This window comes from Bos indicus x Bos taurus, chromosome 1, assembly GCF_003369695.1.
Source record: "Bos indicus x Bos taurus breed Angus x Brahman F1 hybrid chromosome 1, Bos_hybrid_MaternalHap_v2.0, whole genome shotgun sequence".
Classification (NCBI taxonomy): Eukaryota; Metazoa; Chordata; class Mammalia; order Artiodactyla; family Bovidae; genus Bos; species Bos indicus x Bos taurus.
The window spans coordinates 156,466,686-156,741,250 of record NC_040076.1 but is presented as its reverse complement, the minus strand read 5'-3'; the positions used below and the strand labels follow the sequence as shown (position 1 = coordinate 156,741,250).

The window sequence follows — 274,565 nt, the reverse complement described above, 5'->3', positions numbered from 1 at the left end:
AATGAAAATTGACCTTTTCTAGTCCTGTGGCCACTGCTGAGTTTTCCAAATTTGCTGGCATATTGAGTGCAGCACTTTCACAGCATCATCTTTCAGGATTTGAAATAGCTCAACTGGAATTCCATCACCTCCACTAGCTTTGTTTGTAGTGATGCTTCCTAAGGCATAGCCAAAGATAAGTAAATTACAAAAGAAAAAAAACATAAAGATCTCCTGTAAGCCCTCCCAAGAATAGAGTCTGTTTCCCCCAGCCTTGTGGAACTCTTGCAATCAAGACCTGCTGCTCTTCAAAACCAAATGCTCTGGGGGCTCGTCTTCCTAGTGCCAGAGCCCCAGACTGGGAACCTGACGTGGGGCTCAGAACTCTCAGTCCTGTGGGAGAGCTTCTGTGATAGAATTATTCTCTAGTCTGTGGGTCACCCACCCAGGGCATGTCAGATTTGATTGTCTCACGAGACAGGTATGCCTTTTTGTGGTTCCTTCTTTATGTCTTTAGCTGTCGAAGCTGCTACCTTGAGGTTCCAGTCTTTTTCTTTGAGGTTATTCTGCAGATAGGTGTGATCGTGGCCTGCTTGTGACGGGTGAGCTCGGGGCCTTTCTCCTCCACCATCTTGGCCACTGTCCCTAATAGCAGTTTATAAGTTCCAGGCTCCCCCACCCGTGATCACTTGGTATTACTGAGCTTTTAAAGTAGCCACGCCAGTGAATGTGACACAGTTTCTTCCTAATTACTTATGAGATTTTCTTTCACTGAGTTCATCACTTGAGACAACTCGAGTGTCAGTGGTCATTCTCACCGCTTCTGTGCGTTGCTTATGCAACTGAAAGCTGCCTCCTGTTCTACTGGAGTGTCTTTTCCTTGATAAATAGTATGGGCTCTTTAATAGTCTAGGTTCTGTTCCTTGTCTTTATTTACATGGGTTATAACACTCTCTCCTCAGTTTTTATCTGTTTTTTTTTAACTTGATAAAAAAGATGTTTAGGTTTTAATTTCTTCAGTTTCACTACTTTGTGTAACACAAAGTATTTGTTCATTTCATCTAAGTTATCAAATACATGGGAATGATGTTTATAATAACCTCCTTATCCTTTTAACATCTTGCGTGAAAGAGCTCTAATTTTCCCTCTTTCATTCCTGATATTGGTAATAATTCGTAATTTTTCTTTTACGCACTGTGTTAGCTCCATCTCACAAATCTGAAGTGTTGTATTTTCACTTTCATTTAGTTCAGTATATGCTCTAATTTTGTTTGTGACTTTTGGTCATTTTTTTGTGCTTCATTTTGGGTATCTTCTATTGCTGCATCTTTAAGTTTACTTGTATTTTCTGCTGTGTCAAATCTTTTATTGATCCCACGCATTGAATGGGAAATGATTCATACTGTATGGTTTTCACCTTTAGAAGCTCCATGTGGGTCTTCTTTACATGTATTCCCTTTTATTCCTCGGTATATTCATGGTTTCTTTATGTCCTTAAGCATCTTTATGTTTAAATGCCATGCTAACACCCTTTTCTGCTAATTTCTGGGTCGGTTTTATTGGCAAATTTCTCTTAGTTATGTTCCACAGTTTCCGGCTTCATATATCTTAATTTTTTTATTGGATATTGTACATTGGGAATTTAACATCCGTATAGTGAAGTGAAGTCACTCAGTTGTGTCCGACTCTTTGCGACCCCATGGACAGTAGCCTACCAAGCTCCACCATCCATGGGATTCTCCAGGCAAAGATACTGGAGTGCGCTGCCATTTCCTTCTCCAGGGGATCTTCCCAACCCAGGGATCGAACCCGGGTCTCCTACATTGCAGACAGATGCTTTACTGTCTGAGCTACCAGGGAAGCCATAAGCTATATTTTATTATAGGTCTTCAAACAGAGTTTTGAACTTTGTTGGGCAATTAAATTTCTTGGAGATCAGCTTGATCCCTCATGAGCTTGGTTTTAGGCTTTGTGGGCAGGTCTAGGATACCTTTTCCTCTAGGCTCCTTTAGCCCCAGTAGTAAATGCGAAGCATCTAAGGTCTCCACTGCTTGTCTCATGTATCTGTTAGTGATCAGATCTGTCCCTTCTGGCTGCTGAGTGCACGAGTGGCTCCCACCCCGTGTAAATTCTGACAGTGATTTGGCTTACATGATTGTTCTGTGCCCTGCAGCTGTTCTTTCCCTGGCTTCATGAAGTTTCATCCCACACACGGCAGACTAGTATTCAACTGAGATTCAGGGATCCCTGAGCAGAATTCTGGAACCTTTCCCCTGCATGGCTCCTTCCTCTCCAACACTTTGTTTGCAAGTTCTTCTTCCTTGAAACTTCCTTCTCTGTCTCCTTAACCCAGTGATCACACTGGACTCTGGACTCCCTCTCCTTTCCTAGGGAAACTCTGGGGAAGAACTATGGGATGAAAATAGGGTTCACTCTCCTCATTTCCTTCTGTCTAGGATCATAAACCTGTAATACCTATTGCCCACTTTATAAAAGTGGTTATTACATTAAGCCCAGTTCTCTCATTTACAGTGGGTCAAGAAGTCCTGCAGCTGATACGCATTCATGGGAACAAGTGGAGCATAATTCACCATGCTTGGGATTCAACTGATTATAAATATTCATGCCTTTCATTGTAAGAAAAATTCTTAGTTCATTAAAAATTACCTTTTCCTCATTCTCTCCTAACTTCTGATAATTATTAGGCTTTAACTAATACTCAGCATCAACTGTCAGCAGCAGCAGGCACGGTTCTTGGCGTTCAGAAGAGTTCAGTGAGCAAATGCTCAGCTCTGATGCAATTCACATTGTTGGGTCTGTCCTGTGCCTCTTTCCTATTTTCATCTCTTTAGCTGTGTTCTTTCTATAAAATTTCTTCGGCTCTGTGTTCTAGTTCACTCTATTCTTGGCTGTATCCTAGTCTGTTTAGCCAGCCCCTTATGTTTCCTTCTTCTAACAACCATAAACATGCGTTTTCTTTCAGAGTATGGTTTTCTCACATTAGGTGGCTAAACCTGATATTTGATCATCTGACTTTTGAATATGATTTGGTCACGCATATTTCCCAGCTTTTTGTGAGCTCATCTTTCAGTGCAATTTTTTTTTTTTGAGGAGAATTTATGGACTTAGGTTGTCCAATACTGCAAAGGAACCTGGAATGTTAGGTTCATGAATCAAGGTAAATGAGAAGTGGTCAAACCAGAGATGGCAAGAGTGAACATCGACATTTAAGGAATCAGCTAACATGGACCAGAATGGGAAAGTTTAATTCAGATGACTATTATATCTACTACTGTGGGCAAGAATCCCTTAGAAAAAATGGAGTAGTCCTCATAGTCAACAAAAGACTCTGAAATGCAGTACCTGGATGCAATCTCAAAAACAACAGAATGATCTCTGTTCATTTCCAAGGCAAACCGTTCAATATCACAGTAATCCAAGTCTATGCCCCAACCAGTAATGCTGAAGAAGCAGAAGTTGAATGGTTCTCTGAAGAACTACAAGACTTTCTAGAACTAATACCCAAAAAAGATGTCCTTTTCATCATAGGGGACTGGAATGCAAAAGTAGAAAGTCAAGAGATACCTGGAGTAACAAGCAAGTTTAGCCTTTGGGTACAAAATGAAGCAGGGCAAAGGCTAATAGAGTTTTGCCAAGAGAACGCGCTGGTCATAGCAAACACCTTCTTCCAACAACACAAGAGAAGACTCTACACATGGACATCACCAGATGGCCAACACCAAAATCAGACTGATTATATTCTTTGCAGCCAAAGATGGAGAAGCTCCATACAGTCAGCAAAAACAAGACCAGGACCTGACTATGTCTCAGATCATGAACTCCTTATTGCAAAATAAAATTGAAGAAAGTAGGGAAAACCACTAGACCATTCAGGTATGACCTAAATCAAATCCCTTATGATTATACAGTGGAAGTGAGAAATAGATTTAAGGGACTAGATCTCATAGACAGAGTGCCTGATGAACTATGGACGGAGGTTCATGACTATACAGGAGGCAGTGATCAAGTCCATCCCCAAGAAAAAGAAATGCAAAAAAGTAAAATGGTTGTCTGAGGAGGCCTTACAAATAGCTGAGAAGAGAAGACAAATGAAAGGCAAAGGAGAAGAGGAAAGATATTCCCATTTAAATGCAGAGTGCCAAAGAATAGCAAGGAGAGATAAAAAAGCCTTCCTCAGTCATCAGTGCAAAGAAATAGAGGAAAACAACAGAATGGGAAAGACTAGAGACCTCTTCAAGAAAATTAGAGATACCAAGGGAACATTTCATGCAAAGAAGGGCTCAATAAAGGACAGAAATGATATGGACCTAACAGAAGCAGAAGATACTAAGAAGAGGTAGCAAGAATACACAGAAGAACTGTACAAAAAAGAGCTTAATGACCCAGATAACCACGATGGTGTGATCACTCACCTAGAGCCAGACATCGTGGAATGTGAAGTCAAGTGGGCCTTAGGAAGCATCACTACGAACACAGCTAGTGGAGGTGATGGAATTCCAGTTGAGCTATTTCAAATCCTGAAAGAGGAAGCTGTGAAAGTGCTGCACTCAATATGCCAGCAAATTTGGAAAACTCAGCAGTGGCCACAGGACTGGAAAGGGTCAGTTTTCATTCCAATGCCAAAGAAAAGCAATGCCAAAGAATGCTCAAACTACCACACAACTGTACTCATCTCACACGCTAGTAAAGTAATGCTCAAAATTCTCCAAGCCAGGCTTCAGCAATATGTGAACTGTGAAATTCCAGATGTTCAAGCTGGATTTAGAAAAGGCAGAGGAACCAAAGATCAAATTGCCAACATCTACTGGATCATTGAAAAAGCAAGAGAGTTCCAGAAAAACATCTGCTTTATTGACTACACCAAAGCCTTTGACTGTGAGAATCCCAACAAACTGTGGAAAATTCTTCAAGAGATGGCAATAGCAGACACCTTACCTGCTTCCTGAGAAATCTATGCATGTCAAGAAATAACAGAACTGGACATGGAACAACAGACTGGTTGTAAATCGGGAAAGGAGTACATCAAGACTGTATATTATCACCCTGCTTATTTAACTTCTATGCAGAGTACATCATGAGAAACGCTGGGCTGGATGAAGCACAAGCTGGAATCAAGATTGCCGGGAGAAATATCAATAACCTCAGATATGCAGATGACACCACCCTTATGGCAGAAAGTGAAGAGGAACTAAAAAGCCTCTTGATGAAAGTGAAAGTGGAGAGTGAAAAAGTTGGCTTAAAGCTCAACATTCAGAAAACGAAGATCATGGCATCTGGTCCCATCACTTCATGGGAAATAGATGGGGAAACAGTGGAAACAGTGTCAGACTTTATTTTTGGGGGCTCCAAAATCACTGCAGATGGTGACTGCAGCCATGAAATTAAAAGACACTTACTCCTTGGAAGAAAAGCTGTGATCAACCTAGATAGCATATTAAAAAGCAGAGACATTATTTGCCAACAAAGGTCCGTCTAGTCAAGGCTATGGTTTTTCCAGTGGTCATGTATGGATATGAGAGTTGGACTATAAAGAAAGCAGAGTGCCAAAGAATTGATGCTTTTGAACTGTGGGTGTTGGAGAAGACTCTTGAGAGTCCCTTGGACTGCAAGGAGATCCAACCAGTCCATCCTAAAGGAAATCAACCCTGAATATTCACTGGAAGGACTGATGCTGAAGCTGCAACTCCAATACTTTGGCCACCTAATGTGAAGAACTGCCTCATTGGAAAAGACCCTAATGGTGGAAAGATTGAAGGCAGGAGGAGAAGGGGACGACGGGATGAGATGGTTGGATGGCATCACCAACTTGATGGGCATGTGTTTGAGCAAGCTTCGGGAGTTGGTGATGAACAGGGAAGCCTGGTGTGGTGCGGTCCATGGGGTCATGACTGAGCGACTGAACTGATCAGAGGAGACAGCACCAAAAAGATATTGCTATGGTTTATGTCAATGATTATTCTATATTTTGCTCTAGGAGTTTTATAGTATCCAGTCTTACATTTGTCTTTAATCCATTTTAGTTTTCTGTGTGGTTTAGAGAATGTTCTAGTTTCTTTTTTTTTTTTTTTGCAAGTAGCAGTCCAGTTTTTACAGCACTACTCATCGAAGATGTCTTTTCTCCAGTGTGTATTCTTGCCTACCCTGTTGTGGATTAGTTGACCATAGAGTAATGGGTTTACTTCTGGCTTTCTGTCCTGTTCCATGTAACTGTATCTGTTTTTGTGCCAGTTCCCCACTGTTGTGATTTCTGTTGTTGTTGTTGCTTAGTCACTACGTCCTGTCTGACTCTTCTGCAACCCCATGCAGTGCAGCCCACCAGGTTCCTCTGTCCATGGGACTTCCCAGGCAAGAATACTGGAGTGGGGTGCCATTTCCTACTCCAGGGCATCTTCTTGACCCAGGGGTCAAACCCATGTGTACCATGTCTCCTGCGTTGGCAGGCAGATTCTTTACCACTGCACCACCTGTGGGGCTTCTGTGTGCGCGATTTTCAGATTTTCTTTCATCACAGATTGTCACGAGTTATTGAACAGTGTCCTGTGTTGTACACTAGGTCCGCGTTTATTTTATACGCATCAGTGTGTCTGCTAATCCCAAACTCCTGATTCCTCTCTCCTCATCCTTAACCCTTTAGAACCATGTTTGTTTTCTGTGCGTGTTTCTGTTTTGTAAATAAGTTCACTTTTTTTTAGATTCCACATATAAGCAATTCATATGCTTGTCTTTTTCTATCAACTTGTGTGTTGGCGGAAGCCCCCCTTTGCGCCCCCTCTGCAAGCTGCCTCTCTCCCGGCAGCCCTTTGTCAAAACTCTTTCAGTGTCTGACCTCTGTGACGTGTGCCTCCAACTCTGGTCATTTGGTGCATACACACACAAACACACACACACAAATACACACACACAAAATACACACAAAATACACACAAACACACACACACAAAATACACACACATACAGTTTCCGCAGCTCTTATGAGCCTATTAGCAAAGCCCAGGCTCCTTAGAGAGGTGGCTGATGACCCATCCAGAGCACATTATCAGCCTTCACCCCAGCCTCACAGTCCCACCTCTGAATTCACATGTTATACCTCTCACATGGCTTACGTTTCATCTCCAGTAATAGATTTTAGTCTCAAAAGCTGGCAACTCACCTTTGTATTCTTGTCATTTTATGCATAAAAAATCTTTAATGTGGAATATAGTAAGAATTCATAGTATAAAAGGAATTGGAACTACAGTTAATATGTAGATACACAGTATTTAGAGACTTCATGCAACACAGGAGGATAGCTCTTTAGCTGTAGACGTGGCTGGTGCTGCTCTGAGTTTAATAATCCTGACTCTGGATCAAGAATCCCAGCGTGTGACTTTAGCAAAACTGCTTCTTTGTTTCGCAGTGTTTTTATTAAACTGTTACCAGGATTCAGTGACTTAAGATGCTTAAGTAAAATGCTGAGAAGAGTGCCTGACACCTAGTCAGTGCTTGGTAAGTGCTTCCCAAGAAAGAAAATTACTTGCATGAGTCCCGGGGCAGCCAAGGCCACGTGCTGCAGCCGCTGAGCCTGTGCACTCCGGACGCCACGTGCGGCTACAACAAAGCCCCACAGATTAAAAGGACCCAAGGAACCCCTTAAGTCTGTGTATAAAACTGCACTGTTATTATACTTCCATTTTTTATGTTAGATATTGGGGGGGGGGGGGTACAATCAAGATGGCAGGGCAGACATGTAGAGCTCACATCCTTCCACAAATACAGCAAAAACTCGCACGTGGGACAGTGCTGACAGGAGCCCCACGGAGCCCTAGCAGAGGACTTCAGACTTCTGAAGGGCGAGAAAAGTCTCCATGCAACTGGGTAGGGCAAGAGAACCCCAGAGCGAGAAGTCTGGAAAGGCCCCACACTGGCAGGGAAGTCGGCCAGGACGGAGCGGCGCTTCAGTCCTCTGGGGAGAGCGCCGCTCTCGCTCACGGACAGAGGCCCGCAACGCCCCCCGCCCCCGGGGGCAGCCCCGCACCCCCGGCCGGAGTCGTGCGTCTGCCGTGTCTGGGGCTGAGGCCCAGGCTCTGGCGGACAGGCCTGGGGGAGCGCGGGTGGCGGTGCGCACAGCCTGCTGGGCCCCAGAAGCCGCTTTCTTCTGCTCGCTCGCAGCAACGCGCAGCCTTCCACGCGCTGCAGGCGTGCCCGCCAGGCGCGGGCTCCGGGCGGGCAGCGGCGGCCGGGGGCAGAGCAGCAGGACTGAGTGTGGACTCACCGACCTCACCCCAGAAACCTTAACCCTACAAGGGGCACGCCCACAAAAACAGCCCTTGAAGACACAGGAGGTGGTTTTTCTCCTAAACTCATAGAGCAGGGCAGAAGGAAATGGGAACCCACTCCAATACTCTTGCCTGGAAAATCCCGTGGCCGGAGGAGCCTGGTGGGCTACAGTCCCTGGGGTCGCAAAGAGTCGGACGCAACTGAGCAACTTCACTTTCACAGAGCAAGGGAAATACAAGTAAAATTGGGGAGCGAAGGAACCATCCCCAGTTGTAAGACCAAGAAAACTCCCCTGAAAGGACAATGAAAAAGACTTCTTCAGTCTAGATACAGAGTTCAAAAAGGAGATAATAAAAATACTGAAGAGATTAAGAAAAGCTATTGACAGAAATGCAGATGATTATAAGAACGAACTAGAAAGAGGAGCCAAGAAAACTTAGAAAACACATTCACTAAGAAGAAAAGCTAGGCTACAGGTACTGAAGACCAAAATAATAATGCAGGAGTCACTGCTCTGGAAAACAATAATGGAAGTCACCCAGCCAGAACAGCTGACAGAAAATGAAGTTAAAATAAGAGACTTATGGGATTATGTGCCAACCTACACATATTAGAAATTCTAGAAGAAGGAAGAGAGGGCTTCAAAAATGTATTGGGAGAAATTATGCATATATGCCCAGGGGAAAAAGACAACCTGTGGAACAAGAGAAAATATTTGCAAACATTTGTGACCTCCAAAGGTTTAGTTTCCAAAATATACAGACAGCTCATACAACTCAATAGCAGCAAAACAACCCAATAAAAAAATGCCTGAAGACCTAAACAGACATTTCTCCAAAGGAGACAGGTGGCCAACAGGCACAGGAAAAGCCATTCAACATTGCTAATTATTAGAGAAATGCAAATCTGAACTACAGTGAGACACCACCCCACAACGGTCAAAATGGCCACCATCCAAGTCTACAAATAACAAATGCGGGAGAGGGTGTGGAGAAAAGGGAACCCTCCTACACTGGTGGTGGGAATGCAGCTTGGTGCACCCACTGTGGAGGACAGTAGGGACGGTCCTCAAAAAACTAGACTAGAGCTGCCTCCTGCAATCCTGCTCCTGGACATATATCCAGACAAAGCTTACTTCAGAAAGATAATGCACCCCAATGTTCACTGCAGCATTATTTACAACAGCCAAGACGTGGACGCAGCGATCAATGCCCACTGCTGGATGAATGGACAAGATGCAGGGGGTGTGTGTGTGTGTGCGTATCTGTGTTGTTCAGTCGCTAAGTCGTGTCTGACTCTTTGGCCACCCTGTGGACTGAAGCCCGCCAGGCTCCCCTGTCCATGGGATTTCCCAGGCAAGATACTGGAGTGGTTGCCATTTCCCTCTCCGTGTGTGTGTGTGTGTGTATGTATGTGTGTATATAGACGGAACATTACTCAGCCATAAAAAGAATGAAATAATGCCGTTTGTAGCAATGAGGATGGAATTAGAGAAGTCAGAGAAAGACAAATACCATATGACATCATTTATGAGGATATGACGCAAATGAACCTACCCAGGAAACAGAATCACAGACGCAGAGAACAGACTTGTGACTGCCGAGGGCGAGAGGAGGGATGGAGGGGGCGGGAGGCGGACTCTTCCATACAGAATGGACGTGGGACACCTCGGGCGGTTCAGCAGCTAAGACTCCACACTCCCAGCGCAGCGGGCCCAGGTTCAATCCCCGGCCAGGGAGTGAGACACCACACGTGGCAACCAGGAGTCTGCACATCACAACTAAGATCCCTCAGGCTGCAACAGAGACTGGAGACCCCGCATGCCAAAACGAAGACCCAGAAAGAACCGATAAACAACAAGGTCCTACTTTATAGCACAGGGAACAATATTCGATATCCTGTGATAATCAAAATGGAAAAGAATATAAAAAAAGAACGTGTGTGTGTGTGTGTATATATATAAATAACTAAATCACTTTGCTATTCAGCAGAAATTAACACAATATTGTACATCAACTATACTTCAACTGAAAATGTATATAGGCTTCCCTGGTGGCTCAGACGGTAAAGAATCCACCTACAACGTGGGAGACCTGGGTTAGATCCCTGGGTCGGGAAGATCGCCTGGAGGACCACAGGGCAACCCACTCCATATTCTTTCCTGGAGGATCCCACGGACAGAGGAGCCTGGTGGGCTGCAGTCTATGGGGTTGCACAGAGTAGAACGTGACTGAGCAGCTGAGCACGGCATTTGGGGTGTGCTGAGGAGAAACAGTGCTGCCCCGATGACTGAACAGCAGAGACTTGAGAGGGACCTTGATGACTGAACAGCACTCTAAAGGGCAGAGACTTGAGAGGGACCTTGATCACACTCTGCATCAACCAAGAGCGTGTTCTACTCAACTCTTTAAAATAGCCAACATCAACCTAACGACTTCATCACCTCTGCCTGTGTTTATTGTCGGACAGCTCAACTGTACAAAAAGGCAGATTCTCTGTTCTTAGGTATTTTAAAGTGTAAATTAGATATCCATCTTTTACTGTCAAAAATGTGAGATTAACAGAGCAAAGGACAGAGATCAGTGAATTTTAGGGAGCGTCCAAGAACCAAGGGAACAGGTATGCAAAATGTTTGTTAACATGTGCATTACTTTGAGAAGGTCCTTTAGTCCAATATTTTCCAGGGGATTTCCTAAGAAAAATAACTTCAAACTTAGACAAACAAAAACTGGTAACCTTCACTTCAGCTCAGAAAATTACACACACAAATAACATGTGTTGTTTCTCATTTTTTAAGCTAATTCTGCCAAGGTGGTGCCAGACTTCCCAGTAACAGGAGCGGGGAGGAAGGCTGGCTTATGTTTTTCTGGGTTTTCTCTGCTTTGTTGAAATTATATTGCTTTTTAAAATAAACCCAAAGAACATCTCTAGCTTTGACATTCTTATTCTGTTAAAAAAAAAAAATTCTACCACGAAGAAACCAAGGCCTGAATACACATGAATCACATCTGAAAACTTTGATATTTACGGGTGTTCTCGCACCCCCAAAGTCCTGTTTACTTTGTTGAAACTTCTTCTCTAAAGAGCCCCTGAAAACCTTCTTCTACTTTGTTTTTGTTTCTTGTTTTTCTAGCTTCACGTTCATCTCTTTCCCAAACCGGAACATTACTGACCCTATTTTCCCCTTTCAGCCTCCATCGGATACTAACAGCACTGATGCACCCAGAGGAGAAAGCATCACTAAAAGCCTGGAGACTCTGGTAAAGGCACCACTTTCTTTCCCTGCCGCCCTCCTCCCACCCCAACCTCCACCTCTGCAAACACATCCCTCTTTTCCTGCCAGGGATAAACGAATAGTCAACAAATCTAAACATTTATTTCATGATGATAAAGAAAAAAAGCTACCTTAGTTTGATGCTTTTGAACTGTGGTGTTGGAGAAGACTCTTGAGAGACCTTTGGCCTGTGAGGAGATCCAACCAGTCCATCCTAAAGGAAATCAGTTCTGAATATTCATTGGAAAAGACTGATGCTGAAGCTGAAACTCCAATACTTTGGCAACTTGCTGTGCAGAGCTGGCTCATTGGAAAAGACCCTGATGCTGGGAAAGATTGAGGGCAGGACGAGAAGGGGATGACAGAGGATGAGATGGCTGGATGGCATCACTGACTCGATGGACATGAGTTTGAGTAACTCTGGGAGTTGGTGATGGACAGGGAGGCCTGGTGTGCTGCAGTTCATGGGGTCGCAGAGTCGGACACGACTGAGCAACTCAATTGCAAACGTGCAGCCATCATGTCTTTTGAGATTCCAGAGTGGCTTTGGTCTTCTCTTCGGGTTTTCTACTTTGTTAAGAAAGGTAAGGACAGGGCCAGAGAGGAGCAGCTCAGAACACAGCACAGGCCAAGGGCTGCGGCCAGTAGCCCTCCCTTGGGCGGCTCTAGCGTCTCTTACACAAAACCGCGAGGGTCGGTCTGAGGAACACCAGCTTAGAGGGGTGACATTATTAAGCTGACCACGATAACTCAGTCTGATCCTGTTTCTACTTCTTAGGTTCCATAAACTTTACTTCCAGGTAACAAGAAAACCACAGTGCTTTCTTTTATAATGAATACAACCAGCATTGCACCATCAAAACACCACTTTTAGGAAGACTGCTGACCTCGGGCTGGGGTGGGAGGGAGGCAGTCGCGTTCCACGTGCCCACTGCCCCCAGGAGGACGCTATCGGCTCCGCGTGCGGCCCACGCCGGCCCCCTCCAGGAGCAGCTCGCCTCAGACTCGCTTAGACGAGGGCCTGGCCTGGGCTGGCCGCTCCTTCCTCTCCTGTGCGTCCTCGGAGCGGGCCTGCTGTGGAGGGCATCGCTGCCCGGGCCAAGCACGGAGCTCAAGGGGAAAGGCCCTGCCCCGCGGGGACGGGACGGGGAGCGGAGCCGCTGGTGAGTCAGCCACGAGGTTCAGTATTAGCCCATCTGCCGCAGGTACGGAAGTCACCCTCCCCGATGCGCGTTCTAGTATTAATAAAGACATTCTGCGCGCCGTGTGCCTCATTCCTTCGACTGCTGAGCTGGCTCGGAATTCAGAAAGAATGATGCTCGTTGGTGGATACTCACAGCCCAGCAGGACACAGTTTTCTCAGCACTGTGAATAACGTTAGAAACATATGGGAGATGTCTAAAAATCAGCTGTATTTTGGGGGGGGGGGGTGTCTACTTATTCATCTATCTCACAGATGCCAAGCAGGAAAAACTGGGGCATGGGGTGGCTGCTTCTAAAACCAGGACCACTTCTTTAGCTGCATTTTTTTTCTTTTGTGGTGACAACTGGCAAGATGCCGCAGATTACTTAAGAGACACAGTGTCTCTGCTCTTGAAAATCTCTCAGTAATGGGCTGTGAGTTTTTATGAAACTGGCCACAAATGCAACAATTCTGAACACCTCCCTCAAAATACTTACATCCTAAGAACTAAGGATGTAGTCAGTCATCAACCAGATCACACATTTGCCCCATTTAAACACAAATCTGTCAGAAGAAAACACACCAGCAGACAGAGCTTTTTAAAATATAATTTAAAACTATTTTGTACCAATACAATATATTAATTTTACAAATGTAAAATTTTATCCGCTGTTAAAGCATTTGCAAAAACCACACATCCTACTTCAGCTTTATTGCACAATATCTATAAGAAAATATTAATTTTTAAATTAGAAAACATAAAAATGCTTTCAATATAGAAGAGACGATCTGATTTTAAAGACAATACTCTATAAGAATGTCTACCCAGAAAATAACAAACGTTTCACAGGATACCAAGCTGGCCAGGTGCTTCAACAGATCCAGGACAAAGCACTTGTTTAAAACCAGTCCAAGATACTTAATCCAAACTGTATCATTCTTCATTAGAAATCTAGACGCCACTCAAGGTGGTTTCTTTAAACAGTTGAGGCATTCTCAGTTGTGAGCATTCTGAGTGTATCTTACACATTAAAAACCATCCTTCCAACTCCACAGCCATCTGCAGGGTTTTCTCCTTCATGCAGATTCTCTGGCAACTGTGTCCAATGTCTATCAAATGATCATTTCAATTAGTTTATGCTGATAGAAAACACTGAGTTAGAGACACCTTTAAAACCTAGTCCTTTTACAAAAATCAGTTTATAAATTTGTATCATAAAAATTAGTGTCGAGACCATCAAGATGGCCACCGTTTGCTTTATATGAGTTGGTTCTCCCAGAGCTGGGGTTGCAGACCTCCCACTGTCCAGTGTAGTGTTAATCAGGAAATAAATCCCAGCACGAAGCCGGAATCCCAAGACAGGTAAGGTGTATGATGGATTTTAGTGGGATATTATTACCCTGTACCAAAGCAGGCGTTAAAATACTGACAGAAGGTCTTGGTGGTAACTGAATTCATCTCCAAAATGAATATAATCTGGAGATGCCAAAGGACAAGTGTCCATAAATACATTATCAGTTGGGCAGAGTATATTGTAGAAAAGGGGGAAAAATCTTTATTTGTAAAAAAAGTGAAGGATTCACTAAATTTGATCCATAATATAGATTATACATCTTTTTAAATTAAAGCATGTTAATTCAATCTCAAGTGTTTTCAAATGGATGCCTTTGTGGCCCAAGAAATTGCCTTTTGGAACTTATGGCCTGCATAAGCAAAGTCAAATACAGTATTACAGACTCGTGTAGAGAAAATAATTATTAAAATAGTGGTTATGCACTTACAAGTCTGTTGTAGGTAGACAGAATTATCAAAAACCCAGACACTTATAAAAAAAAGTCTGCATTATTTGGAATTTCTTCTTTAGAAATCAAAGCAGTTGCTTTTCTGGAACTGCATTTTTCAGAACTGCTCAAAGCACCTCATCTAAATGAGTGTTTTTTAAAAATACATATAAAAAGTCTACCATGAGACTTCAAACATCACGTTTCACCTTTTACGGGCTTTTTATCATGTGTCCCTTCCTTTAAAGTCCTTCAGAATAAAATAAAAATAAACTCTCACATTCCATTAGAAAAAAATGGAAACATTCACGGTCTGAAAATTTTCTGCATTCCCCCAGATCTTGGTGCTGTGTGCAATTCCCTCATATACAAGTTGTGAGGAAACCCCTGATCATCTAGTACTGAATATTCAGCTAATGGACATGCCATAGAAAACTGACATTAATAGTAGTAAATAGATTAAAATCTATTCCATAAAATAAAAATGCTCTATGACTTCAATTTAAATACATATCTGTAAAGCTAAGAGGAGGTTTTTTGTTTTTCAAAAGTGCTAATTGTTACAATATCTTCAATACATTATGTCCAATTCTTTGTAAAACTAAACCATGCTTTAGGCACACTGTTTGATGAGTTTCTAAGAAGCAGAGGAAAAAATATCACTTGTCAATTAATCCAGCTTCCTTAATTTTACTGAAGAAGAATTTCTCCAGGATACTGGCACATTTGTAGTATTCACTCTCAGGGGGGTTGTACTCTTTGCAATTGGTAAAGACTCGCTGTAAATCTGCCATGAACAGTTTCTTAGACACGTAGTACCTATTCTTGAGGCGTTCACTCATGGTTTTCAGATCTACACAGGAAAAAAAAATATTAGCAATTTTTGACTCCTTTCAAACACGGGCCGACAAAAGTGAGACTGGGAAGAGACGTGTCGCCAGTCTGCCCACGTTCTCACCACCTCAGTGGCTTAAGAGAGATTCGTAGGATCAAGGAAAACAGTGCTTGCAGCTTGTGTTCTTCCTGTTGTGAGAGCATCCTGTGCAAAATCAGTGTTTTAACAGTGAAGGACCATTAGTAGTCATCTGGTGCAATCCCCTATTCAGCGCAAGGAAGCTGTAGATTAGCAGTGATAAGTCCGATTAAGTACTGTGAGCTCTTCACTCAAAAGTGTAGAGAAGAGGCTCTACCTACATGGAGTGCAGCGGCTGGAACACTCACTACCTGGGTTTGTTTCTCTGAACTCCCAGTTATTTTGGTGTTGCAGAGACAGAACTAAAGTGGGAAACAGATCATAAATACATCTGCAAGTACACCAGTGACCGTAAAATGTTTCCAGTGAATTTAGTTTCATGCCCCACTGATGAAATAAGAATGACAAATTTTACTTAATCAAATATTTTCTAAAGCATGTAAACCTTGCAAGACAATTGTAAAAAGAATGTTTCTCCAATATGTCTACTTGCTTTAAATAATATTACTTTACAAATGAAAACAGTGCTTCATCTAAACTTGTAAGAATAGAATGGGGTTTCTTTAATTCCCACTCTCAGAACCAATTTAAAGAAATCCATGCAGATTAGAAGATGCTGACATTTGTCTGTTTATAGGTCCCTAGTTGTCTCTCAGTCTGGTTCTATCATTAAAAAGTATATCAACTATTAAACTGGATTAGCAGATATACACTACTGCATACAAAACAGATAAACAAGGCTCTTCCGTGTTGCACAGGAAATTATATTCAATATCTTGTAATAAACCAAAATGAAAAAGAATATGAGAAAAACTATATAAACTAAGCATGAAAAAAAAAAATATATTAATCATGAGTCAAAACCACTCAAGAAATGCTTTTGACTACCAATGACCCAAATTCCCACCCTATTATCAAATTTTCCAGAGGAAAAGACACTTACAAATACAGTGGGATTATCATTTAATAAGATAAATAAATTGATGTGCCACGTCCCCAGTGGGCAGAAACTGATTTGCACCAAGACTCTTCTTAAATCCACCACCAAACTCGAAAGGAGGTGCGGGGAACACCTGTTTTCCCCTTTCCTTTGATTAAAGCCTATCTTTTTTCTTTTTTTGATTGAAGCCTATCTTGGTTAGAAATAAGTCATCACACGTGTGAGTTCACCTTTCCACTTTCTTTCTTCTCAAACAGTTTAGAGGGAGACAAAACCTGAGAAGTGTGTGAAGGCTCAGCAGATGCCCCAGGAACCATCTCCCAAGTGTGAGTGGGCAGGTGACGGTGTGCTCTCCTTTAATAAAGAGCCACCACCTTCCTGGGCGAGACTGGAGGCTTACCCTTCCTTCCACCTAAATGCCCGTTATTGGTGGCTGAGAACGTGTTACAATGTTTAGAAGGAAGAAGGTATAGCAAAAACAGGTGGGGTGGGGAGAGAATGAAACTTGACACAAAGAAGCTCAGCCTAAACCTTTCCAACTGTTCTTTGGAAGAGAGGACGAAAGAACAGCTGGGGAGGGCTGAAGGAGTGAATAGAACAATCAATGCTGCATGCTTCCTTCTCCGTTTCCTTTCTCCTCTAAACTGACAGAGAGCATCTTCCTTCCTCTGACCTTCTTAGAATCTTTCATTGACCAAATGGCCCGGGTCACAGAAGGTGATCGCACACCAGTGGGAACAATCGGTGGACAGGGCTGAGGACTGTGGCCCCAGGAGCAGGAACCTCCCGGGCCAGTTGTCAGGAGGGCCTGGGGCGGACCCGGTGACAAGGCTGCAAAGGCCACTGAGGTCTGGCTTAGAGGGTTCCAGCATCTCTCACATCGTGTGTGTGCGCTAAGTCGCTCAGTCGGGTCCCACTCTCTGCGACCCTGTGGACTGCCGCCCCCAGGCTCCTCCATCCGTGGATTCTCCAGGCAAATCCTGAAGCGGGTGGCTAGGCCCTCCTCCGGGGGTCTTCCCGACCCGGGTCCACCCTCTCTCGGGTGGAGGGTCTTCCCGACCTGGGTCCACCCGTCTCGGGTGGAGGGTCTTCCCGACCCGGATCCACCTGTCTCTAGGGTGGAGGGTCTTCCTGACCCGGATCCACCTGTCCCTCGGGTGGAGGGTCTTCCCGACCCGGGTCCACCCACCTCGGGTGGAGGGTCTTCCCGACCCGGGTCCACCCTCTCGGGTCTCCTGCGCTCGCGGGCGGGCTCTCCACCGCCAGTGCCACCTGGGAAGCCCTTTCCAGGTCACAGGAATCACCAATGCCCAGTCAGCCTTCCTTCTAGAATTCTCCACTCTCTCCACCCTCACTCGGACTTTCAGACTGAAATCCACAGAAACAAGGCCAAGAGAAAAGGGAAAGAGAATGGCAAGCATGCGTGTTCACCGCAAGGCCTGAAGACCACTGGAGCCACCGCTGCACGATGGAAACACTCCTGAGATAACTAAGGTCAGAGAAAACATCCACAAACGACTACTCCAGGGGAGCCGAGGGACCCCGCTCCCTCTCCTTTCACTTAACGCCCTCTCAGCACCAGGAGACTGCAAAAGGAAAGGAACAGAAGATACAGGCTCTCCTCCAAAAGATGGCCCCACAACTGATTGGAAAAAAAAGAAATTCAGCTAGTGGTCTTCAATCTGCACAATGCCACATTAGTTTAATTTGGGGGTTCTCAACTGACTCCGTTAATCATTCATTTTAGGCTGGTGCAGACTCGGCAGCGAATCCCACAGGTCTACATTTCTAAAGGCATCTCCTGTTTGTTTTGGGTGTGGGACACGGGAGTCTAAGTAGTGAGCCTCCCAGTCTCCATCGAGCGCCTGGGAGAGCCAAAGCAGCGGGAGCGGCCGCTGCTGTCTACAAGGACAGCGGGCCAGCGGCTTCAGTTAACTTCACTGTTTACCTTCCAAATGTCTCAGGCTCTCAAAGCTACCAAGGGGACAAGCTGACCCTTTTCCACTTGCAGCCCAACAGGTTATAAGCAAGGTTGTGTTTAAACAGCAGTTTCTGGTGCCATCTGAGCTCACACTGACGGAGCAGCCTTTACAGGACAGCAGAGTCGTCTCTAAAAACACGGCCACCTCGTGTCCGCTCCCTGCTCTGAGCCCCTGCCCGCCCCGCTCCCCTCTCTCTGCTCTGACCCCCTGCCCGCCCTGGTGCCCGCTCCCTGCTCTGACCCCCTGCCGCCCGCTCCCTGCTCTGACCCCCTGCCCACCCCAGTGCCCGCTCCCTGCTCTGACTCCCTGCCCGCCCTGCTCCCCTCTCTCTGCTCTGAGCCCCTGCCTGCCCTGGTGCCTGCTCCCTGCTCTGACCCCCTGCCCACCCTGGTGCCTGCTCCCTGCTGAGCACCTGTCTGCCCCAGTGCCCGCTCCCTGCTCTGACCCCCTGCCCACCCCGCTCCCCTCTCTCTGCTTTGAGCCCCTGCCCACCCCGGTGCCCACTCCCTCCTCTGACCCCCTGCCCGCCCTGGTGCCCGCTCCCTGCTCTGACCCCCTTCCTGCCCCAGTGCCCGCTCCCTGCTCTGAGCCCCTGCTCGCCCTGCTGCCCGCTCCCTGCTCTGACCCCCTGGCCCACCCTGCTCCCCTCTCCCTGCTCTGATCCCCTGCCCACCCCGCTCCCCTCTCCCTGCTCTAACCCCCTGCCCACCCCGGTGCCCTCTCCCTGCTCTGAGCCCCTGCCCACCCCACTCCCCTGCCCACCCTGGCACCCTCTCCCTGCTCTAACACTCCTAACCCTCCACTGCCCGGCACACACGCCCTAACCTATGACAAAGAAGCACACCGTCGGCCACCCGCTGTCCCCCACACCGCCGTCCAGAGCTTTAAGTCTATACTTAGAAAATGTTAATGGCATTACCCATGGGGAACCTTATAACTTCATAATATCCCGGAGCTTCTGTTCTCTTCACGGGTTCCATGAAGGGCCAAGCGCTTTGATGGCTCTTGGGTAAAGAAAAAAGTAAGGTATCTCATATGGAAATTCCATGTGGGAAATCATTTCAAAACATTTGCGTGAAGTGGAGGAAAAGCGAACACCCACCTTCACCTGCTGCAGGATGCTCCTGAGCGTGCTGTACAGCTGGTCGGGGTCTCTGGCCTCTTTACTTGAAAGGAAAGGGCACACAGAAGAAGCAAGGGTTAGCACCCTGCCCCCTTGCCAGGCAACTCCTATCCAGCTCATCTGTACAGAAACCTAAGGTTGGAGCTACTTCAGCACGTTTTATGAAAAGTGAACCCTAACAAGTGCGGTGGTGACTACAGCCAGTTTCCCTGTTTGCTCTAAGCTGCTGGGAGGGGAGACAGAGCACTTCCATCAATATCCTCCAGCCCATCACACTTACCTTCTCTCTCTTCCACTCGGCTTCCAGCCTGTCTCTCCTATACATACCAACGAAATTAAACACTGAATGAGAACTGCTTTCAGTCAAGAGAATAACACAGTTAATACTTATCAAAAACGCAATAACTTACAGCCATGATCAGTAAAAGACTACTCTTGAAAAGAGACTGAAATTAACTGCAATTAATTCTTTACTTCCTTACACACTTGGATATAAAAACATTCCCAAGACTGGCATTGCTCCATCTGCTAGTATTTTTTAAAGCAGGAACTCCAGCCTTTCAGAGGAACGCATAATAAGCAAGCATGTTTGGTCCTGTGGGCACGTATATTTTTAAAACTCGAAGTCACATTTTCTGCTAACCACCACGTGAAAGCGTTAAGCTGTTATTTTAGGTTGGAACAAACTCTGTCCTGCTCTCTATTTTATCTGGCACAGACCCTGCTTGTAACGCAAGATGGTCTCAGGCAGCAGAAAGACACAGCCTGGAGTCCAACAGACCTGGATTTGATTTCTTGTTCTCTCCTTAAGCTAAGCTACCCTCCATAAGTTAGTTAGCCTTTGCCTCTGTTTATCAATGTATAAGACAGAACTCCAGAACTGAGCTGATTCCTTTTGAGATTAGTTGATGTATGTGTAAAAATTAAAAAAAAAACACCCCAAAACAGAATAATGTTTGGCACACACACACATTCAGGGACAGGATAGCTATTACGCCATTAATAAGGATAATACACAGAAGTACAATTTCCAGGTCTAGCAAAGAAAGTAAGATCTGCTGTAGGGTATACTTCGTAATGAAGATGTCTATCTTGCTCAAATAATGTCTTATTTTCTTTTGGAGAATTTTAGTTTGATTTATTAAATCTTCAATACACTAGCAGATCCTGGATTTGAACTGATTGAAAGTGCCAATATTTATAGCTTCTGATCGACAAAAACACCTATTTTGTATGTTTTAACCCAAGATAATTCACTTCTAACATACTCACAGAGAAGAACCCTTGGAAAACCACTCTAAAACAGGGAACCAGAAACCAGTGTGACGCTGTCGGGTCACGTGGTTTCGAAGTCGGGGGCGCTGAACTCGGCCGAGCACAGCTCTGCCCGGGACTGCCCGGGGCACGGAGAAGGGCGTGGACGGGAAGCCGCCTGGAGGAGGCAGGGCCGCTGCTCCCTCGGTCACTGGCCACGAGCCGCTCGCGGCTACAGGACTGAGCCAGCCTGAGACTCAACCTCCCACCCTCTGAGCAGAATTCCCTGCCTTCAAGGTCACCTGTGGGAGTGGCCGACACTGTGCCACAAACAGGCTCTCAAAGCGATGCGCGTTAACAGTTAAAGCCGGAGATGGCCCCGGAAGCAGAGCAGACGCAAAGGAAACGCGCTCTTCTGAGACCGCAGCATCCCGACTAGAGCCTGCGGGCGAGCGGCCTCCCGAACCACTGCGCTCCGGCGGAGCTACTTCCGGGGTCTCGGGGCACAACCAAAAGCTTCTGCCTTTAGATCAATACATACGAATTCCAGGAATGCTTTCTATCGGGATCTGCCGAACTCCATCTTTAAAACAGGAAAGTCCCGGGTAGACTTTCCGAATCTGGGCTTGTTTTCTTTCTATCAGCTTTTTAATGATCTGCAAAGCACAAGAAGAAACTACCTTTAGTGACCGAAGTTTGTGGCTCCAGCTTAAGTCAGTCAATCTAAGTTATTTTCCCAACAAAATTAAGTCTTCAGGAAACAAAAGGGTGAACGATATTAAATGGTGAGACATGAAAACATTCTACAAGGCCATGCACATTGAGTGTCACTGACAGAGCTGTCTTTGAATGCTTGTCCCCTGCCATTGCAAAAAAATCCAGTATTAAGAGCCCACTGCCCTCTTTAGCGTAGTGCCAGTTATCTCGGCCCTCCCCCGCGAGCCTCAGCCACAGAGAGGAGAAACGGCCCTGCAGCCCAGGCACCGTCAGCACCCCTGGGCGTCTCAAGACCAGGCGCTGCCCACTTGCACCTGAGGGGCAGGCAGACTCACCGAGTCCCCAGAGCCCGGGAGGACGGACTTCCTAGTGCTCAGGTGTTCCAACGTGTGAGCCCCAACCTACGATGCTCACATCCAAAAAGCAGCTCTGAAGACTGAAGGCGACGCAGTCAGGACAGGGGCCGCCAGAACTACTTAGGGAATTTTTGAGAGGAGTCCGTTTGTCTTATAAAATAATTCCCTTCTCCAGTGGAGCTTCCCGACCCAGGAATCACACCCAGGTCTCCTGCACTGCAGCTGGATTTGTACCGTCTGAGCCCCCAGGGAAGCCCAATGTTCTGATGTAACTAATTCCAGGGCAGTGTTCCCCTTAAAGAAGTAAAGGGTCCGGTGGTTAGGGCTGCATACTCCCAACGCAGGGGAACAGGTTCGACTCCTGGTCAGAGAACTAAGACCCTGCACTACACAGAGCAGCCAAAAAACAAAAAAAGAAAGAGCAACAACAAACTCAAAAACCACCAACTTGAGATTAACTGTATCAGCGCTGAATTTTGGAAAACACTACAACAGTAGCAGTCATTAATCAAATTAATGAAAAACTTCAATTTCCTAACTTCTTAATCTCAAATGGAAGACTGATAAATGCTACAGCACGAATACATAATCTTAACAATTAAACACAGGACTTCATAAAATGAACAGAAGTGGCAAAATAGACTGCTGGTAAATCTGCTCAGGGTTGTCCAATATCATGTAAACCAGTCGTGTAATTTAAAATTTTTCAGTAGCTACTTTAAAAAAAAGTAAAAAGAAATAGGAGAAATTGATTTTAACAATATTTTTATTCAATCCAATATAGCTAAAATACTATCACTGCAGCATATAATCAAGAGAAAAAATATGAGATTTTTACATGCTTTTATTCACACTAGGTCTTCAAAATCAGAATGCATTGTACACTTGCAGAACATCTCAGCTTTGACTGGCCATGCAGCTAGCACCCAGTAGCCGCATGTGGCTGCCACTGTGGATGGGCAGATCTGATTGGACGCTCTGCATGAGGTGTAACTCCAGGTCTTTTTAAAAAGACTCCTCAGGCCTTCCCTGGTGGGCCTGTGGCTAAGACTCCACACTTCCAACTAAGATCCCACCCAAAAAAAGAAGAATTTCTGGAAACATGTATACAATGGAGTATTACTCAGCCATAAAAAAGAATGAAATAATGCCATTTGCAACTGGAAGGACCTAAAGATTATCATACTAACTGAAGCTGAGTCAGAGAAAGATAAATACCATATGTTATCGCTTATATGTGGAATCTAAAAAAGTGGACACAAATGAACTTATTTACAAAGCAGAAACAAACTCAGAAAACAAACTTACGATTACTAAAGGAGAGGAGGGGGGAATAAACTGAGGCTTTGGGATTAACAGAGGCACACTGCTATATAAAAAGCAGACAGTCAGCGAGGACCTACTGCATAGCAGAGGGAACTCTACTCGATATTTCATAATATCTTACATGGGAAAAATCTAAAACAAATACATATATATGTCATTCACTTTGCTGTACACCTGGAACTAACACCAACATTGTCAATCAACTGTATTTCAGCTAAAATTTTTTTCAAAGAATCACAACGGCAATTTCTTAAATGAAGGCCTTCAGAAAACTTAATTTCAAACACAGCTTTAATGTTTTTCTCTCTTCACCAAGGATGCTTGCTCTCAGATGAGACAGTGCACGGGGCTTCCAACCCCCTCACGAGCACCTTGAGGCCACTGGTAATGGGGGGAGGGGGCTACCCGACCTCTCTAACCCTGAGGATCACTTTAGAGAAAGCAGACCTTCCAACCCCATTCTAGCCTCATATCTTCGCCTCCCTAGAAACTCTCTTCAGCTCATCACCATGTCTTCATCTCCCTCTCAAATCCATCTTTCGTTCCATTTTGGTCATTTTTCATCTTCCCAAACAGAGAACCAGGGGGCATATCAGCCACTTTTATAGTTCACCGAGTCGCAGGATGTCTCCCTACAAAACGCTGCTCTTCCTCACTCTTTGGCTCCTCCAAGCCCGGGGTCGCAGCTCACGTGTGAACCGAGCTTAAGCCGACCCTCCCCCAGCCCCACACACGCCCCCTGCTCTGTCCTGCCAGCTCCCGCCCCTCCACCCTTTCTCAGAGGCTCTCATCACGTGCACGCCTCGGGCTCCAGGTGCTCCGGCCCCGGGACCTCTTCCTGCAGGGCTCCGTCTGCCCGTGCTGACCGCCTTCTGGGCCTCCCGTCCTCACACGGGCCCCCTGGCCCCTGATGACGCAGGTGATGCTGGCCCTCTGCACTCCGGGTCGCCGCTCACCTGGCGCTCAGCCCCGCGGCTGCGGTCCTGGTCTCCCTCTGCACGCTGATCACAGCAACCACGCGGCCTCTGCGCCTGCGCCCCAGGGGGAAGGCTCACCGTCTGCCTGTCTGCTCCTGAGCACCATCCGTCCCTGCCTCCTCAGGGCCCTCCAGAGCTGGACTCAACACTTGTGACAGTCACATGAATTCTGTAGAGGTTACCAGGTAAATCCAAGAACCTCACTAGGGTGACTTCCAAGCTCTTTTAAAAGAAGAAGGTGAACAGCTACATTCAGGGGTGCCTGTTGGAGACACTGGAAGCTGAGGTGGGGGACCCAAGGGGACGGAGTGGAAGGGGGGCCCTGTCTTCTCCAATGCTGGGCTCCGCGGGATTTGAAGCAGCCCAGACAGAGGGTCCCCCGCCCAGGGGTCTGAACTCGGAGTCTGGGGACCCCGTGGGGTCCTGCTCCAGCCTCCACAGTTCGGGCACAAGGAGCGGGGCACCAGCTCCCAGCAGCCTTCTCAGAACTCCGTATCACACTGGAACCTCTGCCCAAGAAACAAAAGACGCTGCTTCTATTTTCTAGTTTAATAAAAAGCCTTTGGCTCACTTCCGTGGGACGTGTACGGAGAAGTCTGAGCTACTTTAACTAAAAGGGAGACACTCACTGAGCACCTGTTCTTAGGACGCACCCTGAGAAGACGGGTCTATCTCTGCGATGTCAGAGACATCGACAAGGAACTAAGAACTGGAATGGAGGCACATGAGCAGAAACCAGGAAACAAAGACAGGCTTGAGGCAGATGTCTTTTTTGTTACTCACTAGAGAAAAGCATGGAGAAGGCACTGGCACCCACTCCAGTGCTCCTGCCTGGAGAATCCCAGGGACGGGGGAGCCTGGTGGGCTGCAGTCCATGGGGTCACGAAGAGTCGCGTCACTTTCCCTTTTCCCGTTCATGCACCGGAGAAGGAAATGGCACCCCACTCCAGTGCTCTTGCCTGGAAAATCCCAGGGACGGAGGAGCCTGGTAGGCTGCAATCCATGGGGTCGCTAGGAGTCGCGTCACTTTCCCTTTTCCTGTTCATGCATTGGAGAAGGAAATGGCAACCCACTCCAGTGTTCTTGCCCGGAGAATCCCAGGGATAGGGGAGCCTGGTGGGCTGCCGTCTATGGGGTCGCACAGAGTCGGACACGACTGAAGCGACTTAGCAGCAGCAGCAGCAGCAGAGAAAAGCACCTTTGACTGAATAACAGAAATATAAAGTGGGACTGGGCTTCCCAGGTGGCTCAGGGGGTCAAGTGTCCACCTACACTGCAGGAGACACAGGAGATATGAGTTGGATCCCTGTGAGATCTCCCCAGGAGATGCAAGTCGGGGAGATCCCCCGGAGGAGGTCCTGGCAACCCACTCCAGGGTTCTTGCCCGGAGAACCCCACGGTCAGAGGAGCTTGGGGGCTACAGTACATATGGTCGCAGAGACTCGGACTCGACCAAAGGAGGCTAACAGGACAGGTACAAAGCGGGAGTGATGTTGGGTGCGATTTCCCAGTTTTTGAACTCCAAGAACTAGGGGACCAGGAGGGTGATCCTGGGTTTAATATGTAAAGTTTATTCATTTAATAAGTGGCCTGTGTTGCTCTCCCCTAATTATGCTTTGTATGTTTCTTTTTCCTGTCTTACAGAAATATAAAACTTGTTACGTAATCAAATCCATCAACCTTCCCCTTTACCCCTTCTCTTTTAGTTCATACGCATAAAAGACTTGAGCCCAGTATCAGAGGACAAATCACTTGGGACTTCCCTGGGGGTCCCGTGGTTAAGACCCAGCACATCCACTGCAGGGGGCGTGAGTTCAACCCTTGGTCAGGGAACTAAGACTCTGCAAGCTGTGTGGTGTGGCCAAAAAAAGAATTCTCCCCAGATCACAAATCACTTAATATCTGGAAGCATACACTCTCAGAACTTACAATGGAAAAAAAAGGTGAATACTCACTAAGATAAATATGGAAGATGATGAGTAACTGAAGTTCAAATAAGTGGATCAAACTAGTGCTTGAGAAGTTCAAAGAGGAATGGACACAGGCAGAAGTGGTGTGTGTGTGTGTGTGTGTGTGTGTGTGTTTGAGTGTGTGCGCGCGTGAACTGGGAGAGGAAGTGGGTGAAGGATGAAGACACCACGTAAAAGGGTTAGCACATCAGTAACAGCCTAGCAGTTAGAAAAGGGATAAAGAGATGAGTCTGGGAAGAAGGCATGGGGCCAGCATGTAAAAGGCCTTGAAGGTAAAACCACTGTATTTTACAAGTTTTGCATTTTACACCAATTTAATAGGTATTGACCCCCGCTTCGAAGTGGTGATTTAGACAGGAGGTAAAGGATACCTTCACAGAAGAAATCCAGACAAACCAGAGCAAACTGAGGTCCTGGTGTCCATCAGACGCCCCCACACAGAGCCCAGGGGTGCACACTTTGCCCCAAAGAAGCCTGGCCTGTGCAGTGGGAACCCAAGTCGGCCACACGCTTACCTCCTTCTGCTTCTTAATGATGACAGAGAACTCCGTGTATGGGATCCGTGGATTTAGCTCACATCCCATTAAAGTGGCGCCTTCATAATCCTTGATGTAGCCAACATATTTGGTTTTAGGGATTTTAATTTCTTTGGAGAAACCCTGCAAAACCAGAAACTCCATTTAAAAAGGCCCTGAGCATCAAACACCCTGTCTGAGTGCGAGCTACGTGCGAGGCCTGGCTTGGTGCCGGCAGAGGTCCAAGCTCCTTTCCAACTATCCTGGGGATTAGCATGAAACTCCTCTAAGAAGTTCATCAAAAATCAAACCGTGCAAATAGGAAGCACTCCAACATAAAATAATAATAATAATCCTAGTAAAACACAGTATTAAAAATTCATTAACACAAATGGCTCTTAAGTAAAAATAAGATTTAATTTAGCATTAAATTGCATGCTTTCTCCCAAAGTAGACAGGGGGCCTCTAGGATGTTCTGGAAATCAACTAACAGTGAACCCTATTTTGAAAGCAAAATTTGTTCAAAAATATAGCAAGAAGAACCTTGATACTGAAGAAATGAAACACTTAATAGGCAAAAAACTTCCAGACCATCACAAGTGTGGCTGTTTCAGGGACATTAATGCTTTGCAATATATTCATTTATATACTTTAAGCTATAATAATAGGGAACATAGTCATATTATTTATAACAATTTTCCTTAAGGGTGTTTCAAATTTTTGTAGAAAATTAGTTGGGACTTCAGTTTCCTGCCTCCTGTTTCAGTAAAAACTTATTTTCCAAGCACTTATTGCCATCAGCCTCAGAGAGGACCACAGACGCAGACAGGTCATTGAAAAAAGAATGGAGAGACTCACATGGAAGCATACACACCGCCACGTGTAAAATAATAACCAGTGAGAACTTTCTGTGTGACTCAGGGAACCCGAACTGGGGCTCCGCAACTCCCCAGAGCGGTGGGGAGGGGTGGGCGGTGGGAGGCAGGTGAGGACGGAGGAGCCAACGTGAGCCTGCGCGGATCCACGTGATGCGGAGGACGCCAGCCCAGGAATGGGAAGCAATCTTCCTTCATTAAAAATAAATCCGTTTCGGGGGCGGGGGGGATGGGGGGGCAGGAAGCATGGCTGAGGGCTTCCCTGGTGGCTCTGCGGTACAGAATCTGCCTGCAGATGCAGAAACACAGGTTGGCTCCCTGGTCCAGGAAGGTCCCGCTGCGCCCGCGCTCCAGGACCGTGCGCTCCAGGACCGTGCGCTCCAGGACCGTGCGCTCCAGGACCGTGCGCTCCAGGACCGTGCGCTCCAGGACCGTGCGCTCCAGGACCGTGCGCTCCAGAGCCTGCGCCCTGCAACCAGCGCAGGTCCCCCGGAGCCGGGGCCACGGGGAAGGATGCCCGCTCGCAGCAGCTCAGAGAAGCCGGCGCAGCGACAGGCAGCACAGCCAGAGACAAATTAATGAAAACTTCCTAATCTTTTCCTAAAAAAAGAATCCTGGCTGTTACTGTCTCTGCAGTGTAGGTACAGCCTGGGAAAGCTCACACTCAAGTCGCAGTATTTAATGCCACTGAGTTCTCTCTAGTGAGTTTTACTAGAAAAGTTACCAAATGCATCCCAAAAAATGAGAAGAAAGTAAAAAGGTTAATTATCTGACATTGGAGGGAAAGCTTTTTAGTCATATGTATAAGGACTTATATTTTTCAAAGAGGTTAACAGATTTTATATAATAAAATCTGTAAAGTTCTGTACATTGAAAAAAAGCCATAAGTAATGCTGAAACAGACAAGTAGGGGAGAAAAATCATAAAAGGTTACTACTCTCATATCCTTATATATGAGTTCTCATAAATCAACAGAAAAATAAATATTTTAATAGAAAGAGAGGCAAAATACAATGAAGTGGCAATTCAAAAAAAGAAGTGCAAAGGGTCAATAAATAAGGAAAAACAGGCCAAATCTCAAAATAATCAAATAAATGCAAACATGGGCAATTTGTTACCTAGGAAACGGCTAAAAAAATTGCTTTTTCAACCAGCTCCTTTCCTGAGCCCTTTACATGCTGCTGACAGGAGCAGAGATTGTTACAGTGTCTGTCATTATTCACTGCAGTGCATAGCAAAACATTAGACACGCCTGGAAGCCCACACGCACACATGGACACTTATTTGCAAAAAACACATAAATGTTCCCTAAATGTGGGACTGGTGTGAGAAATCAGTTTCCATTTCTACAACAATTCAGAGAACCATCAAAACTCATAATCTAAAAATCAGACTATATTAAGTAAAAAAGGCAATTAATTAAACTGTATATAGCATGAGCCAATTTTCTGTTTATATATACACAAACACACACAGAGAAAAAAACATCGGAAGGGTATCTGTCAAAACATTAACAGTCAATTTCTCTGGGTGGTGGAATCACGTGCAATTTTTCTCTTTTTTTTGGAGTTTTATTTCATTTTCCAATTTAATTTTCCAGTTATATTTCTACAATAACTATACATTACTTTTGTCATCAAAAAAGTAAACGGAAAATGTTTAGGAACCTAGAATTATAAAGCACTATTAAAAAACACGTAGCAGGGACTTCCCTCGTGGTCCAGTGGTTCAGACACCACTCTTCCACTGCAGGGGCTTTACACCAGGTCGGGGAAGGAGGGTCCCACATACGGAGTCATAAGGGCAAAGAAACCGAAGAATCAGAGAGCTGATACGAAACTTCTGGTAGAAAGAACGAAGATGCGGCCAAGCACCCAGCCGCCTATGTGCTGACGGAGCAGGAGTGTCGGGAGCCCTCTGTAGCATCAGAACCTCCTCTCTGCCATCAGAAACACACTGCCTTCCAGAGATTAAATCTATTTCTCTCATTCAGGGCGAACTCCAGTCCCCCAACGTGAATCTCTCCTCAGCCTGGGGAGACCCCGTTTTAGAATGTTAGGATGCGACAGTGCACTCCACTCACAGATGACATCCCTTCACTCACTCAGACATTTATTTTGTACTGATGGTGTGCTGGTCACACTCTCTAATCCAGGCTGAGGCTTACCTCTGGCTTAGGGCTTGCAAAATAAATGTCCTGGGGGGAGGACTTATTTGCATGAAAGCTACTTGAGTGCATATCAAGAAAAGGAAGGACAGAACAGGTTTGCACAGCCACAAAACCCACCTGCTTCTTGAAATATCCAATTGCGTATTCATCTGCGTAGGTGAGGAAGTTCAGGATGTCGTGTTTTATGTGGTATTCCTTCAAGTGGTTCATCAGGTGTGTTCCATAGCCCTAAGGGCAAGTCAGCATGCAGACAAATATATTAGGTTCTGGACAAAAGAAAGTCCCACATTTCACTGAGAAATACTGGCAACTTTAGGAGTATGTATTACCAGTGTAATACCAACACCTTGAGTATTGGTATTGGTTCTTGAGTTTCTGAACTTTGAAAATGAGCCAAAAAATTCAAAATCCTTGGATCAAGATACAATCATCACTTGAAAACATAAGTTTCTGGCTCTTAGAAAAGAATATACCAAAGCTACAAGCTGCTCATTCACACCTAGAGGCTACAGGCTGAATATTAATAAAGAGGTGTCTGGAGTAAATATTGATCATGAATTTCTGCTTATGCTTAGAGTATTTGAGAACCTGAGATCAAAAGAGCAATGAAAATGAGAAGGGCTAACCTTTTCTAGAATATTAACTAATCCAAGTGTTTCCTATATACAACAAATCAGCAATCCTTCCAAAGAATTGTATCATCACACACAAAGGATCTTCAACTTGGTCTTTTCAGACCTTTCCCAGCAAAGTCTGAGGAGCCCCGAAGCTCTGAGTGAGACTAAGAACAGTGACAGCAGATGGGATGGTTGGACGGCATCACCGATTCGACGGACGTGAATTTGGGCAACTCTCGGAGATGGTGAGGGACAGGGAGGCCTGGTGTGCTGCAGTCCATGGGGTCATGAAGAGTTGGACGTGACTTAGCAACTGAACAACAGCAGTGAAAACAGTGAACAATGTTGAATAAATTAATGATTGAAATATGAAAAAAAAAAGTAAACAAGTTTTTTGGTGATGGACAAAGCTTAAAGAAAATGTACAGATTTAAAGGGATGGTTTGAGAATCTAATAAAAGATGAAAGTAAACCCAGACACGAATACCATTACATCAGTATTTTAGAATATGACGACATGTTTTTCTAAAGAACTCAAAGAGGCTCACAGCTATGACGTCATGGAACCTCAGCACCACAGGGAGAAGGGTCTTGGGAAGTCATTTGCCTAATTCTTCCCCATGTGAAGCTAGGAGTCTCCTGCCATCTACCTCGGGGAGGTCAGCTGCTAGAAAACCCCCAGCTTAGGGTGCTCGCTGAGTCCTTGGGCCAGTTCATATTCAGCCGCTGTTGTGGTTGGGAAGTTCTTTCTAATTTTCACCTGTGATCTGATCCCTTGCTCTTTCTACCTATTGACCTTAGTTCTGCTCCGAGAGTACAGTGGCTCTTCCCTGCTCTTCACAACTCCCCAAGCTTCACCTGTGATCTGATCCCTTGCTCTTTCTACCTACTGACCTTAGTTCTGCTCCGAGAGTACAGTGACTCTTCCCTGCTCTTCACAACTCCCCAAGCCCTTGGAAATCACCCACGCCCATCCCTGCCGCCCAGGTCCCAGGTCCAGCCTCATCGAGGCTTCAGTCCTGCCTCGCACGCACGACTGGAAGACCCTATCTCAAGTTACTCGTATCTTTCAAGGCTTGCTCCTGTGTAACAATACACTTCTAAAGCACGGATCCCAAGACCAAGCATAATAATATCCAGGGGAGGATCTGTCCAGTATGCAGGAAAAGAGTACAACCGTCTCCCTATTTTGGAAATTATTCTCCCGTTGGTATTAACCATAGACATGTTAGCTTTTCCCAAAGATATCACAATACTGACACACTTCAAATCTGAATATAACTCAGATTAAAGGATGAAGGAAACCTCTCTTAAGGAGAAGAGAGTGAAATGGGGAAAATAAACATATAAACTCATAATTACAGTATACAACTAGCTGTTCAATACGGCAACAACTAGTCATGTGTAGCTACTGAGCAATGGAAATATGACAAATCCAAATTGAGGTGTGCAAGTATAAAATACACACCACGAAAAAAAACCTCTAACCAAGTTTATTACATATTGAAATGACAGTACTTGGGACACGTTCAGTTAAATAGAAAACGTCTGCAAAACAGAAACAGAGACAGACAGAGAGAACAAACGTACGGACAGCAAGTGGGGAAGGGCGATGGGACGGACCGGGAGACTGGGGGTGGGATTTCTGCTTTATACGAAAACGTATTTGTACATGACCTACAACATTAAATATTATTTTTGAAGAAAAGTTGGGGGGGGGGACTGGAGAAAAGGGAAGGATTTGCTACTTCGTGTGCAGAGGAATAGTAATGTCTGGGGATGAGTAAGAAACACGTCTTCTGATGAAACCTAGATGCGGCTGATGGAAGAGAGAGAGGCTTTTGCTGTATACGCCGCCTTGTAAGGAGCTAATAGAACTGTTAGAATCCCACGGGCTCCTCTGTCCATGGGAGCCTCCAGGCAGGAATGCTGAAGTGGGTTGTCATGCCCTTCTCCAGGGGGTCTTCCCAATCCAGGGATCAAACTTGAGTCTCCTGTGCCTCCTGCATTGCAGGCAGATTCTTTACCTCTGAACCTGCAGGGGGTCCTCTTTGTTGTATTTCCAGCATGCAAATCAATCCCAGGTGCCTGGTATATACTCAATAACTATCAGATGATAGTTTTCCCCTGGGAACTTCTAGAACCAATAGTCTGCACTTTTTCATCTTACTATATCACTGACATTGTTAGTAGATTTATCAGAGGATGAGATGGTTGGATGGCATCACCAACTCAATGGACATGAGTCTGAGTGAACTCCGGGAGTCGGTGATGGACAGGGAGGCCTGGCGTGCTGCAGTCCGTGGGGCTGCAAAGAGTTGGACATGACTGAGCGACTGAACTGAACTGAATAGAACTATACATTTTCTCCCCTTCACCCACAATCCAAGAATTTTACTCAAAAAGAACAGTAATGGTTCTGTTGTTAGTAGCGTCTCAAACTTTGCATGGATAGTCTTTATCACTGGCCACTGATTCATCACCTCTCCAAAGAACTTTCAGATTCCAGCTGCTTGTGAGGAGGGGCTATCTTTCGTCTTGAATCCTGTGTGCCTAGTATTGTGACCAGCAGTCGCAGAACCGCAAATACCTGCTTGTTTAAAGAAGTGGTAACAGAGTCAAGCCATTATATGCAGAAATGCTTGGATTTTCACCCCAGCACCGTCTCCCTTCTCTGCATGCCTTTATTTTCAACTGTCGTGGGCTCCCCTGATAGCTCAGTTGGTAAAGAATCCAATGCAATGGATCCGATCCAATCCAATCCAATCCTCCTGCAAGGAAATGGATCCGATCCAATCCAATCCAATCCAATCCTCCTGCAAGGCAGGAGACCCCAGTTCGATTCCTGGATCGGGAAGATCATCTAGAGAAGGGATAGGCTACCCGCTCCAGTGTTCTTGGTTTTCCCTCGTGGCTCAGCTGATAAAGAATCTTCCTGCAGTGTAGGAGACCTGGGTTCAATCCCTGGGTTGGGAAGATACCCTGGAGAAGGGAAAGGTTACCCTCTCCAGGATTCTGTCCTGGAGAATTCCACTGCCTGTATAGTCAGTCCATGCGGTCGCAGAGTCGGACATGACTGAGCAACTTTCACTTCACTTCACCTGTCACCAAAAGGGTTCCTTTCCAAATCCACCTGGTAACTTCAGTGTTTCTTCAAATACTTATTATGGTTAAATAAGTATCAGCCCCGTAACTTTAAAGTTGCATATAATATCAAAACCAAATAGTTAGATAATCTATTTTAAAACCAGGTTAGGAGCTTTAAGTAAATTCTCAAATGTTATCTTGCATGTGTTCTGAGCAAGATAAATTCACATAAAAATCTTATTTGAAGCATTACAGAAATTTATATATAAGCTTAAGTCTCCAAAATGAGTGGATGCAAATTTTAAAGTACCATTTAGCCCAGATTTTTAATACCTCAAATCAAAATTGTAAACCTCCGCTTATGATCTTGCTGTTTTCACAAGTAAGTACTAGCAGCACTGGCTTCCACCAGGTTCACCCACTCTATCTAGTTTTTAAAGATTAATCTTCATTTGCTAAAACTACTTTCAAGACTTCCCTGGTGGCTCAGATGGTAAAGCGTCTTGCTTACCATGCGGGAAACCTGGGTTTGATCCCTGAGTCGGGAAGATCCCCTGGAGAAAGAAATGGCAACCCACTCCAGTACTCTTGCCTGGAAAATCCCATGGACAGAGAAGCGTGGTGGGCTACAGTCCACGGGGTCGCAAAGAGTCAGACACGACTGAGCCACTTCACTTCACTTCACTTCACTTTCAAGTCACTTACAAAAAATGGCTTTTCTTTTCATTTTTCCTGCTCAGTTTGTGATATTTGGCCACCTTCCTTCAAGTCTTTAGAAAATTACATGGTTTGGGGGAAAAAAACATATACTGCCCTTCTGGGAAGCAGTAAGACAAAGCACCCAATTCATATTCAACACCTTTAGTTTCCCTCTGGACCTAAGAGTGTCCAAGGCAACCTTAGCCAACCTTTCCAAACAAGTTGCTTGGTGTAGCTTTCTGTGCAAACAAACATTACGCAATCTTCTGAAATTATAAACCAAGGGCATATTTTCAAGTTCCTCTCCCTACGAAAAGCCCAACCAAATTTTCTTTTTAAGCGAGTTCCTAAACTCTGGACCCCTGGAATTGTTTCTCAGTTTGGCTATGGGGAAGTGAACCTGTGACAAGCACAGCGACCACACCACCTGAAGACACACCGCCAAAGCGCCCTAACACGGGGCAGAGGTCAGCCTCACGCAGCTGTGCGCCCGCACCTGCCCCCGCCAGAAGGGCGAATGTGACACTGGTGCGTTTTGTCTGCCCTTGGACGCTTCGCGCGGTGAGTCAACGTCAAAAGCCCCATTTGTGCTTTCTGAGAGGAGACCACAGCTGTTGTAATTGACACGGCGACTGTGACACAGAGGAGAGCTGTTAATGAAGCCAAAAGCACCCTCAGCGCCGGCTGCGGCCCCCAGGCCAAGCACGATTCCTTCCAGAGATCATCCGTCTCGGCTTCTGTATCTGGCACTGCTTCATGGTAACTGAAGAAGGCAACAGTGTCCTTAGGCCCCATTGTCCAAGCCCAGAGAGCCCGAGTCCAGAGCGAGACAGGTGCAGCGTATAACACACTGTGGATTTCAGAGACTCACACAAACCAAAGATGCAAACGGTCTCCATGATTCTTGGACACCGAGTGCCGCTGCAATGACAGCACTTCCGATATACTGAGTAAAATAAGGAATCTGTTTTTAGAACACTTTCGCGTATCTTCAACGTAGCTAACAAAACATTTAAACTCACGTATGTGGCTGATGTGCGCACGTGTTAAAGACCACTGGACAGCACTGCCTTAGACTCCAGTAATTTATCTCAGTAGCTTCTGAATCCTGCACTTCTTATCTTTCCACCAATTGCCATATTTTTGCCTGACTTTAGGACTCCCCAAGTACCAAATGAATAACACTCTGAAGACACGTTTCTGGTTCCGCTTTCATAAAAGCAACTGAGTAGGTTACAACATCATCTGTATCTTCCTGCCAACGAGGAGTCTGGTCTATTCCAGGAAGATGGCAAACCAACCACACTGTCAGCACGACAGTCTGGTTCCTGGGGAGGGACTTGTGCCAAGGACAGCTGGGACGGCGGATCAGAGTCACACACTCACAGAGCAGACTCACACTCACACAGGTCAGAATCACACACACTCACAGACCAGAAGCACACACACTCACAGAGCAGACTCACACTCACACAGATCAGTCTCTCACACTGACACGGATCAGTCTCTCACACTCACACATCAGAATCACACACATAGACCAGACTCTCACACTCACACAGATCCATCTCTCACACACACACAGATCACTCTCACACACTCACAGACCAGACTCACACTCACACAGGTCAGAATCACACACACTCACAGACCAGACTCACACTCACACAGATCCGTCTCTCACACTCACACAGATCAGTCTCTCACACTCACACATCAGAATCACACACATAGATCAGACTCACACTCACACAGATCCATCTCTCACACACATAAATCACTCTCACACTCACAGATCAGACTCTCACACTCACACAGATCCATCTCTCACACACTCACAGATCAGTCTCTCACACTCACACAGATCAGACTGTCACACACAGGTCAGAATCACACACACTCACAGATCCATCTCTCACACTCACACAGATCCGTCTCTCACACACACACATCAGAATCACACACACAGATCAGACTCTCACACTCAGATCCACCTCTCACACACACACAGATCAGAATCACACACACTCACAGATCAGACTCACACTTACACAGATCTGTCTCTCACACTCACACAGATCCGTCTCACACACACTCACAGATCAGTCTCTCACACTCACACAAATCAGTCTCTCACACTGACACAAAGCCTCACACACTCACAGATCAATCTCTCACACACATTACAGATTAGTGTCTCAACTCACACAGATCCGTCTCTCACACACTCACAGATCAGAATCACACACACACAGATCCATCTCTCACTCACACAGATCCATCTCTCACACACAGATCCGTCTCTTACACTCACACAGATCCATCTCTCACTCACACAGATCAGACTCTCACACTCACACATATCCACCTCTCACACTCACACAGATCAGACTCTCACACTCAAACATATCCGCCTCTCACAGTCACACAGATCAGACTCTCACACACACACAGATCAGAATCACACACACTCACAGATCAGACTCACACACACACAATCAGAATCACACACACTCACAGATCCATCTCTCACACTCACACAGATCCGTCTCTCACACTCACACAGATCAGTCTCTCACACTCACACAGATCAGACTCTAACACACACACATCAGAATCACACACACAGATCAGACTCTCACACTCACACAGATCAGACTCACACACACACAGATCAGACTCTAACACACTCACAGATCAGACTCTCACACTCACACAGATCCGTCTCTCACACTCACACAGATCCGTCTCACACACACTCACAGATCAGTCTCTCACAATCACACGAATCAGTCTCACACTCACACAAATCAGCCTCACACACTCACAGATCAGTCTCTCACACACATTACAGATCAGTGTCTCACACTCACACAGATCCGCCTCTCACACTCACAAAGATCCATCTCTCACTCACACGGATCCATCTCTCACACACACACAGATCCGTCTCTCACACACTCACACAAATCAGTCTCTCACACAATCACACAGATCCGTCTCTCACACACTCACACAGATCAGAATCACACACACACTCACACAGTCGCTCACACACTCACACTCCCCAAAAGACCACATTCCAAACCTTGCCTGAGTATTTCTGAAACTCATATATTTATTCAAATTTTTCGTGAATTCCCCGACAGCATTTCTTTAGTCCTTGACCCCCAACTTCAGGCACAAGGTCATAAGGAATCTTCCTGAGGTCTGAGCCACCTCAGTCCTCTCCCTAACCTACACAGCACCCCACCCCTTCTGGTGGTGCCACGTGCCCAGGCGTGTGTGGACACGTCTGTATATGGAAATCGCCGGCGCCACCGAGAGTGTTCTCAGACACCTCTTCACAAGCCACAAACAAACCCTGACCTGCTCCTGGGGCGTCCTGGTGTCCCTGGCCCCAGCCCCGAGGTCCGGCAAAGCCCAGTGGAGCCTGACTGTGGGTATACGGAAGCAGGTGCCTTCCACACACACACACACACACTCGCGATGAGAGGATGCTCCTCAGAGAGTCCAGGGCTCTCTGGACGTGGAGACCCTGCCACACTCTGCCGCTTCTGCACCACATCCTGCGTTTCTTCTGAGACCCTGCGTGAGCCTTACCTTGACTTGTTCGTTAGAGGTTACAGCGCAGAAAACAATCTCTGTGAAGCCCTGGGACGGGAACATCCGGAAGCAGATACCGCCAATGACACGGCCATCTTTGATTAAAGCAAGGGTTTTGTGTTTCCTGGAAGAATAAGATTGCACCACTGTCTCACCTCCTGTTTGGGGGGTCCCTCACTAACCAGTCAGGAAAACTGGAAGGGAGGGGGGGTTCCTTCTTGATTTTTCCAGGGAAACCCCTCTAGTGGATTCTCTAAGTAGAACATTCTCTAAGTGGATGTCTTAGAGCAAGCATGCCTCCTGAGATATCCCCAGAGTGTCCATGAAGACAAGCACCAGCCACCTGAGGGGGTCTGAGCCCCCAGACGAAGAACAGCGCCTATGGACAGGCGCTGACAGGCGCTGAGACAGGGTCACGTCCGACGCCCGCGAGCCGGGGGGAGCAAATGCCAGGGACGTGGGCACACGCTTCTGAAGAGTTCACTCTCATTCAGAAATACCACAGAAGTTATAAGGAAACGAAAACACAATCCACCTGCACGATTTGCTAAAACCTGCCTTCCAGAATCCCGTCAGGCCTTCTGCCTAAAACGTCACTCTGAACAGTCACGGGCACGGGTCACAGTCCACACAGGCGACTGGGCTCTAAATGTTAAAATGCATTCAATTACGGAAGCTTCCTTTCCTGTCTTTTCCTTTACTTTAATGCAATGGATGATCAAAGTTAACCTAACACCACAATAATCTTGCCAGGGCTTACAGACTCAGGCAAGAATGGAAACTACTTAAGATGCCAAAATCAGAATATTTGACTATGAGAAAATTGGGACATCCTCTTAATGTTTATATATTCCTTCATTGATGCAATGAATGAAGCACAGGATGGTCACTGGCAGCTTAAAATATAAAGCCTCGTCACCGGCAGCTTAAAATATAAAGCCTCATTAACAAAAAATTGATCAGCTGCTGGAAAACTAATCTGAACGCCTGTGGCTGTGGCCATGCCTGTGACATCACTCTCTCTGCACAGCTGACAAGCAGCAGCAGGACTTGGTGGGTGACTGTGACTGACTTTTACTACCCGAGTGGTTCCTCTTTCATTTAAAAAGGAGAGTGAAGTCCTTGATGGTCCAGTGAAGACCTAACCTTTCAACACAGAGGGTGGGATCAAACCCCTATTTGATTCCTGACCAGGGAGCTGAGATTACACGTGCCTCAGGGCGAAAAAACAAAAACATAAGACAGAAACAATATTGCAACAAATTCAAAAGAGACTTTAAAAATGATCCACATCAAAAAAAAATCTTGAAAGCTGGTTCACGTTGATGTTTGGTAGAAACCGACACAATTCTGTAAAGCAATCATCCTTCAATTAAAAATAAATAATTTAAGTAAAAAAAAAAAAGAATGCATTTTACAAAATAAATCAGGAAAGTGGAAAGCAGAGCGGGGCACGACTCACGGGTCGAAGACGAGCCGGGTGATGTACTCCTTGGGCATACGCGGCAGCTGGTGCGAGAACACGTTCTGCAGCCCTACCAGCCACATGAGCACCTTCTTGTTGGGCTTCTGGCTCAGGGAGTTGCCCACCACGTGGAACTCGATTACACCCCTCCGCTCCTCAAGCCTGGCCGCCTCGTCCCTGGCCGAGTGCGCCGACAGAAAGTTGGTCTGGGAGCAGGAGAGAGGAGGTTACACAGAGCCCCTCCCTAAGACAGAAGGGACAGTCCACAGCAGTGCCTCTCCTCCGTGTGCTAGGACGATGTGTATTTGTGGGTTTCGGGGTCCCAACCAATAACACATAAGCCATGAAAAGACAGCCTCCCGCGTGTCCACGGAGACTTGGTACAGACCAGGAGTCACCAGGCTTTCTCTGAAGGGCCAAACAGCTCATGTTTGGATCTGCAAGTCAGGAGGCCTCTGCGGCAGCTCCAGACACTGCAGCGGGGTGAACGTGGCCGGGACCACGCAGACACTGCCGTGAGAAGAACCCGCTGGGACCACGCGGACACCAAGGCAGGGAGAACGCGCCGGGACCACGCGGACACCGCGGCGGGGAGAATGCGCCAGGACCACGCGGACATGTGTGGGCAGGGCAGAGCGCCCGAGGACTTGATTTAATGGGGGAGGCAGCCTGTGTCTGTCCTGTGCGCTACAGCCTGCCAGTCCTTGGTTTTGGGAATCCCGTCTGGCTGAGCACCCTTGGGATCCCAGACCCCAAATTCTCCCTGAAGACCCACGACTGGCAGTCACATCTATACTACCAGCACCTCTTTTTCAGAGGAAGAGAGGCTTCTTTGAAAGGAGTCATGTTGACCACTCTCAACCAAGCTGGCAGTACAACCTCCTACCAACACCTGCGCCCCATCCTATCTAACCCACGCAGTCGGGTGCAGGTCAGTGTTCAACAAACAGACCTCCAAGGCAGAAGGGCCAGCTGCTGGCACACGCCCGCTTCACTGGTCTGTAGCTGATGCTGGAGGCCCATGTGCCACTGCGGCCAACACGTTTAAATTCCTGAGAATTTAACAGTTGCCTTGTGTGTACCAGTACAAGGCGACTTCAAGACACTACTAAATCCACCCAACAAATCCTGAAATGTGTGACTATATCTACACTTCACAGATGAAACAAACTGAGCAAAACTATTCTGTGAAGTTACTAAATCCCCGACAGACATGTACACAAAAAGTCCCAAGGACCGGATACCTAAAAGGAAATGGGAAGAGCAATTTTACAAGGAGATCGTCTCTTAACAGCATTCCAATCCTGTGAATTATCCTCAACTGCACAAAACAAATCTCTAAGGAAACATGACAAATTAAACATGGACACCTTCACCCAACAGAGCCATTCTAAAAAAAAATTTTTACACATGTTTTGAAAAAGCATCTCATTTCTTCATTTCCTGGAAGCTGTCAGAAACGTCTAAAACTGCTTTGCCCCTGGATACGACATGAGAAGACAGCAGTCCTTTTGCCCAAAGACTTTACTTGAATCTAATCATGAGTAAACAGACAAAGCAGGACTCTGCAACAATGGTCCTGCCACAAAAGGCCAAAAGAGGGCTGGGAAACTGTTCTAGGATAAACTAAACAGATTAAAGAGGTGAAGAGATCAGAATTAAATGCAATGTGTAACCCCAGACTGATCCTCTAACAACAGGAATAGATACTATAAAAACAGAATTAGGATATATGGGGAATCTGGATATGGGCTGTACATGAGGCCAAGAGTAATATAACTCTAAGCAAACTTTTCGACAAAGGGCCAGGTGACAAATATCTCAGGCTTTGTGGACACACTTCAGTAAAACTGCCTATCCACACATCAGATAATAGGGTAGTCCAGCTAAATTTTCTGGTAGTGATAACTACACTGTGGGAATGCAAATGAGTAGTCTCAGTCTTCAGAGACACATGCAGAAAACAGTCAGGGGTGCAGTGTTACAACATCTGTATCTAATCCTGAAATGGTTCCACATGGCTTACAGGAGAGGGAGACAGAGGGATAGTGAACGTGCCATGCAAGCCATTTGTGAGTCTAAATAAAGAGCCTCTGGATCTTTATCACGGAATTTTTGCAACATTTATGAGGGTTTAAATTTTTCAAGATAAAAAGTTGAAGCAGGAGGAATGCCTTCAACGGTGGGGATTATGTTTCCCCACGATGCGGCCGTCATCAGCAGAATTAACCTCTCGTCAGCCTGCCTGCCGCTCAACCCTGAGCATCAGACAACACGCAAACGGGGGCACAGCTCCCCCGGCAACTCCACCCCGTCCCCAACAGCGCGAGCGGCTGCAGAGCGGACGGGGTCCACCCGCGGGCGGCTCGCGCTCCCCCTGCTGACCTCTGGCCCAAGCATCGCGGTGGGGTCTGTGATGGTGGACATGACCTCGTGGATTAACTCCAGTGGGATATCGCCCACCACCCGGGGCTTCTTGGTCTCCTCCAAAACATGAGACTCGTTCATTTTCCTCTTTTCTCCTTGATGATCAAAACAAAAGGGCAAACGATGGGTTATTTCAAACACAAAGCACGTGCCAACTAATCCACCTGATTTTCTAATATCACTGAAAGGTGTGGACATCTGCCCTCCCTGTACCAGGGAGAAGCGGCACAGCAGAAGGCGGGAAAGAGGAGGTAACTCTTTTTGCAGTAACTGCCCACCATTCTTTTTTTTCTATTTTATTTATTGGCTGGGCAGCATGTGGGATTTCCTTGAGCAGGGACTGAATCTCTGCCCCCTGCACTGGGACACAGAGTCTTAACCGCTGGCCCACCAGGGAGCCCCCAAGTACCCACCATTCTGAAGAGCATTTGCTCTCTACGCTAAGGTTTTTAACCTGACGTGAGTTATTAAGGCGCCGCCCCTTCATGTGCACACTGAGAGTGAGTCTGACTGTCACTGGTTGTTAATCTCCATGTTGGAGATTAACTGTCCCTTTGTGGTCAGAAGAATATGGTCCTTATGATAACAAAGGCCAAAACTGCTTGAAACTTGAGTTATGACCTAAAACTTGACCAACTGTTTGTAAATTAAGCATCTTCTTGAGAGAACGTGTACTTCCCGATTTTCAGAGCTCTCTCTGTGTCGATTGTGTCTGTGGGGCTTCTGTCCTTCCTGGGAGTTTTGTTTGTTTGATCTATGAATTAATCAGAGATGTTTCTTCAAGTGTTCAACTTCTGGTTGATTTGATCATTTCTCCTTGTAGTTCTGTTAAGTCTTCCTTTCATACATGTTTGCGTGGATGTATGTGTATACACATCTGTGAATGTATGTTACATATGTGTGTGTCTACATGTACTGGAAACACACTCATGGACTGTTTCACTTTGCTGGTGAATTTAATTTTTGTCATTACAAAATGACCCTCATGATCTCTCATAATCCTTTTTTGCCTTAAAATGATGCCTCACAAAGTGAGCAGGGCCCCTGGCCTTGGAAGTAGGTACATTCATTCCCAGGATGTCACAATATATCACAAGTTGGAACAGGCCAGGCAAAAGCAGGGAGAACTCTCTCCCACTCGACTCCTTAGACTACATGGCCGCTTTCTGTCCTACTAACATGATGTTTGGTTTTTCTTTTTTTTTCCTTCTGTCATAATTTATTTATTTTACAATTAAATTTTTAAATGCTCAAATCTAATTTATCCCTTGGTTGTGGATTCCAGTAAGCAGGCTCCATACAGCATTTGCTCCATCTTGAGCTAAACAGCAGCAGAGCAATGTCAAGCATCTTATCCGTACAAGATGCTTTTCCAAATATGAGGCTACTTACTAAAACAGCTTTTGTTGAGTTTGTGTTTTTATAACTTTTTAGTTGTTATTATTGGAGGTGAGTGAGAATATTTTCCTTCATTTGACCAACTCTTCAAATCCCACAATTCCACAAGAATAATGGTGTGAACTATTTATTTTGGAGCTGAGATTTATACCCAATATGCCCCAAACTTGATAGCCTGCTGAGTGCTACAGTAAGAAAGCACCGTGGGCTATATCCAAGTTCAATGGCAGAGTTTCTAGAATGATCAGTAACGTCCCCCTTGGAAGTGGCCCCAGTGCTGCACACTTAGTCCTTCACAGAAAACCCTGTTCTCTCCCCATTTCATGACACTTCTCTGTCAAACTTTGCTTGTGCCAAGATGTGTCTGATGTCACGGCTGTGGACACAAATGCAGCCTTCGGAACATTCTGTAACTGTGAAACGCCTCTAGCATTAAGAGAGTTTTTTGCCCACATGGCAGATTACATTCATGGCCAAATTCCTTCCCCTCCTGTCTCCTGCTTCTGCCATATGATTCTGCGGCTCTTCCTACAAAAGGAGTCAAGGCCATCTCCTCACCCCTTGACTCTGAGTCTGACCATGTGATTCGCTTCCGATGACAAACTAAAGCAGGCAGCATGGTGTGCCAGCTACAAGCTTAAGCTGCAGGAAACTGCGTTTCTTCCTGCTCTCTGGTGCTTCTGCCATCACCATAAGGCCGTATTCTGCCCCAAGGAAAGGAAAAGACACCCAGTGGTCCTCAAAGGAGGGTGAGAATTACGCAAGCACAGCCTGTCGGAGACGAGCCGTATCAGCCACCTCCTAGGCAGCACACAGAATGAGTGAGCTGTGACGGTAAAGGATCACAGTTTGAGACTCTGCATTTCGAGTTGGTTTTTACACAGCAATAACCCATGCAGCTCAGAGGGAGTTCCAGCCATTAGATCCCTGACACGCACAGAGCGCAGGTGACCTGAGGCTCCCTTTGGCACTCCTCAGATAACGGAGCTTCTCAGGTGAATCACAGCCCTCACTGATGCCCTCCGAGCTTACCTGGGTTTGCCTCAAGCCCGGACGCGCCTCGACAGGACGGACTGGCGCTCCCTCCGTTCTGCTGTTCAAGGGAAGCGGAGCTTGAATTGTAGGAAACTGTCCCGGCCACGGGAGGTGGACTGATAACTGCCCCAGGAGAAGGAAGAGAAAGCATTAAACGCGTCTTTCTTCAGTGGTAATGAACCAAGTGCACGTGAGACCACCCACTGCTGCCCAGCACCCCAAAGAAGTCATCTCTAAGACAGAAGCTACACGGCCAGTGTGAGCTTGATGATACAGACAAGGGTAGTCACAACCCACTGGATAAAATGAAGACATTTGAGTCCAAAGTGATAAAGTAAGAAATGAACAAATAAATAATGGGGAGAAGGTAAAACTCTCCTTACAGGAGAATGGCAAGAAATAAGGAAGCAATGATGGAAGTTGGGGAGAGAGGGGCGGTTAGGGAACAGCCAGCACATAATGACTGATTCAGGGAAGAATCGTCTGTATACACTGAATCTTGTGACTGTAATTTTGATAAAGATAGAATAGCCTCAAAGTATCTCCCGACAAAAGTACCTTTTTTTTTTAAATTACCAAAGCAGAAAAGTTAACACTGCAGTGGAGAAATCTCAAAAACCCCATCCTAACCCAGCAACAAACTTCACGCCAGCGACAACAGGAGAGGCCAACACTACACACCTCCCGGTGCGACAGAAAACGGCTGTGAACCGCGTGGCTAAAGGCAGGATTAAAACAGTAGCCAGATTAAGGAATGATACTGCATCGAGGTTGAAATTCATCACTGTGATAACTGCTGGGGTTAAATACAAAAACACTCTTGCTCTTAGGAGATCCCTACTGAAGTCAGCAAAGGGACATGACCTTTGTAATCATCAGACCGTTCAGAAGACAGACAGCTACATACACACACGTTAGTACATGGAGAGAGACAGAGAGAAGCAGGAGAATTAACAACAGTGAGTCTGGAGCAGCAAATAGTGTCTCCAAACAAAACCATTTTGTCTTGTCTTTAAAAAAAAAGAAAAAGCCAAGGTAGGAAGTAGGACGTTGTTTGCCCAAGCGTGGCTGATGGCAGCACGGCCGTCAGTGACACCGCGCGCAGACCTCGTCTGATGGCGCAGACAGAGGCCCCAGAGCACGCCATCTCGGTGTCGGGGCGACCACAGGGGACGCCCCCGCAGCCAAGAGTGGTGAAATAAGCAAAACGAGCTACAGAGACCCGTGCACACAGCTCCTAACTGAACAGCAACTGGTATGTAAAGAATCGGAATATACTGATGGCCAATGTGTGTTAGCTTCAGGTACAGAGCGAGGTGAACCCGTTACACACTTACATATACCCACTCTTTTTTATGTTCTTTTCTCATACAGGCCATCACAATAAGTGTTAAAAATAAAAATAGCCATATATAGGTGAGACCCCCCTCAGATGCACACACACGAAGGAAGCAGAAGAGACTGAAGCGCCAGGCTGCAGGCCTTCCCTTCCAGCAAACAGGCCTCCTGAATTTCAAAGGACACCAGATCGCTTCCACACAAAGAGGAAGCTCTGGTGACTCACAAGACATCCGAGAACCTTGCCAAAGTTCAGAGCCATCATTGTGACTGTCATTCTCACAGGCACCTGGATGCGCAGACATGCCAATTAGGGAGAAGATTACCCTTTTCTTCCCCCACAGAGAACACACTGCAATTACAGCAGAACAGAAGTCAGCTGGCTTCTGACGGCGGCAGGGAACACTGGGTGCGATCCGGCTGAACTGGGTGACAGCCGGAACCACTGGGGGTGAACCTGACATCCTGGGGCAGAGACACCGCCATCTCCATGCTATGCAGCGACGGGTGAGACCTGGGGAGCAGGGCAGGCCAGGAGGCATCCGGGTGAGACCTGGGGAGCAGGGCAGGCCAGGAGGCATCGTGAGCAACAGGGTCAGGGAAGTCTCACCGGCTCCATCCCTCCAGAAGAGAACTTACTGGGCCTGCCTGGAGTCCTGGGTCCGCACCCGATCATTCCTCTTTCCTTGCACATGGGTCTGCCTGCGCGTCTGCGAGGCACATGGGGCACGCAGGGCAGTGCAGCGGCAATCAGACGCGATGGGAAACCCAGTCCCATCACTCGGGAGGCCCTGCTTTGGGGACACTGACTGCTCCTCTCTGAGCTCCCATCTCTCATCCATATACAGGGGTTAACCTCGCCAACTTCTCCTGGTTCTGGCTAGAGCTTAAAGACCCAAGGCAAACCTCACCAGCCAGCACTCACTGGAAGTGCAAACTATTCTCATGGATAAACTGGATCTGACCACGTAGGTGTCACACTCACAAAAAGGGGATTGGGCAGCGTGGTGAGTGCTGAGGACAGCAGGGCTCGAGCTGACGCCCGTCAGACCCTCCAGGAGCTCAAACATCCGAAGGCCATGCCCTCGGCCAATTATGCCACAGCCTCTTGGCAGGGGCCTCAGAATCAGTAGGTTTTTATTTTTCATTTTTTCGAATATTTATGCATTTGGATTGTGGGGTTTTAGGAGACGGCGATGGCACCCCACTCCAGTACTCTTGCCTGGAAAATCCCATGGATGGAGGAGCCTGATAGGCTGCAGTCCATGGGGTCACAAAGAGTCGGACACGACTGAGCGACTTCACTTTCACTTTTCACTTTCATGCATTGGAGAAGGAAATGGCAACCCACTCCAGTGTTCTTGCCTGGAGAATCCCAGGGACGGGGGAGCCTGGTGGGCTGCCTTCTATGGGGTCACACAGAGTTGAAGCGACTTAGCAGCAGCAGCAGCTGCAGCCTTCAAGCTCTTCATGGTGGCATGTGCAATTTGGTTCGCTGGCCGAGGAGGGAAGCCAAGCCCCTTGCGGGGAGTGAGGCGCATGAGCCACTGGCCCTCAGGTAAGCCCCAGCATCAGCGGCATTTAGATCCCGTGGGTGGTGCCTCTGAGCAGCCAAGCTGAAGAACCAGGGACAGGATATTATCAAGGTTCCATGAATGTTTGGAAGAAAGGAGACTCAGCCCTTGCTGGAAGGCATGGCGAGAATTAGAAAAGGGTTTGTCGGGGAGACGTCGTCCGAAAGTCAGGTAAGTTACAGACAGACAAGCGAACAGCACGGGGGCAGAGACAGACACGGCACCCAGGTGCGGGGGGAGCTCGCCAGGAAAAGCGGACACAGGGCTGGAGTCCTGTCCACGCACAGAAAGGCCCCGAAGGGCTGCGGACTGTGAACCAGAGAAACGTGAGATTATATTTTATGGCCTAAGGTGAAAAAACACAACACAAAAGGTGTCTTTGACATGGTTTTGGGAACAAGAATCCAAACAAAGAAGGTTTGATCCAAACCAAAATACCTCATTCCTAATTATTCTGCTGGGTAGGACTTCATTATATTCACATCCAAACTCAGGCTCCAGATGAAATACTGTTTTAATCACCTTCTCTGGTGCAGTACGCTCAGTGAAAGAAGTTGCGTTCTGTGTGATCCCGCTCGTGTGGTGCTCTAGAAAAGCACAGCCGCACGAACAAAGGAGGAACCAGAGGGGGCTGCCCCGGCCGGGCTCAGCGCTGAGCTCGAAGCCTCGGGGGGACACAGCGCCGGGGGTTCACCAGAAGCCACAGGACCACACACTAGGGGTGACTTTTGCTGGATATAAAAACAAACCAGGGGAGGTGTGGAGAATGGCAAGAACAAATGGCCTTTGCTGGAGGCAGCACTCACGGGCCCCCGGGACACACTGAACCAGATCTACTGAAAAGTCGACACCAACATTCTGCGTTCTGCCTCTCCCCAAGGCCACACAGAAATGCCTGCTCTGGGACCTCCTGACAACCTTCTCCGAGGCTTCTGAGCATCAAGGCAGGAATTCAGACCCCGTCTCCAGAGTCAGTGTGACTCCAGGCCACATGTCCTCACCAAAGGCCTGCTGAGGCCCTGAGCCCACAGGGCACTGCACGTCCTGAGACTCGGCCCCACCGTTACCCGAGAGCAGCCTGATGCTCAAAACAGACGTCCACACTCACAAGCCAGACTGAGACGTGACTGCAGGGCAGGCTGTGACCAAGCCTGTGTCTTTAAACAGTTGCCGTCTGCCTGCAGACCTGAGTGCCGGGTGCTTCGCCCTCCGCACAGCTGTGCAGGGCGGGCTGAGCAAACCTCAGGGCAGAGCAGCAGCTGCAGCGGTCTTAGCTGTCTGCCTCGCACCTGCTCTCCTCGGGAACAGAGATGTCGATGCCAGGTTTGCCAAAGTGTTTACTTTTCTTTGCTGACTCTAGTCTTTAGTTTCTTGATGAAAAATGCAAACAAATGCACGGTGAAGGGCAACAAACACTTCCTGGTTGTGTTCTGATTTATGCAAAAACAATTTTTTTTTTTTTACCTGTTTGGATTCCAAGCTGGCTGGTTCTGGAAGAAGCTGAGAGAAAATCCTGATCCCAGATGGGAGAGTTTTGACTATAAACTTCTTCTTCTAACATGGACAGAAACCTAGGCATAAGAATAAAGGCAAGAGTGAGATCACAAGTCATACATCACTAGGGGACAAGTGCCAGGCACCCACGGTGATCGCACCAGCACTAGCATCTCGTCCTCAGTTATCACTAGGGGACAAGTGCCAGGCACCCATGGTGATCGCACCAGCACTAGCATCTCGTCCTCAGTTCAGAAATATGGAACAGTCGGTCAGTTATGACCCGGGTGATGATTTAATTGGGCAGCCTTGGTATATTCAAACAGAAATGCATTTCTACAAATGTATTCTCTTTGGGCTCCATGTAGGTATTAATAGATACAACCTAGACCACACAGAGAATTACATCAGTGGAAATGCACTTCACCAAGTCCCCCGGGAGAATCCTGGACCGAGAGCTCGGCTCTCCTCAGAGCTGTGGTTGTCATTTCCATCACAAAAGCTGCTCGTGTTTACTGAGTCCTTGCCACATGCCTACACTGTTCTGAGAATGTTTTATTGAATCTTCTCATCAACACAATGAGTTACAGATTTTATTTTTATTTATCACACACATGTACACATAGCTCTTACTATAAGATGGACACTGTTGTAAGCAATGAACGTATATTAATTCACTCGCTCTTCCGAATAACCCGATGAGGTAGGATCCATCACTGTGCTCATTTCATCGATAAAAGTAACGTAGTGCACAGGCAGACTCAATAACTGGTTCAAAGGCCCACAGCCAGCGAACCACAGGGCCGAGACTGACTACCGTGTTCTATCTCCTGTCACATCATAAAACAAGCCGGCCTCAAGTTTCGGGCCCACGGAGACCACCTGCACAGCCTGGTCGGAGTGCAGCCCCCAAGCCCCACCCAGGCTCACTGAACTGGAGGCCGAGAGAGAGGCCCGGCAACCAGACGCCAAGAAGCACCTTGGACAGCTCTTATGTTCCCCCCAGATGCAAAGACTGTGATTAAAATACCAACACAAATCTATACTTCTGGTATTGGAAAGTCTTCCTGCAAACCTCTCTTCAGGGCACATTCATTCCCATGGAGGAATATAGAATAACGGCTAAGAGCTTAGGGTCTAAAACCCAGCTACCAAGCTCACCACTTACTATTTCCGTGACCTTGGGACAAATTCTTAGCTTTCCTCTTCCTCGGTTCCCCTTTTATAAAATGGAAACATCAACAGTAACTTCTGTACAAGGTGGCGGCAAGGAACACACTGCCATGCTTCAGCTGGTACTGACCGCTGAGAAAGTGCTCCTTCATTCACTCAGCAACACTGAATGCCCACCACACGCCAGGTGCCGGGTCAGGCCCTTGAGGACAGAGTAAACACAACCTTGCCTTGCCTTCAAGAAGTTTATATTGCAACGAAGTAAAAGGTTAGCGATTAAACGTCACTGAAATTTAGAAATGCAAAAACCCTTTAAAAAGTATTTTTCCTAATCCATTTAGCAACAAAATCTGACCTGAACATACGCAAGATTATTTACAGTCTTTATAAATAGATTTTCTTCGGGGGACCTACCCCCACCCCAAAGCTATGACATATATTCTAAGTCCTGTTATCTTTATAAAGGGGTCAAGTTACCTTAAAACTTGAATTGTGAATCCTACCAAGTTTGGATCACTGATTAAGGACTTAGATTAAAATTAACATCATCATCATCACAATTAGGGAAAGTACCACTAATCTCCTCATTAATCAAAGAAGGCAGGGGGAGGCTGGGTTTCGACAGTGAAGACAGGTGGGAAAAGTCCTGAGGGTCTTCTGACTCGCCTCTCACACTCAGATTTAAGAATAAGGATCGGAGAAGGCAATGGCACCCCACTCCAATACTCCTGCCTGGAAAATCCCATGGACGGAGGAGCCTGGTGGGCTGCAGTCCATGGGGTCACTGAGGGTCGGACACGACTGAGCGACTTCACTTTCACTTTTCACTTTCCTGCATTGGAGGAGGAAATGGCAACCCACTCCAGTGTTCTTGCCTGGAGAATCCCAGGGATGGGGGAGCCTGGTGGGCTGCCGTCTATGGGGTCACACAGAGTTGGACACGACTGAAGCGACTTAGCAGCAGCAGCACGAACATCGACCTGCACTTCGCCATGGGACACATGGTTTAAAGAAACAGCAGGAGCCACTTTTTGCCAAGCTCATCACCATTAACTGACGCTTTGAAACACTTCTGGATATTTCCCACCTAACAGAGAAAGACTGGCAGCAACAGGAGGCAGCATCCTTACTGAGATCACAGCTTGCCCTTGCTGACGAGGGGAGGTTCCGGACGCATCTCTTCCGGCGGCCCAGCAGAGCCTGCTGTCACCTCGCCCAGCCCTCAAGACTTCCCGACTGCCCTTCATCACAGAAGCACATTTCCTTTCCTTTCCCAGGCTCCTTCTTTATGAGCAATTACACAATAGGAACACTTCATGAAGCCCTAAGAGACTTACCAAAGAAAAATGCCATTAATAATTTAGGAAAATAGTCATGCGTGTGTTATACATGTATATAATTACTTCAATACAATAAAAGACAGTCTCATCTAATGTCATGAAGTGTACGTAGGATAAAAGAACACAATACATGGAGAAAAAGACAGAAATGTCTAAAAGCACAGAACGTAGACCGCAGTGGTGGGGCTCCGGTGACCCTTTGCCTCTTTGCTCTCTCTGAGTCACATCTCCACCAAGTGCCCACTCATTGCTTTTAGAAGGAAATGCAGACACTAACGTTTCAAACACCTGTGTGACTCGGCCCATGTGGGGCACGGCACACACGAAAGTCAAGCAGGAGGAACGGCTGGAGCCCCTGCTGATGCAGAGGTTGGGGCCACTCTTCTCCTGCAGGGGTCTGGGTTCAATGCCCGGCTGGGGAACCAGGATCCCGCCTGCCAAGCAGCACAGCCAGAAAAAGAAGGAAGAAAGGGCAGCGCAGGAAGTGCAGGAAAGTAAGGTGCAAGCCCTGAGGATTCGCCTGACAAGCAGGGGCCCCATGGGGTGAGTGGCATCTGCAGCCTGACGTTGAGCCAGGCCCTGGCTCCAAATGGCACCTCTGGCTTCAGTACACGAGACTCTGCTGCCGCGTCTGCAGGTATAATCCCTAACAGCCGCCACTGTTGTCATATTCCATGGAAAGGGACTGAGGAGGAGAAGTGGGTGGTAGCTTTACCCCACCACTAGTAACAGAGAAGCAAAGAAAGTGGCATTGACCTTCCCAGCTGACCGGCGTGAGCACGCCAGAACTACAGGCTGAAGGAACAAAGCACTGAATTGGCAAATATCCGCAAGAAGGAAAATGAGCTTGCTATGGGAAAATCCTCTCCTATGCAAGATAATTAAAATTTCCCTTTAAGCATCATAAAAGGTGTGATGAGGGAGGGGTCCTCTGTCCCTTGGCTCAGAGGCAGGACGACAACTATAATCTGAACACATGAAACATGGCTTATGCAGCACATGTAACAGAGAAACAAGAAAACTACTTTAATCTCTAAGGAAAGGAGCTTAGACCAGTTAAAAGGCAGCCACGGAAATACAGGAGCATCCCAGAGTTCCTAACCTGTTTAGGGGCAATACTGAGCTGCTGTTTAAGTCCTTCTGGACCTTCCTCCCTGCAGGACACCAAGTGTTCGGGCCCTGCCTCATCCTGGGTGCTGGCTGTCCTCAGGAAACGCTGCAAACCAGGTCACTAGGACCCATGTTCAGCTAAAGCTCGTGAGAATTATCCTCTACCTAACACTGGAGACTCACGCTAGACTGCAAAAACAAACCCGCGTTCAGCTAAAGCTCGTGAGAATTATCCTCTACCTAACACTGGAGATTCACGCTAGACTGCAAAAACAAATTGTTCTGTCCGTTTCCATCAGAAAATCATTTTTGTTGTTGTTTTGGACCTAACTTATCTTTAAAAATTAAAATGATCGTCTTTCCTGAGACACAAATTAGGTAACCCAGAAATAGCAGCAATCATAAAAATCTAGCTTTTCAGATAAAACAGGCTTCCATCCATCTTTGTTCCAGGAGCAAAACAGCACCTCTCCTAAACTGCTCTCCACCTCACAGCTGTCCGTGACAGAACTCTCTCAGACCTAGAAAGCCTGTTCAAATGACATCTTCCGCCCCCACCGTCACAGCTCTGATGCGTCGTCACCTGCACCCTCAGGGGCCAGCCACTTAGGCTAAAGTCTGCGTTCTTCACACTGAAAACCCATTTCCAAGCTCAATGGTGTACACTGTACCTTCCTACCACCCTGACCTATTTCCTACATTTGGAAAATATTTAAGTGCGTCTTTACACGCTGGACGTCTAGCAGGTTCAAGCAGCAAGGGGCCCAAGGGCAGGCCTGTCTGGGCCTGGGAAGCTGAGTACAGAGGCTCGAAGATCCTCCTGCCAGAGACAGGTCTATCCCAGGCTGGCTCCCTCCCTCGGAATCCAGTTTGTTCCAGCTGAGACAGGGATGACCCGGCGGCCTCAGGAAGCTCTGGAGAACTGGGTGCCAGAAACAGCCCCGGGCTCTCCTGCACCCCCTCTTGGAGACCACTTCTGCAGGGTCCCCACTGCCCTGGAGCTGAAAACCCCACACACAGCCCCGGCCTGTGTTCTGAGACTCGGGAGGGATAAGACAGGCCAAGGGAGCAGTCGACCCAAAGTCAACCTCATCTCAGACGGGCTGGAAACGCCACGAGGCTCCCAAGGGAATGCGAGGATGGGGGTCCCACCCCCCACCTCTCCAGTTCTGTCCCTGAACCTTCGGTGTGCGTCCGTCCATCTCAAGCGTGGCACGGAACAAAGACCCGCAGGAGCACTCCCTTACTTCGGGAAGTGTGTGAGGATCAGAGTCCGCTTCTCCAGCGGCAGTTTGTCCTTCTCCTGCCTCGCCTGCTCCAGCAGCTGCCGCCGCATCACAGTGAAGACGGAGCGCAGCAGCGTCCTCCCGAACACCTGGGCCGTCTCGTACCGCGGCAGGCTGTCGCAGAACTGGGGAACGTTGCAGTAACACAGCCACCTGCACGGGGAGACCACAGCATCAGCACCCGCGAGCCCCGCACGAGGAACACCCAGGACGCTGCTCGACACCGTCGCCCTCGGCAGGAGACCAGGCTGCAGACGCGCCGGGAAGCACCATCAGCGGGTCAGATGCTGGCTCACCCTGCCAGAGCCCTCAGGCCCAGCTCTACGAGAATCACTCCAGTCTGCAGCATCCTTTCAACAGGAGGATGGATTCAAGGGAACAGAGGATGTCCCTTTTGGAGGAGAAGCAGAACTCCTCCACTGAACCCTCTTGAACTTAAGGCTTCTTTAAAATGCCTACGCAGCACTCACACCCCCACAGCTTCGGTGGGAAGATAAAGATCTCCACGACTGCTCAAAACTCAGTCAAAACGCAGGAAGTGATAAGCTTCCACCATCTGTCGCCTAGGTCCATGTTCAGTGACTCAGAGTCAAAACTGCTTCTCGGTGTCGCGTGGGGCTGGAGGGGTGCCGGGCCCCGAGGGAAACCAGGCCTTTCCTGACGCCTGAGCACAGAGTGGGGCACAGGGCTGATGCAAGACAGATTCAGAACGCCGCGTCAGCCGAGAAGCTGGAAAACGAACATTCATCCGCCACCACCTGCTCCAGGGCCTCCCGGAGACTCAAGGCCTGAAATTCCCGGCAGTGGGGGCAGGGGGGCCCAGCAGGCAGCGGAGACCAGGGAGGGACCGGACTTCAGTGCCCAAGTCCTGCTCCTCGGAGGAGGACCCAGCTCCCCCTCTTCAGGGAGAGAACCCCTCTCCCCAGACGGAACCCTCTGCCCCACCAGGGACCCCTCTCCCCAGATGGAACCCTCTGCCCCGCCGGGGACTCCTCTTCCCCAGAGACGATCCTCTGCCCCAACGGGGACCCCGTTCCCCAAACGGAACCCTCCGCCCCGCCAGGACCCCTCTCCCCAGATGGAACCCTCCACCCCACCAGGACTCCTTTCCCAGATAGGACCCTCTGCCCCGCAGGGACCCCTCTGCCCCAGAGACGATCCTCTGCCCCAGCGGGGACCCCTTTCCCCGGATGGAACCCTCCGCCACTCCCGGGACCTCTCTCCCCGGATAGAAACCTCTGCCCCGCCGGGGACCCCTCTCCTCAGACGGAACCCTCTGCCCGACCCAGGACCCCTCTCCCCAGATAGAACCTTCCGCCCGCCAGGGACCCCTTTCCCAGATACGACCCTCTGCCCCGCAGGGACCCCTCTCCCCAGATGGAACCCTCCGCCCCGCCAGGACCCCTCTCCCCGAGAGAGGACCCTCTGCCCCACTAGGGACCCCTTTCCCAGATAGGACCCTCTGCCCCGCAGGGATCCCTCTCCCCAGATGGAACCCTCTGCCCCGCCAGGGACCCCTTTCCCAGATAGGACCTTCTGCCCCGCAGGGACCCCTCTCCCCAGATGGAACCCTCCACCCTGCCCGGACCCCTCTCCCCCTCTCCCCAGACGGAACCCTCTGCCTCACCAGGGACCCCTCTCCCCAGATGGAACCCTCTGCCCCGCCGGGGACCCCTCTCCCCAGATAGAACCCTCTGCCCTGCAGGGGACCCCTCTCCCCAGATAGAACTCTCTGCCCTACAGGGGACCCCTCTCTCCTGGATGGAACCCTCTGCCCCACCGGGGACCCCTATCCCTGGATAGAACCCTCTGCCCCACAGGGGACCTCTCTCCCCAGATGGAACCCTCTGCCAGGCAGGGGACCCCTTTCCCCATATAGGACCCTCTACCCCACAAGGGACCCCTTTCTGGCACCCTTTCAGGTGGGCGGCTGAGTTCCCACACGCCCAGATGGCTGGAGGAGCCTTGATGACTGTCTGTCCTCAATAAAGAGTGGAGTAATGTTCACCTACTCAGGCTTTTTGACTTATTCTTTATGTTACTCTGAATTATTTCATAGCTCCCCTGTGTATGGGGTGGGGCCGTTTCATCTTTGGGGAAGAAAACCTTCATTAGTGTGAGTTCATCTACCTAGATTCAAAATTAACCTTAAAACCCTGCTACTATTTCTGTTCCTCTCTAATTCACACCCAAATGTCACTCTACCATACAGGACCCAGATGGGCATCTTGAGTGCTGTGCTGTGTCCTGTCAAGAGTGACCTTGGCAGCAGAAAAAACTAAAGGATGCATTTATCTTGTAATTTATAAGGCACATCATATAGAAATTCATCACCTTCAAAGCTAGTCTTTGCTGGAAGTTAGTCCATGGCCACTTAATGAAGTTAAAATATTTGGAGTTAAAAAAAATAAAAATAAAATATTTGGAGTTGAAGGCAGGCCAGCTCCCAGGGAACACATTATGAAAGTACAAATGTAATCACAAGCCATAACCATCAGATCAATTTCATGAGACTTAGGCGATCATAAGACTGTAAATCTTAATAAAAGTATGTCCAGTGTGGTGCAATGGGAGATCTAAGGATTTAAGGATTTAGAACATAAAGGCTTCTGTGATGACAAGACTGCTGTACACCCATTGACAGTGTACAAGAACCAGTACAGCTGTGTAGCCACCAGCCATGTGTAACTGCTGAGCACTTGGATAAATGAAAACACGTTTTTCTTTTTGACTTTACTTGAAGTATAGCTGGTACAAGGCTGTGCCAGCTTCAGGTACGCAGCAAAGTGATTCAGGTTTACGTGTGTGCGCATGCAGATTCTTTTCAGATTCTTTTCCCTTGTAGGTTATTATTACAAAGCACTGAGCGTGGTTCCCTGTGCTGCTGCAGTCAGTCCTTGCGTTTATCTGTTTTATACACAGCAGTTGCGTCTGCGAGCCCCGAACTCCTGATTCATCGCACCCACCCCTTTTCTCTCTGGTAACCACGTTTGTTTTCCTGAAGAGACTGATTCTGGGAAGGATTTAAGGCAGGAGAGGGGGACACAGAGAACAAGGTGGCTGATGGAGTCACCAACTCCATGGACGTGAGTCTGAGCAAAAGGAGATGGTGCAGGGCAGGGAAGCCTGGCGTGCCACCGTCCAGGGGGTCACAAAATGGCTGAGCAACAACTAATTTCAATCAATTTAAAACTTACTTTCAACCAAAGGGCCTACTGTACAGCACAGTGAACTACCCTGTGATAAACCCCGATGCAAAAGACTCTGAAAAGAATAAAGTTATATTCTCTTAATATATATGCATGTGCAGTAGCTCAGTCGTGCCTGACTCTTTGTGACCCCATGGACTGTAGCCTGCCAGGCTCTTCTGTCCACAGGATTCCCCAGGCAAGAATACCAGAGCGGGTTGCCATTTCCTTCTCCAGGGGATCTTCTTGACCCAGGGATTGAACCCGCATCTCTTACGTACGTCTCCTGCGTTGGCAGGCAGGTTCTTTACCACACACACACATATGTCTGAATCGTTCTGCTATATGCCTGAAACTAACACGACTGTAAATCAACAACACTGAAATTTTAAAATAAAGAGGAAAAAATATGTAAAAATTTACTTTCAAATGGAAACCCTGAGAAATACATTTTCATTAAACACAACTTTACTGTTTTGGTAGAACTCCATTTAGCTTTGACCACTTAAAATGTAGTGAATGAATTAAAATATGCGTTAATTATAAACCCCCCACACTGGATTTGAAAGATTTAGTACAAACAAAAGTAAAAGGCATCATTAATAATTGCTCATATTGATTCCATGTGAAGTGATAACATTTTTATACATTGGGTCAAATAAAACACTATTAATATTAGTGTCCTGTTTATTCTTTTTAAATGTAGTTACTAGAAAATGTCAAATTACAGATGTGGCTCACATTTGTGGATCATGTTATATTCTATTGGGCAGGTTTTGAGTCTGAAGAGCATTCCTATCTATGGAGGACACAGATGTCTGAGACTCTACTGAAGACAGATGCTATTTCTGTTACAACAAGGTTAGTGATAAATATTATACAATCATAAAATGTTATCTGAAGTGCTTAACAGGTCATTCACTCTCCATGGGGCAGAGGAAGGCAATGTAGATTAATATTATCTAGTCAAAATTGTCAAATAAAAGCTTTTCATTTATTTCCTCTGAAAATCACTTTATAGTACTTAAGTTTATACTTTTTTAGTTTAGTTTTGTTTTTGCTTCCAAAACTAATCTTATAAATGTCTAAGGGCGCTGTATGAAAAGACAGGAGATGAGTCAACATGTTTTGGGTTTTTTGGGTGTTGTAGTCATTGACACGGTCCAGGCGTGCAGTGAGACAGAAGGAAACAGGAATGGCTGTGTGTCTTGCTGCTCAGACGTTCCTCTAAAGACTAACCTGGAAAACAAGACTGGACCTAAACCTCTGGTTTCAGGTCTTCTCAAAAGAAGTGAAAGGACGGTTCAGTCATTTTCATATGCCTAACAGAGACAGCATGGCGTGCGAGTCACTGACTGCTCAAACAGCGCTCAGGTTTTCATAGCACTGGGATTACTTGCAGTGCCCTGCTTTCTCTAAGACATGAGTAGAGCTGGAGGACTTGAGTGCGGAAGGCCATGGCGCCTACTCCCTGCTGGACGGAAAGTCCTACGGCTCTTAGGGATTAGGTGACCCCGCCCGGTTTTCCCGCACGAAAGGCTAGTTACTTTCAGAGTCCAGACTAGCAGCTGGCTCTCTGAAGCCCCCTCACACTGTTCCTCCCACAGTCCCAGGATGACACGCCTAACTACGAACATTCAGGAAGCCTGGTGATGGTCCATGCCCCACAGTGCGGTAGTTACAGCAAGCTTTCACCAGACTGAATTTAGTCATCTCTAATTCGCTTGGACTCTTACAAAACATCTCCCCAGGATAAGCGTAACTTCTAATTTTGAGATGTTCTGCACAGCTCAGAATCTAAGGCTAATAATTTGCCACATTCCTTTAGCATGGGCTTCTCTGGGGGTTCAGATGGTAAAGAATCCACCTGCAATGCAGAAGACCCGGATTTGATCCCTGGGTTGGGAAGATCTCCACGAGAAGGAAATGGCAAACCACCCCAGTATTCTTGCCTGGGAAATCCCATGGACAGAGGAGCCTGGTGGGCTACAGTCCACGGGATCACAAAAAGTCAGACAGGACTGAGCAACTTACACTTCACTTTAGGATATTCTGTTGGTCAGATGTATTTTAAGAAGTTATATTCCTCCGACACTTTTCCAGCTATTTTCTCATGGAATTATATTAGCACACCATCAGAAAATTTCAAAATATTTGTCCGGGTCTGTCTCTAAAACCACAGTGACTTCTGGAGGACATATAAAGGTACATTTAATATATACTCATATAGATTATTAAGGTTAAGTATATGTTAACATTAATATATCAGATTTTTCAACATATAAAATACTTACATTTTGCCTAACTTCAGAACAGAGAGTATAAGTAATATAAGCAGTTCTACTGTTCAGCAAGCATTTCATCTTTCATGGGCTAAGTCCTCACGTGATAAGGAACACAATCACTTTCTGAGTCTATCCTGTCCACGAGGATCCTGTCTCTCCCACCTTCGTGCTGTGATTCCGGAATCTTCCCAAAGAACTGGACCGCACGGACAAGCTGAGCCACCCTTCCAGGGCCCCGGCTCCCGCCATCCCCACGGGCCGTGTTGCCCACAGGGGTAAGAGGGCCGCGTTTGAGAAACGGCATCACAGTGAGACGGTCAGTGTGAGCTTTCCTCGCTTCTCAAGTGGTCAGGACCCTGAGGTCTGACTCTAAGCGAGCGGAGCATCTCACAGCGTTCACAGGTTGGTCCTCCCCGCTTCCCCTCTTCACCGGCAGGCCAGGTGCCAGGGGAGCTTCCCTATTATCACCCACCGAGGCTGCAGGTCGCCCACCCAGGGGTCAGCCAGTCACCGCCTCCAGCGGGACGCACCCACTCAGGAGGGATGCACCCTCCGCCCCGGGGGAGGCTGGCCCCGGACCCTGCTGGACTCTGGGCTGTCACCGCCCTTCCTTCAGCAACCCCAGATCCCGTGCTCTCCCCCAGCACACACTCCATATATATATATATATATATATATAGAAAGAGAGAGAGAGAGAGTTCTACTATTTCAACTCATTATAGAGTTACAATAATATAGGAACTAGCAATAATTCAACACTCTGAAATGAAGATGCGAAAATAAAGGTATCATTTTAAAAGTGGATTATGAAGCAATCTGCAAATCCTATTTACACTTATTAAGATAAAATACTTTATAATTCAAATAGTATATATTGTAAAAGGCTGGGTGAGAGGCGAAAACTTGGGATGTTACTCATAACATCAGGTCAGTCATTAGAGAGGAAAGTTTAGCTTTAACTCTACCCATTTCTACTTGTTATCTGTGGTTAAATCTGAGTACAAGTTATCTTTACAGGTTGTCAAAAAACATTGCTTATTTTAACTCAAGGGGGAAAAAAAGGCTAAAAACAAAAAACCCTGAAGCAAGCTTGATATGCCTATAAAATGTAAATGGGAAAAGTTATAAAAAAGGTGAATAAAGTAGATAATACAAGCCACTCTCTTCCTTAAAAATGAATATGTCACACTATTTTGTACGGTCCACGTTTATGAAGCTTAAGTCATAAACTCAATTCTATTATTCTGCAAATCATAGGTAATAAAAATAAATTCCCATTTTAGAAAAAAATACACTTAATCAAGAGTATGTGCAGAGTTTGATGTCCACCAACAGAGAAAAGTTGCATCAACAGAGAATAACGTAACCAGTAAAATGTTTAAGCGTGGCAGGGGAGGGGTGGACAAAGAAGATGCAAACGCTCTCTTTTCTTTCATCCTAACAAATGTAAAATACGTATTTAAAGAGACGAAGACTGTGAGACCATGTATATAACACTATTATATTTACACCAAAGTCCTGAGACTATGGTGGTCTTTCCTTCTTTGGAGAAGACTCTGGAGAGTCCTTGGACTGCAAGGAGATTAAAACTGTCCATCCTTAAGGAAATCAACCCTGAATATTCACTGGAAGGACTGATGCTGAAGCTGAAGCTCCAATACTTTGGCCACCTTATGTGAAGAACTGACTCACTGGAAAAGACCCTGATGCTGGGAAAGATTGAAGGCAGGAGGAGAAGGGGGCAAGAGAGGATGAGGTGGTTGGATGGCATCACCCACCCAATGGAGATGAGTCTGAGCAAGCTCTGGGAGCTCGTGATAGACAGTGAGGCCTGGCGTGCTGCAGTCCATGGGGTCGCAAAGAGTTGAACACGACTGAGTGACTGAACTGAACTGAACTGATATTCTTGGGCACTGCATTTTTTTTTTTCAGAATAAGGTCTCTGTATAATAATCACAGAGTCATAATATCTAGACCAGCAGTGCTCAATAGAAATACAATGCAAGCCACATATGTAATTTTAAATTTCCCAGTAGTCACATTAAAAAAGTAAATAGCAACAGGTGAAATTAACTTTAACTTATTATTTAACTTAATATATCCAAAATGCTACCATTTCAACATGCAATCGATATAAAAAATGATTAATGAAATACTTCACGTTCTTTTTTTGTACAATCTTGGAAATCTCAATTCAGGCCAGCCACACTTCCAGGGCTCAGTGGCCACTTGTGGTGGGCAACTATTGTACTAAGTAGTTCAGCTCTAAATGATCCGGATCCTTCGCACTCAGAATATCAAGGCCAGAGGGGAGGAGCCAGCCCCGCTCACCTGGTGTAGTTCTCCTTGTACCCAGAGATGTCATCGTTGGGAGAGCGCAGTCTTCGCTGAGATGGTGCCTCCAGATGCCAATAGTTGATACGGTTCAGGAACATTTTTGCCAGCTCAACGATCGTTTGCCTTTCTTTGGGTGGCAGGTGACTGAATTTGTACTGTACAAAGTTATTCACACCCTTAAAAGGAGGGAAGGCAGTTTACTCATGCAGCTTTGCAATCCTGAATGCCCACCCAGTCAGCACCAGTGGTGGCCATTAGCAAAAGAACAGACAGTTCTCTATTCACAAAAACCTCTTTTTCTTTCCATTAGAACACAGGAATGCCCAGAGGGAATCATGCCTCAGATCACAGCCTATGAAAAGTGACAAGACACAGAAGCTGGGAGCTGCAATTCTCTGCCTGCTGCAATTATGAACCAACAAAAAAATCAACACAGTGGGCTGAAAAGGTCAAACCCCCTAAACAATAAAATATGGCTGTTTTGCAGAATAACTCTTGCTGTGCAATCAAAACAGGAGCTCACATATAATGAGATTCTTGCATAAATCTGTTTTTACATTCACAAAATTTTAATCAAAAGTCTGCTAGCAAGGCCTTGCAATGAACTAAACCACGAGACTTTAAACTCTTTACTGTCATCCTTTCAGTTTTTAGTAAACTTACCCCCCCCAAAATTCTTACATTTTGAGTAATTTTGATATGAGCTTTTGAAAAAAATCTGTGGATTAATTTAATCTGTCTTCAAAACACTCTCATCTAATTTAACTTCAAATAAAGTAACAATGAAATCTTATTTTGTAGGGTTTGAAGACAACATTTCTTCTACTAAAAACTGACTGATAAAATACACTTATTTGTATCTCATATCATGTCTTCTGTAACTACTCTCATCAGGAAACTCAGTCCAGAGTGTTTGATATTTACTTAAGAAAATAATGAGAGGCTAAAAAATTGATACTGATGACAGATCCTGACAACACCTAACAGGAAAGGTCTGTACATATTAACAGATGCCCCAAGTGGATCTCAGTTTTGTGGCAGGAATCCTGGGGCAGGAAGCCAATTTCTGGATACAAAATCTTATTTCTTTTCTGTGCTTTTTGCTTGACTTACAATGTTCTTCACATTGCTCCTGAATTCCCTCACCTCAATAGACTTTTCAACAGTGCCAAACACGGGGACAAAGACTTAATTTTAAAACGTCAACACCAAGAAAAAGCCCATTTCATGTGTTCTGACGAACTACATGTTCTACTTAATTTTTTTTTTATTTCCCAAATACACAGTGAATTCTGAGCATTCAGCAACCTAAGAGACAAAAGCTGAATCATTTACTACATGGAGTATTCACTTCTGATCCAAAGGGCTTGAGACGATTCTTACAGACTTGAACATCTCTAAGCCAGCTATGAAGATGAAGATGAGGTTTGTTCAGCCTTAAAGCAATTTTTAAAAGGGGGCTTCTCTTATTTTTTTACCTGTTCAATACTAGGTTTTTCAAAAGGGGGCTTCTTCTCCAAAGAACCTTCAACCACAGGTTTTCCTCTTTGTAAAATAGACTTCCTCAAGAGCTGTAAGAAATCATTTTTAAAAAATCAGTGTCCATCTCTCTCTCACACACACACTGGCATCTCCAAGCTTACAATCTTGTTGGGGAGAAAAGGGCCACATAATGGTGCTGGGCCAGGTCATATCATGCTGTCTCCCACATACAAAAGGAAGAAAAGAAACAATTCAAGTTGGCAGCAGAAACATTCCAAATAAATTGCAAAGGCAGTAAGTGCTGTCTAAGCTCAGAGCTGAGAGCTCAGAAATCTGGGACTGAGGGAAGGCGTCACAGCTGAGAAAGGGTGTACTGAGTGTGAAGGGAGGACAGGTATGGGACACAATTGGATGGAACGGCGTTTGAGGAAGGTGAGGGGTGACGGCAGCCTCGAGGAGCTCGAGGGTCCCGTCCTGTGAGGCTGCCCCAGCAGGTGGTCAGAGGACCCGAGACCTTGGAGCTGTCTTCTTCGTAAGGCGTTTAATCAACCAAGATGGGAATCAGAAGTAATCCTTAAGAGTACCAAATTTAGTCTTCATTTTAAAATCTTCCTCTGACACATGTAAGCTTAGGCTTTTCTCTAAAATACTCCTTGTCCCACGCAGAGAGCCTTTGGAAGGGAAGTCACCATATTCCATTTATCTTAATTATGTTGCTGCTGTCTCCAAGTCACATCTGACTCTTTGCAACCCCACGGATGGCAGCACACCAGGCTTGCCCATCCTCTGCAATCTCACAGAGTCTGCTCAAATTCATGTCAACTGAGTCAGTGGTGCCATCCAGTTACAGGCCAGTGAATTCTCACAAAACAGACAGGAGACCACCAGGAAGCCCCATGGCCCCCGTCCTGACCTGAGCTGTGAGGGGCTGGTCTCACAATCCGCGCACCAGGGGGCTCCCGCCGCACCCCCAAACCTCTCCTGCTCACCCCCCTCACCACCCCACTCCTGGCTTCCGCTAACTCGGAGGCCTGGAGCACACTCCGCACATGCCCCCAGGCCATGCAGGGGTGCTCACGCCCTGGGGGGCCTGCTCTAACCCAGAAAAGGCCGAGGCCCACTCTGTACACAGGAGCTGTGTGCAGCGGCCGCGTGTCACAGGCGCGGTCCCAGCCCCGAGGGGCCGCCGAGGGCTCCTGCGGGCGCCGCGCATGGTCGCGGGCTTGTTCCCACTCCCTCTCCACACGCAGAGTGCAGAGTGCACGCCAAGGGTCCTGGCATCACTGAGCCCACAGAACAAAACACCGCTCTGAATCCCGGCCACGGGAATTCCAGCTCCTCAAAGAGCAAATACCAGAGGGAGAAAGAACACAGAGCCAGTCATCAAGACCCAACTTGAAAATACATTTGATACTGACCTTCTTTACCTTCCACCTTCGTGTGACCCTTCCATGACCCTTCACACAGGCCAGTTATGACACATATGCAATCACTTGTTTATCCACTCACCCACGTATTATTTATTTATTACACATTTATTTACATCTTTCCCTCCTTTCTCTATTGATTGCTTTTTCAACAGAAACAAAACATGGCGAACTTTCTCCCAGGAATTAGTGGAAACAGATGACGCTGCCCGAGGTGGAAGAGCACCCTGTGTTCCCCCCAGGCTGGGTCTGACAAAGACCTCAGTTCTTCTGGAGGTGCCGTATCAATTACTCACAGTGAGCATTTGCTGATCCTTTCAGGGTATCATACCCATCTTTACAAAAATAAAGGTGCCATAATGATAAGTTGTTCTATGTTTCTAAAGATATGCAAAGGCTGATCATCACATTTAGATACAAATAATTTGGGCTGTCTACTTTTCTTCCCCAGTTAAAATCATTTGGAAACCTGATCCATCGGGGGTTTCAATCTGGAGGCAGATGGATGAATAGGGGAGATGCTGAGTCTTAGCTTCCTTGTCTAAAACAGGACGGAGCTGGGATAAACAGGCAAATATTCGACATAAAAATGTTACCAAGCAGCAGCAGCATTTGCCCCCTTACCTGCCAAGCACCCTCTGTAGCTCGACCTGTACTATCTCACGAATCCTCCTCACAGCCTTTTGAGGGAAGTGCTATCATATCATGGTCTACACTTTTAATCTTTTTTTAACACCAAAAACATTTTGTCCTGGGGTACAGCTGATTAACAATGTTGTGGTAGTTTCGGGTGACCAGCGAGGAACTCAGCCGCACGTGCAGCATGATCTACACTTTACAGATAAGCAAACGGCACGACCTGGCCGAGGTCACGTCACTAAGGGGTGCAGCCAGGCCTGGGAGCAGCCAGCTGTGCTCTGGCACCACGCCGATGGGCTCCAGGGCAGAATCAGCTTCAGGAAGCAGCTTTTCACTGAGTTCATTTTCAACATCTAGGGCAAAAGTTTCCAAAATACACTAAAATGTGTAATTGCTGTTTAATTTAGAGACATAGGAGACACAGGAATTGCTTTTCCAAAGCTAAGAAGAAATGGATGATTTATTACACACTTGCCCAACGAGTGACGTTGGGGGAGGGGAGGGGAGAATGCGGAGTATTTTGGATTTTGTTCTCAGGAGCAAATACATGTGTACTGGTAAAGATGAGAGGAAAAAGGCAGAGCGGCATTTTCTGCCTCTTACGTGGTTCTAAACAGAACTGAGCAGAGGTCACCAGGATGGAAACCTTCCCCTCCAGCAGGGCGCTGGGGAACCACCCGCCAGGGAGCTGAGTTCCAAGACAAATAATAGTTGCAGCCATGCAGACGTTGTTTTTCTCCAACTAAGAGTTTTTTCCAAAGACGCTCTAAACAGCATGAAGCTGGCGGGGTTCAGTCCAGATGACTCAGGCCCACGGTCATGTCAACAAGTTGTCACCTGGAGGAGTCCGGTGCCTGCTAACAGCTGTGCTCTCTCTCACCCCCTCCCCCCATTACTTACCTTTTTGGTTAAAATCCCCACAAGATTCCAATGTTTAAAAATATAATCATCTTTCCCACTCTTGCCCCTGTCGACCCCGAATATCCCACTACACTCAAAGACAAAAGTTAACAGAAGAAGCAAAGGAAGCATTATGTATCAGGTAAATTCGGGCACTCCCTGCCCCAACCCAAAGCGACAGAACTGGGTGGGAAACCTGCCGAGATTCCTGGCTGCCAGAGCAAAAGAGCAAACTCCTGGTCACAGGGAATGAAGCCCAGCCTCTCGAGGAGATACAAACGCCTCCTGGGTGTCAGCTCCGGTGAAGGGTTCGGGGTTTTGTTTTTAAGGTCCTTGTAAGGGCTACACAACACAGTATAGTCTACAGAGCCCGGAATGGTCGGTTTGGGGTTTTTTTAATTATTCCTTCTGTCAGCCACCTTTGCGAATCTTCTTTTTGGTGACCTGAATTTCTTCTGTTCCCCCACCCACCCCCACCACTTCCCTCCCCCCGTCAGTGCAAACCAACCCACATCTAGGGAAACAGGACTGGGACTCTCTGGAGCTGAGGCTGCTCCCCAAGGAGGCAGGGGGTGGGGAGCGGGGAGGCGCCCACCGTAGCCTTCGCTCCTGTGCTTAGGACGCTGAGTCCAGCCACCATCCAGCCAGGCCTCCTGCCTCCCCGCCGCCGGGCCCCCGCACTGGGCTGGAGGCTTCATGCCCACTGTGGGTCTTGATGCTCTGTGACCACACGCACCCCACCACCCCCCATGCTGGGCTGGGCTGGGGGCTTCACGCCGTGTGACCGCGCCCCACCCAGAAGGCGCCTCCACAGCCCTTTTCAGGGGCAGCCCCTGGCCCCCGCTCGCGTCGCTGTGCAGCCGTCAGCTCATCCTCCCTGGCCCTAGTCTTCCTGGCCCTAGTCCCCGCCCGCCGGCGCCCTCGCAAGCGGAGCGCACTCACTCTGCCGGCTCGGGCCGCACACTGCCGACCTGCTGACGGTCTCCGCCTCTCCTACTGAAACCTAAACTCTACGAAGCCAAGGACTTCGCTGCCCAGGGACCCAGGCTTCACGCCCACACGAGCACCCGCATAGAGAAGGCATGCACTAAGTCCTTGTCAGATGGGCAGACGGTTGGACACATGCTTGGACGGACAAATGGATGGATGGAGGGATGAACAGGGCGTGATGGGAAGAAATCCACGAGCATAAAGATACCCAACTCGGCCGACACATAGGCGGCACTCAGGGAGAGGGGTGCACTCCAAGCACGGTGCCCACAGCAGAGTGCCCTGGAGAAACACGCCTCCGCAGATCCAGGGCCAGCCGCCCGTGACCTGCTGCATCTGGACAGACAGAGGGAGAAGCAAGCCTTTCCAAATGTGGACGTCTCACCTTGAACAGGTAGAAATAAACCTGCTTGGTGTCGGCATCTTCTTCCCTGTGGACGCAGGTAAAGAGATACTCCACATCCAGCACGATGCCCAGCAGTCTGTTCATCTCCTCCTCCGACACGTTCTCCAGATGCGACACGTGAGCAGCTGTGGACAGAAAGGAGCACAGTGGGAGTCAGCACAGCTCACCCCTTCCTTACAGCCAGGCTTCTCCGCCTGTGGGGTCCAGTCCCCACCCAGGGGCCAAACCCATGCCCCTTGCACTGGAAGCATGGAGTCTTAGCCACCAGACTGCCAGGGAAGTCCCAGTCTGGAACATTCTCTCCCAGGAACCTTCTGGAATACCAATACATCAGATTGCATTGTAAATAGAGGAACTTTCTGAACTGCTACAAGACTGAAGTCTGCTCACAAAACTGACTTACGTTAAATTCTGCTATGTCCCTATAGAAGCCAACTCCCGTCAGGCCAAGAGGGCCCTGTGGCCGTGGAGCCTGGATCTAGGATCTGAGGACTGTGGATTCAGAGGACACAGAAACGAAACTCCCTAAGCGTTTAGATCTAAGTCCTGAGAACAGTTCTGGTGGCCAAGAACATCACATCTCAGTAAAAACTGAAAAAATATCAGTAAAATCTGAATGAAGCCTTTCTCCTCAGCCCTGAGACACACTGGAAGCTCAGTCTCTACAGCGAAACCCTGAGGCCAGTTTGCGTTCAAGAGTCAGCATCCTCCAAGGTCGCGCCCCAAACCGCCTTCCCTGCCTCCTTCTGTGGCCTCACTATCATTAGGTGAACTATCCATATCGCCCCCCTCCCATGCCCCGGTCCTCTCTTCTACCCAAATCCAGTCCACTTTTCGAGGTGAACACATTTTATCCTCAAAGCATCTCATGAGGTAGGTCTGAGTAACCCTGTTCTACGGTTGAGAAAACAGGCTGAGACTGAACACTGTCTCCTCCAGTGTCAGCCCGCAAGGCGGAGACACGGTCTGAAGGCAAAGCAGCTCTGACTCCAATCCTGAAGCAAGAACACATGTGCTTTTTGGATGATTAGCTGATTCGCTTCATGTCCTCCTCACTCGTAAGGGTCTCTCGAGGTCTCCAAGACCATAAGGGTCTCTTGAGGTCGTGAGGGTCTCTCGGGGCCACGAGGGTCTCTGGAGGTCGCGAGGGTGTCTCGGCTTCACGAGGGTCTCTGGGGGTCGCGAGGGTCTCGGGGCCGCGAGGGTCTCTGGAGGTCGCGACGGTGTCTCGGGGTCGCGAGGGTCTCTGGAGGTCGCCAGGGTCTCTCGGGGCCGCGAGGGTCTCTGGGGGCCGCGAGGGTCTCTGGAGGTCGCGAGGGTCTCTTGGGCCTGCGAGGGTCTCTGGAGGTCGCGACGGTGTCTCGGGGTCGCGAGGGTCTCTGGAGGTCGCCAGGGTCTCTCGGGGCCGCGAGGGTCTCTGGGGGCCGCGAGGGTCTCTGGAGGTCACGAGGGTGTCTCGGCGTCGCGAGGGTCTCTGGGGGTCGCGAGGGTCTCTGGGGGCCGCGAGGGTCTCTGGAGGTCGCGACGGTGTCTCGGGGTCGCGAGGGTCTCTGGAGGTCGCCAGGGTCTCTCGGGGCCGCGAGGGTCTCTGGGGGCCGAGAGGGTCTCTGGGGGCCGTGAGGGTCTCCGGAGGTAAGCCGACCGAGAAGCCACCAGGAGCACCTCCGGGAGGCGGCCCAGCTCTCAGTCTGTCTCCAGGAACCGTCACTACACTTGCTGACAGACAGAGGCCCTGCAAGAGCGATCCTTTGAGGCAGAGCTCTTGGTGTGCTGGCTGAAAATCCTTGGACCTAGAAGTGCTTGAGATGACTTCTAAAGAAAGTCTCAACTGTGGAGAGCAGAGGTGGGCCTTTCCTTGCCTTTTTCAAGGGCACACTGAGTTGCTTCAGTTGTGTCCGACTCTTTGCGACCCTATGGATTGTAGCCCACCAGGCTCCTCAGTCCATGGATTCTCCAGGCAAGAATATGGAGTGGGTTGCCCTGCCCTCCTCCAGGTTATCTTCCCGACCCAGGGATCGAACCTGCACCCCAAGTCTCCTGCTGACAGGCGGGTTCTTCACCACTAGCACCGCCTCCTGCACATGGTGAAGAGCAGGCTAGATGGAAATTTATTTACTTATTTTTTTTTTAGATGGAAATTTAAGTGCTTAAGACAGGAGACCTGAGGAGGTCTACCTGCTTCTGACTCTGCCCAGAAGGGAATCCATCATCTCTCCTTCAAGCTCTGTGTGACCCCGGGTACAGAGAACCAGAGCTGGTGATGCAGGAACTTGGAAACACAACAGCAGGTTCCCAGAGGGAGGAGGGCGAGGCTCTGCTGGACCCAGGGCGACTCTTACAGCCGAAGACCGTGGGGATTCTCCTCCGGAAAGAAGGGAGGGGCAGGTCGGGGGTGGGGCTACATGGAGTGCATGGAAAGGGCTAAACTTCTAGAATGAATAATTGGTTGAGGTGGAGGGGGGAGACCAGATGAAAACAGGGGGAGTAGACCACCCACCAGAGAAGAAAAAACGCTGCTCTGGACAAGCTGCCAAGAAAGAGACGCTTCCCCATGGTGAGAAAGCGGACAGCCTACCACATGGCATCAGTACTTAGTAGCCTGGAGGGTTAATTTTGACTCCAGGCTAAGACTTGAACTCCTGTCTTTGTTGTTATAATCGTACATAATGGCCTGCCTCAGAGAACCCTGCCCCTCTGCCTCTCTTAAACTAAAGAGCTCCAGTTTCGCTCCCAGGGAGGTACTGTGAGCCTGCCCACCTGTGAATGACCCCCTGCCCCACTGCCTCTCTTAAACTAAAGAGCTCCAGTTTCGCTCCCAGGGAGGTACCCTGAACCTGCCCACCTGTGTATGACCCTAAAGAAGCAAATGCATCCTTCTGCCTGGGGCTTGCAAGAATTAAATGGTCTCTGTACCGTGTTTCCTTACCCCTCCCGTTTCTGATCCATAAATTTATATGGATCCATATCCATCAAAATCCATAAATGGGTATTTTGAGACACTAGTCTGCTCTTCTCTAGGTCAGCCAACTTGCCTAATAAAAGGAGTCCTCACCTCAAGGCCTCATCTCTGGGGCTCACTGGCCGACTGTGCAGCGCGCAGGGCGCACTCGGACCTGGTAGCGTTCTCAGGCTCTCCAGCCACGGGCCCCTCTCACCAATACTCCTTGTGGTCTCTGAGCACCCTACACTTAGCTTTCTCTCTCACCAAATCCACACCCCACGCCAACCCAATCACCCCCGCACCCCTCATCACCTCCCACCCCAACAACCCGGGCACCACCACCGTCCCCACACACTTGACCTCGGACTTACAGTCCTTGAGGTCACCCTCAGAACGGCGGCCCCTCCGGCCAAGGAGCCTGGCTCTTACTGCCTCACGCCCTTCCCTGGCACAGTGCCCGCACCAGACACAGCTGGGCACCCCCAACACTCTTCCCCACTCCCACCTCTGATCACGGGGACCTCAAGGCTTCCCCCAGACTGCTCTGTCGCCATGGGAGGGAGGGAGACCATCCCCATCAGACCCATGTCTACTGAGTCCAGAGATGGCTCCTCGGGGGCTGATGGGCAGGATTAGGGGCTTCCCAGAATTAGTGGTGAAGAACTCACCCATCATTGCAAGAGACATTACATAGCATGATCCCTGGGTCAGGAAGATCCCCTGGAGGAGGGCATGGCTACCCACTCCAGTGTTCTTGCCTGGACAATCCCATGGACAGAGGAACCTGGCGGGCCACAGTCCATGGGGTTGTAAAGAGTCAGACACGACTGAAGCGACTGAGCACAAAAGCATGCACAAGCGAATTAAACAGATTCACCAAGGTGCCCAAAGTCAACCGCACATCATGCAAAACCCAGATACACTTCACTCTAACTGAAAAGCTAAACTACTTACTGAACTCATATTTAACCAAGGACTCACTCACTACTGAAGGAAAAAAACTCAGTCTTTTCCAAAGAAACCTTTTGATGCAAATCAGTTCACTTCAATGAGCCAAAAGTGTATTTTCTTGAAGAGATACGCCTCTATACTACAACGCACAAATCTACAACAGTTAATTCAGCCACAGAACTCATAACAGAGTCAGTGCTATTGAAAGTTTTGATATATGTTCCCTAATTTGTCTTCCCAGTAAAGTCCGTGGCAGTCCACCACATGAGCGCTGAGACAGAGCCCTCCCCACACTGGCTAACAGTGGAGACTCTGCTCACGACCAGCCTTTTGAAAACCAAAGTCCCCCACTGCTGTGATCTGCACTCACGGGAACGCCCCTGGAATCGTTTCCCGTGTTCCTGGCCACTCGGGTTTGTTCTTTTGCTTGCTACCTATTCAGGTCCTCTGCCTGCTTTTCTAGGATGGGGGTCTTTTTCTGTCTGTCCTCCCAGATTCGTTGGGGTTTTTGTGTGTTGGTTTGTGGTTTGATTATGTAGGAATTTCACATTTTTCAGAAAGTCAAATCTGTGTCTGGCATTTCTTCAAGGTCTTGCTTGCAAAGGTGTTTCCCGTAGAATCAAAAGATGAAAAAAATGTATTTTCTCCCAGCTTTTAACAGGTTTAGTCTTAAAATTGAAAACATTGCTCTACCAAAACATCAGTATCATAAAAGACAAAAAGAGGGAGGGTGGTGGGAGGAGGAGCTGGTCCACATCAGAGCAGACGGGAGAGGCGTGCACTGACACTGTGACTTGTAACAAGAAACACACGTTTGGTCTTCTTCGCAAAGTGCTCCGTGCACTGACACTGTGACTTGTAACAAGAAACACACGTTTGGTCTTCTTCGCAAAGTGCTCCGAAAACTCCTGGAATTGCACAAATGATGGCAACAATAAAGCGAAACGAGTGTCTGTTGTTGTTCATAAAGACCATTCCAGCCACACCTGCGTTTCCGTGAGTGGCTTTTGCAAAGCCCCAAGGATGGGGACTGCGGGCAGGGGAAGCACACAGAGAGGAGAGGGTTGGAACCCCCACCTCGGGAGGGGAGAGGGCCTGGAGGCTGAGCTAATCACTACCGGCCAATGCTCTGACCACCATGCCTAAGAGGCCTCCGTCAAACCCTGAACTGAGGGGCTCCGGGAGGGGAAGCCAAGAGGTGCTGGGAGGCGGCCCGCTTGGAGATGTGGAGGTGCTCTGTGCACCCCACCCTGCTCCAGGCTTCTCCTCCACCGCTGTTCCTGACTTGTATCCTTTTATGAAAAAACCAGAAATCTAGTGACTGCTTTCCTGAGTTCTGTGAGCCACTACGCAAAGTTATCAAAGCCCAGGAGTAGGAACCTCCAGTTTACAGCTGGCCAGTGGGAAAGACGGGTGATGACCTGAATTTGGGATCAGCATCTGAAGGGGGTGCAGACCCCGGCCCCTGTGGGGTCTGCGCTAATCACAGGCAGGTAGTGCTGGAATTAAGTTGCCGGACGCCAAACATCGGGGTTTGCTGGAGAGCTGAGTAGAAAAGCCTGTGCATCTGCTGTCAGAAGCGTCTGCAAGTGCTGAGGAGAGGAGACTCACTGCCTGATTTTCACGTGACAACTACATACAGATGTGATCCTAGCCTGCTGGGTGCTTAATGGAGAGGAAAAAACGCTCTAAAAGACATTTTTGGGTCAACTCTAAAATTGGAACACAAGCAAGCACTAGATGAAGTATTACATCAATGCTAATATTTACTGAAGTTGGTAACTAAACTGAGGTTATGTAAAAGAATATACGGGAATCCCCTGGCAGTCCAGAGGTTGTGGCAGGGGGTGGGGGGTGGGGGGGCGGCGGCGGCTGGGCAATGAGGATCCTGCAAGCTGTGCAGCACAGGCAAAAAAGTAACAAAAACCTTTTTATAAGAAAGAATATCCTGATTTTTAGAAAATATATACTTAAGTATTTTAAGAGGAAAAAGCCATGATATAAATGCATCTTATTCTCACATGATCCAGAAAAAGTATAATACATACAAATAGACACATACACACACAGACTCACGTGTGATATGTGAGTGTGGGCGTGTGCACACACATATGAGAGTACAGGACAGAGCAAACAGGGCAAAATGTTACCAACAGGTACATCTGGGCAAAAGATACATGGGATGTTCCTTGTTACTATTCTCACCACTTTTCTGTAAGCTTGAAAACATTTCCAAAGAAAAGTTTTTTAAAAAAAATCTTTCTTCCACCTGGAATTTGATAGTCAAACCTAAAGGACCCTGCTTTCATTTCAAACCGTCGTCCGAAAACCGTCGTCCGAAAAATCTTTCTTCCACCTGGAATTTGATAGTCAAACCTAAAGGACCCTGCTTTCATTTCAAACCGTCGTCCGAGATCCTGGCACAAAGCATCCACATAATTACCCAAGAAGGACCAACCCCCAACTTGGGGCAGGCTCACTTCCAGCAGTGGTGTCCCTGCAGCGTCCACCACGCAGAGGGCGAGAGGCGCATCCAGGGCGGCAGGCTGACCACCGTGCGTCTCCCTGGCAGGGCGGTGGTCACGGTGCAGTAGGTCAGAACGCAGACGCCAGGGGGCCACAGCCACCCGCTAGGGACCCCAGCGCCGCGCCTCGCCGAACGGGCCGTGACCTTCGCGCCTCCAGCCCTGGCCCCCAGTAAGCACCTCCTCCTCTCGGGACAGCCCGGTCCTCGGGCCCTGCGGCGGGGCCACAGCACGGCTCGTTCCTCTGGACCGGACAGAAAGCAAGCGGCACGGCATCTGGGGGATGCGCAAGCTGCTCAAATACGTATTCGGTTCCTGGAAATCTGAGGTCAAGGCTAGAAGAGATCAAATGAAGTCCTTCAATGACAGCTTCCGACCACACGCAAAAGTCTCCTAATTTAAAAGTAGTTTCCTGTAACAGAAAAGAATCCGCAACACTATAGAGATGGATGGATAGATGGGTAGGCAGGTAGAGGGACAACTGAATCACTCTGCTGTACACCTAAACTAGCACAACGTGGTAAGCCTTCATAGTCAAATACTTCAGTAAAAAAAAAAATTTTAATGAAAGAATTTAAAAAATAAAAGTGGTTTCATCTTCAGTAACCTCACATCTGGAATGGAGAAAAAGGGTCATTTAAGAGTAAGAACCCTCTAGAGAGCTCAATCCAAAGGAATATGTGAACCATGTCAGTGGGTGTGTGTGTGTGTGTGTGTGTGTGTGTGTCAGGCATTGCAACCCCATGGACTGGAGCCTGTCAGGCTCCTCTGCCCATGGAATTCTCCAGGGAAGCATACTGGAGTGGCTTGCCATTCTCTGCTCTAAGGGATTTTCCTGACCCAGGGACCAAATCCACATCTCCTGCATTGCAGATGGATTCTTTACCAGCTGAACCACCGGGGAAACCCAAGAACCACATTTAACCACATTTAAATATTCTAGCAACCACGTTAACATTTTCTAACAATAGGTGTTCAAAGAACATGTTAATTAAAACTATCTGGCCAAACCGCACAGTCTGCAGGATCTTTGCCCCCCGACCAGGGGCTGAACTTCTGCCCCCTGCAGTGCAAGCAGGCAGCCAACCTCTGGAGCACCAAGGAAGCCCCTAGGAACCACTTTTACAAAGGTAAAAAGAAACAGGTGAAGTCAATTGTAATACACTGTATCTAACCTGCTGCTGCTGCTGAGTCGCTTCAGCCATGTCCCACTCTGTGCCACCCCACAGATGGCAGCCCACCAGGCTCTGCCGTCCCTGGGATTCTCCAGGCAAGAACACTGGAGTGGGTTGCCATTTCCTTCTCCAATGCATGAAAGTGAAAAGTGAAAGTGAAGTCGCTCAGTCCTATCCGACTCTTAGCGACCCCATGGACTGCAGCCTACCAGGCTCTTCCGTCCATGGGGACACCAAATTATCTCAATGCATACTCAATATTAAAATATTTTAAATTCTTTTCTCATATTAAGTCTTCAAGATTGGTTTGCATTCTCCACAGGCAGCACATTTCAACTGGAACAGCCACCTTTCAAGTCTGGTCATCAGTCACACATGGCTAGCAGCTACCACTCGGCATAGATCAGGTACCGATCATGAACCATAAAAACCCTTCTGTGAATAAACGCCACCAGCCATCTTTTTAGTGGCCGTGAACGCAATGGATATTTTAGCAAAAATCCAGTGATACCCAAGGAACTAAACATACCAGGAACTAGGGAAAAACTCAATCCCCTTCATGTCAGTTGAGTTGAGTTCAGTTGCTCAGTCGTTTCCAACTCTTTGCAACCCCATGAACCGCAGGATGCCAGGCCTCCCTGTCCATCACCAACTCCCAGAGTCCACCCAAACCCATGTCCATCGAGTCAGTGATGCCATCCAACCATCTCAGCCTTTGTCGTCCCCTTCTCCTCTTGCCCTCAATCCTTCCCAGCATCAGCGTCTTTTCAAATGAGTCAGCTCTTCACATCAGGTGGCCAAAGTATTGGAGTTTCAGCTTCAACATCAGTCCTTCCAATGAACACCCAGGACCGATCTCCTTTAGGATGGGCTGGTTGGATCTCCTCCCAGTCCAAGGGACTCTCAAGAGTCTTCTCCAACACCACAGTTCAAAAGCATCAATTCTTTGGCACTCAGCTTTCTTTATAGTCCAACTCTCCCATCCATACATGACCATTGGAAAAACCATTGCCTTGACGAGACAGACCTTTGTTGGCAAAGTAATGTCTCTGCTTTTGAATATGCTATCTAGGTTAATCATAACTTTCCTTCCAAGGAGTAAGCATCTTTTAATTTCATGGCTGCAATCACCATCTGCAGTGATTTTGGAGCCCAGAAAAATAAACTCAGCCACTGTTTCCCATCTATTTGCCACGAAGTGATGGGACAGGATGCCATGATCTTAGTATTCTGAATGTTGACCTTTAAGCCAACTTTTTCACTCTCTTCTTTCACTTTCATCAAGAGGCTCTTTAGTTCCTCTTCACTTGCTGCCATAAGGGTGGTGTCATCTGCATATATGAAGTTATTGCGATTTCTCCCAGCAATCTTGATTCCAGCTTGTGCTTCCTCCAGCCCAGCGTTTCTCATGATGTACTCTGCATATAAGTTAAATAAGCAGGGTGACAATGTACAGCCTTGATGTACTCCTTTTCCTATTTGGAACCAGTCTGTTGTTCCATGTCCATTTCTAACTGTTGCTTCCTGACCTGCATACAGGTTTCTCAAGAGGCAGGTCAGGTGGTCTGGTATTCCCATCTCCTTTAGAATTTTCCACAGTTTATTGTGATCCACACAGTCAAAGGCTTTGGCATAGTCAACAAAGCAGAAACTGATGTTTTTTTGGAACTCTCTTGCTTTTTCGATGATCCAACTGATGTTGGCAATTTGATCTCTGGCTCCTCTGCCTTTTCTAAAACCAGCTTGAACGTCTGGAAGTTCACGGGCACGTATTGCTGAAGCCTGGCTTGGAGAATTTTGAGCACTACTTTACTAGCATGTGAGATGAGTGCAGTTGTGCGGTAGTTTGAGCATTCTTTGGCATTGCCTTGCTTTGGGATTGGAATGAAAACTGACCTTTTCCAGTCCTGTGGCCACTGCTGAGTTTTCCAAATTTGCTGAAATATTGAGTGCAGCACTTTCACAGCATCATCTTTCAGGATTTGAAATAGCTCAACTGGAATTCCATCACCTCCACTAGCTTTGTTCGTAGTGATGCTTCCTAAGGCCCACTTGATTTCGCATTCCAGGATGTCTGGCTCTAGGTGAGTGATCACATCATCGTGATTATCTGGGTCGTGAAGATCTTTTTTGTACAGTTCTTCTGTGTGTTCTTGCCATTTCTTCTTAATATCTTCTGCTTCTGTTAGGTCCCTACCATTTCTGTCCTTTATGGAGCCCATCTTTGCATGAAATATTCCCTTGGTATCTCTAATTTTCTTGAAGAGATCTCTAGTCTTTCCCAGTCTGTTGTTTTCCTCTATTTCTTTCCATTGATTGCTGAGGAAGGTTTTCTTATCTCTCCTTGCTATTCTTTGGAACTCTGCATTTAAATGGGAATATCTTTCCTTTTCTCCTTTGCCTTTAGCTTCTCTTCTTTTCTCAGCTATTTGTAAGGCCTCCTCAGACAACCATTTTGCTTTTTCGCATTTCTTTTTCTTGGGGATGGTCTTGATTCCTGTCTCCTGTACAATGTCATGAACCTCCATCCATAGTTCTTCAGGCACTCTATCAGATCTAGTCCCTTAAATCTATTTCTCACTTCCACTGTATAATTGTAAGGGATTTGATTTAGGTCATACCTGAATGGTCTAGTGGTTTTCTCCACTTTCTTCAATTTCAGTCTGAATTTGACAATAAGGAGTTCATGATCCGAGCCACAGTCAGCTCCTGGTCTTGTTTTGCCTTCATGTCCGTCCAGCACAGAAAAGCAACAATGGTTAGAGGACCACAGTTAAACGAGGTGAGCACTGCTGCAGTGCAGCGACAGGGAGGTCTGGATTCTCTGTACCAAGGGCTGGGTTAGCCAGGACACAGAGGCGAGTCAGGCTCCCCTGCGAGGAAGGACGGAAGGTCAAGGCCAGCGCTGTGCGCCTCCACATGCAAGGCAGAGGGGAGGACGGGCCGGCAGGCACCTTACCCTCACACACTCAGCCCAGGGGGCTCCGTCCTGAGAGGAACAGGCGCCCAGTGGGCTGAAGCAGAAGAGCATGCCCGGATTTGACTGCGAGGACACGACTGACCACGCACACGCACGCCTGTGTGGGAAGCCAGGTGTGCAAGAAGAGACTCAGCTCCCGGTGCTGCAGCAGGTGTGAGCACAGGACCGGCTGGTGCGAGGGGCGCTCAGAGCAATCCCCCAGGACTTCAGGACCCCGGGGGCTCAGAGAGATCCCCCAGGACTTCAGGACCCCAGGCGCTCAGAGCAATCCCAGGACTTCAGGACCCTGGGGCTCAGAGCAATCCCCCAGGACTTCAGGACCCCGGGGGCTCAAAGCAATCCCAGGACTTCAGGACCTCAGGGTGCTGGGAAAGTAATGATATACCAAGTGAGCACAAAATGCTACCAGCTTTATCCCTGAATCCTGCCACAGACTCACAGCTCCCGACAACTCTGAGGCCATGGAGAAAGCGTACAGAAAAACAGGGGCCCCTTCCCGAGAGGAATAAGCAGACTTGGTCCAGGTAGCTGTGTCTGTGTCTGGCTGGGCCCCACATGTCAGTCACGTGGCATCTGCTAGGGACACGTGTACACAAGGCCCGGGGTACCAGGTGGTGTGGGGCTCGCGATGTGGTGGGAACACAGAGGAGGGCTTGGTCCCCTGTGATTCCAGGCAGGACCCTGTGAGGCTCCCGGGCAGGAGAGCCTTCCCGTGTCCCCATCTCTTGCTTACAGGAACAGGTTTCATTCCTCCTCTATGACCTTCCAGAAATTCCAAACAGCAGGTTCAAACAGCTGCTAGTCAGGGAAGGGAGGGGATGCGAGGCAAGGGAGGAGCAGTCAGAAAGAAGGCGGCCTGGAGGCAGGGTCCCGGGACCCCTCACGCGGTACACAGCAGTGACTCTGAGCGGCTTTCAGCTATGAAACCCCCACCACGTGGGAGAAGTTAGGTGTTTGCTGCCCGTAAGCATGCAGACCCCAGAGCAGCTGGAACAAGGCTTTTGATGGCAACTCCCGATGACCTCGCCACCAACCAATCGGAAGAAGGTCCTCCAGCTGATGGATCCCTCTGAACCATTACTGTAAAACTTCGCGCTACCTGCCAGGTGGAAACACACAGTTTTTAGGGCATTAGCCTGCTGTGTCCCCTTTTGCCTGACAAATCAATAAAGCTATTCTCTGCTACTTCACCCAAAACTCTTTCCAAAATTTCCAAAATCTCCAAATCTCCAAAAGTTTCCGAGATTTAATTTGATGTTGGTGTACAAACGCCAGATCAGCTTCAACAGTCCATTAGAAAGACACAGGTGGTAAGCTACGCGGTGAGATGCTTCATGCTGCTCAAGAAACAAGTCTGGTGTAACTGTTAATGCTGGTCTTTACTTTGCTTGGAAGTTTCTACCGTAAACAAGCAGGTAAACAGAGATAACCACAAGTGAAAGTGGAAGTCACTCAGTCGTGTCCGACTCTTTGCAACCCCATGGACTACACGGTCCATGGAATTCTCCAGGCCAGAATACTGGAGTGGGCAGCCCTTCCCTTCTCCAGGGGATCTTCCCAGGGATCGAACCCAGGTCGAATAAACACCAATTTCCACTTTTTTGATGTTTAAATACATGTGTGTATCAGGAAAATCTGATGGCATTAACAGAACAATCAGGGGCTTCCCTGACGGCGCCGTGGTCTTCAGTCCTGGTCTGGGAGGACCGCACATACTGCAGGGTGACTGAGCTCAGGAGCCGCAACTACTGAGCCCTGCTCCAGAGATGGCGCTCGGCAACAGGAGACGCCACCCCAGTGCGAGGCCTGAGCGTCACAGCCGGAGAGGAGCCCCCGCTCGGGAACTGGAAAAAGGCCCACACGGCAAGGAAGACTCAGCTCAGCCAAAGATAAATAAATTAAAAAACAAAACAATAAGAAATCTCCATAAACCTGTAAAACATTATCACTACTCAAATTTAATAAGCAGTATGTCTCAGCACAGTTCACAACAACAGACTCCAAAAGACAACAAAAATCCCAGTTGTGTTGTGATCACAATGGGTGTTTCCTCGTGTCCTGGTCATAGAAGGAGGCTGCCACTTAAACAAGCAGTCCCAAAATAAGAAATTCTGATTAATACTAAAGTAAGGAGATGTGTTGGGCCAACCGAAGTGCTCTGTTAGGCTCCTTTGTCAAACTTTGGATGTAATTATAACAATCCCAAATATCAAATAACTTCAGAGAATGGAATAGAATGTTCTGGGCCTACGCCATCCAACAGAAATACAATGCTGACACACATGATTTTAAGTTTTCCAGTAGCAACATTAAAGAAAAAAGAAACAGGTGAGATTAAATTGAAGAATATTTATACATTTTATTAACCAAATATATCCAAAATATCATTTCACCATGTAATCAAAATTAATGAAATATCTCACTTTTTCTCATACAAAACCTTCAACATTTGGCCTGGATTTCACACCTACAGCTCATCTCAATTTGGAGCAGCTACAATTCAAATGCTCATTAGACAAATGCAGCAAGCTCCATTCTGTGGTGAAGATTCTAAACAGCAAAGTGGTTAGGGGGCAGGTAACCTGCCCAGCCAGGCCTAGAGTTGCTTCTAACTCCCGACCAAACGTTCTGTGTAATCAGACTGTGGGCCCTGCGATTTACACCCAGGAGACACAGAGAGTATCAAATTAAGGCAGGCCAAGGATGCCCGGGGTGCAAGTCACTGTCAAGAGACTGTGTGAAACCAGAGCTCACTGTCAAAAGAGCGTGTCTGGCTGAACCAAGGGACACCCAACAGCAAATCAACAGAGCAGACCCTATCAATCAGTAGGCCTGGATGCTTTGTTTTGACAAGTCTGAGAACATTACACGTATTGTAGGATCCAAATTCCCCAGGCTCAGAATAGTGACTGTGAAAACAGCATGGTGCACACAGATGGAAAGGTTTTGAAAATTCAAGCTTCCATGACACCCTGACCCTCTACACTGTTGTTAATACTTAAGAAGTAATCGGGGTGGACAAAAACCCGCCTGCCAATGCAGGGGAGCCGGGTTCGATCCCTGGCCTGGGAAGATCCTGCATGCAGCAGCAACCACTGCAGCCCGTGAGCCTAGAGCCCACGCTCTGCAACAGGAGAGGCTCCACAGTGGCAAGCCCACACTCTGCAGGCCAGCCCCGCTCAGCACAACTAGAGAGCCCGCACACAGCGATGAAGACCCAGCACCGCCAAAGACAAAGAAATCATAAAGAAAAAGAAGCAATCTGCAGGAATCAGAAAAGATGCCTTGCTTAAAAGAAAACACTCTGGCCCAAAAAAGGGAGAGAGGGAAACTGTCACATGTTAATCATTGTTAAAGCTGGGTGACGGATACAAGGCTCTTTATTATATTAAATGATCCTTCCTTCCTTTACGTATACATGAAAGTTTCCACAATAAGTTTTTTTAAAAAAAGGTAGGGAGGAGGGAGGGGGGCATAGCCCTCTTTCTAAAAGAGGAAGCTTCCTAGTGTCAGAGCCCTGACACCAGGACAAATAAACAGACTCCGGCATTCTGGTGATAATCCCAAGAGCACTTGAACATGTGCAGACGTTTCAATTTTAAGGAAGTGACCGAATGCGGAGCAGAAGGAAGGAAAGAGGGAAAATATTTTTTAAATGCCCACAACCCCAACGCCCTCAGAAAACCACTGTCAGCAGCAACTCAACATACACCCTCTGGACAATCCAGTCTGTTTACTGAAACGTGTATCACGGCCTCCGGCCTGATCATAGGCGATGTGCAGGGCTGCTCTCCAGGCGGCACCGCACCCCCCCCCCCCACCCCCCCCCCCCCCCCCCCCCCCCCCCCCCCCCCCCCGCTTCGGGAAGCGCCGCCTTCCAGGTGGTTCTCAGTGGGAGGGTCAAACTCTGGGCCGGGCAAGTGACGGATACTTGTATGACACAGCCCCTCCTCTGAAGACTTAAATCCCCAACCAGGGCAGGGCAGTGGCTGTTGTTCAGTCCCTGAGTGTGTCCCACTCTTTGCAACCCCAGGGACTGCAGCACACCCAGCTCCTGTCCTACACTACCTCCTGGAGTTCGCTCAGATTCCTGTCCGCCGAGTCGGTGATGCCATCCAACCATCTCATCCTCTGCTGCCCTCTCCTTTGGCCTTCAGTCTTTCCCAGCATCAGGGTCTTTCCCGATGAGTGGGCTCTTTGCATCAAGTGGCCAAACCACTGAAGCATCAGCATCAGTCCTTCCAATGAATATTTAGAGCTGATTTCCTTTAGACTTGACCAGTGTGATCTCCCTGCAGTTCAAGGGACTCTCAAGAGACTTCTCCAGGTAGTGGATGGGAATCATCCAGGGTCCTGGACAGAGGACTTTGAATTCCTGCAGCTGGGATCCCAGGACCCGACTGACTCCGAATTTCTCTGTCTCCAGCTTGTGAAAGCAACCAGTACCCTTCTTACAAACATGGTTTTCTCCTTTAAGCTGGACAGAGTTCCCATCCATTGTTTGAAGTAAAGAACTCCAACAAGAGGAATAACGAATTTTCCGCCAGGGACTGTGCTAAAATTTTGATTGGAGTTAATTCATTTACTCCTCAAACACGCCCATGAGGTAAATACTACCACTGACTCCATTTCAGAACTGAAAAACTAGAGATCCAGGCAAATTAAATATGTCCCAGCTTACAGCTACTGGTTGTTGAGCTGGGATTTGAACTTAGGCTGGTGGATCTTGCCATTTTGTCCAATATCATAAAACCTTCAATTAAGCTGCTTTCTAGCCTGCTTTTTTCATTAACTATATGTTAAGAATGTCTTTGCATGTTGGAAAATACATCTTTTGTTAATAGCCACAATCAGACTTTATTTTTTGGGGCTCCAAAATCACTGCAGATGGTGATTGCAGCCATGAAATTAAAAGATGCTTACTCCTTGGAAAGAAAGTTGTGGCCAACATAGATAGCATATTCAAAAGCAGAGACATTACTTTGCCAACAAAGGTCCGTCAAGGCTATGGTTTTTCCAGTGGTCATCTATGGATGTGAGAGTTGGACTGTGAAGAAAGCTGAGCGCCGAAGAATTGATGCTTTTGAACTGTGGTGTTGGAGAAGACTCTTGAGAGTCCCTTGGACTGCAAGGAGATCCAACCAGTCCATTCTGAAGGAGATCAGCCCTGGGATTTCTTTGGAAGGAATGATGCTAAAGCTGAAACTCCAGTACTTTGGCCACCTCATGCGAAGAGTTGACTCATTGGAAAAGACTGATGCTGGGAGGGATTGGGGGCAGGAGGAGAAGGGGACGACAGAGGATGAGATGGTTGGATGGCATCACTGACTCGATGGACGTGAGTTTGAGGGAACTCCGGGAGTTGGTGATGGACAGGGAGGCCTGGGGTGCTGCAATTCATGGGGTCGCAAAGAGTCGGACACGACTGAGCAACTGAACTGAACAGTGAATTTCATAATTCAACCAAGGACCTCTTTCATTGGGATATTTAGGTTGTTTTAGTTTTTCAGTATCATGAATACGGCTCTAATAGCTGCCCTTTTAATCTGAAGGCACATCCAATTTACAGTTAGGTTCACTTTCTGGCATGGGTTTGTCAGGTTAAAAAGGATGTGTACCCTTTTTCCCATTCTCAATTATGTATAGTACAGTACGGGTATTTGTTTTTACAGCTTGTTAAGAAATATAAAAGAGAACAAAGTCAGCTTTTCTTTGAGAAAGGCTGTTTCTGCCTTTGGGCATTCCTGTGTGCTCGGAAAGGAGACAATCTGCTCAGCTAAATAAGGAAGAAGACTCTGTTTTTAAATGTTAATTGGTGAAGGATAATAGGATTTCCCAATCAATACCAAGTCCAGTTCAAGTCCAGTGTTTGAGGAGCTCTATTGCGTCACATTCCCTGAGGCAATTCTAAAGGGCATCACTCAGGGATGACTGTGGAAAAGGTGAGTTACAAGCAAAGACGGTCCTGTGACTCTTGGCCTCTTTGCTTTGCACTGGCTGCTTCAAGAGCCAGAAGAGACACCAGTTAAATCAACACGGTGATGTGACTGTAGGTGCATTTACACCTCCCATGAGACTGAGTGTCTCCAGTTCCTTTCCTCAGGTCACTCTGGTGTGGTAACTGAGTTTCTCCAGTTCCTTTTCTCAGGCCACTCTGGTGTGGTAACTGAGTGTCTCCAGTTCCTTTCCTCAGGTCACTCTGGTGTGGTAACTTCCTGAGGAGATCGCACTATTTCCTACTTTGTTCTATACAGACTGAAACCCTCTCTAGCTGAACACACAATCACACTTCAAACTAGACCTAACTGCTGGCTAACGAAGGCTGATGCTCCATCTGAGATGAGCGGGAAGCTTGAGAGAAAGATGATGGCTAAGAGCACCCACCCCTCACAAGGGGGCAGGTGGAAAAGATAAAAGTATATTAGGCTGTGTGGCCGGGGCGCCATTCTTCGGGAGACCGGATGACTGAAGGCAGAAAAGTATGGACAACAGTCCAGGATCCCTTGTGAATCTGAATTTGAATATCTAGGGAAAACTACTCAGTAACCTTTATCCACTCAGACAGAATATAATTTAAAAAGAAAATGTTTGTCCTAAAACTAGTATCAGGACACAGACTATATTACCACAGTCCTGGTAACTAACTCGGCAGAGTCTGGCTAGGCTGACAGTGATTAGCTTGCAGGGACAGATAAGAACGTTGAAAGGGAAGAGACAAGTAAATATTTACCAAACACAATTCCAAGGAAGAAAAGAGATAGCAGACCCAGGAAATTAAAGAATATGAAGATAAAATGAAGCACTCCCAGAAAGTTCAGGGAATCAGAAAAGAATTAAAAAAAAAAATCAGAGTGAATCAGGACATGCTACGTATTATCCTAACTAGTTCAGCGGCCACGTTTTGTCCCATTTGGCAATCCCCTGCCCCGCCCCCGTCAGCGGTCAGCCCAGCTCTTGGGAAAAGTGAGCGGAGACAAAGAGGGATGAAAGCGGCTGTGGAGAATGCGAAGAATCCGCTCGCAGGACACACAGTGCGAGCCCGGATCCCAGAAGATGCCGCGCGCCAGATGGGCTAAGCCCGAGTGTCACAACTCCTGAGCCCAACAGCTGAAGCCCATCCAGAGGAGCCGCCAGATGGGAAGCCCTCTCGAACCGCGATCAGAGAGCAGGCTCTGCTTGCCACAGCTCAAGAAAAGCCTGAGCCGCAGCGAAGACCCGGCACAGGCGATAAATTCAAGAAAAAGAAGAATGAGGGCACACGGGGCATGATTCGCCTCCCACGAGAAGCCTCCCAGCAGCACCAGGAGGTTCAGGGGTCGTGTTGCGGCCTCCTCAGAGGCGAGGTGTACAAGTCTGGCTAACCCGCCGAGCCCAGCAGGGCAGAGTCTCAGGGGACACCGCTGGTCTCCCGGAGGTGCGGGACTCACCGAGGGCATGGCTGCAGCTCCGGCAGGACTCCGTCAGGCTGACGATGATCTGCTGCAGGTCGGCTCTGGGGGGCGTGGGCGAAGGATTGGGGTTTTTCCAGCCATTGCATTTACAAGATTCCTCTGCCTAAAAAACGAATAAAGAAAGAAACAAAATTATATACCAGACAGCAAGGAACTGAACGTTTTACACATAAGTAACACACACCAGTCACAGGACAGCAACCTTCCCACTCCTGACTTATTATGTTCTCTGTATTAGCAGGAAACAAAAGCAGAAAAAAATGCAAAGAGGGTGTGTGACTCAGACATATTATTTTGTCGTTGCTTTTTGGGTTTTGGTTTCTTTTCCGCTGATCCTGCCTCACAAAGAGAGGACTGTGCCCTCCGCTCTGGTACCACAGCCCCCAGCGAGCATCTACAGAGTCCATCCATCAAGCTTTCCGAAGGGAAAAGCCAGACTCCTGAGGTCCCCGCAACACGTGGGGCTCCGGCGACAGCTCTGCCCAAGGGACTGACGGGGTCAGCGACCCCGGGGCCACAGGAGGAACACAGCAGGTTAGGACGCCTCGCTGGCTCCTCCCTGTCCCTCACCAGCTCCTCCCACTCCCCCGCGGGCTCCTCCCACTCCCTCGCCGGTTCCTCCCATTCCCCCCGCGGGCTCCTCCCACTCCCCCCGCGGGCTCCTCCCACTCCCTCACCAGCCCCTCCCACTCCCCCGCGGGCTCCTCCCACTCCCTCACCAGCCCCTCCCACTCCCCCGCGGGCTCCTCCCACTCCCTCGCCGGCTCCTCCCACCCCCCGGCTCCTCCCACCCCCCCCCCGCGGGCTCCTCCCACTCCCTCGCCGGCTCCTCCCACTCCCTCACCAGCTCCTCCCACTCCCCCGCGGGCTCCTCCCACTCCCTTGCCGGCTCCTCCCAGTCCCCCGTGGGCCCTGAGCTGTACACAGGGAGAGGGTTCTCTGTGGAGGCCGCGAGTTCTCCCTCCCAAGAATCTCCCCGGTCTCCCACGCCAGAGCACTTTTTAGTAACGCTTGACAGCATCTTTCTTAAACTTTTCCCACTTTGCACATTTCCCCACCTTCTTAGAAAACAGCAAAAATGCTCAAGTGTTTCTGTGATGACCTGGGTTATAAAGCTGAGGACAAGAGTGGAAAGGTATCGATTATTCCCGATTATTCTACCGAGTACCACTCTGGGTCTTCACCGGTCATAAGGTGTGGAGGGAAACGTGGAAAGCTTGTACTGAATGACTCCAACCTTTACTCCATTCAGTGACTCTATCCTTGACCACGCCAGCCCTCTCTTATTGAAAGCTTGAAATCTTCTATGGCTCAGAAATCAAAAATACGAATTGCTAAAACAACATGAAACACAGGCTGATTCACTCTGGGTAAGAGCCTTCTGTGTACACCATCCAACACAGGAGTCACAAGTGGCTACCGGGCCCCTGCACTGTGGTCTGTGCACACTGAAACACTGGAGATGCAAGGTACACAACAGACTTAGAAGACTGGAGCAGAAACAACCTCGACAGCTTTCATATTCGTTACATGCTGAAATGTCAATATTTTAGATACAGGGAGTTAAGAGATATTAAAATCCATTTGGCCAGTTTCTTTTTTCTTTTTTAACGTGGCTACTGCTGCTGCTAAGTCACTTCAGTCGTGTCCGACTCTGTGCGACCCCATAGACAGCAGACCACCAGACTCCGCTGTCCCTGGGATTCTCCAGGCAAGAACACTGGAGTGGGTTGCCATTTCCTTCTCCAATGCATGAAAGTGAAAAGTGAAAGTGAAGTCGCTCAGTCATGTCCGACTCTTCGAGACCCCATGGACTGCAGCCTACCAGGCTCCTCCATCCATGGGATTTCCAGGCAAGGGGACTGGAGTGGGGTGCCATTGCCTTCTCCGAAATGTGGCTACAGAACATTTAAAATCACACACGTGGTTCACACTACATTTCTCCTGGACAGTACTGGCCTTTAAATAAACTGCAATAGATTTTTGTACTTGGGCTTTGTTAGCTCTTTCGTCCCCTCAGACGTCTTTTTTCCCAGGTTTGGATCTCCCAGCCCCACCTCTGCCCCTCCCCCCCAGCCCCTGGTGTACCAGATGGCTGAAGTTAACAGAAGTCTGAAAATTTCAGAACGGCTGCTGCCTTGACCTCACACAGAAAATTCTCCAAGATACGAATAGTTTCTGAAGTGTGTGCATGTAGAGGAGAGTAAGAAAAGAAAGAATAAACTGGTGAGGCAGGAAGGGTCAAGATGCAATAAGAAAAACCTGCGTTTGATGGTAAGCCCTTCCCCGTGGGCGCGTGGAACCTGGCAGGCCCCACCTGGCTGCTCCTCACAGTGAGGATGGGCTGAGGAAGGACCTTCCACCAGCGACCCCAGCAAAGCAGCCCCCAGTGCCTAGCTCTAGGGACCCTCTTCGGTCTGGCCAGGCACCAGGCAGGGCCTACCGTTACCCACATGCTCTGATACTAATCTAAACCAGGCCCTGAAATCCTCTGAGGAAAGCCATCTGCCTCTTAGAGACACAGTCTCCAAAGCCATGTTCCTGAGGTGATGTTCATGAGAGTCTGCTCCCCAGAAAGCACCCTACAATCTCGAGAGCTGGGGGGAGACGATGACAAAAGAAGCCACTGGAGGAGGGCGTGCCAGACCTGAAAGGAGAAACCTGGAGTCGGGAGAACTACATCCCAAGCCAAGGACTCACGACAGGCACCGAGGGTCTACTCTCTGCCGGCTACGTTTGCCGGGTATGGAAGGAGCCAAGGAGACCCTGCCGGGCCCGGGGGAGCAGCCGCGGGGGCGCTGGGGACGGCGGACGGGCAGCACAGGTGAGCACAGCGCACAGGCTGTCAGAGAGGGGTGGTGCTGGGAGAGAAAGACAGACGGCGGGTCACGAAGGTCTGGGAACAGAGACGTCAAACGTACGGTTTTAGCCGGGACTTTTAGAGACGGGGGCATTTAAGCAAAGGTTTGATGATGAAGCTCGCTGGCACAAGAGCATCCCAGGAAGAAGGAACAACCTGTGCAAAGGCAACCATGCCTGGTTTGCTCAACAGAGTGCAGCGGCCAGGGCGGGTGGAGCTCAGGGCGGAAAGCGGAGAGCTGCAGGGGGACCCCACAGGGAAGGCCTCCTGAGAACGACAACACGCCAGCCTGTTTACTCGTCTCTTCTCTTCCTCTCAAGGAGGGTCCTCCGGGCTTCAAACAGGGATGGAGACAGAACACAGGGCTTGAGGCTGGGTGTCTGCAAACATTTTCTTTCTCTTTCACTCTTTCCTTTAGTCATTAGGGCCAACCATCCCCACTCTCTTTTTTTCCTTAAATAGCAATCATGGGGGTGCAGGGAGGGGGGAATCCACCCACTTTCCTGTCACTAATCTGTATCAGTAAATCGTCTTACTTCCTTCTGCTTTTAACTTCCAGTCCAGGATAACGATGCTCTTATCACACGGGGAAACACATTAACAACAAATACGACCCAGCATTTATAAATCTCTGATACCTGGACAGAAAGGAAGGCCCACCAAGAGACCGCAGCATGCTCCCTGAACTGTCATAAAGATGCCAAGCTGCCAGTCAAGGGTTTCCTGACTTAGCAATGCCGAGGGCTTGTGTTGGGTGTGGGGTCAAGCGGATAATGACAGAAGTGCACTGTCCTCAGTCTGCCTCAGCGACCTCTGCAGCTTTTGACAGACACGATGGATTTTTGCCTGGTCACAAAAGTAACCCCAGCCGCAGTCTGCTTCACGGGCAGGCCGGCCCCGGGAAGGAAGTACCGAGGCAGGAGCTCCGTGTGCACCAGAATTAAAGCCACCAAAGGCCGCATCTGTCACTCCAGACACTCAGAGAGATGCTGACCTAGTTAGGCATGAGGGTCCTCATTACGAGGACGCGGGGGAGGCCGCCAACAGGCCTGATCAACTCGGTTCCCTCCACGGCTAAGAGGACAGCCATCAGCCCAAGACAGCACTTTCTGCGGCAAAAATCTGAGTCCACAGGTAAGAAAGCCCGTGGCCGTGCCTGGGATGGGGCCTCCCTGCAGCTCCTCCCACGGCACGCAGACGGCACAGCTCACGAGCCCCGGCTACGGGCGGGCTCCCTGCGCTTGGAGGGCGGGGGGCGACATGCACAGGGAGGAGAGGGGAAAGGAGGCAAACCCTGAGCCTCTCCTGCTCCTCACGTGCCGTGTACTCACTGTTCAAATCCTGGGCACCTTCTGCGCATCCCTCACATCACAAGCCTGGATGCTGAGACACCAGAACCCTCTCTTCACAGGAGATGAAGATGCAGCCCAGTGGCGTTCGGCCTTAAGAAGCCCTGGAGTCACTGGAGAACTTCCTCAGAGAAGTAAAGTGGCGTTTGGGAGTGCGGGCAGCGCCAGAGGGAAGCAGGCCTCCGTCTTCTCTAAGCGAATGATTAAATTCTCCCAGACTGGATCTTCCCGCAGCCAAGTCCCAGGAACGGGATCTTCCTTCAGGATATGCTTCCTCCGAGCCTGAAGGCGCGCAGAAGGCAGGGATAGAGCCAGCGGGGAGGCAGGGGGAAGGCAGGACCGCGCTCCGCGCCAGAGGCTGGCAGGAACCTGGGGAAGGCGGAGCGCGTCCGGGAGGACTCAGCCGCTTCCCCGCGGCCCCCGGCATCTGCCCCGGACCAGCCCATAGCAGCGACGGGGCAAGGAATGTGTTTGCCAGCCAAGTGTTTCATCCTGGGCTTAGGTTGGCAGACAGGCGGCAGGGGACAGCACACAGTAGCAAAGCTCTGTCAGGAGGGTGGGCCTGGAGCGATGTAAAGGCAATTTCAAATCTTTGTATGAACCTGGGGTAAACCCCTTAACCTTAAGCTTCCTAATCTACGAAAGGAGCACAAAATATCCATCCCGCAAGGCTGTTAGAGGCACTAAGGAATGAAGGTGGGTAGGCGCTGAGTGGATGGAAGTGGTAATGAAGATGCTTGCTGGTAACATGCTAGGAGAGCCCTGTTAGGTGAAGGATTAGCTGAAACCAGAGCTCTCTAAGTCCTGATCAGCTATGACAGTTAACACTTTAAAGCAAGGACCTGAAGAGGATGCAACCAGTGAAAGTAGCTTGAAGATACTGGTCCCGACCACTGTGGAATCACAGCACTTACTGAACCAAAGACTGGTCAGCTTACAAATGAAAAGTGACGTTCCTCACGTACATGATCAACAATCCCATTCCTGGGCATGAATCTGGAGAAAACTAATTTAAAAGATACATGCAAACTAACACAACATTGTTAAGCAATTATCCTCTAATTAAAAAAAAAAGTTATTCCTAACTTGAAGTCACTTGCTCAGTATTAAACAACAAAAAAGATATATGCATCCCAACATTCACTGCAACACTATTTACAATAGCCGAGATATGGAAGCACTTTAAATGTCCATCGACAGAAGAATGGATAAAAAAAGATGTGGTACATGTGCACAATACACACTGGAAGGGCTGGAGCTGGAGCTCCAATACTTTGGCCACCTGACTCATTGGAAAAGACCCTGATGCTGGCAAAGATTGAGGGCAGGAGGAGAAGGGGACGACAGAAGATGAGATGGTTGGATGGCATCACTGACTCGATGGACATGAGTTTGAGTAAACTCTGGGAGATGGTGAAGGACGGAGGCCTGGCGTGCTGCAGTCCATGGGGTCGCAAAGAGTCAGACACGACTGACCGAGAGAACAAAAACAAGCATACACGATGGAATGTTAGCCATAAAAAAGAAAGAATACCATTTGCAACAACATTGATAGACCTAGAGATTGTCATACTGAGTAAAGTAAGTCAGAGACACATAAATACCATATGATATCACTTATATGTGGAATCTTAAAAAAAAAGGTACAAATGAACTTATTTACAAAACAGAGATAGAGTTACAGATGTAGACAACAAACTTACTGTTCCCAGCAGGGGAAGCGGGGAGGGATAAACTGGGAGACTGGGATTGACATCTACACACACTACATATGAAGCAGTAACTAACGAGCACCTCCTGAATAGCACAGGGATCTACTCAACACCCTCTAATGACTCTATGGGGAAAGAATCTTTTAAATGTGTGAAGATATATATATGTAACTGATTCACCTTGCTTACACCTACAACAATATTATTTATCAACTATACTTCATTTTTTAATGGTTTAAAAAAAATAAGGCTAAATATTTGTGCTGACAAGGAAGCTCTCTAGGTCCTAGTAAATGGCAGCAAAGACAAGCCCACAGAATAACACGGAGCAGAATTTGATGTGTGTTTGTTAAATGCATAAGCAATTTCAAATGTAGGAATGCGGATATGCAGAGGAACTAGAAAGATACACACTTTGAGGGGGGGTGAAAGTTGGGGAGGGGAAGGGACATTCGCTTTGTATTCTGTATTCTTCTCTGGAGTTCATATTCATGGGCTGATTGCTGATTTTCTTTAACATTGATTCCTCTGAACGAAAAAACGTAATTCCAGAGAGATTCCAACAACAGTAACAGGCTCAGTACACAGAGAGGGTAGAAACCACATCCTTATCATAAACCACGTGTAAGAATTCCAGGATCCAACACCCTTGTCCCTGTGCTGCTGCTTATAAGCCCCCTCCCCTCACTGAGGTTCAAGCCAAGACAGGAACAAGCTTCCAGTTCTTGGAGAAAGGATATGGATTTTCAGAGATAAAAATCTTAACCTCAGGATTGCAACAGACTTAGAGTCCGGAAGTTAAAAGTTGATGCCTCTTCTTAATATCACAGAAGACTGCCATGTTCTTGGGGGCCTGAGAAGTGGGTGGGTCATGAACCTCACAGCAGGGAGAGTCCTCCCAAGACCCTTGCGTTCCCCGTACTCAATAAAAGGCTACACCCCCCACATTGAAGCCACTTGTGACAGAAGAGCTTAATAAATTACACAACAAGAAACTCCAATGATTTAGAAAGTAACTGAATAAAAGACTTTTCTTTCAAAATTGGCTAACCCTGCTTCCTCCGCTGAGTCTTGGGAACCCAGTAGCTTTTACAAAGTAGGTTTTTGTTTCTTTTGTTCAGAAGGACTGAGACTTTTCCCAAATAAACAGAAAAATTCCATGAAAACTAAGAGAAGGGTGGAGGGAGGGAGGACAGAGAAACCCTGAAGTGGGAAAGCTGTGTCAGCCACGTGCAGGGCTCCAGACCACTCTGAGGCCCGCGGGCAAGACCAAGGTGAGCCGCGTTGTCAGATCCGCGTTGTCAGAGACTGAGTGTCAAAGGCGGGGAAAGAATGCTAAACTATCGAATTAGGAATTCTTTTCCACTAACTCCATGTTATAATGATATTTTAGAATATTAGGTAAAACATTAAAACTAATGAAAGTGTTTTCTTTCCATTTTTTATGTGGTGAATACTTGTCCCCAAAGATTATGACCACCCAGAACATCACAAAGGGACTTTGTCTGGACATGGGGTTACTTAAGGGTCTTGAGACAAAATTAGCCTAGTTTAGACCGGGCCTTAAAACCAATAAGTGGTATTTCTGTAAGAGAAAGGAGAGGGAGATCTGGACCCCAAGTCACTCACACATATGGAAGACGCCCTGTGGAGACAGGGGCAGAGACTGGAGAGGAGAATCTATAAAACCAAGAGAGAACTTCCCCAGTGGTTCAGGGATTAACAACCCACTCTGCAATGCAGGGAACACGGGTCGATCCCTGGTCCTGGCCAAGGCTGCCAGGAGCCACCAGATGCTAGGAAGACCCAGGAAGGATTCTTCCCAGACCCTTCAGAGCCCTGCCCTGCTGACACCTTGATTTCAGACCTCTGGCCTCCAAAACTGAATTAAAGGAACTTCCTGATAATGTTTGTGATCATTTTTTATGGCATTTCGAGAAAATTAATGCAAGTGGCATAAAACAGATAAGAACCTGCTGTGTAAAAAAAAAAAAAAAGAACCTGCTGTGTAACACAGGAAACGCCACTCAGTACTCTGTAATGACCTACATGAGAAAAGACTCTAAAACAGAGTGGATGTATGTACACACATGACCGATTCGCTTTGCTGTACACCTGATGCTAACACAACATTGTAAACAAACTCTAGTAAAAAGTTTAAGAATACAAGTGGCTATTAGGAAATGTTAAGTTACAGACATGTGCTCACGTTCTGTTCCTATTGATGTTGCTGCACTAGAGTTTAAAGGGAATTCACCCCTCCAAACCCAAGTCTTCACTATGGAGCCTAACTGCTTAGGTACAGAAGAGTCCCCATATTTCTTAAATGCTTCTAAGTGATGAAAGTTATACCCAATTGAAATATCTGAAAGTCTCTGGATTTTGCTCACTTGTTTCTGGATTTTTCATGTTGGTGGGAAAGAACAGTACTTCCTACATGTGTACAAATATCACAGGACATGCTGAACCCCAAGTGCACCGTATTTTTAACGTGTGCGGGACCTTCAGCCCAGTTTACGAGAGAGGACGTACTAAGTCCTGAGAAAACACTCAGCATCACCCCTGATGCCAGCAGCGCATTTTCTGCCAAGTGCCCCAAGCTGCTGCTACCTGCCCTCCGCCTTGGCCTCCCTATCTCCCTTCCAGATGTTCCAGCCGCCACTGTTCTCTGAGATAAGAAGGCTCCCTTCAAAACACCTTAATTAGACCAGACGGCTGCTGGCTCGGGGAACTCCCAAGGGGGTTGGCCTTGCAGCTTCAACAAAGTATCAGCTGCAGGACAACCTCGCAGGGAGTGACTGCCAAGCCAATTACTGTGGCAGCTATAACCCGGGCATGGGGGGGTGGGGAGCTCATTCCCCAGGAGCTCATCTCTACAGAGCAGCAGCACCAAGAGAGAAAAGGCCGCCTCAGTGCTGCCGACAAGCTGAAGGCATAAAAATGGTCTCTGCCCCGGCAGGATCCAGGGTGAGAGGTCAGAGGATGCAGAAGCCAGGACAGAAGGAAGCAGAACTGGATAAACAAGTAACCATGACCTAGATGGCAGGCAGACAGGGAGCGGGGTGCTCCGGGCCTGAAGAGTCCTGGTTGGCACCCAGAGGAGCCGCAGCAGGAGCGCCAGGCCCTCCAGCAGGACGCTGTCAGGCTTAAAATGCCAGAGAGTCGTGCTTCCCCAAGAAGTTAGACCAGTGGCAGGGAATGTCCCACAGCAAAAACATACAGACGGGATTAGGGAGTAAAACTGTGACTCCAACATTACGGCACTGGCTAAAACAGGCACTTGCATACACATTCCCGTCTCAGCCTGTGTGAGGAAGGGATTTATTGCTCCCGCTACTCAGAAGAGAAGGCAGAAACTCTAGACGTTAAGACACCTCCCTGCGTTTGCTCAGTCTGCCCTGAGAAGCACCGAGTGCGTTCAGGCCCTGTGGTTGTGCACGTGTGTCTGTCTGTTCTGCTACCTCTCTGTTCCAGGCTGGACAAAAGCAAAACGTTCAAAGGTTAAGAACAAAAACCACAGTGGGATACAACTTCTCCCCAACGAGGATGACCGCAATCCAAAGAGCAGGTGATACGTCTGATCATGAAGACACACGAGTCCTTGGGCACTGCTGAAGGGGCCTGTAACACGGAGCAGCTGCTTTGGAAGACAACTCAGCAGTTTCATAAAAAGTTAAACTAACAGAAAACCCCCAAATAAACCCTCACATCGGTGGTCAAATGATTTTTGACAAGGGGGCCAAGACCATTCAATGGGAAAAGGGCAACCTTTTCGACAAAGGGAAAAACTGAATATTCACATGCAAAAGAATCAAGTTGTTGGACTCCTCCATCATATAGAAAAACTAACCTCAAATGGATTAAAGACCTAAAACAATGAAACTCTTAACAGAAAACATAAGGGAAAAGCTTCTTGACATTAGACTTGTTGATGATTTCTTGGACAGGACACCAAAAGCATAGACAGCAACAACAAAAACACGACTTAATCAAAATGTAAAATTTCTGTGCATCAGAAGAGCACAGAGTGAAAAGCAGTCAAATCATAGCGACAAGGGGAGGTTGCCAGGAATTGAGTAACTGAAGCTGTGGGGAGCTGTTGTTCAATAAGAACAGAGTTTCCGTTTGCAGGATGAAATACACTAGAGAGACAATGATGATTGTACAACAGGGTGAATTTCTCAACACTGCTGAACTTAAAAATGGTTAAGATGATAAATTTTATGTGATACGTATTCTACCACAACTTAAAAAAAATCATTTTCAGTAACATTATTCATATTAGCCAAAAGTGAAAAGAACCCAAAGTCCATCAACCGGTGAATTCATAAAGTGGCGCATACCTCCTGGAATGCGACACGGCAGAAACCAGCAATGGGATGATACGAGCTACCACAGGGAAGAGCTGCAAAGCATTATGCAAGGAGCCAGTCACCAAAACATCGCATAGAATACATTTCAGTTATATAAATCTCCAGAAAAGGCAAATGTATGGAGGTGGAAAGTTGACTGGGCTTCCCTGGCGGCTCATCGGTAAAGCAACTGCCTGCAATGCAGGAGACCCGGGTTCGATCCCTGGGTTGGCAAGATCCGCTCGAGGAGGGATGGCAACCCACTCCAGTACTCTCACCTGGAGCATCCCACAGACAGAGGAGCCTGGGGGGCTGCAGTCCACGGGGTTGCACAGTCGGACCCGGCTGAGCAGCAACAGCAGAAAGTCGACGGTAGTCTGGGCTGGAAGTGCACACGGGGTTGACTTCAAAAGGACACAAGGCCCTTTCTGGGGCAATGGAAACCTGGATTTCAGTGATGACTATACTACTCAGACAGTTTCCTAAAATTATTGAATTGCACACTTAAAGCCAGAGGAATTTATGCCATGCAAATTATACCTCAATAAAGCTGTGGTTTAAAAGGGCAAGAATTCGCTATTGAACTCATATCTATTCAAATATGAGTTTTCTACAGTGTGTCCCAAAATTGAGGCTTATTTTCTCAAATACAAATGGAAGAACCTTAATAAGTTACATTTAAAAACCATCATCATCATGAAAAACCAGCCCCTGGTGGGGGTGGGTCTCCATCACTGTCCTTTCTGATCAGGGAAAAAACAAAAGTCAGAGCATCCAGGTGACCACGCCTGTCAGAATCTACCCCAGCAAAGGAGAAATAACAAGCGACAGAAATAAGCCCTTAAGTAGGCTGCCCTGTTTTCACAATTAGTGAAGAGGCTGAAACAATTAAGACGGGCTAATAATAAAAGCCCTCTAGCTGGCGTTCCTCTCTCAATGACACCTTTGACCTGCTGCCCTGCAACTTTCTAGCTTGTTTGCAAATTCATTCTACCGGAATCAGAAATGGGTTTCTGTACAATGACTCCAGTTCCCCTCCTTAAACTACAGTAGAAAATGGAAGATGCAGCCTCAGGAGAGCAGGAGAAGAAGGGAGACCGACAATTTCTGAAAATGATTCCAAGAGAAGGAAGAGCGAGCTGGGGTTGGGAGGACTGGGGTGGGAGCATCTAAGATTTGATTTGCCACCATTGTGAGCCATCTGAATTCTGCTCTTAACTGTGAGCATGTCTTTTCTTTTTTTTAAATCATGTATTTATTTGGAAAAAAAAAATTTCTTTCCTCCTATTTTAAAACAGCAACAACACCCGGAGTCTGCTGTATGAGCTGTGATTCCAATAAATGCTGTCTCTGGAAGTGAACCGCTTTGGAAGCAGTTTGAATGATACTCATGGGATTTGCAGCCACGTTTCTCAAACTTTAATCTGCCCCCGAATTACCTCAGCAATCTTGTTAAAATGCAGATTCAGAATCAGGAGGGCCAGGATGAGGCCCCAGAATCTCATTTCTAAAAAGGGAGGTGAGGACCTCACTTTGAGCAGCGAAATGTGAAGGTGGCCTCAGGGATGCGACTGTTACAAACCTCTCTTCTCCCTGATTAACGGGAGCTTTCCACATATGCTGTGAATTTAAGTGGCTAAGCCATACTTTATGGGACGCGAACTTTTTTCTTTCCTCACTCGGTGATAATCCCTCTGGCTTACACAACTGCCCGTGGACGGCCCGCAGACAGCATAAAGCTGTGACTGGAAACCGGGATCTTTAAGATTTGGGGGCTTTGAGCGCAGGTAAAAGGAAGTGGGAGTGGGGAGACAGTCTTTCCTCAGGAGATGGAATTTGCCCGGGACTGAAGGTGAAAACTGGGGATCCCATGGTGGTCAGCGGTTAAGACTCCGCGCTTCCCCTGCAGGGCGAGGAGGGTTGAGCCCTGGTTCGGGAACCAAGACCCCACGTGCAGCAGGGTACAGCCAAAAAAAGAAAAAAAGTGGAAACAGAATTGGAAGGAGAAAACAGACAACCAGTGAGGCACTCGGAAACACAGGCGTCTCTGCAGACCTTGAGGAAAGGTGCCATTCTGGTCTGGAAGCCACGTGGAACCAGTACAAAAAGGACTGAGGAGAGTGGTCAGGGGTACAGAGGAGAAGAGAACTCAGCCCTGAGAAATGACCCCAGGGAAGACCACCGGGTACAGGCAGGATGCACACAGCACCCTTGCAGACCCTCCGAGACGCACCAACATCAGACCAACGGGAAAGCTCTGGGAGGAGAGCCCTGGCTCCGGAAGCCGTCCCTGCATCCAGGCTGGAGTCAAGTCAAGACCTGAGTCTTCACGGTGACCCCCGTGACCTCCAGACGCCGTCAGAACAACTCCAGGGCCGCGGCCGGCCTACGAGGGACCGGACCCCTCATCTCAGCCGAGTCAGCCCTCCAGGCCCAAAGCCAGCAGCATCCCCCGGAGGGGCTCAGGAGGCTGCGGCCACGGAGCGCAGAGCCGTGGACGTTCCTGGGGCCTCGACCGGCGTGCGTCCCCACCGTGGGCTTCGCCAGAGACTCCCAAAGCGGCCGGCACGGCCTCCAGGGCGGGCAGGGGCCCCTCGGGCTGCCGGTGATGGGACCCCTTGGTCCCACCTGCTGTCTCGGCACCGAACCGACCAGACGAGTGGCACAGACCGCGCCGGTCAGCCTCGCAGCCCCACCAGCTGCAGAGCAGGCCCCCACCCCGCTCCCCACCCGGCTCCTCGGCCAGGTTCTCGAGGCTGCCCTCAGCCCCAGCAGCCTGCCCACCGCCCTTCCCTGCATCCACGTCCCCAGCTCCCAGGACGACCACCTGGCTGCGAGGCCCCATCCCAGGCCACCTGGCTCTCCTTTCGAAGCCTCCCCTGGCTCACTCCTCTCTCACCACCAGGCCCCGCAGCCCCCCACCAGCGGCTGGAAGGAACGGCCCCCCCCACCTTGAGCACACGCCCGCCCCGCCCTGCACGGAACACGAGCTCCGCTCAAAAACACCACCAGCAAAACCAAGCCCTTGGGTCTGCAGCTCCCAAGGCCACTGTCCCCGCATCGTCCCATCTCCCCACCCCAGGGCCTGCAGGACCCGCGAGTCCGCGCTCAGAGAGGCCTGCTTGTTGCGCTCACCCAGCTGGCCAAGGAGCAAGCACCCCACGCCAAAACCTCGACCTCGACCTCCTGGCTCTAAAATATCCTGTGTTTCCTTCCTGGTGCAAAGACACTGTTAGCACGCGGATTCAGTGTGAAGTTTTCTGCCTGAAACCCAAGACCTTCCGTCAGCCGCTCTCCTCTTTACCCAGGGGACCCTGTTTCCCACTGTTTCTGTTTCCTCACTCTTCCTTGGCCTCCAGTTGGGCAAGTCACTGTATTAAGATCAATAATCACCACTTAGCACTGGTTTTTTTTCACGTTTAGCTGACTTACAATACTGTGTGCGTTCCAGGTGTACAGCAAAGTAACTCAGCTACACTGTGTGTTCACAGGTTGTCACAAGATGCTGAATCCAGTGCCCTGTGCTACACAGCAGGGCCTTGCCGTTCAGCTGTTTCGCACACAGCAGTGTGTATACGTTAAACCCAGGCTCCTAAGGTATCCACCCCCCACTCTGGGGACCGTAAGCTTGCTTTCTGAGTCTGTTTCTGTTTTGTAAGTTCACTTGTACTATTTTAGCGTCCACATGTAAGTGATACCACACGGCATTCGTCGTACTTCACTTGGTAGGATAATCCCTAGATCCATCCCTGCTGTGGCAAGTGACATCATTTCATCCATTCTAGGACTAAGCAACAGCCCAGGGGCAGAAAGTGAAGAGGAACTCAAAAGCCTCTTGATGAAAGTGAAAGAGGAGAGTGAAAAAGTTGGCTTCAAGCTCAACATTCCGAAAACTAGGCATCTGGTCCCATCACTTCATGGGAAATAGATGGGGAAACAGTGGAAACAGTGTCAGACTTTATTTTGGGGGGCTCCAGAATCACTGCAGATGGTGACTGCATCCATGAAATTAAAAGATGCTTACTCCTTGGAAGGAAAGTTATGACCAACCTAGATAGCATATTCAAAAGCACAGACACTACTGTGTCAACAAAGGTCCGTCTAGTCAAGGCTATGGTTTTTCCAGTGGTCATGTATGGATGTGAGAGGTGGACTGTGAAGAAGGCTGAGCGCCGAAGAATTGATGCTTTTGAACTGTGGTGTTGGAGAAGACTCTTGAGAGTCCCTTGGACTGCAAGGAGATCCAACCAGTCCATTCTGAAGGAGATCAGCCCTGGGATTTCTTTGGAAGGCATGATGCTAAAGCTGAAACTCCAATACTTTGGCCACCTCATGCAAAGAGTTGACTCACTGGAAAAGACTCTGATGCTGGGAAGGATTAGGGGCAGGAGGAGAAGGGGATGACAGAGGATGAGATGGCATCACCAACTCGATGGACATGAGTTTGGGTGAACTCTGGGAGTTGGTGATGGATAGGGAGGCCTGGCGTGCTGCAATGGGGTTGCAAAGAGTCGGACACGACTGAGCGACTGAACTGAACTGAACTGAACTGAACAACCCAGTGTGTATACACACCACACCTCTCTATCCATTCATCTTTGCAGACACTTAGATTTAATTAGTGCTGCCTGTAACTGGAATAGTAGCTGCTGCTGCTGCTGCTGCTAAGTCGCTTCAGTCGCACAGACTCTGTGCGACCCCATAGATGGCCACCCACCAGGCTCCCCCGTCCCTGGGATTCTCCAGGCAAGAACACTGGAGTGGGTTGCCATTTCCTTCTCCAATGTATGAAAATGAAAAGTGAAAGTGAAGTTGCTCAGTCGTGTCCGACTCTCCATGACCCCATGGACTGCAGCCTACCAGGCTCCTCCGTCCATGGGATTTTCCAGGCAAGAGGACTGGAGTGGGTTGCCATTGCCTTCTCCGGGAATAGGAGCCACCATTTGCTAACTATTTAGAATGCTCCAGATATTACACACAACTGCTAAATGAATCATCTCACTTTAACATCACCCTTGACTCAGAATCACACTGTAACACGTCCATAAGAGAGTTCTCAACTCCGACCCATCTGAATGTTTCTCCCGTGGTTTCTCTCACCATCTTGATAAATGGATTCCCTCCTCTCAGCTGCTCAGGCCAACAACCTACACATCACACACATTCACCTGTCTTTTCTTCACACGCCAGCACACCCCCCCAGTAACTCAAATCCTGTTGCTTCTAAACTCATAATACAGCCTCAAGCTGTCTCCTCACCTGTCCTCTGCCTTCATCCAAGCCACCATCCACTTAGACCCAGCCTGTAATAACTTCAAATGGCCCTCTTTTTCTACTCTTTCTCTTACACACTTTATCCTTCTTAGAGCAGCCAAAGAGGATGCTTAAAATAAGCATGTCTTCTCTGAAGATACTGGAAACAGGCCAGATCTATCAACAGGTAGACAGATAAACCACAGTACATCCATACGGTGGATTTATTTCTCAACAATAAAAAGAAGTAAACTACTGATGCATGCAGCAACATGAATGAACCCCCAAAACCCTGAGCAGAGTGAAAAAGGAACAGTGTGTGCCATGTGGGGTCATTTGTAAGAAATGCAGGAATACCAAAACTAAGCTTAGCGGGATACACACTAGATCCGCGGTTGCTTCTGGGGGGACTTTCCAAGGTGACAAAAACGTTCTGGGTCTGGCTATGAATTTGTTGAAACTGCTCGGAAGTGGGAGATCAGATCATTTCACCCTGTGAGGATGATCCAATGGGGGGGCCCCATCGGCTCCCCCACCTCACCCCTGCTCCCCCAGCCTAGTGGTCCCAACTGCCTGTGACTCCGCCAAGCCCCCTGGGTTGGAGTCTCTGCGGCAGCCTCTCCCCGGGTCCCGGGGCCCCATGCAGAGCTGGCTCCCTGCCATCACTCAGGTCCAGGACAGTCCCCTCTTCAGAGAGGGCTTTCCGGGCACACGTCTGGCGGAGCCGCCCAGGGAGCCTTGTCCACGGCTCTGTTTTCACTGTGTGTGCACGGCACTTAGCACTCTCTGCTATTTTCTTGTTTACTGTCTGCTTCTGCCACCAGAAAGCAAGCTCTCCCAGAGCGAGCGCCCATCTGTCGCTGTGTCCCTGTGTCTATGCCAGCGCCCGGCGCGATCCAGGAGGGTTTGCCGGATGAACGGGGATGCTGGCAGGACCCCTCTCTCCGCTTGACAGCCCTGAGATCCAAGGCTTGTGCAGGGGGCGGGACCCTCACAGCCCCGCAGACTCACAGCATGTTGGGGAGCCCCCCCACCCCCCATCCTGCCAGCGCTCGTGGACACATCCCCGGGGGATGGCAGGGCAGGTGGTCCTGCGGGGACGCGCAAGGCCTGGCTGCCAGGACTCACGTCGCTGTTTCAGTGCGCTGACCTTGGCTTCCCTGGCCTTCTGCCAGCCAGTTTCAACACCGGCTTGTTAGAGCCGATGCAAACTCGGCCAAGCCGAGCAGCGGCCATCAGTCACTAGGATGTTAGGAGTCACCCCGCACTTCTGGACTCTCCCGAAGACCACAGAAGCCTCCCAGGAGGCTGCCCATGCCCAGCGTAGGTGGGGGCCAGCTTGATGGTGTGGACTCTATGGAAATACCCCCTCACACCTTGCCCTGAGGTCACTGAAGAGACTACAGGAAAACTCCTCCTAAGGTGAGGTGGTGCGTCACTCCAAGGGAATCATTAGAGACATCATTCACACTTTTTTTTCCAAAATAAATGCATTTGACTCCTGCTTAAAAACATAGTAAGTCCTGTGTCTGGGCCTCTGGGTACAAACAGAAGAACAAATTAAAGAAAGCCTATCGTGTGGGGAGGAATAAATTGGGAGATTGGAATGGACATAAACACACTGCCATGTGTAACACAGAAAACAAGGGCACACTGTGGGCTTCCCTGGAGGCTCAGCTGGTGAAGAATCCGCCTGCAATGCGGGAGAACCTGGGTTTGATCCCTCGGTTGGGAAGATCCCTTGGAGAAGGGAAAGACTACCCACTCCAGTATTCTGGCCTGGAGAATTCCATGGACTATGGGACACGACTGAGCGACTCTCACTTTCACTTTCACTCAAGGACGTACCGTGCAGCACAGTGTTCAGTGATGACCTGAGCGGGAAAGAATCAAAACAGGGTGGTTTTGTGTGTAACTGATTCGCTCTGCTGGACACGGGAAGCTAACACAACGCTGTTCAGAAACTGCACTCCAGTAAGCAGTTTTAAAAAAGAAAGCCCACCTGAGTGGCAGTCTTCCTAAATTGCCCTTGGAAACAAATGTTAAGTGAATATATAAATGGGGATAACACCCCCCTGTTATATATACGCACACACAAGACAGAAAGATGAAAATCCAGGTGTGCTAACCGTATCAACTACAGAAAAGATTACTTTATGGTCCATATGATTCCATTAAATAGTAAGCTTATCTTCAATATTTAACACGGGTTTTCAAGGATGAGTTGTTTGGGAAAACCAGAGGCTGTACAGTAATCGAGCTGCCTCATTGCCGCTCCTGGGGAGGACGGGGCCCTTAGCGGCCTCAGCAGACAGTTCTGGAGACCGGGTGGGTGTGAACCAGGAGGAACGGTCTCTGTGCTGCGTGTCCACCCCCTGGGCAGGTAACAGGGAGGTGTCGGCGTCCACTGGAGCCTTCTGGACCAGACTCCAGCCACCACACACAATATGCATGTCTCTGCGTGGCCCACAGGACACAGTGTAGAGCTCAGTCACCGTCCAGAGCCAAGGGGGGCGACGGCAGGACCTGGCGTGACATTCACCGGCAAGGGCTCCCCAAGGGCTGCAGGGAAGAGGGAGGCCACAGGCTGCAGGGCCCGCGTCTCATCCAGCCCCTGTCTCCATCAGAGCAGCCAGCACACCTCCCAGATTTCCCGCCACAGTCTTACCCTCGTGGGTTCTTCCTGTACATCTCAAGATCAAATTCCCATCTTTTCTTTCAGAAGCCTAATCAGGGGACTTCCCCGGCAGTCCAGGGGTTAGGAGGCCGTGGTCACTGCCGGGAGCCTGGGTTCAATCCCTGGTCAGGGGACTGAGAGCCCACAAGCCACGCAGAGCGGTGCAGCCACCAAAAAAAAAATAAAATAAAAGTTTCACAAGCCTAATTAAAATTCATCCTAGTAAGCTGTCCACATCCAATGACTTCCATTCTGTAAATGGTTAACCAATTTTAACTTGTTTTCTAGCTTAAAAACATGGGCTTTTATGAACTAGGGCTACAGCTGAGAACACACACGCAGCCTAGGCTGCCACGTGGAGCGCCAGAGCCAGAGGCAAGGAGGCTCTGCCGTGCTGTGACTCCACTGATGTGACCTCCACAGGAGGCAAAGCTGCCAGGAGGCAAGGAGCATCAGGAAGGAGAGTCCTGGCAGTGGGGAGGGCGCACGCGGGTCCTCTGGGGGCTGGAAACGCTCCACAGCATTATCTGCGTGACAATGGCACAGACGTGCACATATGCAAACGCGCACCCCCAAATCCTCACACACACTGAAGACCTGAGCACTGCACCAGCTGCGCAGCACAAGTGTAGAGAGACTGTTTCGTCTGGATTGTGCTGAAATTCTGCCGCATGTGCAGTCTTATCTGGAGCTGTTCAGGGACTCCTAAATTCCCAGGACCTGCGAGTCCTCACCTCTCCAGCCCATCTGGCACCTGGGACGGCCGGAGTCGATATCCCTTTCATCTCCCTTCCACAGGGAACTCTCTGGGGCCAGGGCGGTGGCGCTCTTGATTGTCAGCTTTAAAACAATCTAGGGCATGCATCTGTCTGCCCGGGTCAGTCATAAAGAACACTTACTCTGCTCACTTTACGGCCTGCGCGTCTCAATGAACTAGAGAAAGCCTTTGAACATCTCTCTCAACAGGAGCACAGTACACACCAATCGGGAGCAGGAGAAGGCCTGCCACGAACGCAGGCCTCGATAAACCATCTGCAGGAAGGCGCCCTCCCCGCCTGGGACACGAGGACGCGGGTGCGGGCGGCTCCCTCCTCCGCTCTCAGCCCTGCAGTGGCTGAGACGGCCTCCCAGCCTCTCGTTCCCCCAGGTGGAAGCATCAGATGACGTGCAGCAAAACACTAGCTAGCGACAGAACTGCTGATAGCAAAGGAAACTGAAAAAATAACACAGACGTCCGTGGAGCGCCTGTGTCCTAACAAGGCTCGGAGAAGCTCGACAATCTTGTCTTCACGGTAAACCTTCGAAGCGGCCCCTGCCACCCGCTCCACCCACGAGGAGACTGAAAGGCAGGCAGGTGAGGCCTGCCCGGGGGCACCAGGCTGGGGGGCAGGCCACCCTCCAGGGGGTCGGCTGGCCTGCAGTCCCGCACAGGCACGGCGGCAGATTCAAAGCGTGGAGGAGGGTTCAAATTAGGAGGCTGTCCAGAGCCAGAAACCTCTGACAGCTCTTCCCGAACCTTCCTCTCAGGATGGAACAGACAACTCCGTCAGAAGCCGCTGAGCCGCAGACACCCAGGCTTTACTGGCACTGAGTTGAGTATCCAGGTCTCTCATCTGAGAAGGAGATGTTCTGATTGTTCCACGGTACCTGGAATGAAACTGCATGTTTCACCCTCAACGATCCCTATGACCGGTCAGACCCGTGGATTTACAGAATTAAATGGACGCAGGATTAAATCCTGCCAGTGTGGAAGGTAACCAAGTTTAGATCTACTGAACGGTAAACACACACACACACAAGACCCACCAGCACGGGCTCACAAAACGCTTATTTTTGCAATCACAGGCTTCCTAAAACAAAACAGTCCTCAGCAGATTTTTGTGCTGTTTTGCCCTATAAACTACTTTTCTCAGTTACATAAAACTGCAAATTGTAATCTGAAGGCTTTGCAGGCTGGCATTTCAATCTTCTCTGAGAGTTCAGGAGGACATAATCCAACTTGGTCATCTTTCTCACTTTCTGTATGGTGCCTGCCAAATGAAACGTTCTGCCCAAATGCCTGGTTCCAGGGCACCCCATTTTAGAGCGATGTGGCTAGAGGCTGAGAAGGTTTTTTTTGTTTTAAACATTTTATCTACCCACCTGGGTGTGCTGTGCTTTGCTGTAACAATATTGCTGATCTGAAAATGTCTCCACTTTCAGCTGAGTTTCTGTTTGCAAACCAACAATCACCTTACATAAAACATCACCTTTTAAAAGGGTGCCCACAGTGGGAGGTGGGGGGTGGGGCCCAGACTTTTGGGGGGTGGGAGGGATGGCACGGTGATAACACTGGACTGCAGTCCTGTAAGCACTACTGGACACGTTTACTCAAAAGCATCTGACTGCACACAGTTGATGGTTTCATGGTCTATAAATTATACCAAAATAAAGCTGTTTAAAAATATGCCCAGGATTCACAAATGAGATTTTTTTCAGGTTTTGAGTGCTATTCAAATTAACATGAAAAGTATTCATTTTTTCCCCGGCTGCAAAGTTATGGTACTGGGGGACAAATCAACGTTCTCCTGAGGCAGTTTCTCGGCTTCTGCACCGTTGTCTCAGGGGCCGGGTCCCCGCGGTGGGTGGGGAGGGGTGGCCCGCACCATGGGCCGTCACCAACACCCCAGGCCTGTTCACCAGCTGCCACCAGGGCCGCCTCCCCCCGTTACAATGGCCGAAAATGTCCCCAGACTTTGCCAAACATCCCGCGGCAGGCACAAGAGCTCCTGGGTAAGAAGAGCCGCTGCTCCAGATGCTGGAACAGCAGTCTGCTCCCAGGAGGACGGACAAACGCAAACAGAGGCTTCCCGCGCTCCCCGCAACTTCAAGGCTGGTTCTCGGCCCCCGTTTGCCAGCGGCCCCGACACCCCCAGCGCAGGGAGCTTTCTCTCTCACAGCAGCACCTGTGCCCGTGCCCGCTGCGTTTCACTCAGGGCCCCTTCTAGATGATAAACCATTATTTTTTAAATGACTAATTTTCTAGCCCTGTGCCCACGTCTCTCTCTCAAGTATGGCTCTCAGCCCAGAATCCCATCAACTGAGTCCTCTGTAACTGCTTGGTGGCCCCTGACTGGGACCCTGAGCACAGCGCCAGGCAATTTCTTTTCTTGTTTTTAGTAATTTTTAGTGCAGTATTGCAGAGAAGGCAATGGCACCCCACTCCAGTACTCTTGCCAGGAAAATCCCATGGACGGAGGAGCCTGGTGGGCTGCAGTCCATGGGGTCGCTAAGAGTCGGACACGACTGAGCGACTTCACTTTCACTTTTCACCTTCCTGCATTGAGGAAGGAAATGGCAACCCACTCCAGTGTTCTTGCCTGGAGAACCCCAGGGACGGGGGAGCCTGGTGGGCTGCCGTCTCTGGGGTGGCACAGAGTCGGACACGACTGAAGTGACTCAGCAGCAGCAGTGCAGTATTGTGGATTTACAGTGCTGCGTTCGCTCAGGTGTACACCACCGTGAATCAGTTACACATACACATTCACCCACTCTTCCTCAGAGTCTTTTCCCGTGTAGGGAACCACAGCTTGTTGAGGATGATTTCCTGTGCTTATATGATACACAGCAGTGTGCACGCGTCAACCCCAATCTCCCAATTTATCCCCCCCATGGCTTTCTCTCCTGGTAACTATAAGTTTGTTTTCTACATCTGAAACTCTATTTCTGTTTCAGCACCAGGCAGGTTCATTTTGCCAGCGCGGACCCAACAGTCTAAGGTTCCAGGAACATTCTGGGACCTTCTGTCTTTGAACTTCAAGGCTGAAGTCATGGTCTCCGTCTTAGAGATGAAGCAAGCCAGGTTCAGAGGGAAACTCCGTGACTGGTGCCCAAGGCCACACACGTGGCAGAGCTGAGACAGGAGACTAAGCCCCTCGTTCCTTCTCAACTCCCACGTCTCCAGGGTACCCTCCTCTGAGCTGCTCAGAGGATGCGTGGACCACACACCTGCTGGTGCTCAGACACAGGAGCCCATCTGAAGTCCTCAGTGTCACCCTGTGAGGTGGAGGCTCCTAGGCCCACGTTGTAGACAAGGAAACGGAGAGTGAGGTAAAGTCCGTGTCCAGGGTCACGCAGTGGGGCCTGAAATGTGAACTCAGGGGGCTCTCGCTCACCACCCCCTCCAGCCTCCTCTCGTCAAGAAATAGCCTATTTCACTAGGAAAAGTCAGGTAATGGTTTTGGTTTTCCGGTACATAAATTACACTCTCATTCAAACAGATGTGGATGTGGGCTCCTTGTAACTTACTCGGGGTTCCTTCTATAACACTAAAAATCTAGTCCTGTGCACATCTGTGAGAGCCCTGGAAATGCCCTATGTGAAAAATTGCCAATTCCCTCCACCCAACTGTGAAGGAGTGGTCAGGCTACAATTTCACTACTGGTCTTCTAGCAGTTAATCATCTCGGTTTTTTCTAGCTCATTCAGCCAGTCAATAACCACATCACTTAGGATCTATTCAGAGTGACAAACACATTATCAAATAATCACACAATTAAAAGTCAAGATAAAAGCACCAGGAAGAAGAAATAAGTACAGAGGGGGTTTCTGAAAATTTAGAATGGGAAGGCTGACTAGGGTTGTAAATGTGATGCAAGGAATCTGAGATTTTCAGGAAGAGCTGGGAGTTCACTTGAAGGTGAGGGAAGAGGAGCTTTCGGTCCTGGTGAACAGTACGTGCAAAGGCCCTGAGGCAGAAGGGAACCCTGCATGCACGGCCCTCAAAAGGGGCCAGAGAGACAGCAGTGGCCAGCCCACACAGGGCCTTGTGGTTTGAGAGTCCCTTGGACTGCAAGGAGATCCAACCAGTCCATTCTGAAGGAGATCAGCCCTGGGATTTCTTTGGAAGGAATGATGCTAAAGCTGAAACTGCAGTACTTTGGCCACCTCATGTGAAGAGTTGACTCACTGGAAAAGACTGATGCTGGGAGGGATTGGGGGTAGGAGGAGAAGGGGACAACAGAGGATGAGATGGCTGGATGGCATCACTGACTCGATGGAGGTGAGTCTGAGTGAACTCCGGGAGTTGGTGATGGACAGGGAGGCCTGGCGTGCCGAGATTCATGGGGTCGCAAAGAGTCAGACACAACTGAGCGACTGCACTGAACTGAACTAAACCGAGGGACAGAATACGGTCAGACCTACATTTTTAACGATCGCTCTGCCTGGGTCACCTGAGCGACCTGAGCCAGGACACAGTTCAAAGAACTCTACTCTGGATCCTGCAAAACAAGTTTGTTTCTTTTTTTTCCCTCTCTGGGGTGTGGTGCCCCTCCCTGGCTAGGAACTAGCTCCCTTCTTTTTCTGTCTGTTTGTGAAGTTTAAAGGCCAGATCTTTTATCAGGTCTGAGGCTTATTTTCTTTCAATAGCTCCAACACCCGCCCCACCCCTCACCCCCAGGAACATACTTGTCTCTTTCCAGAGAGATGTCACTTTTGCCAAGTGGCCGCTCAGTGACAGAAGGTAGGGGAATCTGTCCTTTGGGGTTTTCTTACATAAAAGGTACAGGCAAGCTCAGAAAAGAATACACATGCTGGTCTCCTGCACCTCCTCACACTCAAGAACAGTTAAAAAACAAACAAACAAAAAGCCCGAGATAATATTAAGACCCCTGGCCTCCCTCTTGGCCACGCACACCTCCCCACCAACCCTCTAGGTCCCGCTGGCCCAGCTCCAAGCTGTCATAACTACTTTCAGTTTCTCCACTACAAGAAGCCGCAGCTCACCCCTGCACCGCTAAGAGTCCTTAGCACCCACTGACACTTCCTCCAGGAAGCTATTCCTGCCCAACCGAGCTTCAGTCCCTGAAGGCCCTGCTCTGAGTGCCAACAGCATTCTAAGGAGGCAGGTTTTCTGAGATTCATTGTAACTGGTTCACCCACCACTTGCACGCAAGGCCGTGCACACGTCCGGCCAGTAGCCCCAGAAGGACACATTCTGGGTGTCCCTGTCCCAGCTAGCACAATGCCTGGCCCCCTGATGGGAATCCCTCTAACACTGAATGAATGAGTGAATGAGCAACTAGATATGGAGACTTGCAGCCTCCCAGGACCAAGAAAAGAGACCCTCGATGACAAGGTTTTCCCTTCCAATAGGTTTGGTTGTCAATGGGAACGTAAAACACTCAAGTTACAAACTTTAGAAAAGGTGCTAATTTCACTCATGAACATTTGAAAGGATTAAAAATATGAATGCAGGGCACAGATGCTCAAGGGTTTTAGACAGAACCAAAACTTCAGGCAAGTTAGGGTAGCAGCAGGGTGAGAAGGAACCCGATTAAAAAACCAGACTAGAAACAGGGAGCGGACAGGCGCCGCCGGGCCGAGCCCCTCTGGTTCTGAACCCGCGGCCGCGGGGTACCTGGGCCCGTTCCCGGCCCGGCGCAGACCTGCCTTGCGCCCGCGGCTCCCCCGCCTCGTTCTCACTCATCTAGGGCGCCTGGCAGGCACCCTCCGGGCCCTTCTAAGAAACACTCTCCTCTTCGGTCACTTTTGCTCCTTCACAAACACCAGCCTCGGGGCACCGCTGTCTCCCAGTTTCAGTAATCCGATACCGTCCCGGGTGGCACTGGGGTTTGCCCCTCGGGATGGGGCCTGTGAGCCGCCCAGCATCACACCACCTGAGAGCAGCCTCTAAGCCTCGTCCCAGCCCTTCGGACACGGAGTGAGCATGGAAGCGGCTCCCGGGAGATGCCCGTGAACACTCAAGTTTGAGTGGATGCTACACCAGGCGACAAGCCTGTACGGAACCGGGAAGGGTCCACACAGGGCGTGAGCGGCGCGGAGGGGAGCGCACCCAGGAGCCGAGAAGCCCCTGCAGACGCTGAAGCCTCCTGGCCGGGGACGCGCGCGCGGGGTCACCGACCCCGAGCGCCCGGCCTGGCCGCCTCTGCTGGGGGCGCAGGGCCGGGACGCCCGTCCCCGCCCCGCCGTCACCCAGTCCAAGCCGAGCTGACAGCGGCCCCCCGGCGGCGTCTCGTCCGGACGGGCAGGGGAGCCGGAGTGCTGTTTACAGCCGAGAGCCGGGGCAGCGTCCCGGCTGCACCAGTAACAGCACGGGGCGCCCGGCCGCCCGCACGCGCAGCGCCCCGGGCCCCCGCGGCCGCTCCCCCCGCCCCGCGAGCCCCGAGTCCGGGGTCGCGCCCCCGCTTCCACCCAGCTCCGCCCAGCGAGGTGAGGACCGAGCGGGGCGCGCAGGTCCCCGAGAGGGGCTCCCAGGGACCCGCTCCGCTCCCGGAAGGCGCCTCCGGCGAGCTCCTACAGAGCAGCAGCGCCCGAGGGCAGAGCGGGCGCGGAGCAACGCCTGCGGGGGGCGGGGAGGGGTGGTCCTCCTGGGGTCGGCGCCCCCTGACGGGGCTCGGCCCGGGGCGGCCCTCCGGCCCGGGGGCGGGCGGGGGCCGGGCGGCGCGCCTACCTTACAGGCGGAGTACACCCCGAGTTTCTCCAGCTTCTTGGCCCGCGGGGCGGAGCGCAGCTGCGCCTTCTTCACGGCGATCCGGGCCGAGCAGCCGCCGCCCGGGCCCTCGGCCGCGCCCGCCGCCGCCCCCGCCGCGGCCGGCCCGCAGGAGCCCGCGCCCCCGGCCGCCGCGCCCGGGGGGCCCTGCGGGGGCGCGGGGGGCAGCGGGGGCGCCCCGGGCGCGGGCCCGCCCGCCTCCGACATGCCGGCCCGGAGCGCAGCAGGCGCCGCCAGTCGGGGCCGCGGCCGCCGCCAGGGTCTCCGCCCGGCTCTGGGCGCCGGAGCGCGGGACCCCCGCCCGTCGCCCGCCGCCCGCCGCCCGCCGCCGCCCGCCGCGCGCCGAGGCCGCAGCTGCTCGCGGAGGGAGGGGCCGGCGCCGCCCGCCGCCCGCCCGGGCCTCCTCCCCGCGGGCCTCCCCGCCCGCCCGGGCGCTCCTCCCCGCTCCTCCCCGCGCTCCTCCTCCCGGCTCCCCGCGCTCCTCCCCCGGCCCCTCCCCCGCGGCCGCCCGGGGCGAGGCCCGCCCGGGGGTTGGAGGGGGTGGAGAGGGAGGGAGACCCGGGCACCTGCCGGCCGCCCCCCCTCCAAGCCGTCCCCGCGGGGGCGCAGGCGGGAGAGACGCGCCCCGTCCGTCCCTCGACTCCAGTCCACCCTCCCTCGGAGCCGGGCAACTTCCTCCACCCTAGCGGGAGCCCGAGGGAAAAAAACATTTTTGAAAAGTACCCGTCCACGCTAATCCTTTTCTTTGTTGCTAATTCACCAAAATAAAGGCGTGATGTTTTGGGTGTCTCTTTGCAGTTCCTTTGCCTTCCAAAGTCTCTCTTTTAATCCAGAACGCTTTGAGCCTATAAGCGATCTCTGGATCCCATCCGGGAGAGAAAGGGAAAGACGGTTAATCGATATTTTCTGACATTTTTGTTCGAAAGGGCTGGTTGTGGAAAGAACGGTCGTCCAAGAAACGCCGTATGAGAACTAAACACAGGGGGAGAAGTTGGCTGCTCGGGCTCATCTCTGCAGGTGGGGGTTAGAACCGTACTCCTTTCTGTATCCTTTCCTGCAATGTTTCACAGTTTTCAAAATTGATATCACCAGCATGCATATTAACCATGAAAACAATTAGGCAGCACCCAAAAGAATGTGTTGATTCTGGCCTCAAACTTAAAAAAAAAAAAAAAAAAACTCAACTCAGCGTTTTCAGCTTTGTTGAGACTGTCGCAGACTACCGTTCCCATGGTTGATGACAAGGAGGGTGGTAGTTAGTAATTCGGAGAATACGTTTCAGTTTTTTTCATTTGAAGGTTGTGCACTCTGGGTCGGCCTTTCCGAAGCAGCTTTTTAAAGCCCAGCACTATATTTCAAGACCCTCCACAAGTGTTCTGCTTTTGTAACGGTCGTAATTTTTACATAATACGGGCATTAATGTGTGTGTTATCAAATTCTTTGCATACTTTATAGTTCTCTCCCAACTCCAGCCAGAACGCTTGGAGGAATGTGCTTTTCCCTGGAATTATTCCCTTTCCCATCCCATTTTTTTCCAGTTAATTTTCTCTAGCCTTTTTCTAGGTTCTCTGTGTTCTTTCTACTTTTAATAGAGTGATATATAAAAATGAACTCTCTTTTTTCTAAGTTTGTAAATCCAGTGACATTGCTGGGGCTGCTGCTGCTAAGTCGCTTCAGTCGTGTCCGACTCTGTGCGACCCCATGGACTGCAGCCCACCAGGTTCCTCGGTCCATGGGATTTTCCAGGCAAGAGTACTGGAGACAGCACAAAAGGAAAGGGCCCCTCCCAACTTGAGCCCCAGCCGAAGGTCTGAAATGGTAGACTTCAGTTCCATCAGGACAGTCTCAGCAGGATGTCTTAAAGGCTGCGATCCCATGAGCAAAGTCAAACATCAGGATGTCAGCGGATGAGCTTAGGTTCCACCTGGCGGCATTTGTCAAACTGATGGTCCCCTTGAGATTTGTTCATTTCCCTGGATAAAAATACCCTTCAATATTTAAAAAATTATAAATATTTTTAAAATAAATAAAAAAATCATAAATATTAAAGTCTAGTTGGTGGTTCTCCTGCTGAAAGTATAGGGACACAGTGTCCCGATATACACTGTGTGCTTTAAGAATCATTAAAAAAAAGGTGGACTGATCCATCTGTGAATGGACAAGCAGGCAGATGATCAGATAGTTATATACGATAAAACCAGTACAGCGGAATGTTGAATCTAGACAGGTATATGAGTGTTCACTGCAATTTTTAAATCTTCTCTGTACGTTTGAAATTTTCATCATAAAATAGTGGGGGGAACCCAGCATCAATATTAACTTGCCCATCACCTCTCCCTCCCAAGCTGTCCCCAGAATTCAGGAGGCAGGCTATTTCCAGGATGTTTTGCAGCAGAAGAAAATAACCTCATTTCGGCCTACCCTGAAAACCATCACTGTCCGAGTGGTGAATCGCTTGTGACATCCACTGAACGTTATTTTTCATTATTTCCCCGCTCGAGCGTCCAGATGACATTCTGCTTTAGGCTGAAGGCCCACAGTGTCAAGGCCTGCTTCAAAATGTGTTGTAAGCGCCAGGCCGGTACAGTTCAAGGGCACAGGATCCCGGAGGCTTGCTGCGTCTACATAATCAGGCGCTGTGAGCATTTAGGAAGCACCGGGTGCCGTCCTTTTATGAAGCAAGCACCAAGAAAATAAAAGGCAAGGTTTTCAATTAGAAAGAATTCACAACTGAGAAAGGACGATCTAAAATGTAACTCTCACCCCCCGGGGCCCTGAAAAGAAAGAAATGTTGAACTTAAGAACTGAGCCAGGGATTCGCCCGAAAGGCTGGTCCTGCAGACGGCCCCCTTGCTTCCTGACCGGTAACAGCCAGAGTCTCAGCGGTCCTCGAGCTGCTGACCCTGCTTGACCACGCCCCGCTCCCCCCGCCCCGCTAGAGCCCCTCCACCTAACTCGCTCGCCTGTAGCCTCCTGGGATCTGCATTTCCTCAAACTGCAATTCCTATTCTATTCCCAAGTAATCTCGGTTTCTGGTAGTTCTAGCTTGCCTCAGTTTACCTCTTTATTTAGCCTGACACAACTTGCTGAAGGAAGAAAACCACAATTAGGAAAGAAAAGGCTTGGAGAAAAGGAATTAAGGGAGCAGGTCACCCTTCTGGCTTATAAATGCTGTAGAATTTACGCAAGGACAAGTAAGTGAAAGTGAAGTGAAGTCACTCGGGCCTATCCAACTCTTTGCAACCCCATGGACTGTAGCCCACCAGGCTCCTCCATCCATGGAATTTTCCAGGTACGAGTACTGCAGTGGGTGCCATTTCCTTCTCAAACATGGGTAATAGCATACGTAAATCTCCAGAAACACCACTGAATGAACCCTGTACAAGGTGATACCGTCTGTGTTAAAACCAAACTCACACGAAGCTTCCCTTACTGTCCAGTGGTTAAGACTCCATGCTTCCACTGCAGGGCGCATAGGTTCCATCCGGGTTGAGGAACTAAGATTTCACGTGCCTCGACGCCGGCCAAAAACAAAACAAACTCATGCTGGCACACAAGCACAATTCTGTGTCCGATCAGTGCATTTAAAAACGCAAAAGCACCCACGCAGCGCAACTCGAGAGTCCGTGCACCGCAACTAGAGAAGCTGTGTGCTAAACTGAAGAGCCCTTGTGCCACAGTGAAGACCCAGCACAACCACAATTAAATAAATAAAGCAATCGACTATTTAAAAAAAATAAATAAAAATAAAAACGCAAAAGCAAAACAAAGACCTAGAAACATTTGCAGCCAGCTTCTAGATGGAGTTGCCATTCACTGGACTCCTTTGAGAGTGAATCCTCAAAGGATAAAGTGATTATCCTTTAATCAATTTTTTGATTAAAAATTTGTTTTTAATCAAAGGATAATTGCTTTGCAATACTGCGCTGGTTTCTGCCATACGCCATCTTTTCCCCATTTTCCTTTTCCTGTAAACTCAGTCTCCAGTCTGTTCATCTGTCTCCACGTTGCTGTTGTTTCATCGCCAAGCCGTGTCCAGCTCCAGCTCTTCTGTGGCCCCTTGGACTGTCCCAGCCCACCACGCCTCTCTGCCCGTGGGGTTTCCCAGCAAGGACGTTGGAGTGGCTGCCATTTCCTTCCCCACTCTGTCTCCATGGCTCTCACTTATTGCCCAGGCCACTGACAGCTCCCCTTCTGGTCTGTCTGCTTTTGCCCTCGTTCTACCACAATCCCCTCTTCACAGTTGAGCCTTCAAACTGTAAATGCAAGCCTGATCCCACAACCCCCTGCCTGAAACCCCCCGATAGCTTCTCATAACATTGCAAATACACTCTCAACCCCATAACCCGATTGGCAGGGGCCACCTCTCTGGTTTAAACCACTCCCAAATGAGTGGTTTAACTCAGAAAGCTTTTCCTGCCTGAGGGCCTTCACGTTTTCTGTCCGGCCTGACACCCTCCCCCAAACAGCACGGCTGGCCCCTGTTCATCCAGGATCCTTTGGCTGGAGACACCTTTCCATCCAAGAAAGGCAGGTTTGGGACCATCAGTTGCTGCTCCAACATCTAGTGCCTTTGGGCCGTACTTCCTACTCAGCTTCTGTAAAACACCAACCCTGAAGGCCACAAGCGGATTGACGCTGTTCCCACCAAGGGCGCGTCTCCTCTCCAAGGGCTGGGTCTGCACCAGGTGGCAGAGCAGGTGCCTGGTGACTGACATCATCCCTCCCAGCACAGCCGCCTGCTTCTGGAGTCAGAGGCTCGCCAGGAGTATAAGATGAAGACGGGGCAGGCAGAGGCCTTAGCGTGGAGATCCTTGGGCCAGCTTCCCACTGGAGAAAGTGACTGTGATCACTGGACTTTTATTTTGATAACCAATAAAATAAAGAAGAAAGAGAAGGAAATGGCAACTCACACCACTATTCTTGCCTGGAAAATTCTGTGAACAGAGGAGCCTGGCGGGCTGCAGTCCATAGGGTCACAAAGAGTCATACGTGACTGAGCACATATATACATAAAATAAGGTCTATCCTTCTAAGGAAAAATTATTGAAAAATAATCATCAAATGAGTCCTAGGATGGGGAGACATAAAATCTCCTTCCTTGGTTTTCAAGCATTTTTGCAATTAAATCATGATTTCCAGTGTGAGCCTTAACTATGCCCCAAATACTATTAGTGCTAAATTTTATTCATTTTTATTTTTAGGTGTTCTTAATAGGAATTTTCATATCTAATGTTGGGGAAGTTGCTCAGTCATGTCCGACTTTTAGCAACCCCATGGACTGCAGCCTACCAGGCTCTGCCGTCCATGGGATTTTCCGTGTTTGGCTGAGCATGGCATTTGAAAAGAGAGAAGATTTTTCACTTTTGTTTTTTATTTATAATTACTAATACATACACCTGTTTTACCAACCTACCTATCATGTACAATAAAGGTGCAAAGTAAGTAAAAGAAAGTTTCCTTTTTCTGAACTCCGGCTAAATGACTGACTGCTTATCTAAAGCAATATATGAATATTTATCTCTTTGAGCAACTTCAACATTATATGATAAAATCAAATTTCCAAAGAACCAAACTTTGGTGTGACCTAGATTTTCTGTAAAAAAGTCTGAATATCATGAATTTTACTAATGTTAGTGTCAGATCATTGTAAGAGGGAGTCTAATCCTCAAACTCTATAAAAATGTTCATACACATAATTTCACAAATTAAGAAAAAGATTGTATTAGGACAGGTTTCCCAGTTTCAGTTCAGTTCAGTTCAGTTCAGTCACTCAGTAGTGTCCAACTCTTTGCAACCCCATGAATCACAGCACGACAGGCCTCCCTGTCCATCACCAACTCCCAGAGTTCACTCAGACTCAATGTCCATCGAGTCAGTGATGCCATCCAGCCATCTCATCCTCTGTCGTCCCCTTCTCCTCCTGCCTCCAATCCCTCCCAGCATCAGAGTCTTTTCCAATGAGTCAACTCTTCACATGAGGTGGCCAAAGTACTGGAGTTTCAGCTTTAGCATCATTCCTTCCAAAGAAATCCCAGGGCTGATCTCCTTCAGAATAGACTGGTTGGATCTCCTTGCAGTCCAAGGGACTCTCAAGAGTCTTCTCCAACACCACAGTTCAAAAGCATCAATTCTTCGGCGCTCAGCTTTCCTCACAGTCCAACTTTCACATCCATTAAGAAAAAGCTTGTATTAGGACAGGTTTCCCAGTTTAGGGTCTCCTTATCAAGGGAAAGTCTGTCTCTTCAGTTCTGTAATCTTAAGTCCTGGCTGGCTGACCCTCTGGGGCTAAAATCAAAATCCAGAGGGGAGTGTTTCAAAATTTATAAAAGAAGTGCTGTACGTCAGCAAACACTTTGGATGAAGAAAACAAATGAAAACAAGGTGAGGCATGGTAACATGACACCCCCCCCCAAAGCACAAAGCTGTGAGCATTGTTATAAAATGTCTCAAACTTATAGAAAAACAGAGAGAGTGATTTAATATCTGCATGCTCACCAACCACACTTTCTTAATGTGTTCATTTGCCAGAGAGATGTGTATTATTAAAGAAATCATGGTCCTCGGTGGGGGGCCAGTGGTTAAGACTCTGCGCTTCCACTGCAGGGGGCCTGGACCCAGCCCTGGTCCAGGAGAAGGTCCCCCAAGCCGCATGGCCGAGAAGAGAAAAAGAAGGAAGTCCTCCTTCCTCACTGCTTTTACCTCATTCCCCAAATGCCTGCCTCCCCAGAAGTAAACACTCTAAGGAAGGCTGCGTCCTTCTTGCTCATGTTTCTCAGCATGTACAGAATGAAGCCTGTGGACAAGGGTTAGACGCACCTTTACTCTGCGGGCCTAGATCCAGGTACTTTAGGCTTTGAGGGTCAGTCTCTATTAGAAGCACGCAACTCTGCCAACAGTGTTCTGGGAAGGAACCCTGCTCTCTCTGACATAGAAACTAAGCAGGATGCACACACATTTCCACTCCTGGCCAAACAGGCACATCTTTCCTCTTGTCTAGAATACTTGATCCACATTTTGTATGACAAAAAGCAACTTCTCACTTTACCACAATATATTTGTTTGCTTGCATTTCTTTTTCTTTGGGATGGTTTTGGTCATCACTCCTGTACAATGTTACGAACCTCCATCCCTAGTTCTTCAGGCACTCCGTCTACCAGATCTAGTCCCTTGAATCTACTGCTCACCTCCACTGTGTAATCATGAGGGATCTGATTTAGGTCATACATGAATGGCCTAGTGGTTTTCCCTACTTTCTTTAATTTGAGCCTAAATTTTGCAATAAGGAGCTGATGATCTGAGCCACAGTCAACTCCAGGTCTTGTTTTTGCTGACTGTATAGAGTTTCTTCATCTTTGGCTGCTAAGAATATAAGCAATCTAATTTTGGTACTGACCATCTGGTGATGTTCATATGTAGAGTTGTCTCTTATGTTGCTGGAAGAGGGTGTTTGCTATGACCAGTGCGTTCTCTTGGCAAAACTCTGTCAGGCTTTGCCCTGCTTCATTGTGTTCCTCAAAACAAAAGAAGAGAAGAGAAACAAAAAGAAGAGAAAAGAAAAAAAGAGAATCGAAAGACAAAGGAGAAAGGGAAGGCTATGCCTAACAAAATGCAGAGTTCCAGAAAATAGCAAGGACAGATAAGAAAGCCTCCTTAAGTGACCAACGCCAAGACTAGAGATCTCTTTAAGAAAACTGGAGATACCAAGGGAACATGTCATACAAAGATAGGTACAATAAAGGACAAAAACAGGAAGGACCTAACAGAAGCAGAACAGATTAAGAAAAGAAAATGTGGCAAGAATACACAGAACTGTACAAAAAAGCTCTTAATGACCCAAATGACCATGATGATGTGGTCACTCACCTAGAACCAGATATCCTGGAGTGTGAAGTCAAGTGGGCCTTAGGGAACTTTACTAGAAACAAAGCTAGTGGAGGTGATGGAATTCCAGTTGAGATATTTCAAATCCTAAAAGATGATGCTGTTAAAGTGCAGCACTCAATATGCCAGCAAATTGGGAAAACTCAGCAGTGGCCACAGGACTAGAAAAGGTCAGTTTTCATTCCAATCTCAAAGAAAGGCAATGCCAAAGAATGTTCAAATTACCATACAATTGCAATCATTTCCCATGCCTGCAAGATTATGCTCAAAATCCTTCAAGCCAGGTTCATCAATACATGAACCTTTAAATTCCAGAGGTTGAAACTGGATTTAGAAAAGGGAGAGGAACCAGAGATCAAATTGCCAACATCCACTGGATCACAGAAAAGGTAAGGGAATTCCAAAATAACATCTACTTATGCTTCATTGACTATGCTAAAACATTTCACTGTGTGGATCACAACAAACTGTGGAATATTCTTTTTGTGTGTGTGTGTGGAATATTCTTAATGAGATGGGAATACCAGACCACCTTACCTGCCTCCTGAGAAATCTGTATGCAGGACAAGAAGCAACAGTTAGAACTGGACATGGAACAATAGACTGGTTCCAAATTGGGAAAGGAGTACGTCAAGGCTGTATATTGTCACTCTGCTTATTTAACTTATATGCAGAGTACATCATGAGAAACGCTGGGCTGGAGGAAGCACAAGCTGGAATCAAGATTGCTGGGAGAAATACCAGCAACCTCAGATATGCAGATGATACTACTTTAATGGCAGAAAGTGAAGAGGAACTAAAAAGCCTCTTGATGAAGATGAAAGAGGAGAGTGAGAAAGCTGGCTTAAAAATCAACATTCAAAATATCAAGATTGTGGCATCTGGTCTTATCACTTCATGGCAAATAGATGGGGAAAATGAGGAAACAGTGTCAGATTTCATTTTCTTGGGCTCCAAAATCAATGCGGACGGTGACTTTAGCCACAAAATTACAAGACACTTGCTTCTTTGAAGAATAGCTATGACAAAACTAGACAGCATATTCAAAAGCAGAGACATCACTTTGCCAACAAAGGTCCGTATAGTCAAAACTATGTCTTTTCCAGTGGTCATGTATGGATGTGAGAATTGGACTATAAAGAAGGCTGAGTGCTGAAGAATTGATGCTTTTGAACTGTGGTGTTAGAGAAGACTCTTGAGAGTCCCGTGGACTGCAAGATCAAACCAGTCGATCCTAAAGGAAATCAGTCCTTAATATTCACTGGAAGGACTGATGGTGAAGCTGAAACTCCAATACTTTGGCCACCTGATGTGAAGAACTGACTCATCAGAAAAGCCCCTGATGCTGGGAAAGACTGAAGGCAGAAGGAGAAGGGGATGACAGAGGATGAGATGGTTGGATGGCAGCACTGACTCAATGGACATGAGTTTGAACAAGCTCTGGGAGATGGTGAAGGATAGAGAAGTCTGGTGTGCTGCAGTCCACGAGGTTGCAAAGAGCGGGACATGACTGAGCGACTGGACAACACATTTGTTTGCTAGGGCTGCTGCAGCAAAGTGCCACAGACCGGCGGCTCAAACAGCAGGTCTCTTTCCTCACAGTGCTGAAGGCGGGAAGTCCAAGATCAAGGTTCCGACAGGGCTGGTTTCTCCTGAGGTCCCTCCTTGGTGCCTAGACGGCTGTGTTCTGCCTGTGTCCTCACATGCTCTTCCGTCTGTGTGTTCATGTCCTAATCTCCTCTTCCTATAAGGATCCAGCCATGGTGGCTGAAGGCCCAGCCGAGTGACCTCATTTAGCCTTGTCTCTTAAAAGATCCTGTCCCAGAGGATAATTTCATTGGGGGTACTAAGGTTTAGGACTTTACCATATAAAGTTTTTTTGAGGGGGGCCCACAATTCAGTCCATAACATGCAGGACAAACTTAATTAACATATTTAACAATTTATGCCAACTGTTTAAAAACTTTTTCTTTTGTATTGGGGTACAGCTGATTAACAATGTTGTGATTGCATCAGGTGGACAGCAGAGAGACTCAGCCATACACATACATGTATCCATTCTCCCCTGGAACCCCCTCCACCCAGGCTGCCACAGAACATGGAGCAGAGTTCCCTGTGCTGTTCAGTAGGCCCTTGTTGGTGATCCATTTTATTTTATTTTATTTATTTATTTATTTTATTTTTGGTGATCCATTTTAAATACAGCAGTGTGTACACGTCCATCCCAAACTCCCTAGCTATCTCTTCCTTCTATCCTTCCCCAGTATGCCAACATATTTTAACAAAGCCCAAGCTCCCTGTTTCTTGCATGATACGCCTTCAGTCTAGATTTGCTTTTTTTTTCTTTTCTTGCTGAATGCATTGTTTAGCAGTTCTTTCGGTCTTCTATTAAAGGAAGGCCTTAAATCTAAAGGAGGTGAAACATTTCCATCCGTGCGGCTGCAAATGGCATTTTTTCATTCTTTTATTTTAATGAGTAATACTTCATTTTATAAATATATACATATTCTTGGACAGAGAAAGACAAATATCATATGGTAACACATATGTCTGGAGAAGGAACTGGCAGCCCACTCCAGTATTCTTGCCTGGAAAATCCCATGGACGGTAGGCTTCCCTAGTCGCCAGATGGTAAAGAATCTGCCTGTAATGCAGGAGATCCGGGTTCGATTCCTGGGTCAGGAAGATCCCCTGGAGAAGAGAATGGCAACCCACTCCAGTATTCTTGCCTGGAAAATTCCATGGATGGAAGAACCTGGGGGCTACAGTCCTTGGGATCTCAGAGTCAGACACAACTGAACAACTAACACACATCACATGCAGAATCTGAAAAAATGATACAAATGCATGTGCTTACAAAACAGAAACAGACCAACAGACTTCACCTAGTATGATAGTCTCTAGGTCCTGCCGCAAATGGCGTTATTTCATTCTTTTTTTAAAGTTACTAGCTCATTTTGTATTTACATATATATTTATATTTATATATCAGAGAAGGCAATGGCACCCCACTCCAGTACTCTTGCCTGGAAAATCCCATGGATGGAGGAGCCTGGTAGGCTGCAGTCCATGGGGTCTCTAAGAGTCAGACTTGACTTTCACTTTTCACTTTCATGCATTGGAGAAGGAAATGGCACCCCACTCCAGTGTTCTTGCCTGGAGAATCCCAGGGACAGGGAGCCTGGCGGGCTGCCGTCTCTGGGGTCGAACAGGGTCGGACACAACCACATCTTCTTTATCCATTAATCTGTCAGTGGACATTTAGGCTGCTTCCATGTCTTGGCAAATAATTGAAAACATTGCTTTATGAACATTGGGGTAAGCACATTGACATTAATTGTCCAGCTTAATGAATTTTTATAAATGCATTTACTTGGCCTCTCCAGATTGATACAAAGAATTTTCCTAATACCCAAGGAGACTTCTTTTTGCTCCTTTCTAGTCAGGACCCTAAAGTGAAGTCGCTCAGTCGTGTCCGACTCTTTTCGACCCGTGGACTGTAGCCCACCAAGCTCCTCGGTCCATGGGATTCTCCAGGCAAGAATACTGGAGTGGGTTGCCATTGCCTTCTCCAGGACCCTTTAGTCAGGACCCTAAGGCAATCATTGTTCTGGCTTCATCACTGTAGATTAGTCTTGTAGGTTTTGAACTTCGTATAAATATGACCATACAGCATGGGCTCTCATTGTCAGGCATTTTTTGGAGTACTAATATTATGATATCTGTTATGTTGTTCCATGTACCCATATGTTACTTTTTATTGTTTAGTATTCCATTACATGACTGTACCACGTGTGTATTCCTTCTTTTATTGGTGAACAGTTCCAATGTTTTTTTTTATTACTATGAATAAAATTTCTAAGACTATTTTTATAATGTCTGTAGTCATACCGTTGCAGGAAGGGAGATCCGGAAAGTGGACTCTCATCGAAGCTCAGAAATGAATTATCCGAGGAGACACGTCCTCACGAAGCAGGAGACGTCATTGGGCAGGGGCCAGGGCGAGAGCGGCGGGGTGAGGGGCCCCGGGCGAGAGCAGCGGGGTGAGGGGCCCCGGGAGGACGGCTCCGCACGCGGCTCGCGGTCCCGGGTTTATGGTGAGGGGATTCGTTTCGGGTTGTCTGTGGCCGATCTTTCTGACCCAGGGTCCCTCCTGCGGGCGCCCTCACCGCTCAGCCAACATGGATTCCAGCAGGAGGATTCCGGGAGGACACGTGGACTGGCGCGTCCTCGCCTCTTTCGCCCTTTCCCGATTCTTCCGGTTGGTAGTGACTTGTGAGTTCCGCGTTCCTTACCAGGACCTCCTGTTGTAAAATGACTCATGCAGATGGTCCCCTGGCCAGGGTGGGAGGTTTCAGTCGGTGTTTCCCCTAACAGAATATGCTCATTTCTCCAGGGTAGGTACCTAGGGGAGCAGTTAGTTGCTAGCTCATAGGGAAAGTGCGTGTCAAACTTTAAGAGGTCCTGCCAGTTCTTCAAAACGACTGTACCAACTTATGTGCCCTCTTCACTGGGCTTTGGTGCTGTCAGTCTGTTTAATTTTCACTGTTGGGGTGGCTCTATTTTCTTTTATTTTCATTAGCGTTTACAACATGTGTAATAGCCTTGAGCACGTTTTCATTTGTAAACTGGCATTTAGGATATCCTCTTTCATCAAATAAATGTCTGCTCTAGTCTTTTACCTAGAGAAGGCAATGGCACCCCACTCCAGTACTCTTGCCTGGAAAATCCCATGGATGAAGGAGCCTGGTGGGCTGGAGTCCATGGGGTCCCTAAGAGTCAGACACGACTGAGCGACTTCACTTTCACTTTTCACTTTCATGCATTGGAGAAGGAAATGGCACCCCACTCCAGTGTTCTTGCCTGGAGAATCCCTCGGATGGGAGAGCCTGATGGGCTGCCGTCTGTGGGGTCACACAGAGTCCGACACAACTGAAGCGACTTAGCAGCAGCTAGTCTTTTACCCATTTTAAAATCAGTTTGTCTTTTTTATTATTTGTGGTGGACTTTTAGTGTCTCAGACGATAAAGCGTCTGCCTGCAGTGTGGGAGACCTGGGTTCGATTCCGGGGTCAGGAAGATCCCCTGGAGAAGGAAACCCATTCCAGTATTCTTGCCTGGAGAATCCCATGGACGGAGGAGCCCGGTGGGCTACAGTCCGTGGGGTCACAAGAGTTGGACACGACTGAGCAACTTGGCTTTTTTTTTTAGTGCACAGCCTAGATTTGAATCCTTCAATGGCTGTGTTGTTTAGTCACTGAGTCGTGTCTGACTCTTTTGTGACCCCATTGGACTTTGCCCACCAGACTTCTCTGTCCATGGGATTTCCCAGGCAAGAACACTACAGTGGGTTGCCATTTCCTTCTACAGGGGAACTTCCCAACCCAGGGATCGAACCTGCGACTCTTTTGTCTCCTGCTTTGGCAGGCCAGTTCTTTCCCACTGAGCCACCGGGGAAGCTCATTGATGGGCATGTATGTTGTAAATCTCTCCTCTTAGTCTGTGACTTGCCTTTGACTCTTAATAGTGTCCTTTAACGATCAGAAGCTTTTACTTTTAAGATGTAATTTGTCGGTGTTTTATGTCTGGAGCTTCCGTGTGTCCCATTTAAGAACTCTTTGCCTAGCCGTGTTTGTACAGGCACTCTCCTACCCGCTGTGTGAGCCTTACCGACCTTATCTTTCACAAGCACATCTTTTTTGTTTCTCAGTTACTGAGTATAGTGAGATGGCCGTGGTCACGGTCGTCGTCATATTAAACTCTCTCTTTGTATTTTATTTCTAAACCATCGTGTGAGATGTTTGGAGCAAAAGGAGTGCCTTATTGCATAGCCTTCTAGCTCAGTCTTCACGGAGAGTTCACTGTAATATTGCCTTTTAAGAATAGTCTTCACACCCCTATGAAAGATTGCGTGCTGTTTAATTTCTTTTTAAAGCAGGATCACCCTTAGCCTCAGGCAAGAGGAGCCCTATGCTGGGATCCACAGCTCAGAGAATCCCTCGAATCGTTAACACTCATCTTTTTATTTGTCACTTGATGTGAGCTCCGGATGGTGCAGTTCCTAGTGAGCCGAGCCCGCATCTTCCGCGCAGCAGCAAGCCCACACGTGAGGCGCTGTTCCCCGAATCTCATCCTGGAGCCTGGAAACAGAAGTCGCCCGCATCAGAATACTGAGAAGTTTTGCATCTGAAAGAGGCACCATTTTGGAGTGCAGGCAAGTTTTGAGTGGCAGGAATGCTTAGGTAAGAGAAAAGACAAATTAATTAACTTGTCAAATCCTCCTAAGCATGAATGCAGAAGACTCTTGCATAACAAAGTGCTGTTTCCCAGAGCTCCGGGCGCGCTTCCTGGCTTCCCTTTGTCTTCAGTTCACGGTTCTGAAGCTTCTCTTCCAGGAGACCCGCATTCGCTAATGCCGCACAGTGCCTAGACACTTTGTAATGGTAAAGAATTCATGTTACCCTTAAATGTATGTGCTTATACATCTAAACCTTACATCTGGGAAGCATGAAGTAGATTTTCTTTTTCATTAATAGATGAACTTTTGAGTGCAAAGAATGTGAACAATTTTATAAAATTATTTAGGAAGACATCATTGAATTTTCTAAAAAGCTAATAAAACAGCTTATTTTAGTATCTTCGACTAAAAATCTGACAGTGGTTATGACTTCACTTTGTTTTTTAGTTTTGAAAGGTCATTTTGCCTCTGGTAGAAGAAAAATAGCATTTTTTTAATGTAAAAAATAGTTTTAATTTAAAAAAATTTTATATTCATGTCATTTACCTTTTTAATATAAACATGCATTTAAATTTTATAGACTTTAAATATAATTATATTTTGACCATATGGTTAAGTATTCTTTTGAATTAAAAAAAAATAAGAAAAAAGAAAGTCCACAAGAAAAAGCACTCAGAACATTGTCTAGCAAATGGTGGGTATTAAAGAAATATTAGGGCTCCCTGTCTGCCACCCACACCTTTCCTCTCTTGGTTTTAACTTGACATCAGATTAAACATCCTTTCCCTCGCTCTTTTTTTCCCACTCTCCACTCTCCAAATACAAACATACGTATCCTGTTTGGAACTTGGTTGCCTTATGGAAACAAGTCTAAAATTTGGAAGAAAACAGAGCCAGAACTGACAGGAGACCTTACGGAGCCTTATTGTGGCTTAATTAAAAGCTCAATTGTTAGAGATAACCAGTTCTTTTTGCAGAATTCTGACCTACAGCATAAGTCGGGCGCTCCTTAGCCTGGTGAGCCGTCTTGGGCATCCCAGAGATGTGGGTCTGATTAAAGGAATCTAACTGATTCTTACTAACCATTGGATTTACAAGTTGGGCTGAGTCCTCAGCAAACCAAATGAAAGCTTCAGGAAGTTAGCCCTGCCAGCCACATCCTCACAGCTTTAGGCACACACGTGGAATGTTTTCACAGCTGGAATCCAATTTCTGAGTTGATCTATGAGAAAATCAAATTTGTTGTAGCACTCAACAACAATAAAGGAAGAATAACTAACAGTTTTGGGCTTCCCTGGTGGCTCACTTCGGAGAAGGCAGTGGCACCCCACTCCAGCACTCTTACCTGGAAAATCCCATGGACAGAGGAGCCCGGTGGGCTGCAGTCCATGGGGTCGCTAAGAGTCGGACAAGACTGAGTGACTTCACTTTCACTTTTCACTTTCATGCATTGGAGAAGGAACTGGCAACCCACTCTAGTGTTCTTGCCTGGAGAATCCCAGGGACGGGGGAGCCTCGTGGGCTGCCGCCTATGGGGTCGCACAGAGTCGGACATGACTGAAGCGACTTAGCAGCAGCAGCAGCAGGTGGCTCAGTTAGTAAAGAATCCGCCTGCAATGTGCAACACCTGGGTTTAATCCCTGGGTTGGGAAGATCCCCTGGAGAAGGGACTGGCTACCCACTCCAGTACTCTGGCCTGGAGAATCCCATGGACAGTCCAGGGGGTCGAAAAGAGTAGGACACGACTGAGCAACTTTCACTTTCGCTTTCAGCTAACAGTTTTGGTTCACTTACCACATGGTAGGCACCGCATTAGCCCATTTCTGCAAAGCGCCCCATCTAGTCCTCACCTGGATGTGAAAGCTACTACAGTATCCCCAGCTGCGGGGTGAGGAACTTGCGGCTCAGAGAACATAAGCAACTTAGACCAGTCTCTTTCTTGTTCTTAATCATTTTAACTTTCAGACACAACGGTGGCTACTGCTTTGCTTTTAATTTTTATCAGAGCACAGTTGGTTTACAATGTTGTGCAAGTTGCAAGTGTACAGCAGAGTAAATCAGTTATACATTCACATAGTCCACTCTTTTTAAGATTCTTTTCCATATAGGTTATTGCAGAGCACCGAGTAGAGTTCCCATGCGCTCTGCTGTAGCTTCCTGTTGGTTATCTCTCTGTATATCATAATCAGTAGTGTTTATATCATTATAAATAGTATAATATATAGTAGTGTTTATATGTCAGTCTCAATCTCCAAGTTTATCCCTCACTCCCCTAACCCCTCGGGAACTATACGTTCATTTCCTACATCTGTGACTTTACTTCTGTTTTGTAAATAAGTTCCTTTGTACCCTTCTTTAAGATCCCAGACATAAGTGATGTCATACATTTGTCTTTCTTTGTCTGACTCACGTCGCTTAGGGTGACAGTCTCTGGGCCATCCATGCTGCAAACGGCATTACTTCATTCTTTTTATGGCTGAGTAATATTCCAATGTGTATATGTGCCACGTCTTCTTTATGCGTTTCTCTATCAGTAAACATTTCGGTCACTTCCATGTCCTGGCTATGATAAATGGTGCTGCAGTGAACAATGGGGTGCATGTGTTTTTTGGAATTATGGGTTCCTCTGGGTATATGCTTAGGAGTGGGATTGCTCAGTCGTATGGTAGTTCTATTTTTAATTTTTCAAAGAGCCTTCATATTGTTCTTCATAAAGGCTACACCAGTTTATACTCCTAACAACAGTGTGGGACGGTTCCCTAATAGTGGCTGCTATTTCCTGAGGCTGACTAAGGGCCTGAACATGTGTTATAACAAACTTAATGCTATGAAAACCCTAATGGACGCACTTAGGGGTCCCGTCTACAGGTGAAGAGTCTTCAGTGGCGGCACTCGGCACCATGTGGAACACAGACAGAAATAGTGACCTGAGCAGAGTCTCCGCCCCAGCCCTCTTTGCTGTGCGGAAGAGGCTGTTTTCACCCTAGGGTAGCCCTAGTCAGTGTGACTTTCTGTGACACATGAAAGTGTTCTACGTTAGCACGGCCCAGCCTGGTGGCTGTTGACCCTGTGTGGCCACTGAGCGTGTAAAACATGGCCAATGACACTGAGGAACTACAATGTTTACTAGTTAAGTTTAAAGAGCGTACCTGGCTGTGGCTGCCACGGCAGATGGCACAGCTGCAGAGGGTAAGTGCCCGGCGCTCAGGTTCCCAGCAGAAGTGAAGAGACCCTCACACGCTCCTTTGTCTTAGCTCTGCCGTGGCTCAGTATCTGGGGCCGGGCTCGTTAGACTAGGAACTGAGAAGCGGGGAAAAGGATAAGGGTCTTTCTTACTCCCTTTATTCAAAGCTAATTCTCTACAGGGAATTCCCTGGTGGTCCAGTGGTTAGGACTCTGCAGGTTTAGCTGCTGAGGGCTCGGGTTCAATTCCTGGTCCAGGAACTAAGATTCCGAAAGCCATGCTCCTGGCCAAAACAAGCAAAACCATAAGCATTTAAGTGCTCAAACACTGGCTTTACATGTTCCTTTATTTATTTATTATCCACTACATCCTTGTGGAACTCCCCCCTCAGGCCAGGCGTATCTGCGTATTTTAAGTCTATGCACTGGCTCTGGTTAAAGCGGCAGGCAGGACTGGAGATACAGACATTAATTAAATCATCACACAAATGCATCCTTAGAAACTCAAATAAAGGGAAAGTGCCAGGAGTCATGAATGCCTCTGACAAGGTCAGTGGATTCGTGTGAGGCATCAGAAACGCTCTTCTGCTGGCGCTCAAGTTCAGCTTGTGGAAGTGATGTTTTGGCTGAGAAGCTAAGAATGAATTAGAATCAACTGAGTGACAAGGAGGGAGAGTCATTCAGAGTGGAGGGAAATACATGAATAGTCCTGAGGTGTGCAGAGTGTGGCCGTGTTTAAGGAACTTTCAAGAAAGGGGCAGTACTCCTTGTTCTGCTTTTAAAAAATAAGGGATATGGATTTGTAAAAAAAGAAAAAATACTGTATATATATGTGTGTATATACACGTGTGTATGTGTGTGTGTCGAAAGAGAAACATCTCCTGATGACCGCTTTTTAAAGGCTTCAGATCAGATTGGGTATCATGTTTTAACCACATTTTAAGATTAATGAGGGACTCGTAGAAGGGGTGAACACTTGCTACAACTATGCAGATTGTATAAATGTGCGATAAAACCATTTGTTTCTTTAAAAACAATAATAAAAAATAAATACAGGGACCTCGGGGAATTCCCTGGCAGTCCAGTGTTAGGGCTCAGAGCTTCATTGCCAGCTGCCGGGGATCCCCCGTGGTTAGGGAACTAAGATCCCACAAGCTGTGTGTGATGCAGCAAAAAAAAAGAAAAAAAAACACCTGTTTGTTTGTTTGTTTGTTAATTAAAAAGAAAAAAAAAGGAGTGCTGGGCGAGGAGGGAGGCTGAAGCTTCCCAGGCCCTTCATCTCCCACATGGGGGCTTCTGACCTTTATCCTGAGACCAGGGGCTGCGTCCTGGGAGGGTTCAAGTAGAGGAGTGATGTGATTGGGAAATAAACTTAAAACCCAAATCAACCAGAAGAAGCTTGGCTTTTCACGAGGGCAACCTGTCCCCTGTCCTCCCGTCCTTCCCTCCCGGACACGGAGAGCTGGGCCGCCCCGGCGGCCGAGGGGTGCTGAGCAGCTCTGCCCTCTCGCTCTGCGTGTTCTCTCTGGGTGTTTCTGCTGTTCAGTAAATACTGGGCTTTTATAGAAACTGTCAGCAAACTGCACACTGCATTTTCCCTGCCTGGGGCCCAGAAGGCCTCGCACACTAGCAGGCTGTGCCGGAGCTGCGATGCCCAGAGGCCGCTCCTGGAGGACCGCTGGTCTAAAGGCCACACAGGCCAGGCTGCAGCCTCGCTCTTACATCCAGGAACCTGAGCTGGACAGGCGCTTGTGCCGAGCCGGGGTGGGCGGGCTGGCTTCCGGCGTTCCCTTCTCTGGCCACCTGTCCACTGAGCCGTGCATCACTGACCGGCCCTCTCGAGGGAGAGGGACAAGACAGAGAATTCACTCCGGTGGGAGAAAGGCAGGGAGAAGGAAAAGGAGAGAATAGGACTTGCGAGCGTGTTTGGACTTCAACTCGACGAGACTCCAACTGACTCCACAAAACAAATCCCTTACAGTCCTCTTCTTCCAAAATGAACTGATACTATACCTCCATCCCTGGCGCTGTGGAAAAGTTACCCATGTTTCTGGCTAACTCTCTTGACCTTGATGCTCAGCTCTGCCACTTACTGTGGGCGAGGTCAGTCAGCGCGCAGAGATCCCAAGTCCTCGTCCATGAGACAGGCTGAGATCCCGAGCCCTCGTCCGCGAGGCGGGCTAACAGCGCCTGTCGCAGGGCTGCGGGGCCGTGACGCAGTGTGCTTGGTTTGCTGAGAAACAGGCCCCAGCGGGGACTTCCCCTGGCAGTCCAGTGGTCAGTACTCTGCACGTCCACTGCAGTCAGGGCAGCTTCGATCTCTGGTCTGGGAACAAAGATCCCACAGCAAAAAAGAAAAAGACAGAAAAAGAGAAAGAGAAAGAAGCCCCGTTTGGTTATCTTCTGTAACACGTCTGTGTGACTCTCCCCCGGGACCCCGAGCTCCTCATGTGCAGAGAACCATCACTGGCCTCTCCCTTCAGCCCCGACTCCTGCAGGCGCTCAGGATATAAAGCCGAAGACTGAAGGGATCCTCTTCCCTCCCAGATCCTCAATCTTTTAATTTCCTACAACCTTTACTGTTTTTTACTTCCCTGGTGGCTCAGACGGTAAAGCGTCTGCCTACAATGCAGGAGACCTGGGTTCAATCACTGGGTCGGGAAGATCCCCTGGAGAAGAAAATGGCACCCACCCCAGTGTTCTGGCTTGGAAAATCCCATGGACGTAGGAGCCTGGCAGGGTTCAGTCCACGGGGTCACAAAGAGTCGGACACGACTGAGCGCCTTCACTTTCACTTTTCACTTTACTGTTTATTTAGACATGCCTTGTGAAAATTAAACTATTGGATATACTGCCAGAAAGATATTTTCCTACAACATTTCTACCTACACATACACATATGTGTTTTAAATTACCTTTATTTTTAAACCAGTTTCAGGGTTACAGGAAAATTGAGCAGAAAGCACAGAGGCTTCCCACATGCCCCTCACTCTCTCCCGTGACTTATTAACATCTGCCGTTAGCCGGTGCCTTTGATACAGCCGGTGTTGTATTATACATGATTATTGACAAAGCCGGTAGTTTAAAGTTTACTGTGCTGTGTAGTATATGAGTTGTTTTTTTAATTAACTAATTTTACTAATTCATTCATTTATTTGGCTGCACTGTGTCTTTGCTGCTCTCTGGAGGCTTTCTCTACAGGCAGTGAGCAGGGGCTACTCCTCGTTGAAGTGTCCCGGCTTCTCATCGCAACGGCTTCTTGGGACGCAGAGCACAGGTGCTTAGGCTCAGTGGTTGCAACTGCCAGACTCTAGAACAGAGTTCATACTGTTTATATTGATACATATTCTGAATTCATCACTTCAGTTCAGTCACTCAGTCGTGTCCGACTTTTTGTGACCCCATAGACTGCAGCATGCGAGGCCTCCCTGTCCATCACCAACTCCCAGAGTTTACCCAAACTCATGTCCATCAAGTCCTTGATGCCATCCAACCATCTCATCTTCTGTCGTCCCCTTCTCCCGCCTTCAATCTTTCCTAGCATCAGGGTCTTTTCAAATGAGTCAGCTCTTCACATCAGGTGGCCAAAGTATTGCAGTTTCAGCTTCAGCATCAGTCCTTCCAATGAATATTCAGGACTGATTTCCTCTAGGAATGACTGCTTGGATCTTGCAGTCCAAGGGACTCTCAAGAGTCTTCTCCAACACCACAGTTCAAAAGCATTGATTCTTCAGCTCTCAGCTTTCTTTATGGTCCAACTCGAACAACCATACATGACTAGTTGAAAAGCCATAGCTTTGACTAGAGGGACCTTTGTTGGCAAAGTAATGTCTGCTCTTTAATATGCTGTCTAGGTTGGTCATAGCTCTTCTTCCAAGTAGCAAGCATCTTTTAATTTCATGGCTGCAGTCACCATCTGCAGTGATTTTGGAGCCCAAGAAATTAAAGGCTGTCACTGTTTCTATTGTTTCCCCATCAATTTACTATGAAGTCATGGGACCGGATGCCAAGATCTTCGTTTTCTGAATGTTGAGCTTTAAGCCAACTTTTTTGACTCTCCTTTTTTACTTTCATTCAGAGGCTTTTTAGTTTTTCTTCACTTTCTGCCATAAGGGCGGTGTCATCTGCATATCTGAGGTTGATATTTCTCCCAGCAGTCTTGATTCCAGCTTGTGCTTCCTCCAGCCCAGCGTTTCTCATGATGTACTCTGCATATAAGTTAAATAAGCAGGGTGACAATATACAGCCTTGATGTACTCCTTTTCCTATTTAGAACCAGTCTGTTGTTCCATGTCCATTTCTAACTGTTGCTTCCTGACCTGCATATAGGTTTCTCAAGAGGCAGGTCAGGGGGTCTGGTATTCCCATCTCTTTCAGAATTTTCCACAGTTTATTGTGATCCACACAGTCAAAGGCTTTGGCATAGTCAATAAAGCAGAAATAGATGTTTTTCTGGAACTCTCTTGCTTTTTCGATGATCCAGCGGATGTTGACAATTTGATCTCTGGTTCCTCTGCCTTTTCTAAAACCAGCTTGAACATCTGGAAGTTCGAGGTTCATGTATTGCTGAAGCCTGGCTTGGAGAATTTTGAGCATTACTTTACTAGCGTGTGAGATGAGTGCAATTGTGCGGTAGTTTGAGCATTCTTTGGCATTGCCTTGCTTTGGGATTGGAATGAAAACTGACCTTTTCCAGTCCTGTGGCCACTGCTGAGTTTTCCAAATTTGCTGGCATATTGAGTGCAGCACTTTCACAGCATCATCTTTTAGGATTTGAAATATCTCAACAGGAATTCCATCACCTCCACTAGCTTTGTTCATAGTGATGCTTCCTAAGGCCCACTTGACTTCGAATTCCAGGATGTCTGGCTCTAGGTGAGTGATCACACCATCATGATTATCTGGGTCATGAAGATCTTTTTTGTACAGTTTTTCTGTGTATTCTTGCCAGGTCTTCTTAATATCTTCTGCTTCTGTTAGGTCCATACTATTTCTGTCCTTTATTGAGCCCATCTTTGCATGAAATGTTCCCTTTTAATTTCTAATTTTCTTGAAGAGATGTCTAGTCTTTCCCATTCTGTTTCTTTGTATTGATTGCTGAGGAAGGTTTTCTTATCTCTCCTTGCTATTCTTTGGAACTCTGCATTCACATGGGTATATTTTTCCTCTTCTCCTTTGTTTTTCACTTCTCTTCTTTTCACAGCTATTTGTAAGGCCTCTCAGCAGCCATTTTGCTTTTTTGCATTTCTTTTTATTTGGTGTAGTCAATAAAGCAGAAGTAGATGTTTTTTTCTGGAACTCTCTTGCTTTTTCTATGATCCCATGGATGTTGTCAATTTGATCTCTGGTTCCTCTGCCTTTCTAAATCCAGCTTGAACATCTGGAAGTTTTTGATTCATGTACTGTTGAAGCCTGGCTTGGAGAATTTTGAGCATTATTTTGCTAGCGTGTGAGATGAGTACAATTGTGCATTCATCTGAATTTATACACCTTGTCAATTATACATGCAATCTGAATTTATATGCTTTGTCAGTTATACATGTTGTACATATATTCTCCCTTTCATGGTGATATCTACATAATATTGTTTTCCAGTCCAAAACACAGATGAGTCTGCCTTTATTCATGTTTTCTTTCATGTTCTTTTATTTTTTATAGTTTTTTCATATGAATTTTTTCAAATTAATTTTTATGCATTAATTATGTAATTCTTTGCTAAGTTATCTTATTTTTTTGTTTATATTTGGGCAAACAGTACATGTTGTCATTTTAGAAGACACACACATGATACTCTCAAGAATATTAAAGCTTCAGATTCTGAATTGCTCTGCGTCATGCTCCCTGCCTGCTCCCTCTCTGCCTTTAGAATATCTGTTCATTGATTTGGCTGTTCTGGGCCTTGGTTCAGCATGTGGGATCTGGTTCCCTGACCAGGGATTGAACCCTGGCCCGTTGCGCTGGGAGCACGGAGTCTTAGCGCTGGACCACCAGGGGAGTCCTCTACTCTCTACTTTAAGTTGCTTTTTAAACGTGTGTGTCTGTGTACATACGTGTGTACATATCTACATGGGTGTGTAGGTGAAGATGACATGGAGCCAGGTTGATGAGAAAAAGCAAGCACAGGAGGCCCGGAAGTGAGCAGAAAGTAACCGGCGAAAGCGTGTCAGGGGGAGCGGATTCAATGGACGCACAGAGGCGGAGGAGCGCGGGGGGCTACAGAACATTCCCGAGTCAGTATTCATGACGACGGCAGGGGCCTGGTGAGCATCTGTGCTGTGCGGCGCTCAGTGCTGGGCAGATGTCGCTCATTTCACGTCAGTCAGCAAGGTTCTGAGAAGCACCTGCTTCAGCGCTGACGAAACTGGGATCCAGAATAGTAAGATGACCTCAGAGACCAGCCAGCCAGCAGCAAGCTGGGAGCTGAGTGCCGCCCCCGAGCCTCTGCCCTTTCCGCTCCATGTGTCGACTTTCCATGGCTGGACATCCATGTTCATGTTCATTGTGATGTTATTACAGCAAGCAAAACAGAAACAGCCACTTCCCTCGTTAGAGGTAAATGGTTAAATAACCTAGGTAGCGTCTTTATATTTGCTGTGGAGTATAATACAGCGTTAAAAAGAATGGGGCTTCCCTTGTGACTCAGCTGGTAAAGAATCCGCCTGCAATGCGGGAGACCTGGTTCAATCCCTGGATCGGGAAGATCCCCTGGAGAAGGGAAAGGCCACCCACTCCAGTATTCTGGCCTGGAGAATCCCGTGGACTGTGTAGTCCGGTGGAGGGAATTCCTTGATGGTTCAGCGATTAGGGCTCTGTGCTCTCACTGTTGCTTCCACAAGACATTCGGCCAAAAAAAAAAAAAAAAAAGAAATGGGGAAGGTTGGTAGGTACTGAGCTAAAAAATCATCACTGCCCACAAGTGACGGCAAACGTTTTTAGTTTAATACTATGATCATGTTGCAACCTTATTTTTTAAAATATACAAAGCAAAACCTCATGGAGTCTACAAGTGTATTCCTACACAATTCATCAGGCTGTACCTTTAGAATTTCTGCAACTGACCGTACACAAATTAAACCTAAATTTCAAAATAGATCATGTCTATGTTTTTAGGTACACATGTATGAAAATACCTAGAACCCAGCCTGGACTAAGTCACACCTAATTTTTGGCAGTAGTAACTTTGGGGGAAGAGAGACCTTTATTTTTCCTTTACATACTTCTGTATCTTATAAAAAGAAGTACATGTTTTCATTTTTCAATAAAAGAAATAACACAAAATAACCAGTTGATTATTAGACACAATGGACATGAGTTTGAGCAAACTCCGGGAGATAGTGAAGAACAGGGAAGCCTGGTGTGTTGCAGTTCATGGGGTTGCACAGAGCCGGACAGGACTTCAGTTCAGTTCAGTCACTCAGTCGTGTCCAACTCTTTGAGACCCCATGAACCACAGCACACCAGGCCTCCCTGTCCATCACCAACTCCTGGAGTTTACCCAAACCCATGTCCATCGAGTCGGTGATGCCATCCAACCATCTCATCCTCTGTCGTCCCCTTCAACTCCTGCCCTCAATCTTTCCCAGCATCTGGGTCTTTTCCAATGAGTCAGCTCTTCACATTAGGTGGCCAAAGTATTGGAGTTGCAGCTTCAACATCAGTCCTTCCAATGAACACTCAGGACTGATCTCCTTTAGGATGGACTGGTTGGATCTCCTTGCAGTCCAAGGGACTCTCAAGAGTCTTCTCCAACACCACAGTTCAAAAGCGTCAATTCTTCTGTGCTCAGCTTTCTTCACAGTCTAACTCTCGCATCCATACATGACCGCTGGAAAAACTATAGCCTTGACTAGACGGACCTTTGTTGGCAAAGTAATGTCTCTGCTTTTGAATATGCTGTCTAGGTTGGTCATAACTTTCCTTCCAAGGAGTAAGCGTCTTTTAATTTCATGGCTGCAGTCACCCTCTGCAGTGATTTTGGATTTAGTGAACAACAAAAACAGAACAGACAGCAAATATACTTCAGAAGAAAAGAAGCTACTGAGAATCCACGTGGATGCAGACCCATCTTTTCCCTTGCAGAGTATTTCAGGAGTATGTTTTCTCTACTTTTGCCTCTGGAAATAAGCTGCTCTTAAGTTACTTTTGTAAGGAGGGTTTCCTACAACCCTAATCACCAGCAGGCTTGAGGGCTGCATGTGGAGATATGGAGAGATACCCGACCCCGCCCAGGGGCTGGAGCCCAGGGGGGCCAGGACTTGCTTGAAGGCGCCGCCCCAGAAACCTTCCCACCCGAACACGGCCTGGGGCGACGCGGCTGCTGGGAGTGCACACGTGCACACCTGCACACGTGGTGTGGATTAAAGAGCAACTGAAGGCCCAACTGAAAACAAAACAAACAAACAAAAATCGCCCCCCCCAAAAAGTTGAAGGGACTTCCCTGGCAGTCCAGTCATTAAGATTTCTCCTTCCAGCGCAGGGAGCACAGTTTCTATCCCTCGCTGGTGAGCTAAAATCCCACGTGCCTTGCAGCCAAAACACCAAGACAGAAACAGTATTGGAACAAATGCAATAAAGACTTTAAAAATGTCCACATCCAAAAAAAAAAAAAAAACCTTAAAGCAACCTAATTGAACAGTAAGAAATTCAGATTAAAATAACCAAATGCCATTTCTTCCTAAACCAGGAAAGAGTCAAGGAGGGGGTGAGGGTGGCAATGATGCCGAGGAAGCTACACGAGTTACCAGGAGCCAAAGCTAGACGGCACGTCGAACAGACGGCACGTCGGACAGACGGCACGTCAGACAGATGGCACGTCGGACAGACAGCACTTTGCCAACAAGGGTCCGTGTAGTCAAGGCTAGGGTTTCTCCAGTGGTCATGTATGGATGTGAGAGTTGGACTATAAAGAAAGCTGAGCAATGAAGAATTGATGCTTTTGAACTGTGGTGTTGGAGAAGACTCTTGAGAGTCCCTTGGACTGCAAGGAGATCCAACCAGTCCCTCCTAAAGGAGATCAGTCTTGGGTGTTCATTGGAAGGACTGATGTTGAAGCTGAAACTCCAATACTTTGGCCACCTCATGCAAAGAGCTGACTCATTTGAAAAGCCCCTGACACTGGGAAAGATTGAGGGCAGGAGGAGAAGGGGACGACAGAGGATGAGATGGTTGGGTGGCATCACCAACTCAATGGACATGGGTTTGGGTGAACTCCATGAGTTGGTGATGGACAGGGAGGCCTGGCGTGCTGTGGTTCATGGGGTCTCAAAGAGTCGGACACGACTGAACGACTGAACTGAACTGAACTTGAAAGAGGTGGAGCTTGAAGGATTTTATCCCAAGAAGAAGGGCAAATCGGTCACAAGGCTCAGGGAGCAGGGTCAGCTCTGCGTGCTCCGAGGGGTTGCACTGAGGAGCAGCCAGACTGGAGGGGGAAAGGGCGGTCCCCGCCCAGGGGGGGTCCTGCAGGTTGGGTGTTTTGTTGCCGAGAGGGGTGATCGCGGCGTGGAGGGGCCGCGTGGGGAGTCGGGAGTGTGATCGCGGTCCTGAAGGGGAGGACAGGTGAGATGGTGGTGCCCATGTCAGCTCGGGTCCAGTCAGTAACGCTGAAGCCCACGAGTGACGGAGTGAAGATTTTACTGTTGAAATCTGACCTTACACAGTTTGTGGAAGGAGCTGGGCACGCGGACCTCTGGGACAGGGAAGGGACAGAGGAGTCCCCGACAAGCCTGAGAAGCCGAGAAGGCCCAGCCGTGGAACAGGGATGCTGGCGGATGAGTCTGCGGGGAGCGTCCACCTTCGGGGCTCCAGAGGCAGGAGCTGCTGCGGATTCATCAGTGCTGAGAGAACCGGACAAACGGGATGCTGCCAGGCGCCTCTGCAACTGCGGTCGCCTCGCTGAGCCATGATGGTGCTCAGGGGCAGTGCCCCCAGGCTCCCTTCTCGCCAACCCTAATCTAGAACCACAGGGAAAGGGACCCAGGCCAACGTTGTCTCCAGCCTCAGCAAGTTAACAGTGGAAGGCGATTCTGGAGGAAATGTCAGTGTGTGCATGCTCAGTGGTGGCTGACTGTGACCCCATGGCCTGCAGCCCGCCAGGCTCCTCCGTCCATGGGCTTCTCCAGGCAAGGATTCTCCTCCTCCAGGGGATATTCCTGACCCAGGGATCGAACCCGAGTCTCCTGCATCTCCTGCATTGGCAGGTGGATTCTTTACCACCACGCCACCTGGGAAGCCCAGAGGAAAGGTGGTGAGTTCCATTTTGGACGCGTAACTTTGGGTTGACTGGGATATGTGCCTGTAGTGATGTCAAGTGGGTAGCCAGGCTTGTCCAACCTTCAATATGCAAACAAGCTCCTCTTGGACTCCAGTTCCAATCCAGCTCAGGGTGAGAAAGTGGAATACACCTAGGGATTAACAACCTAGGAAACAGGACTTTCCTGGTGACCCAGAGGTTACAACTCCGTGCTTCCATTGCAGGGAGGGCAGCTTCAAAGAGCCTAAGAGCTACAGGTATCGGCCAGGAAGAAGGCAGCCTCAGGAAACAAGCCCAGATAAAGAGGGGTAGGGTATAACTTTCAAGCGAAGATTTGCAGCAGCAGGATGGAGCAGACAGGCCCTCCAGGACAGGGAGGAAGGCATGTCCCGGAGAGATGGACCAAGATACCTTTTCCCTGAGTGGGAACACAACTTAATTGGCAGTCAGTTAACTGACATGAATTGATAGGCACTCCTTTCATTTTTTGGATCTGATCATGCAGGCATAAGGCAGTATATTCAGTGAATGATCCTTCTTTCAGAAATTTCAAAGACAAGTTTGTTAGTTAGTACAATTTGTGCCCTTATTGCTTCATAGTCCTTTAGAATCAGAGTCAGTTCTGACTGAGGTTCCAGATGATGCAGCAAACATTCCACACGAGGAGGTCCGTGACCAAGTCAGGGGACCGTCCCCCTGCCGTCAACAGCATCCCCATCACCCCACTCCTACGGTCACCATTGCCAGGCAGTTGGAGGGACAGGGGCCGAGGAACACTGGCGAAGAGAGGGCGAAGGAAGGTGGCGATCCCAGAGGAGCATGGAGGCGAACAGTGCTTTCAGGTAACTTTTTTTCCATTTGTATCGGATAACAAATGTAGTTAGTGAACAGTTATATCTGCAGTTTTCTTTTTCCTCCACTTTCTCAGTCATCAAACGAAACCGCGACTTCCTGGTAGACTATGTTCATGGAAGAGTGCTATATTCGTCTGACTGCCTTATACCAAGCGCTTCTGCTTCTCTGCCTTTCCTTTCTTGGCCATGCCACACAGCACGGGGGATCTTCTCTCACCAGTGACTGAACTGGTGCCCCTGCATCGGAAGCTCAGAGTCTGAGCCACTGCACCGCCCGGAAGCGCCTCTTTGTCTGCCCTTATTCTTTTCCTTAACAGTGTTTTTATCTATTTTTAATTTATTTTTGGCTGCACTGGGTCTCACTTCTGCCTGTGGCCTTTCCCTGCTGCAGTGAGTGGGAGCTGCTCTCTAGCCGAGCAAAGGCTTCTCCCTGAAGGGGCTTCAGTCACCGCAAAGCGCGGGCTCCAGGCGCTCCTAGCTGTGGCCCACGGGCTCAGCTGCCCAGCGGCAGGGGGTCTTCCCCGGCCGGGGATCAAACCCGTGTCCACTGGCTTAGCAGGCAGATTCTTAGGCACTGGGCCTCTGGGGACGTCCTCTCCACCCTTATTCTGCTCTTTCATGCTAGTAGTTCTCTCTGTCTGATGGTACCAGTTTCCATGATCCTTCAGTCATTGCCTGTTTCCATATGAGGCTATAAGCTGCATCGCAGACAATGCCTTTGTTCACCACTCTGTCCCGAGCAAATAAAACAGTCCCTGGCAAATGGCAGGCCCCTACTGCATGAACGAATGGGCATGTTGCTTTCCCAGAACGGCTCCGTGTGAGAGAGAGTTGTGTCATGGCTATCCTCTGTAGATGGTCCAAACAGTTCAACGAGCCTCAGAAAAACTGTATTCTTTACATGAACATTATGCAATAATAGCAGTTAAAAGATCCTTGGTATACACTTTGGTCAGAAGAGCTGAAAAGCTTTGCTGTTTTCCCGTACGTCTCTGCTTGCCTGTCCAGCTCCTTGGCTGGGCCCTCCTCCCGCTCCTGCCTGCTAACTGGTCGCCCGTGGGTTTGCCTCGGAGCCCTTGCTGCTTTTCCTCAACTGAGTGTTTCTCGAGTCAGCTCAGCTGTCACGGGCCCCTTTCCCGCGCAGACGAAGGGCTGGGCCCTCGGTCGGGCCTCGTCACGGGGCTCTGCTCGGGCTCCAGCGGACTGTCTGGTTCTCCGTATGAGCGTGTGGATGAGGCCACAGACTCCTCCCGTCGTCGCTGCAGGCCAGGACACCAGCTTGATTCTGCAGCCGGCCTGTGGTAGACACTGAAGAAGTGGATGTGAGCCGACTAAGTACTGAAGTGATGGGTGAGATTGATAGAACTGGAGGATGTGCTTTAAAATATTCCGGTAAAGAGATGAGTAAAATGAAATAATGTGTGGCTGAGGACACAGAAACGAGAGTGAAAAAATGTTAATAATGGTTGAAGTTGGCGACGGGGGCTCATTACATATTTCCATTCCTGTGTGTTGTTTAAATTTTCCATTAAAAAAGAAAAACAAAAATTGGTTGGTGAGGCAAAGCCAGGAGAGTTTGCTAATAGGCTAACAGATCAACGAGCATTTATGAGGTGAAAACTGGTGATTGAAGTGTTACCGTAGGGATGAGTGGCTACATCCAGCAGAGCTGTGCACGGCAGGGATTTAAGTACACATAGGAAGAGCAGCACATTAAATGCACCTGCATGAGGTACATCTCCCACCCATTTTCCTGAGAATGCTTTAGTTAGGACAAAAGTATTTAAAAAATTATTATATCTCTTTACATTATATATATTATATAATATAATTATTTTATTATTAGGAAAAATTTAAGTACAAAAATAATTATGCTCATACTTGAAATCACATTGCTAAGGCTCAAGCGTATACCTTCCCCTGCCCGGATAAAGTATTATGCTGATTTCTCTATTTGTTCTTAGAGGTCTATCTGGCTTCCTAGAGATTTTGCCTAATTTCGCTCGGGCCTGCACAGGCCAGTCACCAGTTCCCTGGGTTGGTACTCTGTTTTGGAGGAGGAATCACAGAAAGAGCAATCAGAATATGTTAGATCAATATTAAATCTTGAGGAGTCAAAGCAAACTGCAAATTGCCTCATTTCAGGCCTGTAAATATCTTTCATCCTGTTCACAGAGTGTTTTGGAAAGCAAGGCAGTTGTACACGAGAAAACCAACAGCTGATTCAGAGTATGAAGTCCCACTGACATGGAAAAGAAAGCATTTTAAAAGGAAGAAGAAGAGACCATCAAAAGAAGTCTCTGAGAAACACTCTCTAGTGCAGGACTACAATGCGATGCTCACATTCCCCTGCTCCATTTGCAAGCGTGAGGTTGGCCTGCCTGGAGTTTTCTCCCACAAGAAGCAGCACATGGCTCTGAGCACGCTGGGCTTGCAGTGGACGGGAGGGAAGAAACCAGGGCTCTCAGCGATCATAGGCCAGAGACAGTCTGTCATTACTAAGCTGCTGTCATCTTTTGCGTTCAACGAGAAAACCTTGCAGAGCATTAATAATGCTTTTGAGCTACTGTGGAAGAGACAGATACCAGCATACTATAAGATTATGCAGAACATTTGCGAGAGCTCCATACATCCTCAAAAAATCGGTCACCTGTTAATTAAAGGAGCAGCTGTTTGCAAAGACAGGAATTCTACATGGAGAGTTGACATGAATAATAAATTCATTGTCATGAATAATTTTGGCAGTAAACCCAACGTGTGTTTTTTTGGTTTGTTTGATGGACATCACGGAGACTCAGCAGCCGACTTGACCTCAATGGAACTCCCAGTTTTACTACTCCATCAACTTTCCAGACTTGATCCTTCCTACCAGATGACTTCAGAAGAGCAAAAAGTAATCAATTCTTTCAACACAGTGTTTAGTGAAGACTACAGAGCTATAGAAGAGTCTTTCTCCTCCAAAAAGAAAAGGACAAAAGGAATGAAAAGCGTGTATGAGAACATACACAAAGCCTTTGCCAAAGCGTTCTGGAGAATGGACAGGCTTTTACGTCTTGGAAGGAGGGAAGCGTCCAGGGTCCGATGGAGTGGCTGTTCTGCAGTCACTTGCATACTGGAAAGCAGTGTTGAGAGTCCCGAAGCCAGGAGGTCTTGGGGAAGAATCAGTGACCTTGCTGCTTTGGCAGATAGGCACCTTTTCCCGGGGATGCCCCAAATCACCACTGGGGTGCTACACATCGCAAATGCTGGTATGTATATTGAATGTGGCAGACTACATCTTAATATGTTTTATTCCTGGCAGCAAAACCTCTCATGCTTCCAGAATTATCTGCTGATCTATTATTTAATGACTTTTTCATGCCTAGATATTTCATTGACCAGTTTAAGAAATGATCAACAACCACAGTTTAGATTCAGATTGCAGGCACAACATGAATTGTAATTATTTCTCAAAGAGGCGCATATGTGAAACAATGTGATCCAAATATGAAGTTTTCTAAATGGGGCAGTCACACAGCAGCTGATAAAGGCAAAGCGAATCTATTACACTTGCTTAATCTGAATGGAGCCAAAACATTTCCCACACTCCCCTCTTTGGGAGAGAGGACAGTTCTCTGAGTGGTGTTAATATAGCTGCTCAAAGTGGTCAGTTACTCCGCTAACTAACACATTTGCAAAGGTCATTCTTGTGCTTACTGGCCAGCCGCATCAGCTTCATCTTAGAGGAAACAGTCGTTCACGACTGTGTTATAGCTGTGGGTTTTTTCTTTTTTCATCTTTTTTTGCTGCACCACTTGGCATATGGGGATCTCAGTTGCCCAACCAGGGATCGAACTTGCGTCTCCTGCATTGGCAGGGGGAGTCCTAACCACTGGAACACCAGGCCAGCCCCTAGGCATATATATGCTTCTCCAAAAAATGTGGCTGGAGTCTTTTATTTCAAGAAGCAATTCTTTTAAACTTTTATTTTAATTTGTATTTATTCATGCGTTTATTTGTGGCTGTGCTGGGTCCTCTCTAGGTGCAGAGAGCAGGGCTGCCCTTCACTGGGCTGCCAGGCCGTCTCACGGCGTCGGTTTCTCTCGTTGCTGAGCTCATGCTCAGCAGTTGTGGCGATCGGGCCTACTTGCCTCACAGCATGTGGAATCCTCCCAGACCAGGGATCGAACCTGTGTCCCCTGCATTGGCAGGCAGATTCCCAACCGTGAGGGACGTCCAAGAAGCAACTCTTTCGACCTGCAGTCTAAAGTTCTAGCTAAGGAGCTTGCCAAAATGGAAAGCCTGGAGGTCAAAAAGTTTCAGCCAAGTTAACCTGAGTTCCATGAGATGCTTAACCAGGGTTCCGCCACCCTTTCCTGGGTAGAATTATTACTAATGACAATGTCCACTTATTTAATATTGAATATAGAGTGATTTCTCACATGGTCTTCCAAGAATTCTCATATCTAAGGATATCTAAGTACCGCTTTTAAAAAATACATATTTGACATGTAACATTCTGTCGGTTTAAGAGGTACGTGTTAATTTGATATTTTTATATTGTAACATGACTGCCATAGTAGCAATAATTACCACGTCTATCACATTACATAATTATCATTTCTTTTCAGTGGCTGGAAGTTCTAGTCTCTTCGCAAGTTTGACAATTAAAATATATATGTTCTCTCTCTTCCCAATACTGTGCATTCCATCTCTAGGACTGATTGACTGATAATTGTAAGTCTGGATCCTTAAACAACATTGGTTCTCTCTCTTTCTCAACCCCTGCCACCATTTCTAAGTGGTGTTGACTCGATTTTCCAGATGAGAGAATGGAAACTCGAGAGGTGAAATTATCTGTTTAAGGTGTCAGAGGTAATAGGAACTGGAGATGGAAATCAAGCTGCCTCTGAGGGGATTGTTCTAGAGCCTGAAGAGTCTAGGCCTCAGGGAGGAAGACTTTGACTCCAAAGCAGGGCTAGATAGACCCACCGAGACCACTACATGCCAAGGCCCCTGGAAGCTGGCCTGTTTCTGGCCTGGCTCTGGCTGTGTGCCCAAAATGAAGACTCCAAATTAAGCAAAACCAAGGAGGCAAGTGCGATGGCCAGTTTCCTTAGGGTCTTTGCCATTTCCCAGGTTCTACCCTGAGGTTCCAAAGTGCTTCAGAGCAGGTTTCCTTCAGGGGTGGAGGATTTTCAGGTTTCAGACTTACCTGGGAACTGACCCACATCCTTGGACTTGGGACCTCTGTTAGAATGTATCGTTTGATATCAGGGTTCTTGGAAAATGAAAGGAAAATTTATGAGATATTCAGTAAGGAGATGCCATCGTCAAATGTTGAGTTTACTCTGATTCATTATTTCCAAGCTCACTCACTGCTGTTTGGCAGGTTCTAGTCTTCAGGTCAAACATTTGTTGGCTCTAACTTACAGGAATTGTGTTGAATAATTGTGTTAAAATGTGTTAATTGTGCTAAAATGGTTTCATTTGAGCATCTTTCATTTTAATAGAAACAAGTAGAGGAAAAAAATTCAACGAGTGAAAGGGAGGTCATGATTTATAATATAAAAGTGCTCCTAAAAGAAAGCAATTTAAGTGAGTTACAAAAACATAAATTTGGACACAAATTTATTAGGAGCATATTTTGTATTTTATAAAATATGACCTATAAAGCTAGCAAGGAAATTCATTTTTCTTTGTTTGAAATTTATCAAATACCAGTATCACCATTAACTCTGAAATTAAAACAAAAAACAAACAAAAAAACAAACCCACTTCACTTTATAGTGAAATGCAAATGTGGTGATAAAGCCATTGAATAAATGTTGAATTTGTGCATGTGGGAAGAGTCTTCAAAAGACACTCTTGGTTTTTTGTTCTTAGCACTTCTCATTTGCATTGCATTTTATAATTTCCCTTGGTACTCTTTTACTTCAATTAATCCTCATAGGATTAGAATACTAATAAACATATTGATATGGAAACATACACTTTTTTCATAATATCAAATAAACCACAAACTTTATGTTTTTAATTAACCACACTAGTCCTTATAAACATAAGGGATTTTCATTTGATCTCTTAGATCCTTTTCCCCAATACTTTCATTTTTAATAGCTCTGCTGACATATAATTCACAAAGCACAGAAGTCATCCAGGTAAAGTGCACGTCTCCGTGGTCTTTAGTACATTCGCTGGTAGAGTCCTTTCTCCCCAGCCTGTACTTTGAGTTTATTTGTCTTTGAATCAAGTGTCTTCTTAGACAGCTATAGTTGGATACTGCTTCTCTTCGTTCCCTGTGGCTGCTATTACAAATTTATCATAAACTTGGTGGCTTAAACTACAGAAATTTATTCTCTCAGGGTTCAAAACCTTCTGCCTCAGCATGACTGGCCCAATACCTTCACGGCAGCGCCCCTCCCGAGGGGGTGGGAAGGATCTGTTTCCCGTTTCCAGCTTCGGTCTGGCTGCCAGCATTCCCTAGATTTTGGTGTGCCTCCACATTTCCCTCTTCTGTGTCTACAGCTGAACCTCCCGCCTGGGATGGCATTTAGAGCCCACCCAGACAACCCCGTGTAAGCATCTCAGGGTCAGAGTCACATCCTCAGAGTCTTTGCCCTTTAGGTAACACTTGCAGGCTCCAGAAGTTAGGTTCTGATACCTCTGGGGACTTTATTCAGCCTGCTACTGGGCGTGTTCGTTTGTCGTTCCATTTTGCTAATCTTTCCCTTTTGATTCAAGTTAGTAATTCATTTAGATTTAATGTAATTAGTTATAGGGTAGGATATATGTCAGATATTTTGCTGTTAGTTTTCTATCTCTTTTTTCTATCATTATTGCTTTCTTTTGTATTAGATATTGTCTAGTTTTCTATTTTGATTCCTGTGTTTCTCTTCCTGTATATTAAACAAATTTAGTGGCTATCCTGACGATTATAATAAAATCTTAAAAACAATTTGGCTTGGATTCATGCCAATTTAATTTCAAAAAGACGTATACAACGTCTTTGCTCCAGGATAGCTCTGTTTCCTCCACCCTTCTTTGTACTTTATAGAATTACATCTTTACACACTACAAGCCTAAAAACGTTTTATAATTTTTGTCTCATGCAGGACAGGAGAAGAAGAGTGTTAAAAAGTAGTTTTTACTGTTTTATATTTAGCTATATACAGCTGTGCCTTGACAACATTATTTGAACGGTGTGGGTTTACTTCTATGCAAAACTTTTTCAATAGTAAATACCTATTACACAATCCACGGTTGGCTGAATCTGTGAATGTGCAGATATGGGGGCGGGGCTGGCTGTTGGACTTGAATATCCACAGATTTTGGTGGATCTTGAATACCCACAGATACATCTTCAGGGAGTCCCAGAACCAGTGCTCCCTGATCCTGAGAGACAACAGTAGTAACCTTTTTTTCGGCGGGTGGGTTCAATGTACAGTCCTGCACTTTCATTTTAATCTGAAAGACTCCCGTCTTATTTCTCATTCGGCAGATCTGCCGGTGGTGAATTCTCCTAGTCTTTGTTTACTTGGGAATGTGTTACTTTCTTCACTGTTGAAAGGATAGTTTGCCTGTTGACTATGTCATGCCATTGCCATCTGGCATCCGTGGTTTCTGATAAGACTGATTGTCGATCTTACTGAATTCCTTTGGCTGCAGGTAACGAGTCACTTTTCTCATGCTCTTTTCAATATTCTTTTTTCCTTTGTTTTTTGACAGTTTGATTATGACATGTTTCAGTACTGACCTCTAATTTATACTATTTTGAGTTTTTTGAGCTTCTTGGATCTTTTTATTCAAATTTGGGACATTTCTGGCCATTATGTCTTCAAACCTTCTTTCCCCACTCTCTCTTCCTTCAATTATGTGTATGTGGATGTACCTGGTGGTAACTCACAAGTCTCTGAGACTGTTCACGTTACTTCGTTCTTTCTTCCTTCTCTTCTTCAGACTGGATAACCTCAATTTATCAGTCAAATTTGCTGATTCTTCTGCCAGTTCAAATCTGATTCTGAGTTCATTTTATTGAATTTTTCATTTAAGAAATTGTACTTTTCAACTCCAGAATTTTGATTTGCTTGTTATAATTGCCATCTCTTTATTGATAGTTTCTAATTTGGGGGAATCAGTGTTCTCATGCTTTCACTTTTAGCCATATTTCCCTTTAAACATATTTATAACTTCTAAAACATTTGTTTTTTGGGGGACTGTAATTCTAGTGCCTAGAATTCCTCAGGGACAGTTTCTGCTGATTTATTTCTCTTCTGTGCATGGCCTGTGCTTTGACATTCGTTGACTGTCTCCCTGTTCTGTTTTGTTGTTGTTGAAACGTGGATGTTCACATTCACACAGACGCCCTTCCTCACCAGGCCACTGGTGCTACTGGTTTGTGACTTTTAAGAACTAATTTTCTCATGTTGATGTATGGAAAAACAATACAATATTGTAAAGTAATTAACCTCCAATTAAAATAAGTAAATTTATATTTAAAAAAAAAAGAAACACAAGAATAGTTACAGAAATGCAAAAAAAAAAAAGAAGGCACAGAAGTCGTGTAATGGTAATGCATGCTTTGTAAAGATCATAAAAAAAAAAAAGAACTAATTTTCTAGAGTCTATATGCTGTGTCATGTGTAGACACAAAGTCTCTGCTTGGTTGGTTATGTTGCTACTGCTGCTAAGTCACTTCAGTCGTGTCTGACTCTGTGCGACCCCATAGACGGCAGCCCACCAGGCTCCGCCGTCCCTGGGATTCTCCAGGCAAGAACACTGGAGTGGGTTGCCATTTCCTTCTCCAATGCACGAAAGTGAAAAGTGAAAATGAAGTTGCTCAGTCGTGGCCAGCTCTTAGCGACCCCATGGACCCTCCCTGGGAGTCTCCAGGCAGGAGTACTGGAGTGGGTGCCACTGTTAGTGTTCAGGCAATGGCACCCACTCCAGCACTCTTGCCTGGAAAATCCCATGGACGGAGGAGCCTGGTGGGCTGCAGTCCATGAAGTCGCTAAGAGTCGAACTCGACTGAGCAACTTCACTTTCACTTTTGACTTTCATGCATTGGAGGAGGAAATGGCAACCCACTCCAGTATTCTTGCCTGGAGAATCCCAGGGACGGGGAAGTCTGGTGGGCTGCCGTCTATGGGGTCGCACAGAGTCGGACACGACTGAAGCGACTTAGCAGCAGCAAGAACTAGATGATGGTTTCCTTAAACACCTAGTACTAATACATACGGCTTCCAGTCTTTCTGAGGGGGTATCTTTGTCTTGTAAACAATAGCAGGGGGTTTACAACGCTGCCTAAGCTTTTACTTCCTATTGAGGTCTGTCCTGAAGACCATCCACAGGTGAGTCATCAGGGGCCGCTCGAGTCCCGGGCCGGCCCACAGCCTGCTGCGTGTGCGCCCTTTTCTATTTTTCCGGGGAATATATTTGAGCTTTTCAAAACCCTCTACAGAGTCTCATCATTCAGCTGTTTCTTACGCAGTTTACTGGGTGCTGGGATCAGTGCTTCAGGCAGCTGTGCTCTGAAACCGTTGCTGCTGATTCTTCTCAGCAAACACACTGCTTAGTCGCTCAGTTGTGTCCGACTCTTTGACTGTAGCCCACCAGCCTCCTCTGTCCACGGGATTCTCCAGGCAAGAATACTGGAGTAGGTTGCTATGCCTTCCTCCAGGGGATCTTCCCAACCCGGGGATCGAACTTGCATATCTTTTATCTTCTGCATTGGCAGACAGATTTTTTTACCACTAACATCATTTGGGAAGCCTGGCAAACACACTGAGGGTCAGTTATTTGCACAGAGTAAGCTCTGAGTCAGATCAAATGATGACAAGATTTGAGAATGGAGCTTTCTTCAGGTAACTGCAAAAAGTCCAAATAGTGAGGTTTCTCTGAGGGTAGATTTTTAGGGAGGTCCAAAGCCATTCTTTCCCCTGTAGAGGCTTCTAGACTGGACTGTTGATTTTCATTATAAAACTTTTGGTTTTCAAGGCTACTGCAGAGCTGAAGAGAAAAGGTTTGGAGTAGGTCAAGTTACAAGGCCATGAACACTTCTATTTTTATTAATGCCTACTTTAAGCTGTCTCTCTTCAATAATGCTCAGCTTTTTGCAAGCCTTTGGTCAACTTCCGGCATTCTAGAAAAGTTGACTTTAACAGCTTTTCACAGTGCTCTCCGTCCTTTTACTGAGGAGCAGATTTTCAGAGATCCTTACTCTGCAATGGGCTTTCCTGGTGGCAGAGTGGTAAAGAGTCCACCTGCCATTGCAGGAGATGCAGGAGACTCAGGTTTGATCCCTGGGAAAGATCCCCTGGACTAGGAAATGACAACCTACTCCAGTACTCTTGCCTGGAAAACCTCATGCACAGAGGGTCCTGGTGGGTTATCGTCCTCGGGTTTGCAAAGAGTTGGACGTGACTGCACACACATTCACTCGCGTTACTCTGCAATAATCTAACGTTTTCTTCTGGGATAGTGAATCTGCTGTTAATCATATCCAGTGCCTCTTTCGTGTTATTTATTTCTGGCCGTGCTGGGTCTTCGTTGCCGCACAGGCTTTTCTCAGCGGTGGTGCCTGGCTTCTCAGGCGGTGGCGTCTCTGGCGGAGCCTGGGCTCAGGCACGCAGGTGCTTGCAGGCTCCAGAGCACAAGCTTGGATGTTCCGGCGCGCAGGCTTGTTGCTCCACGGCCTGTGGGATCTTCTGGGACCAGGGATTAAATTCATGTCTCCTGCCTTGGCAGGCAGATTCTTTACCACTGAGCCACCAGGGAAACCCACATTTCATTTCATATTTTGTATTTTTTATCTTCAGAAGTTTGACTTTTGACATTATCTTCCAGGCCTATGGGATTCCCTGGTGGCTCAGACAGTAGAGTTTGCCTCCGATGCTGGAGGCCTGAGTTCGAGCCCTGCGTCAGGAAGATCCCCTGGAGAAGGGAATGGCAATCTACTCCGGTATTCTTGCCTGGAAAGTCCCATGGACAGAGGAGCCTGGCGAAGTACAGTTCATAGGGTCACAGAGAGTCGGACATGACTGAGCAACTTCACTTTGACTTTCTTTCACTTTCCATGCCTATACGTAACTTCCTGGACAAATGCACTCCACTTACAACTTGGAGAGTTCTTCCTACTGATTCCAATGTCTCTGTCAGTTCTGCATTGGTTTCACTGGATTTTTTGCTTTATTATGGGCAGTTATTTCCCAACTTACTTGCACGCTTCGTGTTCTAGTTTTTCAGGGCTGCCGTAACAAATTATTTTGAACTTGGCAGCTTAACACAACAAAACTCCCTTCTCTTACAGTTCTGGAGACTAGATGCTCCCAATCAAAGTGTTTCCAAGGCCGTGCTCCCCTGAATTCTCCAGGAAAGAGTTCTTCCTTGCCTCTTTCAGCTTCCACTGGGTCCAGGTACTTCTTGGCCTGTAGTTGCAAAAGTGAAAGTTAGTCGCACAGTCGTGTCCTACTCTGCAACCCCATGGACTGTATGTAGCCTGTCCGGCTCCTCTGTCCATGGGATTCTCCAGGCAAGAATACTGGAGTGGGTTGCCATTCCCTTCTCCAGGATCTTCCTGACCCAGGGATCGAACCTGGGTGTCCTGCATTGTAGGCAGATTCCTTACCAACTGAGCCGGTAGGGAAGTCCCATACTCCCAGTATCTGGGCCAAAAACCGGTATCCCAGCCAAAAACTCTCCCGATATCTTCCTGTTTTCTGGGGGGAAGGGGCAGGCACTTGGCATGTGGGATGGGATCTTGGTTCCGCCACCAGGGAATGAGCCTGCACCCCCGCATCTGGAAGCAGTCTTAACCACTAGACTCCCAGGGAGATCCCTCTGTCTTCGCTGACTTTCTGCTCTTCTCCCTCTGTGTCTCTTCTATGACGATACTTTTTGGGTTTAGAATCAACTTGGATAATCCATCTCAAAACCCTAACTTAATTTCACTTGTAAAGATTTGTTTCCAAATAAAATCATATTCACAGGTCTTATAATGGGGGTAGTATATGGGTTTTTTTTTTTAACTTCCCTAGCTTTGTTCTAGGGTGGAGTTACTAGAAACATTTGATTGTTTCAGATTCTACTTTTACAATTTGTCAGATAAATTCAGAGCAATGTCTAATTCAGGTTGAGGCAAGCCCTTCCTCAGTACACTACTCAGTGACCCACAGGTGTTTTTCTAGTCTGACTGCTGTGTCCTCAGCCACGTTTTGCTGATGGGTCTGATAGCTCTTTGCCAGTGCTAGGCCTGGGGCTTCCTCACACGCATGGATCAGGGCCTTGCTGACACCCGGGGACGCGTCTCTGCAGGCCCCTGGCCGTCTCTGAGCACCCTTCCCTCTGGTTCTTTCCCTGGTGAAGTCTGGCTGCCTTGGTCTCCCTGGACTCTCAGTTCTGTCTCCTCAACACAGATCAGAGGCTAAGTCCAGTTACTGTTACTGTATCTTGGCCGGAAGCAGAGAAATTCCCTATATTAATACTTGGGAGGATTTAACTGAGGCCTCTGTCATCTCAACTACACACTGACCATCGCCTGATCCCTGCCTGTTAACACTGTCAATCTGACTTAAAACGATCAATTTGAGCATTTCCAGACTACAAATACACAAAGGTTGTGCTTCCAAATGCTTTGTGGTTCCCTTTCTTTCCTCCACCGTTCAGCATCGATTTTGAAATAGTTCATTTTTGTGGTAGTCTGGGAGGGTGGACGAGGGGCATGTATTTTTGTTCGGTGTTTCAGTGAGGGCACTGTCGTCTGTGGCCCTAGCTTTGCTGGGAACCACTAGTCTCCCCAAGCTAAACAAGTCCTAGGCTTCGTTTCCTGTTCCGTAATCCTGTGGCAAGTCCAAGGCCACTCATTTAGCTCAGCAAGCACTCTCAGCTAAGGGCTGGCTTGTGCTCTTGGAACACTCTGGGGTTCAGGCGCTACAGCTTCTGTTCCTTCCTGATACTGAAGTGTTTTATGTATCTGCTATCCCAGTATCTTTGTCTGGATGATACATTCTTGCTCATCGTTCCTTTTAACGACTTGTTTCCTAGTGTCCTGGTGTGTCCTCCCGTGAGCTCACTCCAGGTGCAGAGACCAAGCGTGCCCTTGCCCACTACTGCCCCTCTGCTCAGCTCCTTTGCCTGCAGCGTCCTGCGTCTGGGGTGTCCCTTCACTCCCAGGTCCTCTCCTTTCTCATTTCATGACTGACACTGTGTTTGCAGATATTTTCATGTGTTGTGATTCTATCTAGAAATGATTGTTCTTAAAGATGGTTTAGTAAGTTTCTTTTAAAATTATTTCCAGCCCCATCTTTTCCCCTAAAACATAATTCAACTCCAGTCATCTTAAGCAGAAAAAAAAACAAAAAACAAAAAAAACACTGCATTCTTAAAAAACATTCACCTTTTGTAGACATTCCCTTCCCCACCTTCCTTTTTAAGGGGTGGGTTGGTGGTGGACTCATATATACACAACAAATATTTGACAGATGGTTGAGGATGAAGTGTTAAGTACTCTTTAGACTCCAGACGGAAAATGCTGAAGGTGAGTTTCGTGCTTACACATCTTACAAAAACAAAGGAATCTTTTTGGATGTACATTCAAAACTGTCTACTTAATAATTAAATGTCACTCAGAGAAATAAAGTAACTTAATGAAAGACACACGGACAAAATTGGGACTGATGTCCCATATGTCAGGTTCTGGTCCCCAGTCCTGCTTCTGAACCAAGCCGTCTTTTTATCCCGGGGCCCTCAGGCATGCTAGGGGCGCTTCCTTTTCATAAACTGGAGACACCCTGGTAGCTGCAGGGACAGCTACCTCCCTGCCTTTTGCATAACGAATACGCACACGGTCTTAAAAAGGCTCCCGTGTCCTCTCAAAGCAGTTAATTCCCATTTGACGAATGTCCCTGCACACGTGGCCTTCTAGTCCCCCTGCTCTATTTTGCTCTGAAGAGCACTGTCTCTCCAGCTATTGAAAGCTAGTAGGTTCCTGTCTAGGGATTTGAACTCTCCGTGTTGCTGGTTCACCGCACGTTGGGTGAGGGTCATCACAGTTCACCGCGTTCCTCATTTCCTCCAGGCTTCACAGGGGCCCTTCCTGAAAGGCAATCGTGCTCTCAAACTGCCAAACCTCGCTCTTCTCTTTTGCCTCAATTCTCCAAGACACGTGGACATTGAGGGTTATTTTTAAATCTCCCTCCAATTTCCTATTTTCCTTGAAGCTTTTTGCTCATTATTTCACTCTAGCTCTCAACAATGTAGTCAATGGCTTTCAGCAACTCCGTTTGCAGCCGACAGCTTAGCAGCCCAAGGTTCAGGAGATGCAAGTACCAGCTGCCCATCCACTTTCCATCCTGCGTGCCAGGAATACTCTTCCAGGGCCTGAGTAATCTTCCTTATCATCCCATATTTCCTGAGTTATACATAACAGTTGAGAAACAGCGGGTACCCCTCCTTCCTTCATGCAAAGTCACACAGGTAAGGCTGTGAGGTATTCAGAAGGCAGCGCTGAATAAAGGAATTAAATAATTGTCAAAGGAATTAAACAACTCACTCATGCAAGTCAATGGCAGGACAAAACCTGAAGCCATTACTTGTGTCCTCAATTTCTGAAAATTTATTTGTGCTGAGCTCAGGGATGTTCACAATAATAAAATCAACCAAAACGGCATTTCCTACTCTGTAGCACAACAATCAAAAAAAAAAAAAAAAGGCAAACGGCAGTACGTATCTTTACCAAGCTCTCTGCACAGGCCACGAAAATCAAAACACCAATGATCCCCTTCCGCTGTAACGAGATAATCGTATTAAGTTCTTTTCAAACCACACAGAGACGACAGTGCTTTTTGCTGAGTGAGCTCTGGCGAGCCACATGCAGATAACACATCCAGGAAGCCGGTGGATTCACTGTTGTGAGCCCCGTTTCAGAGCTCCGGTAGCACCGTCTCCGTGTGCAGGCACACAAAGAAACTTCCTAATGTAGAAGAGGGACTGAGCCGTGTGTCCTGCTAACACAACGGTTCATTTACTCTGTCGGCACAATCATAATTTGCAACTAGCAAAAGCCAAGAATTATTTTACTGATTTATCTTCTGCAGGGTGTAAACAGAATGACCAGCAGAAAAGTTAACAGAAATCATTAATAACCAAACCACAAATAAATAGAAGAGGTCATGCAGTTTTGAAGACTATCGTTTACAGTTATCAAGTTTCCAAAATTGTCCACGTAATCATCTTTTGGTCCCATTCAGTAGCTATTATTATTATTAGGTACTATTATCTAATGCTTAGTAGATATTAGCAGTTTCCATTATGTAAATAAGCCAACAGGCTCCCTCTATGCCCGAGCTAATGCTTTACCAACTCAGGCTCTGTCCAGATTAGGGGTATGAAACTTACCCTCTGACACCTAAGACCCTTTACCTGAAGTATGAGGGGATTCGAAACTAGGGGCTGCAACAACAAAATTCTGACTCCAGGTACAGTACCATGCTTGAAATCAGAATATTTTAATGTAAGTTTTGCCTGTGATTCCAGGAATATTAATTCTCATAGGTATTATAAACATACAATTATGTTCCTAAAAACTTTGGGAAGATCAGTTTTTCCTAACAAATGAAAAACAAAAATTTCTTTTTTTGTATACCAAAGAAAAGTTTGGTAATACAACCATCCTTCAAACTGTCTCAAAGGATGACATTTAAATTTTCTTAGGATTTCAATAAAACACACATGACAGGTTTGTCTGAACCATGAACAAACTGTAAGACCTCAGTTTTCAATCAAAGGGTTTAATGTTGGCTAAATGTTATCCACTTCACACACTAACGCCACATTATTTTCTCTTCCCAGGCCTGGCTGACTGAATTGTAACACACATAACAAACCCAGTAAGATGGATACTAACAGTGGCATTATAATTTTTTAATCATCCATACCTATAATATATTCAGGTTTTAAGTTTAACCAGTTAAAAAATTATCAAACTCCACTCCTAGAAAAAAAATCAGCTTGTGTTTTTAATTGAAAAGGCATTTATCAAAATATTAACAAAATGTCTGCTCTATGGAATATATATAGATTAGAAAAAAGTTTAATTCTTGATTCTATATATAATACTCAGAAACTGCTTCATAAAAAGATTATTTTTCATTATCTGTAGTTTGTTGTTTCAATACTAAATATATTTTAAACACTAAGTTTGCTAAGAGGAATAAATGAGCCTTCCAGTTTGAAATCTGAATTACTATAAATCTAATAATGATGTGAATATTACATATATTTAAAAAAATTTTTTAATGGCCTGCTTTCTGTCTATACTCTGGAACAAATTAATGACGTTAACAGTGTTTGATACAACGGGTTATAAATCTCTAGGACCAATTTTTAAACATCTTTTAGGTAATGTGCAAGCAGTCTTATGCAGAAATGGGAAAGGCTTCTGCTTAACCAAAGAGCACAGCACGCGGAACCTGGACGAGAGGAGGCGGGTGCTCCGGCAGGGTGCGGTCATCAGCGCCAACGCACCGCACGGCCTCCTCCAGGGGCAGACGACCACCACACGAGGGCTTGGCTTCCACGGGAATCTCAAGCTGAAAAGATTCATCATCCCAGCGCCTCAGACGGTTTCTGTGCCCATAGATGACTTGTGTCAGTTCCTTATCCTGGGCACCGACGGGCTCTGGGGAGTCCTGGACACGAAGGAGGTCACTGCGCTCGCCATGTCGGCTTTCCAAGCACACAGAGAAACACGGGGTCCTGCCACGGGGAACCAACCGTCACCACCCAGAGGGTCTCTGCTTTGCCCCATCAGTGAACAAACCACATCCAAATCAGAGACTAACATCCACATAGTGTTCCAGCGCAAATCTGGAGAACGGGCGTCAACTGGAAGTTCAGAAGAAAACCTGTCAGTTTCAAAACATTCTATTTGTGACCCTGAAAGTTCAGGACTGTCTCCACCAAAAAAGACTACTCGTGATCCCTGCAGTGAGGAAGGAACCGGCGGACTGACCAGTGTGGACAGAGAGCCGAAAGACTCAAGAGAAAGACAGGGAGGGCCAGGCAGTCAGAGTTTCTACGAGGGCGCTGCCGCGTACGTCAGCCACGAGCTCGTCAACGCTGCTCTAGCGGCTGGCTCCAGAGACAGCATCACAGTCATGGTGATACTGCTCAGCGGAGCCGAGCATCAGCTGCTGCCATGAGAGCGCTGGCTATCCAGAGAAGCGAAGCATGCAGACAGTTCTTCAGGGAACCAGGTACCAGAACAATGCATCCATTTTTAAGAATGCAGTAAAGAAAATATAAAAGCAGATTTCAGGTAACACAATGCCATTTGTATATGTTCATGTGAAAAAAGAGAAGAACCAGTACTTGCTTTTTAATACCACTTTATTCCAACCTGAGCACCTCAATATAAAACTAAACACTGGTGAACTGTTCTCCTTACTAATTCTGAATTACTGTAAGTGTACAAGTTCCGCTAGCAGTTCAACACTTAAATAGATTAAATCATCTCTGACACAGGGTAGATTTCATATAATGAAAATGCCTAAAACAGTTAGTGCAATATACTGATCAAAATAAAATGAACTTTGGAAAACAAGGCTGCAAGATTGCTACTAACATATCCAATACTTATGTTACAAATTACTGGTACATTTTTTATAATGGTTCTAGCCAGGTAGGAACAATTGAAGCCCCTTCCTTTCAAAGGGGGAGAAAAGGAAAAAATTAGCTGTTTTAGTAACTGTACATTTTGTATACTTTTAAGCAACTCTTAAATATTACCGAAAAGTAATAAACATACATGGAGACTACAATGCAGAACCCTATTTACAGCGCAGCTGAAGAGCGGATTTAAAATAATCAAGCTTGAATGTACATAATTGTTAGTGCACTGACTATACTTATGTCCAAAGGGCACAAAGGCCCCTCCCTACACCCAAACAAGACCTATGTGATGGCCAGCAGTGATTACACAGAAATCACAGACACCTGGTTTGTTTCCTTTTTGCTGAAGAACTCACATATTTGAAGGGAACACTATCCTTTAAGATGCACTTTATTCCATTTTAAAAACAACAGGATCAGCTGTAATTTAGATGCCACTAACGTTCATCTTTTCCCACTGAAGTCGTGGGACTGTTTCCTTGTGGCGAATTTGTTAAAATGTGGAATGTATACTTTAAATAAGGACACTAAGAGGAATTACAGGTTGCCTGGGTATGGCAGCTAAGCATAAATATCTTTAGAACCTCCTTCCAGAGCAGAAGTTTTTTCTGAAAAGCCCAAATGAGTAAGTTCCAAATTTTTTTCACAGAACTGGCTGGTTCACTGTGGGCTCAGAGTCATTTGTCTACATCCCTGGAGAAGAGCAGTGAGCCCCGCTAACTTCCCAAGGAGACAGCCGTGCACACGGCTCCCCGCCACCACTGCCGAGACACGTTCAGAGGGCCGCACGCATGCCACTAAAGATTAGGGTCAAAACACTGAAAATAATTCTGTATTAGAAACTTGACTATTGTTAAGTCTCTTCTTTTTGGAAGTCATACTGGGCTGGTTAAATGCTCCAATTCCACTCTTATTAACAATTAGGAAGCAGAAGAACATTCGGGAGTTTACGCTGGAGGGTTAGTTACTACAGCACTGACTCCTGGTGGGCTGTGTGGGCTCGGTGAGGTCTACTCCTCTTCCTCTGGTAGAATTTGCTCCTGGATTCTGTGGTTCATTCTTTGGCAACTTTTTAGCTGAGGGATAAATTATCAAACACAATCAGAATAGCTGTATTTAACTGTTTATATAGATTCATTTCACAATACTAGAAAAGGTTATACTGTATTTCATAATTGCTGCTGCTGCTAAGTCGCTTCAGTTGTGTCCGACTCTGTGCGACCCCATGGACGGCAGCCCACCAGGCTCCCCTGTCCCTGGGATTCTCCAGGCAAGAACTCTGGAGTGAGTTGCCATTTCCTTCTCCTCGTAATCACTAGTACTCCTGTTATTTAAAGGAAATCTGAAGTTACAAAGATAATAGCAGCCACCATGTTCATAACCAAGAAGCTCAGCTCCAGGACTTCCTTGGGGGTCCAGTGGTTAAGATTCCGAGCTCCCAATGCAGGGGCACGGATTTGATTCCTGGCTGCAGAACTAAGATCCCACAAGCCGCATAAGGCAGCCAAAACCCAAAACAGACAAGCTCAGCTCCGCCCGTCGGCACTCTCTGGACAGCCACACACTTTCCAGAACAAGTCACGACAGAAAACACTGTCCGCTCAGTAGAATGTGTCCGCTACTGAGCAAATTATTACCCTAAATCATAAGAGACTGAGTCTCCTATTTTCTTCCTCGCTTATATACCTTCTACCTTCCAACGGTTATCCTCTGGCTTATTTTATCTTGTGGCTGATAAAGAATCCTAATCTGATTCATCAATAGCTCTGCCTGATATAAATGGACTTGATTCTGAAGGTACTATCTCAAAAAACCATTTTCCAATGTTGAGCCAGAAAAGCATGGCTGGCCACATTTGGACAAACCCCACAACTGCAGTTACATGTAGCGTCAGCTTTGCTAATTCTCCGCAGTGTGGGTCCCACTGAGGAGAAAACTACCTGCCAGAAGCAGTCGGCTTGGGTCTCAAGGATCCTCGCATGCTGGGATTTATGAAGCACCTCTAAGAGCACTGACCGTTCCTGTCGCCTCAGGGATGGCCCACCTTGGCAAGAATCCAGCTCAGCCTGAGCCATGGCTTGGGTCACACAAAAGCCAAACAGGCTCTACTTGGAAATGTAAATGCCTAGGTGTGTCCTGGGCCTTTCACCCTTTGTTGTAACATTTCACAACAGCACTAACCATCTTTAGAATCCCGTGGGCCACTTCTCTAGCAATGGCTCCAGGAGTGGCAGGGTGGATGGTTAGCAAAAGGTTGCATTTCCAGTCAATGTATTTACAAACAAAGCCCCGCAAGGACAAAGGGGAGGCTGATGTTACAAACTTCATCATAATTAGCAACAAGTTGTTTTAGACTGAATGATCATTTCTCCCTTCAGCATACTTCTGCAAGGGCTTTTCAGAGAAGGCAATGGCACCCTACTCCAGTACTTGGCCTGGAAAATCCCATGGATGGAGGAGCCTGGAAGGCTGCAGTCCATGGGGTCACGAAGAGTCGGACATGACTGAGACTTCACTTTCACGCATTGGAGAAGGAAATGGCAACCCACTCCAGTGTTCTTGCCTGGAGAATCCCAGGGACGGGGGAGCCTGGTGGGCTGCCGTCTATGGGGTCACATGGAGTCGACACGACTGAAGCGACTTAGCAGCCGCAGCAAGGGCTTTTTGTAATTAGATCTAAGTGAATAAGGGGCTGAAAGACATAAGCTGGAATGAGGAAACTTTAACTTATACTGGTTAATTTTTATTGTGTTAAGATAATCTAAAACATATCTTTGGGGAGTCTCAAAAGAAGTAGTCTCCTATCTTATTGAGTGCTGCAGCTCACCAATATGACCCTGAATCGATTAGGATTGTAAGAAGGTAAAAATCCTGAATCAAGTTAAGAAAGATGTATAATGAAAAAAGCCACTGAAGACCTTATCACATTAAAAGCAGATGATAAATTTATTGTAGACTCTCCCACTAAACAAGTGTACTCTACTTGGTAAGTCAGATCAGTCACTCAGTCGTGTCCGACTCTTTGCGACCCCATGAATCCCAGCACGCCAGGCCTCAAGTCATCAAAAGCGCAAATATGAGTTCATTGTGTGATTTATTTAAGGGACAAATGGAGAGATCACAATTCAATTTACACTTGGGAGTTTCTTTCAAGGGAAAAAAATTATAATTTCAGAAATGTAAACAAAAGCTCTAATACACAGACTACTTTCTGACTGAAAAAAAAAATAACCTTATTAGCAAGCCTGAATAAAAGGTACAAATTAAATAAAGCCCATCTGGTGGAGTTTTAATAGCATCAGAAAGAAAGGTTTAAAGTTCAGCCTGATTGGAGGGGCACATCATCTCTTAATTTCCTGTTATTAACTTTTCAGATGTGGTTTTGGGTGTGATTTGTTCCATTTATTAAAAAAGAAAAAAGGATATACTGTCACATAATCCCTCTTAACTATGCTAGTATTTCCCTAACAACCTGCAACCCTGAGTTTCTCAGGAAAATATTTTACATAGCAAATAGGCAAGGTTTTACTAAATGAAGCCACCATTAAACTCCCTCATCTAGGAAGAGAGTGTGACAGCACAGTGGCTCTCACTGGGTTTTCTTTAGCCTCTCAATCAGCTGTTAACTGGTTAATTTATGACTTCAATACCAGAGAAAATTAGGGATCCAGGATGTAGACACCCCAGGCGATAATCACTGCTGTGTACAGAGCTGCCGTAGGATGGCATGCGTGCTCAGCAGCAGACTGTGGGCGCCCCTCCCAGAGAGCTTGTGCCTTCAAACCACCAGCAGGCGGGGTGGTGTCGGTTACCCAGTTGTATGCGACTCTCTGTGACCCCACGACTGCAGCCCTCCAGGCTCCTCTGTCCATGGGATTCTCTCCAGGCAAGAAGGCTGGAGTGGGTTGTCATTCCCTTCTCCAGAGGATCTTCCTGACCCAGGGATCGAGCCTGGGTCTCCTGCACAGCAGGCAGATTCTTTACCAGCTGAGCTACCAGGGAAGCCCCACACCAGAAGGCAAGGGTCAATAAAAATATTTTAATTGTTGTTACAAATAAGGGAAGCTTCCTTATTCCCACTAAACTTCATCACCTATAGTCAACAACTGCACAAGAGCGCATATCATTACTGACAGCTCTCAGAGGAAAGCCAAGGGCGCACTGCGGGGCCAGACGCCACGGAAGTGACGCCACGGAGGCGACAGAGACCGTGGGCGCTGTTCTGCTCTCCTTCCTGGCCTCTGTGCCTCAAAGCTTTGAAATGTTCTCTGTTAAAGAATTTGCATTAAAACAATTTGTCAATCTGTATGTACAATGTACAATGTACTTATCAGTGTTATACCTGTCAGTAATCAATGATTTAAAAAGAACTTGAAAAATAAAAACAATGCTCTGTTTAGGGCAAAGGAGAGAGGAGTTAATGATCAGTGAGAAAAAGCTCATTAAGACTGTATGTTGCACTGAAAACACTACTGAGCTTATCCCTCTTTTATATAAAAGTTATAATATAACCTAATACAAAAATGTATTTGTCCAAAATTTTCAGTGAAATCTTCAGAAAATCTACCTGCTCAAAGTTCAGGCTTTCAACTTACCTAGAAGAACCTTAACTAAACTGAAAGCACTGTAACCTAATGGTAATAAGTTTTCAAATTTAACAATATGCCTAACAAAGTAATGCTTCATGGAATAAATCTAGCATAGTAGTATAATCATAAAAAAAAAAAAAAAAGAATTTTTTTTTTTTTTTTTTTACAAAAAGACTGTCAAACCAAATATGCCCCCAGTATAACTTGTTTTAACTATATTTACTGTGTGCAAAAAAAGCTAATCTTACCTATTGCCATGAATATTTCATTTACATTCATTGATGTTTTAGCTGATGTCTCCATAAATAATAAACTGTTATCATCCGCATAGGACTGTGCCTCCTGTTTGCGTAACAAAAAATGAGATAAATGAGATACTTTTACACATACTATTGCTATACCTCCCTTATTTTTGTTATTTAAAAAAACAGAAAAAAAATAAAAATAAAAAAATAAAACAACAGGCTTCCTTAGTACAACTGTATAATAAGCAATTACTTATAGCTGAAACAAAGGTGAGGGTACTGCAGTTATAATTTCCTTTTCCTGCCTTAACTTCTCCCACCATCCCAGCCTGCTTCATCTGGTCTCCCATGAAACCTGCTCTCAGATGACGAGTCTGAGGGAGGTGGTAGTGTCGTCACTGAGCGGCGTTTGACTCTTTGCCACCCCCTGGACTGTAGCCCGCCAGGCTCCTCCGTCCATGGGACTTTGCAAGCAAGAACACTGGAGCGGGTTGCCATTTCCTTCTCTGGGAGAAAGGGGAGGCCATTCTGTTCTAAATACCGTAAAACTCTCTTTGATCTCTATGGCAATTTCATTTTACTTATGCTCATTATATGCAATGAAGACAAAGGGAAACCCAATATTGAACACTGACTTCCACCGCTAAATGGTACCCTGTATTTCTTTAATCCTGGATGACTTCCACAAGCACTATTTTGAGTGTGTCATGAGTCATCTTTGAAAATCTTGTTACTACTTCACAGTGCCATGCTTTACCGTTTACTTGTGTTACTGTTTTTGAGCCTCATAGCTGTTGTGAAGAACCATCAGTCATCTTTCCAATTTGATAAAAAAAATACAATGAAGCTCCTTTGAAATGCTATGTGACAGGGCCACTTCTGACTCTAATGTGACTGCTCTGCCTGCACCTCTGTGCTGAGGAGGTGACGATCTCAGAAAGAGCAGCAGATGACACCATACCTCACAGGGTTGTTACAGAATTAAGGGAAGCCACACGTGCGCACGCTCAGTCACTACCTAACGGAGCAAGAACCAGTGCTCTTTCTCCCATGTGAATCACTCCAACACCAAATAAGAAAATTATCCCATCACTGATCATATATGCACTTAGTGACCACACTTCTCTGGTAGAGAAGCTAAAGAGCGAGAGGATGGGAGATTCTAAAAACGTCTAACTAGAGACAGCTGCTTTATTTTAAATGACTTTTGCAGCAAGGAACATTCTTAATTAGATATATTAGAAAACATGCAAACTGGATTTTTAAAAAACTTTTATTTTTGAAGACCCTCTTAAGAACAACTACACCGGTGCATGTGACTATGTGGGCATGCATTATGTGTGCTGATATATATATAGGTAAGTTTTTTAAAAGTTAGGAAGGATACTGAAGTGTATATGAGGGTTGGAGGGATTAGGGTAGGAGGCAATCATTTTTTCCTTTATATACTTCCATACTGTTTGTGAACAAATTACTTCTTTTGTAACTGTTTAGGTCAACAAAAATCTTTGAATCAGCTTATATATTACAATTAAATAAAGATATTTTAAAATTCTTTATTATGAGTTTCTTTACACATATGTGTGAAGATTCTTGGATATATGTGAATTTTCTTTTTAAAAAAATTTTATACTGGAATATAGTTGATTAAAAATGCTGTGTTAGTTTCAGGTAGACAGCAAAGTGATTCAGCTACATGGATATACATGTATCCGTTCTTTTTCAGATTCTTTTCCCATTTAAGTTGTTACATCGAGCAGTGTATGCCACACAGTACGTCCTTGTTGGTTATCCATTTTTAGACACAGCAGTGTGTACCTGTCCATCCCCAACTCACTATTCCTCCCCTACTGCCCCGTAACCATTAAGTTCATTCTTTAGGTCAGTCTGTGAGTCTGAGATCTTATTACCATGAGATTTAATTACATACTATACCACATGTCTAATTACAAAGCATACCACATACCATTTGTCTAAAATTTTCTATCATTTGTATAGTTTTAAAATTCAAGTGTGGACACAGAAGAAAAATATGCACCCACAAGTTAAATTCAGCATACCTGAAAGTCGACAGCTCTTTTATTTGCCAGATCGGCCTTGTTTCCTGATAAAGCTATTACAATGTTAGGACTGGCTTGCCTCTGAAGCTCTTTAACCCAGTTTTTGGCTCTGGCAAAGGACTCCTGGGAACAAAGAAACAGCTATTTGGCACAGGCTCAAAGAATAAGGAGCGTCTTTGTGAGATGAGGCTTTAAAGACTGTCCAATGTGACTCTTGGAAAGATTCTTAGGACTATTGTATTACTGAGACACTTTCATGTTTTTTAAAATCAGCTTTTCTATTTCATAAAAGCTATTTCTATTTCTGCTTTGGCAGAAATGTCATACTTGGCTAACAAAGCTTTAAAAAAATCTCTTCTGTAACTGAAATTCTGAATACTAGAAAACGGAGATTCAAACAAGTTTCAGTGCAGAATGCACCTCTACTCACCTCGTTCGTGATGTCGTACACGACTATGGCGGCCTGGGCGCCTCTGTAGTACATGGGCGCCAGGCTGTGGTACCGCTCTTGGCCAGCCGTATCCCATATTTCAAATTTTACTGTCGTGTCATCAAGACATACCGTTTGAGTTAGAAAAGCAGCTGAAAGAAGAAAATGTCTGCAGTAAGTTTATCATTGTTCTCCTAATATTTTAATTTTATAGAAAACACCAGCAAGATCCATGCTTCAAAGCTAGATTCATAAATGCTTGCATATAAAACCTTTGTAATAAAATCACAGATTGAAAGTGCCTCTTACATTCTTAAAAAGTATAATATTAAATAACTTTAATACAGCTCTTAAGCTGTTTTTACAAACTGTGAATTTAAAACCTTTAAATTGTAAAATGATTTAAGAAATACACTGTTGATATTGCTGAAACAATGGGGGGTGGTGGATGAGCAGGCCCGTAACTGCATCTGCGCTGACAGCAGCCCCCAACCTCCTCCGCTCCCTCGGGGCTCCTGGCACGCCCTGGGAGTTCAGTGTCAGCTCATCATCACTAAATCAGTGTATTTCTTGTATTATCCCATCAAAGCATTATGAGACTTTAATTTCTGTAATTACCTCAACCTAGACTTAAGTTATTAACAGACATTCAGCACCAACTCCTAGCTTTCATCCTTCACTTTATGGAGTTTTGGATTTGTACTTTTTCATCTGTTCTTTTCTCAGATTTTAATAAGAAAGTAACATTTTACAATGATATTTTTGCTCTTAAAAAGATGGCTGATATATCTCACAAATAATTACTGTATCACTTATTTTCTGAGAATAATATGAAGTAAAATGTCTTTTATAAACAAGATTCTCCCAGCTCTAGAAATAAGCATCAGGAAAGACCACATGTATATTTATGAAAAACAAGAAACTGATTTGTAAGAGGTAAGTTGTGAACAACTGAACTGTACCTCAAGGTACGGCTAACCCTAACCCTCGCCTTTCAGGAGTAGTCAGCGGCATGAGAGGCCAACAAGACGACACCCAGCCGCTCCCCAGCGTGGGGGCCACAGGAGCACCCACAGTCCCCCTCCTTCACGACCACGGTAACTAAACCCCGCTGCTCCATCATTCACACCAGTCGGTGTGCTTCTTCCTTTTCCTTTTAGCTCAAGGTGCATTCCATTCCTTCTCTGAAACTGGCATAGATTGAAGTTATAAAGTTTTCAAATACTCTGTCCTCCCATGTAAGAGATTATTCATTCCTGTAAATTGTAGCATTTTATCTAGTGATGTCAATCTAAGAGATTTACTAGTTAATATCACTATGCTGAATAAGTCTAATTTGATTTACATCGCATATATTAAACATTACATACATTTTTCATGCTATTTTTATTAGGTCAACTGACTGCTGTGATGGCTTTAGTATCAACAACTATAATCTTCTCAATTTTGCAACCATCGTAATAGAAATGTCTATTTTCAGCTAAATTCTATTAATAGTTCTGTGAATTCTCACAAGTGGCTAGTCATATTTAAAATATACGCCAGTGAAAACTACTTTTACCATACAAAATCAGCAATAATATTTTAAAAAATTCTGTATGTACAATGAAGGATACCAAAAAAGCACTATGTCACTTTTTCACAGAGATGAAAAGTTCTCATGCAGAATCAGTTTTAAAAACTTAAAAAAACTAAGTACTCCTTTTTAAATGAAAGGGATAAAAGGTAAGGAATGGATCACAAAATACAATCCCTTTCTCAAGGACAGTTTGATGCAACTTGAAAAAACTGGGTTATAATTTGCATTCAGACTTTTGTTGTCTCTGTTCCATAACCACAAAGTACAGTGATAACAAACAGATTCATTTACACTTTCATAAATCAACCCTAGGCTCAGGTAAAGAATTATGAATTATGCTGCCTTAAAGGAAATATAATCTGATTCTCCAACCAGTTAAAGATATCACAAAAGGCTACCAATCTTTTTTTATAAATGCATGTACAAAATGACAAAACACAGGAAAAACAAATTTCAGCTAATACATTAAAAGAGTAACAACCCCATGACCAAGGAGTTTCTTTCAGAAATACAAAGCTATTACACCAATAGGATAAAAAAGAAAAATCAATATGTTATTTAAATAAACTATAAAAAGGGCATCTGAGTCAATATTCCTAATATACACACAGAATTCTTCCTTAAAACAGATCAAGTGTCAATTTCATCCTTAAGCCTGAAACCAGCATTTTACTCAAAGCTCTTAGGCAATCTCTCTGAATTTAGAAGCCAGATATGAAAGTCAAGATCACAATTACATAATATCACTTCAGATATTCTTATAATAAATAAGTAACAAATTATTAGAGAGACATTATTTGGAAGAAGCAAGAAGACTGAAATGAAAATCCAAAGACACCAGCTAAAATAAAGCAGATAGTAAGTTCTTTAAATTGGCTGGAAAAGATCAAGGTAATTGCCTTACAATACACAAGCAACGACCAGATTTTCAGTGGTATGCTGGGAGAAGACTTGACCGTATCAAATGAGCAAAGAACAAGGTCATCAGCTCACTCCGCACCTCTCTGGGAGGCCTTCCTCTATCACACCCTTCCAGGAGGCCCGGTCTTTGTGCTCCCAGAGCTCCCTGTGCGGACACGTTTCATACTTTCTATAATTACTGATGTACAGGATCTTTTTTTCTCCTAGACTGAGAGTTCCTTAAGAAACGATCTTTATTCTTGTCCATACCCAGTATCTAATATAAATCTCAGTTCATATAAATACTCAAAAAGCTTGCTGAATTTCATAACAGATATGTACAATTATTCTGGACTATTTTGACTAATTACAGTTTCCAAATAGGAAAAAATAGGTATTTTAAAAGGCCTCTCTCAAGTTATCATGTAACCAACACAACCTCAAACTACCAACAAGATCTTTTTAACTTAGTAACACCATATTGTTAACACGGTATGTTAAAAAGAGCGTGATTTGGGGGGAGGAGAGAAAGACCAATATTAGAGGCCAGTGGAACGATGTGAGTACAGTCACAAACGTGAGAACTATTTAAAAGTGCTGTGGTGCCACAAGAGCAGAAATACGGGACTAAAATAGCCCAGTATTATAAACATTATATACTGCATGACCATCAAGATTTCCCCAAATCCTCAAGTTTTCAAGGACTAACGAAGGATTTAACTTTAGTCAACCCAGTATAGATGATATCTTCAAATCCTCAGTGCTTCGAAAAGGACATTACTAGTCATTTTTAAAGTTGTAAAAATAAATTCTAGCACTCAAAACATAAACTACTTACATCAATCCTGTAGCAACATTAACCAACCACCAACTTACCTGAATCTGCAAAACCACTTTAATTTATCCAAAACATCTATTTTCTCACTAAGAACCATCACTTTCTTAGACCTCTTCAGTTTTCTCTTCACTTCCATCACCAGCACTAGCAGTTGGGTTTCTTTTCGGGCCCGTATTTCACAAAGAAACAGCTTTTATCACTTCGAGAGTTACTGTGTACGCGACGACAGAGGAAAACAAAGCTGCGCTGAGATGCGGGTGCCCGCCTGTCTAACGGGCCCCTCTGAGCTGACACGATCAGTTCCTGTGGCAAGCTTGGCGGCAGGCGACACTGCAGTCTCCGCCACACTACAGATTACCGAGTGACAGAGCCTGGGGTCAGCTGAGAGCAGCGGAAACTGTGAATCTTAAATCTGCAAAACCCCAAAGCGTGTAATGTGTAAGACCCCGATAAATAATAAGCAAGAAGGGGACACTGCAATACGCTGGGTGAGGGAAGACCGTCCCCATCGCAGCACTAACCAAACGTTAACAACGAGTAAGAAAGAATTCAAACTACAGTGAGTCCACACGACTAAACAGAGGCCAAAAGAGAAAAAGCACAGAACCAGTTATTGCCCCAATCCTCAACTTACTGTTTTACCAAACTGACAGAAAAGAAATTACTTTATTAGAACTGACCCAAAATCCTTAGATCTATCAGATTTGATTATATAAAAATTAAGGTCTTTAGGTTTGTAATTAAAACGTGTCACACATTCAAAACACAGGGGCAAACACATGTAGAAAAATTTCTACAGTGGATGCTATGAGCTTGATTTTTAATATGTAGAAACCTCATGTAAATCTTAAGAAAACGTATACATCAAAGATAAATGTGTAACAAAATTCACAAAAGCCATATAACATAGAAAAAAATCAGTATCACTAGTAATCAACAAAATAATTCTCAGAGCAAAAACAGTTAAATTTTATCCCTTAACTAAGCAAAACTGAAAAATGAAACTAAAACAAGAGCACAGCAAGGACTCACGCTCTGGTGGAGATGCTGAGTAACTGTTCTGGAAATAATTCTGCCAACATGTGGCAGAGCCACGAAAACACTCTTAGTTGTTACTGTAACATCTCATGGACTCTCTAAAGATGGTATGGGAGCAAAGAGGGTAGGGAAAACACACCTTTTAGGTGTGAAGTATTAATGGCTAGCACACACATGAAAAGATGCTTAACATCACTCATTATCAGAGAAATGCAAATCAAAACCACAATGAGGTTCCATCTCACACCAGTCAGAATGGCTGCCATCAAAAAGTCTACAAGCAATAAATGCTGGAGAGGGTGTGGAGAAAAGGGAACCTCTTACACTGTTGGTGGGAATGCAAACTAGTACAGCCACTATGGAGAACAGTGTGGAGATTCCTTTAAAAACTGGAAATAGAACTGCCATATGACCCAGCAATCCCACTGCTGAGCATACACATGGAGGAAACCAGAATTGAAAGAGACACGTGTACCCCAGTGTTCATCGCAGCACTGTTTATAATAGCCAGGACATGGAAGCAACCTAGATGTCCATTGGCAGATGAATGGATAAAAAAGCTGTGGTACATATACACAATGGAGTATTACTCAGCCATTAAAAAGAATACATTTGAGTCAGTTCTAATGAGGTGGATGAAACTGGGGCCCATTATACAGAGTGAAGTAAGTCAGAATGAAAAACACCAATACAGTATACTAACGCATATATATGGAATTTAGAAAGACGGTAACCATAACCCTGTATGTGAGACAGCAAAAGAGACACAGATACACAGCACCGACTTTAGGACTCGGTGGGAGAGGGAGAGGGCGGAATGATTTGAGAGAATGGCACTGACACATGTACATCACCATATGTGAAAGAGATGGCAAGTCCAAGTTCAATGCATGGAACGGCACACTCAAAGCTGGTGCACTGGATGGCCTAGAGGGATGGGATGGGAGGGAGGTGGTGGGGGGTTCAGGACGGGGGACACGTGCACCTGTGCCCGTGGCAGATTCATGTCAAGGTATGGCCAAAACCACAATACTGTAAAGTAATTCTTCCAATTAAAATAAGTAAATTAATTTAAAAATAATGTATGAATGAAAGGCACTGACGGCTTGGCAAGTACTAAGAAGGAATTAAATTTAAAATTGACAAAATGACCTCTTAATTGTCAAAAAGCAACATTATATAAATGCTTTTTAAATATCAATAGAAATACATACATACATATGTAAATGTCCTCCCTTAAATAAAACTTTCACTAAAGTGGTGGATTTGATGCCCTATTAAAACTAAAAGGCTATAGTAGTTAGAGACGGGAAGGGCTTTGTTCAGGATCTCAGATGTAAATCAGGGACTTGGGATCATAAAATCCAAGTTTAAGGTTGTTTGGAAGTGATGTGCAGGGGAAGCCCTAAAGGTTTTAGAGCCAAGTAAGTCAACGGTTGAGTCTGATGGATCTGGATCAAACTTCAGGGAGAAAGATGGCAAAAACTGACCAAGAACGAGGTATCAAAGTTACCTGTGAAGCCAGACACTGGTTTGCTGAGAAAAAGGGAATCAGTGGCCACTAGGGTCATAATAGAATGAATTTTATCAGACAGATGAACACTGACTTCAGATGATAAAATTGCACACACACAGGAATGTATGGATGGTTTAAAGCCAACAACAGAAAAAATAAAAGCTGAGGCCATTTTTATTTTCCATTAAAACTGCATGTGTATATAGGAGATTAGATTACAGAGCATTAGATTTTAGAGCAAAGATGAGACAAAGCATTCACACAAGAGTTACAGTTCAACTAAGCCAAGGAAGAACTTAAGAAGGGATCAAAATAGACTGGGACAAAGAGGAAAGCACACACAGCAATTAAACTCGAACAGAAAGCACTCCAGAAGAACGGCAAGGTAAAGAGTTTACCATCTAGATCGTATATTAACACATGGCAGGGCTTCCCTGGTGGTCCAGGGGTTAAGACTCCGCCTCCCAACGCAGGGACACGAGCTGGACCCTGTTCAGGGAAGCAGGACTCCATACGCTCTGGGGCAACTAAGCCCGCAAGGCACAGCACAGACCCAGCGCAGCCAGAAGACAGCAGCGCTCCCCAAGGTGAACCCACTCTATGAGATGATCTAACACTCATCATACTGAGCTCGTTCTTAAACATCTGATAAGAGACTGATAAGGGACTGGGGCTTCCCTGGTGGCTCAGATGTAAAGAATCTGCCTGCGATGCAGAAGACCTGGGTTTGATTCCTGGGTCAGGAAAATCACCTGGAGGAGGGCATGGCAACCACTCCAGTATTCTGCCTGGAGAATCCCATGGACAGGGGAGCCTGGTGGCTACAATCCATGGTCACCAAGAGTTGGACACGACTGAGCCACTAACACTCATTTTCAAGGGGTTGGTATCCAGAATATACATAGAACTCCTACAACTTAGCAACACACACAAAAAATCCAAACTACCCAGTTAAAAAAACGGACAAACAACTTTAATAAACATTTCTCCAGAGATATACAAATGGCCAGGAATTTCCTGGCAGTCCAGTGGTTAGAACTCAGGGCATTCACTGCTGGGGCCCAGGTTGGATCCCAGGTCAGGGAACTAAGATTCCACAAGCCACATGGCATGGCCAAAGCGGGGGAAAATAAACACACAAATGGCCAAGAAACACATGAAAAGATGTTCAACATCACTACTAGAAAAATGCAAATCAATACTACAAGATACCACTTCACACCCATTAGAATAGCTACTATCAAAACAGCAAAAAAAAAAAAAAAAAAGAGTTCACAAAGAGGTAGAGAAATTGAAACCTTATGCACTCAAAGTGGGAATGTTAAACAGTGCAGCCACTGTGGAAAATGGTATAGAAATTCTTCAAAAATATTAAGCACAGAGTTACCATATGATCCAGCAATTCTACTTCCAGGGATATGCTCAAAAGACGTGAAAGGTGTTTGTACACCAATATTCACAGCAGTGTTAATTCACAATAGGCAAAAGGTGGAAGAGACCAAAGAGTTCATCAAAGGATGGATGAGAAAGCAAAATATGGCATATGGAATATTATTTTCCCTTTAAAAATAAGGAAAAATCGACACCTTCACAAGATGGGTGAACCTTGATCACATACTAAGTGAACTGAGCCAGTCATAAAGGGCACTATCATCTAATTTCTCATGTATGAGTGAGGTTCCTAGGGCAGTCACATTCATCAACAGGATGGTACTGACAGGGGTGGGGGTGGGAAATAGGGCGTTACTGTTTAATGTGTAGGGTTGGGTGTGATGCCCGTACAACAACGCGAATGGACCTAACGCCAAATGTCCATTTAGAATGGTTAAAATTATACAAAATTTATTATGCATATCTTAACACAAATCATTCATGCAACATCTGAAGATAATTGCTGCCAAATGACTATAATCTTGGAGCACATAATGATACGTAAGGAAGAGTCTGCATGAAGTCATGCAGAATGAGGTAAAACACGCTAATCATCACTTTTTCTCTAACACTGTCTAGGAGGAAGATACACTTTTTAAAAGACTAATTCATGTTAATTTTTTTCAGAAATGACAAAACAGTAAAAGAAGCCAATGTGTTTTTTTATTTCACAATCATAGCCTGATGGTTATTCTTAAAGGACACTACTCTTCTAAGGGAATCTACTAGCCAGGACTGAGCTAGTCACATGTCCAGCTGAACAGGATCATATTAGACACCTACCAGCACACTAACGCTACTGTTTGCAAGTTAGTCGCAGGAGTTTGAACTTGGTTAGTATTAAGCTAGTGCACCACACCTGGTCACCTGAGATACAACCAGTGTTTGAACCCTCAAGGCTGACAGGCTGTGGTCACCACACCAAGGGGACTCACCAGACTGGGTGTGTGTAAAAATGCCGCCCCAAATACTAAACTAGGGGGCAGAATGGAGGCACAGAACACAAAGAGGAGCAGGGAAGAAATGGAAGAGACATGAGAGAAGGGAGGAAAGGGGAGAGGCTGTTACAAGCTAGTAACCAGTGTCAGACAAGCTCCCCAACAAACACCAAAAGGAAAAGGTAATCAAACTAACTTAGCTTGGATACACGTCTATGAAAGACTTTTTTTTTTTTTTCACTTTTTGGCCGCATCGCATGGCTGCGGGATCTCAGTTCCCCAACCAGGGATGGAACCTACACTTCTTGCAGTTGGAGTGTGGAGTCTTAACTGTTGGACAGCCAGGCAAGTCCCTATGAAGGACAATTAACTTACGGACAACAGATACATTGCTGAATAATTTAAACAGTACTTTAAAAAAAATTCCTGCAGGGACTTCCGTGGCAATCCAGTGGTTAAGACTACATGTCCCCAATGCAGGGGGCACAGGTTTGATCCCTGGTCAGGGAACTGAGATCCCACATCAGGAACTAAAGAGTTCAAAGGAGAAACTACAAAAGCTGAAAAATCAGTAATTTTTCTTTGATCTGAAAAAGTGAGGTTACAAGGCAATCTCAGATCAGAGATCAGATCAGTCGCTCAGTCGTGTCCCACTCTTTGCAACCCCATGAATCACAGCACGACAGGCCTCCCTGTCCATCACCAACTCCCGGAGTTCACTCAGACTCACGTCCATCGAGTCAGTGATGCCATCCAGCCATCTCATCCTCTGTCGTCCCCTTCTCCTCCTGCCCCCAATCCCTCCCAGCATCAGAGTCTTTTCCAATGAGTCAACTCTTCACATGAGGTGGCCAAAGTACTGGAGTTTCAGCTTCAGCATCATTCCTTCCAAAGAAATCCCAGGGCTGATCTCCTTCAGAATGGACTGGTTGGATCTCCTTGCCGTCCAAGGGACTCTCAAGAGTCTTCTCCAACACCACAGTTCAAAAGCATCAATTCTTCGGTGCTCAGCCTTCTTCACAGTCCAACTCTCACATCCATACATGACCACTGGAAAAACCATAGCCTTGACTAGATGAACCTTTGTTGGCAAAGTAATGTCTCTGCTTTTGAATATGCTATCTAGGTTGGTCATAACTTTCCTTCCAAGGAGTAAGTGTCTTTTAATTTCACGGCTGCAGTCACCATCTGTAGTGATTCTGGAGCCCAGAAAAATAAAGTCTGACACTGTTTCCACTCTTTCCCCATCTATTTCCCATGAAGTGATGGGACCAGATGCCATGATCTTCGTTTTCTCAATGTTGAGCTTTAAGCCAACTTTTTCACTCTCCACTTTCACTTTCATCAAGAGGCTTTTTAGTTCCTCTTCACTTTCTGCCATAAAGGTGGTGTCATCTGCATATCTGAGGTTATTGGTATTTCTCCCAGCAATCTTGATTCCAGCTTGTGTTTCTTCCAGTCCAGCGTTTCTCATGATGTACTCTGCATATAAGTTAAATAAACAGGGTGACAATATACAGCCTTAGCAAGGCAATCTACTGGCCCCAAACTGGAGAAACAAGACAGGCTGGTACAGAAAAGCATGGCATCTGAGCAGAGTCACCTGAGGAGACCAGCGCTGCTGCAGGAACTACCTGGTGAAACTGCTGGAGGCCAGCTGCCGACAAGCCTGAGTTACAACTCCAGCAGGACATCCCCTGGCGGCCTGGCGGCTGAGAACACGCTGCTGATGCTCAGCACATGGGTTTGGTCCCTGGTCTGGGAAGATCCCATATGCCACACAGCAACTAAGCCTGTGTGTCTCGGGCCTGTGCTCTGCACCTAGAGGTGCCACTGCAGTGAGAAGCCCAGCACCGCAGTGAGAAGCCGCCCCCAATCACTGAACCTGGAAAAAGCCCACAAGAAGCAAGAGACCCAGAGCAACCGTAAACAGACAAACTCCAGGAGAAGCCAGCAGGAAGGGAGGCACCACACTCCTGTGGGTTTGACAACCAGGAACTAGATTAGGCTCTCACAGTAAATATCAGAGAGAAATCCTCTCCTGCTTCTGGCAAGGTGAGGGGAAAGGAACCATTCTGAAATAGACGAGATCATCATGTTCTTAACAAAGCCCGTCCACATAAGAAACTAGCTGATCTGAGCATAACCTGTTGGGAGTATTATCAGACTCTTAACAGACCTGGAGAAGGAAATGGCAACCCACTGCAGTATCCTTGCCTGGAAAATTCCATGGACGAACGAGCCTGGCAGGCTACAGTCCATGGGGTCGCAAAGAGTCGGACACAACTGAGTGACTTCACTTTAACGGACCTGGAGAAAGAAATATCCAACTTAAGCCAGTTCTATCCTTCCACTTGGGAGAAGGGAAATTTCTAATTCCAGCCCATTCTAGCCATCCTGTCTTGTCTAAGGCAGGGGAGAAAAAAAAATGACCATTTGCTCAACAACTCTACCATGCTAGTAAAAGCATACTTACAGCAGTTGCTTTTACTTACTGTATCATATCCAGACAGCAAGAAAAAGTACAAGGCATACTAAAAGGCAAAAAACAGTTTGAAAAGACAGAAAAAGTATCAGAACCAGATCAGCAGCAGAAACGTTGGAATTAAAAGACTGGGAATTGGAAACAACTAGGATTAATGAGCTAAGAACCCTAATGTGAAGACATAATGCTGAGAACAGATGGGCAATGTCAGCAGAGAGATGGAGATATGAAGGACCCCCAAAAGTGCAGAGATCAAAAATACTGTAACAGAAATAAAGAATGCCTCTGATGGACTTATAGGTCTTCCCTGGTGGCTCAGACGATAAAGCGTCTGCCTACAACATGGGAGACCCAGGTTCAATCCCTGGGTCGGGAAGATCCCCTGGAGAAGGAAATGGCAACCCACTCCAGTTCTCTTGCCTGGAAAATCCCATGGACGGAGGAGCCTGGGAGGCTACAGTCCATGGGGTCGCAAAGAGTTGGACACGACTGAGCAACTTCACTTCACTCCACTTTTGATGGACTACTCGGATGACTGGACACAGCTGAGCCAAGAACCTCAGACTTTGAGGTCTATCAACAGAACCCTCCGAAGCTGAAATGTAAAGAGAACTAAGACTGGAAAACATAGAACAAAATGTCCAAGAACTCTGGGACAACTACAAAAGGTGTATGACATTCATAATGGGAACATCGCAAGAAAAAGGAACAGAATACGTGAGGCAATAAAAACAGAATCTTCCCCAAATGATGTCAGACATCAGATTACATATCCAGGGAGCTCAGAGAACACTAAGAAAGATGAATGCTGAAAATTCTACACCCAGACCTATCATTTTCAAATGGCAGAAGATCAAAGGTAATGTGCAGGACAGTGCCCAGGCTACTTTGCAAAGGAGGCTTCTTCCCTCCTTCTCTTTGGTGATGTTCCTACTCCATTTGGTTCAAGAATCTAGCACTTAATAGTTCCCAGGCCCGAAAGAAATCTACCAGACTTTTAAAACAATACTGGCCTTGAAAGTGACCTTTAATGCTTAGCAATAATCCTATCTAAGTGAGTTTAAAATAAAAGTTCTAGTACCTGAGAATTTTATAATAGAAGACTGGAAAAGGGCAAACTAAAGAAAGCAAGAAGAGACAGAGAAGACTAAGGTGAAAGTGAAGCCGCTCAGTCGTGTCCGACTCTTTGCGACCCCATGGATTGTAGCCCACCAGGCTCCTCCGTCCATGGGATTCTCCAGGCAAGAGAACTGGAGTGGGTTGCCATTTCCTTCTCCAAACCCCAGAGTAGAAGTTCAGAAACCTATAAACCCAGATATAATTATCTATGCTAAGCAAGGCCCAAGGAAGTTGGGAATATCTATCTCTAAGGGAAGAAAAAAGTGATGAAAAGACCAAAATTCCTTTGATACCATAATCATTAAATTACTTTGATTCAGTAACCACATCTACACATTGATCTTACAGAAATAAGTCCAGAGGGGAAAAATTTCCAAGAATATATTCAATATTAGATGATTACCCAAAACAGCAAACAAAATGTAAACACTAAATGTCTAACAATAATGGTATGGTTAAAAAATAGATTACCAGTTACTAAAATAAATATGAATACAGAGATATAGAGTATTATCGCTAATAAAGGGAACAGGATACAGTCATATGATTACTACAACTGATTCTGTATAAAAATACCATGAAGTTATAGTTTACAGGAAATGGAAACATAATGGACTCTCAAATATGAAAAGATGCTTGACCTCATCCCTATTATGGGGAAAATGTACACTAAAAAATGCAGAGATCAATGCAAGTAAGAACGGCAAAGATCTATAAGCGTGAAAGTACCCTGAGCTATTGCAATAGGGGAACAGGCATTCTGTGCACTGCTGGGGACGGCAGTGGGGAAAATGCATCAGAATTACAAAAGTATCTAACTTTTGACACAGCAATCAACTTCAAGAAATTTGTTACAAAAATACTTGGAATACATAAGAAATGACTATGATATTATTCACTGCAGCACTGTTAATACCCCAAAGTATAAAACTACTGTGCAAATCTGAACCTAGAACTGATAAAAAATATTCACAGGATCCATTCAATGGAATGTTGATATAGCCAAGAAAAATGAGGACATACTTCATAAAATGGTACAAAAAATCAGTGTATTTTCCAAGATGGCCACAAGATTTCAGCATATTCTTGTTAAAACATGACACTGGCTCTCCTTCCTCAAATCTGTACAAGCCTGTGATTTGAGCATCACTGATGGGATCTCTGAACTTCTGGGGGTAGGGCATAAAAAGCCACCCAGCCTCTGCCTGGTATCTTGGGGACATTCATGCTTGAATCCAGCGCCATGCTGTTGAGGAACCCAAACCAGGAGGCAGGCCATAGGCAGGTATTCTGGCCGACAGCCCGAGCTGAGCTCCCAGACATGCTGAGGTGACGCGAGCCCCAGGACTGACCCCCCGCCATCACATCAGAAAATCACCTAAGCCCACTCAACCCCCAGAACCAAGAGACAATAATTGTTTTAAATGACTAAGCTTTGGAGTCATTTGTTTCTGAACAACAGATAACTGGGACAGTAATAAGGAGAAAAATAAAAAGCATACTGCAGACAGTCTGACATGTTTTAGATTACACAAAGTGGAGAAAACACAGATGTGAATGTAACAGTAACTTTTCAAGGACAGAGTAACACGCGGCTGCCCTGTGTGTGGTCACTCAGGCTGTCTGACTCTCCGACCCTCTGGACTGTGGTCCACCAGGCTACCGTGTCCATGAGATGCTCCAGGCAAGGATACTGGAGCAGTCTGCCGTTTTACTCCTCAAGGGGGTCTTCCCAAACCAGGGATCGAACCCACTTCTCCTGTGTCTCCTGCACTGCAGGCGGGTTCTTCACCCGCTGAGCAAACAGGGAATCTCTGGAAAAAAAGAACCGAGTAGGCAGAAGATAGGAAGGAAACCATTTGAATTTTGACTCACAAGAACAAATTAATGAAATAAAAATGTGACACGTGGTTGACATAAAGATGGACACCATGGCACTAACTCTGGAACATGAGTGATCTAAATTTTTATTTAAAATACTTTCACATCATTTTCTTTATAAATCGATACATAAGGGCGGTCTGCATCTGTCAAGTACTACACATTTAATTATAACAGAATGCTTACATCATTCATATCCTGACCCTAAACTTCGTGAATTCCAGAATACAGACTGCACAGAAGAAAGATCTGTCTTTAATCCCAACTGTCACTTAGGTGCAAAACCTCCGCTGTATCATTTTTGTTACGTTAGTCTCCTTGTCTATAAAATCAGCATTTCCTCATAAAGCCATAGTAAGGTCTAGATGACACTATGGGAATGCCAATCCTATGAGTGCATCGTATAACATGTAACCAACTTTAAAATCACCTTACAAGGGATCCTAAAAATCACCCTGTGTCTCACAGAAGTCACATTTTCCTAAAATTTACAAATTACTTATGAATACAATAGATTACAAAGTTAGGATTCTCTAGGTTCTAATATACAAGGATAAATAACTTAAAAACATTTTAAAAAATTTCTTGGCCATACCACGTGGGACATGGGGTCTTAGTTCCCTGACTGGGGACTGAACCTGTGACCCTACAGTGGAGGCATTAAATCTTAACCACTGAGCCGCCAGGAAGTCCCTGAGTAACTATTTTATTTGAGAAATGCTGATGATGTCTGGTAGTTACAGAGCGACTGAAGTCCCGTATCATCACGTAATTCTCTTCTTTTTGAATCCAAAGAGTGCCTGCTAGTAATACCTTCAACTTTGCCAACAGGAATACAGAACCATGAACGACTGACTCCTCATTCTGTTGTTACCCTTCCTCATCTGTATTACCAAAAAAAAGGGGTGAACACTGTTTACCAACACTTACCTCAAATATTGTTTTGCAACACTTGTAAAACATCAAGGATTATTTTTTATTTTCAAAATCCAGTATATGACTTCATTCTCATCCTGAGAGATTTAGTAATTTGGTACCCAGAGTTCATGTTTAAATCAAAACAGCCAATGATCATATTCCAAAAGTCCCTGGAATAACTCCTGTTCTTTTCTCACTCTAATACATCCCTATTTGCCACTAGGAGGCCTGTTAACAAAAGGCTCTTGTGAGGACTCCAATGATGCTGTCGTGAGGTGAACCGGTTCAGCATGCATCATAAGGGAGAGTACACAGAAGGAGCGTCGGATCACTACAGTGAGAGACCCCAAGGGGGAAGGGTAACTTCGATTTCTAGGATTTAGCACAGTACTAGGAACTTGGTAAGTTTGTTGAATAAATGAATTTTCGAGAAGCTTGACAATCTTATTTGCCTGTATGTAACAGAATAAAAGCAGTAAATTAGTGAATCAACAGAGGTGGCTCACCATAGTTAGAGCTAATTGGCAAAATGATTCTGCCAAACAGCTCTGAACATTTCAGCAGCACCAAAGGGAATTAATGAATGAAGTAAGACAGGGCAAACAGATATTCATGATCGCAAAATGTGAAACAAATTTTAAGAGGAAGAAAAAGTTTAACTGTATTGCTTGCTTCGTTTAATGTGGAGAAAGCACACTCTTAAAAAAAAAGAGTCTGCTCTAGAAGAACCTCATCTAGCTCAATTCTCTCTCGTTTTACAGTGTGTAAACAGCACTCTTCTAAAACAAGGCCAGGACTGAAGCTAAGCTTATTGGTTCCTAACTCACAGCAATGTTTAAGTAGCCACTTATGATAACATCTAAAACCAGGACACTGGAGAATAACTGAAGTTAAGACTATTAAAATATTTTTGGTCAGAACTGGTACAAACATATAAAATATCAAATCTTTACTAACTTCTTCAAGTAATACAACCTATCTCAAATGCTGAATATATACTTTTTATAAGGAAACATTATTACACATAAAGACAATATTGTTTCACTTGAAGCCAAAAGATTAACTGCAAAAAATTTCAACTCTCACTGTAACAGAAAGAATAATGTATATTTCAAAAATCATTTTTGTCATGAATTGAAAATGATACACTGGTGGTTTGTTCCCAGGTCTTCTATCCTTTCTCAAAAGTACTTTTAACTGAAAACAATATGCAGATGCCTTTGCTTGGATAACCATGAATGATGTGGTCACTCACCAAGAGCCACATCCTGAAGTGGGAAGTCAAGTGGGCCTTAGGAAGCTATACTATGAACAAAGCTAGTGGAGCTGACGGAATTTTCGTCAAGCAATTTTAAATCCTAAAAGATGATGCTGTGAAAGTGCTGCACTCAATATGTCAGCAAATTTGGAAAACTCAGCAGGGGCCACAGGACTGGAAAAGGTCAGTTTTCATTCCAATCCCAAAGAGAGGCAATGCAAAGAATGTTCAAACTACTGCACAATTGCACTCATCTCACATGCTAGTAAAGTAATGCTCAAAATTCTCCAAGCTAGGCCTCAACAGTACACGAACTGAGAACTTCCAGATGTGCAAGCTGGATTTAGAAAAGGCAGAGGAACCAGAGATCAAATTGCCAACATCCACTGGATCACCAATAAAGCAAGAGAATTCCAGAAAAACATCTACTTCTGCTTCAATGACTATGCTAAATTTAGCCTCTGAATGTGCGGATCACAACAAACTGGAACATTCTTAAAGAGATGGGAATACCAGACCACCTTACCTGCCTCCTGAGAAACCTGTACGCAGGTCAGGAAGCAACAGTTAGAACTGGACATGGAACAGCAGACTCATTTCAAATCGGAAAAGGAGTACGTCAAGGCTGTGTATTGTCACCCTGTTTATTTAACTTCTATGCAGAGTACATCATGAGTAACGCTGGGCTGGAGGAAGCACAAGCTGGAATCAAGACTGCTGGGAGAAATATCAATAACCTCAGATATGCAGATACCACCACCCTTATGGCAGAAAGTGAAGAGGAACTAAAGAGCCTCTTGATGAGGGTGAAAGGAGAGTGAAAAGGCTGGCTAAAAACTCAACATTCAAAAAACTAAGATCATGGCATCTTGTCCCATCACTTCACGGCAAATAGGTAAAAAGTGGAAACTGTAGATTTTATTTTCTTGTGGAAAAATCACTGTGGACAGCGATTGCAGCCACAAAATTAAAAGATATTTGCTCCTTGGAAGAAAAGTTATGACAAACCTAGACAGCGTACTAAAAAGCAGACATCATTTTGCTGACAAAGGCCCATATGGTCAAGGCTATGGTTTTTCCAGTCATCACGTATGGATCTGAGAGTTGGACTATAAAGAAAGCTGAATGCTGCAGAATTGATGTGTTCTTTTTTTTTTTTTAGAATTGATGCTTTCGAACTGTGGTGCTGGAGAAGACTCTTGAGAGTCCCTTGGACTACAGGGAGATCAAACCAGTCAATCTTAAAGGAAATCAACCCTGAATATTCATTGGAAGGAATGATGCTGAAGCCCCAATACTCTGGCCACTTGCTATGAAGAGAAAGACTCTGATACTGGGAAAGATTGAGGGCAGGAGAAGAGGATGACAGAGGATGAGAGGGTTGGATGGCATCACCGACTCAATGACATTAGTTTAAGCAAACTCTAGGAGACTGTAAAGAACAGGAAAGCCTGGTGTGCTGCAGTCCATGGAGTCAGACACGACTTGGCAACTGAATATAATGCAGATGCAAAAAGATAAAGAAGCAAACAAATGTACAGATTACAATTACACAAACAAGTCTTTCTTAAGGCTCACAAGTGAAGGGCAATAGTGGAAAGCTTACTACAGGAAAAACACAAGTTATTCCAATTCACATTTTCTAGCTGCCTTTTCTTTCTCAGTTTAGGAAGCAACTTTAGTATCTACATACATGTAGTATTCTATTTAACTGTGTAATTTCTCCCTCTAAGAAAATGTCCATAAATAACTTAGTTGACATGGGGAGCAGGCATTTAATGCAACGTACATGACTAACCACTTGTGTGAAAACCAGAAAATGCTGGGGTAGTTAAGCAAGAATTTACCACACAGAATTTAAAGAAACATAGTTGTATTAATAAATGCTATCTACTTGAAGTCCATTTTTAGGAAGGCTCAAATTTAGGAAGCAGTTGCTCATAAAGCATCTTTTTTACATCTTATTTGCTCTTACAATCTTCAATAAGAAATTTCCAAGAGAAGAAAATCTGGACATACAATTCTTTAACACTGTCAAATCCTAAAATGCTATGCACTTGGTAGAACAGTCACAATTCTAAAGTAATGCCATGTCATGACAATACCAGAAAAATATCAACAGTAATAAAAATGACTCAGCAAAAAGTAATAGTGGTGACAAGAAAGGTAATAGCTAACATTTAATAAAAAAACCGTCAAATTTAGGAGCTGTTATTTTCATTCCATATTAAGAGTAAATAAAGCTGGGTATGATTTGTGTGAGATGACGTAGCTGGTATGTGCTGGAGCTAGAATTTTAAATCAAACAATGTGGATACAGTCTATCCCCAGGCCACACCCCTTTCTTAACCACAACGCTTCACTCCATAAACTGGTAAGGTAAGGTAAAACCAACAACAGTATCTTTGAAACTAACTTTGTTTTTCTTAATTTTTAATAATAACTTTTGCCCCATTAGATGTTTTGAATCTGAAAAGAAAAACAAGTCCTGGTAGCCAGGTAGAGGAAATTGGACAGATATTAAATAAAGTATAAACTTTGTCCTTCTAGTAAAAAAAAAGTCCTGAAATAATTATGTAAACATTCTCTTTAGGGTTAATAACTGCTTCAAACAGCTTTAAACAGAGGGCACTTATTTTGTCCGTTTCGTGAATAACCAGTCCCTGACTACCTACGGCAACAGAGGGGAGCAGCCTCAGTACAGACAACTGAAGACGCTGGTTATTTAACTCCTTTAAGTAAAGACAAGGCAGAGTATCCTTGATGGACAGGGAAGGACCATGGTTTTTGAAAGAGGCCTAGCAGATTAACGTAACCAGTATACGACACTTGTGATCCTCAAACTGGAGTAGTTGACGAACAGCATGGTTTTTTTTTTTTTAATCCTACAACAATCAGTTAAAAAAAAAAGCAATTATTCCATTTACTGATTGTGATATCAAACGTTTCTCTCTCAAAAAGAAGAGTCGAAAGACTGCATGCTTTTTCATTGTACATTTTAAACTGGCTCCGATTTACCCTGATGATCCACTTGCTTATAAACAGCATGCGAAAGTCTTTTTAAAAACAAGAATATTTTTGACACAAGGAATTCCCTAGAAATCTTTGAAGTCTTTAGGTGTTCAAGTTGTTAAGTGGAAGATGGCCAGCCCTATCACCCAACAAGTATTTACTGAAGAGCTTCTGAGGCTCCAGATGAGACAAGAAGGGAGGCAACCACCTGAGCCTAAAGCGCCCCGCACACCTTAGGGCTCGTCTCAAATGGCAGGAGCACAAATGTCACGCAGCCTTTAACTCCCGCCATAAGCTAGAACTCCCCAAAGCACTAAACCCAGCACCCAACTACCCATCTCATTATGAGAGCTCGAGAATCAAGGGGCAGGGGCGGGGATATGGGAGACAACATGGATTCTTGTTTTCTTAAATCAAGCCATCGTGTATAAGAACCACCACAAAAAGTGAAGACATCTTAATGTTCTTGATCACTATAAGGTTCTAGAATATACAAATTCAAGAGTACAGTATATATTCCACCTTACAATGCCATTAGAGAGGGAAATTTTAAGTGAGCTCTTACATGTTACTAAACATAAATAGTTAAGTCTAAAATAAAGAATAGATGAAACATAAAAACATCTGGCCAGGTTCATTTTTAGATAACTCCTCCCACACATAAGCCAAACAAAAATACACATTACCTACAAGTTATAGATCTTAAACAACTCAAACCTTGAAATCCTTAGATGCTTCTAGTCCTTCAGAGTGAAGAGCTGTTTAGCGAAGAGCATAAAAGAACAGTGTTCACTCTGTAAACAAGTTAATACATCTTATGCCTTAAACACGTTAATTATCTTTCAAAAACAAACAAAAAACCAGGACTAATATGTGGTCAACATAATAAAAAGGTATTCAATAACCATTAAGACAGAAACTTGGATGTAAATTCCTTCTAAAGGTGGTTAAAAAAGCCAGACTCAATCTGTACAAGCACAAGGTATTAGAAGTTTTACGTGTTAGAATGAAAACTTTTTGACAATTTCATTAATGAAATGTAAACAATCTAATTGGTATTAAATGGAAACAGAGATTATATACACACACTCATACACACATATCAAAGGATATGTATATTTATGATGCATTGACACGGGGTTAAACTTTTCTTTTAAATGTCCTTCTTGAGATGTCATTAGGAAAATGTACTCTTAGAAGGTAATTGGGAGTATCCATAATAAAAACAAAAATTCTACTCTTGGGCTACATTTACCAGGACTTGAGTTCTTTACTACAGTACTTCACTGCTTTTGTTATTTTAATATGCACTGTGAAGGCAGGGAGGGTAAGAATATATCAAGTCCCAAACATATTTTGGCCCAGGTGTTTAGCCTACAATGCACGTGTATTTTGAGAAATGCTGCAAGCAACAATCACTTGCCAAAAAGTAGTTATAATAATTAACCTTTTGTACCAGGTGAAGGTGGGTGGGCAGAGTCTTGAAAGTCTTTAAAATTTTTCCTACCATATGGGCTGGGTGTCCCTGGTGGCTCAGCTGGTAATCTGCCTGCAATTCAGGAGACCTTGGGTTCAATGCCTGGGTCGGCAAGATCCCCTGAAGAAAGGAATGGCTACCCACTCTTTCTTCTTGCCTGGAGAACTCCACTGATAGAGGAGCCTGGTGGGCTACAGTCCATGGGAACGCGAAGAGCCAGACACAACTGAGTGACTAATATACTATGTGGATGTGGACTAGTTACTTCTGGTCCAATTTGTTTTCTGGAGGAGGCTAAAGCTTGAGAGGTAATATTTCATTACTAAACCACATATACACAGATACATTAACAAGGAAACAACAAAGAATGTGTGATATACTGTTCAACACAATTTTTAAAGATACCAAGATTTCTGAATCAAAATAAAAAACTCATGTAAAGGACTGTATTTTTGATGCTCATTCATTATAAATAGATATGAAGTATTAACAATAAAATAGAATCACACTGTAACATGACACCCAAACACTGGGGCTGGCTGTCACTCGTTACACTGCTGGTCTGTTAAATAGGAAATAGCCGTTGTCCACTGTATTTCCTACAGAAAAGTCAGAAGATAGCCGAGTTTTGTAATTTATGTTAAAGGAATAATCTGAAATCATAAATATAATTCTCAGTGTACTTACTTGAGATCATATACTCAATGCACAGCATAAGTTATGCTTTTAAAAGATGGACTCCCAAGAAGTTGCTACATGCCAAAGAATATCTGCCTTACGTATTTCAGAAGTTAAAAAAAGTATTTGACTTTTTAAAATATGAGGTTAAAAATATATTCGTGAACACCTGAAAAAATATGGTCCTGCTTAATTACACACCTCTTGCAAAATAGTGTCAATCTTAAAGCTGTGTGGTTCCTCTGACATTACCTAATTCAAAAGCTTCATTTGACACATTAAGCAGGACCAAAAAGGGCTTTGCCCCAATGCTATACCCAGCTGCTGCTGCTGCTAAGTCGCTTCAGTCGTGTCCCGACTCTGTGCGACCCCACAGATGGCAGCCCACCAGGCTACCCCGTCCCCGGGATTCTCCAGGCAAGAACACTGGAGTGGGTTGCCATTTCCTTCTCCAATGCATGAAAGTGAAAAGTGAAAGTGAAGTTGCTCAGTTGTGTCCAACTCTTATCGACCCCATGGACTGCAGCCTACCAGGCTCCTCTGTCCATGGGATTTTCCAGGCAAGAGTTCAGGGATCTCGCTTCTCATCTCTTCCCAGTACGGCACTGCTGGCTGTGTCCTCTTGGTCCTGCACGTTCCTTCCCCTCAGCGTGAACACCGTCCCTGTAAGCAGTCTTGATGTCACCTCTTTCCCCTTTTCTTTCACTTTCTCTCCAGGTCTCATTTCCCTTTCATGTCTCTCTTCATTAATCACTCACTTCTTCTCTTCCCTCACCCTAGGAGCATTCTTAAACATGTTTAATAAAATGTAACTAATTTTGCCAATCAGTGTAATTTGTAAATAGTCCAGTTATTTAGAATTTTAATCGTAACTCTTTTCCTCTTTACTTTTACTATTTTCACCATTCATTCTAAAGCCAACACAATTCAGCAGACATCGGATAATTTGAAAACACTTTTAAACAGTATCAAGAAAGATACCAATCAAATCTGAGACTTGGGACACTGATTCTACTCATGTTTGCATCTGTATTTTATCATCTTGGAGATAACCAGGAAATCAAAATATTAAAACACATTATCTTATCAAAAAATCAAGCTATAAAGTTTGAGTCTGCAGCTCAGCTCTTTTACTCACTCTGTGACCTATTTAGTTACCCATCATCATACAATCAGAACTGCAAAATCTTATTTGTCAATGTATGAGTCAATTAAATGAAGAAACGATAAAAGAAAATCTCACCCCCAATGGTACTCTCTTGAAATTCATGAAACTGGCCCTTCACAAAACGAAGCACAAGGCTTGATTTGCCAACAGCAGACTCTCCCAGAAGTACTAGTTTGAACTGGCATATTTTATTTCCAGTATTTGGCCCGTTGGGTCTTGTTGCTCCTCGATTAGCCATGTCCAAATTTGAAAGAAGTCCCTAATTTCAGTTTCTTAAATGAACTTCCAGGACGCAAGGTGTCAATTCTTTTCTTTCTGGAGGTAAAGAAACCTGTAAAAAAAAAAAAACAAATATGAAGTAATTAAAAATACAAATCAGCATAACAAAGCAAACCTCATATTATCACTTTAAAATTTTGCCTGTAACACAGCAATACACGACAATTATAGCCTCTACTGGACACTGTCATTTACTTTAATTCACTGCCTTGATTAATAAGTAAAGGTATGAGCTTTGAGCCTAAAATCATTCTGTAATTTTTAAGGCTCTGTAAACATTTTAAACCTAACCTTTATTAAAGACTCAATTTTGTGCCAGATGGTTTTAATTACTTAACATAGCCACTCAACAATCCTGTAATGTTACCTATTCCAATCCTTAAAAAATAAGGAAACAGGCATAGAAAGGTTAGGTGACTTGACTGAGGTCACACAGTTACTGTGACAGAGCTTCAACAGAGCTGAGTTTCAACCCATGCAAACTGAAAGGTGACTAGTTCTGGTTCTGGAACTAGATTACTTAGGTTAAAACGGTTTTGAGTAAAATTAAGTCAATTAAGGGAAAAATCTTAGAGCTTAAAACAGTTAAGTTCAATAAAAGTCAGCCATTATTATTTGAAGGCTCCTTTTAAATGGCACATGCTTTTTATTTAATGGTAACTTTGGAGCAATATTTTAAGTAGATCTATGTCTGGTGGCTAAAGGATTTAATACTGTATTCTCACGTTCTCAAATACATCATTCGTGCAAGTGTTAACCGCGGTTCTCCGTATGGTGAGTGAATTAGTGTCTTATTTACTTATACTCTTGTAGTTTTGGGGCTAACAATTAAACGTGTCATTATTTTCTATTTAACACACTTACAAAAAACTAGCCTAAAGCACAACTTCTAAGTCTTCTTTTATTATTTAATAATGATAATTCTCAAAGATATTAGCAAACTTTTAAAATACTATTTTCCAAGCTACTCACAAATCAATTGTAATAGCTTTCTCCTACTTTTAATCAAAATTTGACCATGTGCTTAATAACATTAAATATGATTCTCCTTCTCAAGTCACTGTTAGATTTCATTTAGGTACCTCTTAAGAAATTTGTCTTGCCCATGAAATGAGTTTATACAAGAATCTCTCTTAACAATGAACTCATTAATAAACGTATCTATGAGACCATACATCAAGACAATAAAATCACCTCTACTTTATCTAAACGGCAGCACTGAAGACCTCTTATCTTTCAGTAATACATATTGTACCTAAAATATTTACAAATGAAATAATAGATCTGAGTTGCTCCCAAACAATGGGGGTATAAACAAAACAAGATAACTGAAGCTAGTTGATGGGTTCATTATACTATTCTTCCTACTTCTGCATAAAGAATTTTCTGTGATTAAAAAAATGCTCCAATCTCACATCTATCCTCCCACCACTCCCAAACACACTCCATTTGGGGATCTAATTCGATACAGCTATACTAATTTCTGCTGGAGCAACTGCTTTCATTTCAAACTCTCTACTCCAGAATATCCAGTTTTCATAACTGCTGTGAGAAGAGAATATACACGTAAAATATTTCTGATACAGTGGTCAACACACAGCAGCGACCGAAAACAGGCAATTACAGAGCCCCTTTGATGGAATGACGACCGAACATCAAGAGAATGCAAGTAAACTGAAAGTGCACCAACAGACTTCACGTATCACACAACGCAACTGAGACACCTCCAGCTTTACCTACAGAACAGCAAACTGAATCACTCATCAATGACAACATGCTCTGAATTCCTACAGTCCTCCCTAAACTTCAGGGAAAACATCAGATGCTCATTAAAGGGGGAAAAAAAAAGATTTAGCTTTGGTTATAGTTCCAAGGACCTCAAACAAAAACATTAACTAAATCTAATTATGAATACAGTTAGCATTACATTAAGGTTAAAAGCTATATTTTGTAATATTCATTTGTATTCATTACAAACTTTTGTTTCCCAAAACCAAAGATTTTGCAGAAAATGCATTTTAAATCTTTTGAAAATAACTGCTATTCTGTAGTTAAAGTCCTTCTGGGTACTCTCTGATCAAAACTGAATTCATGACAGCAGCTAACATTTACTAGGCATTTATTTTATGCCAATCACCATTCCACGAATTAGGCTTACAGCAACCCTAAGAAGCTCTTACGATCCCCATTTTAAATTAAGAATCAAGTTTCTGAACTGCCCGGAATTATCGCAGTTGTGTCCATGTGGGTTTTTTCCCCCAGTAGTTATGTGAAAGGCAACTGATTGGACACTTAGGCTCCACTTCAGCAAAAGACAAAAACCAAGTATGTGAATTATGACGTTCAGAGCTTACAAAGTCTGCAAGTCTTCAGAGAATAGCCAGTTTGCAGGGAGGCGAACAGCAGAGCACGCTCAAAGGGCTCTACCGTCTGAGGGCTTCGGCGGCCTAGCTGTGTCGGGCTGCTTTCAAGCCGCACTTACCTTCCAGAGCTGAGACAAGAGCCCCTAGACAGCCGGGCTCCCCGGGCCGCCGCCTCCCTCCATTACCCGGCTCGGGGAGCCGGGGTGGGCGGAGCTCCCCGAATTCACACCTGCCAGAGGCCCAGGTTCCTCTTCGGGGAACACCTGAACCACCGGCAGCAGCTCCGACCGGCCAACAGGCAGGCCCGCCGGCCCGCGCGCATCCCTCCCCGCTCCTCCCCGAACCCAGCCCGACTCCGGCCGCGGACCCCTACCCGGCTGCCGGGACGGGGCAGCGGCGCCGCGGCCTCCGGGCCGCTCTCGGGGCGCCATCTTGAGAAGGGAACTGGGTGACACCCGCCGCTCCCTCGGCCGGCCCCCAAACCCTGGCCTCCGGGGCCCCTTCAGGGGGCCACCGCGGCCGCCGGGCGAGACGCCTCTCCCGGCGGCTTTCCGGTCCCGGGCCCCGGCGCGAGCAGGAAGGCTGGGGGCCCCTGTGACCCCAGACCCGCGGACCACTCGGGCTCTGACCCGCTTCGCGGGCGGAAGGCTGGCGGGGCTACCTGGGCTCGCAGCGCGCGGACCTGTGGCGCTGAAGCTCCGGCTGCAGGTTCCAGACGCAGCCCAGGCAGGGCCTGAAGCAGCGGCGGCGGCGCGTCCTCGAGTCGCTCCGCTCCCCTCAGACTGGACGGTGCGGGGATCGCGCCGCGGTGCCGCCCCCGTCGGGCTCCGTCCCCGCCTCTCCGCTCCGCCTTCCCCTTTCCTTTCTCCTCCTCCTCCGCCGCCGCCGCCGCCCGGCGCTCGAGCTCCCACTGATTCTTCCTCCTCCTCCCTCCTCCCCTCAGGCCTGCCGCCGGCTCCTCCGCGAACCAAAACACAAACACTCCAGTCCCAGCGCGAGAGCCACTTCCGCCGCCGGGCGCCGGCCTCGCCGCCACGTCGCCGCACGTAGCGAGGAGCGCCCCTCCGTCACTTCCGCCGTCGCCCGCCCGCTCGCTCCGTCCGCGCCCCCGCCCGCGCTCAGAGCCCTCCCTGGCGGGGCGGAGCCTCTGGGTCACGTGATCCCGCCCGCCGCGGGGCGGCTCCAGCCGCGGGCCACCTCCCACCCCCGGAGGCCCCTGCGCGCGCAGCCCCGCCCTCGCGCGCGCCATTGTTGTTTGGCTGGATGCTTAGGCCTCCTTTGGTCCGTGGGCCGGGAACGGCGGGGAGCGCCTGTTTAGCTGCCCTGCTTTCGAGGGCACCTTGGAGAGCTCGGGCCGAAGTAGGGCGCGGTGTCCCCTGTCCCTTACCCTGCAGCACCGACTCTGCTAGGTCGGCAGACTTTTCTGGCAGAGAGAGCCTCCTGACGCGCGTCTTTGCGGGTGGATGGGTGGGTGAAGGCTGGTGAGGGGCATTTACTCCGGGGAGGAGGGTGTGACCCAGAGGTGTCTTCTTAGGCGGGGAGGTCTTCCATAATAACCTGCTTTCCCGAGAGTTTTACCAGTTTTTAGTGGAGAAGGGCACGTTATGAAATAATAGGTAGCTTTTACGGAGAATTCCCTGTCATGGGTTACTGTTTGTACTAAATTCTAGACAGGAATTAATCCATTTTTCTTCCTGCGCTAGGAGGCTTTAACTCTGAGACTAGCATGGTTGTCCGACTTCTGCTTTGGAATATGACCTCCACGGAGTGGTCTCGCTGCTGTCTAGCACAGTGACTGACAGCCTGGAAGTCTCCAGTCATGTTTGTGGAATCATGAATGTGCCCTGCCTGTTTAACTGGTAAAGAATTCGAGGCACGGAGATTGTGTAACTTGTCCAGAATCACGGCGGAGTAGGTGCTGAAATCGTCTTTAAATTGCAGACTGGCTCAGAGCCTGAGTTCTTAAGCACAGTTCCATTAAAGAACCCAAGACATGCATCAGCTTCCTTTGCAGGAAGTTAGAGAACTAACATGTTTGCCAGGAGGGAAGGGATAGGGAGTTTGGAATGGACATGTGCACGCTGCTATATTTTAAACGCACAACCAGCAAGCACCTGCTGTGTAGGGCAGGGAGCTCTGCTCAATGTGAGATGGCAGCCCCGCTGGGAGGGGAGTTCGGAGGTGAGGGCGTGTTCACCATTGAGTCCTCTCAGGCTTTTTGAAACGCCAGGGACTGTAACCTGCCAGGCTTCTCTGTCCATGGAATGTTCCAGGCAAGGAGACTGGAGTAGGTTGCCATTTCCTTCTCCAGGGCCTCTTCCGGACCCAGGGATCAAATACGAGTTTCTTGCGTCTCCTGCATTGGCAGGTGGATTCTTCACCACTGTGACGCCTGAGAAGCCCCTCTGGGGAGAATGAATACACAAGTATGTATGGCTGAGTCCCACTTGAAACTATCGCCAACATTGTTAATTGGCTGTACTCCAGTATAAAATAAAAAGTTAAAAAAAATTGTTTCACTACAATCTCAGACAGTCTGGGCATCTGAAACCGAAACAAAAATCCTTTTGGAATTTGGTAGAGTGTTAAATCGATTTTTCCTCAGGATGAGGGTTTTTTTTTTTTTTCAGTTTGCTGTTTATTATTTATAGCCCTGTTGTGAGGACATCAGTATTGACTGTCTGACAGCTGGGATTACGGACAAATCTTTCTTCAGTGCCACCTGTATTCTGGAATTGGTAGTTTAGGGTCAGGATATGCATGATGTAAGCATTCTATTATAAAATGTGTTGTACTTGACAGATACAGAACACCCTTATGTATTGATTTATAAGGAAAATAAGATGAAAGTATTTTTAAATAAAAGTTCAAGTCACTCATGTTCCAAAGTTGGCGCCACTGTCTTCATTTTTATGCCATCCACACGTATCACAGTTTTATGTTGTCATTAGTTTGTTCTTGGGAATCAAAAGTCAAATGATTTATGTTGAAAAGCCTAACTCCTGTCTTCTGACTACTTAGTTCTTTTTCCAGTTCTTTTTCCTAGAGGTAGTGTTAACTTTGTTTTTGCAAAGTTACTGTTATATTCAACTCTATATATTTTCTCCATTTTATGCAATCTAAAACATATCAGATTCTCTGCGATATACTTTTTATTTTTCTCTTTATTACTGTCCAGGTTATCTATTGTTCAGAAACAAATGACTCCAAAGCTTAGTCATTTAAAAAATTATTGTCTCTTGGTTCTGGGGGTTGAGTGGGCTCAGGTGATTTTCTTATGTGATGGCGGGGGGTCAGTCCTGGGGCTCGCGTCACCTCAGCATGTCTGGGAGCTCAGCTCGGGCTGTCGGCCAGAATACCTGCCTATGGCCTGCCTCCTGGTTTTGGTTTCCTCACAGCATGTTGCTGGATTCAAGCATGAATGTCCCCAAGATACCAGGCAGAGGCTGGGTGGCTTTTTATGACCTACCCCCAGAATTTCACAGAGATAGTAGTGATGCTCAAGTCACAGACTTGTACAGATTTGAGGAAAGAAAGCCAGTGTCATGTTTTAACAAGAATATGCATGAAATCTTGTGGCCATCTTGGAAAATACACTGAGTTTTCTAATCATTTTATGAAAAGTGTCCTCATTTTTCTTGGCTATATCAGCAGTCTATTGAATGAAACATCAATAGTTTTATCAATTCTAGTTTCAGATTTGCACAGTTTCATATTTTGGGGTGTTAGTGCTGCAGTGCTGGATAAAGCACAAATTGGAATCAAGATTGCCAGAAGTATCAATAACCTCAGGTAAGCAGATGACACGACCCACACAGCAGAAAGTGAAGAGGAACTAAAGAGCCTCTTGATGAAAATCAAAGAGGGGAGTGAAAAAGTTGGGTTAAAGCTCAACGTTCAAAAAACTAAGATCATGGCATCTGATCCCATCACTTCATGGCAAATAGATGGGGAAACAGTGACTGATTTTATTTTCTTGGGCTCCAAAATCACTGAGGATGGTGACAGCAGCCATGAAAGCAAAAGACACTTGCTTCTTGGAAGCTCCTTGGAAGAAAATCTAATACCTAGGCAGTGTATTAAAAAGCAGACATCGCTTTGCTGACAGGTCCCTATAGTCAAAGCTATGGTTTTTCCAGCAGTCATGTATGGATGTGAGTTGGACCATAAAAAAGGCTGAGTGCCAAAGAATCGATGCTTTTGAACTGTGGTGTTGGAGAAGACTCTTGAGAGTCCCTTGGACTGCAAGGAGATCCAACCAGTCCATTCTGAAGGAGATCAGCCCTGAATATTCATTGGAAGGACTGATACTGAAGCTGAAGCTCCAATACTCTGGCCACCTGATGGGAAGAGCTGACTCACTGGAAAAGACCCTGATGCTGGGGAAGATTGAAGGCAGGAGGAGAAGGGGCAGCAGAGGATGAGATGGTTGGGTGGCATCACCAACTCGATGGACATGGGCTTGAGCAAGCTCTGGGAAGTGATGGAGGACAGGGTAGCCTGTGTGCTGCAGTGACAGGTTCACACAGAGCCAGACACGACTGAATAACTGAACAACAGCAAAGTGCTGCAGTGAATAATTTAATTCATAAGTCATTTTTCATGTATTTCTGTAACAAGTTTCTCCAAGTTGATTGCTGTTAAAAGTTACATACTTTGTAATTCTGATACATTTTTCCACACTGCCCTCCAACCAGCAATGCACGAAATGTCTGTTACCCTATTTCACTAACTCGAGGTAGTGTCATACTTGTAGATCTTTGCCATTCTTACATACATTGATCTCTGCATTTTTTGGTGTACATTTTTTCACATAATAGGGGTGAAGTCAATCATTGTTTACATTTTCTGTGAACTATAACCATGGTATTATATAGAATCATTTGCAGTAATCATACTATTGTATTTGTTTCATTTATTAATGATAATATCTCTGTATTGTATTCATATTTATTTTAGAGATCCCCTGGAGTAGGAAATGGTAACTCACCCCAATATTCTTGCCTAGAACATTCCATGGACAGAGGAGCCTGGCGGGCTACAGTCCATGAAGTCACAGAGTCGGAAACGACTGAGTAACTAAGCATGCACACACGCACGCGTGTATTTGGGCTAAGGTACCCTGTGGGTGCTCAGGCAGCATTTTGCAATGAAGGTCATTTGAATCCTTGAGCAGCCAGTCTTTCGGATCAGCTCCCCAGTTACTAACCCTGAGAGCATTATGTGTCATATGTAAATGGTGTCTGTGGCACTTTATCCCCAGAGGTGGTTCCAATACGGTGTGTTAGTCATGGTGATACCTGTTGAACAGTCCTGGGAAGAATCAGGAAATAGGACATGTCATATTAATTTTGGCAAATCAACAGTATGTCCAAAACGAGAGCTCTGCATCCCAAATGTGATTCTGCTTGATGACTGGTATTCACAGCCTCTCAGTCACCTAGACCTGAAAAAGTAGAATCATTTTCAGCTCTTCATGTCCATCTATCACCCAAAATTCTCTAATCCCCAAATCTGAGCTATATTCCCAAAGCCTGGGCCATGAAAGTATTCATATAAACTGGAGTTAATGCATACGCCTGCCTTTTCAATCCACTCCTACTCAGAAATATTCAGTTGCTAAACAGAGTTTAGCAAAGTTCTTCAACTCTGGTCCCAGCCCATGTTTCTTTCATTCTAAGCGGCCCCTCCTCCCAATACTTGCCTTGTGCCCCAATCGTACCATCTGCTCTGCGATCGCCATTTTTCATTTTGGCATCTTTGATCACTTTTTTCTCTGCGTCTGGAATATCATGCCCTCTCATCACTCAGGTCTCACCTTGGCCAGGTTGCAGGCTCCTTTGGATGGCATCTGAGGATTCTTCTACTGGAGCGATCTTATTCCTGTAATTTCATGGTACTTTACTCTCTATAATAGTTCTGATATCTGTCTGCGTTTTATTTTACAGTTAGAAAGTGTCTGCCTAGACTTTCCTCCTTAGGCTTTCATTCCCATTAGGATTTTAAGGTTCTTAGGGCCAGGACCATAATTTATTCATGATTTCAATTCCTCGCAGAGGAACTTGGTTGAAACAACAGGGACCACCAAAATATTTGTGAACTTAATTACTTTTTTTTGGCAGTGCCACATGGCTTGTGGGATCTTAGTTCCCCAACCAGAAATCAAACCCGGCCCTTGGCAGTGAGAGCACCAAGTCCTAACCACTGGACCACCAAGGAGCTCCTGAGTTTAATTACGTTTGGACTGGGGAACATCTGACTTAAGAAGACCTCGCAGGCAATACAGGGATGCCGAAATTTATTCATTGTTAAGAACTCCCCATCATTGTTCTAGGCTATTGCTTCCTTATTCATTTCTTTTTACTGATTTTGTCTATTAATTCACCTCCTTCATGAGGGAATTTCCTGGCAGTCTGATCATTCAGTTCAGTTCAGTTCAGTTGCTCAGTCGTGTCCGACTCTTTGTGACCCCATGAATCGCAGCACGCCAGGCCTCCTTGTCCATCACCATCTCCCGGAGTTCACTCAAACTCATCATGTCCATTGAGTCAGTGATGCCATCCAGCCATCTCATCCTCTGTCGTCCCTTTTCCTCCTGCCCCCAATCCTTCCCAGCATCAGAGTCTTTTCCAATAAGTCAACTCTTTGCATAAGATGGCCAAAGTACTGGAGTTTCAGCTTTAGCATCATTCCTTCCAAAGAACACCCAGGGTTGATCTACTTTAGAATGGACTGGTTGGATCTCCTTGCAGTCCAAGGGACTCTCAAGTCTTCTCCAACACCACAGTTCAAAAGCATCAATTCTTCGGTGCTCAGCTTTCTTCACAGTCCAACTCTCACATCCATACATGACCACTGGAAAAACCCTAGCCTTGACTAGACGGACCTTTGTTGGCAAAGTAATGTCTCTGCTTTTCAATATGCTATCTAGGTTGGCCATAACTTTTCTTCCAAGGAGTAAGCATTAGAACTCCTCGTTTTCACTACTGGGGCCCATGTTCAATGTTCTGGGAACTAAGACCAGCAAGCCACAGGCCATGGCCAAAAAAAAAAACACCACCTCACTTCATTCATGAATACATTCCCTAGTATTTTATAGTTTAGCCATAATGTCTGCCTGGGGAAGTGCTGCTCAGTGGCTGGCACTTCTAAGGTGCAGTGGTAATCTGGGAGAGCTGGGAATGCCACACTAAAGCTTTGCCCTCGTACTACCACTCACAATATGCTGTGTGTGTTTTTCCTAACCCAGGATACCTGAGGAGGACAGATAATTGGATACATTTTTGTATTAAATGTAAGATCCTACCAGTTGATAAAATTTCTCAAGGAAGCTACAAAATGGATAGAGCCTAAATACAGTCATACAGAACTCAGCACGGCGTTCGAGGGCTGCCTTTGCCCCCAAACCTCTAAACATGGACTGGAGAACTCCCAGTACCTTGCGTCTCTCAACCACCCACAACATTCCATGTCTTCTTCCTTCCCCTCCAGGAAATCTGTCTTCCCTTGATCGTGTAGCTGAAGAATGACTCTTTGCATAGATAGTGAGGAATGATAACGTTTGCTTTTAACTGGGACAGTTTGGAGAAAAAAAACGAAAGGTAATTCTGACAGAAGGCATTGCAGGCCTGGTGGCAAGGCAGTGAGAAAAAAGTGGGAACCTGAGCTGCTCAGGCTTCAAAAGCTCGTGTGTCTGCAGGGCACCTGCAGCCTCAGCTCAGTGTCACCCGCCAGGGGGTTGCTGAACCTGCTGATTCTAAAGGGGCTTCCCTCCACAGCACAGTGTTCCATTTTCTCCATAACACTCTTCACTCATCTTGTGAAATGACCTCATTCATTGGTTTACTTGGTGGTTATCTATCCCTTATTGTGGTTGTTTAGTTGAAAAGCTGTGTTCGACTCCTTTGGGACCCCGTGGACTGTAGCACACCAGGCTCCTCTGTCCATGGGATTTCCCAGGCAAGAATACTAGAGTGGGTTGCCATTTCCTTCTCCAGAGGATCTTCCTGACCCAAGGATCGAACCCAGGACTCTTGAATTGTGGGCAGATTCTTACCAGCAGAGCCACCAGGGAAGCCCCCAGTATATGTAGAACATGACAAATATTCAAATACGCATTCATTAAAACTTGAAAGAGTTTAAAGAAAATCCCATATGTAAGTTTGAGTTTGCCACATTATTTTTAAAATCCAATATTCGGGGCTTCGCTGGTGGTCCAGTGGTTGGGAGTCCATCTGCCATCGCAGATGACACCAGATTCGATCCCTGGTCCGGGAAGATCCTACATGCCTCTGGGAGGCTAAGCCTGAGCCACAACTACTGAGCCCTGGAGCCTGTGCTCTGCAACAAGAGAAGCCCTTCCAATGAGAAGCCCTCGCATCACCACTGGAGAGTAGCCCCACTCACTGCACCTGGAGAGATGCCACGCACGACGGAGACCCAGTGCAGCCAAAGATCACTAAATAAATTTAAAAATCCATCATGCATTATTGTATAACTCATTCCAAGCTTTAATATATTTACTTGAAATACTCTTTAAAGTACAGTTATTGAAGTGTAAGTCACACTTTTAAGATGGTCCTTACCACAGCTGCCAAACGTAACTTCACAGATTTTTTTTAAAGGAGTTCTTAAGCACTGAGAGAACTACAGGCAGTTCGCAGGTACTTTCACAAGCCAGGACGTAAAACAGGCGCTCTCCACCAGAGAGAGGGCTGTTCATTCCTTGAACAGGCCCTGTCGACAGTGAAGTCAACAGGCCCGCAGCGGGGAGGAGACCCCTGGCTGAACCCACCCTGAGGGGACCGCCTTGTGAGAAGTTGGGCATCATGTGCTCTAGAGCCCAGAACCACATATTTCAAGTACTTTTCTTGCCCTCCAGTCTTCTAAAGAGGGGTGGAAGGAGAGGGTAAGAGAGGAGGCTAGGATAAGGGAGAAAGATGAGGAGAGATGGGGGAGAGGAGGGAAGAGAAGGGCGTGGCTCGCGCACAGAGCTGCGCTCCAAGCCCCGCCCCCGTTTCCCAGGTAACCGGGTAAACAGACCTTGCCTCCTCTTCCCTGCGAACCCCGCTAGGTGTTGAACGGGCAGGGACCCAGGGTGGAGATGTGCTCTTTTCTGAGAGTGCCGTCCCCCAAAGGGTTGGAGCCCTCCAAGGGGTTAGGAGCTCCCCTCCAGCCCGGTACAGCTTACCCCTCAGAGATGAGTGCCCTTGGACCGGGAATGACGGTGTCTGGGAGGAAATCTCCCCTGAGCATGGAGGTGGGACTCGCCCCGGAAGGAAAGGATGACTTAGAAGAGAGGAGAGTCTTCATGGGAACAACATCTCCCACGGAGCTGGGGCTCAGAGTGGGCTTAAGAAAAGATTTCCCATGTAGTAAGACATATGAGGAGAGGATGGCATCACCAGAAATAAGATCTCCATCAAGCAAGGGGCTTGAACTGAGATTGAAAAGACAGAATATTTCTAGGACCGTCATGGATGGGAGTAATTTAGGAGTCCACAGGGTCTCAGCCTCACAGGAAACAAAACCTCCTCTGAGTGCGTTGCCCGGAAGAGTGGGTTTAGAAAAGGAGCGTTTTCTGGCAGGGTATTGTCCAGGAAGGGTAACACAGCCTCCACTGGGCCAGGGGTGTGAAAGTCCACAGGCTTCAGGGGGCAGGAGATGTCCTGTGACTGGTGACCCTGAAGGGTTCGGGGCGTCAGTGAGCAAGCTACCGGCTTTGGGGATGGAGTGTAGAGGGGAACTGGGAGGAGAGTCCGCCTGTGTGGTGATGAAGCCCAGGGCAGAGACAGAGCCTCCTGTGGAGGTGGACATGGGGCTCACCCGCCTGGAGGAGCCGGCTGAAATGGAGTCTCCAGAGCCCCAGATGGGCTTGGTGATGGAACCTCCTGCATGGCAGTTGGCCCAACAACCTGAGGAGCAAAGGGAAGCTGAGAACACTGAACCAGGAGTAGAACCTCCAGATCGCATCAGACCCATATACTCTGGGAAATTTTTTGATCGGATGCCTTGCTGGCCAAGTGTAAGTTTTTTTCCTAACACTTTCCCCCTTTCTTCTTTGACTTACATTCCATCCCTCAGTCTGCACCTTCTCAATCTTCTTTCTCCAATACATGTTGTATCCTAGTATTCACGTAGCTTTTTTCAGAAACATTTTTCTTTTTCCATTCATTATTCTGTGACTTATTTGTTCTTTCAGTTAAGACTTGTGACCATTATGCTGGGTCCAGGGCACTAACAAATGAAAAGCACGTGGTCCCTACCCTGTGGGTTTAGGTTGTCACTCCAATGATGAAGACGATAACTAAACAAATATTATGTAGATATCTATATGAATAGAAAACAAATGTGATTCTTCCTTAATAGAGGTTCACTGTAAACATGGAGCTCAATGGAAAATTTGGACAGTTTTGTTTGGAGGAGATGGCAAAGTCTTTACAGAGCTAGTAGTACTGGAGCTTATTTAGAAAGGGGACTTCCTTGGCCGTCCAGTGGTTAAGACTGTGACCCCAGTGCAGGGGTCATGGGTTCAATCCCAGGTTGGAGAATTAAGATCCTGCATGGACTGTAAGGAGATCAAACCAGTCCATCCTAAAGGAAATCAGTCCTGAATATTCATTGGAAGGACTGATGCTGAAGCTGAAACTCCAATACTTTGGCCGCCTGATGCGAAGAACTGATTCATTTGAAAAGACCCTGATGCTGGGAAAGATAGAAGGTGGGAGGAGAAGGTGACTACAAAGGATGAGATGGTTGGATGGCGTCACTAACTCAATGGACATGAGTTTGAGTAAACTCCAGGAGTTGGTGATGGACAGGGAAGCCGGGCATGCTGCAGTCCATGGGGTCACAGTTGGACATGACTGAGTGCCTGAACTGAGTCCTTAAAAAAATGTGTCAGTATTTGTCAGTTGGGAAAAAGGGTTGAGGCACCTTGAGCCAAGAACGGCATACAGCATGGCCAAAACTTCTTGAGTCGGGAGGTATAAGCAATTCTGTTTAGCCAGCATAGCAGTAGGAGATGAAGAAGAAATCGAAAGGTCCACAACGCAGGAGTAAAACATGTGGGGAGAGAGCAATGGTGGGTCTTCACGAGGGAGGAAATAAAGACAGTTTGCTTTTTGTAAAGATATATGTGTTATCAATAATAATGGTGGACTGGAAGGGAAAGATATTGAATAGTTAGGCTATTTCAAGGTAATGATGGCCTGAAAGTAATGCGGAGTTAGAAAGAATGGATAGGAAAGAGCCATTCTGAGAAGCTTTCAGGAGACGGTATTGTTAAGAATTGCCATCCAGTTGTGGATCTATATGGTGAAAGACAGGGAAGTTGATGGACAACTTAGGAGTTTCTCTGTTGATAATGAGACATCTTCCGGTTTGGTGGCCCATGAGTATCTGGTGAACACCTGGAGCTTGCAGTCCTGAGTGTGAGACATCTGGAGGGTGCCAGATGAAACAGCCAGGGAGACAGCTGGAGCCGTGGGTGGGGGTAGGACGAGAAGGTCTGGGCAGGAACCTTGGGGAACCTGTGAGACTGTCAGAAGAAGGAATGTCAGCTAGGTAATTGTTTTATTTTCTTATTTTTTAAACATTTTGGCCTTGCCATGTGGCATGTGGGATCTTAGTTCCCCTACCAGGGATGGAACCTGCTCCTCCAGTGGAAGCATGGAGTCTTAACCACTGAATCACCAGAGATGTCCCAACTACATGAGTTCTTGAGGACAAGGATTTTCTCATATTTATTGCATAGCTTCATGGCATATCACAATGCCCAGCTTATAGTGGCCATTCAGTAAATATATGTTTGATAAACAGGAGGAGGGCTGGATGAGTGAGTGGGATAGAAGGAAAAGACAAGTTGAAGAGGGTGGTATTGAGGAACAGAAAGGGAGCACCCTTAAAATGTTCGGGGAATAAAGGAGAGATAGGAGAACACAGTTTCGCTGAACTGGTCACAGGGATTCTGCAGAATTTTCTCTTTCTGCATCTGCAGACTTCTGTTCCCCTTGGGGCTCAGGGCGTTCTTTTGCCTCGGACCCCTTTACTCTCTGGTTCCCTCGTTGGGTTTCCCCAGCCACTCTCATCTCACTTGGCCGTGCCTGCTTCTCCTTTCTGGATGGGTTCTGCAGTCTACGGCTTCAGACCTGACCTCACGTAGGAGCGGAGACCAGCTTCCGGTTTCCGATACAGGCAATTCTAAAACTCCTGCTTCCTCCTCCCTTTCACATCCTCCTTTCTAAATGTGAAAGGATAGGGACGAGAGCTTCAAGGAGAAAGTAACCAGCAGTGTTAAAAACGTCTGCGATCGGGGAAATAGAATAAAGATAAACCAGCTTTGGACATTCAGGGAACTAGTGACATTGTTAGAATTCAGGTTCCAGTATACTGAAGAGTGAAATTAGAATTAGAGAAAAGTATTGTGAATTTTTTTCCCCCTGAAGAAGTGTGACAGTGAAGGGAATGGAGTAAGGATTCGTTTAGGGATACATTTGTTTAGTGGATCGGGAGGGGAGTTTGAGATAACTCCAAGGAGCTGATGAGCCTACCCTAGGTAGGCAGGAGGGAGTGAAAATGGGACCACAGGCAAGAGGAGAGATGAGTTAAGACTAGAAATGAGACTCCTTTAAAAATACACCTGTAAATATTAAAATATCCGGGGCTTCCTTGGTGGCCCAGTGGTTAAGACTTTGCCTTCCAATATAGGGCGTGTGGGTTCCATCCCTGGTCAGGGAGCTGAGAGCTCACATGCCTTGTGGCCAAAAAAGCCAAAACATAAAACAGAAACAGTACCGTAACAAATCAATAAAGACTTAAAAAATGGTCCACATCAAAAAAATCTTAACAAAATTGAAATACTTACTTTCAGTATAAAACAAAGATAATAACATGGAAAATTGAGAAAACAGGAATGGAAACACACGTAAGCTCATTACCGTAACACTTGTACTGGCGGAGAAGGCAATGGCAGCCACTCCAGTACTCTTACTTAGAAAATCCCATGGATGGAGGAGCCTGGTGGGCTGCAGTCCATGGGGTCGCGAAGAGTCGGACACGACTGAGCGACTTAGCAGCAGCAGCAGCGTGCCTACTGGCACTTCGTTGCATTCACATTAGTCAACAGTTATTGGTGGCTTTACTATATCTACATTGCCACCCATGTTGCTTTGCAGGGATCAACTCTTTACAGGTGATGAAAATGAGGTGAATTAGATAATCTGGCCAAAGTCTTACAGCTAATAAGTGGTAACCCCAGGATTTGAAGTCACAACTTCCAATTTAAGGGTATAAGTTTTTGTGGCTTCCCTGGCAGTCCAGTGGTTAAGACTCTACCCTTCCAATGTAGGGGGCGAAGGTTCAATTCCTGGTCAGGGAACTAAGTTCCCACATACCATGTGGCGTGGCTAGAAAAAAAGAATCTGAATTCTAGACTGTACTATACTTCCTGTAACATTTTTATCCAAATTAATTTTCATGTAGTTGTTAACAGCAAGCATTAAAACTGTCTTTATTTTCACTTATTACTATTTAATACATTTTTCAGAGTTGTTACAAAGAATTTTTTAGTGATTAAAAAAAGATTTCTTTAAGTTGATATGTGATTCTTTAGCCAATTCCTTCCCTCACTTTTTGGACAAAAGATTCAGTTCGGTTCAGTTCAGTTGCTCAGTCGTGTCCGACTCTTTGCCATCCCATGAATTGCAGCATGCCAGGCCTCCCTGTCCATCACCAACTCCCAGAGTTCACTCAGACTCATGTCAATCGAGTCAGTGATGCCATCCAGCCATCTCATCCTCTGTCGTCCCCTTCTCCTCCTGCCCCCAATCCCTCCCAGCATCAGAGTCTTTTCCAATGAGTCAACTCTTTGCATGAGGTGGCCAAAGTACTGGAGTTTCAGCCTTAGCATCATTCCTTCCAAAGAAATCCCAGGGCTGATCTCCTTCAGAATGGACTGGTTGGATGTCCTTGCAGTCCAAGGGACTGTCAAGAGTCTTCTCCAACACCACAGTTCAAAAGCATCAATTCTTCGGTGCTCAGCTTTCTTCACAGTCCAACTCTCACATCCATACGTGACCACAGGAAAAACCATAGCCTTGACTAGATGGACCTTTGTTGGCAAAGTAATGTCTCTGCTTTTCAATATGCTATCTAGGTTGGTCATAACTTTTCTTCCAAGGAGTAAGCATCTTTTAATTTCATGGCTGCAGTCACCATCTGTAGTGATTTTGGAGCCCAAAAAAATAAAGTCTGACACTGTTTCCACTGTTTCCCCATCTATTTCCCATGAAGCGACGGGACCAGATGCCATGATCTTTGTTTTCTGAATATTGAGCTTTAAGCCAACTTTTTCACTCTCCACTTTCACTTTCATCAAGAGGCTTTTGAGTTCCTCTTCACTTTCTGCCATAAGGGTGGTATCATCTGCATATCTGAGGTTATTGATATTTCTCCCGGCAATCTTGATTCCAGCTTGTGCTTCTTCCAGCCCAGCGTTTCTCATGATGTACTCTGCATAGAAGTTAAATAAGCAGGGTGACAATATACAGCCTTGACGTACTCCTTTTCCTATTTGGAACCAGTCTGTTGTTCCATGTCCAGTTCTAACTGTTGCTTCCTGACCTACAGGATTATTTCCCCACTGTTTTTCTGTAAAAATAGTCTATGAAATTCTTTAGGTATTATATGTCTTAGAGTATTTCCTTAGGATAGAGTCTCAGGAGAAGTCAAAGGATGAATCTTTTTCTGGTTCTTATTGCCAAATCACTTCCTTCCTGTAAGATTGTACCACTGAATTTTAAAAATTAATAATGATTTGTAAGGCATTGTTTTAATTCAAATTTATTTGATTTATAACAAGACTAAAAGCTGTTTCGTATGGTTGTTTTCATTTTTTAAAAAAATCCTTACATCTGGTCATCTTGCTGAGCTCTAATTGGTCTTTATTGCTTCCTGTTTCTTTTGGATTTACTGGGCAGATGATCATATTGACGCTGTGGCCTTTCCTTCTTTGATGTTTACAATTCTCACTTTAATTTCCTATCTCACTACACTTCCTATGATCAATAATAGAATACAGAAAGTCTCTTTTCAGACTTTAATGGGAATGATTCTAATGGTTCACCATTAAGTATTATATTTGTAATATCCATCCCCAATTTGCTAAGTATGTTTAAAAATCAGGAATAGAACTTGAGCTATGAAGAGCCTTCTCTGTATTTGTTGAAATACATCTTTTCTGAATTAGCATGGTTAATTTTATAATAGTGAACCATCTTCATATATTTGGGCTGAGCCCTACTTGGTTGTAATGTATTATTATTATTATATACTCTTGGATTTTATTTCCCAGATATTTACTAGGATTTTTGTATCCGTTTTTGTTCAGTTGCTAAGTCATGTCTGACTTTGCGATCCCATGGACTGCAGCACGCCAGGCCTCCCTGTCCATCGCCAACTCCCGGAGCTTACTCAAACCCTTGTCCATGGAGTTGGTGATGCCATCCAACCATCTCATCCTCTGGCGTCCCCTTCTCCTCCTGCCCTTAATCTTTCCCAGCATCAGGGTCTTTTCCAATGAGTCAGCTCTTCGCATCAGGTGGCTATAGTATTGGAGCTTCAGCTTCAGCATCAGTCCTTCCAATGAAAATTCAAGGTTGATTTCCTTTAGGATGGAGTGGTTTGATCTCCTTGCAGTCCAATTGGACAGAGTTTTCCTTTTTGTGTTATCTTTCTCTAAGTTTGGTGTTAAGGTAATGCTAATATGTGAAAAGGATTGGGAAGCCTTCCATATTTTCATTTTCTTTATACTTGCAACAGTTTAGATATTATGCATATTGTCTGCTTCTTGTAGACTTTGTAGAACTCATGTAGCTGAAAGGAAAAGAACAGGGGATCCCCAGTGTGCTCCCCGAGGGGTGGGATGGGGAAGCATTTGATGCCCTTGAGTTCATCCAGCCTCAGAGGAGGGAGGAAGTGCACGTGGATGGGGTCAAAACCCATGTTCAAGTTTGGCAGTGAGGACAGCTCAGATGGAAAAATCTAGCTGCTGAGCCTGCTGAAACCAGCCCCTGAAGACACCTGCTTTCCATCAGGCCATTCCAGTGTCCGGGGGAGGGACGCGTCTCTGTAAGGACTCCCGTCCTGTGGCAGCAGGCGAAGGTCTGCCCTGACGGATTACGAGACTCCCGGGGCCTTCTTGTCCTGAGCGACTAGTACACTGAGCTCTGAAGTACAAAGAGGAGAAAAGAAGGAACTTTACAAAGAAAAGTTTAAAAAAGACTCTGTTGTCTACAATGACTAGACAGTATGTTAGGTGCTGCTGCTGCTGCTAAGTCACTTCAGTCGTGTCCGACTCTGTGCGACCCCATAGACGGCAGCCCACCAGGCTCCCTGGGATTCTCCAAGCAAGAACACTGGAGTGGGTTGCCATTTCCTTCTCCAGTGCATGAAAGGGAAATGTGAAAGTGAAGTCGCTCAGTCATGTCCGACTCTTCGCGACCCCATGGACTGCAGCCTACCAGGCTCCTCCGTCCATGGGTTTTCCAGGCAAGAGTACTGGAGTGGGGTGCCATTGCCTTCTCCTGTTAGGTGCTAGGGCTGTGCAAAGATGAGAAATGATTCAGTACCTGCTTTCAAAACACCCTTACAACCCAGAGTCTTGTGATCAACAAACCAATGATTTTACACTGTGGTAAACGTCGTGCAAAGAGATGCCTTTTTCCCTTCTTGTTCTACACTAAGAGAAAATGAAAGTGAAAGTGTTACTTGCTTAGTCATGTCTGACTCTGCAATCCCAGGAATTGTAGCCTGCCAGGCTCCTCTGTCCATGGAACTCTTCAGGCAAGAATACTGGAATGGGTAGCCATGCCCTTCTCCAGGGGATCTTCCTGACCCAGAGATTGAACCTGGGTCTCACGTGTTGTAGGCAGATTCTTTACCATCTGAGCCACAAGCGGAGCCCCTGATGGCTATTCAGGGAGTGGGTAGAGGCAAAAGGGTTACCCATTTGTAAATCTTATGAGAAACTGATAATCGTGCAAACCCTGGTACTCAAAAACAAGTCACAGGGCTTCTCTGGTGGCTCAGTGGTAAAAGAGTCTGCCTGCCAATGCAGGAGACACAGGTTCAATCCCTGGTCCGGGAGGATCCCATATGCCAAAGAGCAAGTAAGCCCACGAGCCACAGCTTTTGGGCCTGTGCTCTGGAGCCCGGGAACTGCAGCTACTGAGCCCACGTGCAGCAAGCACTGAAGGCCCAGCCCAGAGGCCGTTTACTGCAACGAGAGAGGCCACTGCAGTGAGAAGTCTGCACCACAGCTAGAGAGTAACGCCTCTCACTGCACCTAGAGGAAAGCCCAGCACAGCCAAAAATAAATACATAAATAAAAAAATTTTTTTGAACTCCTAATTTTTGTCTGAATTTGCAAAGAGCCAATTTGGGCAGAATTCTCAGAAGTGGATGGTTTCATTTGCATGATGGGTTCAGGGTCTAATGGGCAGAAAGATTGATGCTCTCACTCCTCTTTTTTGATGAGATGTCCAGAGTTAGGGATAGTGATCTATGAGTAAGACAGTGATCTTGACGAAGGGAGACATGGAACCCTTGTATTAGCCTACCCTGCATTCGGAGAGTGGACGACTATGGGCTGGTGGATCTTTCACAGCTGAAAATGGTCTTGTATCAACCTTTCTGAGTTGACCTGAATCTTGGGAACCAATGACGTGAAGTGACAGGGGGACTTGGTCCCTGAAACCTGTGTTTTGAGGGCTGACTGACAAGGTGGCCAAGTGAGGTGGCCCGGGTGTGGCAAGGACGGAGTGCGGAGCCGGTCAGCGGGCTGGGAGTTTGTTTGCACACAGAGAGCCTGAGCAGGAAGGCAAAGACAGGATGGTAGGAGCCAGGCTTCTTACTGGCAGAGAAACAAGTCACAAATACAAAAATGAGAAGGTGGAAGGAATCCTGCTGTGTGACTTGTAATTGGAGGTGTCAGTGGAAACTCATGGTATATCTGCATATCTATATCTAGATAGCTTTACATTTGTAGAGCTTTATTTATTTATAGGGCTTCCCTGGTAGCTCAGCTGGTAAAGTATCCGCCTGCAATGCAGGAGACCCTGGTGTGATTCCTGGGTTAGGAAGCTCCCCTGGAGAAACGATAGGCTACCTGCTCCAGTATTCATTAGCTTCCCCAGTGGCTCAGATGGTGAAGAATCTGCCTGCAATGTGGAAGATCTGGGTTTGATCCCTGGGTTTGGAAGATCCCCTGGAGGAGGGCATGACAACCCACTCTAGTATTCTTGCCTGGAGAATCCCCATGGACAGAGGAGCCTGGTGGGCTACGGTCCATGGGGTCACAGAGTCGGACATGACTGAGCAACTAACCACACACTACGGTTATATCTATATCTATGTCTATATCCTTGTCAATGTCTAAGCTAGATACATTTAATTAAATAGAATATTGTAGAACTGATATAGCTGCGAGTGTGTGGGGGAGTGCATATATCTCCCATTTCCTAACTTCATCCTCTAAGAGGATCTGGAAGTAATGTTTATCTCGTAGCAATGAGCACACCAGAACCTGGATCTTGATTTCTAAACATCATTCTCTATTAAAGGGAATCAGGACTCTGGGGGAATGAGGACTCTAGGGCTGGTGTATTATAATATGAACTTGGAACACTTTTGAGAGCCAAAAAGTAAGAAAACGCTCAAAGAATATTGCAGATATCTCAAAGTGGTGCAGAAACAAGTCTGAAAGGGCTCCTGGAGGGGTTCCACCGAACTATTATACTTTGAGCATTCAACACCATTGCTACTGACTAAAGGGGAAGGGGGGAGGGATAACTTCGGAGTATGGAATTCAGATACACACAGTGCCAGGCATAAAACAGACAAACAAGGACCTGCTGATAGCACAGCCAACTGTAGCCAGTGCCCTGGAACAACCTATTATGGAAAACAATGAAGTGAATTTATACATAAAAAGGAATTTATTGAAAATTTCTTTATGAATTGAACATCCATAAGCATTTTATGAATTGAAAATAGTTAATTTATATACATGAACTGAATCACTTTGCTGTAACAATATTGTAAATCAACTACTTCAATTAAAAATTGCCATTGAATAAAATAGAAATCCATGTACTTAATACGGATATAAAAACATGAATGATTAAATAAATAGTAAGGAAAGAGAGTTTCCTTTCAGTTTAATTCCAGTTAATAAATGTAGATGAAATGATGGAATTAAAGAAATGACAATTTGGCAACCATCACAGTAGCAATGGTTTAGACAAGAATCATCAGCAGATGTTAGAACAGTAGGTAAAAGTTTAGGGACTTCCCTGGCGATCCAGTGGTTAAGCAGCTGCCCTTCCACTGCAGGGGTGGCCAGGTGGGGCTGGCGAGGGGGCAGGTTCGATCCCTGGTTGGGGAACTAAGATCCCACATGCCGTGTGGAGTGCCAGGTTTAGTGAGGGACTGCATATTTACAAAGAATATTTTTTTAATTTGTAGTAGATCCACAGTGTGTTAATTTCTGCTTTATTGCAAAGTTACTCAGTTATAAATGTATGCAGTCTTCTTTATATCCTCTTCCATTGTGGGTTATCACAGGATATCGAGTACAGTTCCTGTGCCATACAGTAGGGCCTTGTTTATCCGTTCTACAGGATAATTATTGATGACAAACTTTACCGAGGAGAAACCTAGCAGGCTTTATTCTTTAGGGAGCAAAGCTGACCCCACCAGTCAGCGGACAAGTTGACCGCGTTTGCTCCCTGAGGAAAAACACAGCGTTCTTTCTGTGATGTCCCTGACAAACATGTATAACTTTAATCATAAGAGAACACTAGTCAAACCCAAACTGAGGCACAACGAACAAAGTAACTGGCCTACACTCAAAAAACGTCAAGGTCACAAAAGACAAGAGAACATTAGGAACCGTTCCCAACAGAAGAAGACAGCGGAGACGGGAGACGTAAAGGCCGTGCGCGTGTGCTGGGCGCCGCGGCACCGGGGCCTGACCGCCTGGGGCCCGCTGGGCAGGGGGCGTAGGCGCAGGGGCGCCGGCTGACCGCCTTGCCCCGGGCGGCTGCGGCGTTCCTTCTGCAGGCTGCGCTCCCGGAGACACAGCCTGGCAGGGACCCTGGAGCAGAGCCGGTCTGCCCGACCAGACCCCGGGACCACGCCCTGGCCTTGCCCGAGTGTTCCCAGAGCCGTGCTGTGATCCAAGGCTCTTCCTTCCTAACGCCTCCCCCTGCCCTCCCTTCACAGGGAACCTCCCTGCCCACCCTGCGCCCCCCGCTCCCCGCATCTGTCACAGATGTTCTTCTGCTTCTCAGAGGAACGAACCAACCAGTCATCGCTCTGCCCCTGGGTTTGCTCCCTCTGCTGGGGCCCCTGGTGTTTGAATGAGGTCTTTACAGTAAATACTCTCCTGAGTTTTGTGGCCTGTAGTATTTTTTTTTAAGATAATAAACCACGAGGAAAAAGAAAATAAAAGAGGAGACAGCAGTTTTAAAATTATCAACATGTTTTGGAAAATAGGAAGATGGCGATATGGCCACTGATTTTGCATGCGGAGGTGAAATCTGCCAGAAATCAGGTAGTCATTTCTACCTGAAATGATCCTGTTTGCCTGGAAAAAGCCCCGAGAAGCTCAGCCCGCGCAATCAGATGTAGTAAAGCTGGTCCCCTCCTTCGCCCCCGTCTCCCACGATTCCCACCTCTCCGCGCCAGCTCGTGCTCCCTGCTACCGGAACCGTGGATTTATTTTCCCAGAGTGGCTTTTGGAATCAAAAGACACCAAGCTGAAGATAAGGCAGGGGCCAGAAAGGAAACTCGCACCTTCTGTCTGCGGTTTCCCCAGCGCAGCCCGGGCGGCCAGAGGCAGGGTGGAGACCACCCTCTCAGCAGCAGGCAGGGTGGAGAGACGGGGCATAGCGGATCAGAGGAGAGACCTGCTTGGGTTCAATATCCGCCGGTATGTGAGCCGAGTAACCCTGTCGCTCAGCCTCACCGTGCCTCCGTTTGCTCACGACGGGGATGATAACAGCATCTACCTCCTGGAAATCATCCCGAAGTGAACTAACACGCAGGAAGCCCTGAGAACAGCACAACATAGATGCTGTGCTTTACAATCGGATTTCCACCGTTACTATTCTCTGGAAATTCTGAACTCTACTGAGGACTCTACTGAGATAAAGGCAGCCTCGTCATCTGATCGCTTTACAGGAAAGTCCAAGACTCAGCAAGCCCTGTAACACAGCCATCTCTGGGGAGCCGGAAACTGGGTGAGGATCAGAGGCCAGCTTGAAGGGAGGGGCCGAAACAAGCAAACAGAAGACCCAGACAGAACAGGGAAAAGGTAAGCCCACAGGAAGTTAGTCCAGAAGTAAAAGAGGTTGCACTTGTAAGACAAGATTGGAACCTTTAAAAGAACAGCCAAGGAAGAAGGAAGAACATTTTAGAACATAATGTAAGGTATTTGGATAGTCTAAATAAACATTTAGCAGAGGATTGGAGGATGCAGTCAAAGACATCTCCTAGACATGAACGCAAATGCCCTGGAGGCAAAAGGGAGAGCCTCAAAGTGGATCATTGTCCCGTTTCTCAGGTTGGGGGGTCACTAGTACCAGCTGAGCACCCCCCACCCCCCGACTTTAGAGCTGGGGAGGAGAACTTAAGGTGGCCATCACAGTTGCTCCTATTTTTCAGTCTGTTTTTGGCTGCCCCGGGTCTCCGTGGCTGCACGAAGGCGTTCTCTGCTGCAGTGAGCAGGGCTGCTCTCTGGCCGCGGTGCAGCTCCTTGCCGGGAGCACGGGCCCTGGGCCTGTGGTTGCACAGCTGAGGTGCCCGGCTCCGCTGCTCCAAGGCACCTGGGATCTTCCTGAGCCAGGGCTCCAATCCGTGTCTCCGGCATTGGCAGGTGGATTAGCAAACACGGAACCACCAGGGAAGCCCCTGCTCCTGTGTTCTGGCCTGGTTCTGCATACACTTCGGCTCATTTTTATTTCTAGCGCTCCTGTAGCTGTTTGCCTTCTATTTGACATTGTTTATAGACTTTTTGATAACCCCTCATTGCTTTCTTTTGCTTAATAAAGCAATACATACTAAAATATTGAGAAAACAACACAGAAGAAAATAAAAGCACGTGCAAGTTCACCACTGCAGCCATGAAATGAAGACACTTGCTCCTTAAAAGGAAAGCTATGACGAATCTAGACAGTGTATTAAAAAACAGAGACCTCACTTTGCTGACAGAGGTCTGTCTAGTCAGAGCTATGGTTTTTCCAGTGGTCATGTATGGATGTGAGAGTTGGACCATAAAGAAGGCTGAGCACCGAAGAAAGCACCAAAAGCACCACATACTTTCGAAGTGTGGTGTTGGAGAAGACTCTTGAGAGTCCCTTGGACTGCAAGGAGATCCAACCAGTCCATCCTAAAGGAGACCAGTCCTGAATAATCATTGGAAAGACTGGTGCTGAAACTGAAACTCCAATATTTTTGCCACCTGATGCGAAGAATTGACCCATTGGAAACGACCCTGATGGTGGGAAAGATTGAAAGCAAAAGGGGAAGGGACGACAGAGGATGAGGTGGTTAGATAGCATCACCAACTCAACGGACATGAGTTGCAGCAAACTCCGGGAGATTGTGAAGGACAGAGGAGCCTGGTGTGCTGCAGTCCACGGGGGTCTCGAAATCAGACATGACTGAGTGACTCAACAACAACAAAAAGAAACGTCACCACTCAGAAATGGCAATCACAGCTCACAACTTGTTGTCTCTGCGTTATGTGCGTATTGCCAACAGAGATGTGAGTCTGTGAATTTGTACAATACAAATTTATATCTCTGTTTTAAATTCATGTTGTCTCATGAGCATTTAAAATGGTTTATATACATGGTTATATACATGGAATGGTTTAAACCATTCCATGATAGCATATCATTTGAAAGTAACATATTTTATTTAACCATTTGCCTATTGTTGCATATTTAGCAGTTTATTTATACAATTAAGACCGAAGTTCATTTTGTTTGTCTCTTACTGCGCCACTTGAGAAATCAGACAACAGATTTTCACCAAACTTGGGGAGTATGTTTGGGATGCGCTCAAATACACAGATTCAAAATGTAGGCTATGAAGAAAAGAGTATATTCATGTCTTGGAACTTGACAGAGAAACAATAGGGAAGGGAAAATAATTTTCCTTCTACCTTTCTGAGCTCTAGGCTAGAACCTTCTGTGACGAAAGACATTAACAAGAGAAAGACAAACATGTTTATTAACATGTATACCTCATATGTACACGGAAAAAACCCAGGAAAACGGAGGAAGCCCAAGATGGCTCAAGACACCACTTTAAGTACCATTTAGCTAAGACAAAAAAAAGATGTTAACAGAGAACTATTTCAGTATCCTGTGATAAAGCATAATGGAAAAGAATATTTTAATAAATATGTATAACTTAGTTCTTTTGCTGTACAGCAGAAACTAACACAACATTGTAAATCAACTATACTTCAATTTAAAAAAAAGTTCATGTAACTATGAGAAAAACAAAAAAGAATTGGTGCCAAAAGAAGGCCAGCTGCGGCAGGTGACCAGGGAGGGCGTGGTAAGCAAGGGGAAGGTTTATTACACAGCTTACACTGGTATCTTCGCCATTGATAAAGGTGTCTGGACATTTAGATTCAAACTTCTCTTCCTCATACAGGGGAGGAGACATGTTTACAGTGATGTCTTTTGCAAAATGCATGCAATCCTTACAAAAGGGCAACTTCTACTCCATTTTCAGAGCTTCTCTCGTGTCTGCTATCTATTAAAGTGATTGGTTCAATGTAATCCTTATGCCAAAGAGGCATATTTGGGGGTGGTGAGTTCTGCATCCTTCATACCTCAAGCTGATGCGCAGTCATCCTTGAGAACGACTGAAATAAGCAGAGCTCTGTGACTGGCGGAGATGGACACGTGTGTTACGATGACTCCACAGACGGAAATCAGATACGATGGCTTCCATCTTTGTGCCCCCGATCAAGTGACCTGAGGACATTGAAACCTGATTATAGCCACTGATCTGGGGTCACACTGCTTTCCAAGTGGGCAGCTCTGGGAGGACAGCAAGGGTGTTTTTGTCCAGTGAAATGTTTGCACGATGGAAACCTGGAACATCTGCTGTCAAACACTCGAAGGGACGTGGATGAGGGACAAGCAGACTCAGGCCATGGACCGATGGGCCTGTCAGTCCAGCCGTCCTTCCTTCTGTCTCTCTAACCGTCTGTCATCTGGACAGTAGCTGCCCTGGGTCTCCCCAGCTTTATGAAGTAATCTTTCCATTAAATATTTAAAAGAATGGCTGGCACTCATGTAACATGTATAGTAAGAGCAACTTTATGTTCCCTGATACTGCTGGGATTTCTTATAATTTCCAGCTGAATTAAAAAATTACTTGTATCTCAAAATTAAAGGAAATGGAAAAGGTCACATATGTCTCCTCTCTTTTTCCCACCCTCTTCAGCTCAAGTTAGAGCACAGTCCCTCTCCTTTTTCACACAGGACTCTTCTCCCTTTGTGCAGTTATAAGTAGAATTTACTCCAGGTCTGGCATTAAGGCTGGGCTGTGTGTCACTGGCCAGTTCTCATCCTGGGTCCCTGGCCTCTGACCTCACTGTTTCATCTTTCCCTCCATTCACTTTTCGCTCAATTTTTCTTTCCTTTCTTCCTATTTTATTTTATTTATTTATTTATTTTTTGTGCCATACCATGCAGCATGAAGGATCTTAGTGTCCCAACAAGGGATCACACTTGTACCCCTGTGTTGGGAGCACAGAGCCCTGACCAGTGGACCATCAGGCAAGTCTCCTCTCAATCTGACTAGTCATCTCCCTTAATCCTTCCTTAGTCTGTCCCATCAGGAGTTCCTACTTGCTTTGTTGTTGTTGCTTTAGTCGCTCAGGTGTGTCCAACACTTTTGCAACCCCACAGACTGTAGCCCGCAAGGCAAGAATACTGGAGTGGGTTGCCATTTCCTTCTGCAGGGGCTCTTCCTTACCCAGGGATAGAATCTGCCTCTCCTGCATCGGCAGGCAAATTCTTAACCACTGAGCCAGGAGGGAAGCCCCATTCTTTGGCAAAGCAGTTAAATTCTCTGTCTGAGCATGTCTGTGGGCACCCTCTTTTGCACTCAGATGTCATCAAGATACTCTCTTAATCTTGTTGGTTCTCCTTCTAAGAGGAATTCTGCAGTTAACGTTCATCTTCATAAAAAACTCCCACGTATTCATCTGTATCCATCTGTCTGTGTTGTCACCCAGCCATCCCTCATTTATCTGATCAGTCTACTTCTGTACAGTCATCCCTCCACCCAACTCTCAGCCTCTCTGCTTTTCCCCGATTCTCCCCAGCCCCCTCCAGAGACCTAGAACACTCTTACGGGAAGTTTCTTTCTCTCGGTTTTTTAAAGAGAAACTTATGCTTTGCAAAAATAGCTATCAGCTGCCTTGAAATGATAAAGGGGAAATAGATACGAGATGCATGGCTGGGAACGAGCAGTTATAATCTTTGCTTGGGCAAGAGAAGGACAGATAAGACCCAGATTAGAAATAAGTGAACAAAGCCAAGTGACGTTAGGACCATTCACAGAAGGAGCTTGGCCGGGGGGGGACACGTTCTTATATATCAAAAGCCAGGGTGTTGGCGGAAATATACCCGTAATGCAAGCACACGCATGCACACTCAGAAATGCTTATTGTTTGTGTTTAGCTTGAATTCGGTCACAGCCCCACTGTACTGATGATAATAAAGTGAAAGTGAGGTCGCTCAGTCGTGTCCGACTCTTTGCGATCCTGTGGACTGTAGCCTACCAGGCTCCTCCGTCCATGGGATTTTCCAGGCAAGAGTACTGGAGTGGGTTGCCATCTCCTTCCCCAGGGGATTTTCCTGAGCCAGGGACTGAACCCAGGTCTCCTGCATTGCAGGCATATGGTTTACGCTCTGAGCCACCAGGGAAGCCCGTGATGATAGGACAGCTGATACTTAACCTGTGAACTGTGGCAAGGTATTTCTGAGAGTGGAGTCCCTTAGCAGGCTGCAGAGTTCAGAAACTGCAAAAAAAAAAAAAAAGGTAAACTCAAAATATACATAGCGCCTAATGTTTGTATTTTACCTCAGGATGGTTTTAGATCTGGTATTTGTTTTTCCTGTTTTTCTTTTTGTGTTAAGTAGTTGAAGTGTTAGAAGCATAGGCCAAATTGGAAATACATTGCTTTCTTCAAAACACCCTCCCTGTACCTTCACAATGACCGATTACTGCTCTTCTCTCCTTAGGCAGGGAAAGTTCTTCCGATTGGATACAGAGCTGCAACCTGCTTGACGGAAAGATTCCCCAGGGTGAGTGTTTTCAACATGCATTTGTGTGAATCTAAGATAAACAGCATTCTACATTCCTTATGAGAGTTGCATAACTTTAATGTGGTCCATTTGGATTTTTTTTTTTTTTTACTATAAGACCTTCTGTTGAGTTGAATGAGGAAATGAAAATCCCAGGCTTACAATTTCCAGCTCTATGAAAACTACTGGAGTTTTCCATTTATTTAGATTGGAAATAGTCTTTTATGGTATTCTTCCTAACCTAAATACTTCCCGGTTGCTTTCTAAATGTAACTTATTTTTATTGGAGTATAGCTGATTTCTGATGATTTCTGATGTTCTGTTAGTTTCAGGAACACAGCAAAGTGAATCATTTATATATATATACCTATATCCACTCTTTCTTAGGTTCTTTTCCCATGAAGGTAGAGTTCCCTGTGCTGTACAGTAGGTTCTTACTGGTTACCTATTTTATATATAGCAGTGTGTATACGTTAATCCCAACTCCTAATTTATCCTCCACCTCCTTTCCCCTTTGGTAACCATAATTCTACATCTGTGACTCTTTCTGCTTTGTAGATAAGTTCATTTTATCATTTTTCTAGATTTCAGATATAAGGCATATCATGATATCTGTCTTTTTCTGTCTGACTTACTTCACTCAGTGTGATAATCTAGTGTGACATTTTCTAGATATAAGGCATATCATGATATCTGTCTTTCTCTGACTTACTTCACTCAGTGTGATAATCGAGTGTGACATTTTCTAGACATAAGGCATATCATGATATCTGTCTTTCTCTGACTTACTTCACTCAGTGTGATAACCGAGTGTGACATTTCCTAGACGTAAGGCACACCACGATGCCTGTCTCTCTCTGACTGACTTCACTCAGTGTGATAACCGAGTGTGATTAAGGCACATCACGATGCCTGTCTCTCTCTGACTGACTCTGTGACAATCTCTAGGTCTATCCATGCTGCTGCAGCTAAAGATAACTTTGAAAATATGCTGTTTATTTCCATTAAACAACTTTCAAGATGCTTTATTACTGGGTGCTGGAGCTCCCCAGTACTTGTTATACTCATGTAATGAAAGATGTTCCTTGATTGGTATAGATCTGTCTTGCTGATATCAATCAACTGTATTTGATGATTCATTCTATTTTCTTCTCTCACTGTTGACAGCTAATGACCCCACCTGAGGCAAAAAAATTTTTCAACTTCAGATACCCACCTGCTGGAGCCGAAAGAGTATTTTACGGCAGAGCAAATGATCCTCAAATCGCACCTTCCTTGACACACGGAATAAGGTCGAAAATTTCGATACCGGTAACTTCTTCTCTGTTTTTCCCTGTATGTTATTCACCTCCAAGGGGGAAAAAATGCATAAATGAAGTGTTAGTGAAATCATCACTTCCAACCTCCTTCCCGCTCTTAATGAAAAATCCAAGCAGCAGTAGGCAAGACAGTGAGTGCGGGAAAGTCAACGGCGTAAGCTCCAGACTGCGTATTGTCCCCTTGGATGATACAAGCTGAGCCGCACTTCATTTTCCCACGGTAAAAAGGGGTGGGCTTCCCCGATAGCTCAGCCGGTTAAGAATCCGCCTGCAATGCAGGAGGCCCCAGTTCGATTCCTGAGTCAGGAGGATCCCCCGGCGAACAATTCCTGAGTCGGGAAGATCCCCTGGAGAAGGCCGAGGCTACCCACTCCAATATTCTTGGCTTCCCTGGTGGCTCAGCTGGTAAAGAATCTGCCTACAATATGGGAGCCCTGGGTTCGATCCCTGGGTTGGGAAGATCCCCTGGAGAAGGGAAAGGCTACCCACTCCAGTGTTCTGGCCTGGAGAATCCCAGTCCAGAGTCGGACACGACTGAGCACTAACACTTGCACTTTCATGGTAAAGAGAGGTGCTGTCAAGGTTCAGTAAGGCGTGGCGAGGACAGAGGCTGGGTGCCGCTGGAGACCTCAGCGCGCTGGTGCGGGCACTGTGTGCACCCGGGGTGTCCGTGTTATCTGCTCCGGACTGAACAGACAGTCCCGGGGCAGAAGGCCGGCTCTTGCAACTGCAGGAAGCCTGTGGGGCTCTCGTGGCTCTTGTGCTCATCATTCCCACTCCTCTGGAATATTCGAGCTGCGAACCAAGGAGCTGCCCTCATAAACACTTTAGCCTCAGTGAAAAGTCACGTTTTGACGCGTTTAAGCTGCACAGTCCCAGTGTGATGGTGGGTTTGAAGGTGAGCCAAGGCAACGATCATGAAATGCTTTTCCACTTTCATATTCTCTGCTCCCTGGCTGTTGAGTTTCAATGTTCAGATTTCTTTCTTTTTGGTTGTTACATCTTTGCTTTGTATGACTTCTTTAGGCAAAGGTATTGATCAACCCACAGCCTATAACAACGTTTCAACAGAAAATGAAAGATAAAAAGGAGTCAGTATATTTTAGCAATCAACGGGCACCGTTAGGAAAATCTCATGATCAGACACCAGGATTGCCTAAAGGCCTGGACACACTCAATACGACATTTGGGACGGCAATCGTCAGAGGTAGTGAAAATAAGGGGTGGGAGGGAGTGGATAAAATGTTTTCTTAGAAAATGGGATTCAGTATCCTGTTGGGGTTTATTTAGTGCTGGTGCAGATGATGTCAAGAATGAAAGACAGGATCACAGCAAGAAAGTTACTTTTAGACCCAGAGGCCTTCGAGTGTGTCAAGGCCGTGTGTTCAGGCCGTGAGTTCAGGGTTTGGAGAGGAGGTTCAGGGCGCAGAGCAGAGATGGAGCAGACACAGGAAACAGACTCAGGAACGCCGATGCTGGGACCAGCTGTGAGGGCGGCCATCCTTCCTCCTGGGCACCTACTGATGGGTTTTATTTCCACCAGGGCCTCTGATATGCTTGTAACTCTCAACTCTTTTTTAAAATTTTCTTTTTAAATTGAAGAACAGTTGATGTACAAATGTTTTGTTGATTCCTGCTGTACAGCAAGCTGACTCGGTTGTGCATGTAGATACATTCTTTTTTGTGTTCTTTTCCATCGTGGTTTACCCCAGGAGCTTGGATATAGCTGCCTGTGACATGCGACAGGACTTTGTTCCTTATCCAACCTGTTGTAGCAGCTCACATCTGCTAATCCGAAACTCCCAATGCTTCCCTCCCCCAGACCCCTCGCCCTTGTTTGTTCCCTAGGTCTGCGTATAACTCTCAACTCTTTATGAAACTCGGTTTCATACAATAGACCACGGAACAGATAAGTTTGCTGAATGCTGCGTACAACACTCATTCATACCGGTCCACGATGTGTACTTGCTTACTAAGCGAACAGGCAGCGTCAGGGCAGACTCCTCTTTCATCTGGAGAGGGGGTGGCGCATGTATCTCCACGGCCGTCTCTCCTCTGCCTCCCTGCCTCTTGCCCCTTGGGTACTGTCCTGTAAACCTTCTCACTCTCTGCCTTTTTAGGTCCGTTACCCTCCCCCTCCAGATATCATTACAGGGGACCTCAAACTCTGTCTTTTTAGCATCCTGCTGAGAGAGGTGCTTCTCTCTTTGTCTTTCTGCATCCGCTGAGGCTTTGCTCCAGGAACCTTATCTTTCTTACCAAAAGGTCCATTAGGATGTTTTTCCGTTCACATAGTAGTATCTGTTCTGGAGATAAATTATGCCTTTGTCTTTGAAGGCAAAATCTGCAGTTGTACTTTATTATCACATATAAAGTTAAAAATTGTTAATATTTGAAATATTAAAAATGTATTTTAGAAGAGGTCATTTAAAGATGAATAAAAAAGCTGTGTGTAATAAATACATCAGTCGTTTCCAAAATAACTCTATGGAATTGATTTCAATATTTCAGTAAATTTACAACTTTAGAAACAATAAAAAAATAGAAGAGGTAAAATATCTTTTTTCCTTTTAAATAGGTTAAAAATTGTATTTAAGCAGACAGAACATTATGGAATTACGGTACTTATAACTGCTCTCTAGGATTAGTTCATTTAATATGAAAAGTACTCACTTATGTATATAGTAAAAGGAATGCTCCAGAACATGTGTATGTGCATTAATAGGTGTAATGGTTCCTACATCAGAAGAGAAGTACTGCTTTACAGGATTATTCTGAGCAGGACCACCTTCCAATATTCTTAACGGTTTGTTTACAGACCCCAATTCTTGGCATACAGTCCAAAAGAAAGAAAACACCTCAATATGTTGTTAGGTACAAAGAGAAAACTGCAAATGGAATTATATTTCAAAATCATTACAGGAAACAATAAAGACAAAATAATTCGCTGTATATAAAGCCAGGAACTACCAGTCCTGGGAAAGCAGCTATTCAACAAAGACCTCCTAGCTCTAGGTTTGGGGCCAGAAGGAAGAAGAGTATCTTCCCGATGCCAGTGATTTTCCTGGCACCTTGGGCCAGTTAGATGGATATTCGCAGCTACAGATTCAGGATGCGCGCTATAGTCTATAGCTGCCCAAATTTGCATCAAGGCATCCCCACAGGGCACCAGGGCTTATGAAGCTGATTTGTGATTCAAATTTGCCTAGATCATCTTGGAAGTCTGGAGCATACGAAAACAAAAATTATCCTGAGATTCTCAAAACTGGGAAATTAATTGGGCTTGGCATGTGGCTCAGGACGACCAAAGTGGTTAACATTCTTCAGAACTCTAGGGAGGGAGCCTGTTCAAGTGGGGGTCCCTGAGACCGTAAGGCCTGGGCTGCTCCCGTCTCGGCCGTCAGTCTCTGTGTTGCTGGCTGCGTGCCCCTGTAACTTATGCACTCAGCACACCTAGATTGTCATATGCTCTAGTCAGTTTAAATGTTACAAAGAGATGAAAAGTAGCTTAAAACTGATTTCATTCATTCTTTCTTCAGAAACGTCCGCTAGAGATATGGTGAATCCACCGAAACCCTATAAAGAGGTATTTGAAGAAGCACAGGCAGGCCATGATCTGTATGTTGTATCTCACAACGATTATTTTGTGGGTAAGTTTCCTCTGGTGTAAAACAGGAGAATATGACACTCAGACTTGTGAAGAGGGATAGGGAGATGATGAGGTTAAAGATGAAATGCCTGGTTGTGCTATAGAATAATTCTAGTAATGCATGCTAAGTCACTTCAGTCCTGTCTGACTCTGTGTGACCCTATGGACTGGGGCCTGCCAAGCTCCTCTCTCTGTCCATGGAGATTCTCCAGGCTAGAAGACCAGAGTGAGAGGCCATGCACTCCTCCAGGGGATCTTCCGACACAGGGATTGAACCCGCGTCTCCTTTTGTCTCCTGCGTCGGCAGGCGGGTTCTTTACCGCTAGCAACATCTGGGAAGCCCAACTTATAAGCTTACAAACCCTGAGAGCTGGGCACATATACCCTTTTAATATGTGTGAAAGTGTATATCATTAAAACAACGAAAAGAAGCAGTGAAGATGAAATGTTATGTAGTCTAATCCTGTGTGAGTGGATTTAGGCTTAAAAAAATACCATTCTTATTCAAATATCAAGATTATTCTAAGTGCTTCACTTTATATGAGGAATATTAGTTACTGGTCAAGTGTAGAAATTTTCAGATCATGAAGTTTAAGGCATTGCTTACCACTGATTATCTTTCAGACCTTGAATATTTTACTTATCATCATCTATTTTAAATTTCTTAAATAGGTAGGGATGATAATGTTGTGCGGATGAAGTGAGTGCCTGCAAAATACCAAGCATGGTGTCTGGAACATAGGTAGGGCTCAGTAATACTAGTGTTAGCATTAAGTGATTGTGACTAAAAGTAGCTTATTATTAGAACTGGGGCTTCCCAGGTGCCGACGGTGGTAAAGAAAACCTGCCTGCCAATGCTGGAGACATAAGAGACGTGGGTTCGATCCCTGGGTCAGGAAGATCCCCTGGAGGAGGAAATGGTAACACACTCCAGTATTCTTGCCTGGGAAATCCTATGGATGGAGGAGCCTGGTGGGCCCCAGTCCACATGGTCACAAAGAGTCAGACAGGACTGAAGCGACTCAGCTTGCGTTACTAGAATTATTCTATAGCATAACCAAAAGGCATTGGATGTTTAAGTGCTGTAAGTTACAAGTTAATTGTTGACCTGTGTGAGCTAAGTAGAATTTTGATCTAACAGAGGATTGAGAATTAGACTCTAATACCCGTCCTGAGATCAGCCCTGGGATTTCTTTGGAGGGAATGATGCTGAAGCTGAAACTCCAGTACTTTGGCCACCTCATGCGAAGAGTTGACTCATTGGAAAAGACTCTGATGCTGGGAGGGATTGAGGGCAGGAGGAGAAGGGGACGATAGAGGACGAGATGGCTGGATGGCATCACTGACTCGATGGACGTGAGTCTGAGTGAACTCCGGGAGTTGGTGATGGACAGGAGGCCTGGAGTGCTGCGATTCATGGGGTCGCAAAGAGTCAGACATGACTGAGCAACTGAACTGAACTGAACACATCCTGAGAATGGAGAAGGGCGTGGCAAGCCCACTCCAGTATTCCTGCCTGGGAAATCCCATGGACAGAGGAGCCTGGTGGGCTCCAGTCCAGGGGGCTGCAAAGAGAGGAACATGACTGAGCAACTGGGCACACTCTCATGTCCTGAGAGGGTGGATGGGTTGCGCCTGATTCACCAACTGGTCAACTGCCGAGGTCCAGCCCCAGCTGATCCAGGGTATTCGAAGGGGAGACGGCTTTGGTGAGTACACTGGCTTTAATTAGATATTAATTAGAGATGTAAAGAGTAATAGGATGAGGATAGCTCAGTAGGAAAATTCAGTGGAGAAAAGAGGCTGAGTAGCTTGGTTTACGCGGGAAACCAATAAAACTTCAGGACAAGAAGCTTGCACCACTTACGTAGGCTGCAGGCGTCCTTCCGTTCTCCCGAAGGAGAGGAGACACTGAGGCCTCCCCAGTCGGATCTTAGAAGCCCAGGCATAATTAGTAAGCATGGTGGGTTCTGCGCTCCAGATGGAGACTCAGCCAGAGTTTGAGAGAGAGAGCGACATGGGGAGACCAGTATTTCGAGAAACTGATCCCAATTCTTTATTTTCCATGGTCTACTTTTATACACTGAGATGTTATGCAAAAGTCACGTGGGGTCAGCAGTCCTGACTTTTATCAAAGTCAGGTGCTTCATACAAAGGTATACAGAGGTCTTAGGGGTGTTACATCATCTTCTGGCCAGGGGGCCTGCTGACAATTTATGACCCTCTCCTTGTGACAGCGGTCAGTCAACCAGGACACTTATTTCTCCAGGGGTGATTATTCTTAAAAAAGACTCCACCTTCCGAAGGTACCAGATAAAGTTACATTCCTATAGGGTGAGGGTGTAGTGGGTTTTAATTAAGGAAAGAATTTACTTAGCCTAAGGTCCAACGTGATTAATATCAAAGGTTAATACTTATTTCTTCTATATATTCATTAATGTGTATAAGGGCAGGGGATGTGGAGTCTTAGCAACAAACATTGGCTCAACAAATGAAAAACCCTTCACCAATACAATTTCTAATCAGCCCACTATACTTATACTAATAGTTTTCTAACTTCTCTAAAGAACCTTTTTTTTTAGAAGGTTTAAAGCATCTCGTGCCTCTCACGGTTGGGAGGCTGTGAGCAATCACATGTGGCCGGACAAGCCTGTCAGGCAGGCTAGAGAACCTTCAGAGGAGTTTGTAGGTTGAAACACTCCTGTTACACCCAGGAATTATTATTAACTGGAGCTCTAAGTTAACTCCTTCTCCGAAAGAGGTGGTGGGGGACAGCCCCCCGTAAAGTCAGAGGTGTAGGTGAGAGCACAAAGTAGTAAAGTAGGCAGGCTCTGGTTATGGGGGTAGATGCTCGAGGATTTCCAGGGGGACTCCTGAGGCTCGATCCCGCCTTTGTGTATGTCGAGCCTCCTTCCTCATGACCTTTGCCACGGGTGGAAGTCCTCACGCCGGCTCCCGCAGTCAACCTTAGTTAGAAGCGAGACTCGCTCTTCCAGGCGGTAGGGGCCCCCCTCTCTGTCTTACTTTTCTCCCCACTGCCCTTGGATCCTCTTCCTCTTGAACCTCCTCTACAGCCGGGGCTGTCTCCCAGGCCCTCTGCTCCACGCGAGGCTTCTCTTGGTCTCTGCGGGTCGTTACATGGACCCCGGGCCCCGGGTTGGCTCCGTCTTCACCGTGCTCCGGACCCTGGGCACACGCACTCCAGACCCGGGCCCTGGGTGGGCTCCACCGTCAGGTGCTCCGGACCCCGGGCCCCAGGTTGGCTCCATCTTCACTGTGCTCTGGACTGGGCCCTGGGCGGGCTCCACCCTCCCGCCCCGCCCCGGCTCCTGGCCTCCGAAGGGCTCTCTCCCGCCCGTTGCACCCCCACTTCCCCGGTTCTCTCTCCTTTTCCTCCCTCTCGTCTTTTGCCTTTATTCTTCCTTCCCTCTATTTATTGTGAAAATATTTTATTGCTTTTTGGAAAAAGTTTAGCATCGATAGTACTGTCTAACCCAATGCCGTTTAACTGTTTTAAAAAGAACCGTATCAATGAATATATATAGAGACAACCTTTTAGGAGACATCTAAAAAGCAGAAGATATTAAGAAGAGACAGCAGGAATACACAGAAAAACTGTACAAAAAAGATCTTCATGACTGAGATAATCACGATGGTGTGATCACTCACCTAGAGCCAGACATCCTGGAATGTGAAGTCAAGTGGGCCTTAGAAAGCATCACTATGAACAAAGCTAGTGGAGGTGATGGAATTCCAGTTGAGCTATTCCAAATCCTGAAAGATGATGCTGTGAAAGTGCTGCACTCAATATGCCAGCAAATTTGGAAAACTCAGCAGTGGCCACAGGACTGGAAAAGGTCAGTTTTCATTCCAATCCCAAAGAAAGGCAATGCCAAAGAATGCTCAAACTACCGCACAATTGCAGTCATCTCACACGCTAGTAAAGTAATGCTCAAAATTCTCCAAGCCAGGCTTCAGCAATACGTGACCCGTAAACTTCCAGATGTTCAACCTGGATTTAGAAAAGGCAGAGGAACCAGAGATCAAATTGCCAACATCCGCTGGATCATGGAAAAAGCAAGAGAGTTCCAGAAAAACATCTATTTCTGCTTTATTGACTATGCCAAAGCCTTTGACTGTATGGATCACAATAAACTGGGAAAAATTCTGAAAGAGATGGGAATACCAGACCACCTGATCTGCCTCTTGAGAAATTTGTATGCAGGTCAGGAAGCAACAGTTAGAACTGGAGACGGAACAACAGACTGTTTCCAAATAGGAAAAGGAGTACATCAAGGCTGTATATTGTCACCCTGCTTATTTAACTTATATGCAGAGTACATCATGAGAAACGCTGGGCTGGAAGAAACACAAGCTGGAATCAAGATTGCTGGGAGAAATATCAAAAACCTCAGAGATGCAGATGATACCACCCTTATGGCAGCAAGTGAAGAGTAACTAAAGAGCCTCTTGATGAAAGTGAAAGAGAAGAGTGAAAAAGTTGGCTTAAAGCTCAACATTCAGAAAACAAAGACCATGGCATCCGGTCCCATCACTTCATGGGAAATAGATGGGGAAACAGTGGAAACAGAGTCAGACTTTATTTTTTTGTGCTCCAAAATCACTGCAGATGGTGACTGTAGCCATGAAATTAAAAGACACATACTCCTTGGAAGGAACGTTATGACCAACCTGGATAGCATATTGAAAAGCAGAGACATTATTTTGCCATTAGACATTACTTTGTCCATCTAGTCAAGGCTATGGTTTTTCCAGTGGTCATGTATGGATGTGAGAGTTGAACTGTGAAGAAAGCTGAGCACCGAAGAATTGATGCTTTTGACCTGTGATGTTGGAGCAGACTCTTGAGAGTCCCTTGGACTGCAAGGAGATCCAAAAGGAGATCCGTCCTAAAGGAGATCAGTCCTGGGTGTTCAATGAAAGGACTGATGCTAAAGCTGAAACTCCAATACTTTGGCCACTTCATGCAAGGAGTTGACTCATTGGAAAAGACTGATGCTGGGAGGGATTGGGGGCAGGAGGAGAAGGGGAAGACAGAGGATGAGATGGCTGGATGGCAACACCAACTCGATGGAGATGAGTTTGGGTGGACTCTGGGCGTTGGTGATGGACAGGGAGGCCTGGCGTGCTGTGATTTGTGGGGTTGCAAAGAGTCGGAGATGACTGAGAGACTGAACTGAAAATACCTTTAGCTGTTGGATGAAACTGAGTATAGATTTTAAAAATATTTAATTATGCATTTAATTGAGGTGTTGTTTAGTTATGATGTGTTAGTGTGTGGAGCGCAGCAAAGTGATTCAGCCATACACATGTCGGCTCTTTCCCACTATGTCTTATTACAGGGAATTCAATGTATTTCCCAGTGCTGTGCAGCAGGACCTTGTTGTTCGTCCATAATATATATAATATATAATTTGCATCTGCGGGTCCCAAACTCTCAATCCAGTGTTTCTTTATATTTAGAAAAGCTCTCATGGACTATAACATGGCTGAAATTATTTTCATTTTTTGATTTTTATAAAAGTTTCACTAGCCTCTTGAAAAGAAATAGAATCCAATCCTTTAAATATCTGTTTTTACAGAGAATGAAAGTGTTTCATTTTTTATTATAAAATGTAAAATAATTGCTGAATGTAAATATCATGGAAAAAGGGAGAAAAAATAAATGTAACCCTGAAATCCCATTAACCAGAGGTCACCACACCTGATATACCAAGCATCTTTCTAAGCCCATCCACTGAGCTATTGTCTTCAGTTAAATGTGATAGTAATCTCCAGTCTTTTGGGGAAGCTGCTGTATGCATTTAAATTTTTTTACTTAAAATGATGTGTCAAGGACACAATTAATGACGACCTCTTTAAGTATACCTAATTTAAATTATTACTAAAGTTGTATTTTCTTTTATAAAATGCAAGCTGCATAGGGACTTCCTTGGGAGCAAGGGGTGTGGGTTTGATCCCATCTCAGGGGGCTAAGATCTCACATGCCTCGCAGAGTGGCCAAAAAATTAAAAAAAAAAAAAAAATCCAGGCTACATAGAAATGTATAAAATACAAAGAAAATCTTCTAAAATCCCCAGTCACAGGCGATAGTTTGATGTATGTTTTTCTTTGCCGTTCAGAGAGGAGTGTATGTGTTTATGCTTGTCTTTTCAGGTCAGTTACCAATATTAAATTTTTCAGTGTTATAGAAAGGTATTGTTCATCTATTTTTGTGAACACGGTTCGCTTCTTTAAGACTCAGCCCTGGTTTCTGAAGCTCTGACTCTCAGAGCCCGCCGCCCGCTGAATCGCGCCCAGCCCGCCCTCGGCCCGCCGCGCCCGCCGGGTGTGAGACTCCCATCCCCGCATCCTCCCCAGTGACGAGCTTTGCCAATCTTTAGTTTCTGCTCAACTGAGAGACGAATTGTGACTGCGTACTATTTTGCTTCCATCATTTGGGTCACTAGTGAGACTGAATAGCTTTTTCCTTATCATTTCATAAGCTTTTGTGTGCATGCATGCTCAGCCGTGTCTGACTCTTTGCAGCTCCCTGGACTGTGGCCTGCCAGGCTGCTCTGACCGGTAACCTTCTAGCTCACCTCTGGTTTCAGTCTTGCTTTCTTATCTATAAATAGAGAACTAACACCACATCATACTTGAAAAAAATACAGTATTAGATCTTAAAGACCTCCCTGCTGGGTTCTCAGCCCTCAATCACCCTTCAAACGTCTCTGCGATTAAGTGATTATAATGAAATGTGAGGGTTGTAATGCAAATCTTAGTGAGAGCAACTCTAAAACACCAGCCTCTCGGGGCTTCCCCGGTGGTCCAGGCTAAGACTGGGGCTCCCTCTGCGGGAAGTGGGGGTGGGGAACAGTAAGAGAGCGACCTCTCAGATCTCGGCGGCCAAACGCCCCGCAGCACTTCCCCTGATCTTCAGAATCTCTTTAACGTCGATGGGCCTGAATTCTGCATTTGTATGTCGTTCTCTACATCATCTTTCTACTTTCCGAGAATCTACTCAAGGAACTCTCGCTCCACCGTCTCCCAGCTCTCGTGGGAGAGTGCCTCTGTCGTCTGTTGGGAGTTCCTGCGCTGTTACAGTTTCCCACGCTGTTAGGGTTTCACTCTTTCTCCCACTGGCATATTCCTTGTTACTGAGAACATCATGTGCCTCTTGCATAAAGCTGTGTTGCTTAAGTCAGAAGTCTTCCCTTTTCTTGTCTTAGGAGAAGCAAAGAATCGGAAGTATGACCCGTCAAGTTTTCATAGATTTAACTTGTATGGGATCCCAACACCACATTTTAATGATGGACGAAATATGGCAAAAACTTTACACTGGCTTCATGAGCTACAAATGTAAGTATGTTGTGTCTTGGAACAAGTGTTAGATAAATGGCATATAGACTTAAAAAGTAATTAAATTTGTTTTTTTAAGGGGTAAGGCATTGACATGGTTCAAACATAAAAATAATATAAAAAGATACACAGTGATATGTCTTCTAAACTATCCAGTTCCCCCAAGATCACCATGATACTGGTTTTTTTTGTCTGTTTTTGACCATGTGGCTTGCAGGGTCTTATTCCCCCACCAGGGATCGAGCCCAGGCCTCTTGCTGTGGAAGCACAGAGTTCTAACCACTGGACAGGCAGGGAATTCCTTGTGTGTGATTCTGAAGTTACTTCATGCCTTTTCAGCAGATAAGAGGACTTCCCTGGTGGCTCAGACAGTAAAGCATCTGCCTACAATGCAGGAGACCCAGGTTCAATCCCTGGGTTGGGAAGATCTCCTGGAGAAGGAAGTGGCAACCCACTCCAGTATTTTTGCCTGGAGAATCCCATGGACGGAGGAGCCTGATAGGCTACAGTCCATGGGGTTGCAAAGAGTCAGACATGACTCAGCAACTTCACTTTTAGCAGATCGGAAGACATACATGATTTTTTTTTATCTGTGGGACCCACCCTACTACGTTCCTTAAAGATCGTGGACTTCGGGTAGACTGTCTCTGCAAGGACAGCATGTAATTGACATGTCATCTATCCTTCAGCTTCCTTTAGTAGTTAGGTGGGCACCTGAGCGTCTGCCTGAACTCTTACAAACTGCGACCTGTTTACACTTGCATTCTACACTTGACTACTTTCCTAAGATATTAAAATAAGTTTCCTTAGTTTTTCGTTTCCTGTTTTATATCTAAGGCAACAAACAAAGTAAAAGCCTCTATTTCCTACTATGCTGAAAAACATCAGAGGATTGAAAATGCTGGTGTAGTGGGTTAAATAGTGGCCTTCAAAGATGTCCACGTTCTAATTCCAAGAACCTGTGACGGTTATCTTCTATGGGAAAAGGGTCCTTGTAAATGCAATTCAGTGAAAGCTCTTGAGATCATGTTGGATGATCTGTGCATGTGTGCTAAGTTGCTTTAGTCATGTCTGACTCTTTGCGTACTGCAGCCCTCCAGGCTCCTGTGTCTGTGGGATTCTCCAGGCAAGAATATTGGAGTGGGTTGCTGTGCCCTCCTCCAGGGGATCTTCCCCACCCAGGGATGGAACCCGGGTCTCCCATGTCTCCTGCACTGGCAGGCAGGTACTTAACCACTAGCACCGCCTGGGAAGCCCTGGATGATCTGGGTGGGGCCAACACCCACTAGCAAGTGTCCTAATAAGGGAAAGGCTGGGGGAGACCCTACGTCCAGGGTAAGAGAAACCCAAGTAAGACGGTAGGTGCTGCGAGAGGGCATCGGAGGGCAGACACACTGAAACCATAATCACAGAAAACTAGTCAATCTGATCATGTGGACCACAGCCTTGTCTGACTCAATGAAACTAAGCCATGCTGTGTGGGGCCACCCAAGATGGGTGGGTCATGGTGGAGAGATCTGACAGAAATGTGGTCCACTGGAGAAGGGAATGGTAAACCACTTCAGTATTCTTGCCTTGAGAACCCCATGAACAGTATGAAAAGGCAAAAAGATAGGACACTGAAAGAGGAACTCCCCAGGTCAGTAGGTGCCCAATATGCTACTGGAGATCAGTGGAGAAATAACTCCAGAAAGAATGAAGGGATGGAGCCAAAGCAAAAACAATACCCAGTTGTGGATGTGACTGGTGATAGAAGCAAAGTCCAATGCTGTAAAGAGCAATATTGCATAGGAACCTGGAATGTCAGGTCCATGAATCAAGGCAAATTGGAAGTGGTCAGACAGGAGATGGCAAGAGTGAACGTTGACATTCTAGGAATCAGCGAAATAACGTGGACTGGAATGGGTGAATTTAACTCAGATGACAATTATATCTACTACTGTGGGCAAGAATCCCTTAGAAGAAAGGGAGTAGCCATCATGGTCAACAAAAGAGTCCAAAATGCAGTACTTGGATGCAATCTCAAAAATGACAGAATGGTCTCTGTTTGTTTCCAAGGCAAACCATTCAATATCACAGTAATCCAAGTCTATGCCCCAACCAGTAATGCTGAAGAAGCTGAAGTTGAACGGTTCTATGAAGACCTACAAGACCTTTTAGAACTAATACCCAAAAAAGATGTCCTTTTCATTATAGGGGACTGGAATGCAAAAGTAGGAAGTCAAGAAACACCTGGAGTAACAGGCAAATTTGGCCTTGGAGTATGGAATGAAGCAGGGCAAAGGCTAATGGAGTTTTGCCAAGAGAATGCACTGGTCATAGCAAACACCCTCTTCCAACAACACAAGAGAAGACTCTACACATGGACATCACCAGATGGTCAACACTGAAATCAGATTGATTATATTCGTTGCAGCCAAAGATGGAGAAGCTCTATACAGTCAACAAAAACAAGACAGGGAGCTGACTGTGGCTCAGACCATGAACTCCTTATTGCCAAATTCAGACTTAAATTGAAGAAAGTAGGGAAAACCACTAGACCATTCAGGTGTGGCCTAAATCAAATCCCTTATGATTATACAGTGGAAGTGAGAAATAGATTTAAGGGCCTGGATCTGACAGATAGAGTGCCTGATGAACTATGGATGGAGATTCGTGACCTTGTACAGGAGACAGGGATCAAGACCATCCCCATGGAAAAGAAATGCAAAAAAGCAAAATGGTTGTCTGGGGAGGCCTTACAAATAGCTGTGAAAAGAAGAGAAGTGAAAAGCAAAGGAGAAAAGGAAAGATATAAGCATCTGAATGCAGAGTTCCAAAGAATAGCAAGGAGAGATAAGAAAGCCTTCCTCGGCGATCAGTGCAAATAAATAGAGGAAAATAACAGAATGGGAAAGACTAGAGATCGCTTCAAGAAAATTAGAGATGCCAAGGGAACATTTCATGCAAAGATGGGCTTGTTAAAGGACAGAAATAGTATGGACCTAACAGAAGCAGAAGATATTAAGAAGAGGTGGCAAGAATACACAGAAGAATTGTACTAAAAAGATCTTTATGACCAAGATAATCACGATGGTGTGATCACTCACCTAGAGCCAGACATCCTGGAATGCGAAGACAAGTGGGCCTTAGAAAGCATCACTATGAACAAAGCTAGTGGAGGTGATAGAATTCCAGTTGAGCTATTCCAAATCATGAAAGATGATGCTGTGAAAGTGCTGCACTCAATATGCCAGCAATTTTGGAAAATTCAGCAGTGGTCACAGGACTGGAAAATGTCAGTTTTCATTCCAATCCCAAAGCAAGGCAATGCCAAAGAATGCTCGAACTACTGCACAATTGCAGTCATCTCACACGCTAGTAAAGTAATGCTCAAAATTTTCCTAGCCAGGCTTCAGCAATATGTGAACCATGAACTTCCAGATGTTCAAGCTGGTTTTAGAAAAGGCAGAGGAACCAGACATCAAATTGCCAACATCCGCTGGATCATGGAAAAAGCAAGAGAGTTCCAGAAAAACATCTATTTCTGCTTTATTGACTATGCCAAAGCCTTTGACTGTGTGGATCACAATAAACTGTGGAAAATTCTGAAAGAGATGGGAATACCAGACCACCTGACCTGCCTCTTGAGAAACCTGTATGCAGGTCAGGAAGCAACAGTTAGAACTGGAGACGGAACAACAGACTGGTTCCAAATAGGAAAAGAGGTACGTCAAGGCTGTATATTGTCACCCTGCTTATTTAACTTATATGCAGAGTACATCATGGGAAATGCTGGGCTGGAAGAAACACAAGCTGGAATCAAGATTGCTGGGAGAAATATCAATAACCTCAGATATGCAGATGACACCACCCTTATGGCAGCAAGTGAAGAGGAACTAAAGAGCCTCTTGATCAAAGTGAAAGAGGAGAGTGAAAAAGTTGGCTTAAAGCTCAACATTCAGAAAACGAAGATCATGGCATCTGGTCTCATCACTTCATGGGAAATAGATGGGGAAACAGTGGAAACAGTGTCAGACTTTATTTTCTGGGACTCCCAAATCACTGCAGATGGTGACTGCAGCCATGAAATTAAAAGACACTTACTCCTTGGAAGGAAAGTTATGACCAACCTGGATAGCATATTGAAAAGCAGAGACATTACTTTGCCAATGTCTGTCTAGTGAAGGCTATGGTTTTTCCTGTGGTCATGTATGGATATGAGAGTTGGACTGTAAAGAAGGCTGAGTGCCGAAGAATTGATGCTTTTGAACTGTGGTGTTGGAGAAGACTCTTGAGAGTCCCTTGAACTGCAAGGAGATCCAAAAGGCGATCCATCCTAAGGGAGATCGGTCCTTGGTGTTCACTGGAAGGATTGATGCTAAAGCTGAAACTCCAATACTTTGGCCACCTCATGCAAAGAGTTGACTCATTGGAAAAGACTCTGATGCTGGGAGGGATTGGGGGCAGGAGGAGAAGGGGACAACAGAGGATGAGATGGCTGGATGGCATCACCGACTCAATGGAGATGAGTTTGGTTGGACTCCAGGAGTTGGTGATAATCGGGGAGGCCTGGTGTGCTGTGATTCATGGGGTTGCAAAGAGTCAGAGACGACTGAGCGACTGAACTGAACTGAGGGAGATTTAAGACAGAAGAGGAGAAGACATATGGAGGAGGACCTGATGTGAAGATGGAAGAGACGGGAATGATGTGGAGTCAAGCCAACGAAGGTCAAAAAATGCTGGCGGCCTCCAGATGTTGGAGGAAGCGATGAACAGGTTCTGCCCAGAGCCTTCGGGGGGCATGTGGCCTCGCTGTCACCTCGATCTCAGACTTCTGGCCTCTTGATCTGTGAGAGCATACGTGTCTACTGTTTTAAGCCACAAGCTTGTGGTCATTTGTTCTCGCAACCCCAGGAAATGAATATACTGGACCTGCATTCCTGTACATTCAGTGGTGGGAGGGGATTTGTTTTGCCCTCTGCCCTCTGTTTAAAAAACATTTTTTTGCGTTTATAATTTTTTGACTAATTTTTAGTGGCGTATTGTCGACTTACAGTCTTGTGTTAGTTTCAGGTGTACAGCAGAGTGAGTCCCTTACACATACCCCCACACGTAGATTCTTGTTTGTTTAAGATCCTTTTCTAATAGGTCGTTGGAGAGGGCTGAGTAGAGCTCCCTGTGCTGCACGGCAGGTCCTTCTCGGTCCCCAGTTTATAGGCGGTGGTGTGTGTGTGTCAGTCCCCACTTTCCCCCTGGTGACGTTCAGTTTGTTTCCTCCATCTGCTTCCCAGGTGGCGCTAGTGGTGAAGAAAGTGAAAATGAAAGTCGCTCAGTGGTGTCAGACTCTTTCCGACCCCGTGGACTATACAGTCCATGGAATTCTCCAGACCAGAGTGCTGGAGTGGGTATAGAACCTGCCTACAAATGCAGGAGACATAAGAAATGTGCGTTCGATCCCTGGATCGGGAAGATCCCCTGGAGGAGGGCATGGCAACCCACTCCAATATTTGTGCCTGGAGAATCCCACTGAAACAGGAGGCTGCGAGCTACTGTCCATGGGGTCACAGAGAGTCAGACACGACTGGAGCGACCTAGCACGCAAGCTCCATCTGTGACTCCACTTCTGTTTGGTGAGTAAGTTCATTTGTACCGAGTTTGCGAGCCTCTCTGCCCTCTTTAAAGAATACACTGCCCTCCTCCAAAGTTCCACAGGCCCCGGAGGGCATACACTTTGCCTTCCCCCAGACACCCAATCTGCCTCGCTCACTTGCTTGTCTGATAGCTGTGATGGCAGCTCCCAGTTATAGAGGCAAAGTGCTAAGTACTTTATATATGATTAATTTGATCCTACCAGCAACTCCAGGAGGTAGGTGTACTATAATTTTTAGCCTTTCCATTTTATAGATGAAGAAGCTGACGTACAGAGAAGTTAAATCCTGTGCCCGAGGTCACGCAGGGAGGTGCCAGGGGTAGGGCTGAAACCAGCAGTGTCTCTCCAGAGGCTGCCCTTACCACTGCACCGAGGCTGTAGGCGCTGACTCTGTGATTGCAGGCCTGAAACTGGGATTCCCATTCTTCCACTCCCTTATTACTTAATATATGAGTTTCTGTTATTTGAATTATTCAAAGCAATAATGGTAAGCACAAAGAGAAGAAATTCTTTCCTGGGTAGCCTTTCCCTTCTCCAGAGGATCTTCCCGAGCCACAGATCGAACCCTGGTCTCCTGCATGGCAGGCCTTTTATATCTCTGAACCACCAGGGAAGCACTTCCATATTTTATAAAAACCATAGGAGACAGTGGTTTTTTTTTTTTTTTTTTTTTTAGGATATAGAAGAGCTCCTAAAACAAACATTCATTAATTTATTACTATTAAAGTGGTTAAAACATACATAAAGGGAAACATGAAAAAATTATTTAAATACTTGACTAGATCAGTTCAGTCATTTCAGTTCAGTCCCTCAGTTGTGTCTGACTCTTTGCAACCCCATGGACTGCAGCACGCCAGGCCTCCCTGTCCATCACCAACTCCCGGAGTTTACTCAAACTCATGTCCATTGAGTCAGTGATGCCATCCAACCATCTCATCCTCTGTTGTCCCCTTCTCTTCCTGCCCTCAGTCTTTTCCAGCATCAGGGTCTTTTCAGTGAGTCAGTTCTTCGCATCAGGTGGGCAAAGTATTGGAGTTCCAGCTTCAGCATCAGTCCTTCCAGTGAATATTCAGGACTGATTTCCTTTAGGATGGACTGGTTGGATCTCCTTGCAGTCCCAGGGACTTCTCCAGCACCACAAGAGTCTTCTCCAACACCACAGTTCAAAAGCATCAATTTTTTGGCGCTCAGCTTTCTTTATGGTCCAACTCTCATATCCATACATGACTACTGGAAAAATGATAACTTTGGCTGTATGGACCTTTGTCTATAAAGTAATGTCTCTACTTTTTAATATGCTGTCTAGGTTGGGCATAGCTTTTCTTGCAAGGAGTAAGCGTCTTTTAATTTCATGGCTGCAATCACCATCTGCAGTGATTTTATAGCCCAAGAAAATAAAGTCTCTCACTGTTTCCATTGTTTCCCCATCTATTTGCCATGAAGTGATGGGACCAGATGTCATCATCTTAGTTTTTTTAATGTTGAATTTTAAGGCAGCTTTTTCACTCTCCTCTTTCACTCTCATCAAGAGGCTCTTTAGTTCTTCTTCGCCTTCTGCCATAAGGGTGGTGTCATCTGCATATCTGAGGTTATTGATATTTCTCCCAGCAATCTTGATTCCAGCTTGTGCTTGGAGTTAAGCATATTCATTTACAGCTCATTTTTTTGTTTCTACCTTCTTCTTTTTTGTGTCATTTATTTTTAATTGAAGTATAGAAAGAAAGAAAGTGAAATCGCTGAGTCATGTCCGACTCTTTGCGACTTCATGGACTTGTAGCCCGCCAGGCTCCTCGGTCCATGGGATTCTCCAGGCAAGAGTACTGGAGTGGGGTGCCAGTGCCTTCTCCAGGGGATCTTACTGACCCAGGGATCAAGCCGGGGTCTCCGGCACTGCTGGCAGAGTCTTTACCGTCTGAGCCCCCGGGGAGCCCAGCTGAAGCATGGTTGGTTCATAGTGTTATGTTAGTCTCAGGTACTCAACAAAGGGACTCAGTGACACATAAATATGTGCACATATAAAATATACATTCTTTCAGACTCTTTTCCATTGAAAGTTATTAGAAGGTATGGGGTATGGCTCCCTGTGCTACACAGGGCCTACAGTGTAGCATCGGGAACTATATTACCTGTTATTTATACTGGTTACCTATTTTAAATATAGTACGTAGTATGTATATGGCAATCCCCAGTTCCTCATTTATACCCCCGTTCCCCTTTGGCCACTGTTAAGCTTGTCTTCTGTGTCTGTGAGTCTGTTTTGCTCACGTCTTAATGTGCTGTGCACTATTCAACGTACCTTTGCCTTACTCTTAACTTTTAAGAGTTACTGGGGATATATACTTTTTAAGGGATAAGTTCCTTCATAAAATTACCTGTATCTATATTCTGCTTATGACCTCTGGTCAGAAGAATCAGTTAAAATCTAGAAATGATAGACTCGTGTGTGTGTGTGTGTGACTGTGACTGGCACACAGACTTGACTGGTGAGGGAATGCGGTGAGGTGTGTCATGATTACAGCTGTTGATTCTCTGACATGCACGGCTGCTCACAATAGTTCCTGATTCTCCCAGCAACATGTTTTAGGCAGTGTTAGGCTGAGACGCGAGGGCTGCGTGGCTTAGAATCCTCCTTGTTGCCATCTGGCATGCTCCTAATCAAGCCCTTGGAGCTGGTTCAGATTGTCCACTTTATACGCTCAAAATATGGCCTTCAAACGGCCTTTGATTTATTCTGACTTTCCCCCATTGTTCTTTTTCTCTCTTTTGAACTAATGGGAAGTAAATAAAGAAATAAGAGATGAATTACGTTATCTTTCATCCTTTGTTTCTCCACAGTGTCGTTCTTCTGCAGAAGTTTATTCAGCCCTGTATTTCTCCAGCACAGGAAATAGTTTTAAAAGCAAAAGGAGTTTAAGAATTTTAAGTTCACTGTTTTTAGTCTTAGCAAAACAATAGAGGTTTATTAATTTTAATGCTATTAAATAGTGGTGGTGTAATTTTACAGTTCTCAAAAGAAATTCTTACTCATTTAATCACAATGGTGGAAGTAGTGAAATTATATTACAGAAAATTAGCAAAATAAAATCAAATCACTCATAATCCTGTCACCTTAATTCAACCTTTATTATCTTTTTCATTTCTTTCTTTCTACTGTGGCTTCCTGTGTTGATTTTTGCATACCTTTTGTTTTGTTTTTGCATAACTTTAATCAGAGTGCAATTCCATTTTATATCCTGTTTTGGCTCTTAACATAAAATAATTTTATATGGCTGTGTATTCTTACTAAACAACATTTAGAATGCACACAGAGTGTGTTCTTGTTAATGTGACGTGATTAATCACCTTCCAGGACTGAACACTCAGATTCTTTTCTTTTTTTCCCCTTATAGTCAGTGAGACTACAAGCATTTTTATAAATATAATTTTTTCAGACTTTTAATTTTGTGGATTATCTCCTTATGATTGGTTTTCAGATGTGGATAAGAGGGTGAATATTTTTATGCTTTTTGAGTCATACTGCCAAAATATTTCTAAAAGAATTATCATCACTTGCTCTAGCAATCTGCAAGTGTTTTGCCATACTATTTGCCAATGTTAGATATTCTTTCTTTCTCTCTCTGTATATAGATATGTATTTAAATATGTACTATGTTAAACATGATATTTTGTTGTTCTTTTTATTTCTTTTGTTACTGTAGAGTATAAGTTCTCCATATATTTGCTTACTAGTTGTAAGTTGCTTATATCCTTTGGTTATTTATTTCTTTAATGCTTACTTTTCTGTTATAAATCTTAGGAGTTATATGAATGATATTAACACTTTGGTTTTGTTTACTGAAAAATTTGTGTTACTTTTAAATCAAAATTTTGTATTCCGTTACTTATCTTTATAAAGGAATATACATGATAAAAGGTTGAACACATAAAGCTTTCTTTTTAGCATATACTTTCTTTTGAAATTGGATTTAGTTTTTGATGATCCAAATGATCATGGCATTTTGCATAATGTACTCTGCATATGAGTTAAATAAGCAGGGTGACAATATAGAGAGCCTTAACAATACACAATACTCCTTTCCCAATTTGGAACCAGTCTGTTGTTCCATATCAAGTTCTAACTGTTGCTTTTTGACCAGCATACATATTTCCCAGGAGGCAGGTGAGGTGGTCTGGTATTCCCATCTCTTTAAGAATTTTCCATAGTTTGTTGTGATCCATACAGTCAAAGGCATTTGCATAGTCAGTTAAGCAGAAGCAAATATTTTTCTGGAACTCTCGTGCTTTTTTGATGATCCAACTGATGTTGGCAAATTGATCTCTGTTCCTCTGCCTTTTCTAAATCCAGCTTGAACATCTGGAAGTTCACGGTTCATGCACTGTTGAAGCCTGGCTGGGAGAATTTTGAGCATTAGTTTGCTAGCATTTGAGATGAGTGCAATTGTGCAGTAGCTTGAGCATTCTTTGGCATTGCCTTTCTTAGGGATTGGAATGAAAACTGACCTTTTCCAGTCCTGTGGCCACTGCTGAGTTTTCCAAATTTGCTGACATATTGAGTGCAGCACTTTCACAGCATCATCTTTTAGGATTTGAAATAGCTCAGCTGGAATTTCATCACCTCCTCTAGCTTTGTTCATAGTGATGCTTCCTAAGGCCCACTTGTCTTCTCGTTCCAGGATGTCTGGCTCTAGGTGAGTGATCGCACCATCGTGATTATCTGAGTCATGAGGATCTTTTTTGTATAGTTTCTCTGTGTATTCTTGCCATCTCTTCTTAATATCTTCTTCTTCTGTTAGGTCCATACCATTTCTGTCCTTTATTGAGCCCATCTTTGCTTGAAATGTTCCCTTGCTACCTCTAATTTTCCTGAAGAGATCTCAAACACAGCTTTGGCTCCGTCTCTGGGTGCTGGTGTGCACAAGGTTTGTTGAGTCCTCCAAGTGTCTCTGTTGGGTATGGGGTTTGATTCGAAACGTGATTTCACCCCTCCTACTGTCTTGCTGGGGCTTCTCATGTGCTCTTGGATGTGCGGTATCTTTTTTTTGCTGGGATCCAACATTCTCCTGTCAACAGTTTTTCAGCAGTGAGTTGTAATTTTGGAGTTCTTGCAGGAGATGACTGCATGTCCTTCTACTCCGCCACACCTTTCTGCTCCTTGTTTCTGGCGAGCTGGAGTTTGCTGCTCAGGTTGGACTCAGCCCGGGTTCCGCGTCTCTGGCTGGCCAGGGAGGAGCCCGCAGAGGAGCACTGGTCTGAGCGGGCAGGTGCGGGGTCGGCGGGCACCAGGGAAGCAGGGCTCTGGGCTGGATCAGCGCGGCTGGGGAGGGCCACGCTGGGCTGAAAGTGCCGCGCCAGGAGACCGAGCCGCGCACCACCTCCGACTCGCTCTCCTTCTAAAACGACCAGTTTCACTCTCCAGAGTATGGATGAAGCCAGGCTGGATGAAGCACAAGCTGGGATCAAGATTGCTGGGAGAAATATCAGTAACCTCAGATATGCAGGTGACACCACCCTTATGGCAGAAAATGAAGAACTAAAGAACCTCTTGATGAAAGTGAAAGAGGAGAGTGAAAAAGTTGGCTTAAGACTCAACATTCAGAAAACGAAGATCATGGCATCCGGTCCCATCACTTCATGGCAGATAGATGGGGAAACAGTGAGAGACTTTTAATTTTGGGAGCTCCAAAATCACTGCAGATAGTGACTGCAGCCATGAAATTAAAAGACACATGCTTCTTGGAAGAAAAGCTTGACCAATCTAGATAGCATATTAAAAAGCAGAGACATTACTTTGCCAACAAAGGTCCGTGTAGTCAAGGCTATGGTTTTTCCAGAGGTCATGTATGGATGTGAGAGTTGGACCACAAAGAGAGCTGAGTGTTGAAAAATTGATGCTTTTGAACTGTGGTGTTGGAGAAGACTCTTGAGAGTCCCTTGGACTGCAAGGAGATCCAACCAGTCCATGCTAAGGGAAATCAGTCCTGAATATTCACTGGAAGGACCGATGTTGAAGCTGAAACTCCAATACTTTGGCCACATGATGTGAAGAACTGACTCATTGGAAAAGACCCTGATGCTGGGAAAGATTGAAGGCGAGAGGAGCAGGGGTTGACAGAGGATGAGATGGGTGGATGGCATCACCGACTCCATGGAAATGAGTTTGAGCAAGCTCCGGGAGTTGGTGATGGACAGGGAAGCCTGGCATGATGCAGTCCATGGGGTTGCAAAGAGTCGGAGATGACTGCGCGACTGAAATGAGTTGAACTGACCCAAATAAAACTATGGTATTCTTCACTATATGTATATTTGGTAGCCAATAATACTTTGGGTAATACACACACCTGACAATTTTCTAATTTTATAGGAAAAGAGGAGCTAAGATTGTATCCAAGAGAGTTGATGATTTCAAAGAAAAGTTTCAACACAGACTTGGAAGAGTTTTAGATCCGTAAGTTCATGAGTAACTTAAAACTGATGATGTTTTTGGATCAAATTACAAAGTACTCCTGTCATAAATTTTGCTTTGTGTTCTATTAGAGTCTATCAGTTGAATAAGAATCATCCTTTTGTGTTAATCAGGGAACCCTGTTAGCCTCCTAAGAGCTTGGGGTTCCAGAAAAGTACTGAGTCTCCAAAAGGGAGAGGGCATTTGGAAAAGAAAGAGGAAGAATTTTATATAAAGCTTTATTTCTAGGATCTCAGAAATTTAACTTACTGTGTTACATTTTCCTCTCCTCTCTCTCTCTCTAGAGAGAGAGTATGTTTGTATACATGCATGCTTCCATAATTCTACTTTGGGACCATGTTCTGTTTTTTCTTTTTCCATCTGGGCCTTTTCACTGAAAGCCAGTGAAAGCATTCAGCCGTTGCTAATGTGAGTTGGAGATTAGAGAAAAGATCTGTTGGAGAACTTCTGTTTGATCTTTATAGTTTGGTTATAGGAGAAAATATAGATGATTAAAAACGTATGGAAAACATATTTTAAATTCCAGGGATGCCATGTGGTGGGAATTTTCACTAAAGAAATTTTTTCTTTGATAGCATTGCGGAAACAATGAATGTTCCCCCAGACCACACATTTGGGGCTTGTCTCCGTCCTGAGGACTATGGTAAATATACAGTTTTTTTTTAAAAAGCAAACAGACAAAATCCTGCCCCCCTCCACCCCGCTGCCCAAATTATGCAGTGAAGTTCACCATCTCCTTCTCTCAAAGCTTCCAATTTTAAAGGCTTAAAATATTATATTAACATTAATGAGAACAATTTGTAGCACAAGAAAGAAGCAACATTGTCCTATTATATTTGAAACAGGTACAGTTTAAAGTCCTGGTAATGAATTCCTTAAGTGTAGTTAAGGCTTAGAATTTTATTTAGAATATAAATAAAGCCTATATTAAACAATCAAAAGTGAACTGAGGCAACTTTTTAATGAATTCAAATATTGTACCGGATCCTTGCACTCAAAATGTGGTTGCAGACAGGCAGCGTTGGTGTCCCCGTAAGGCTCTTAGAGATGCAGACTCCCGGGTTCTACCCTCAGGCCTCCTGGATCAGAAATGGCATTTTCACAACATTCCCAGATGAACTGTAGGGGCATTCAGGTTCCAGAAAGCACTGTACAACCACACACTGAAGAACCACTCTTCCCACCAGGCGATCAATGAAACAGTCTGTGAAGTAGTGGAAGAAACTTACCAGGGTCTTGTCTTTAGTGGTGCTAAGTGAGCTCAGTAGCAGCCTTCCCCAGGCAAAACTATTTGAAAGCTTATTAGGATTGAGCTGTATATTAGTGGTTTTCAAAATATAGTCTGCAGTCCACCTGCATTAAAATCACCCATAGAGTCATAGAGTTTATTAAATATGGATTCCTGGGACCCATGCCCAGATAGTTCTGATTCAGTAGGCTCTCAAGTACACACTACGGAGAAGGCAATGGCACCCCACTCCAGTACTTTTGCCTGGAAAATCCCATGGATGGAGGAGCCTGGTAGGCTGCAGTCCATGGGGTCATTAAGAGTCGAACAAGACTGAGCGAGTTCACTTTCACTTTCCACTTTCATGCATTGGAGAAGGAAATGGCAACCCGCTCCAGTGTTCTTGCCTGGAAAATCCCAGGGACGGTGGAGCCTGATGGGCTGCCGTCTATGGGGTCGCACAGAGTCGGACACGACTGAAGCGACTTAGCAGCCGCAGCAGCAGCAAGTACACTAAATTATAGGAACCTCCCAGGTGGCTGGTAAAGAACCCATGTGCCAATGCAGGAGACAGAAGAGACATGGGTTTGATCCCTGGAGGAGGGCATGGCAATCCACCCCAGTATTCTTGCCTGGAGAATCCCATGGACAGAGGAGCCTGGGGGGCTATACAGCTCATAGGGTTGCAAAGAATCAGACACAACTGAAACGACTTAGAACACGCACTGAAAGGGTGTTAGCTAAAGTCTGCTCACTAACAAGTAAAATAAATACTTATTTGCTAATGCAACATGATGTTCTAAGCATGGTGAGTCACCACAGTAGGAGATCATACTTTGTTTAGATCAACTGTTATGTGTTTAATGGATGTCTGCCCATCTTAGAGGCTCTGGTAAGGAGTGATTTAGGAAATCCATCAGTTAGTCTGAAAAACAAGTAGATAATCATGGTCAGCTGCCTACTTGAGGGCAGTTTCATGCTGGGGGTGCCCCGGCTTGCTGTCTGTTTGGTGCCTGGGGTCTTGTGCACAGTGCATTGTTTTCCAGGTATTTATAGCATGAATCAATGAATCCAACACATAGTTTATCATGCTGAGAGTGAAACACAGACAAAGTTTCTAATGCCCTCCTCCAGGGATTGAACCTGTGTCTCTTCTGTCTTCTGCATTGGCACGTGGGTTCTTTACCACTAGGGCCACCTGGGAAGTTCCTAAAATTTAGTGTACATGAGAGCCTATCGAATCAGAATTATCTGGGCATGGATCCCAGGAACCGGCATATCTAATAAACTCTATGGGTGATTTTAATGCAGTTGAGCTACGTGATAAATTGAGTGACAAGATAGTGTTATAAAATGAAAATGAAGAACACCGCCATTAATAGTTTATAAAGTATGTATGTGTCAGCAGCAGCCTTGGCAGCATACGCTGTAACTGGGAAAGAGGACTCAGTCCTCTCTGGACTTTTCACGGAGCTCACGGATGCACACAGACTAACCCTAACTGTCCCTTGTGACTGCTGTTAGGGTTAATTCACGGTGTCTGTTCTGCGGAAAGTTTCAGGGTCTGCCTGCTTCTGAGGACACGTAGGTTTTTCTACTGGATCTGGATTACTCCCTTCCTCTTGCTTGGGGAAATAAAGGCAACGACACAAAGAATGCCTCATCCCCGGGCCTGGGGTTGTTGGTTCTGTTAATGTGCCTCTGGGAAGAGGGCCCGGGCTGCGTGCAGCTCCCAGAATGCACCCGGGCAGGGGTGACTGAGGGGACACCCAGGGCAGGCGGGCAGCGGGGCATCACGGGAGCTGGTGGCGGGCAGCGGGGCATCACGGGAGCTGGTGGGGCAGGGTGCATCACGGGAGCTGGTCGAGGGCAGGGTGCATCATGGGAGCTGGTGGGGCAGGGTGCATCACGGGAGCTGGTCGTGGGCAGGGGGCCGCCGCGGAGCTGGCCTGGCTTCTCTCACGTCCTTGGTGTGGTGGTGAAGGCGTTAGTCTCTCCGAGGGCCAGAGCTTGTACTCCGGATTTCAGCTCTTCAGCGATGGGTCTTGAGTAGTCTTCAGTGATTTGCCATGAGCTTCATAAGTATTCTCCCAGGGCCGGGCTGGAAGAGAGTGTCAGCCTGTGTCTCACCCACAGGCTGACCATTCAATAGTTATTTTTGGATGTTAATGTAGATGGAAGGCCTCTCAGGATAAAAACAAAAAACAAAACCAACTCAACCAAGGGCCGTCTTGTGGAAAAGCCGGGGAGCAGGGCTTCCTTATACAGAACAGCCCCCAGGGGAGTGACATCAGGGGAAGAAATGTGGAGGGGAAGAACAGCCATGCTTATTTGTCAGAAATCACCCCTCACCCCACCACTTCGATTGCCTCTCCAAGAGCCTTACTCGGGTTTTGCCCACTTTAGGATGGTCTGATGGACGCTGACTCCATTTCAGATTATCTTCGTCTGAGCACTTGCCCTGTTTCTGGAACCAGCACTGGTGGCAGGCATTTCACGCATACGAGTAAGGGTCTACCCTTAGAAAGGAGGCTTTTATCAGAATATGCAGGATTAACTCCTGACTTTATAATAAACTTAGAGGTGCTACTAACACCTATTAAAAGAGACCCTCGAGAGACCCTAATAATATAAAGCCTTGCACAAAGTAGGTGTAAATATTAGTTGCTTTGAAGTGCAGGCAAATTTGCAATTTTTTCAGTTTTTAAACATTGAAGTATAGTTGATTTAAAATATTTCTGCTGTATAAGCACAGTGATACAATTATGTGTATATACACACATATATATGTATATATTTAAAATTCTCCGTTGTGGTTTGTCACAGGGTTCTGACCAGACTTCCCTGTGCTGTATAGTCGGGCCTTGTTGTGCATCCACCCTATGTATAATAGTTTGCACCTGCCGATCCCAACCCGTCCCTCCCCACCTCGCCCTGGGCACAGCCCGTCTGTTCTCTGTGTTTGTGATTCTATTTCTGTTTCATGGGTAGGTTAGTTTGTGTCATATTTTAGGTTCCTCATACAAATGGTATCAGACGGGGTTTGTCTTTCTCCTTCTGACTTACATCACTTAGTATGATAATCTCTGGTTGCATCCATCAGTGTTGCAATTTAAATTAACCTACCCAGGATATCACAGCCAGTTGCCAGTAAAAGCAGGAAGGGTGGGGTATAGGCCATGGGGGAAAAGAACAGAGGGAGAGGTTTCTTCTGGTGACATCCACCAAACCATCATATCTGAAGCAACATGGTCGCCTCTTGTTTGATGTCTGTCACCATAAACATGCCAAGGAATGGGGTTTAGAGGCAGTGTGAATATACTTTGTGTCATAATTCAACAAAGTTCCTTTAAGTCATGAAAGAAAAGTGAAAGCAAGGCTGGGCTCTGGGGGCTGCAGCTGGTGGATTGGAGGGGTTGTTACTGGCGGTTGTGGGTCAGGACTCGGTTAACGGACTGTGGATGGAGGCAGGTCTCCCGTGCTGGTCACAGAGAAGCAGGACTGAGAAGTGGAGACTTGATGAGCAGAGTGAAGGCGGAATGGAAACTCACACTAAGGAGGAGCAGGGAACTCGTGCCCAGCTTTCACAAGGCTTCCCAGGGGTCCAGTGGCCCGAAGGCACACAGAGTGACCGGCACATGGAATCAGCCCCAGCTTTCAGATCTCGGCCTTGTAGACAAATGTCTACATTTGTCTGCCTGTCTCTTTAGACAGGCAAGAGCTTTGCTGTCTTAAGAGAGGACTTGATAGCTGAGTGGGCTCATGATTCTCTCATAAAATTCATTTATTCAGATTTTTTTCATTGAATGGAGAAGTGGCATATAGCAGAAGTATTCATTTTCATCAATTACTGTGTACACTTTTTTTTAATACAAAAGGGTTTTCTGTCATGCTGCTTGATAGTCTTGGCGTTAGGTCTTTTCATTCACAGGAGTTGCTAGGTCTCTCTCTCTTTTAGGATGTGAATAATAGTGACAGACTTTACATTCAGATAAAAGACTTTTCTTTCCCTCTTCAATAGGAGTTGGTGATCTCATCCACAGAAGGCTTCCGGGGGAGTATCTTCGAGGCATGGACAGACAGCGAGGCCTCGTAGCAGCAGTGCGGCACTACTTGAAGAAAGTTAACTACCAGAACTTTGACACTCTGCTGGCAGCCTTCAGGCAGTATGACAAGGCCAGTAGCGAAGGGGAGAGTTTTGGTCTATGCATGGGCTTACAGGTCCAGCAGGCTGGTGTAGATCAGGATCACATTTGCCGTACACCAGAAACTAATACAACGTCGTGAATCAACTATTTACACGGGCGTGTAAAACTGTTTACTGAAATAGGTGGTGGTGGGCTGGATTTGATCTTGGCTCCCCTGGTGGCTCAGATGGTAAAGAATCTGCCTGCAATGTAGGAGACCCAGGTTCAATCCCTAGGTCAGGAAGATCCCCCGGAGAAAGGAATGGCTACCCACTTCATTATTCTCGCCGGGAGAACTCTATGGACAGAGGAGACTGGCGGACTATAGTCCATGAGATTGCAAAGAGTTGGACATGACTGAGTAACTCACACACACCCACACCCACACACACACACGTACAGGACACAGTCCCCTGTGCTGTACAGTAAGTCCCTGTTGTTTATCTACTTTCTATATAGTAGCTTGTTAATCCCCAGCCCCTGATTTATCCCTCCCCCGCCTCCTCTCCCCTGTGGTAGCCATAAGTTTGTTCTCTTTGTCTGTGAGTCTGTTTCTCTTTGGTGGATAAGCTCATCTGTGTCGTGATTTAGATTCCACGTATAAGTGGCATCATACTGTACTTCTCTTTTTCTGCCTGACTTACTTTAGTTGGTATAATCATCTCTAGGCCCATCCATGTTGCTGCAGATGGCACTGTTTCATTCTTTTTCCGTGGCTCAGTGGCATTGCACTGTACGCGCACGCCGCACCTTCATCCACTCCTCTGTTGATGGACGCTTAGGTGGTTCCCACGTCCTGGCTGCTGTAGATAGCGCTGTGGTGAACACTGGGGTACATGTATCCTTTTGAATTAGAGTTGCCTCTGGTATATGCCCAGGAGTGGGATTGCCAGAGTACATGCATGTGCCCATGTGTTTTAAGTATTGTCTGTGGCTGATTTGCAGCTACACATGCAGAGTAGTGCATCAGAGACTGAATAGACTTTTTGGCCCTTGTCAGAAAAAGTTTGCTGACTCCTGGAATTGATCTGTGTTGTCAAAATAAGGTTCTTTAACCATCAGCATTGTTACTTGGGGAGATACTAGAAATGCACTTTCTAAGGCCCACCTCACACATACTGAATTAGGAACTTGGGATTGGGGTCTAGCGATTGTGTTCTAACAAACTCCTCAGTGATTCTGCTGTGTGTTCAGGTTTGAGAACCACTCTTAAAGATCATTAAACTGGAGTGTGCTGGGAACGTGGGGGATGGACAGTCTCTGCCTCACTCTGAACTTGCACACATGGTACCACCAGTCTGGTCTCAGTCAAGCTTAGAACACGTCTCCCCACAGGGATCAGGTGTGGTTTCAGTGTTTGAGAGAGCAAGGTCATCCCATTTTCAAGCTACTCTAAAAATTTTATGCTTTGAACAAATCAGATCGATGTGGGGCTGTGTAATTACCCGACATCATTTTAGGCCATCACAGCATTTACCAAGCTGCACCGCCTTTGGCTTGCACTTAGGAGTCCTACTACACACATGTGAAACGTGGCAGACTTTGTATTCGTATGCCCATGCGGCTGTTATTTTCGTCACATACATCCTTCTTATAAGGAAACCCAGTCTTTCTAGAGCAAATAACCATGCTTTGTCTAAGTATCTGGTTCGTTCTTACCTGTTGTGCAGCATGAATTTTGTACTGATTGTACATAACTTTTTGTCTTGGCCACCAGCAAGCGTAGAGCCAACCCAGAGAAACACGTCTAGTTTGTGAACGTGATCTGACAGCATACATTCTGTGCGCTCTTCTGGCTTCAGGTTTCATTTTATTTCATTCCAAATTTATTTTTCTCTTTGCCCTGATTTCTTCACTTTTTTTTTTTTTTTTGGCTCTCTTTGTACTTATATTTCTAGGCAGCTTCAAAACCATTTTAGAATGAGTCTAAAACAGACAAATAAAAGCTCATAAAGAAAGCTGTGATGATGTAACACTTCATCATCTTGACAGAAGAAAAGAAAGAACAGAATGATTTTAGTTTATCTCAAAGGGAAAAGATGATATTCTTATCTCCCTTCTGATGTTGAGTACAGTTTTAGGAAAGTGACACTTCACACTTTTTATTTTATAAAAAAATCTTGATCACTCACAGGCTAATTCATTTTAAGCCCGTTCATTTTATTTTAGATTAGGGGGTCTGTGTGTCTGTGGTGTACTGATGAATAAAACGTGGGTTAAATATCTCATTTAAGTTTATACTAATTATGTTGGGACAAATGCCAGTCATCAACAACATTTCTCACAAAGTTGTGTTTAAAGAAAGTATTCAACTGTTTCTCTGATTTTTAATAAAGTCTGATCGCTATCTACAGGTAATTTAAAAAGTATTCTTTAGAATTAAATGTACAGGTGGAAACATATATGTTTTAAAAATTTTTATTGAAGTATAGTTGTTTTCCAATGTTGTGTTTGTTTCTGCTGTATAGCAAAGTGAATCAGCTATTAATCTAATCTAATATATATATATATATATATATATCCCTTCTTTTTTGGATTTCCTTCCCATTTAGGTCACCACAAAGCACTGAGTAGAGTTCCCTGTGCTGCACAGTAGCTTCTCATTAGTTATCTATTTTATCCGTGGTACCAATAGTGTAAATGTGTCAATCTTAATCTCCCAATTCATCCCCCCTTCCCCTCTTGGTATCGATACGTTTGTCCTCGGTGCCTGTGTCTATATGTCTGCTTTGCAAATAAGTTCATCTGCACTATTTTTCTAGATTCCACATAAAAGCGATATTATACAGTATTTGTTCTTCTCTTTCTGACTTACTTCACTCTGTATGACATCTCTACGTCCATCCACATCTTTGCAAATGGCACTGTTTCATTTCTGAACAAGTCTATTTTTAACTGTATTGAACTCCAAGTATCTAGATGATGACACTGGAGAATCCACACGCTAGTGACGTGAATAAGGGGACTTGCAGGATGCGCAGTGCTCTCCTTTCTGAAAATTCTTCATTTTACATGTAATTATAGGCAAGACGATCATCTTAATAGCTGCTGATTATTTTAGTGAACCACCAGGCACATTCCTTATGATAAAATTAAATTAAGCAGGGAGAAAATTACTGAGAGTTCTTCAATGCTGATACACCTTTTAAATAGTTAACTGTTAACATGCACGGCACAGAGCTCAGGGTCTTTGAGGAGCTTTTTTCTGCAAGGGTAATACGATGGGGGTCTTCCTGGTGCAGCTGTAGGATGGTTTTTGATTGTTTGAATCTTATATTGTTCAGTGCCCAGATTTAATTTAATTGAGAAGCAAAACAAAACAGAACAAATAAACTGTGATTTCTTAAATGAATCTTCTTGGCTTAGAGGATTAATTCTGTTATTTGCTGAACACTCATAGTACATCAAATATTATTCCAGATAATGTGCAGGCTTTTTACTCAGGGAATGTAAAATCTAGAAGGGGAAAAAAAAGAAACACAAAGACTCATCATGTCCAAGCATGTCACAGCAGAGTCTTAGATTTTCAAAATTTGTATGTGTAATTCCAACTCCTTTTATTCTAATTATTATCCAGGAAGTAGCTGAGATGGGAAGATTCCTTTTAGGGAACAGTTCCGTCAGTGACAACATAGGTCTACTCAGATGTGTGAGCCAGGAGCTGGGGAGGAAGGGAGATGGCTTTGAGAAGGCAGTCCCAAGGCTCAGCCGTGGGTGCCTGGGGGCAGGGAGGGCTCACTGAGTGTCTGGACTGACGGCTCACCGCTGAGGAGCCTCTGTGCTGTAAGCCGTGCCACCGCCAGGCTGAAAATGGGCCGGAAGGCAGAGCGCATGACTCAGATGCACTCCATGGGCCGCGCTCCTGTGACTGGAGCTGGCTCACTGGCCTGAAATAGCGACTCCATAACTTGAAGACGTGTCAGCAGCGACAGGCGCCGCCGGCAGCTCTGGGAGGGGACACAGGTTCACGTGGTCAGTGTGGCCGGAGCGGGGGCAGTGCCTCGTGCGCGGCGGGTCTCTCGCCGCGAGACAAACGGGTCCGCTGGCGGCCGGAGTCGCGAGTTTGGCATGTGGTGGCAGCCTCTGCTCAGGCCGGTGGCTTTACTTGGCGCCCAGTCTGATGGTAACTGTACTGCCATGTCTGGGGCAAGGACGGATCCCGGCAGTGACGGTGGCCCCCTGGGTGGTTCAGGCTCCATCTGAAGCTTGATCCCAGCCATCCTTACAGGAGGATGGACCCTTATCACGGGCAGCTGTATGAATTAATTGGATGGTTCACTCAGCAGCTGTGATTTGTTTCCATGGTTTTCTTTTTTAAAAATTTCTATTGGAGTAGAGTTGATTTATAATGTGTTAGTTTCAGGTGTTAACGTGTTCAGGTTGGAGAAGGAAATGGCACCCCACTCCAGTGTTCTTGCCTGGAGAATCCCAGGGACAGAGGAGCCTAGTGGGCTGCCATCTATGGGGTCACACAGAGTCGGACACGACTGAGGCGACTTAGCAGCTTAGCAGCAGCAGTGTCAGCTGTACAGCAAAGTGAATCAATTATACACAGTCACGTATCCACTCGTTTTTAGATTCCTTTCCACATAGGCCATTACAGAGGACTGAGTAGAGTTCCCTGTGCTATGTAGTAGGTCTTTATTATCTATGTTATATGCAGTAGTAAATTCAAGTTCAATCCCTGGGTCGGGAAGACCCTTGGAGGAGGGCATGGCAACCCCCTCCAGTATTCTTGCCTGGACAGTGGAGCCTGGCGGGCTACAGTCCACAGGGTCACAAAGAGTCAGACATGACAGGAGTGACTTGGCACACACAGAGTGTGTATGTCATTCTCAGTCCCCAGTTTATCTCTTTGCCTCCATCACCTGGGAACCAAAAGTTTGTTTTCTACATTCCTGACTCTACTTCTGTTTTGTAAATAAGTTCATTTGTAGCTCCTCCTTTTGTTTAGATACCACATATAAGTGGTATCATATGATATTTGTCTTTCTGTGTCTGATTCACTTCACTCAGTATGACAATCTCTAGGCCCATCCATGCTGCTACAAACATGGCATTATTTTGTTCTTTTTTGTTGCTGAGCAATATCCCATTGAATATATGTGCCATAGATTCTTTATCCATTCCTCTGTTGATCTATAGATCTCTGACTCGAAAAGACGTGTCTTTAATCTTCCAATCTGTAGTTTTCCATGTGGCAACCAAAACACTGGCAACAATTCAAGAGTCAGCAAAAATATACAGGTTCAAGGGGAGTGCTGGCTGGAACCATGAAAATAAACTTGAGTTCCACCATCCGATGGAGAAGGAAATGGCTACTCACTCCAGTACTCTTGGCTGGAAAAATCCCATGAACAGGAGGAGCCTGATAGGCTGCAGTCCATGGGGTCGCTAAGAGTCAGACATGACTGAATGACTTCACTTTCACACATTGGAGAAGGAAATGGCAACCCACTCCAGTGTTCTTGCCTGGAGAATCCCAGGGACGGGGGAGCCTGGTGGGCTGCTGTCTCTGGGGTCGCACAGAGTCGGACACGACTGAGGCGACTCAGCAGCAGCAGCAGTCCGCCCACCGAGGAGAGTGACTGCTTGTTTTGCTCCTTCATAGCTCTCACTGAGGTTGAAAGCCACAGCAGACCAGTGAGGACCCTGGGTTTCAGGTTCATGAAACCCTTATTCATAGAGACTTGCAGTTCAAAGGGTCTTGAGAGCTGTGAGGCCCCAAAGGTCCTAGCTTGTCTCCCTGTGGCTTCTGGTCAGAAGGGCCAGAACATGCCCCAGACGGGTATGGAGAGCAGCAACACAATTATGCATCCAGCAGTGGAAGCCACAGAAATGATGCACCTTGAACCTTCCTTCTCCATTTTGAACAAACCCTGCCTAACCCCCACCAGCGGATTCCTGACACCTCTGCTTGTTACAGACTGAGCGAGATGAGAGCTTTGGCACCCACAGCCTATGAAGCCATAGCAGTTTGAGTCCCTGCCCCCTGAAGTTGCACAGATACCTCTAGCCCGTAGTCCCCCTGGGGACGAGGGGACTTTGGCTCACACCTCACACCTTTGGCTCAACGTCCTCCGTGTTTTTGCTGACTGTATAGAGCTTCTCCATCTTTGGCTGCAAAGGATATAATCGCTCTGATTTCGGTGTTGACCATCTGGTGATGTCCACGTGTAGGACTTTGTCCATGTGAGCAGATTTTGGCTTACACCAAGTCAACGTCCTCCTTAGAACAGCTGGGTTTTGAGTGTGGGGGAGGGAGAAATAAAGGATGCAGAGGCAGAAGTGGCTCTGTCCTTGGTAAGAAGCATTTATTTTCATTATCGCCACCATCTATTTTAGTTTGGGGGACCCTTGATTCAACAGCCATCCCCCTTGTCCCCCCATTGCTTTTGTTAGGACTCTGGGGTCTGCATTTTTTGTTGACTTGGGCATGCAGCAGAGAATTTCATAAAGCAGTCTGCTTTATCCAGGACATTGCAGTTCCCTGCCAAGATAATATATTTTACATCCTAATTCTGTTTCAACAGGAGGGTTAGGATCGTTATCCAGGCCTGTGGGTCTGGCTGCAGGAATTTATCTAGAATTCATCTGGAATTCACTGGGTCAGTTTCTCATTTTCCAAGGGATTGCCTTCGTGAGCATTGTGACTCCAACTCTGGGCCTAGGAGCCGAATGCTAGTCAGTGAGTCACTCATGGTTTCTCTTGGGAGTTTATCTATCTCAGGGAAGTCTCTCCAGAGGGCAAAGCTCCCTTGTGGCAGCTGGCAGGGAGGCTTGGACCTTTCACAGTCAGCGGGCAGGTGTATTTAAGGTGGGCTTGACAGGCTGCAGCAGGGCTGAGTGGTAAGACACCCCGCTCTGGCCATTCCTCCTTAACAAGCATCCCATGCTCCAGGTCCTCACCCCTCGAAGTGTAGCCAGTTTTGCCTACTACTACTAAGTCACTTCAGTTGTGTCCAACTCTGTGCGATCCCATAGATGGCAGCCCACCAGGCTCCACCGTCCCTGGGATTCTCCAGGCAAGAACACTGGAGTGGGCTGCCATTTCCTTCTCCAATTCATGAAAGTGAAAAGTGAAAGCGAAGTCGCTGTCGTGTCCGACTCTTCGCGACTCCATGGACTGCAGCCTACCAGGCTCCTCTGTCCATGGGATTTTCCAGGCAAGAGTATTGGAGTGGGGTGCCAGTGCCTTCTCCGAGTTCTGCCTACAGCCTTTCTGAATTTCCCTTTCCTGCTTTGCAGCTCACCTTAAGTGCTTCTGTCTTTAACTGTTGTCTGAAACTGGTGGAAACTGCCTCTCTTGCCCAGGGGAGTGTTAATAGCTAGAGTGCGGCGGGATCTTAGATCCTTGACCAGGAATTGAACCCATGTTCCCTTCAATGGAAGAAGTGTGGAGTCTTAACTGCTCACTGTGCCGCCAGGGAGTTCCCCAGAGGCAGCTGTCTTTGAACCCACCTCCCTGTGCTTGGCCTGCATCCACTTGCCACTTTCTCCTCTTTATCAGGCAGTGGCGTGGAGGACCATGGGCTGCCCAGTTGGAACCAGAGGTTTTCAAAGCTTTGGAAGCATGGAAAGTTGTAGGACGTTGTGGGAAGTCTACAGTGCTGGTCAAATGAGATGTCAAGCGTGGATCATGCTTGGGCCTATTCCACCAGAGTGTAGGCAGCATGATTTAAAGACAAAGATCCTAAAATGAACAAAGGGTTGAAATTACTGGGTACATATCAGATGGATACAATGAGGACCAATCTCGCTTAAAGACTGACTCTTCTTTTTTTTTTTTAATTATTTTTTTTTAGACTGACTCTTCTTATGTGGGGGAGAAAAAAAAATAGGGGGCTTCCCTGGTGGCTCAGACGGTAAAGCGTCTGCCTGCAATGTGGGAGACCCGTGTTGGATTCCTGGGTCGGGAAGATCCCCTGGAGAAGGAAATGGCAATCCACTCCAGCACTCTTGCCTGGAAAATCCCATGGACGGAGGAGCCTGAGAGGCTACAGTCCATGGGGTCGCAAAGAGTTGGACACGACTGAGCGACTAGCAACTACTATGTGAAAAATAAGACAGATTCTTGGAATTTATGTGATAGACTTTCTTTTTCTCAAGGGAAATAACAGACATTGCCCACTTCCGCTCTTGAAGACAATGCCCACGTCACCTTTTCTTGCTTTTGTCTAACAGAAGGGAGATGGGGTGATAGACAGAGCTGAGCTTCAGGAAGCGTGTGACCAGGCCTGCTTGCACTTAGACGAGAAGCTCCTGGACCAGCTATTTGAATACTGTGATGTGGATAAAGACGGGCTGATTAACTACCTCGAATTTGCGAATTTTCTTACCTGGAAAGATAAAACCCCCCTTAAAGAGTATGAAGAGAGGGTCCTCATTAAAGGTATTTAATTTTTGAAGGTTTGCTAAATTCTTATATGTACTTACATGTTTTCTTTGTCCTGGGAGTTCAACTCTTGTCAACTTTAATATTATGTATTTAAAAATATGCACATATATACATATTTCTTTTTCATGCATAGAATATAAGTGGAAGGACAGGAAAGAATCTGATAACATTTATTATATCTGGGGAGGTGAGGTAGGGATAGGTTGCTAAGGGACAGTCTATGTTTTGTTATCTCTTGAGTTTGGAACTATGTATTACTTACTCAAAAGAAAACAATTATGAGCAAAGCAATTTACACAGAAACCCAAAATATGAAAGAGGGTTCCTAAGAAAGATGTTTGAAAACCATATTCTTAGAGAAATTAGCTTCCCTTCCCTGGAAAAGTCAATTGTAAAATAGAATTTGATCTTTTACATTTTGTAAGAAAAGGACAACCCTAATCTTGACTTTTATTCAAACATTTTCATGTTTACATATCTTCCTGCATCACTAACCACATATAGATATATACATATGTAGGAATTAATTTGTGCATGCGTGTATGGAAATATTTTAAAATAGCTAAAATCATAGTGAATGTACCATTTTTATTTGGCTTAAAAAACACTTAGGTCTCCAATTTCTATGGAACGAAGAGATACTTTCACGATTTCTGTAAACTTCATTTTCAGTTCCTTCACACTGATGTATTGTAAATTACTAAACCATTTCCTGTCTAAAACTTAGGTTATTTCCAAATATTTCAAGAGTAATATGAGTGACCATATAACGATTACCATCTTTCAGAAGGCTTTCTGTTTCTATCTCATTTCTTATGAATGTCATTTTTGTCCCAGAAGTAACTGTTTTCATTTTGCCTTTTTCAATGATCCTACCCATTTGCAATTTTATCAGTCAAGACTGTGAGAAGGTTTTACTCTAATCTAGCTACCATTGAGTGTTATTTCAAACATTCTGGTAATTTAGTTGTTATATAATGACACCTCATTTGCTTTAATTTTCAAGTTTGGGTTATTAGAGATGATTACCTTTCAAAAGGTTGTTTGCATTTTTATCTGCTCTTGGAATATCTCTCCCTCTAAAAAGTTTTCACTTTTATTTCTGCAAAGCCAATGCCACATTTTGGGCTTTATTGAGGATGGGTGCCCTTACCAGTTTCTGGGACGGTTTTTCTACTCTATCCACTAGATGGAGAGCAGGAAGATCTTTTCTACCTAATGAAGCTTCTTATAAAAACAGCTCGCCCCTAGTCCTCTCAGAAATAAGCAGAGGGTGACAGTATTCTTTCTTGGCACAACTCATGAAGTAGTGGGGAAAGCAGAAGCCTGTTTTCAAACCAGATGGTTCCTCAAATTGTTTCTGGTTTTGGGGTCCTGACTTCAGCAGCCCATTTCAGTGGAGGTTTTGGGGTTTTTCCTCTTTCCTTTTCTTCTAAGATAGTGGCTGAAGGGTCAGTCAGCAGGGGCTCAGGAATGGTCTGTCCCAGTGTTGTCGGTTAGAGAAAAGGGGTTGAGTTCTTCAAGGAGCTGGCTTTCTGGAAGTTTTCTAAAAACTTGTCATACTTGTTCCGGATTTCTGCCTTTAGGAGGAGCGGTGCGAGAAGGGGATTAGAGGATCTGGAACCCGGGGCCTGACGCTTTCGGGGCCACGGCCGCAGGAGCTGAGGGAGGGACGGGCCTCAGGTGTCTTCCGGTCCCGAGCGGCCGCTGGGCGCCGCCGGCCCTCGCGCCCCGCCCCTCGGCTACTCCCGCCCCGCCCCTCGGCCCCTCCAACCCCGCCCCTCGGCCCCTCCAGCCCCGCCCCTCGGCCCCTCCAGCCCCGCCCCTCGGCTCCTCCCGCGCGGGCGACCGCGCGCCCCCTAGCGCAGGCGGCGCACTTCCGGTCCGGGAGACGCTGCGTCAGGACTGAGTCCTCCGCCGCGCAGCCGCCTCCGCGGAGCGCGGCTGCGGGAGAGGCCGAGTCTTAGCATGAGAGCCGCACCTCAGGGTTTTCTTTTGTACGCTGACTTGGAGGGGGCTATTTGTAGAACTGGGCGCGCACAGCGAGTTCTCCTCACTTCTCCAAATTCGCAGTGCGTGGCGTCCCCCGCCGCGACCCACTCCAAATATGTCTTCTCTTACCTTTCCCAGGGCATAGTCCTAGGAACAGCTCTGGTAATCCTGTGTTCGAGTCAAATATAAAAATGAGCTCTAATTTTAAAAAAAGGAAAGAAAAAATGTTTTCTGTTTTCTTTTGGTGTTTCAGACTTAAAACTTTATTCTAGAGTGAAATGAGCAGGGTGGTGAATAGAAATATTAGACGTTGTTCACATCTCCTGGTGTATGAACTTGTGCTTCCAGAGCGAGTCCTGGTGTCAGTGAAGTGTCTGCACCAGCTCAGCCTCCCTTTTCACCAGCAAGAAGAGACTAACTGCGAAAACTCACCTTGCTACAGGGCGAGCCCTGGGTTGTAACTTTGTCCTGTACTTTTCCCCCGTTTTCCTTTGTTTGAAGGTAGAAAAGCGGATTGTGCAAACCCTGCTGAGGCTAATGTAGAAGAATCTGAACCAGCTCTCCTGTTAAAGCCTGAAGATATTGTCTTAAAAGAACCAGGGAGCTCAGAAAAGACTCTTCGGACACTTCTGAGGCCAAGCGATAAAGTTTCTAATCACTACAAGACAACTTCTTCCGAGATCAGTGCGGTCGTAGGCGCTGTTCCTTCCACGTGTAAGTTTGTTACCTTATATGCTGAGTTTTAAAAGGAGCAGCAAACGCAGAAGGGGCTGTCCTTGGCTGTCCCCAGCCTCCATTAGGCTCTTACTTTCTCAAAGCCTAGGACCTTTCATTCAACTCTGTGTTTTAAGCCCTCAGAGGGGCTTACTAGATAGAGGCTGAATTGAGCTAATGTTCATGGTGCCCCAAGTGAAATGATTGTCTCTGTGATAATGAAATTGAAACCATGATAGCTCAGAACCCCGAATGTTAGATACTGTCAGAATTCAGAATTCAGCAAGTGGTAGGAGACTTATTTTTGGCTGCACCATGAAGCATGTGGGGTTTTATTTTCCTGACCAGGGGTCACACTGATGCCCCCACATTGAGAGCCTGGAATCTTAACCACTGGACCACCAGGGGAGTCCCAAGTGGTGGGAGACTTAAATCAAGTGATTCTTAGCTAAAAACAGATTTCCCCTCAGAATTTGAGGAGCTGTTAGAGAACAGTTCCTTCGTTTTCATTCTCCATCTGTTAATCTGCTAGGGCTGTCGCAACAAATACCACAAACTGAATGGTTAAACAGCAGAAATTGATCGTCTCTTTTTTGGATTTCCTTCCTGTTTAGGTCACCACTCAGATCCGCTTTGCTGTTGCAGTAGAAACTGACACAGTGTTGTAAAGCCACTGTATTGCAATAAAAATCAATTTAAATAAAATTAAAAAAAAAAGAAAAACAGAAATTCGTGATTCCACGATGGCCAGATGTGTGAGATCAGGGTGTTGTCAGGCTGGCTTCCTTCTGAGGCTGTGAGGGGCCTTTTCTCCAGGCCCGTCCTGGCTTCTGGGTGTGTGTTGGCAGTCTTTGGTGCTGCTCGCTTTCTGCTGCGTCACCCCAATCTCTGCCTTCACCTTCATGTGGTTTTCTCCCGTGTGAGTGTCTCTGCCCCCGCGTCCCCTTTTATAAGAACTCCAGGCATATTGGACCAAGGGTCCGTCCTTCTCCAGTATGACCATATTGTAATTATTCTCGCAGTGACCCTATTTCCAAATAAGGTCACCTCTTGAGGTACTAGGGTTAGGACTTTAACATTAGAGTCTGGGGAGGATACAATTCAACTCATAGACCCCGGAATCTCAGTACCAATCATGATGAATGCTGGTTATTTAGAAAGGCTCTTTTATGTCGGTTAAGATCCCTTTTTTGGAGTAAGGCCATGATTAAGGATTTACACGTTTTTCTTTACTGGATTTCATAGACACACTTTACATTCTGTTGTGATGAGATCTCACTGTTCTCTGTGGAATAGTCCTGTCCAACAGAAATACAATCATCGTCATGTATTTAAAATTTTTTAGTAGCCACATTAAGAAAAAGAAACAAGTGCAATGAACTTTAATAGTGTATTGGGAATTCCCTGGCAGCCCAGTGGCTAGGACTCAGTGCTGTCTCAGCTGTGGCCCAGATTCAATACCTGGTTAGGGAACTAAGATCCTGAGAGCCGCATGGAGCAGCCAAAAGTGTTCTTTTAAATAGTACATATTGTACTATTGTATGTACATATAGTACACAGTGTGTATCTCCAAAGCATTGCCATCTCAACAAGGAATCAGTATAAGATGGCTAATTAAATGTTCCACATTCTTTCTTTGGGTACTGCCTAAATCTTTGAAATTGTGTGTTTTACACTCACAGCACATCTCAGTTTGGACTGGCCACATTTCCAGTGCTCAGTGGCAGCTGCTATATTTAGAATGTCTGTTTTTCCCCTCGATTGATGTCCTAGGTTACCCCACATATGGCGTTCCAACCATTCGGTCGGATATTCCTGCCCCCCTAATTCGCCGAGTCAGCGACAGGACCAGTTACGGTGAGGAGGGAAATGCCTACTCACTGCTGCATCCTACCATCTTTGCCCAGAAAGGGGTCTTTGAAAGGGACTTCTTCAAGACCAGATCCAAACAAGAGGTACCGCATGGGATTTCAAAAGGGTTGAAAGAAAGGCCAACTTTACATTGGCACACAAAGATGGAAAGGTTTATTTGTTTGAGCTCTTGTATTATAAAAGTCATCAGGAGCCCCTCAGATTAGGGTTCCTAAGGATCATGTGCGATTTGGTTGTGATATTTGGTACAATTCTTCAAGTAGAACTTATTCTGATAAGAGGCATTTCACTCATGTTATATATTTACCATGACCTATGTCTAAAATGAAAAATGTTTTCCTAACATTCAACATTCTTCTTTGTTGAGTAAAAGCAAAGAGGCCCAGGAGTTCCCTGGTGGTCCAGTGGTTAAGAATCCGCCTGCCAATGCAGGGGACGTGGGTTCCATCACTGGTGGGGAGATTCCACATGCCAGGAGGCATCTAAGCCCGCACGCCGCAGCTGCTGGCCCGCGCTCTGCAGCCCACGCTCTATGACGAGAGAAGCCCCCACACCGCGACTGGAGAGGAGACCTGCCCACTGCACCTGGCGAAAGCCCACATGCAGCAGCGAAGACCCGGCACAGCCAAAGATAATTTTTTTTAAAAAGCAAAGATGCTCAGTCCCTTCCTTGTGTGAGTCTCCCTGTGGTCGTGGGTCTCCAAAAACCACAGAGTACGTGTGAGGAGGGCCCCTCTGCCTTCTCTGTGAGCTGTTATCTCAGGTGATCGCAACAAGCCCTGATTTAAAATGTTCTGCCCTGTTCCCGTTTGTCCGCCCAACATGTGTCTCATTTTTTTCACTTGGAAAACGTGGTCGTCACACCCCAGGTGATTTTCTTCCTACGTTGGGTTTCAAGCAGGTGCAACCAGCTAGGCCAGAATAGCCACTGGGGTTCTGAGGGCTGAGAAGTAATAGCAGGTCTGGGTCAGAGCAGCCCGTCTGGATCTGCCATTATAGAAGGCGAGTTGTGATCTAGGGAGCAACACCTTCTTTGAACTCTCAGATCCAGAGCTGGGAATGATGTGAACAGACCTACGATGCTTTCCAGGACTTCAGATGAAGGGTCCCTCACTTACAAACTCGCAGACTTAGTAATATTCATTGCAGCGATTCATCCCCACTGAAAGGGGTTGGGCAGAAAGACAGGATGATGCTTACTGGGTGGTCCCAAAGAAGGGACCCTCGATCCAGCACAGAGACGGTGGAGAGGAGACACGCACAGACTGTATTTTCTCTTCCCTCAGTCACTCTAAAGGGCCTATGAAATAGGCTGTCAGGGCTGACAAAACAAATGAGAATCTCCTGCTTGTTTCCTGATGCTTAAAATTCTTTTAACTAAAAAAAAAAAAAAAAATTCTTTTAACCAGTAAGTCATTGTTTATCTCATGATTCTAGGTAGAAAGTAAGAACCCAGAGGCTTGCACAAATAGTATTCCAACCAAATGATATTCTAGAAAAGGCAAAGCCATGGAGAAGTAAGAAGACCAGTGTGCCAGAGGCTTGGAGGGAAGATGGGGGATAAATGTCTGTAGCACAGAGGATCTTTAAGGCAGTATGATACCATAATGGGGCTCCCCTAGTAGCTCAGATGGTAAAGAATCCGCCTGTAATGCAGGAGACCCGGATTTGGTCCCTGGGTCAGGAAGATCCCCTGGAGAAGGAAATGGCAACCCACTCCAGTACTCTTTCTTGCCTGGAGAATTCTATGGACGGAGGAGCCTGGTGGGCTACAGTCCATGGGGTCGTAAAGAGATACCATAATGGTGTGTGCTAAATCGCTTCAGCCGTGTCCGACTCTGCGACCCTATGCACTGTTGTTCGCTGGACTCCTCTGTCCATGGGATTCTCCAAGCAAGATAGTGGAGTGGATTGCCATTCCCTTCTCCAGGGGATCTTCAGGATCCAGGGATCGAACTCTCGCCTCCTTTGTCTCCTGCATTGGCTGGCGAGTTCTTTACTCTACCGCCACCTAATGGTGGATAGACGTCATTATACATCTGTCAATATCCATAGGTTACGCAACAGAGAGTGAACACCTTAGCGTGAACTGTGGGCTTCAGTTAAATATACTGTATCAATACTGGCTCATCACTTGTAACAAATGCACTACACTTAACGCAGTGTTTCTTGTGGTCCTGGGATTAAGACTCTGTACTTTCAATGCACCAGGGGTTTGATCTCTGTCTGGGAAATAAAATCCCACATGCCATGTGCATAGCCAAAAAAAGAAAGAAAAAGATATTAATAGGGGCTTCCCTGGTGTTCCAGTGGTTAAGAATCCTGCCAACGCAGGGGACACGGGTTCAATTCCTAGTTCAGGAAGATCCCACATGCAGTGAACAGCTAAGCCTGAGAGCCACGACTACTGAGCTCCCGAGCCTGAAAGCCACAGTTACTGAGCCTGTGCTCTGGAGCCTGGGGCTGCACCTACCGGACTCACGTGTCACAGCTACCGAACCCCACGTGCCCTGCAGCCCAAGCTCTATCACAAGAGAGATCCCCTCACTGAGAAGCCAGCACACCGCAAGCAGAGAAAGCCCTTGCACAGCAACGAAGACCCAGCACGGCTGCAAATAAACAAGCTTTTAAAAAGAATTAGTATGTATACACAATGGAGTATTACTCAGCCATTAAAAAGAATACATTTGAATCAGTTCTAATGAGGTGGATGAAACCAGAGCCTATTATACAGAGTGAAGTAAGCCAGAAAGAAAAACACCAGTACAGTATACTAACGCATATATATGGAATTTAGAAAGATGGTAACAATAACCGTGTATACGAGACAGCAAAAGAGACACTGATGTATAGAACAGTCTTATGGACTCTATGGGAGAGGGAGAGGGTGGGAAGATTTGGGAGAATGACATTGAAACATGTATAATATCATGTATGAAACGACTCGCCAGTCCAGGTTTGATGCACGATACTGGATGCTTGGGCCTGGTGCACTGGGATGACCCAGAGGGATGGTATGGGGAGGGAGGAGGGAGGAGGGTTCAGGATGGGGAACACATGTATACCTGTGGCGGATTCATTTTGATATTTGGCAAAACCAATACAATATTGTAAAGTTTAAAAAAAAAGAATTAGTAATAAGGGAAATGGGGGTGCAAGTGATGGGGCATATGGGAGCTCTCTGTAATTTCTGCAATTTTTCTAGAAACCTAAAACTGCTCTAAGAAAAGTTTATTAAAAAAAAAAGGACCTTGAGGCCTGGTTGGAGAACAGCATCACCCTGAGAATAGATGTGTATGCTCAGTCGCTGAGCTCAGTTGTGTTCGACTCTTTGTGACCCCATGGACTGTAGCCTGCCAGACTCCTGTGTCCATGGGATTCTCCAGGCAAGAATACTGGAGCCGGTTGCCATTTCCTTCTCCAGGGGATCTTCCCGACCTGGGGATGGAACCTGAGTCTCCTGCATCTCCTGCATTGGCAAGCAGATTCTTTACCACTAGCGCCACCTGGGAAGCCCTTAGAATAGATGGGTTTCTGTTGGCTCATCAATACACAAGATGGAGTAGAAATGCCTCCCGAGGAGCAGGGGAGGAAGCCGGGGAGGAGGTCTGGGATGCCCAAGACCCCTCCTAGGCGCACTCTGCAGGGACATCCCTTCCCCGCCGCTGGGTGGGAACAGAAGCTGTGCCGGGCCTCGAGTCACCTCTGCTGTAGCTGCCCCTGCTGGCAGCCCTGCTCTTCTGAATCTCGAGTATGGTTGATTTTACTGCTAATTTCCCACAAGATACATCACGTCCATGGGACCTTTTAGTTGTTAGGGTTCCATTCAGGAGGTGTGTTCAGCAGCGGGGCCATTTCCTTGGCTTTCCTGTTCACCGTCTGACCTTTCTTTCCATCTCCTTCTCTGCTTCCCTCCTGTGTGTTTTCTAGTAAATGCTTTTCCTCTTTTAGTTTCATCCCCCAGATCTTTTCTCCTCTCACTCACTCGAATACTTCTTCCCACCGCTTGCTCTTCTCTCTCCCTTCTGTGTTTCCCCTGGACCATATCAACCCGGTCCCTCCCCTTCCCTTCTCCCTTTTACTGTCTGTCACTGCAGAGAGATGACTAATAAAGTTTCCCGGTTTTCAGTATACTCAGGTTTTTCTTTTTTTGGCCATGCTCCATGCCTTGTGGGATCTCAGTCCCCAGACCAGGGATGGAACCCAGGCCTGAGTCCTAAGCACTGGACTGCCAGGGAATTCCAACATGCTCAGGTTTCAGTCTGCTCACTTGCTCAAGCTTGCTCTCTCTCTCTGACATTTGCATACCCACAAGTATGGTTAAAGTTTACAGCAGGCCAGTTAGAGATGTTTCATGAATGTTCTTATTTTTTAAAAAGAGAAACTAATATGCTAGGGGTTTAGATAACACATAAGGGGTTACGGGCATGGAGGTCAAATCTAGTGAGGCTGCCGTCTTTAACTGTTTTACTCTTTCTCCTTGAATTTGGCTGTCTTTATTTAAAAATTTTTAAATTTATTTTTTACTTATCTGTGGATCGAACCCACACCCCCTGCATTGGAAGCTCAGAGTTTTGACCACTGGCATGCCCGAGAAGTCCCTGGCTGCCTCCCTTTAACGTGATCAGAAACACTAGACTTGAAAGGAGCTTTGTTATTGGCTAGTACAGCTGAGCACCCTCATATTCATTCATGTTTACAAAATGATTCCTGAACTGACAGGCCTGGAATTTTGGTATGTGCTTATTATATGCAACAAGCACACACACAGACACATATCCACACATCCACATCCACACACTTTTTAAGGGATAAATGTCCATAGTCTTAGATACTACCAAGATCTTTTAAAAAATACAGACTAAAATACCCATAAATCTTGGTCTGACTTCAATGTTTTCCCCCCCTAGATTTCAGAGATATTATGTAACATTGGTGTCAAGCTTTCTGAGGATGAATTTGAAAACGTATGGAATCTTGCATCAAAAAAACACCACAGAGGAGAAGTTTGTGTTGAGAACATCAGAAGTGTCCTGGATGAGTTACAACATGCAGACCGAGCCAAGTGCAAAGCGGCCACGTGATCTTTGTGGGGTTCATTTAGATCGAAGAATTGCTACATCTGTGTTCACCTAATGTGTTCAGTCCATTCTGGTTTTAGATACTATAATTCAGCAATCACTGTGGTGGGGCTCATATGCCTGGATGCATTGCTAATAAATTCGATTTTGAATTATAAAATTTATTTTCTTGTTTCCTATAAAGCACCAAAGAACTTGACAAGCACCAGGAGTTAACCTTTAACTGCACCCAGGGTGTAGCTCTTCTAGAATATATTGGAAGTTTGTCCGTGTTTAGTGTACTTAAGGATTCTCAGCATTCTGGTGGGTGCTCTGAGATTCAAAGTCTGGTTTGTGACACCAGGTTCATGAGATTTTGCCTTCAGCATTTTGCTGTTTTTCTCTGTAGGCGTCACTCTGACACAGCTGAAGCTTGATGGGCTTTTATGTCTCTGTCAACATCTGAGGAAAACAGATTTAATTACAAGGAGCGGATTCAGGGAGAAAAAACTTGACTTCAAAAAGACAATGGCTGGTGGCTTTTCACATCTATGTCCAGAAAAGCATACTCTCCTCGAAGTATCTGAAGAGGACACAGCTGACCACAGCGTTAGATACGTAGTTCTAGAGAGCTGTTAGTAGCAAACTGCGAAGAATCATTCCCTCCCTTATGCCTCATCTCTTTTAAAATTTTAATTGATTAATTAGTGTTTGGTGGGGCTGGGTCTTCGTTGCTCTGCGCGAAGCAGAGCTGGGCTTTCTCCAGCTGTGATCGAGGGCGGCCCTCTAGTTGCGTGCATGCGGCCTCTTTGCAGTGAGAGGGATCTAGAGTGCTCTCATGGGCCCTGTCGTTGGCGGCGGTGGGTCCCAGAGTGCGTGCTCAGGGGTGGTGACCCAGGGGTTTTGCTGCTACTGGCCTATCGAATCTTCCTGGACCAGGGGCTGAACCCGCGTCCCCGGCACTGGCAGCTGGATTCTTGTTCACTGCGGCACCAGAGCTGTTTGCTTTGGCTCTCTGATGTGCAGATGTGATGTGGGAGGCTGGATGAGCTCCAGGTGGTGATGGGAGTGTGATCTAGGCTGGCTGCGCTCTCTGCATCAGGAGAGCACCAGGGTGGGTTGAACCCATGACAGAGGCTTTCTCAGTAATATCTCTTGATGAGTTGAATGACTGATAACATGTATTCTACCTTGACCTTTTGTTGCTTGCTTTTTTGTCTGTTAGTCTAAAACATGACTCTTTAACTTAGATATTGTGGATATACTGTAGTCTGTTGTTGCTGTTCAGTCGCTCAGTCGTCTTGGACTCTTTGTAACCCCATGGACTGTGTGTGCATGCCAGGCTTCCCTGTCCTCCACTATCTCCTGGAGTTTGCTTAAATTCTTGTCCATTGAGTTGGTGATGCTACCTGACCATCTCATCCTCTGTCAGCCTCTTCTCCTTCTGCCCTCAATCTTTCCCAGCATCAGGGTCTTTTCCAGTGAGTCAGCTCTTCACACCAGGTGACCAAAGTAGTGGAGCTTCAGCTTCAGCATCAGTCCTTCCAATGGATATTCAGGGTTGATTTCCTTTACAATTGACTGGTTTGATCTCCTTGCAGTTCAAGGGACTCTGAAGAGTCTTCTCTAGTTCAAAAGCATCAATTCTTCAGCACTCAGTCTTCTTTATTGTCCAGCTCTCACAGCCGTACGTGACTCCTGGGAACACCATAGCTTTGACTATACAGACCTTTGTCCGCAAAGTGACGTCTTTGCCGTTTAACACCCTGTTCATAGCTTTTCTTTCAAGGAGCAATTGTCTTCTAATTTCATGGCTGCAGTCACCATGTGCAGTGATGGTGAGCTACATTTCTTACCTTTGGCTATAATCAGAAGGTATGAAGAACTGTAACCTCAATCAAGTTTCATGCCTTCGTGATTTCTAATTCATTGTTAATGTCTTTTCTGCCTTTTGCTACAGTGACACCTTTTCCCTAAATTGTATTGCATCGGGAATTGAGAGCTGATTTCTTGATTCCCATTTGCAGAGATCGTGGTCCCTAGTGTGACCTACTCTTCACGTCCTTATGCTTCTCTGACTACAAAGTGTTTTATTTGTTTTTAAAGCTTTATTTTTATGTATTCATTTATCTTTGCCTGTTCCGGGTATCCACTGCTGAGCCGGGGCCGCTCTTTGTTGTGGTGTGCGGGCTTCTCATCGCGGTGGCCTCTCTTGCGGAGCGCAGGCTCTGGGTGCTTGGGCCTCAGTGGTCGCAGCCCCTGGGCCCCAGAGCGCAGGGTTTGTTGCTCCGCAGCACGTGGGATCTTCCTGGAGGAGGGATCATACCTGGGTCTTCTGCCTTGGCAGGCAGATTCTTCACCACTGAGCCACCGGGGAAGCCCTGAAAAGTGTTTTCAGTCAGTTCAGTTGCTCAGTCGTGTTCGACTCTTTGCCACCCCATGAATCACAGCACGCCAGGCCTCCCTGTCCATCACCAACTCCCAGAGTTCACTCAGACTCATGTCCATCGAGTCAGTGATGCCATCCAGCCATCTCATCCTCTGTCGTCCCCTTCTCCTCCTGCCCCCAATCCCTCCCAGCATCAGAGTCTTTTCCAATGAGTCAACTCTTCGCATGAGGTGGCCAAAGTACTGGAGTTTCAGCTTTAGCATCATTCCTTCCAAAGAAATCCCAGGGCTGATCTCCTTCAAAATGGACTGGTTGGATCTCCTTGCAGTCCAAGGGACTCTCAAGTCTTCTCCAACACCACAGTTCAAAAGCATCAATTCTTCGGCGCTCAGCTTTCTTCACAGTGCAACTCTCACATCCATACATGACCACAGGAAAAACCATAGCCTTGACTAGACGAACCTTTGTTGGCAAAGTAATGTCTCTGCTATTGAATATGCTATCTAGGTTGGTCATAACTTTTTTTCCAAGGAGTAAGCGTCTTTTAATTTCATGGTTGCAGTCACCATCTGTAGTGATTTTGGAGCCCCCCAAAATAAAGTCTGACACTGTTTCCACTGTTTCCCCATCTATTTCCCATGAAATGATGGGACCAGATGCCATGATCTTCGTTTTCTGAATGTTGAGTTTTAAGCCAACTTTTTCACTCTCCTCTTTCACTTTCATCAGGAGGCTTTTAGTTCATCACTGCAGCCATGAAAAGTGTTTTAAAGCTTAGCAATTTTGGTTCATCAATCATTCCCCTTCTGAGGAGCAAATTGGGAGCATTAGACATGATTGGTGTGAATAATAAGTCTGTCACCCACTGCATCTGTGACTGGGAGACTCCGACCCTACGAAGCTGTGGCGTCTTACTCACAAAAGCGAAGTAACAAAGGCCTTCCCTACCAGCCTGTAAGCTGGTTTCATGGCTATGGAGCTCGTAGGCATCGCTGTAGCTCAGGAAATACCATCGGAAGGCCTGTGTTTAGGTTGTAGCTCATCTCACCCGCTCCTAAGCAGCCCTCTGTCCCCACCTGCTCATGGGATCCTTACGGCGGCCTCTAGACTTTGTCTGCATCCTCACGATTCTCGTTTTCCTTAACTAGGCGTCCGTGGTTGATTTTTTTTTTTTGTATTTTTTGTTTTTTTATTGACTTATTTTTTATTGAAGGATGATTTGATTTTGGCAGATTCAACAATTCCCCTTGGCCTACTGCTCTAGGTAATTCAGAGTACCTATCACGGCCAGTCTGTCACTTTACTGTATGCTTTGAGCAGAGCACCTCATTCTATTTTTTTTTTTTTTTAATATGCACAGTCATACAGTCTGCTGGGATTTTTTTGTTGTGAACATATTGACTCTAAAGATTAATTGGGAGAACTGACATTTCGATAATGTGACTTCCAAACAATAAATATGGTCCATTATACATTTATTTAGCTTTTGTTTATTTCGGTAAACACTTTTTAGCTCTCCATTTTCTTAGATTTATTTTAATTTTTTATTAAAATTTTTAAAGAATTTATAAAAGTAAAAAATTGTAAAAACCCTATATACCTATGTTGTAGATTAAAATATTTTTAACACTTTGATAGTTTTATTCCATCTATTCCCCCTATCATTTCATGGTTTTAGTTTTCATGATAATGTTGTGACTTCCAAACAATAAATATGGTATATCAATGCATTTACTAAGCTTTTCTTTATCTCAGTAAACACTTTTTAGTTTTTCATATATATGCTTTGGGGGGACACACCGTGAAACTTGTGGGATCTTAGTTCTCCAACCAGGAATTGAGCCCAGACCCTGGCAGTGAAAGCAACAAACTCCAGCCTTCCATGTTGAGATGTTTTACATGTTCTGTCAGATTTGTTTCTGTGGTTTTTGTTTTACTACTGATAAATTCTATCAGCTTTTAAATAGATTTGTGACATGTATTTATGTACATTAAAATCTACTCTTTTAAAGTATGCAAGTCTATGGGTGTTGACAAACGCACGGGGGTGTGCAACCACCATCACAGACAAAACACAGGCGCGTCATGCCACTTCTCAGAATGTTGTCCTTCCCCTTCCTACTCGGCCCTACAACAGCTGGTCTGCTTTTTGTCCTGTAGTTTCACCTTTTTCAAAATGTCCTATCGGTGGACTCACGGAGATTGTAGCCAGCCTCTGAGAGCAGCTTGCTTCACTTAGTACAATGCTTCTGAGATCCATCCGCGTCACTGCGTGGATCAGCACTGCAATCTTTTTAGCCCTGAGTGGTTTTCCACCGTGTGGACAGGCTATAATTTGTCTATCCATTCACAGTTAAAGACATGTCTTGAGTTGTTTCCAGTTTTTGGCAAGTCTGGAAAAAGCTGCCATGGATAGTCATGTACCGGTTATGTTTGTACATGCACAAAGATAAGTTTTCATTCCTCTTGGAGAAATACCTGTGGCAAGTGTATGTTTAATTTTACGAGAAGCTGAAAATGTGTTTCCAGGATGGCCGCAGCAGCTTGTGTTATCACCAGCAGTTTGAGGAGTTCTAGTGCGCCCTAGTGCTGTCAGTTTTCCTCTTTGTGAAGTGTAGTCGTCCTGCTTGGTGCATAGTAACAGCACACTGTGGTTTTAGTCTGCGTTTCTGTGATAACGACGTTAAGCATCTTTCACCCTCATTGTTCGTGCCAATACCTTTTTGGTGAAGTGTCTATTCTAATATGTTGCCTTTTTATTCTTTAAAAATTGACTTGTTTTCTTATTATTAAATTTTGAGAGTTTAAAAAATGTATACTGGATACAAGTTCCTTATCAGCTTTGTGTTTTGAAGGTATTTTTAAATTTAAAAGGAAGCTTTAAATTCTGATGAAGTCCAGTTTTATCAATAACGTACTAGAGCTGCCAGCATCTTGAAATTGGAGATCACAAACGTGAGGTGAGGTCGGGCACTCAGTCTTGTGTTTGTGCTCAGTTAGTTTCTGCAACCGCTGAACTTCAGATCTGGAGTAAGCGGAGCTCTGGTTTAGCGAGGGTAGGGATTTCACCTGGTGAATAAGATGGTGGGAGGATACAGGAGCTGAGTGCATGCAACGGTGTGATTGTAGTGACTACCTGTGGAAACTAAGATGGGTAAAGAGGATGCTCAGAAATGAAAGGGTAGTGAAAAACGGCAGAGTCAACAGATCGGACCATTCTAGCGGGTCGAATGATTGTGGAGAAGTATCACACACACACACACAATCTAGAAAAATAGGCGATGGGGATCCGAGAGTGGAACGCTTGCATCTGAGATCCTGGAGGTGGTGGAGTTGTTGGTAATGTTTGGGATGTGACAGTGGGCATGGATGGCTGATGTTGGTGGAGAATAAGATTGTTGAAGGAGAAGAGCTCAAAATGTGAGAAGTCTGGAGTTAAGTAGGAGGACCACCTACAGGAATGTTGATGTTACCAAAGAGGGAGCAAGGAAGGAGGCAGGGAGAGAGTGACGCTGGTTACATGTACCTTTGAAATCACGATGAAAGCTCCACACTCTCATTTTATTTTCAAAAGCCTTTTTATTTTATATTGGAGTATAGCCAATTAAAAATGTGGTAATTTCAGGTGGACAGCAAAGGGACTCAGACATACATACACATGTATCCATTCTCCCCACAAACCCCCTTCCATCCAGGCTGGCACATTATGGTTGAGCAGAGTTCCATGTGGTATACAGTAGGTCCTTGTTGGTTATCCGTTTTTGCAACCCTAACTTGACTTTCCCAAACTCCCTAACTATTCCTTCCCCCAACAACCGTAAGCTCATTTTCTAAGCCTGTGAGCCTGTAAGTTCATTTTTATTATTTCTTTTTAGAGTCCGCATATAAGGGCTGCCATATGGCATTTCTCTTTCTCTGTCTGGCTTACTTCACTCGGTATGACAATCTGTTCGTCCATCCATGCTGCTGCAAATGGAATTATTTCATTTGTTTTAATGGCTAATACTCCATTATATGTAATTTCCATTATATATATATGGCACATCTTTTCCCATGCATCTGTCGACTGTCATTTAGGTTGCTTCCATGTCTTGGCTACTGTAAGTAGCGCTGAGTGAACACGGGGTGCACAGGCGCATTTTAGAGACGTGCAGATACACACACACTTCTGGTTGTGTAATATTCAATCCCCTCATGGGTGGATACCTAGGCCAGGTTGAAGATTAAAGTAGCTCTGCTCCAAAATCTTAAACTTATCCTCAGGGTGATTATCTCTCCCTCCCTCCATCTGGTCCTCCTTTGTCCCTTCGTTCCGTCCGTCCTTCTGCCTGACTAACCACCACTCCTCTGAACTTGGGTTAAGTCCCTTTGAGAGTCCTGCCCTCCGAACGAAGAGCGAAGACGCGTGCTTCCGCGCCGGCAGCGGCAGGGGGCGCCCTGGCATTTCCAAACCTGGGGCCGAGGCTCTGCCCGCAGCTCAGCTAGGCTTGCAGAAAAAAGGTTTCGCCGGAGGGAGCAGACTGACTCCTGCACTTTATGAAATCCAGGGTGGTCCGTCGAGTGTCTCCTTTTCTTATTTAGTGGCAGCAATTAGACTGTAAAGGAACATTTTCAATAGTAAGCTAGCGGGGAGGTCTGTTTGAATTATGAGTGCCATCTCAGTGAGGCAGTACAGCAGGATGAAACACTCAGGTGAGGTATAAATAAATATCCAAATATATCACCGTATTCTCACCTAAATCACGTTTCTAGAGTTCAGGATGCTCTTGTTAATAGTACAGTATGTTTAACTCGTGAAAGCTTTAGAAAGCCAGTTTCCTAGCCCAAATAAACTCAATAGATTTTCCTCACAAAATAGCTGTTAATAACACACGGAGAAACTTGTTGAAAATATTGTGTGGACCAATAAAAGGTGGTTTTGTTTTATGTAATAACCTCTGATGCAAACTCGCTGTGGCTTGATGTGAAGAGCTGGGCTGCCTGGAGGTTAACACCCTGGTCGTAAAGCACGAGGAGGGTGAACCTGAAGGGCGTTCCTTCTATTATGAAACATTTACAATGATAACCTTGTAAAAAATAATGGGATCTTTTTAAAGCTCATTTATTTCCTGGCTAAGTGGCAATTTCCCATCACTCAAAATGCTAATACTTACTCCTGAAACACTAGGGATAATCCAATTCATGTATGTTTGGAAAAAAAAAAATCTGGTTTAAATAAGCAGGTGATTCTGTTTTAATAATATCTGTCCTGCCAGCAATAAGACAGTCTCAGGTGCAAATAAATACATCAACAAACAGATTTTCTTTAAAGCACATGGGGTCTCATATCATTTCCAAATTAGCCAATTAGCATGATGCTATTGGAAGAGCTAATTAAAAAGTGCATTTAGACTCAGAAAATGTTTCCTGAGAGTAATCTAGAGCTTACAGTCCTTATTTCACTTGTAATTACCTGATTTTCTACTCTGTAGATAGAGGTGAATACACCTTCATCTGGGCAGCGGGAACGTTTCTTTCTTTCTCTCCTGGGTTTGTTTGTTTTAGTAGCCAAGTCATTTCAGACTCTTTGTGACCTCCATGGACAGTGGCCCACCAGGCTCCTCTGTCCATGGGATTTCCTAGGCAAGAACACTGGAGTGGATTGCCATTTCCTTCTCCAGGGGATCTTCCAGACCCAGGGATAGAACCTGCGTCTCCTGCAGTGGAGGTAGATTCTTTACCACTGAGCCACCAGGGGAGTAAGTTTACATTTATTAATACCAATACTTCAAACTGATCAATAAACACTTACCTTTTAAAAAAAGAGCTCCCCACACTAACTCTCCCAACTGTTTGAGGGATAATTAACTAGTACAAAATTTAACTTAAGACTAAAAGCGCTGTCTGGAAATCCAGGCTGTAATTTGTCCTGTTAGAAATATTTTCACAATTAGAATCCCTGGTAAGCTCATCAGGTTTTTTAAAAAAATATATTTTTAATTGGAGGACACGTGCTTTACAATATTGTGTTGGTTTCTGCTGCACATCAGCATGAATCAGCCGCAGGGGTACATATGTCCCCTCCCTCTTGAAGGCTCACCTTCCACCCCATCTCATCCCTAGTTTGTCACGGAGTGCTGGTGTGAGCTCCTCGTGAGTTCATCAGCTTTTGTAGTTAAGTGATGTCTATCAGAAAAACTGAATTATTGAACTGTATGAGAGCACTTATATGTAGAATCTGAAAAAGACCACAAACCAGTGAATGGAGCAAGAAAGAGGAAGACTCATATGTAGAGAACAAGCCAGTGGGTACCAGTGCATGCGGGCAGTGTCAGAGTGGGGCAGTGTGCAAACTCCTGGGTGTAAGTCAGGCTTCATACAACATGGGGAATGTAATCAGTATTTGGTAATAACAGTAAGTGAGAAATAATCTTTAAAAATTGTATAACAAATGTATTTTATTTTTAATTAATTTACGGCCACCCTGGGTCTTTGCTGCTGCACGGGCTCTCTCCAGTTGCAGGGAGCAGGGCTGTCTCCGGCTGTGGTGGTTCCCTTGCGGTGGTGTGCAGGCGGTAGGCTGTTCTTGGGCTCTGTAGTTCAGTGCACAGGCTTAGTTGCCCTGGGACATGTGGGATCTCCTCAGACTGGGGGTCGAATCTGTGTCCCCTGCACTGGCGGGTAGACTCTTCACCACTGGACCACCAGGGAAATGCCTAAAAATCTTGAGAAAGTTAAAAAGATAAAAATAAAATAAAAAAGAAAAACTGAATTATTAAGATTTATAGATAGAAGAATTTTGCTGGGGTGGAGTTTGGGGAGGACAGAAGATGAATAGGCAATCCATGTTAGATGGTCACTGAACTAGTGCCTTTAAAATTTTAATGTGCATATGAATCACCCATATAGAGCTTGTTAAAGTGCAAATTCTTTTTGTAGGTAGGTTGGGGTGGGTTTGAGACTCTGCATTTCTAATGTTTCCAGGTGATACAGTGTTGCTGGTTAGCCATCGCTCTTGGAATGACAAAGCTTCAAGCTTTCCTGTTATCCCTGGCTCGATGCAGACCAGTTCTTCCATTAGTCACCCTCCCTGTTGGTGTCACTCTGACTGCTCTCTTAACAGGCGTGCATGCGTTCCCTCTCTCTGGGTAGCATTCACCAGTTTTAAAAATAACATTTTAATTTTAGAACCCTTTTAGGTTTACAGAAAAATTAAGATAGTCCCTCCACACTGTTTCCCTTATTATTAACTTCTTAAAAATTAAGAACCATTACAAGAAATTACAAGGTCTGACAAACCTCCTGCTGCTGCTGCTGCTGCTGCTAAGTCCCTTCATTCGTGTCCGACTCTGTGCAAGCCTACCAGGCTCCCCCGTCCCTGGGATTCTCCAGGCCAGAACACTGGAGTGGGTTGCCATTTCCTTCTCCAAGGCATGAAAGTGAAAAGTGAAAGTGAAGTTGCTCAGTTGTGTCTGACTCATAGCGACCCCATGGACTGCAGCCCACCAGGCTCCTCCATCCGTGGGATTTTCCAGGCAAGAGTACTGGAGTGGGGTACCATTGCCTTCTAGACAGCGTATTTAAAAGAGCAGAGACATCACTTTACTGACAAAGGTCCATAGTCAAATGCCGGGAGCCAGCGTGAGGAACTCCACCCATGGCAAAGGTCATGAGGAAGGAGGCTCGGCACATGCAAAGGCGGGATCAAGCCTCGGGAGTCCCCCTGGAAATTCTCGAGCATCTACCCCCAAAACCAGAGTCTGCCTACTTTCTGCTTTGTGCTCTCACCTACACCTCTGACTTTACGGGGGGCTGTCCCCCACTACCTCTCTCTGAAAAAAGAGTTAACTTACAGCTCCAGTTAATAAAGTTCCTGGGTGTGACAGCGTTTCAACCTACAAACTCCTCTGGAAGTCCTCTAGCCTGCCTGAATAGGTTTTTCCGGCCACATGTGATTGCTCAGAGCCTCCCAACTGTGAGAGGCATGAGATGTTCTAAACTGTCTAAACACAGATTCCTTTGAGCAGTTAAAAGATTGATTAGAAATTGTGTTGGTGAAGGTTTTTCACTTCTTGGGCCAATGTTTGCTGCTAAGTCTCCATATCCCTTACCTGCTGTGTCCCTAGCAGTGTATTGATTAGTATAATTGGTGTAAGTAGTAGCTTTAATGTTTGTAGTCTTGGACCCTTGAGTTAATTCTTTTTCTTATTATAGCCCACCACACCTTTGCCCTATAGGAATGCAACTTTAATGCTTTTGGAGGGTGGCGCCGGACTAGTCACCTTTAGAGAAAAATAAGTTTTCTGAAGAAAGGGTCTTAAAATGTTAACAGGCCTCCGGGCCAGAAGATGATGCAAATCACCTAAACTTTTGCATATGATAAGTTTGCAGGAAGAAGGCCTGGCTTACTGCATGACTCTACCCCTTCCCCCATTATCCTCTATGCACAACTTAAGGTATAAAAACTACTTTGGAAAATAAAGTGCGGGCCTTGTTCACCGAAACTTGGTCTCACCATGTCGTTCTTTCTCTCACCTTCTGGCTGAATTATTCAGCCTCTTTTCTCCACTGAATTTCCTCACTGAGCTATCCTTATTTAACCACTCTTAATATCTTTAATTAACATTTAAATAAGCTGTTGTTTCCTGATCGCCGATGCCTTCTCCCCTTCGAATTCCCTGGATCCACCAAGGCTGGACCCCGGCAGTCAAAGCCATGGTTTTCCTGGTAATAATTTACAAATGTAAGAGTTGAACCATAAAGATGGCCAAAGAATTGATGCTTTTGAAGTGTGGTGTTGGAGAAGACTCCTGAGAGTCCCTTGGACTGCAAGGAGATCCACCCAGTCCATCCTAAAGGAGATCAGTCCTGGGTGTTCATTGGAAGGACTGATGTTGAAGCTGAAGCTCCATTACTTTGGCAACTTGATGCGAAGAGCTGACTCATTGGAAAAGACCCTGATGCTGGG

At 46.0% G+C, this 274,565-nt stretch overlaps 4 protein-coding genes and 1 long non-coding RNA gene across 8 annotated transcripts; 3 read left to right on the top strand and 2 right to left on the bottom strand.

The window, feature by feature from the left end:
• Positions 1-13,305: 13,305 nt before the first annotated feature.
• KAT2B (lysine acetyltransferase 2B) lies at positions 13,306-110,915 on the bottom strand. 2 transcript variants are annotated; one of them, XM_027549779.1, is made up of 18 exons: positions 110,655-110,915; positions 84,976-85,102; positions 66,956-67,101; positions 62,611-62,703; positions 61,127-61,308; positions 53,284-53,475; positions 48,384-48,490; positions 44,005-44,130; positions 41,533-41,669; positions 39,145-39,353; positions 37,680-37,806; positions 29,791-29,901; positions 26,629-26,772; positions 21,309-21,423; positions 19,794-19,830; positions 19,493-19,556; positions 19,310-19,394; positions 13,306-15,348 (listed from the first exon to the last, which is right to left on the bottom strand). In XM_027549779.1, exons 1-18 carry the CDS (start codon positions 110,898-110,900, stop codon positions 15,155-15,157), a joined length of 2,442 nt encoding a protein of 813 aa, XP_027405580.1. In that variant the 5' UTR covers positions 110,901-110,915; the 3' UTR covers positions 13,306-15,154. The 2 variants fall into 2 exon arrangements, with proteins under 2 accessions (XP_027405580.1, XP_027405589.1); XM_027549788.1 differs by lacking the exon at positions 110,655-110,915 and adding an exon at positions 89,191-89,318.
• A 27,975-nt stretch (positions 110,916-138,890) lies between these two features.
• PP2D1 (protein phosphatase 2C like domain containing 1) lies at positions 138,891-157,356 on the top strand. Its single transcript, XM_027551321.1, has 4 exons — positions 138,891-139,091; positions 140,248-140,404; positions 141,218-142,351; positions 155,478-157,356. Exons 1-4 carry the CDS (start codon positions 138,891-138,893, stop codon positions 156,278-156,280), a joined length of 2,295 nt encoding a protein of 764 aa, XP_027407122.1. The 3' UTR covers positions 156,281-157,356.
• On the bottom strand, positions 156,450-189,990 carry RAB5A (RAB5A, member RAS oncogene family). 2 transcript variants are annotated; one of them, XM_027549758.1, is made up of 6 exons: positions 189,613-189,990; positions 186,385-186,640; positions 164,074-164,225; positions 163,644-163,766; positions 161,587-161,680; positions 156,450-157,825 (listed from the first exon to the last, which is right to left on the bottom strand). In XM_027549758.1, the coding sequence occupies exons 2-6, from the start codon at positions 186,545-186,547 to the stop codon at positions 157,710-157,712; spliced, it is 648 nt and encodes a 215-aa protein (XP_027405559.1). In that variant the 5' UTR covers positions 186,548-186,640; positions 189,613-189,990; the 3' UTR covers positions 156,450-157,709. The 2 variants fall into 2 exon arrangements, with proteins under 2 accessions (XP_027405559.1, XP_027405567.1); XM_027549766.1 differs by having other exon boundaries at positions 189,634-189,985.
• A 1,348-nt stretch (positions 189,991-191,338) lies between these two features.
• Positions 191,339-191,839, top strand: LOC113897240. The gene is made up of 2 exons (XR_003512302.1): positions 191,339-191,377; positions 191,582-191,839. It is a non-coding gene; the product is annotated as an uncharacterized LOC113897240 (long non-coding RNA).
• A 6,162-nt stretch (positions 191,840-198,001) lies between these two features.
• On the top strand, positions 198,002-263,410 carry EFHB (EF-hand domain family member B). 2 transcript variants are annotated; one of them, XM_027549738.1, is made up of 13 exons: positions 198,002-198,975; positions 215,291-215,353; positions 216,521-216,664; positions 217,699-217,879; positions 220,212-220,322; positions 227,554-227,683; positions 239,677-239,760; positions 240,354-240,421; positions 245,028-245,182; positions 253,378-253,585; positions 256,085-256,297; positions 258,071-258,252; positions 263,080-263,410. In XM_027549738.1, the coding sequence occupies exons 1-13, from the start codon at positions 198,055-198,057 to the stop codon at positions 263,251-263,253; spliced, it is 2,634 nt and encodes an 877-aa protein (XP_027405539.1). In that variant the 5' UTR covers positions 198,002-198,054; the 3' UTR covers positions 263,254-263,410. The 2 variants fall into 2 exon arrangements, 1 of the variants encoding a protein (XP_027405539.1); XR_003512300.1 differs by lacking the exons at positions 198,002-198,975; positions 215,291-215,353; positions 216,521-216,664; ... (5 more) ...; positions 245,028-245,182; positions 253,378-253,585 and adding an exon at positions 255,457-255,588.
• Positions 263,411-274,565: the final 11,155 nt, after the last annotated feature.

Coding starts and splice junctions, on each gene's coding strand:
- KAT2B (XM_027549779.1), bottom strand. CDS start 110,900: ATGTCGGAGGCGGGCGGGCCCGCGCCCGGGGCGCCCCCGCTGCCCCCC. Junction 37,807..39,144: donor ACCCGGCTCGTCTTCGACCC/GTGAGTCGTGCC, acceptor TTATTCTTCCAG/GAAACACAAAACCCTTGCTT. Junction 29,902..37,679: donor CCTCTAACGAACAAGTCAAG/GTAAGGCTCACG, acceptor ACTTGCCCTTAG/GGCTATGGAACACACCTGAT.
- PP2D1 (XM_027551321.1), top strand. CDS start 138,891: ATGCAGCAAACATTCCACACGAGGAGGTCCGTGACCAAGTCAGGGGAC. Junction 139,092..140,247: donor GAGGCGAACAGTGCTTTCAG/GTAACTTTTTTT, acceptor TTTCCCGCGCAG/ACGAAGGGCTGGGCCCTCGG. Junction 142,352..155,477: donor GCTACACATCGCAAATGCTG/GTATGTATATTG, acceptor AACATCTTTTAG/GTAATGTGCAAGCAGTCTTA.
- RAB5A (XM_027549758.1), bottom strand. CDS start 186,547: ATGGCTAATCGAGGAGCAACAAGACCCAACGGGCCAAATACTGGAAAT. Junction 164,226..186,384: donor TCAAGAGAGTACCATTGGGG/GTGAGATTTTCT, acceptor TTCTTCTTTCAG/CTGCTTTTCTAACTCAAACG. Junction 163,767..164,073: donor TGTACGACATCACGAACGAG/GTGAGTAGAGGT, acceptor CTTTGTTCCCAG/GAGTCCTTTGCCAGAGCCAA.
- EFHB (XM_027549738.1), top strand. CDS start 198,055: ATGTGCTCTTTTCTGAGAGTGCCGTCCCCCAAAGGGTTGGAGCCCTCC. Junction 217,880..220,211: donor TGGGACGGCAATCGTCAGAG/GTAGTGAAAATA, acceptor TTCTTTCTTCAG/AAACGTCCGCTAGAGATATG. Junction 253,586..256,084: donor AGAGAGGGTCCTCATTAAAG/GTATTTAATTTT, acceptor CTTTGTTTGAAG/GTAGAAAAGCGGATTGTGCA.